The 288,358-nt window shown below is 43.8% G+C and overlaps 1 protein-coding gene across 1 annotated transcript; it reads left to right on the top strand.

Annotated features, from left to right (window-relative positions):
• The first annotated feature begins 51,963 nt into the window (after nucleotides 1–51,963).
• On the top strand, nucleotides 51,964–279,122 carry col25a1 (collagen type XXV alpha 1 chain). The gene is made up of 35 exons (XM_078544797.1): nucleotides 51,964–51,988; nucleotides 52,132–52,158; nucleotides 64,333–64,392; nucleotides 66,787–66,864; nucleotides 67,161–67,277; nucleotides 67,676–67,711; nucleotides 71,450–71,476; nucleotides 82,539–82,583; nucleotides 97,979–98,014; nucleotides 114,192–114,218; nucleotides 114,353–114,397; nucleotides 139,030–139,062; nucleotides 139,182–139,217; nucleotides 143,169–143,213; nucleotides 154,362–154,424; nucleotides 156,240–156,308; nucleotides 159,537–159,581; nucleotides 172,327–172,371; nucleotides 172,465–172,542; nucleotides 176,103–176,126; nucleotides 176,549–176,593; nucleotides 180,379–180,423; nucleotides 180,531–180,602; nucleotides 181,968–182,039; nucleotides 186,318–186,368; nucleotides 194,842–194,868; nucleotides 200,437–200,517; nucleotides 220,506–220,541; nucleotides 221,573–221,626; nucleotides 238,121–238,174; nucleotides 242,911–242,937; nucleotides 250,025–250,069; nucleotides 253,332–253,418; nucleotides 267,574–267,612; nucleotides 269,519–279,122. Exons 4-35 carry the CDS (start codon nucleotides 66,787–66,789, stop codon nucleotides 269,519–269,521), a joined length of 1,587 nt encoding a protein of 528 aa, XP_078400923.1. The 5' UTR covers nucleotides 51,964–51,988; nucleotides 52,132–52,158; nucleotides 64,333–64,392; the 3' UTR covers nucleotides 269,522–279,122.
• Nucleotides 279,123–288,358: the final 9,236 nt, after the last annotated feature.

Genomic DNA, 288,358 nt, shown 5'->3' with positions numbered 1-288,358 from the left:
CACTGCTACAAGCCTCATAGCTCACACACATGGCTGGCTATTCAACTATGACAGTCACATCACCCAAACAAATTGCACAACACTCACTGGCGCATTTCCCTCGCTCTTGCAGGACACGGTGGCACACAGCAGGGGATAACTGGAGGAGGACAGGTGCACTTGCATGTCCTAACTCCTATGGAGGAGACAGTGCTGGCCATTACCTGATGTCCATTGCTATGGCTATAGCAACACCACCATAACAAAACAGCTCTTATCAAAGTCACAAATAACGTCCTATGTGACTGTGACAAAAGTAACCTTTCCCTTCTTGACTTGTCTGCAGCCTTTAATACTGATGACCATGCCATCCTCCTCCAATCCCTCCCCACTGTTGTCCAGCTGGGTGGAACTTCTCTGGCTTGGCTCCACTTTATCTAACTGGAGCCAGAGAATCGCTTGCAATGGCTTCTCTCCCTACTCCTACACTGTTACCTCTGGTGTCCACCCAAGGATCCATCCTTGTACCCCTCCTATTTCTCATCTACATGTTGCTCTTTAACAACATCATCCCAAAGCATAGCATAAGTTTTCACATGTACGCTGAGGACACCCAGCTCTACCTCACAACCAACCTCTCTCAACTCTTCCACTGTTGCTAAATTGTCCAAAACTTTGTACTGGATGAGCAGAAATTGCCTCCAAATAAATATTGGGAAGACCATTGTTTTCGTTCCTCACTTCAAACTCCATTCCCTAGTTAATGACTCCATCTTACTCTCTGGAAAAAGGCTGGGATTAAGTCAATCTGTTTGCTACCCTGGTGTCACATCTGCCAAGATAAGCTTCTGACCTTATTCATGCTATCACTAAGACCACCTATTTCTACTTCCGTAACATCATCTGACTTTGCCCTGTCTTAGCTCACCTGCTGCTGAAACACTCAATCATTCATGCCTTTGTTACCTTGAGAATCAATCATTCCAATGCACTCCTGGCTGGTCTCTCACATTCTGCCCTCCATATACTAGAGATCATTCAAAACTCTGCTGCCCATGTTTTAACTCGCACCAAGTCCTATTCACCTATCACCCCTGTAATCACTGACGTAAATTGGTTCCCAGTCAAATAGTATCTTGAATTTAAAGTTCACATCTTTGTTTTCAAATAGCTCCATGGGCTGAATTTTGCCGTCAGCGAGCAGGGGCTGGGACCCACTCGCCGACGCATAAAATGACACGGGATGATGTCGGGGGGAACCCCTGACGTCATCCCGCCCCATTTAAATTTTCAGGAAGGCGGGGGCACAGCAAAATCAGCTGTCTGCCTGTCGACCTGTTAATGGCCAATTGAGGCCATTGACAGGACCATTAAAACAATTAAAGGACCTGCCCGTCCAAACTTAAGGGACATCCCCTCATGATGGGGAGGTTGCACAGCATACAACAGATCGCCATGAATTTTGTCACGTGCTATGCTAAGTGTTGTATGACTCCTCCAGAGCCATCCTGGTAGGGGAAGTGTAGTTTCAGCATGCCAGTGGTCTCCTCTATCACATTTTATTATGCATATGCATGCTGTCCATATGTTGAGTGCATTACCCACAGGACACATGAGCCATGCTATCAGTGGATAGCCCTTGTCACCCAGTGCCTTTGCCATGGTGGCACAAGTGCAGCTGGCACAATGGATTGCCACAGAATGAAGGCAGCATGACTGTTGCTTGGATACTGGGCAGTGACCAACATGATCTGCTGTCTGTGGTCACACACAAGCCTAATCTTGAGGGAGAGGAACTCCTTTTCATTCCAGAACATGGCGGAGATGGCAGGAGGCGCCCGTAAAGTTGTGTGCACAGTCACAGGCACCCTGCACCATGGGTAAGCCTGCAATCTGAGCAAAGCCACGTGCTCTTTCTGCCTGCTTGTCTTGGGTGAGAGATAATGAAATGTAGCTAGCTTGAGAGCGCCTCAGTGACCTCCTCTAGGCAACAGTGGATGGCAGACTGCAAAATGTTGCAAATATCTCCAGATCCAGCCTGGAAGAAGCCAGACATGTACAAGTTCATCATGAAAATCACCTTCACAGTCACTGGCAATGCAATCCTTTCTCTGCTCTTGGGTTGCAGTTGTGGCTGCAGCAGACAGCAGGTTTCGTCGAGGATGACCATTATAGAAGCCCAACCATCTGAGTACTGATCCTCACTATGGTTCACAGAGGAGAATTACTCCTGGATGGATACGACCTCCTGTAGAGAGTCCTTCTCCCCATCCTCCTCCCCCTCTTCTAATGCCCTCTGCACACTCTCCTAGTCATGCTGTACTCTGAAGGGAATGTCTACCAGAGCGCCCATGTGTGAGAGCAAGTGGTTTGTGCAGAAGCCTTGAAGTCAGTAAAAAGTCTTTCAGCACCTGCCACACCAATCCCTGTAGACTTCTACAACTTGAAACAACTAAGTAGAGTACCAAACATTTTTACAATTATAGCAACAGCCAGAAGTAATCAGCCAGCAACTAGCCTGTAAGTAGTCGGTAACTCCATGCTGGTTGGGGTTTCTGCCTGCTGCTGAACATATGTTCAGTTGTGTGAGGTTAAGAGAAGGGGTTAGATGGAGTGTTGAGCTCCAAGGTGGCACTTCTGGCATCAAATCGGCATTACACACTGATGCCATGATCTGCCCGCTCTGCATAATTCTGGCAGCTGGTCATGGTACATGCGCTAACATCCTCACCAATTTGGTATCTGGTGTGATTTGCCCCAAAAGTGTGTGTGAGTGCCATGCCATTTTGAATTTCTAAGGGCTGTAGTAAGCACCCATAAAAATGGGTACTAACAAATCCAATTTCTTGCATTATGACTCAGAAATTCAATCCCTGAACCAGCCAGATCCACACCACCCCTGAGCATTGTTGATTGATTGTTGACTAGTCAGCCTGGTGGACTAATAAAACCTGGAGACTCAACCTTTCACTGGATTCCCCCTGTTTGGCTCCACATTAGAACCAATGTCCTAATGCTCAAGCCGGACAAGCAGCAGGAAACTTATACTCGAAAACTGCATAGTTTCAGCTGTTCAAATTTCAGCACTACTCCTGCACACAGCTGGAGGTCCTTGAGCTATCAGAGTTTAGCCAAGTCACATATGTTCCCACAAAAAGAACATACATCAGACAGAGAAACTCTACCTGCGTGAATTGCTTAGAAGCTTAAACACTTTGAAGCCCTGTAGAAACCCTGATGACTAAATCGATTGTGTAACAAATGATGACTTTTCATGATCTTTAGCAGTTCCAATACATTACCCCTGGCTCAAAGAAAAATATTATTCTGAGTCCAGGGTTGTTGAATTTTCTTTATTTTACAACATTAAAGTCTAACGGGTGGAAGTTGCACTCTTTTGAAAGTATTGTACTTAATAGAAAGCAAGTAGGGTTCTTGTTAGTAGATAACCAGAACCGTTTGTAAGCTGTAATTGAGTGTAAATGTTGCTACGTACCCATTGCAGCCGGGGAGAGATCATCACATCAACACGACTTTTCCCTTTTTGAAAAATACAAATTTTCAGCCTTCTTACTATTTTTATATCAAAGCTGGGTATGAGTGTATTAGCTGGCTTCGTGGCTACACATTTAAATTCTATTCTCAAGAATGACCTGTTTTCTACCTTTTATAGTAAAACCAGAGGACAACAGAGAATGACCTTTTTAGGACTGAAGGGGCTAAAAACTGGATTAGGGCACAGAGATTGTGATGCACAAGTACTCCTTGCCGGGTTCTGTTGTAACAGGCAGCACACAAACTTCATGCTGCCTGTTCAGTAACACGATTGTTGCCCATCCTGAAACGTGCTGCTGATTGGGTGCATGCTTAGCAGGTGACCCAGGTTCGTATGTGACTAGCACGATGCACACCCTGAGAAGAAAATGGGAAGCCAGGGATATCAATTCCCAGAGTCTTGAGTCAAGGACCTGTTTGTAATGCCAGGAAAAATTCAGTGGTCTCAAAAGTGTGGTTAAGGTCAGTGAATGCATCTTGAAAGGATATCGCCTACCCAGTACGGCGCTTTGCTGCTCAAAGCACCACAGCCCCATCAGTAATCAGAACTCACGGATAACATCCAGAGACTCTAACTTGCACCATGTGCTTGCCAATGCTGCCAGCCTCACACCCACATCTCGCAGCTTCCACATACTGCTGGCTATTCAGGTATGGTAGGCACATGACCCAAACACAGTGCAGCACATTCAGTGACACTCTTCCCTCTCTCTTTCAGGACAAGGTGGCCCCCTCAACACAGTAAGCAGCAGAGGACCAGCAGGGGGTAGGCAGGCATGCATGTTGCCTTTCAGTCAGTCAGCCCTGACTACTGGCGCCTATGCCTAGGCTGAGCATTCCAAAGGGGCCAGGATCACTAGGCCCAGGGCTGCTCAAGGTCGCCCTATCTGTAGTCTCCCTTGGTGAAAGTCAGCGGCCTTCCACTAGCCATGATCCAGCCATAGTGTAGCACTGTGTAGGAGCATTAGGATAAACAAAGACACCTGCAAGACCTGCACTAAGAGAATGCAGAAGGGTGAATAGTTCAGTTCTGAAAGTACTGTTGGATAAATGGTGAATTATGGAGCAATGGTGATTTAGGGTTGCGATCTCTGGGGACCCGAAGTCTGAGTATCTGCTTGTCTGAAGCAAAGGAATCCTGGATGCCTCCTACCCGTTCTTTTGATTCTGTTCCTCCTCCACCCTGGGATATCCTATGAAGGCCTGGTGGAAAGACTGTAAAAAAAGTGACCTGTTTCTTGGTACTCTGTTATGTAGAATCACAGAATCTTTACAGTGCAGTTGGAGGCCATTTGGCCCATTGAGTCTGCACTGGCTCATTGAAAGAGCAATCTACCTAACCCCACTCCCCTGCCTTATCCCCATAATCCTGCACATTCTTTCTTTTCAGATAACAGTCCAATTCCTTTTGAATACCTCAATCGAACTTGCCTCCACTACCCTTTCAGGAAGTTCTTTCTAGACTCCAACCACCCTCTGGGTGAAAAAAATTTCCCTCACATCACATTTACTGCTTTTGCCCATTATTTTGAATCAGTGCCCTCTAGTTCTTGATGTTGTCTTGAGAGGGAACAGTTTCTCACTGTTTACCCTGTCCATATCCCTCAGGATCTTGAATACCTCTATCAAGTCTCCTCTCAGCCTTCTTTTCTGTTAGTATGTACATGTTACATCTCTGAAAATCTTTTCTTAAGTGTGTATGGCTTGTGTGTGCGCCTGCGTGTTTAGGGAGTGGGCATTTGTTGCATTCAGTTTGCGTTGTGAAAAATAAACATTTTTCCTTTCTTTTGATTTAAACTTACAAGAAAGTCTTTTCATGCCTGTTCTTTAAAATCACACCACTCAAAAGGGTTAAAACACTCCTCCTCCAAAATGCATCCTGTTGCAGTCAGCTGAGAGGTGAGGAAACGGGCAAAAATATCCCACACATTTGCCCATCCATAACAGTGTCATCTGCGAATTTTGAAATGGTGTCCTATACACCAAGGCCGAGGTCATTAATCTATATCATGAAGAGCAGGGGTCTTAGCACTAATCCCTGGGGAACTCCACTATAAACCTTCCTCTAATCCAAAAAACAACTGTTCGCCACTACTCTCTATTCATTTCAATTAGCCAATTTCGTAACCATGTTGCTACTGTCCATTTTATTCCATGAGCTTTAACTTTGATCACAAGTTGTTTTGCGGCACTTTACAAATGTCTTTTGGATGTCCATGTACACGACATCAATAGCATTACCCTCATCAATCCTCCCTGTTACTTCATCAAAATGTTTGCATAAAGCTGTTTTGGATGTCATTTTCACACCGTTGATAATTTGCTTTAAAAATTAGCGCTGTATCATGCAAGGGAATGGAAGTATTATTTGTTAATGCGCTACGAGGCAAAATTAACTCCTGTCAATCAATGCTGATTTATGAGTAGATTTGTTTTGTGAATTTATACCCACTAGAAGCTGAGTTCAGACTGTACAACTTAATTTTGTAAATGGCCTTAACAGCTGGCAAAGAATATGCCCCAGAGGTGAATACGACCAGATACGAATGCAAAATGCTATCCAATTCCTCTGACATCTGCTATAGTACAGCAAAAGTATAGGCCCTGGAGTCTTTAAACTAGAGTTGTCCATCAATGTAAGTACAAATTAGGAGCATAATAATCTGTGTTGGAAATGGAGAATGTATTGACAACTCCTATCTAACGTTCAATTTAATATTTTGATACACAAGCCAATTTCATTTTTTATGTAGTGTGTAAAGCTTTGATAGTATTTTGGCTTGTTATGCTTGCATCTATTATTAAACAGCTTGACTATGAAATTTATATGAAGTGTGGCAATATGAAATTTGTAAATATGTAAAATATTCTAGAATATAATTGATTGATGTTGAACTTTACAGCCAACATGTAAACAATTCAGCCTCTTGTGTTTTCTGTCATATTAATCATCCTGCATCCTACTGTAGTGACATTAAAAGCCATCCCTCACTCCAGTGGAATGTAATTCTTAAGGTAGTGAGCAGTTTAGTCAGAGAAGAGTGACAACAGATGATGTTTGATATGCTTGAGAAACATCTGGCAACTCTTGGCAAAGATGTGTGCCAAGTATGCGCAAATCTGTGCCTATTGGAGGAATGTCTATTGGGGGAAATAGCTGCAACGGGAGACAGTGAAAGTTATTCTGGGGTAATGCACATGAAAGATGAATTTGAAGGACTGGTCGACTACATCTATACAGAGATATTGTGCTAAATTTCCCTCAAGATGATTGTCAGTACTTAGTTACATAGGCCCAGATTTTCACCACAATGGAGACCCTTGAAATGGCAGAAAATCTTAAGCCCCGCCCCCAAACTTGGCATTTCCCATCTTCGCAGGGGCTGGACTGGAGTCAGGTGGGGTTCATGCATGTGCGATTCACAGAGGCAGCTGACCATTTAAATCACTAGCTGCCTCTATTGAAGTATCATTTTGGAAGAATAGGAGTATGAAACCCAGGTTGTGCAGATTAGAACAGGTAAGAGGAGGTCTCAACTTGGTGGATTCTTATGGAAAGCCAGCTGAGTATCCCTTTAGAGAGGTAAGAAACCCTTTGGATAGGGTTCCAGGCACCCTTTGGGAGGGGTAAGACACCATTTGGGATTGTTAAAAGTGAACATGAATATGCACTTTTTACGCACAAACGCATTGAAACTGTCCAGCTGTCCAGGAGGTGTCCAGATGTCCAGGAGGTGTCCAGATTTCCAGGAACTGTCCAGCTGTCCAGGAACTGTCCAGCTGTCCAGGAACTGTTCAGCTGTCCAGGAACTGTCCAGCTGACCAGGAGGTGTCCAGCTGTCCAGGAGGTGTCCAGCTGCCCAGGAATTGTCCAGCTGCCCAGGAATTGTCCAGCTGCCCAGGAATTGTCCAGCTGCCCAGGAGCTGTCCAGCTATCAAATCTGTCAAAGCTACCCAAGAAGTGTCAAACCTGTCAAGGAATGTCCAAGGGTACTAGGTAAGTTGGCATGGAGAGGATAAGGGCATGGGTTGGCATGAATTGGAACTAAGTTGGCATGGGGACCTAGGGCAGTGGGGGTCAGTAGAGGGACATTAAGTTGGCATAGGGATGTGGGAGCCATGGTGGGTGGATGGGTATGGGTTAGCATCGGTTGGCATGGATGGGGCATTGGGAGTGCATGGGGGTATGAGGGGTCAAGGCTGGAGGAATGTTTTTAGTTTTTTTTATCATTTATTATTTATTTAAATACAGTACGAGGACACAGAGGCAGGCCTTGCACCCAGCCCACTTCCGCAGCCGGCAGCCTTCAGATTCAATTCAGGGTCGCCTGCCCCAACTCCTGTTTTAGCCCACTTGCCCCAACCAGAAATCCCACCTGCAGGCGGCCATTTTTAAAGGCCAGAAAATCTCCAAACTCAGCGAACCCGACCCAGGGATGAAATTCTGGGCCCTCGTCTCTTTACGTCACTGTGGATAGAGTTGTAACCAGAACTCTCTCTCACTTTTTTCCATAATGCCAATAGACTCTTCCTGCTGCCTAAGCTACCCTTTTTTTCCCTTTATTCTTTCATGGGATGTGGGGTTGCTGACATGTCCAGCATTTGTTGCCCATCCCTAACTGTCCTTGAACTGAGTGGCTTGCTAGGCCATTTCAGAGGCAATTTAAGAATCAACCATATTTCTGTGCATCTAGAGTCACATGTAGGCCAGAGCAGGTAAGGATGGCAGATTTCCTTCTCTAAAGTGAACCAGATGGGTTTTATGAAAATTGATTATAGTTATCATGGTCACCATTCCACCATTACTGAGGCCGGCTTCAGCTCTTTCAACAAAAGCACAATCACACTCCTCTCTCCTTTCTCTGAGTGCAATCATCCTGCAAATAAACATATTCCTACACTTTGTGGTCTCTACTTGATCCTGGTCCTTTAATTGGTGATTATTCTCTTTTCGACTTTTTTTGGCATTCTTATTAAGCACTTCTTCATGATCGCAAAGACTGATCTTGATGGAGGCTGACTGTTTTGGATAAGATAGATTTCACATGAAGGTCTGCAAATATTATCTTAGCCTCCATGAGCTACAGATTTCAGCCAAAAAAACATTTACAGTAATGTAAAAAAATGAAATGTCATAGGTAATATTTTTAAACGTGTCTGATCTGAATAAAACACACAGAGTAGGGAGAGGATGGGGGGAGAAGAATATAAACTCTGATTCCACAGTTTAGCTCAAAACACAGTGATAGAAAATCAGCTCAACTGTTCACTACCGTGTGTCTGCTCTTTCTGGTTTCCATTTGAACATGTAACCAGCAGCAACCACAATCCTTCTCTTTGCCAATAAGCTAATTGCATTGTTTTAGCTCCATATTTAATTTAAAATGGAGTTTTTTTGTTTATACTTTCAATGATGTTGAATCCATGTTTTAGTCTTAAAAAAAACTAGAGTATTTTTGCAACTACTGAACAACCGTATTAACCATTAGACTGCCAAGTGGTCCAGGCAAATGATTGCTATTCTGGAAGTGATTTTGCAGAATATCAGCTCACAGATTGAGTGCACTGCAGGATAGTCCAGTCTATGGCCTATTGACTATGTATTATCCCCAAGTCCTGCGATCGACTCTTAAAATTAAGGAGCTATCTGCATTTACATTCTAACTTGTCAGTGTGTCCTGTTTAAATTTGGTGGATCCGTCAACTGGACAGTGCTATTTTTAGTGCTTATAGAGGTAAATCCTAACTCAGAACATATATTAATATCAGCAACTTGAAATATATGCACATTATGGGAGTATTGATTTAAAATTTACATGTGACCCTGAGTTTTCTGGTATTACCCAGCCTGTGAAGACAAAAAGCTTGGACGCGTCTGCAACACTATAATGTCAGGAGCAACTTGAATAATTAATATTCGCCCAGCAGGACTAAATTAAAATTTAAAACAACACTAAAGTTAAAAAAAAATATTGAAATCTTAAACTGCCCTCACTGTTTCTGCTCCATTCTCCTCACCCATAAAATCACAGAGACTGCACTACAGATGAAGGCCATTTGGCTCATTATATCTGTGCCTGCATCAATATTACCTTCATTCAAATACAGGAAGTTCATTAACCACCCATCCCAACTCTCAGACACTTCCTCCTACCTCCCCCTGGACCATGACCCCACCACCGAATATCAAGCCATTGTTTCCAGGACTGTCACTGAACTCATCTCCTCTGGAGATCTTCCCTCCACAGCTTCCAACCTCATCGTCTTCCAACCTAGGACAGCCCCCTTCTACCTCCTCCCCAAAATCCACAAACTGGACTGTCCTGGTAGACAGATCATGTCAGCCTGTTCCTGCCCCACGGAACTCATTTCTTCCTATCTTGACTCCATTCTCTCTCCCCTTGTCCAGTCTCTTCCCACCTACATCGGCGATTCGTCTGATGCCCTACATCATATCAACAGTTTCCAGTTCCCTGGCCCTAACCGCCTTCTCTTCACCGTGGACATCCAATCCCTGTCAACCTCCATCCCCCACCAGGATGGTCTGAGGGCTCTCCGCTTCTTCCCTGAACAGAGGCCCAACAATCCCCACCCACCACCACTCTCCTCTGTCTGGCTGAACTTGTTGTCTCGCTGAACAATTTATCCTTAAACTTGTCTCACTTCCTCCAAATAAAAGGTATGGCTATGGGTACCTGCATGGGCCCCAGTTATGCCTGTCTTTTTATGGGGTATGGAACATTCCTTGTTCCAGTCTTACTCAGGCTCCCTCCCACAACTCTTTCTCCAGTACATCGATGACTGTTTCGGTGCTGCTTCATGCTCTCGCCTGGACCTGGAAAAATTTATTAATTTTGCTTCCAATTTCTACCTCTCCATCACTTTCTCATGTTCCATCACTGAAACTTCCCTCCCCTTCCTTGACCCCTCTGTCTCAATTTCTGGTGATAGACTATCCACCAATATTTATTACAAGCCCACCGACTCCCACAGCTACTTCGAATACAGCTTCTCACACCCCGCTTCCTGTAAGACTCCATCCCATTCTCTCAGTTCCTTCGCCTCCGTCACATCTGTTCCGATGATGCCACTTTCAAAAACAGTTACTCTGACATGTCTTCCTTCTTCCTTAACTGAGGTTTCCCACCCACGGTGGTTAACAGGGCCCTCAACCGTGTCCAACCCATCTCCCACGCCTCTGCCCTCACACCTTCCTCTCCCTCCCAGAACCATGATAGGTTCCCCCGTGTCCTTGATTTTCACCCAACCAGCCTCTGAGTTCAAAGGATCATCCTCCGCCATTTCTGCCAACTCCAGCATGATGCCACCACCAAACACATCTTCCCTTCACCCCTTCCCCGTCAGCATTTCGTTTGGACCGTTCCCCCCCGGGACACCCTGGTCCACCCCTCCATCACACCCAACACCTCAACCCCCTCCCACGGCACCTTCCCAATCCAAGAAGGTGCAACACCTGCCCCTTTACTTCCACCCTCCTCACCGTCCAAGGGCCCAAACATTCCTTTCAGGCGAAGCAGCACTTCACTTGCACCTCCTTCGATTTGGTCACTGCACTCGCTGCTCCCAATGCGGTGGTCTCTACATTGGAGAGACCAAATGCAGACTGGGTGACCGCTTTGCAGAACACCTTTGGTCAGTCTGCAAGCATGACCCAGACTTTCCTGTCGCTTGCCATTTCAACACTCCACCCTGCTCTCTTGCCCACATGTCCGTTCTTGGCCTGCTGCAATGTTCCAGTGAAGCTCAACGCAAACTGGAGGAACAGCACCTCATCTTCTGATTAGGCACTTTACAGCCTTCCAGACTTAATATTGAGTTCAACAGCTTCAGACCATGAACTCTTTCCTCCATCCCCACCCCTTTTTGATCCCCCTTTTTCCTTATTCAATTTTATTTTTTAATTCTTTTTTGTTCTTTTTCCCACTTATTTTCATTATTATTATTTTTAAAATTTATTTCCATTTTTATTCATTGTTTTATCCCCAGCTTTTAGCCTTTCCGATCTCTGAACTTAATAACAAGTGCTTCAGTGCCAAGCTTGTTAAATAGAACTATCTGCCCTCATTTTCCTAACCTTTTCTCATGTCCTACTTTGATTGCTTTAACCTTAATTTGACTTACTTTTTAACGATCTACAAAGTAAGATTTTTAAAAAAGCGGGGGATGTTTAAAAGATTAAACTAGCAAAAGGAGATACTGTACAGCAACTGTGCAGTTCAAGTAGCTCTGCAAAGACCCTGATCCGACTTGATTCCTGCCTGCCATCACCTTAATTCAGATTTTGTTTAGGTAGCTGATCCATCTGCTTAACCTAATGTGGGCATTCCGCTCATGAACACTGGGTGGGGAAGAGGAAGAGGCACTTGAAGGTAAATCGAACACATTCCTTACTGCGGCCAAGGAGAACAGACAAGTTTTGCCGAGCCCCCAAAATGCAATCTGAGATCCCACTGTCAATCACCAGGGCCCCTGCGCCACAGCTTGGCGGCCGATTCCATGCGGATGACTTCCAAAGTTGCACCGTTTCCCACCCAGAAGTTCAAATACTCTTGGGCTTCTTTTACACTGCAGTAGGTAATTTCTGACCTGACGCCAAGGGCTAAATTTTCATTCAGCTGTGGAGGTGGATGGGCCTGCAATTTCCTGCTGCCAGCAGGCGTGTCGGTCTCCCGCCATGGGCCCTTCTCTGGGCACCTTTTATGCAGGCAAGGGTGGTTGAAGGCTATACCTGTCCACAAGCCATGGGTAGCTAATTAGGCCAACTGAAAGACCAATAGGGGAACTCTAGTCAACTAGAATTTTGCAGACGACATGTTCTCCCCCCTCGGCTGAGACCGAAACATGGCCCGGGGACCGAGGTGGTCACCCAGGGAGGAGGTGGCAGCCAGTGCTCCATCCACCAAGGAATCCGCTCCCTCACCACATGATGACAACCTGGCAGCTGTGACTTTGATTGAAAATAAAATATTTACTCTGTCATGGGACGTGGGTGTTGCTGGCAAGGCCAACATTTGCTGTCCATCCTGAATTACTCTTGAACTGAGTGGCTTGCTAGGCCACTACAGAGGGAAGTTAAATGTCAACATATTTAAAAATTTGTGAAAACTTTTCAGAGGGTATCTCCATCTTGAGGCACCCTCTCATTCTGCTACCTACATAGGCAGCTCCCACCTCTCATGGTCAGGCTGCTGACCTCTCTCTCTCAGTGCTATAGGACCTCCTATTGGCTCTCCAGCTTTGGGAGCCTGCCCACTGTCCTTAACTGGATGAGGGTTCCAGAGGTGGCCACTTAAATGACCACCTCCTCAAAAATCTACTGCTGGGCCCCAACGCCAGCATGTCTAGGTTCCTGACCTGCATTTCCTCCTGACAGGAGATCAGGACAGACACAAAAAATTCTGCCCTAAAACTCACCCACCAAAAATGGCCTCCAGTTAAAGCTAGATTGTATATAAAGCACTGCCACAGCTTTATCTGAAAGATCTAACATTGACAGTAGCACCCTTTGAGAAATAGCCAAACAAAATCATAATATAGCAAGATATTTCCAACTCATTTCAATAACCATTTGATTGGATGTGTGATTTTTTTTCCATTACAACACACACATAATCTGCATCTATTCACTTTAACTTTGTCTACAAAAGATTATAAACTGTCATTTGTGATTTACATTCCAATTCACATTGCTGAATTGCGACATGTTATTCTGCTTCCAAAGAGCTTTATTAGCTGTTACTTGACACATTCCCCAGAATGTTTGATCTCCTGCTACAAAATGAAGCACACATGCTATGGCTGAAGATCTCTTGGCTGTCGTAGACTAACCAGCAGGCACCCGGAGGTCACCTATTTTAAATTTAGTTGTGTAATGTGCTTTCTTTCGATGTGTTTACTTAGCCACTCATGTTACCTGCTTGACACTGCAGCACAAGCTGCTTAAACCTTGGGAGTGTATGGAACTAATCAGGCTTTGGGTAGTGTGCAGCATTTAGGCTGATTAGGGGATCCCAGACTTCATTGTAACCTTAAAGGAAACACATCTGAAACAGACATTTCCTTAAAAAACCTTCCAGCTCAGGAGATTTATTTTATTTTCCACTCTATCTGTATTAATTTAAAAGATTCCTAATGTACCATAATGAATTTCCAGCCCAATTTCAGTTAAGCATTGGGGAGTAATTCCAATTGCGACAATGTTAGGATTAGCCCTATTTATAATTAACTAAAACCCTTCGGTTGTAATAGATTGATTCATTAGTGATAATTGTAAAAGCTGGAATAACTATTTGGTGTTTGTAATAGATTATTTTCTTGTAATAGTCGAGAGCTTACATTTGTGCTTATGGTGATTACAAAGGATTATAAGGCATTTTAGCTTAAATTAGGACCGTAACTGTGTTTCCTTAACATCTACTACTGCAGTAGATAGTGCCTCTGTGTGACAAAGAACCTCCTAACACAGAGAAGCACCACTTTCTAGCATATTACATCAAACAGCACAGAAAAAGGCCATTTGGCCCAACATGTTTCTGCTAGTTTTTTGAAAGAGCTATCCAGTTAGTCCCACTCCCCTGCACTTTACCCGTTGCCCTGCAACTTTTTCTGTTTCAAAAATATATGTAATTCCATTTTGAAATCTCCTTTTGAATCTGCTTCCACCAACCTTCCAGGCAGTGCATTCCAGATCATAACTCTCTGCATAAAAAAATTCTCCTCTTCTGCCTTATGGCTCTTTTGCCAATTAATTTGAACTTATGTCCTCTGATTACCGACCTTCCTGCCAATCGATTAGGTCATAAGGATATTTCCAACGGCCTAGACTAATTTTGAGGGAGAAAAGCTCCACTAGTACCCCATCCACAGGATCATGAATGTTATGCTTTTTTTTTCATTCATGGGCTCTGGGCATCACAGGCAAGGGCAGCATTTATTGTCTATCCCAAATTCCCTTTGAGGAGATGGTGGTGAGTTGCAGTCTGTGTGGTGTAGATACACCATTGGTGTTGTTCGGTCAGGAATTTCGTAAGTTTGACCCAGTCAAGATGAAGAAATGGCAATATAATTCAAGGCAGGACGGTGTGTAACTTGCAGTTGGTGGTGTTCCCTTGTGATTGTTGTAGTTATTCTTCTGGCTGGTCGAGGTCGTGGGTTTGTAAGATGTTGTGAAAGAAGCCTTGGTGAATTGTTCCGGTGCATCTTGTAGGTAATACTCACTGCTGTCAGGGTGTGTGTTGGTAGTGGAGGACATCGATGTTTGAAATGGTGGGTGGGTTGACAATCAAGCGGGCTGCTTTATCCTGGATGGTGTTGAGCTTCTTGTTTGAGCTGCACTCATCCAGGCAAGCGGAGAGTATTCTATCACACTCGTGACTTATGCCTTGTAGATGGTGGACAGGCCTTGAGGAGTCAGGGGTGATTCAGTCACCACCAAATAGAGAGCCTCTGTCCTGCTATTGTAGCCTTATTATTTATGTTGCTGTTCCTGTTTAGTTTCTATCCAATGAGGGGGATTTGATGAAGGCAATGCAGTTGAGTATCATTGGGAAGTGGTTAGACTTTCTTTTGTTGGAAATGGTCATTGCCAGGCATCAGTGTGGTGCAAATGTCGCTTGTCACTTATGAGCTCAAGGCTAAATGGTCTTTCTGAATGCGGGCACACACTGCTTTATTATCTAAGCATTTGCAACTGGTGAACATCACCATTTCTGACCTTATGATGGAGGGAAAGTCATTGGTGAAGCAGCTGAAGATGGTGGGACCTAAGATGCTGACCTGAGAATCTCCTGCAGCAATGTTCCGGGGTTGAAATTATTGACTTTCAACAACCGCAGCCATTTTCCATTGTGTTGGGTGTGACTCCAGACAGCAGAGAGCTTTCCCTGACTCTCACTAACTTCAATTTTATGAGGGCTCCTTGATGTCAAGGGCAGTCACTCTCACCTCACTGCTGGGATTCAGATCTTTGTCCATGTTTGGACCAAGTTTGTAATGAGGTCTGGAGCTGAGTGGTCCAGGCTTGCAACCTACTACGGCACCTAATAGTGTTGAAGTGTGTTGACGATGGTCCCCAGAACATGGAGGCACACTTACCAGCCAGTGGCCTGCATTTGTGTCACCAGAAGTCAGTCAATCTCTGGATCTGGATCATCCCCAGGGCCCTGAATTTGACAAAGATTGCCGAATTTTAGGCTTAGGATTTTATAGAAATATTTAACCACTGCATCAAAAATAGTGCCCAATCAGTTTTCAAGTTTAAGATGTTTTTGGGCAGATTGATGAACATCACTCTTCAAGTTAGGATTGTGATACTTCATGAAAAAATTTTCAGCACCCTAGATTAAGAACTTCTGGCTGAAGAAGCTATCCATAATTCCAACAGGCACTGTTAACTCTCGGAAAAATCAAATAAACATCATGCCATCAACTGGGAAACTCTGAGTGGAATCATCCCAGATTTGCACTAAGTGCAGTGGGCGGGAAAACAACGTTTTACCCACTGGCTGCAATGGCGGCTTCTCACGCCGTATTATCCCAAGCCTGTCGCATTAATTATGCATTCACGGGAAACATGGTGTCTCCATGGTGGGTGGGCTCTCATTCGTGCTCCATTACCTCGCTGCTTCATCACGCCGGACACCATATTTAAAGTGCAGCCATGCGGACACCTCTCAGTGCTTGCAGCCCATGACTGCTGCAAAGAAGACATGGCCCCTAAAGGCAAAAAGACTGCAGCCCCCAGGTTCAATGACGCGTCCCTCAAGCGCCTTTTGGATGCCGTGGAAACCCATTGTGATGTCCTCTGCCCCACTCTGGCCACAAGCTGAGCAGCAGCCTTACTAACCCGGCTTGGGAGGTGGTGGTCAGTGCCAACGGCCTGCAAAAGAAGACAGACACCCAGTGTCACAGGAGGATAAATGATCTCCTCGGTTCCACCAGGGTAAGTCACTCTTCTCATCACTCTCAACTCACACACTCACAAACCCATCAGACATCCACAAGGATCTCACTCACTGCTGGTTCAAGGGACATCACCGTTCACACTCTCACACACACCTTCATTATCCTCATCCCGTCCATGGGACCACTCACCACCCACACATGTCAGACATACTTATTCTCTGGCCTGGCAGGGGCCTGCTAACACTCTCACCATCTCTATTGATGAAGGACAAGCTGGCACACAACAAGAGAGAGAGGTCACAGACAGGGGGAGGAATGCCCGAAATCAAGGTCCTCACGGACTTTGAAAACAGAGCCATCCAGCTGGCCGGCGATGACTGAGACCGGTCCTGTGCTGACGGTGAGCTCGGTGCTGCTCTTCCAAGTAAGGATCCAGCAGTGTAACATCCATCAGACAACCATGCCATGAGTGACATGTCCTGTTTCACAGGCCACTGCCATGCATTAATTATCTATCCTTGCTTTCGCAGGCACATTTGCCAAACAGCCGACGAAGTCCATGACCCATGGCCTCCAAACAAGCCCCTAAGAAGAGGAATCTGAAGGTACCCTCCTTGAAGCCCCATCACAGCGCTCACCCACACCCTCCACCAGCGCAGAGACACACATCTCGGTGGGACCTAGCTTTTGAGTATCCTCGGGATAACAATCTGGTGGGCACATCGCGCTGTCTGATCCACAGCAGGCGGAGTCAGGGACTTCCCATGTCCCGGCACTCGGGGGATTGCTGGAGGCCAGAACATTGCTGAGTCCGAGTCAGATGATGAGCCTCTGGACTCAGTCATGTCACAGCTGCTGGAGCTGCAAAGGCAAGCTTGGGAACATCAGGAAGGGATGGCCACTGCACTCCTCAGATTGCAAGGCACAATGAAAGAGTCTGTCCACCTTCAGGCTGAGGTGATAGCACCAGCATGCCAATGCACCGAGGTCAACACTGGTAGGATGAAGACCTTGGTCATGGACATTGCTTCTGCACTGCTGCGCAGGCTGATCTCCATCGCTGACGTTATAATTGGCCTCCAACAGTGTGTATGCAAGAGGGGTGCGGGTCAGCTCGATCTCACTCCAGCTTCCCCTTCTCCTCAAGGAGTCAGCCAGGGGCCCTTAGGCACCTAAAGGGAGGAGGATCAGCAGGTGCACACCCCGGGACCATCCACCCAGATGACTCCAGGATTGTCCAGCCCATCCAAATCCCCTCTTTCTGTGACCCCATCAGCTCCAGCTCCATAGCTCAAGGAAGGTGTCACTGCCACACAGCAGGACCTTGAAAGCAGGCTGGAACCTCCAGGCCTCGGCCCTCCAGAGGACGCCCGCTAAAGTCACCACAGACAGGACGTCACAGTCCGCAGGCTTCCTCCACCTCCCCTGTGGATGTTCGGGGAGCACCAAGAGGTAGCAGCAGGGTTAGGAAGGTTAAGAAGATGTAGTTGCACAGCCTGGGTACGAGTGTTAATCACTTGTACATAGTGTTCACTATTGTAAATAAACCCCCAAGAATATCTCCTTATCTATGGCTCCTTGCTCTGATTCGAATTGTCATGGAGACACAGTGGAGGCCCTACAAGTCACTTGATTGCAAGAGGATGATGACCACATGCATCTGTGAATGTCTGACTGTAATCAGGGTCATATCATGGAGACGCAGCCATGAAACTTTAAAAGCATCTGATCCTTTGTCCGCCTTCAGCACCTGAGCCCTTCAGGAGCACAAGGTCACTGGTCACAGATGCTGGTGTGATGGGGCCAGCTCCACCTTAAAGGTGCTGAGAGCACACAGAGAGAATGAGGGAATTCTGTGACGGCTGCCCACTACATTCGGACAGCCATGACAAGCACTGTCAAGGTGCAGGCATCAGTAATGTGTCCAGGGAGTGTGAGGCCGGACCGTCCCTTTGGTCTGAAGGCTGCACAAAGCACAGGGAAGAGGCCCTGGACTGAGACACCTGCCTTTATCTTGTGCAGAAAGGCTTCACGTCTGAGTGACATGAACATCCCGCCACAGCAGATAGTGGAATTTGAATTCTACAAAATCTGGGATTAAAAGTCTAATGATGACCATGAAACCATTGTCGATTGTCGTAAAAACCCATCTGGTTCACTAATGTCCTTTAGGGAATTAAATCTGCCGTCCTTACCTGGTCTGGCCTACATGTGATCCCAGACCCATAGCAATGTGGTTGACTCTTAAATGCCCTCTGAAATGGCCTAGCAAGCCACTCAGCTGTAACAAACTGCTACAAAGTCACAAAAAAGAATGAAACCGGACGGACCACCAAGCATCGAGCTAAGCACCAGAAACAACAATGGCAAACTCAGCCCTGTCGACTCTGCAAAGTAACTCACCTCGTTGCTCCCCGGAACCCGTCCACCATCTATAAGGCACGAGTCAGGAGTGTGATGGAATACTCCCCACTTGCCTGGATGAGTGCAGCTCCCACAACACTCAAGAAGCTTGACACCATCCAGGGCAGAGCCGCCCGCTTAATTGGCACCACATCCACAAACATTCACTCCCTCCACCACCGATGCACAGTAGCAGTAGTGTGTACCATCTACAAGCACTGCAGGAATCACCAAGGCTCCTTAGACAGCACCTTCCAAACCCACACCACTACCATCTAGAAGGACAAGGGCAGCAGATAGATAGGAACACCACCACTTGCAAGTTCCCCTCTAAGTCACACCCCATCCTGACTTGGAATTATATCACAGTTCTTTCACTGTCACTGCGTCAAAATCCTGGCACTCCCTTCCTAACAGCACTGTGGGTGTACCTACACCACATGGACTGCAGCGGCTCAAGAAGGCAGCTCACCACCACCTTCTCAAGGGCAACTAGGGATGGGCAATAATTGCTGACCCAGTCCCCATGAATGAATAAAAAAATCAAAAGATCTCATAGATGCATTTGTGGGTGGAGACTTGTGATATCCTACAAAAGTCACCTGTGGAGGCCTGAAAGGGGCGACTGGTGTAGAAATTGAGCACCGCTGTCACTTTCACAGCCACTGGCAGTGGATGCCCTCCATGTCCACATGGTGCTAAATCCTGCAATAGCTGGCAGGTGTGACCGACCAGTTCCCTAGACATGCACAGTCTTCAGTGACAATATTTCTCAGTCATCTGCAGCATTGAAAGCCGGGGTCTATAGACCGGGGGTTGGGGGGGTGGCGAGGATTCCAGTGGGCTGGCCTTATAATGATATGCAGATGTATTATAAGGAGTTTTCCAAACCCGAACTGGGAAACGCGACCCGCCATCGATGGGCTGAGCAGAGGATCGCAAACTGGTTTTGCGACTTTGTCGAACCAATTTCTGGCCTTCTCACCATATTGTCCGCTCACATCGCCAAGCACGCCCAATGCCAGCGGGCATGGAAAATTCCACCCTCTGTCTTAATGCACTTCAGAAAATTTCGCTGTCAATTTAATTTTGTCATTCATTCCAGTGGCATGAACTGAACAGATTTGACAAGGGGGGATATCACAATAAGCCAGCTCATGTGATGATGTTTGAAAAATGAATTCTCAGAGAACTCTCATAATTTGTTCTTTGCCTTTAAACTGTCAGAACTACTGTTGAGATATTGGCCTAATCTGTTCATCTTTAAAGTATTTCATACTTTACTGTGCAAAGAAAGCAAGTTAGCCTTGGATGGAAAGTAGAGGTGATCAGATTTAAGGATGCTATTAGGCACTACCACCATCCTAAACTGAAAATGCTTTCTTTCCAGTTTCCCTGTATTTGGTGGCATATCATCCCTAGAATGAATGCACCAGGTTATGTACTCTGAGGATTGCTCATTGTTTTGTGGTAGTATAGAGCCAAAGGTTAAAGAAAATAAAATCAAACAGTCACATCAATGGGTGCAGAGAGCAATGAAGATGATTTTACAACCAAACTCGTTATAACCACACTTGCAGCTTTACTATAAATAGAATACAGATGAAATCTTGCCCCCACGTGCATACTATTTAACCACAGGAAGCTGATGTGAGAATAATGTTGGGATATCTGAGTTTGGATTTGTCTTCAGATCATTAATGACCACATCAAAACTGATTCACAGAAAAAAAGAATTGCACCCCAGATTCAGTCGCCATGTGTTTCTGCTTTATATTTATAAAAAAGTATTTCTTTTTAATCAGGTATGCTCCGAATTATTATTTCAAAGCAGAAAAACGCCTAAGGTCAAAGTGAATTCACTTTGACAAAGTTAAGCCCAGTACATTTTGAAGATGTAATTTGAGATCAGTTGTAATTGATATTTTTCCCCTCTCTACTTTTTTAGCTTCTATTGAATATTATACATCTTGTAAGGAAAACATGGCCAGGCCAAGAATATAATGTAACTAGGCTTTTCCATTGCTTTATGACAAATAGCCTGAATTTAAGTAAGTCTCTGGAGAAGGCTTACCACAGCAAGGAGAGGTTCCTGTTAATGTGTAGTGTGAGGAAATCTTCAGTCAACTCCATGAGGACTGATGATGTCCCTATTACATGGAGAGAGTAAAGAATGGGTAATCTTATGTCAATTAACCTGTTGCTAGGTCTCGAACAAGTGCATAAATTGTTTTCGAAAACACAAACACCATAAACTCTCCATGAACTTACTTGTATTGGAGCGGATGTGGCTGGGAAGAGGACTCGGCCTGGGCATTTCCTTACCTGCAGCCTGGCACATGAGTAACGGCCTGTGGAGAGTCTTTCCCTCTGATTCCCAGTGACTTCAATTTGAGTCAGGCTCCTTAGTGCCACTTGGTCAAATGCGGCCTTGATGTCAAGGGCAATCTTTCTCGCCTCACCTCTAGAGGTCAGCTATTTTGATCATATTTGAACCAAGGCTGCAATGAGCTCTGGAGGCAATTGTTCCTGGCAGAATCCAAGGTGAGCATCGGTGAATAGGTTTCTGGTGAGCAGGGCTTGATAGCACTAACAATGACACCCTCCATCACTTTGCTGCTGATTGAGAGTAAACTGATGGGGTGCTAATTGGCCATATTGTATTTGTGTAGCTTTTTATGGACAAGAATAGCCAGGCAATTTTCCAAATTGTCAGGTAGATGCCAATGTTGGAGTTGTTCTGGAATAGCTTGGCTAGAATACACCTAGTTCTGGAGTACAAGTCTTCAGCATAATAGCCAGGATGTTGTTCGGGCCCAAAACCTTTGAGGCATCAAGTGCATTCAATCATTTCTTGATTTCACATAAATTGGCATCTGTGACTCTGGGGACCTGAAAAGGAAGCCAAGCTGGATCATCTACTTGGCACTTCTGGCCGAATGATACCAAGCTTTGGTTTCTAAACTTGAAGACAGTAAAGCGAGAAAAGCTTTTCATTTATATACTACCTTACTACATCTCCCCAAAGCACTTGGAATATAGAGACAAATGTAGGACTGGCACAAATTTTTAGGCTATGTATATAGTCCTAGATTCTCCTCTATCTGCCCGGCCCCAGCCACACCCCACCCCATCCACCCATGGACCAATCAAGTGGGCAGAAGAGTTGGACCCGGAGAAGCCCAAAAGGTAGATTTATTTATTTTCTTCTTCTTTCCCTGTGGGACCATTAGGATATTGGCCCTTACCTGACCTGGTCTTCCACCCCTCCCACCTTCTCCAACTACAAAACCCTCCTAAACCCCTTTCCAACCACTTGACTGTGTGTTGGGATTGTAATTCAATTACCTGGCAGCAACCTCCCAATCCTGCCTGCAGGCCGGCTTCCACTTCCAAGTTCAGGTGGGACACTGAAGGGTTAGGGTTGCTGGGCGTCATGCTGCCGACCATTTGCCATTCATCTTGAACCCCACTTGGACAACTATTAACCCCCCCAACACCCCCAACCGCCCCAGTTAAAATCAGGATCACAATGAGTTACTTTTCAATGCAGCAACCATTGTTGTGTCTGCAAAAGCAGCAGCTATTTTATAGACAAGCAACAATGAGATGCATGACCAGTTAATTTTCCAGTGATGTAGGTTCAGGAATGAATGCGGGGCTAGGGAATTAGGACAACTACCTGCCTTAACATCCACCTGACTGGGCAGGAAAGGGTCCGGTTTAACATTTCATCTGATGGACGGCACTTCCAAAAATGCAGTTCCCCCTCAGCGCTGCACTGATGTGGCAACCCGGAGTAGGTACTCCTACCCTGGAGTGGGATTCAAACCCACAGTGTCCTGACTCAGATGCTACCCACGAAATTAAGCTGCCATTTTTAGCAGAAGGAATCACTCAGAGCAGTAAAATATTCAACCATTCTGGGCAGAATTTTTAGCCCCCACTGGGGACAGAAACAGAGTGGGCAGGTGGGGAGTTTCACGCTGCCAGCCTGGATGCCTGTTCCCTGGCTCTATCCTGTCCCTGGGCTATTTTCCCATAGATAGGATGGGGAGGGGCGGTAGTGGGACTACTCACTCACAGGTGACGGGTAACCTGTTAAGCACTTGAAGGCTTATTAAGGACAGAGGCTGACTGGGATTTTGCATTTGGCCTCCAGGTCTCTGCAGGTGGCAGGGGACAGTTAAGCTGCCTGAAGGCAGAATCTTAGTGGCAGACAGTACACGGGCCATTGCTCCAGGCAGGTTTAGAACCCTCCCTCCACTGCCTCCCTGGGTACAGCTGCAGTTCTGCCCTGTAGAGACCCACTCACCACCAAATCCCTCAGTGGTGGCCCAGCTGAAAATTTATTTTAAATGTAAAAATGTATTGGAGAGGGGGCACCTCCATCTTGGAGCATCCTCTCTCTCATTTACCTTCTGTCATTGCAACCTGTTGCTGCTTTCGAGCTGGAAGGCCATTGATTGGATGCCTGCTTCGAGAACCACCCGCTGTTCTTGGTTGGGTGACAATCCATCCTCTGGCCAATAATTGGACAAATCTTGGAAAATTACAATGAGTGACTGTTCCCCACACAGTGCAGGCTTCTGATCCCCATTTTGGCCTGGCAGTAGGTTCAGAAACCTGCAGGGAAAATCCTGTCAATGGTGTCCAATCATAGAATCGTTACAGCACAGAAGGAGGCCACGTCGCCCATCACGTCTGTACTGGCCCTCTGAAGGAGCAATTCACCTCCCTTTTCCCCATAGCCATGCATTTTGTTTCCTTTTCAGGTGATTATCCAATTTCCTTTTGAAAGCCTCAGTTGACTGCCCTCCCCACACTCTCAGCCAGTGCATTCCAGATCCTAACCACCTGCTATGTGAAAGAGCTTTTCCCCATGTCACCATTGCTTCTTATGTCAATTACCTTAAATCTGTGCCCTCTGGTTCTTGATCCTTCCACCAATAAGAACAGTTTCTCCCTGTCTACTCTGCCCAGACCCCTCATGATTTTGAATACCTACCATAAATCTCTGTCAACCTTCTCTTCTCCAAGAACAGTCTAAACTTCTGCAATCTTTCTACGTAACTGAAATTCCCCATACCTGGAACCATTCTCATGAATCTTTTTTGCATCCTCTCTAATGCCTTCACATCCTTCCTAAAGTGTAGTGTCCAGAACTGGACGAAGTACAGTACTCCAGTTGAGACAAAACCAGTGTTTTATACAGGTTTAACCTAACTTCCTTGCTTTTGTACTTTATGCCCCTATTGATGAAGCTCAGGACGCTGTATGCTTTATTAACCGCACTCTCAGCATGTCCCGCCACCTTCAATGATTTATGTACATATCCACCTGGTTTCATGTGCTCCTGTACACACTTTAGAATTGTACCTTTTATTTTATATTGCTTCTCTATGTTATTCCAACCAAAATGAATCACTGCACACTTCTCTGCATCAAATTTCATCTGCCACTTGTCCTCCCATTTCACTAATGTGTCCATGTCCCATTGAAGTTCTACACTACCCTCACATTTCGCAGTACTTCCAAGTTTGGGACCACCCACATGTTTTTAAATTGTGCACTATACACCAAGGTCTAGAGCCTTGATGTATATCAGGGAGAGCAGGAGTCCAAACACTGATCCTTGGAGAACTCCACTATAAACCTCCTCCAATCTGAAAAACAACCATTCACCAGTACTCCTTGTTTCCTGTCACTCAGCCAATTTCGTATCCATGGCCAGAATTTTCCAGCCCTTTACACCAGTGGGATCTTCCAGTCCCACCGATGTGAACAGAGATTTCAATGGCTCGCCGGCCCCACTGTGGGGGAACCTGCCGCGTGGGGGCAGGAAAATTCCGGCCCATGTCGCTACTGTCCCTTTTATTCCACGAGCTCTAACTTTGCTCACAAGTCTGTTGTGTGGCACTTTATCAAATGCCTTATGGAAGAGCAGTTGCTTGTAAGAATACCTTTGTATTATGTGTTCTGGCTACAATGTTTGCTGTATTAAGTTTTGACTTCACTTTGGTGGAAATATGAAGGAAACTCTCTTCACTCACATGAACAGCATTTCCACTGTACTTCTGGCACTGTACTTCTGGCAAAGTAGCTTCAAGGAAGTTCTCAGCCTATCATTAGTCTTGCTATCACTGTCCTGGAGTGAGAGGGGAAAGTAACAAATAACAACAACTACTTTCATTTATAAACCTCCTTTAAAGTCACTCTGTGGGTGTACATTTTGACCACCAAGCCAGCAAAGGTGAAATATGGAGAAAACTAAATTTTGGTCAATGTGTTTCAAGAGGTATTTAATGGAGGAGACAAGGAATGGGTTTAGACAAGGGGGAGAGGGGAGGAAGCAGATGGCTCTGCTGACAATAGAAGGCTGGAGGGAACAGTCTGGAGAGTTCGGAGGAATTACAGGTCTGCAGTAGGTTGTAGAGATGCGGGAGGAAGTAAGACAAGGATGGGGATTTTAAATGGGCCAAGGTTCCATTCCAGATATGTGCTAGGGAGTATATGAGCATGGACATCAGGTTCAGATAAGATTATGCTTGATTGTGAAGCCCTCCATTGTTAGATATCCTACCAGCATAAAGTTACAGATGTAGAATGTCCTTCAGTGCAGTACCTGAAGTGCCCATGGAGTAGTGTCCCAGCACGGAACTCGAGGAACAATTAGCAAGAATTGATTTTACTCCAGTGAAATAAGAATGCAAGAAATAGGAGCAGGAGTAGACCACATGGCATATCAAGCCTGCTCCACCATTCAGTACGATCACGGCTGATCTTGGGCTTCAATTCCATTCTCCTGCCCTCTCCCCATATCCCATAATTCCCTGAGAGACAAAATCTTCCTATTCCAGACTTAAATGTATTCAACAACGGAGCATCCCTCTGGGGTAGAGAATTCCAAAGGTTTACAACCCTTTGATTGAAGTAATTTCTCCTCATCTCAATCCTAAATGATTGACCCTTATCCTGAGACTGTGTCCCTGTGTTTTCGACTCCCCGACCAGCGGAAACAATCTCTCAGCATCCACCCGCTCAAGCCCCTTCAGAATTTTGTAGGTTTCATTCTTCTAAACTCCAGAGAATGTAATTTACTAATTTACTCAGCCTCTCATCATAGGACAAGCCCCTCATCCCAGGGACCAATTTAGTGAACCTTCGCTGTACCACCTCCAATGCAAGTATATCCTTTCTTAAATATGGAGACCAAAACTACACACGGTATTCCAGATGTGGTCTCTCCAAAACCCTGTACAATTGTAGCAAGACGTCTTTATTCTTGTACTCCAATCCCCTTGCAATAAAGGTCAACATGCAATTTGCCTCATTGCTTGCTAGACCTGCATGCTAACTTTCTGTGTTCCTTGTACAAACACACCCAAGTCTCTTTGAACATCAACGTTTACAAGTTTCACACTGTGAGGCACTAAGACCTCACATTTTTTTCATAATATATATAGATATCCTCATGGCTATTTCTAAAATTGTAACAACTGAACAAAGATCCTTAAAGTGGCTGAATCTATGCCTGACCCTTGAAGAAAAGGAGCTGCCTGGCAGTATCGGGGGAACTCGCATTGATATCCCTGGGAAGCCACTAATGACCCCTGCAGGCTGCACAGACCGAATTCAAAGAGAGCAATACAAAGGGCATTTGCATTTCATAACCCAGGCTGGCCAAAAGGAGTCTGCTCGCCTGCTAAGATAAAGGTTTCCACAACCTTCCTTTCAATTCTTAATGTATAAGACATTTAACAATCTTGGTGACCCAGATGAGGGATACACATCCATTGTCAAAGACAGTGTGGAGTGGTGGGAGTCATGTGACATGGGCCTCTGGCCTGTGGAATCAGTAATATTGCCTTGCTGAATGGCTGTTTAGCATATGACTGGCAGCCTCACAAAAAAGGAGCTCTGCTCCAGGTTGAACATCTGGTTCCATCTATACTGCTTTTGGGAATTCTGTACAATCACCTGCAAGACTGATTCATCTCTGCATGCCAATCTTATCATGTGAAGTCAACTCCGCCTGAACAGTGAATTATACAGCATTGGTTTTCAGTCCACTGACCTCCGTGAAGGAATACCTCATTAGACTTTGATTCTGGACTCTGAAACCCACGGGAAACAATATTTCCTTTCTCTGTGATCTCTGCATTGTAAATGTTTCTTTTCTCCATCCCTCTCTTTACTGTCCTGAGTGTGGAGGCAACAGTGCGAACCTCCTTTCGCATTTTAGGTGTGTGCAAACAAACTAACCCTTTGAATTCATCCTATTTCGAGTTTGCTGTGGGGCTATTAATAGAAAATTGTATCGCAACAAAAACGAGGAGTTGGGAAATATGTTTCCCTCTTGCTTCTCAAGAGGGAAACAAGTCAAAAAAATCTTTCTGTTTACAGATGTGTGGTGAGGGGAGAAATTAGTGTTGTTTAAATTAATTCCCTCCTGTCTGTAACACCTTTTAAAAAATATCCTGCTTTTCTATTCTTTTGACCAAAGTGAATAATTTCTCACTTCCCTACATTATATTCTATCTGCCATCTTGTTGTCCACTCACTTAATAATAATAGAATTTGGGAGAGATATAAAACAGGCTTCAGATTCAATATGATCAATTTTACACCATTGTACAAAATCAAAATGATCCCCTTTGTCTTTCAATTGAATGTGTCTGAACACAGTTATTGTTGGAAACTCATAGTAAGTTGAATTAACCATGTCATAAGCAAAACTTTCAGTGAAAATTCAATCAGAGGTTTCATTATGAAGTAGAAGCACATGGGGCTGGATTTTACGCCCCCCCACCCCCCACCATTGGGCTTGTTTTCAGTGGTTGGGAGTGGGGGGCGGGGGAGGCACATAAAATATGACGAGTGGCTAGCCCTGTCAGTTGGCGTGCAAGCACCAAAATTGGCAGACCACCTGCCCTTTTAGATAAATAATTAACAGGCTATTGCACTTATTAACAAGCCAGTTAAGCCAAATATTACACTGTCCACACCTTAATACAGTTGGTTTGGGCAGGGTGGGAGTTAAGGCATTTTTTTAAACCCAACTGGTTAAAAGGGGTGTATTCTCTTTGGTGGGTGCCCTGTGTGCATTGGAGGCACCGCCACCCCACCCCACCCCACCCCGATTCCAAGATGTTATCCCTCCTTTGTCTCTTTCCACCTGGCCACCAACACTCGACCCTCGCCTCCCTTGCTCAACCCCCCTCCCCTCCCCCCCTCACCCCTCACCCCTCACCCCAAGCTTCCTGATCCCTCCCTGTCCGATTCCCGATTTACCTCGCTCCAGGATCCATGTCCTCTTTATCCCGGGGCCGAATTGCTGTCCCAGCAGCACCCGCTATTGAGTTGTGGCACTGCTGAGACTGCTCGAGTTGCTGGCCGATCCGATTGGCTGGCAGTTCTCAAGAGCAGGACTTCCTCACAGTGAACGACAGAAGTCCCACCCTCATCTCCTTAAAGCTGCCAGAGCATATTATGGCTACAGGGCAACCTTGTTTACCGTTGGTCTGTTCAGGACCTACACTTCTTCTTGGGAAGCTGGGCAGTACACAACACCAAAAACAGAATTACCTGGAAAAACTCAGCAGGTCTGGCAGCATCGGCGGAGAAGAAAAGAGTTGACTTTTCAAGTCCTCATGACCCTTCAGCAGAACTGAGTAAAGTTAGGAGAGGGGTGAAATATAAGCTGGTTTAAGGTTGGGGAGGGGGGAAGAAGTTGGGGGTGGGGGTGGTTGTAGGGACAAGCAAGCAGTGATAGGAGCAGATAATCAAAAGATGTCACAGACAAAAGGAACAAAGAGGTGTTAAAGGTGGTGATATTATCTAAGAAAATGTGCTAATTAAGAATGGACGGCAGGACACTCAAGGCACAGCTCTAGTGGGGGTGGGGTGGAAAGACTGACAGGGTATTACAGTTATAGATTTAAAAATAATGGAAATAGGTGGGAAAAGAAAAATCTATATAAATTATTGGAAAAAACAAAAGGGAGGGGGAAGAAACGGGAAAGGGGTGGGGATGGGGGAGGGAGTTTAAGATCTAAAGTTGTTGAATTCAATATTCAGCCCGGAAGGCTGTAAAGTGCCTAGTCGGAAGATGAGTACACAACACCACTGGTTAAAAGTGGGGTACACCCCCCACCTACCCCACTCCAACACCACACCCTGCCCCTGTAAGGTTCAGCCCATTGTAACAACTGGTGTTATATTTTTCTACCTAATCTGTGTTTATTGCAGATTGATTGTTAATTTCACTGCTGAGTACACACTCATTCACTGCAGAGACAATAAAAGCCTTCACTCAGTGATTTATCACTTAATAACCCAATGTGAGTTGTAAATGAACACTCCTTCCAGCCAAATGGTTATAACACCAGAGTGTTGGGCTTCTGATTAGGCAATTGAGCTCAAATCCTTAGCCTTATGATATTTTTACCCAGATTCTTTCTGGGCAGCAAAACTCACCAGAATGTTCTATGGGAAGTAAGGAAAGGGGACCAGCTCCAGCTGCTGTTGCCAAATTCATTTTCTGAAAGTTTAGTTAGGAGGGCTGACTATATCCAAGTAGATGTGTGCTGGCTACTCAAGGCATCTTCTCAGCTGAGGCAAACAAGTTCCGGGTTTTTTTGTTTTGTTGCTTAGAATAGCATAAACACAGCGACCAATCAAATATCCGTAATGGTATAACACTGATAACACAGATCAGCTCCTCAGCTTCTCATAGTTTCAAGTTTGGTTAAGTTTTGGAGTTTTGAATTCATGAAAAAAATAGTACAGTGTGGTGCAAAACTGTGATATCTTATCTTTAAACTCAAAAAAATCTAAATGAGCATTTTTGTATGCGTGAGAATATAAGATGGCTGGGAGTGATTACATGCCAGTAATTTAATCAAGGTGCTGGGAGGGCAGGATATGCCACGAGAGTGAAGCACTTTATAACCCTCATCCGAATCCTGATTCATGCCCCTATGCCCCCAGCATCTGCTGTTCTTTATTAGTGTGTATCCTGTGATGTGGGGACATTTATTTTGTTTTTGATCATTGTGAACTTGACTATCAGAGTCCCTATCCTTGATGGATGAAATTTGGAACACTTGTTATTGGCATGCACCAGCAGCACAAAGTGGGGTTGCAAGATGCAGACTGGATGATGTAGCTGAAAGACTAATTGAATTGGATGCTTGGGGAGGTGCTCCTGACCTCCTGCTGCAACTTTGGCAGAAAATTGTTGGAAACAGCAGAGAAACAGCAGCTAGACATGGCTATTTATGCCATTTCTCCAGGGGGTTCCACCAGTCTTCCGCCCAGAGTTACAGAGTTGATCAGTGGAACCCCCATGGGAATTCCAGGCTGTGAAGATGCAGCTGAAAATAACTCAATGTGACATGGACTGAACTTCCCTTCAACAGCCAGTGTCCAGCAACTAATTTCTATAGTGATGAAATGGTATTTAAGAAATGAGCAAAATATTGCAGATGCTGGAAATCTAAAATAAAAAGAGAAAATGTTGGAAATGTTCAGCAAGTCAGGAGAGAGAAACAGGAGTAATGTTCAGGTGTTCTCACGGAAAGTCATCAACCTGAAATGGTAGCTCCATTCTCCTCTCTCCGCAACTGTTACCTGACCTGCTGAGTATTTCCAGCATTTTCTGTTTTCATTTCTATATTTAAGAACATCACATGTAAACTGGGTGTAAATTTTCTTGGAGTTGTTCCAGAATTGCGACTAGGGCCCCACAGGTAAACAGAGTTTCCGCCACTCATCTGGTGATGTTACAATAATAGAGCGAGAACTGCTCCAGGGAAGTTCCTGGCCATAGCCCTACAAATTAGTCAATAACTTGAATTTGCTTACAATAATACACATCATGTGACAGGTAGTTGATAGCTTCCATTTTCCGTCATAACAATAGCTAAGCTATGTGAGGAGTATGCTTTCTTGGAAGTAAGAAGCTAATTACAAAAATAGTAGAATGCATACAAACATATGAACATATGTAAAACAATGATAGGCAGAGACATGCTGAACATTTGAGCCTGTCTCATCTTGGCATGGTGTAACTTCTACACATCTTTACTCATGGATTTTCAGAGCCCATCAAACTAATGATTTATAACAAAATAACGTAATAGGACTCATTTGGAATAAATATTATGTAAGTCCTTAATTGGATCATATCCTGGGGTTAATATTCACTTTGAAACCTAAAATAACAGTCAAGCTGAGTCACTTGTGAAGGGCTTGATTAATGACCACATTTATCGATTCAGGATATAATTTCTTCAGGTGGAAATAAACAGGTTAACAACTGTGATAAAGTAACATTAAAGGAATTTTATTCGATGGCATTAAATAGTGTGCTACTAAAATAAGTAATTCCCCCAATCGCTCCCCCACCCCACCCTCCAACGCCCACACCCACACCGAAGGAAGCATTGGAACTGTCATGTGTATCGACTCAGCATTGCTTTATGAAGCTTCTGAAAATTCATCAGCTTTCACTAGCAAAAAATATTCCGGCATCATAGAAGCTTCACTTGTTGCTTTTTACATCTGTTACTTATTTTCCAGATGTGTTACTTAAATTTTGGATTATTTTACTGATTTGTACATTTACATTAAATGTATCTAGTCGGAAAAGGAAATAGTATTTTTTTAATTGATTAAATATAATGATTATACTTTATATAATAAAACTAGTAAATGGAAAATTATACAGAGCCAAGGGTAAAGTCCCTGGGGGAAATCCTACAGAGCCCACTAATCCCCAGCGTTCACATTCTCTATTTGGTTCTGGCAAGGCCAACTTCCACAATGAGACACAAGTTTGTAAATTTATCTTTTAGCTTTCAAATTATGCTTGAACTGTTGATTAAGTCATCTGGTCCCCTGACTTGTATAGCTGTTCCATACTGCCCTCCTAACCACCTGGAACTGTGAAATAATGTGTGAACTACTCAGCAAGCAGAAATAAAGGTCAGTATAAAATAATATGCAATATATCTGAAGCTCCTTGAGAAACAAATGTTTTGTTAACTGGCATCCCTTTCTGCTGATTTCTCCTTCCTCTATTACAAATTCCCCATTTTGTCCCTGCAGCTTATAGTTACTACACAGTATGGGATTGTCGTCAGTTGACTTGGCCTGTTTTTAGTGGAATAACATGTAAAGATGTAAATGTTAATTTTCCAAATCATCACTTCTACATGTGTAATAGCAATGCTTTAAGTCACATAAAATAAGCATTTACCTTCCATTCTTCAACACCCTGTTGTGTTTAAAACAGAATTATACACCACAGGAGGAGGCCATTCACCTCACCACAACTGTGCTGCCTCTTTTAAAGAATTACCCAATAAGTCCCACTCTGCTGCTCTTTCCCCACAGTCCTATAAATTTCTCCTTGACAAGAATACATCCAATTCCCTTTAAAAAGTTAGTATTAATTCAACTACTGTCACACATTAAGGCGCTGCATTCAAGACTGTAACAATTTGCTATTTAAGAAAAATTCTACTTATCTCCTCCCTGGTTCTTTTGCTGATTACCTTAGATCTGTGTTCTCCAGTTACTGATCTTCAGCAAGTTGAAACAGTTTCTTCCCGTCTATATAAAAAACATAAATGTAATCATCTCTATTAAATCACTGCTTAGCCTCCTCTTCTCTAAGGAGAACAATCCCAGTGTCTCTCCTCCCTGTTACATTCTAGTAAATTTTCTCCGTATCTTCTTCAAGCCAGTGACATCCTTCCTAAAGTGTGGACACAATATTCTAACTGAGGTCTAACTAGTGGTTTATAAAGGTTTAGCATAATTTCCTTGCTTTTGTACTCCATGCCTCTATTTGCAAAGCCTTTAACCTTCAAACATGTCTGTCTGTTCCCGCACCCCTTTAAAATGCCACCATTTAATTTGTATTACCTCTCCTGGTTCCTCGGTTCCCAAAATGCATCATTTCACACTTCACTGTTAAATTGTATCTGCTGTGTGTCTGCTCAGTTTAATAGACTATCTCCTCCTAAAGTCTACTAATATCCTCACTTTTTATTTCTAAACTTAGTCTCATCTGCAAACTTTGTAATTATGCCCCCTATACAGAAGTCCAGGTCAAAAATACCTGCAGAAAACTTCAGGATCCTTATAAGATTTATTGGGCCACATTTACAAGATAAGCTTAATGGTGTGCATGATTTGAATACAATACTCAAGTGTAAGAGGTCCTATTCATTGTTTCAAAGTTCTTTATGACGGATAGCAAAAAGTATTTGTAACAGTGGGATAATAATGAACATAAGTAGTGATAAAATAGAATAAGAGACACTTTTATGAATAAAATCTATTAATTCTATGCAATGTACAATCTTTTACAGTTGATGATTGTGCGAATCTTGGCATGGTCTCACAAACACCTGCATCATTTTTCTGCATCCAATTATTCTCCATAGCAGCCTCTCAAGACTTTCAGCACTTAGTCTGGCAAATAGAGTTGAAATGAAAGACTACTTGTCCCATACACTAACGATGATGTATTCATGCATCAGACTCGGCTTCCTGTTTTTATTGCAGATGAACAATACAATATCATGTACCATTTGCAAACATTCCAGCTTCTTTAAGAACCACTCACACCTCTCTTAAAACATATGCGATGGAAAATAGAAACAGGCTAAAACTCGTGCTGTGCTTTGTTTACTTTTCGTTTCTCAACTGCACCAAGGAGATCTTCAAAATATTTTCACAACTGGTGAAATATCATACCATGCATTTCCTGAGCTTCCGTAGAATAAATAGCAATAAATACTTCTCAAATGCCAGGTCCATCAGTAAAGTCTCTTGCATTCTATTTCTTCAAGCTCCATCCAGTTTTGCTGCATACCTTTTGTTCATAATGTGCTGCAACCAGCTAACCTGTTATCAGTTGTCCCCATTTAAAAAGGTTTGAAAGAATACGTACTTCCGTCCTGTTTTTCTAAACGATATTAAAAACCTATGTGAGCCCAAACCTATACAAAATAATTGCTATGGTAATAATTAAATGCAAACAATAGAGGAGAGATTTCCTGCTTTTATGCTCTCAATATGTACCAGGAAACCATACTGGGGAACAATGCATACTTCTAAGATTTCTGGCCAGCTGGGGTTGCACAATTTATTGGACCTAGTGCAGGAAAGTGGGAGTCGGTCAGGTAGCTTTTTGTCAACTAACATGGTTACGATAAGCAGAATGGCCTCCTGTGCTGTACGTTTTCCATGATTTCTATGGGTAGAATCTTCCGTTTGGCGTGTGGGGACGGGCCCCACACAGCGACGCATAAAATGATGCGCGGTGACGTCAGGCATGCGTCCCGGCGTCACCGCGCGTCATTCCGATCCTTAGTTGGGCAGGCGCACACCAGAGTCAGCTGCACACCTGCCGAACTGTCAAAAGCCTGTTAAGGCCATTAATAAACTAATTAAAGTACTTGAGAGGCCTGCCCGTCCAACCTTAAGGTTGGCAGGAAGGCAAAGAGCCCAGGCGGCCTTCGCGTTTTTCACGGAACCTCATCCACGGGCGGGATGAGGTTTCATGAAGGATTTATTAATGAAATAAAAATTTTTATCAAAATTCATAAACATGTCCCTGCTCAGGTCACACTGTCACATAACAGGACATGTCTGAATAATCTTTTGTTTCTTTTTTTCAATTTTTCAAAATGAAATTAATCTCCTTGAGGAAGCTCAGTGCCTCAGGGAGATTTCTGCGCTCTTTCATGTGCATGCACGAAAGACCGCAGGCCCCGACTCTCTCTCCTCCCCCCGACTGCACAGGTAGCACTGAGCGCTTCCAGGTGTCATGCTGGGCGGGCCTTAATTGGCCCTCCCACGTAAATGGTGGCGCACAGCCGATGGCGGGTGGCGATCGGCTCCACACCCGCTCCCAACCGGCCCGCTCGCCAGAAAGGAAATTCTCCCCCATGACTTTCCTGATGTACATTTCCAGTGAATGCCAGGAAAGCTGAGCTGGAATATTTGCCCTTTAAATATTGCTTCCTGTAGCGGCATTTATTTTCTCTATTTTTATCTTTTTAAATCGTGTAAGTTTGTAATTTTGAATCTCTTTCTCCTATTTGCCTATTCTACATGTTTGAAACTTGAGTTGAGTCAATTCAAAACCAGAAATGAGCCTAACATGAAATGTACTGAAATCCAAAATAATAAATGCAGAATTTCGATCACAGACTAGGGATCAAACCTGGGACCTTCTTAGTTTGTTCAATGTCATATCACCTGCTGCATTTTTACCCAGTGTATTTTACCTATTGAGTTATTGAGGAAGATACTTTCTATTTGACATGTAAATGACCTTTTGTAAAGGCTAGGGATTATTGGATTTTTGGCCTAGCAAGGATTTCCGTTTTAAACTGGAATATATTTCTCATATGAACTTGGGTTCAGGATGTTAAGGGACAATTCTCAAATGTGCAGCATCTTTCTATGTAATTAAGACATAGAGGAGATTGATTGAACATCTTGCAGGAGTTCTTGAGCCAGCTATTAAAACTGTTATCTATAATTATTTGGGGCCGACACATAATTAATTTTCTTGTTTGACACTTCCAACAGGCATTTACAAGTGTGATGGTGAGAGAAACTATGCCCCTCCATATATGCCAGTCTGCTAGGCATCCAGACTTGGGAGGGCAGTAGCCAGTTTAAATGACAACACTACAGTCCAACCCTTTGATAGAAAGAAATAGTCAGAAGTCAAACCAGCAGTTTTCTGTCCAAAGAGAATATATATGGCAAATGTGAACTACGTATCACAATCTTTCCATGTAACCTTCTCTGATCTTCTGCAAGAAAGAAATTGGGAGCAATTTTGGAGGTAGAGGAGATCTCTGTATTTTCTTTTATTAATTTATGAGATGTGGGCTTCGCTGGCTAGGACAGCACTTATTGCTCATCCCTAATTGCCCTTGAGAAGGCGGTGGTGAGCTGCCTTCTTGAACCGCTGCAGTCCATGTGGTGTAGGTACACCCACAGTGCTGTTAGGAAGGGAGTTCCAGGATTTTGACCCAGCGACAGTGAAGGAATGGCGATATATTTCCAGAATACCTGTGACACTTCCCATAATATAAATAACAAAGCATGTGTTCAAGGTCAGTTGGTAATATCTTCTGTGAATGATAAACCAGGGCTCAAGCTAGAAGTTAAGATAGAGGCAGCCCAAAATCAGCTCAAGCTAAACCAAGAGGGGAAAAAATGAGTATATACTTCACTGACTGGGATAGTGTTATGCACCTTGTTCTAATGTAGACTTGAGCATATATAGCGCACAACAGGTTTAGCAATCCATCACTAATTCTGGTGACCACATTAAGCACATTTGGGCCTTGTGTTCCTCTGCTAAAACCATTTACTGCTCCAATCATGTGGCAGATCAAAGATAAACCCAGGCAATATATAAATGCTCATTGATGTTGCTGATATATAGTAGATTTTGGGCTGGATTTTATGCCCCCACACCGGGTGTGTTTTTGGCAGGGGTGGGGCAAGTAAAATATGATGGGTGGATATTCCACCCCTGACCTGGTCCCCATAAAATGGGGGGTGGGTAAGGCAACCACTCGCCCATCCATCTTTGTGCCTATCGAAGCCAGTTAATGGCCACTTAATGACCTCAATCCACCTCCACTGCCATAATACGCTAGGCAATGGAAGACGGGTGAGAGTAGGAAGGCCACTTTTTCACCAAAGCTGGTGAAAGGGCCAGAAGGACATCCTTGGGGGAATTGCCTGTGCGCATCGGGGGCATATCGCTGTACCCACCGCCTTAGTGCCTCCTGTGCTTGGCCTGCAAAACCCACCCCCCTAAGGTGTCCAATTCCTCCTCAACTAAGATCCCCAGGACTTTACGCAGGTCCAGTTGATCTTCGTGAGAATGCTTTCAGTCCCAGCAGCACCCACTACTGAGTTCTGGCGCTGCTGGGACTGCAAGAGCTGCCAGCCAATCAGATTGGTCAGCAGCTCTCGAGGGTGGGATTTCCTTTCACTGAATGGCAGAAGTCTCACTCTCTGCTTGCTAAGGCCTCTGGCAGAGTAATATTGCTGCGAGCCAGCCATTTTAAACTCGGTCAGTTCACAACCAACTTTTCTAATGGGGCGGGGGGTGGTTTGAGCAATACCCCCACCTCCCTGTAAAATTCAGCCCTTTGAGTTTGGATGATGGACAGCAGAGAGAGATTCCCAAACCATATAAGGAGAGGGCTTCTTACATTTTTGAATGTGAAATCAGAGTTCTTCGTCATTTGGTTATCAGGGCACTGTGTTATCATAACATCCCATCACAGCAGACACTTTTCCGACCGTTGGGACTTCAACAAGTCATAATGCAATTCATTTTCAAGATGTTTGATTTGTTTTCCTCTGGGGAGAGTCAAAAAACTGAAAGTGTGCATTTTATGTCCTTACACCATTGACCTTTGCTCTTCACTACTGATTCCTAGATCATGATTGGCAGGAACCAGGGGCCAAGAGTAGAAACAGTGATGCAAGTTTGTTAACCACATATTTTCAGTTCTCTGTCCCTTGTGAGGGGGAAAAAAGACATCTTGAAAATCAATTGCTTTTGAATTTTTTTTCTCTGATGGGCACATTTCTTCAGCCAGCTTCTTTTCATAGAAATAGTTCGATTTTTGGGAGCTTTAGGACCTTCCTTTTAATCAAACAGCTCATCTATAATAAATTGAATGCTTTACAAACTTAACTACAGTTGAGACACAACACTGCAGACAATTTGTTCTCCTTGACTTCCTACTTTACTTCCTGCTTCCTGTCAATGTAAGTTTCAATGGCTCTAAGTGCTGATTGTAAAAACAGAAGCAGGTGCATGGAACACAAGTGAAAACGCAAATGATCTAGGATTTTGAATAACGTTTACGATTAAAAATGTAAGCCTTTTTAGTTAAATTCATAATAAAATACAGCAGCCAGAACATAAACTAGCTGGTGAACTATGGAAAGAAACAAGAGGTCAAATTATATCAAAAGAGATTAGGTTCATGTTCAGAAAAACAAAATTGCTTACTTTAAAAGTAAAACCTCCAGTCAATCGTAGGAAACTGTTGCAAACTTGGCAGGGCCTCTGCTATTTCAGCTGTTTATACAAATTTTCCAAATTTCAAATAAACTATATATTAAAAAAGTATTTCAAAAACAAGCAAATCTCAGCAGTCAGTGCAAAAAAAGGGCAAATGTCAATGGTATTTTTAAATCTACAATCTGGCCTTTTAAGAGATTCTGACTCAGCAATTCCAAAGATTTTGAAGTGCGGTGATTTTCATGCATTTCATAGGATGCATAAAGCTTTTAGGTCTCTTAGTCCCATTGAGCCTTTGCCTGTTATTTACCAAATTGCTACCCTCAGATTAGCAGTCTGCTGCAGCAAAGTGATCTGAGCAAGAGGGTAAATGTCACTGTTCCATAATAACTTTCATGTCCTCCGCTATGTGCCTCCCATTATATATATTATGACTACTTCACTGCTTGGGCACTGTAAGAGAAACAATGACTTGAAAGCAATTTCCTTTATCCCTATATTTTCTGCTGTCCCACTCTCACTTTCCGCTGTCCCTAATCTCGCTTTCCTCTTTTCCTCTATCTCAGTCTCACTTTCCACTCTTCCTGATCTCACTTTCCTTTGCCATGATTTCTCTCTTTCTCTTGCCCTGCTCATAAGTGTTATAACACAGAAGCATTCAGCCCATCAGGTCTGTGCCAGTGCTTTTCTCTACCTGAGCTACATAATCTAATTTTGATTTCTTGCTTACTTCATATACTCTTTAATATTCTTTGTTTTCAAACAAATAATTTGCTTTTCAAAGAATTTATGGATTTTGCTTCAACAATATATATCACCTTTTTCTTTTATCCTAGAATTAGCTTACCATTTTGCTACAAAGTGATATTTGGAACATTCACATTCCACAATGAGATCTCAAGCCTATGAAACCTATGTTTATTATGACTGATATACTAATATACTGATAGCCTAAGGAGGCCTTACTTGCTATTATTCTTTAGTATTCCTGTTCAGGGATAAAGCAATTAAAACTTATTCTAAAGTTATATTTTACTCTGACATTTTGTTTGAGAATGTGCCCTGTAATTCTTTCTATTTATATTAAATTCCGCATTAGAAATATGTAGAAAATCAATTTTGTATATAGAATAGGTGGAAAGGGACCTTCGGGACTCAAAGAGTTAATGGGTTGCACTTTTTTTCAGTATAATTATTATAATGAACCCTTTAAAACTGTGGTAGTCTTTCTCGAGAACTTCTCAGTTTCAGGTCAACTTCCTACATTCACAATCAGGCAGTGCCTGTCTGTGCATTCAGCCTTATTTAGAAACCACATGTTACTTTGATGCACATATGGAATATCACTTTTTAGCCATGAATATTATCACAAAGACATAAAATAATTTGTTCAAAGAAATATGATCTCTTACAGATGCATTATTTTACATCGAATAGTCACACTGCACTCTCCTGTTGTCATGCTGTATGTCCATGGTCCAGTAACTTGCATTATGCTCTATAGCCAGACAGCTACTGGTAGTTTTGTGCCATGTTGTTTCAATTACTGACTTTTATGGGTCCGTGTCTCCTGCAGTGTTTCTTTTACTTTGCTGCTTAAAAAGTCCCAAAGGCATATATTTTACTGTTGACATAAATCACCTACTAAGAGCCTAAAACTCTCCTCCAAGTCTACATATTTCCCAACCGCTAGTGATCCCATGATTTAACTCTTCCATTTTGTTTCGGCTTTTAATCATCCAGTATTTCAATTGGTCAGGTGGCAAATCGATAGACATTTTGTTCAAATACGGAACATATTAATCATTCCCTAATTTTGTTGAAGTAGTTTTTTTTAATTGCACAACTTTGGTGTGCTGACCCGGAGCTGAGCTTCAAACACAACAGTCCATCGCCATTACTGCCTACCTCCAGCTCCGAAACACTTCCAACCTTCATCACTACCTCACAGGCATTCTTGGCAAATTTTTCACTCATTTTTTTGGAACATAGGAACAGGAGTAGGCCAGTTAGCCCCTTGAGTCTGTGCCATTCAATGAGAAGATGGCAGATTTGGGACCTAACATACACCATTATTATAAGGCGTATAGAAACATCGAAACATAGAAACTAGGAGCAGGAGTAGGCCATTCGGCCCTTCAAGCCTGCTCTGCCATTCATTATGATCATGGCTGATAATCCGACTCAATAACCTTCTCCCGCTTTCTCCTCATATCCTTTGAACCCTTTCGCCTCAAGAGCTATATCTAACTCCTTCTTGAAAACATACAATGTTTTGGTCTCAACTACTTTCTATGGTAACAAATTCCACAGGCTCAACACTCTCTGGGTGAAGAAATTTCTCCTCATCTCAGTCCTAAATGGTCTACCCCATATCCTCAGACTGTGAACCCTGGTTGTGAACTCCCCGACCATCGGGAACATCCTTCCTGCATCTACCCTGTTTAGTCCTGTTAGAATTTTATAGGTTTCTATGAGATCCCCCCTCATTCTTCTGAACTCCAGCGAATATAATCCTAATCGACTCAATCTCTCCTCATTTGTCAGTCCCACCAGCCCAGGAATCATTCGGGTAAACCTTTGCTGCACTCCCTCTATAGCAAGTACATCCTTCCTCAGATAAGGAGACCAAAACTGCACACAATATTCCAGGTGTGGCCTCACCAAGGTCTTGTACAGTTGCGGCAATACATCCCTGTTCCTGTACTCGAATCCTCTGGCTATGAAGGCCAACATACCATTTGCCTTCTTTACCGCCGGCTGCACCTGCATGCTTACCTTCAGAGACTGGTGTACAAGGACACCCAGGTTTCGTTGCACATTCCCCTCTCTCAATTTATAGCCATTCAGATAATAATCTGCCTTCCTGTTTTTGCTATCGAAGTGGATAACCTTACATTTATCCACATTATACTGCATCTGCCATGCATTTGCCCACTCACTCAGCTTGTCCAAATCACACTGAAGCATCTCTGCATCCTCCTCACAGCTCACCCTCCCACCCAGCTTTGTGTCATCTGCAGATTTGGAGATATTACATTTAATTCCCTCATCTAAATCATTAATATATATTGTGAATAACTGGGGTCCCAGCACTGATCCCTGCAGTACCCCACTAGTCACTGCCTGCCATTCGGAAAAAGACCCGTTTATTCCTACTCTTTGTTTCCTGTCTGCCAACCAGTTTTCTATCCATCTCAATACACTACCCCCAATCCCATGCGCTTTAATTTTACCTGCCAATCTCTTAAGTGGGACTTTGTCAAAAGCCTTCTGAAAGTCCAAATAAACCACATCCACTGGCTCCCCCTCATCAAGTCTACTAGTTACATCCTCGAAAAATTCCAGTAGATTTGTCAAGCATGATTTCCCATTCATAAATCCATGCTGACTCTGTCCGATTCTGCCACTGTTTTCCACGTGCTCAGCTATTAAATCTTTTATAATGGACACTAGAATTTTCCCCACTACCAACGTCAGGCTGACTGGTCTATAATTCCCTGTTTTCTCTCTACCTCCCTTTTTAAATAGTAGGGTTATATTAGCTAACCTCCAATCTGTAGGAACTGTTCCAGAGTCTATAGAATCTCGGAAGATGACCACCAATGCACCCACTATTTCTAGGGCCACTTCCTTGAGTACTCTGGGATGTAGATTATCAGGCCCTGGGGCTTTATCGGCCTTCAATCCCATCAATTTGCCCAACACCATTTCCCTACTAATACTGATTTCTTTCAGTTCCTTCCTCTCGCTAAACCCAGGTCTTCAAAACCTGGCTTTCCCAGAAATGCAGAGCGCAGCATTCCTCAGAGAACTCAATTGCATTGCTGTAGCGTGAGGGGTGGGAAGACAGTACACATCACTTTTCTACTACACTAGCTGTCATATGGTAAGTTTAACAATCCACTATGAATGTTAGTGAATGGGTGAATGGCTGAGTGGATGATTGAGTGAATGATTAATGGGTAGGATGATAGGGAGGGTAGGTGGGTGATGTAAGTGGGTAAGTGGCCAGGGTGGCAGGTGGGTTAGCTGGTTGAGGTGGTAGCTGGTTAGGATGGCAGGTGGGTAGGGTGGCAGGTGCACGAGTTGGTAGTTGGGCCGGGGAGTAGTAGGGTCAGGTCAGGAGGGGTAGTTACGTAGGGAGCTTGTCAGGTCAGGTCGGGGGGGTGGGTAGTTGGTGGTTGGGGGTGGTAGTCATGTCAAGTCAAGGGATGGTGGGTAGTCGGAGGGTCAGGGGGTGTTTGGGGGTCATGGGAGGAGTCGGGTGGGGGGTTGTCAGTGAATGATTGGGGCGTCAGCTCTGTAGTTAACCAGGAGTTAAACTAGGATTTTTCTATCTATCATTTCCTGAGAGGGGAAGTGACACACTTCGAGTTCCTCAATCGGTAACGGCGCATCACTGACAAAATCCGTCCTGTGTGTCCGCACTGGTATGTTTTGTGAGATCCTCCATTGCTGACGGAATCTCATATTCAGTCAGCACATATCGGAAAATCACAAACAACTCATGATTATTTGATATGTATTGACTGCGCAGCCTTCCCAGCAGTTTGCAGCTGCAAAACTTTTCCTATTGAGTGCGTTAGAACATGATGGACCCACACTGGTGAATCTGTGCTGAAGGGGCTACACTCATAGGACCAACATTCTTATCTCTATTAATTTTGGCATAAATTATATCTGAGTAAAAAGTGGTGTAAAGTGGGACAAAGTGCCAATAAATGCTCAGCACTGATCTGAACATCTGTACTCCTATAAAAATGTTCCTCAAGTAAGTGAGAAAATTATTTTTCTTGTTAAAGCCTCCTTAAAGGTCATGAGTAATGGGTGTTCCTTGGTGACAGGCAAATTGAAAAGTTAGTATGGTGGTGAATGGATCATAGCAGAGCAGGGGGCAAATGAAAGAGCAGCAATGGAGAACAAATATAGGCAGTTCATGAGTGCAGCAGAAATTGCTCCAAGCAACAAGTATAATACGATATAATATACACATATACCTGCCTGAAGATGGTGGTGAAGCTGTGCAATGCGAGGTTCAAAATTACCAAGCAAAAAAATGATTGGCCCTTTAAGAACTGAAAGAACAATCAACCAGCTGCAATGTGCATTGAGAGTAAACGTCACCACTCAAAGAACGTCCAGGCAATCGGGAGGGACATTCAGGAGTCTGTGTCACTAGGGATTAGGCACTTTGATTTTTCATTACATATTTCCCAGTTTGTCCCTTTTTAAGTGAGCCCTTTCTCTTTTTTATTCATTTATGGGTTGTGAGCGGTGCTGGCTAGGCCAGCATTTATTGCCCAATTTATTTATTTCTGTCCTTCATAGAATCATTTAATCATACAGCATAGAAGGAGGTTATTCAGCTCATCCGGCCTGTGCCAGCTCTCTGAAAGAGCTACCAATTAGTCTCAATTCTCTTTCTCCATAGCCACAGGTGTATGCCTTTTGTCCCTTGTGCATTGCAAAATTGATTGTAGATGTACACTACTGTCAAATGTTCCCTCACTGGAAAGGAAAATATAGGTGACTGCTGAACAGTCAATTGCTGAGCTGCAGAGGTACAGAGGGCCTATATCTGTATCTGAAGTTAATTCTGTTGGATTAGTATTGGTGTCAAGGGTCGTCTTTACTGTAATCATTCAGAGCGAGAGCCCACCGTCACTTGGCAATGGCACAGAATTGTCACCAACTTGAGTACCAACAAGCTGCCCTTATTGCTGAGTACAGTGTGAATGGTTACTTATGCACTGTTAATTTTAGAGGGAGAGAGGCCAGTTTATTACCTTGCCTGTCCTCTTGAGGGCATTAAACATTTTGTGACACTACAGTAAGGTTCTGGGAATGAGACAGGTCAGAACCAATGGGAGTAATCTTAACCATAAAAATCAGGCAGTTATGTGTCAGGTGGAGGATTAAAATTTTCAAAATCAGGTTCTTCACCCAAACTCACCCCCAACCTGCCCAGCTGTGGCTTTAACTGAGGTCAAAAGGTAGGTGGACAGTCAACCCACTCCAAGGAGGTGTGTTAAAACCTTAAATTTGATAATGAGGCCGGCAGCCTCATTGTCATTCAAGATTTCAACTCTGACTCCAATTGGCTGGGTTTCCCAAGCTTCAGGGAACCTGGGCCTACACTTAGGTGAGGACATGTCAGATCCAGGAAGTGAGTGCCTTTTCACCTATCTCCTATTCCAGGTGCCTTCTGGACCACCCCAACTTTCCCAAGAGGCCTCTGATGACACACACCCACATTCCAACCAAGTCTCCAATCCACTCCTATGGCCACCTATCCACCCCATCAAGTGTCTGCCCCTAGCACCCCCTCCACTGCCTCTGCTTCCTCCCACCTAAAGGCCTATGGCCTCTCCCCATCTGTGATTCCACCTCCCCTGTCCCCACACCATGGTCCCCTTGCCCTCCCAACCTCATTTCGCCGAAGCCTCAGATCCACTGCCTCCCTCCGTTGCCATCAATCCATCAAAACTTTGATGGACCCAAGTCTTGGCTCAGCAGTGACTTAAAATTAGCATAATTGACCCCACCAAATTTTGGGTCCACTTTTCTTTAAATTTTGTATTGCCAAAAACAAGCACTGTAAACGGGAATATAGAATATGTGATCATGAAACGAATCTGACAAGACCACCTATGGGCAAGTTTAATTATTTACATACTGCCTCCGACATCCTTTAAGCACCAAGGTGTCACTCATGGCCTTTATTGTTAGCTCTTTACAATTTTGACTTATTCAAAATCAAGCAATATAAAAAATAACCTTCTCACAATAGGAAATTTCTACTAGACATGGTGATGAATCAAAGACTTCTGGCAGAAGGTGCGAATTCTTAAGCTTTCATTTGAAAAGAAATCATGAAAGGACTTCCCTCTTTCCTGGAGTTTTATGATCTCCTGTTGCAATTGTCCCTTTTCCAGCTTTCCAAGTTTCTTGCTATATTGACGGATATCCCTCCGTTGAGTGTAAAGTAATGTACACCATATGAATCTGTCTCTACTTCATGCCCAGAAACCACTGCACCAGCAGGCCAGACTCCTTGGACACACATTTTGGCCATAAAATCTGTTATTAAAAATGTGCAGAACCCAACCAAACAAAAAGTAAATTAAAGCTTCTGGGCCTGCTGCATTGTGATGTAGTGTACTGGGTCACAATGTTAGGTTTAAGATTCAACACATCCACGTGGAATTTTCATATTACTTTTCACACACAAAGTTAGCACTGAGATATTGCTGGATCTTTTGTCATGAAGCTCCAGATAAACATGATTTCTAACATTGGAAATTATCCTCGTTATCGTTTGGGGGATACAAGAACAGTGCTAGTGGACATGGGTTCAGAGTTTAAAAATCTATGGAAAGACCTGAGATTAGGATTTTTACCTTGAGGACAACAGATATTTGGAACAGGCTCTGGCCCAAGCAGGCGATGCTGTGGGGGTCCCGCACCTTGTTGAATATCTGGTTATGTATCTGCATATCTTTCTCCATGGCAATGCCTCAGTCAATCAGAATCGAGTTGCCAACCAATCAGCACCCTTTTCTCCTGCAGGATAAATTGTTGCGATTGTATGAAATTTGGCATTCTTGCATTTGTCCTGATGAGTGCAAGATGAAAAGCTTCAGCAACACGTCTGTCTTTTCAGCAAAATTCAATATTTGGTTAGGAAATGATTTAAGATTAGAAGCATTAGCCAATATAAAGTTATAGGGAGAGATTTTCAATGCTGGCCCCCTATTTCTTCCCTGTAAATTGGGCAAGTTGAAAGTTTGGTGGGAACCCATTTTCTCAGCTGAATAAATTTCAGACTGGCCATTAAATGGGTGCCCCGCACTCCCACTCAAACCAGATGTTAGGCTGTTTATGTATGCAAATTGGGGACCTGCGCGCATTTGCAACTTTCAAAGAGAAATGGGCAGGTTATGTATATCACAAAGCAATCCCAAAGCGCCAGGCATTACAAGGTTTGTCTGGCAATTCTTAGAACAATAGAAAAATGTTTAACTTGCCTTTCTGGGCCTCTTTTGGTTCCAGTCTTGTCTACTGACATGTTGGCCAACAGAGAAGGCAAGGTAACTTCCCTTGGATTAAAATTGCAGATGTGGCCCGGAATGTTGCTGGGGCTCAACCAGCATATTTAAAAACGAATGGAGAAGGAGGGTGAATAAGCTGAGCAATGGGCTACCTTCAAAGAGGAGAGAGTTTGGGCACAGTCAAAGTATGTTCTCTCAAAAGGGAAGGGTAGGACAAACAATTCCAGAGCTCCCTGGATGACAAAGGAGATAGAAATTAAGAAGAAATTAAAGAAGGTGTCAGGTAGCAAATACAATTGAGAACCAAGCTGAATACAGAAGGTTCAGAAGGGATGTGAAAAAGGGATTTTGAGAAAAGACTGACAGCTAACACTAAAGGAAATCCCAAAGTATTCTATAAGTACATCAATAGTAAAAGAGTGGTAAAAGTAGTAGGGCCAATTAAGGACCAAAAAGGGGATTTACACATAGAGGCAAGAGGCCTGGCTGAGGTGTTAAATTAATACTTTGCACCTGTCTTTACCTATGAGGTAGATGCTGCCCAGGCTATGGTGACAGAGGAGGAAACTCAGTCACTAGGAAGATTTAAAATTGATAAGGGGGAGGTATTGGATAAGCTGTCGGTACTTAAAAGTTGTTAAAGCACTGGGACCGGATGAGATGCATCCAAGGATATTGAAGGAAGTGAGAGCGGAAATTGTAGAGGCACTGGCAATAATCTTTCAATGTTCCCTGGATTCGGGGGAGGTGCCGGAGGATTGGAGAATTGCAAACATTACGCCCTTGATCAAAAAAGGTTGTAAAGATCTGCCCTGCAATTACAGACCAGTCAGTTTAACTTCAGTGGTGGGGAAACTTCTAGAAACAATTATTCAGGATTGAATGAATAGTCACATGGAAAAATGTGGATTGATTCGGAAGAGTCAGCATGGGCTTGTTAAAGGAAAATTGTGTCTAACTAATTGCTGGAGTTTTTTGAAGGGGTAATAGAGATGTTTGATGAGGGCAAGGCCGTTGATGCGGTATATATGGACTTCCAAAAGATGTTCGATGCAGTGCCACACATCAGATTTGTGGGGAAAGTTATAGGTCATGGAATAAAAGGAACAGTAGCAATGTGAATATAAAATTGGCTGAGAGATAGGAAACAGAGGGTAATGGTTAATGGGTATTTTTTGGGCTGGAAGAAGGTTTGTATTGGAGTTCCCCACGGGTCAGTATTGGGACCCTTGCTCTTCCTGATATATATATAAATGATCTAGATCTTGGTGTTCAGGGGACAATTTCAAAGTTTGTGGATGACACAAAACTTGGGAGAATTATAAACTGTGAGAAGGACAGTGTGGAATTTCAAAAGGACATTGACACATTGTCAATGTGGGCAGATAGGTAGCAGATGAAGCTCAATGCAGAGAAGTGTGAGGGGATACACTTTGGTACAAAGAACATGGGGAGACAGTATTTTTTTAAAAATGACACTATGCTAGAGGGTGTGCAGGAGGAGAGAGATCTGGGTGTATATGTACATAATTCATTAAAGGTGGCAGGACAGGTAGAGAGAGCTGTTTCTATAGCATACAGTATTCTAGGCTTCATTAATAGGGGCATAGAGTATAAGAGCAGGGAGGTTTTGATGAATTTATATAAGGCACTGGTTAGACCTCAGCTGGAGTATTGTGTACAGTTCTGGGCGCCACATTATAGGAAGGATGTGAACACATTGGAGAGAGTGCAGAAGAGGTTTACAAGAATGGTTCCAGGGATGAAACACTTCAGTTATGAGGAAAGATAGGAGAAGTTGGGACTGTTTTCCTTGGAGAGGAGAAGGCTATAAGGAGACTTGATAGAAGTTTTCAAAATAATGAGGGGCCTGGACAGAGTAGATGGGGAGAAACTGTTCCCGCTCGTAAACAGATTGAGAAGCAGAGGGCACAGTTTTAAAGTGTTTTGCAAAAGAAGCAAATGTGAGGTGAGAAAAAACTTTTTCACACAGCGAGTTGTTAGGGTTTGGAATGCACTGCCTGAAAGTGTGGTGGAGGCAGGTTCAATTGAGGCATTCAAGAGGGCATTGGATGATTATCTAAATAGAAAAAATGTGCAGGGGTACAGGAAAGAGGCAGGAGATTGGCACTACGTTAAAATGCTCAGAGAGCCGGTGTTTGCCCACCTTGCTTCGGTCAGCACTCGCAGTCATCAACGCCAGGCTTCACACACAGCACCACATCACTTTTAGGGGGGCTCACGAGCAGGTCTCTACCAACCAGATCAGCCGTATGTGGGTGGCTTTTCAATGGCTGCAGGGCAGGGTCTTGCTTGGGGAAGGGGGAGAAGACACTCAGGCAAAGGAGGAGGCTGTAGGACGAGGGCTGTACTGGTGAAGGGGGGTATCCCAGGGTGTGTGTGGGGGTACATGTTGATCTGTGCAAGTGGCCTCAAGGTGGCGAGGGCTGAGGAGGCAGTCTCCAGACGAGATGAGGCCAGATGGAGATGTAAGGGTATGTGTGTGAGAATGGGTGGTGATGTCCCTTGAGCTGGCAGTGAGTGAGATGTCAGTGAATGTGTAATGGGCTTGAGTGTGTGAGTTTAGAGTGATGAGATGGCTGCCATGCCCTGGCTGCACGGATGAGATCATTCGTCCTCTATCTGCATTGGATGGCCAACCTCTTCTGTGCAGCATTGGCACTGACCACCACTGCCACCGCCCGCCATGCTGGATTGGTGATGCCGCTGCCCGTCCTGCAGCCAGAACGGGGATAGAGGACATTATGGCGGGCCTCCACAGCATCCAAGAAGCGTTCCAGTAACGCGTCATTAAACCTGTGGGCTGCAGTCTTTGTGCCTTTCGTGGACATCTTTCCTGCAGTAGCCATGAGCTGGGAGCACTGAGAGGTGTGCGCGCAGCTGGACTTTAATTATGGTGCCCAGCATGATGAAGTGGCAAGTTGATGGCATGGCGGGTGAATGAGAGCCCACCCGCCATGGAAACGGCGTGTTTCCCGGGAACGCATAAGGAATGCAGCGGGTTTGGGACGAAACAGTGTCAAAACCCACCATCGTGGCCGGCGGGTAAAACACCGTTTTACCCGCCTGTTACCGCACTTAGTGCAAATCTGGGATAATTCCGCCCAGCATTTTTAAGCTATGATAATTCAGACTATATATGCTCAACATTCCGAAAATATTTGACCTTTTGTGTAAACCACAAATTATGCAAAACAAATTGGATTCTACTTTTAAAAAAACTTCTGTATTTCAATCAGCTATTAATCACACATTAGTTAAACATTTTTGGGAAAGTTATTTACCGATGGATCTTCTCCTCCTGTCAATGTTTTTTGTGTCAGTGGAGCACTTCCAGAGCTTTGACTGATCACATGTCAGAAGATGAACAATTATGCCATAATTAAAGACATTCACTGAACAGGGAGGAAGATGATACCTTTTATTTGATGCAGATTTATTGGACACTGGTCTTCAGGACCACCAAGCATCTTCAGCTGCAGAGGAATCCATCTGCTTTTAAAACCTTGTGCCTTAGCTCAGCATTTGTTAACCCCACGCCCAGTGTGTCAAGTGGGTAGTCATGGTTATATAGAAATAAAAACAGAAAATGCAGCAAATGTACAGCAGGTCAGTAAGCATTTCAATGAGATAAGATTGGTTAGCATTTTTACCCTGTCTTTTCATCAGACTCTTCATGTTTTCACTAATTAGAGATCCATCTGAGTAGATTAAATGTGTGTGCGCTGTCCTGTGATGGAAAATGTGCTTATAATTTTCCTGCCTTGGATTATTGCCATGGCCTGGCCATACTCCTGGAACAGACCTTTTCACTCTCAGGTCCTGCTGCTAGAATGAGAGGGAAGTGAACCAGGAAGAGGAAGAAATAGGGTGGGTAGGCACACTTGAGAGCAACAACCAGAAGGGTCTGTGGCCAAAGGCTGACGAAAGTGGTGGGGAGGGGGGGAGTGATTAATGCAGTTATTCAAATGCACTTTCCAGCTTTTCTTTGGGCTGCCTATACAGGGCCCCTGCTCAATGGCTCCCCGCCCAGTCTGCTATTCAGAGCAGAACATCGTCCAACTCAAATGACAGGGTCAGAATTTTCACTCTTTGGCCCTCTTTCTCCCTAATGCTGAGTGCCCTAGACACCAGTATGAATCTGGGATGCTCAATGATGGATGAGGGTGGTGGGGGTAGTGGTGCAGTGTCCAAGCCTGGACACCAAATCAAAAATGGCAGCGACTGCACTAACATCGGACCTCAAGATGGTTTTATTTATCTGGAGGTGGAGAACTTTCTCCCCCAGCAGCTGCAACACACCCGCTCTCCCCCAATCACCAACCCCAGAGTGAGCAGCTTCAACCAGATTTCCCAGCCTCCTCAACTGGAGGATGTCCAAGATGGGCCCTTAATGACAAGGGAACCCACTGTTCATATTTGTGTGTTAAATATGTTCCCAAGTGCACTATGGACATACTGAAAATTAATACATTCAGCATCATGTACAGTGTAAAAATAATGACTTGTGGGAGATTTCTACTGCTCACGGTTAATTTTTAGAATCATAAACATGTGTGCAAAGAACATCTCTTACTGTATTGCAAACAATAGCAAACAGCTCAATCCTTCTCCCATAAAAGCCATCTCATAAAATGAGTACATACCCTTGGAGCTTAGTTTTCACCAAGCTTACACTATATGCACCATAATTTTAGGGCGTTGTGACCTAGTTATTAAAGTACTGGGCTAGCAATCCTGGTGAGTTCATTCGCATCGTGGTATATTGTGATATTAAATTCAATTAAAAATAACTTCCATGAAAGCTACTGGAATGTTGTAAGAACCCAACAGGTTTGTTAATGTGCTTCAGAGAAGGGACCTGCCACCTCTATCCTTCATGTAACTTCATACCAACAATATGTGGTTGACTCCTAGGGTGGAATTGAATGCCCTCCCCCCAAGGTAAGTTTGGAGGCAGAAAGGTGTTTAATCAGGCAGGAAGGTGCTGGTGAGGACTCCGCCACCTTCCCGCCTCTGCCCTGATTAAGTCTGGAGCCGGGGAGGCTCATGGACGTCCTTCCTGACCTGCTGCCAGTTGAGGCCCTTAAATGGACAATTAATGCCCAATTAAGGGCCTCATGCTGACATTGATGGTTGATATTCAACCATCAGCGAGCGGAGGAATCGCCATGCGGGGAGTCCAAAAAGCAAAACCCTGTTGGGTTCACTTGCGGGCTCCCAGGGGGTCCCTCGTTGTCAGGTAGTTGATGCCTGACTGAGAGACCCAGCATCAGGAAGTGGGGAGGGCTACTGAAAGTCACCCCCTGTCCTTGCTGCATCTGATTGGTTAGCAACTCTCGAGAGGCAAGATTTCCATCCCCAGGGTCCTTGATTCCAGGCAAGGCCTGCTGCTGCCCAGTTAAGTGCCTGATTGGCACTTAAAGCAGCAGGCCTTCCTAAAAGGAGGTAAAGCAGGGCTCTCACCAGCTCTCCAGCCTGCGGGCTAGACCCCCGTCACCTGGATTGCATTCCGCCTCTAATGTCCATGGTCCAAGGGACTGATACTTCAGGACACCACAGAGTATAAGATGTGGGTTGGTGTCAACTATTGCATACCCACTTAATTCTCAGTTTTAGCCAGATCAGCAAGGTGAAGCCAGGTACTTCACTACAGAAAGAAGGGAAATTATCAGGCAAACCACTCCAGGACATTCATAAGCATGTCATTTTGCAGAGCGGTATTAGCAGATCACTCGCCAGCTCCCTCTTGGATGAGAAGTGGAGCATGGCATGAGAGGGGTGTGAGGAAATAGGCATCTTTTATTTTGATTCAATATGAGAATGCAGTACTTATTTCTTTAAAAAAAAACAACTAAATGGACTGGTTTTGAATTTCAGGAGTACAATTTGAGGAAAAAACAATTCATGACTTTAAATTGTTTCATTGCAGGGTCCACCTGGTCCAAAAGGAGACAAGGTTTGTGAAAATAATCATTTTTACGGACAAAATATATTTTCCTTTATGTGTAAAAACATAAAGCACCTATCTCTATAGAACAAAATTCTTAAATTCTCATTGTTTCTGCATTGATGTCAGTTAACCATATTTGTGTCCTTCAGGGTGATCAAGGGGACCAGGGTCCACGGGTAAGTTTCCAACAACAGCATGATGGCATTCTGGGGTGTACTGCATGATGGCTTGAGTGTAGTTGCTCATGAAATGATGATCTTTTCCCAATATACTTCTCAACTCCACATCAGTTTCATTGACTGAAGAATATTCCTGGCACACTGGAGTAATTAACTTATCAGGGCTGTGATGAAGGTCCTGTTTTGCCACTAGTGTCACAAGTGTTAGGCCTTTGTATTGAACTTGAGGTACTGGACAGGTTTCTTACTTGAAACAGATAACTTTATTACAGAGCTCTTTTAGAAGCTACATGCTTGAACCAGGTTCACAACTAGAAAGCTCCACCCTCTGAATTACCCGTGCTTAGGGCTCATTCGTCAGAACAATCACATGACCCCCTAAAGGCAGTAGGAAAGGTTATACCTTCAATCACCACGGCCTTCCTGGGGTTAGATGGGACTGTGCATCCACAGCACAAGGTCATTTCTCCAGCATGTCTCAATCGCTGAAGTGCATTGATAATTAGAAATGAATGTTCCTGTTTACTGTACTGCTTGTTCTCCAGCAGCCTGTGAATGGTACCACTGCCTGTACCGGTTCTGCTAGCCACAGAATAAAAATAAACCAAAATGCACTAGGGGTGGGAATGTCTTGGCAAGTATAGTAGTGATGGAGTTTAATCCCCAGTCGTTCTGGGTGGATACACTCACAGATTTAAGTCGAAGTGCATAGCATTTTAACTCTCAACATCAACTGCACGTTTGGCTTAAAATGGGCAGAAATCAGCAGCTGGCTAGCTCTTGCCTCTGGCCCCATAAAGGAAAATTTCCAGGTACCTTGGAGAACCGCTTCATCCTCTTGACAGCTGCTGGCATGATAGTCGTAGCTGCCTGAGTTGAAATTCAGTCGGGACCCCATTGGCTCTAATGCAACCCCAATTTTCATAAATTTATGAAACTCTGCTACAGTTAAAGTGATAACCAGAGAAAATGGGGAAGTAAAGCTAAATACTCCATTTTAAAGGCTCCCCCGTCCCCATCCCATTGCCACCAGGTGGGTTAAAATTCTCCCTCTTAAGTCTACGGCAACTCTGGAGAAACAGTTTCACTGGATGACTGCATACAGACACATAGAGCGTGCAAGGGAGTTAGACAAATGATGTCTATTAATTTCCATGTGTGTCTGATTATATAAGTGTTAGAAGAAGGTTTTCTGTTCTTTTGAGATGTCAGCTCATTTAAATTAAGAACTTCTGTGTGTTATTAGATCTGTTCACCACCACAGCCAAATGCTCAGTTTTTATGTGTCCTCCAGCACTTTGTAGTATGATTTTAAAAAAAGATAATTGATCTTTGGCCTTTTACAGTCACAGCATGTGGATTGTAACAGCATGTTTTTGATTCATGTGCTCTTGTAGCTTACCAGATCTTGTGTTCCTCCGAAGGGTGTTTCTAGTTAAAACAAACATTACAGTGGTTAATTTTCCAACAAAGTGCTATTGGCCCAACTCCACCCCTTCCCCTCCCTCAAATTAGCACTTGAAGCAATAGTAGATGCCCAGAAACACTAAATTAAACAAATGTATTATCTGTATCTGTCAAAGTGTCAGGAACTGAGGATAGCATTAGCCTGTCCTTGTGCAAAAGTCAAAGTCAATATATACTTAACGAGGACTGATCAGTTACTGACTGGCTGTAGTTCAAACAATGCTGATCAAATTTTATCATCAGGAAAATACACTTAACTGTCGGTACAAATGGAGTCAGACTGAATGACAAATTTTCAGTCTTTCAATTTGATAAGTGTCAACTTGTAGCCATTGAAGAATTTGAATTGTGGTCATAGTGCAGTAACAAGACGCTGACTATATTAATTTTACTCTGTTACCTAGAATGCTTTGCCCAGGAGTATTTGAATCTTGATTTCCATCTGTAACCAGCAGATATGGGGCTGGATTTTATAGGTCCTGCTGGGCATATTTTCAGTTTGGGAGGGGGTAGGGGGCATATAAAATATGACAAGTGGCTAGCCCACTACCTTCCCGCCCACCACCAATCCAATCCCCATAAAATGATAGGTAGGCGCTGAAATCAGCAGCCCACCTGCCGTTTTTTAAAAAAATTAATGGGAAATCGAGCTTGTTAACAAGCTAATTGATCTGATATTACAATGCCTGTGCTATAATACAGTTGGCATGGGCAGGAGGGCAGGAGTGGACAGGCTTTTTTTAACCCAACTGGTTAAAAAGCAGGAAGAAGGGGGAGGGTTCACCCTTCAGGGGCAGGGTGCTCTGTGGACATAGGGGGCACCATCCCCCAAGATGATAGATCTCCTTTGTGCTTCTCATCCCCGCAACTCCTTGCCATTCCTCCCTAGAGTGCCTGATCCCTTCCGCCCTCAAAGTCTAGGACTTATTTTAGTTCAGAATCCATTGCTTACAGCAGCATTCCCTGCTGAGTTCTGGCACTGCCTGGACTGCTAAAGCTGCTGGCCAATCTGTTCATTCAGCCAGCCTCCAGCATGTTATATGGTCAGTTTGAAATCGACATTTGTAACTTGGGGGGGTTGGGGGGGGGGGGGGGGGGGGGGGGGTTGGGATGGGGGAGCAATATGCTAAAATTCAGCCCATGGTTTCTATGTAATATAATGAATGTTGTTAAAAAGGAAATGCAAGGAGTGCATTGAATATTGATTATTTACCATTTTTACAAGTACATGATAGGTTGCCAATTTTTAAAGTAAGAGAGAGAAAGAGAGCGAGAGAGAGAGAGTAGTGCCCCAGGATAGGATACTGTTATGCAATTTACTGTGTTTGTCTACAATAGTTGAAATGTTTAAAAAAGAAGGAAAACAGAATAATTTTCTTTGCATAGCATAGTGCCTTTCACATCTGCAGGATGTCACAAAACCCTTAATAACCAAAGAAGTATTATTGAGATGTAGTCACTGTTTTAATGTAAGCCATGTGGCAGACAGCAAGGAAAGCCTTACAAACAGCAATGAGAGATAATGACCAATGAAAGTATTTCTGTGTTGTTGGTTGGGGAATAACTGTCATCCAGGGCACTGAGAGAACTTCCCTGCTTTTCAAATAGTATGTGGGATCTTTTACGTCCACTTGAGCAGGCAGTTGGGGCTTCAGTTTAAACTCTCACCCACAAGACGGCACCTCTGATACTTCAGCGCTCCCTCAGTAACATGACGGAACATCAGCCGAGATTATGTACTCAAGTCTTTGAAGTCAGGCTTGAATCTATGGGCAAAATTTTCCCCCCCTATCAGCGCCCCTGACTGGGGGGGCGCCGCCAAATTTAGTGGGCGGGCCAATTAAGGCCCGCCCAGCGTGACGTCCACAGGGAAGCCCTGTGCACTTCCTGTGTGGGGTGGGAGGGGGATTCCTAAAATCGGAAGTGCGCTTCTTCCTGCATGCCCGCGAAGGATCGCTCCAATCTCCCTGAGACTAAGTGCTGCCTCAGGGAGATCGGTTCCCAAAGTGAAAAAGTTAGTGCAGTGAAAATTTCATTCACCATCCATGTCCCCTCATGTCCCAGCTCATGTGACAGTGTCACATGAGCTGGGACATGGACATAACGTTAATTAAAAGTGTTCATTTTTTAATTCAATCATGAAACCTCATCCCGCCCGTGGATGAGGTTTCATGCTTTTCATGCCTTAAGGTTGGGTAGGTCCACTAATGAGCTTAATTGATTTTTGAATGGCTTCAATTGGCCGTTGACGGGTCGGCGGACGCACAGCTGATTCAGCTGCACCCCCCGCCGACCTGCAAATGCAAATACGGGGTGATGTTGGGAGTTCTGCCCGACGTCATTACACGTCATTTTACGCATCAGCGAGTGGGCCCCACCCCCGCTTGCCGACAGGAAATTTCTTACCCATGGCTTTCTGACTCCAAGCTGAGTGCTACCACTGAGCCTTTCCCTGATCAACCCTCCTGGAAATCACGGATGGGGTGCTTGGGGGGGAAATCACTTTTAAAACTGCACCTTGTTCAAGCTTACAGCTCCTCCCCTGGAACCAAAAGCAGCCATTCAATGCCACATTTTCCATACTCCCTATACCCAGGTGGGCTTCCAGGATGTGTCCATACTGGCACAAGTGCCTACTGAAAAGATATATATGATACACCAGCAGGGTCAAGAGTAAAGTGGGCACTGAAGATTTTTGGGCCACAGCGTTTGATAATGGCAGAAGGATTATATGATGGTTTGTATTCTGTATAACCTATAATGTATAACATAATAACAAGGGGAATATTTTCCTCTTAATAACCCTTTCCCAATGGTTGTAAAGGCACTTCCTTGAGGAAAGCTGCCTGCTGCTCAGGTACTGCTTTCTGGAAAGTACAAAGTCATCAACAGCTTCCAGTTCCTCAGGCAGTTTAGTGAGAAAGTGATCAATTTTCCTGTGCAATACATCTTGCCTGTGCCTATTTCTGTGATACAAAACAGAGGGAAAAGGCACGGTGGCCCATTGCACTGGGTTTACACTCGATTTGTACTTCATGTGACTTCTGGTCGCAAATCAGTTAAGAACTGGCCTCACATTGTGTTTCAAACAGGCATTCCTATTTTAAACTCATTTTAACAATCAGAGCTGATGTCATTGAGTCCTGCATGTCAGTTTCCTTCTTTTCTGCTGGTCGCAGGTAATGTGCAAGCTGACCCCCCTCTAAACCAGGCATTACGTTTCTTTACGCTGCAGTTCAAACGCTGAATGATTTAAAGAGTTAGGCAACATTTGGCATAGGGAGTGAAGGTTTGATTTTTGTCCACTCCACTCCTTATAAAGTTTCCTGGGGAAGGATTTTACCGTCGGCGAGTGGGGCCGGGGCCCACTCACCGATGCGTAAAATGACACACGGTGACATCGGGTGGAACTCCCGACGTCACCATGTCCCATTTAAATTTTCAGAAAGGCAGGAGTTCAGCAAAATCAGCTGCGCGCCCGCCGACCTGTCAATGGCCAATTGAGGCCATTGACAGAGCAATTAAAGTAACTAGTGGACCTGCCCTTAAGGTTGGCGGGCAGGCCAGGAGCCCCGGCGGGAAGTAGAAAAAACATGAAACCTCATCCACAGGCAGGATGAGGTTTCATGTAGAGTTTTAAAAATTTTAATAAAGTTTTTTTGGAAATTATGAACATGTCCCAACTCATGTGACATTGTCACATGAGGGGCCATGTAAGGGAATTTTTTTTTCTCTATTTTTCATACTTTTGAAAGTAGAGGCGATCTCCCTGAGGCAGCACTCAGCCTCAGGGAGATGAATGCGCTCTTTCATGCACATGCGCGAAAGAGCGCACTCTCGATTTTAGGGATTCCCCCCGCCCACACAGGGCGCGCATAGCGCTTCCCTGTGGACTTCATGCTGGGCGGGCCTTAATTGGCCCGCCCACGTAAAATGGCACCGCGCCTCCGATCGGGGGCGCCGATCAGAAGCGCGCCCGCCCATCAACTTCCCTCCTCTGACCGGGGGCAAATTCTGCCCCTGTTGTGGGGCTGCACCATAGACTTTCCAAAACCATCATCTCCATGGAAATTAAGATCCAGAGTGTTATGTCTTGTGATCCCCAAAAGTTCGAGATAATCACACTTTTAAATTCAAATGCTGGAGCTTCATTGAAGGCATTTCTCAGATCACACCATGTGCCACGAACTGATATATTGTTAGCTCCGTACACAGGCTGTAGTACAGCAGTGAGTGATGTGGCACTCTGGATACCTATATATACATACACATGAGCATTACGACTGGGATTTTGCCAACAGTGTACCATTTCGGATGATGTAACCAGAACTGTGCATCATTTCCACTTTCTCTCTTTTTGCCTTTTCCCACACAATTACAATTAAAATTCGAAGTGCCAGTGGCGTCCATGCAAAACGCATTCAATTTAGCGGCTGTGGAAGCTTTCCATTGGTCAAACCCACCATCAGCTGATAATGCTACATCTACAGGCAGCCTATTAAAGAGCCTCCTGGTCAAATAGGGAGGACGCTCTGCATCACGGCCACAAGTTTCCCGCCCAACTGCATGTCCTTAACATAATACTTGAGAGCACAAAGGGTGTTTTTCCAAATTAAATTTCACTTGTAAATATTTCACATTACATTGGCTTCACTTTATTCATGTGGACACCATTGTTATATGTTGAGACTAGCTTAGTCAGAGATCTAAATGTACTTGCACGCCTCATAGTTGGCATGCATTGATGGCTACAAGGGAGTTAGGGACATTTCCTTTATTGTGGAAGAAACAACGTTGTATTTTTGCATTCACTCCTTATTGAATATTCATATTACTGTCCTGTACTGTTGGCACCACTCTGTGGGACATGGCTGAACTTGCAAGCTCAGCTGGTCCTGCTTTCTATGCATTGTAAAGGACATTATCCAAGATCACTCTCAGCGGGGATAATTGAAATGTTGTAGGTGAACTCAAAGCCCTGTAAGGACTCTGGCATCTAACACCCGGAGATGGACCCACATTTAGACAGTACTGATACCATCTTTAGGCCCCTCATTTTCTTACATTGACTGACTGTCCCCACCTTCCCCCAACACATCCAGGACGCCAAGCCCTTCCCACTTCACTCCTCTATGCCACAACCCCACCCTCTATCCTCTCCTGGATCCCTCTCCCAATCCTCCATGCCCCCAACCCCACTCCACAACCCCCCATACCACTGACTCACCTTTGCCAGTCCCAAGCCACCATGCAAGCTGTCATTCTCCTGCTCCCCTCCCTTGTGCTGTAGAGTTAAACAAGGCAAACCGCTGACCTTACACACAGCTGCACAAAGCCGACTGGTGCACACCACCTTTAAATAATCATGAACCGGGTGCCACAAGATTCTCGTGTGCCACTGACTTTATCTTGAGGGTAGGACTTTATTGAAAACTGTTTCACGCTAATGAATATTCATGGCATGCAAATGTATTACAAGTATGAACCTGCCACAGGCTGGCATAATGCTGGACACGCCACAAATACCCCATTGACGTTATCTCTGCATCTCAACACCCTGTCAGGAAATCCAAATTTTGCATCGCACCTAATTAAGGCCACGTTTCCCGCTCTTGTGAGCTCCATAAAATCCCCCCTAAAGCTCCTAAATCATAGTGGAATAATAATGTTGAAAAAGAGCATATGTAAGAGAAACTGCCAGCTGTACAGTTAGCAGAGGAGCATCTAAGAGGGAGATCCTGAAGCTCAGGCCAAAACTTCAACAGCACGTGCTTCAAATAGAAGAACGTGAAAAAGAAAAGAATGAAAGTGCTGAGCTCAGACAGCAAATGAGTGAATTGCAGATGCAGCTTAATACATTATCAGTCAGAGAATGATTTACTGGAGACCAATAACAAAGTGTGAGAAATGCTGGAGCGTTTCAAAGAGGAAATAGGAAATGCAAGAAGCCATGCAGAGCGGGTAGAGCAGGAAGCTGAAGAACTGGTGGAAGACAGGCGCATTGAGTGTTTGGAAGAGAAAGATAAGCTGTAGAATGATAACGCAGAGCTTGAGAAGAAGAACTACCAGACTGACTGCTGCATGTTGCTTTAGCTCAGAAGAAGAGGCACAATTCCCACCTAACCTAAGCGATACTGTGAATAGTATGAATAATATTTTTTTGAGAAAAGAAAACAAGCTATAAGGAGTTCAATTTAATTATGAGTTGATTGTTAATTTTCTTTAATTTAGACATAAAAAATTAATTGATGATTGGAACAGTTAATATTGATATATAGAGGCATTTTTTTAAAGAAAGGAGAGGGATATTATATTGTTTTATTTTTCCAATGTGATTTTTGAACTATAAGTTCATGTGTATGTATACATAAATATCCAGAGTGTCACTCACTGCTGCACTACAGTCTGTGTAAGAAACAAATAATGTATCAGTCTGCACCACATGATGTGACCTGAGAAATATATTTGATGAAAACTCCAGTATCTGAGTTTAAAAGGGTGATTATTTCAAATTTCTGGGAACCACAAGACGTAACACAGAGAGAGGTATAAACACTGCTCCAATATCTCCTGTCTGGTCTATCGCTTAATTCAAATCTCCACTTCACTCAGCATTTAAATGCATTGGATCATTCTTGCAGCAAGCAAATCGGGGTCACGGGAGAGAAACCACAATGACTATTTTAGGTGCAAAGTTGCGGCAAAGGGCCTCTCATCTATTTTATATAGAAAACTACATGGAAATGGCCACGTTTCTTAGTAAAAATCCAGCCTAGTATCTACACTCAAAAGGGAAAATGGTGGCATATAGCTGGGTACTGGAGGCTGCCAGAAAGTAAACCCCACCAGAGAAGGGAAAGGGTGAAAACAGGGAAAAAGAATTTAAATAGAAAATGTCTCTCATGAATCTTCTGCTTAGCCATGGTGATAGATTCAGGAATTCAGGTTGGGATTAATGATCCCCACATGCGCTTTTTTAGGGTTATTATCAGATGAATAAGGATAAATAAACATTTGCTTTATGAGTGCTGATTGGAAAATATAATGAACAAAGAATCCTACTTTATATTCATATTTAAGCAAGCTACCAATTCACATCTAATTAACCCAGTGAAATGATGTTTAATGGTTTTTATATATTTGTGTTCAATTTACAAATTTAACAGAGTTTGTCCTCACTCTACTTCATCTACCTAGGTTTCCTAATTATCATAATAATACCCAGACTAAAATTAATTGCAGTGATATGTCCTGAAAACAGTCTGTGGGCTGCAAACTTTGAATAATTGTAATCTGACTCTTTTATAGGCTTATTTTTATTCAAACCATACGCAGTGCATGTCACTAAATTGCAACCAATTCACAACTCCTCACAGTTTGAATTAAATTCTATCTCCTCAATCTGTTCCAATGTGAAGTATAGAAATCAAATAAAGCACATTCCAGACCAAGACATTCTCAAGAAATGCACAATTAAAATACCATAGGTGTTAAACTTCTGACTAAAGAGTGTAGGAGAAACAAATTTAGCACATTCCAGACTACCATTAACTATTGGATTTTTCTTGATAAGTGCAAAATAATAGAACCATCATGTACTATGATACACTGTGAATGATTATGTCCCTTTTGGGAGTATCCATATAAAAAGCGTATATAAAACAAGCACACATTTTAACACATGTCTAGTCAGTGCCAATGGAGTCTATCAGTTTTCAATGTAAATGGAAAGTAATAAAGTCACAATATGGTGCTAAAATTTATGAATTTAAAGCCAGGTTCATGTGCTATGCAGAGCAGTATCAATCTGTGGGATGTGCTTGCTCACATCACTTTTGAATGAGGAAAGGTGAGGCTTTGTTTGTATGTATTGAAACAAACACACCAAGAACTTGTCACCAGTCCCTGTCATGTCAGATCGTTTAAACAAGCTTTTTCAGGCAATGGAAATGAAAAGGTAGTGCAGTGGAGCACCTGAAGGGTTTTTAAATTTATAATTGAAAGTTTAAAAATTTGGCTGCACTTCCACTGCAACTGGCTTGTATCCCTGGCAGCACGGGACTACCTTTCACAAGCAATTTCCTGAATACTTGTACAACACCAATATGAAGCATTAGATGAGACAGAGTATCATTTACAACCCAACTCGAGGGTCATTCTTCTAAAATAATTCTTCAAAGATAGTTTTTAATTAATGTTGTAAATTACTCAACAAGGCTTTTTTAAAAAAATGTTAGCTGCTATTTGAAATAAAAGCAATCTTGACATTAGTGCTAAGAAGTAGATAAACTCCAAGTGGAGCTTATTACATCACTGTTTCACACCCAAAAAATGATCTACTTCCAAGGCTCTAAAAAGGAAACCTTAAAAAGTGACTTTTTCATGGAAATTCACCACTGTAGTAGTGATTTGTTGTGAGGCATAAGTAACAACTTAGCATTTTAATTACTTAGCCTCCTTCTCTTTCATGCAACCTTGTCAATATCCATAATTGATAATTATGAGCACTTAACAGCTTTTGATCATTAAACTATCTACTAGCGAAGATGATAATGTACTGCTACACCAATCAATGTATCACTGAATAGGTTGCGAATTTGTGTCCATGATTCACTCATACAGTGAGTGTCAAATTGGCAATCTCAGATGGACTTTCCAGAAGACAGAGGGCAACAGTGAAAATCAGAAAGCATTGAAATCACCCTATATCCACACTCCTATTAAACGCAGGCATTATAGAACAGGCTCTCCAAAGGTTTGGGCACGAGTAACCTGGCTCCACTCGATGAGGAGATCAAGTGCAAGAGAAGGGAATAAAAATAAATAAAATAAAGAGAAATTGTTTTAAAAATGTCCTTTCATCTATTCACTCACTTTGAAGGGTCAACTGAGGAAACCTTAAGAGGTGTATTCCTTAATATAGATTTGCTGCTTTTTGATTTGTCTTGAAAAAAATGATAGATAATTGCTAATCTCAACACTGCCAAGCTGTTCCTCAGCACAAAATGTAAGTCAGAAACCTATTTTTAGATATAGCCAGGGCTAATCTACTACAAAGTTCCAATTTTCACTATAAAATTTTCAATGGTTACAAATGTTGAAAGCAGATTAAAAATTAAGAATATTTTGTAGAAGAATCCATTGATTTATTATTGTATTAGATACACTTTCCATCCCTGACACTTCAAGGTTTGTCCTCTGAAACATCTGTTTTACAAGACTTTTTTTACGACAAAAATAAGAGAGTTACAACCTATATGAATTTCAGCAAGCAAGCAAGATGATAAATGACCATGACTGAAAATGAGAAAACAAAGAAATGCCATTGTTAACGTTTTGCACCATGTTGTAAATAATTAATGTTAAATTAAAGAATATACATCATGGCGTCTTATAACAGCAAATTAGCCTAAGTGATTGATGCTGAAGATAATTTTTGTAGCTGATGAACAATCTTGTCTCCAATGGAAAATGATTGCCATAAATAAAAAAGAATTATAGGCTTTTAACTGGCTTCTGCTTTGCCTCTGGAATATGCAGGTGTTGGGTCAATGACTTAAAATAATCTTAAAGTTGAATGAGCTTGATACACAAATTAAGATGGGCTTGATATGCAAATTAAGATTGATATATTTATAGGCTATTAATGAGAAGTGCTGCTCTGTGTTGTAACTTCAACAAATTTTACTGGAACGTCACTTGTAAACAAGTTTGAGGAAAACTTTAGACAGGGACAGTGCTGAGATTCTGAAATGAAGCCTCCCTGATGATTCCAAATATTAATGTCGATCTCCTTGTTGTAACCTTATTTGGAAAGGGTCTTTGTTGCTTTCCTGAAGAGCAAAGTTCTGAAATCTCAGCTATGAAAAGCTGCCTATTATATGAGAAATGTTTGTAATACAGCAAGTATTATACTTGCAGCAATGTAGGTTATTTTCCAGTTTAGTGCTTTTTGACATTTCTTCAGAAAATACCACTGTTGAAGCCACCAATCACCTGCTTTGTTCTCCTCTATTTGTTCTCAAGTACCCTTTTGTCCATTGCTCACCTGAAGGCATTGACTCAAACAAGATCCAATTCATGAATCTCACTATTTACCAATACATGATATATGAGTCTAGACTTAAGAATAAGTCCTTATCTGCCTGGTAGGAAATTGACAGGGTCAGATCACCTGCCATTCAATATCCCATCCGGTTTTTATTTTCCATTACATGTCAGGCAGATTAAATTTCAATCACCCCTTTAATGTGTTGGCCTGCTATTTGATCATGGAGTGTAGTAAAGCTCATTCTAATTCTGGCCTCACCTGACATGTACTCATGCATTTCTAGCATTGGGCACTGGATAGGAATCCAGGTTTATTTACTTCCCCTCCCAGCTTGGGATGGTTAATACCATGCAGCACAACTTCAACCCAATAAAGAGAACTAATAAGAAAATGGCACAAGTTTTAAAAAAAAAAAATTGTGGAAAGCTACCACAGGATAACTTCAACAAAATACTCTCGGCCATTTTCGGGAAAGTTATTTCAGAATCTTGGCTCGTCTCCAATGGTGGAGTAGGTAAAGCTGTGGTACTCCGGCAGTAACAGTGAGAAAGTAATAAGCTGGCATGCCCTGTAATATGTTGCAATGTGGAAACCTTGTGCTGTTTTGTTGTGTGTTTTTTCTTGTTTGTTCCTACACTGTGTTGTGTTCCCAGGGTTTGCCGGGGTCCCCCACAGTGGCGGCTCTGCACAGTAATCAGATCCTCACTGTCAAGGTTTGTGGATAATGTGTGCGTGCTCAGTCAGGCCTCAACCAGCATACTATTGTAATTGTTTAAATTGAATAAGGCTTAGGCCGGGATTTCCTGGTCCCACCAGCAGTGGGCATCATCATGGGCGGGACCGGAAAATTTGGAGAGTGGCCAAAGTTCCGTTGACTTTGGGCAGGTAATTCAAATTCCGCCCTTAATGACCTATACAAAGTCAGTTATTAAAAATTAGGCTAATTAAATATAAAAGTCTTTAAAATTAAAAGGGAACTCTTCCTTAGTACTGGCATATATGAGATAAGGTTTAAGTCTAAAGGAATAAATATTATTCCCAGCATAGTGAATTTAATTAGGATGTTTAAAATGTTGCTTTACTCCCACCCATCGTCTAAAAGCAGCAGCAAGAAGGAAGAAATAGTGGCAGAGGAGAAGTTCCCTTCCCCAAACACCTCAAGTGCCCTGAGAAACAGAGTTGACGTTTCAGTGTTCTGAAGGAGAGTCATATCCGGCTTGAAAGGCTAACTCTGTTTCTCTGTCCACAGATGCTGCCAGACCTGCTGAGTATTTCCAGCATTTCCTGAGTTTGTTTCAGATTTCCAATATTCGCAGTATTTTGCTTTTATTACCCTTTAGTGCTCTAACTGATTGCTTCACTAAAGACGACTGACAGCCTCCATAGAGCAACCATAAGCGACCATCTTATCCTACAGTCTAAGAGCAGTGTGGGTGCACCTGAGGGAAAGGAAGAGATTCTATTATGGAGAGGGGGATGGTTTGAAGGGTGAACAAAGATAAAGTGAAACAAAGTTGTTCAAGACAGACTGTATTTTAATTCACCCAGGAAAACAAAAGGGAAATTTCATCATGCAGAGTGATCTTTCTATATAGTCAGCTCTAGATACAAAATTATTCAAATGCAGTTAACGAATCAAGAGCGAACGTGTATAAGTTAAATGATTTTCATTTAAGCAGATAATGAAGAATTATGCATTCAAGTAGGCTTTAATTCACGTGGGACAAAGAGGAATGTCTTACTATTCCAATTCTGATTATTGACGCAGTATGGTCTTGATAAAATTATTCTTTTAATAACTATATATGATTTGGCTCTGAACAAAACTTTCTCAAGATTAAAATAAAATAAAATGTTCCCATTTAATTGGCTGGCTGTTTGATACCAATACATGTTTGATAGTAGGGTCTAAGGGTTAAATTCATATGCTGTAATACTTGTATTTATCCTTTTGTTTGATTAAGCACAGAATTAGTATGCTGGACTAATGTCTGACTAAATGCATCGCTGTAAATCCTAATGGTTTGGTATGTGAAATCCATGCTGATCTACCAGTTAATAGACACAGTGAGCTACGCAATTTTACATTGAGACCAGCAAAATGATATGACCACGCATAAGATAGGGACCTATTAGATTGACACTTCTTTAAAAGATATAGTAATGACATAGTGAGATAAACAGTGACTATTTTTGACATCACTGCACTTATGGACCACACTTTTTGGTGATTAATATTTTGGTTGGATTTTCTACATTACTAAGTATTTTACTGACAATGTCTAGGATTCACCAGTGTAGATTTTCTGATTGATATCAAACGTGTTAAAGTAATACCAATGTTGTAGTATTAATCTGCCTAAGAGCAGGTTCTCTGCTTATTTTGCCACTTTCCTCTTTAGTTGCTCATAGGAGCCCCAAACTTAAATTTCAATGAGCAATATGACTAAGAAAAAGAAGATATGAGGTGCCTTCTTCATGTGTGTTTAAAGGAAACACAAGTCCTCTTCCTGGAGGATCCTCTGCCTGTATAGGTAGCTGTTGTCCCTTGCAGTTCTAGTTTTGCCATCACCGCCAAAGATTCACTGGTTCTGTCGTTGGCCATGGCTCATAAACCTGAGCATGGGACCCTTACCTGGACCTGGAATGACTTGCAAAAGGGCAGGGATGACTGAGATATCAAAGGACCCTACTATCCTGTTATCAATGGCAATTGGAAAATTTAGCTAATCACATATTACCGTTAATTTCCAGATTTTTGGTACTAGGATTTGGAGATAATTGTATTAGATGAATAGAAAGCTAGACAGAAAGCAGATGAATGGGTTGATACCTCACAGCTAAACATTTAGTCAATTTGATGATAGATGGATCAAGCTTTGGATTATTAATTCCATCAGTTTCTGTTTCCATTGCTTAATATTGTGTTTATGTATTGGTATTGATAGGGCATGGATTTCATAGCCAGCCTGATCTGTATGTCGTTGACAGAAATGTTAACTTGCTGCTCTTAACTGTTTCTCCTCCTTCTTTTGAAACCTTCCCTTGCCACTCCTTCACCTTTCTGACCTCTGACCTCCAAACTTTGACTTTCCTTGCCTGATCAGATGGCGTTTCCTTACCCAAGAGTCAATCATGGGTTCCTGTCGGCTGATCAGCAGTTTATTAAGCGACGTCTCATGAAGGTAGTGCTAGCACTTGTAGAATTCTTCTTTACATTCTTTACTGTAAATATTATTCTTACTTCTCCTTGATTTTCTTTACTTGCATTACAATTCGAAGTAATTACATATTTGCTGTTGACTTAATTTTCTCAGTATCATCGCTCATTAGAATTTTAATTTAACTGTAATTACTTATCGTTGATCATAAAAATCTAAAAATACCCTCCCTAGAGACTTTGTCATTGTAAATAAAAATAACCAAACTGACTATCTAATGCACATCATTTTTATTCACATGCTTTTTCACCAACCTCCAGGGTGATCAAGGTCAAGCTGGGCCACCTGGACCACCAGGGCCTCCTGGTCCTCCAGGCCCACGTGGTCCTCCAGGTGACACAGGAAAGGATGGTCCTCGAGGAATGCCAGGAGCACCTGTAAGAATTCAGATTAATTTCAGTACTTTATATCATAGTTTTGTTTCAAGCACCATGGAGCAGTAGGACATGGGCTCAATGCAGCCATTGGGAGGTGTCCCACAGCAATCAGATATCTCTTAGGATGCAGAAAGGGATCACAAGTGATAGCAATGCAGTGGCTCCGTGGCTCGTCTTGTGTAGGCCTTAGCACCTGGTTTCAGAGCAGCATTGAAAGAAACCTGAGGCATGCACTGTTCCATGGTCCAGTGAGACTCAATAAAGGAAGAGGGGGGAACATGTGTCTGATCCTAAAAAAAAATTAATGTTGCTGAGAGACATCAAATTTTCAAGATAGCTACTTATCAAATATTAACATTAATAAAATTTACTAAATAAATTTTATGTTTTGGTTTTAGGGGGAAACAGGATCAAGAGGTGAAACTGGATTAACGGTGAGTGAAATACCTATCTTGTATTATGGGCAGAATTTTCTCCCTGTGGGGGGGGGGAAGTTCCACCATTTTAAGTGGGAGGGCCCATTAAGGCTCACCCAGCGTGACGTCCGCAAGGAAGCTCTATGCGCTCCCTGTGCGGGCGGGTGGGAGGGGGGGGATTCCCTGAGTCAAGAGTGCGCTCTTTCGCTTACATGCACGTGAAAGAGCACAATCATCTCCCTGAGGCTAAGTGCTGCCTCAGGGAGATCGGCTTCACATTAAAAAATGTTAAAAACAGAAAAATAAAATTTCCTTAATGTGTCTCCTCATGTGACACTGTCGCATGAGTTGGGACATGTCCATCACTTTTTGTTACACTTTTATTAAATTTTTTAAAACTTACATGAAACCTGATCCCACCCCTTAAGGTTGGACAGGCAGGTCCACTAATTACGTTAATTACTTTCCCAATGGTCTCAATTGGCAATTGACAGATCGGCGGGTGCACAGCTGATTCAGCTGAGCCCCCGCCGACATGAAAATTGAAATGAGGCGGGGTGACGTCAGGAGTTCCGCCTGACGTCATCCCGCGTTGGCGAGTGGGCCCTGCCCCCTGCTCGCCGACCGGGAAATCCTGGCCGTTGATTCAATAGGTAGGTGTTTCAGATCATGGGGAAAGGGACAAGGGAAATTCTCCTTAATTATAATGGATGAATTTGGTGACTTTATGATGATTGTGTTTAGGATTTAGGAAACCTTTGCCACCCCACCAACTCTGGAGATTAAATATGTGGCCTAGGTTCTATTAAAAATAAACTCTACTTGGTACGTGGAAGGTGCATGCTTGATGGGATGAATAGCTCTTGCTTCTTGGAGGACCTTGAAGTCACAGCCATCCAACTGACTCAATTTGACCTTGATTAGCTTGTAGAATTAATGCACATCATCTAAAGTTGAGATTAATTTTTACTATTTATTTACAATTATTAATTGTTGAAATTTTTCCACTCCTTGAGACTTTGCCCAGCTCAGTCACATCCGACAATTGTATTACTAAATAATGTAATTTTTCCTGGATTTATTATTCTTTGCTTCCAGGAAATAATAATATCCTTCCCTCTATCCCTTGTGATCAATAGATCTCGATTGGCTCTCAGGGTTTAAATATTGTACAAAGGTGGAAAGTCAGATATACTGAGCTTCACAAGTGATAGCAATGCAGTGAATGTTTCCTGTTACTGGTTAACCCGTTCTACCAAAATCCAATTGTTTGTCATACAACTAATACAGTCAATTTGCCACTAATAAATTTTAATGGTACTTCATTTTGTTGCTTCAACTTAATGTGAAAAATAGCATTTATATGAAAGTTAATTATGTGCCATTTTAATGAAAGTTTAAGCCCGTTTACTTTATTAGTTTGTTAAATTCATTAGGAGAAATACTTCAGCTTTTTATTGGCTGAATTGTCAATGATTGTGCAACCTTTAAGACTCACTAAAGCTTTAATTGGCAATCTTGCAGAACAACATTTGGCTCATCATTGATTATGCTGTGTTGCTAAGTAACATTATTTATTCAATTCCTTCAGTGTTGGTGGAAAAAGTTTATTTTAAGAATATGGCAGCCACAGGGGAATGTGCTTTTCAAATATCAGACAATTATAAAAAGCATCTGGAACTATTATCATTTTGATAAATTTAATCAGAAAAGAGAAAACCAACTTACTGACCAGTCAACCTATGATTATTTTGATGACATTGTTTCAAGATCTTAACTTGATTAGAACTTTATGTATTCATTTTTGCATTTGGATGTATAAACATTCCTGAGGCTGCATTAGGATGAGATGTACTCCCATTTATCCTGTTATTCTAAGTTACTGGCCACTTACCATCACAGGTCTTGCTGTGCCAACCAGTGTCTGACTCAAATATCCTGGGGTCATATTCATCAGGGACAGATGCAGTAGGTTCAATGCTGCATTTTACTAGCGGTTCATCCCAGTGCATTGCAAAAACATTTGCAGATATCCTACCAAGTCTGTGACCTTGGAATTTTCTATAATTGACAGTAAAAGCACTCCAAAGCTGGGCACGCAGGAAGCAGAATGCCAAATAGTGCCAGTTTTCTATTCCCATATCCCAAGAAAGAGTATTCGATTTCCATGTCTTAAGAGGAACCAGTGCTCAGCTACTGAGGGGCTCCATTCGGTGGTTTAGCCGCGAGCTGAATTCCATCTATTGCAATCTGAGGGCTGTTACATGTTTGATCGGGACACCATCATAACTCTTGATGATATATTTTTTTGAAATGTCAGTCTCCACCTAAGCTTTTCTCCATTACATATTTTTGAAATTGTTTCATCTTTGTTTTATTTCTACTGAGTATTAATGCCATTGTTTGAGACTGAGTAGCATCAGGGCAATCCAGTGTGACCCAGACTTGGAGAAATTTCCTTTCAGAAATGACGTTGTGCTGCTCTGAAAGGGACTGTGCCGGCTATCAATTGAAAATGCAACTGGTTACATCAGTCCTTCCCCCGGCAGCTGATCACCACTCTTTTCACTTTCTAACAGCATCATTTCCAATATTTCACAAGAATCGCCTCATCACCCATTAAAGTTTGACACTGAGTTAAGAGTCTTTGAAGGAACTGGCTTGAAAAAAGAAGTTGCCAAATGCACTAAGAGTTTACCACGGAACTTGTCTTCTTCTGTAACGTTAGTGCTGCAATGTAGCTCTCCTATTTTAGCCAGAATCAGATGTCCACTAACAGGAGTACCTTCATCACCTTTTTGAAAGAATTACACTGAGCAAAGATGTGTTTTTGATTTCTTTATCCCACCTAGCAAACTGTGTTTTTAAAAAAGAGAAATAAATGGCCATGGTATTTCCCTTCAGGAGCTGAGCAAGGGTCATTTTTCTCCTCCTAGATTACCTGTAGAATTTTGCAACCACACAATCAAGCTCCCAACCCTGAATAACAATCTTTATTCAGAAGAATCAAGCTACTTGTGCTATCTCCTTCAACCTTTTCATTCCCATACAAATGTGAAATTCTGCAGTGTGTGCAACAGGTGTATGGTGATTATTAGACCACAGGCTGTTGTTTTCATGAGACTCATGAATTCTTTCTGCTGGAAATAGCAAAGTTAATGAAAGCAAGCTCATTCAAGATCTGGTGAAATGGTTAATTCTATCAAACCTGAGAGGAGAACAACTGCATTCAGTTGAAGGCCTTTTTGTACTATCAGAAATCAACAATCTTCTTAGATAACTGGACTTTGGGTAAATAAGAATCTACTGTATCTAATTTATAATCGAGTCGTAACTGAGACTGACATATGTTCCTGTTTAGCCAAATGTCTTCCATGCTTACTTCATTAACAAGAAAAATACGACAAAGGCTCATTCAGCACTTTCACAAACAAGAATGCTGTGTCGCAAGCTGCCACTTGGATCCAACTGGAATGGATTAGGCATCTTTGGTGAACTGAGCATGTCACTGCTTGGAATTCCATTGGGCGAAGTTATAACCAAAATCACATTTCAGCAACTGACTTTATTCACAGGACAAATAGCTTTTCTCCTTGGAACATTCATATGACTATAATCATTAGGTTCCTGTGTCCTTAACATTTTAAGCAGTTTAAGAAGTTTCATTGAAACACTTACATGGTTAGATTTTGAAGATTGATCATTTATGCTGCTATCACCATAAAATAATGCCTTAATGTGCCTTTGTTTTTCTAGGGACCCCAGGGGCCACCAGGACAAAAGGTACAATATTGTTATACCAATACTGAAAAAGCAATCAAACTGTTTATTGCCAACACTTGACCCAGACTCTGAAGGAAATCTGCTACTGTAGTTTAGGAATTAGTACATAGTTATGTCTGCAACTGTAGCCTATTTAGTCAAGACAACACAATATTGTATGATGTATAATATGTTTAATTTCTCCATTATATGAACTTCAAGTTAAAATACTCGAGCTGGTTTAAGTTTTTCTTCAGGACTTTTATGTGAAAAGAAAGGCCTTAAAAAAAGAAAGTTACCGGTCTTCCTATTCCAATGTTGGCAAAACTCTGGAATTTAAATTTGAAACATGTACGGAGGATACAGTTTCTACTTCAACCCACACTAAGCTTAATAGATCACTGCCATATGATTGATACTGAGCGAAACTTTCTATGTGTTGCTGATGAATGGGTTTGGTTTTGCTGTGATCACTGAGCCGCTGGTCTTTTCCTGTTTCTGAGGTAACTTGATGACAGACTTCCTGAACCTTCTGTCAGCACCTTTTACAGTTATCAGAATCGGCTGCCAGTTTTTTTTTTGATAAACTCAACACACGATTTATGAGATTTCTTCATTACCACATCGTAAAGAACGTCAGTTGTATATTCTTAACTTACTGCCAACCACCAATCATTGGAAGCTTGCCTCTGAAACCCTTCCACAAAAACAAAAGAGGTTTTAAAAGAAAAAGCATTCATCGCTCTGTTCTACATTTATTTTTCCCTTTCTTGGCTGTAGAAAATCTTTAATGGCAAACAATTTACAGAAAGCCTTAACTAAAATGTTGATTTTGTTTCTCCCCCTGCCCCACCACCCCCCACAAGCCATCAAAACAAAATGGCATGAAATTCCATGATTCATTGAGATACTATTTCCTTTATGTTAAGAAATTAAGATGAAGGTAATCATTCGATGTCTCCAAGGTCAGGCTTTAAAAGTCTGACAGGAGTCCATAGTCTTGAGATTTTGGAAAAGAATAAGTTAGAGTAGGAAATGGTGCAGTCTTGATGTCAGCACAGTGAGAATGCCGGGAGGAGGAAGATGTGTAGGATATATTAGCATTGTATTTAATTTGCCAGTGAAGTTGGTTACTGCAGCTGAGCTATTACATGAAGTAAAATCAATTATTGTGGAGAAATAAAACTCAAGAGAAATAATCCAAAAAAAAAGAGACCATCAGAAAAATGAACAACACTTTCAAAAATCCCTTCTGCAAGGAATATTGGCAGAGCAGACTGGAAATCATTCAAAAAGCTATTTAAATGTAATGGGAAGACTGGATCTGTCAGTGAATTGAGATGAACAACAAGTGCTATTATAAATTGAAAAATCTATCTATGAAATAATCTACTGCAAGCTTTTAATGTTTCAAAGCGCATTAGATCCAAACACAGGTTTATTACTATGCTGACGAGCCAAACAGCTAAGGTTTAGTTTAGATATTATCAACTCCACTTAACCCTATTGTGACCAAAATTAATCTCAAACCTAGGCAGCATGTTCTGTGGCTTCCCCTGCCCTTCAACAAAGTGTACTTTGATAGGGTTTTATGTATATGTACCTACATCTCTTTGTGGGCTGTTTTTGTTTATTTGTGCCCTATTTGAATTTATGGAGAATTTCCAAACATCTTTTTATCGGCGCCAAATCTAAACAAAACAGGAGAAAGGCTAGTCGTGTTTCCACTGAACCAATAAAATTGGAGTTAGCTTCAATTAGTTTTGGTTCAGTATCTTAAGGTCAATTTTTTAGCATGGCTCTTTAAAAACGTCTTACAATTTACTGTTAAGTATCTTAATGTCGTTTTTGTTAATCAAGATACAATAATTAGTCCTGGCAAATCATCCATAAGCAAAGTCTAATACAGTGATCTAGAACATATGACAGGCAGTTTGAAATCATATAAAAGTTTAAAATGATTTAGTATGATTAGATGAAAATCTCTCTCTTAAACGTACTGAAACTTAGACGTGCAGTTTGAAAATTAACATTTTTAATCTTAGTAAATCTCTTCCTATGACAACAGCTAGGACTTGACATGCTGATATGACAAAGTCACCAATCACAGAAAGCACAACATAGAATGAGACCCTTCAGCCCATCTAACTATGTTGGTGCTAGATCTTCAGCTGGAGCCATCCACTCTAATTCTCTCCCCTTTTTCCTATATCCTTTTATATTCCACCATTTCAAATAATTCTCCAGGTCCCTTTTTAAGTCACGTCTTGGTCTTAACAGTTACTCATAGTAAAGCAATCTCTGTTCTAATAATCTCCTTATTAGTAATATCTTATTACTTCCCCTTCATTGTCCTAGTGGTTTACCCTCATATGAAATCATTTGCTTTTTAGGAACTTTTTTAAATCTCAACTTTAAATTGCTTTGTGCCTCTAGATCATTCTGTTCATCTCACAAAATGTTGAAATCCACCTTCTGCGGGGACACAGAATAGGTGGTAATGGATGAGCCACTTGTTCTAAACCTCACCCATTTCCCTTTCCATTGACTTCAAATGTGATCATGCTCATCACCACTAACCCTAAGGGTGCCATTGGTCCTAATTCCAATATGTTGTCTGGATCGCTTGCCATGACCAAATCATGAACTGCCCTCATGTCTTCCCTGGCATAAGGACTGGTGAAGCAGTCATGCATTTCATTTACCAAGTTGGACTCTGGGAATTCCCAAATTACATTTAGTTGATTGAAGTTGTCCATTAAAATAATCTTCCTGTTCTTACATACCCTTCTTATCCTTTCATGAAGCAGACTGCCTTCTTATACAGGCCTAGCACTCTATAATGTATCCGTACTTTCTCTTTATCCTTTTCATGCAGAAGATGTCAGGTAAGAGTGAGTCTTTCCACCTCCCAGGGATCAGCATTTTTATCTTCCCTGTGTCCCTGATTATAGGCTACACCACCTCCTTTCACGTCTGTTCTATCTTTTCTGAACATTTTGTATCATTGTATGTTGTACTCATCACCATCCTCTGGGGTTTAACATGTTTTTCCATATTCCCACTCATGCTATAAGTAATTTCCACTTCTGGTGTCTTATTACTAACACTTCTAGCATTCATTTTCTACATCTTTGTAGGTTTACCTCCTTTTTTGGCCCTCACTGTTTCTGATATCTGATAGGTGTATGGGTAACACTGAGGAAGAATGCAATGTAATACAAGAAGACAATAGAAAACATGCAAACTGGGCAATGAAGTGGCAAATGAGCTTTAACTTAGATAAATGGGAAGTGATGCACTTTGATAGGAAAAATAAGAATACCATCTACAGCTTAAAAATTAAGAAATTGAATGGAGTAGAGGAGCAAATGGATCTAGGGATACAGGTGAACAAATTATTAAGAACAGCATCACAGGCCTGTAAAGCAATTTAATATGCTAACAAAGCATGAAGATTTATTTCTAAAGTGTAGAATTCTAAAGTGATGAAGTTATGTTGAACTTGTATAGGACCCTGGTCAGGCCATACTTAGGGCGGAATCGTCCATGCCCACTGACATCGGGTATGTTTGGTGCGTGAGCGGACAATATGGCGAGAAGGTCAAAAATTGGTTTCACAACGTCGTGAAACCAGTTTGAGATCGTCCATTCTGCCCGCCAATGGCGGGCCACATTTCCTGCCAACGGATGTTGGGAACCTCGTTGTAATAAATATGCATATCATTATAAGCCCAGCCCGCCGGAATCATCACATCCCCAGTGGATCGCATGCCCGCGTTTCACAACAGCATATAAAAGGTGTGCACTTGGCAGGCTGCACTTTGAGGGGAACTCGGAGGTGAGTACACAGTAGTGTTGGGGAGCGCTCTCACCCGGGATGCCTGTTGGACTTTAAGGTTGAGGTGCGTTGAGGGGATGGAGTGTTCAAGGGCTCCCCTGTGGTTCAGGTGTGTTGCGGGGGGGAAAGGGTTTATCTGCGGTTGAAGATAGTGTATAAGTACATGCGGGGTGGGGTGGGCAAGGGAAGTGGCCACGCTTAAGGGAAACCTTGTATAAAGTGACCATTCCTCTTCAGCCGAGGCAGTTCGGGTGCAGCTACATTGATATGATTGGAGTTGGGCTCCTAACTTCTTTGCCCACTCAAGCAACGCAGAGGTATCAAAGTGCCACCGAGTGCTCCAGAGCTTTTCATCCCTCGGGCACAGACTGCAAACTAATGAGCGTTTTAGTGGACTATGCTGCTGACAAGCTTCTTTACATCTCTGATTGGGTCTCATCACTCTCATATATTTTCTATATTCTTGAGCAATTTGATCATATTTCAGATTTTAAAATTGTCACGAAACTACAGCTGGTGAACCAGCTGTATGCCTCATGGCTTAGAGAGAGTGAAGCCGATAGAGGAGAGAGCAATTGAGGCACCTGGCTGTGCAGAGGGAGGAGCAGCACCCTCTGGAAGAAGGAGCAGCTGGAGCTCCTGCACATGCTGCTGAAGAGCCACAGCGAGCCGTCACTGGTCAGCGCCTAGCTAGACCCAGGGTCTATACATGCTGCCTTTCATTCCTGCAGATGACCGAGAACCAGTGTCGCTGAAGACTCTGAATGTCTAGGTCACATCTGCCAGCTACTGCAGGATTTGGCGCCAAGGGGACATGGAGGGCATTCACTGCCAGTGGCTGTGAAAGTGACTGCGGCACTCAATTTCTACGCCAGTGGCTCCTTTCAGGGCTCCACAAGTGACCTCTGGGGATATCACAATCCTCCACCAACAAATGCATCCATGAGGTCACAACTTCACACACAACTTTGTGCATTTCGCCTGGGACCAGAACAGCCAGGATTTAAGAGCGATTGGATTTGCCCAGATCTCAGCTTTCCCAAATTTGCAGGGTTTGATCGACTGCACTCACGTGGCACTCAGATCTCCATCGCAACACACGGTCAACTATGTCAATCGCAAGGGATTCCATTCGCTGAATGTGCAGCTGGTGTGTGACCACCAGAAACGCATCCTGCAGGTCTGTGCACGGTTTCCAAGGAATGTCCCTGACTCCTACATTCTCAGTCGGTCACAGATCCTTGAAGTCTTCCAGGATCCACAGAAGCAGCAGGGATGGCTCCTCGGGGACAAGGACTACCCGCAGAGGACGTGGCTGATGACACCCGTGTGGCGGCCTCAGACTGCAGCAGAGAGAAGGTATCACGAGGCTCATGCTGCAACTCACAACTTGGTGGAACAGACCTTCGAGATTCTGAAAATGAGATTCCAGTGCCTGGAACGGTCTGGTGGAGCCCTGCAATATAGTCCACAGAGGGTGTCACGCATCGTCGTTGCCTGCTGCGCCTTTCACAACCTGGCACTGCAATGGGGAGAGGAGCTGGTTGAGGAGGAGATGGAGGAGCTGGAGGTTTCCACCAATGAGGAGGACTCCGATGAGGGTGAGGAGGTCCTCGAAGGCAACAATGGCGGGTATGAGGCCCTGGCACTGGCCAGACGAGGCTGGTGCACTGGGGAGGCCCTCATAGCTGCTAGATTTGTGGAGGATGATGACATGCAGTGAGGAGACACTATGGATCCTCACATTGCATCTCTGAAAGATTGACTGCAGTCTGGCTTATGACATAGCACATACCCTCTAGGATAATGCTCCTGTCAAGGAGATGCAAAGGAGGATCCTGACGACATGCAGTGAGGACACTCCACAGATCTTCACATTACCTCTGTGAATGTCTGACTCCTGTCTGTCCGAGGGCAGCTCACTTTCGCTCTGTGATCAGGGTCATATCATGAAGATCCAGCCATGAAACTTTAAAAGCATCTAATCCTTTGTCTGCTTTCAGGAGCACAGCGTTACTGGTCACAGATGCTGAAGAGATGGGGGCCAGCCCCACCTTAAAGGTGCTGAGAGCACACAGAGAGAATAATGGAACTCTGTGGCACCTGCCCACTACATTCTGGCATCAATGACAAGCACCATCAAAGTGCAGGCATCAGTAATGTGTCCAGGGAGTGTGAGGCCAGACCATCACTTTGGTCTGAAGGCTGCACAAAGCACAGAGAAGAGGCTCTGGAATGAGACACCTGCCTTTATCTTGTGCAGAAAGGTTTCACATCTGAGTGACATGAACACTGCTCATCAGAACAAGAAGGGGTAGGTGGAGTGAAATCGAGCTGCTCCACACCCCTCTCATGTACACACAGTTGGAGGCCAACTATAGCATCAGTGATTGAGTTCAGCCTGCGCAGCAGTGCAGGAGCGGCGTCCTGGACCAAGGTCTCCATGGCAGCCACCATGCTACCAGTGTTGACCTCGGTGCGTTGGCATGATGGCACTAACACCTCAGCCTGAAGCCAGACGGACTCCTCCATTGTGTCTTGCAATCTGAGGAGTGCAGCGGACATCCCTTCCTGATATTCCCTAGCTTGCCTTTGCAGCTCCAGCAACTGTGACACAACCGAGTCCAGAGGCTCGTCATCTGACTCCAACTCAGCAAATTTCTGGCCTCCAGCAGTCCTCTGAGTGCCGGACACCTGGGAAGTCCCTGCCTCCACCTGCTGTGGATCAGACAGTGCAATGTGCTCACCAGATTGTGATCCCAAGGCTACTCTAAAGCTAGGTCCCACCGAGGTGTGTGTCTCTGCGCTGGTGGAGGGTGTGGGTGAGCGCTGTGATGGGACTTCAAGGAGGGTGCCTCCAGATTCCTCTTCAGAGGTTTCTTCAGGGCTTGATTGGAGGCTCTGGGTCATGGACTCTGTCGGCTGTTTGGCAGATGTGTCTGCGAAAGCAAGGAGAGATAATTAGTACATGGCAGTGGCCTGTGAAACAGGACACGTCACTCACACATGGTTGTCTGATGGATGTTGCACTGTTTCATTCTCACTAGTGCTGCCTCAGGAAGCTCGGCTCAAGTTTGAAAACTTTATTAAAGAGAGAAAAAAATATTCCTGACGTCCCCTCGTGTGACACTGTCACATGAGCAGGGACAGGTCAATTACTTATATTTAAAAATTTTATACACATTTTAAATCCCTCATGAAACCTCATCCTGCCTGTGGATGAGGTTTCATGTTTTTTCTGAAGGCCACCTGGGCTCTTCGCCTGCCTGCCAACCTTAAGGTTGGATGGGCAGGTCCATTAATTACTTTTTTAAAGGCCTTAAGTGGCCTAACTGAAAATCTAAATGACACGCGGTGACGTCGGGATGCACGCCCAACATCACCGCGCATCATTTTACGCGTCGGCGAACAGGCCCCGCCCCCCGACAGGAAAATGCTGCCCATGATTAGATACATAACTCCACAAACTCTAGCAGTCAGTACTGGGGAGCACGAGTGGGAACAATCTTGACATAACTGTGGGGATTGCAGCCCACAGATTTTCAGGTTCCAGCCTGCCTTAGAAACCAAACAGATCAGATACATAGCACCCTGGGCCACATGGACATTTGTTTACTCCTACACTGCTACTGAAATTAGACATGCCTGTATTGCTAGATTGTCAGGAAAATCAGGTGTAGACATAACTCATGACACTGCTATGGAGATTTACTTTGAAGACACTATTAAAGTGTCAAGGAGATCAAATGCACACACTATAGGATAAAATAATATTTTAAGACACTAAGCTGTCAGAGTCTCCCTGTCACTGTCAAAAAAATCACACGGTGTGAGGGAGAGATGCTGATTGTCTGCATGCTACCTACCAGTATGGTATTCACATGGCTACATCCAGGTAATGAGATATTGTGCATGGTTAGAATGATAAAAGAACAAGGAAAAATTCCGTCACATCTTTCCAGTAGAGCAGTCTTTTCCAAGTCCATCCAATTTGGATATTATTGGATTTTTAATTCAGTTTTGGAGTTCACCAGTTGATCAGACACAAGGAGATTGGTGATATTGAAAAGGAACCCAATGTTTGATGAGAGGATGTTACTTAATGTTCTTCATCATGATTTAATCAGACTTCATCAGCAACTTCCTCTCATGAAGAGTTTGAAGTCATTTGGTCAGGAGTTAGCTCACAGATGGAATCTGGTTAGAAAAACAGTGCTGTAACATAAATCTCTATTTCTAACATATCTTGCAAGGCAAAAAGAAATGCTGGGGGTGCTTTCAAGCTTTGTGTTGGAGCACTAATTCTGAGAGCCACAGAGTGAAGAGCAACTTCTCCACACAAGAGAAAGGTCATGCCTGATGGACTCTCATACTTCCTGTTGACTAGCTACAGGAACTATTCGTGATATTCTGGGAGTACACCTATTCCTTCAGCAGCAGAGGTGTATAGGCCTGGCAGACCAAAGGAATAACAAAACAAGAAAATTAAATGAAAAAGAAAACTTTTAAAAATAGGGGAAAAGGTACTTGTCAATTTTACTTGTGATAAAATTGCCTTTTATTGCTTTAGTTCAGACTACTGCGCATTAAGAATTGTACGATTTTAAAGTGAGATTGTCAGCAGGTATGATCCTGGACATCCTAGTAAGGGCAGGAAACACAGGAATGAACATTAATGTCATCACTGTGCATCAGTCACAACAAATTTCAAAACAGTTAAACATGAAACCTGACCCAAACAAACATATTATCATACAAGCCATTAATGCATTTGCTACCTTAACAGAGGCATTAACATGTTTATTTTACACAGTTTTAGTCCTTTTAACTTTTTTACTGGTACTGTAAATGGGGAGATATTGGATCAACTGCCCGTTACACATCTGTCCTGATTTTCATCTCTAATGGTGTCACATTTCAATAGCAGTCCAGGAGAGAACAAATGTGTTTGATCTCCTTTTGGCCCAGGGAACTACGTATATTTCAGATGAGGCAATAAATTGAGGCTCCTTTCCCCTCTCCCCTCTCAGCTGGATGTAAAAGATCCCATGGCACTATTTTGAAGAGGGCTAGAGTTTCTCCAAGGGTCCTGGCCAATACTTAGCACTCAACCAACAATAGCACAGGCACGATGAGCCAAATGGCCTCCTTCTGAACCATTAATTTTCTAAGTTTCTGACAGCAACCTGCATTCATATAGCACCTTTTAAGTTGGAAAACATCCCAAGGTGTTTTAAACAGGACTTGACACCAAACCACATAAGGAAGTATTAGAACAGGTAACCAAAAGCTTGGTTTTTAGGATCATCTTTATGAAGAAACGAGATAGAGAGGCAGAGATGGTTAAGAAAGGAATCCTAGTGTTTCAGGTTCAGACAGCTGAAGGCATGACCACCAGTGGGAGAGCGTTAAAAATCAGGGTTATGCAAGAGGCCAGAATTGGAGGGGCCTCTGCACCAGAGAGGCAATACACCATGCGGGACTCATGATGATGGTCACATGAGGAGCACTGAATTTTTGAATCTCCCCTTGTTTGTGTGTTATTTTTGCATAACATAATTTGCAGATTGAAATGTAATTGGAGTTTTGATAATCCAGAAGGCGCAGAGTTCTTTAAATCATAGATCACCCACAATGATCACCCACACCCTCTTCTGCCCTGAGAATATGGAAGATATTTCAATGCAAATCTTTCCTTTTAGAAAACTAATGGTGAATGACTTCAAGCAATGCCATTGCTATTATCGCAAGGCAGAAAAACTATATCTGTGGGATACTTCTTTAAGTGTGACCCAATTATGATCTCATCTATTATCATTATGGCTAATGAGTAATAGAATATCACAACCTCCTGCAGCTCCAACAGAGGCCAGGGACATCCCTCAACCCCCATTGTGCTTTGTATCTGCCAGGAAGGAACAGGAAGCCACAAGGCCCACATCCTCATGCCAGCTGGAGAGTTGCATTGACAGAGGCCTGACAGTGGATCTCCTATGGACCTCACAGCTGAAAACCAGACAAGATAAACTAGGGTAAAAGATTAAAGAGTAATTAGCCCTCAAATGAGTGATAGAATTCTCAATTTGACCTGGCTGGCATCCTTCCATCTGTGAGAGATGATGGAAATGCAGCCTCAGAACTTTGATGAGGATGGATGAGATTATCCACTGCACTCCTTTTGATGGCTGCACAAGCCGATTCTGGAAAGACAATGTCTGCCACAAGTGCCACAGATGAAGCTGCCCCTTGCCGGTGGTGTGGGATGATCACTGCTGATGCCTTGTTTACAGGGCGGGCATCTGTTTTGAAGATTGTGAAATCACATGTCATCATGGTAGTAAAACCTTGCCACAGCTGGTGTAGCCATTTGCATGAATCGTTAACTAGAGTTTCCCACTTGTTGTGATTGATGTTGAGGGCTTTCACGTCTCTTGTGACAGCATCCTGGAATCAGAGCTCTGGGTGCCCTGCTGGTCTCTTGGCACAAGCTGCTTCCCCGTATAGCATATCCTTGGGGTTGCAGCCATCTTCCATCCTGTGCACATGCAAGTCAGCAAAGCCTTCTTTGCTTGATTAGCGTCAGCCTGCTTGACATGCTTACCCTAGAAAGAACTGTTTCATTGGTGACTTTGTCTTTCCATGTGATGCTGAGAATGAGTCGTAGACATCGGAGATGGAAGCTATTGAGCTTTTTTTCTTGATAAGTGTAAGGTATTCAAGCTTTGCTGCCATACAGAAATATTCTGAGGATACAGGTCTTGTAGATAAACATTTTGGGCCTGCAGGTCAGTTTGTTGTTTTCCCATGCATATTTTGTTAGTTGGCCAAAGTTGGTGGTTGCCTTTCCAATGCGTGTGCTGAGCTCTTTGTCAAGAGGGAGGCTGTCTGTCACCGTAGATTACAGGTGGCAGAATTTGCTGACTGCTTCCAGTGGTTTGATCACAGGTGGAGACACACCACCCTGTTGTATAATTCAATTAAGCCGCAAGACAATAAAATGTACCTTTCACGTCAAACCATCCGATGTTTGGACATGTTTTAAAAAATGCCAAAATTCTTTCAAATTGTTAATAACAATAATATGAAAAAATGAGAAATTATTGGAACTGTATGCAGCCTTAGAACAGGCCTGGCGAAGAATCTGCACCAGAATAATCTTTTTTATCCTTACAGATACTAAAGGACCCGCTGTCTGTTTCGGATCTAATGTGTTGTCTTTCTTTTTATTTTTGACCTTGGTAGGGCTCCATAGGAGTCACTGGTGTTCCTGGCTTCCAAGGAGAAAAGGTGAGCATCCGCGCACTCACCCTTAACATTATCCATGCAGTGTTATCCATCCTGTTAAGAGGAATTCTACAGAGAGCCCACTGTAGTAGCTTCGAGGACATGTAGTGTACAATCGATTGTGGTGCACCTTTCCCAAACCAGTAGACTGCTGCAATGTTATCATTTACCTTCCAAATCAGGATGAATCGCATTAGCTACTTTGATATAATAGTCAAAGTATTTGGTCATTTTAATTAATGGAGCAGTAATCGAGGCATTGGCTGTGACAGTGAATCAAATGTTTTGTCCTTGTATCTGTGACCTGGGTTTGTGTTCAGCCCACTCCTGTGCATTGCCTGTGAGAATTCTGTGTGGTATTAGCAGTCACAATTCCACATGAACACAAGCCCATATCAGAATGTGCCTTTAATCAAGCAATAGTTGACTAGTTTGATTCGCATAATCCTGTCTTGCTGTATCAGACTTTATGATACTATCACCATATAAAATGTGGAAAGAACATTCTATTCTCCTATACTGTACATCCAAATGTCTCTGATCTTGGACACGGGCTGTCTTGGTACAGATAGAGCAAAGGCTGTTTTCCTTGTGTCTACCCTTTGCTGTTATTGGAATTTTCTTTATGTCCTTGAAGCTGTTACAGTGGGCTCTCTGTAGAATTCCTCTTAACAGGATTGTCTGCTTCCCAAAATAAAGGTAGAAACCCAAGTCACTTTAAGCTCACAGTAGCAGGAGTGATGTTCCTCATGAGCTGGGAACAGATAATAATGGGAGAGACCACAAAACACACAGGTCCAAAAAATGAACCATGATGTACTACCTATTACTTTGGTCATAAGCATGAAGGAAAGTTGAAAGTTATACTTTCTGTAAAAAGGACTGCCACGAGCAGCATCTTAAAAAGTATAGCAAAAGGGTAGAATATTCTGAATTTGCGCCTGTGCTAAAACAAGGCCACTAGGCAAGATTCCCTGTCACCATTGTGTATACTCAGAAAAAATAACGCCCTAATGTTTACAGGCCTGGTCACAGAGCAGCTGCATTTATTTTAATAGATGCAGGCCCTACTGACTGGCCTGTGAGCCAACCTATAGCTGCCCAACTCCAGAAGGAACTCCGCCAACTGAGCGTAGTAGTGTATACCCAGCTAGTAGTGCTTATTTTTCAGGAGAAATCCTTGAAATGGTGCAATTCCCAGATATTATTTTGATTTGTTCATGGGATGTAGGTGTCACTTATTGCCCATCCCAACTTTGCAAATTTGGCAATGATTTCAGCGATATGAAATCACTGATAGCTTCATCAGTTCCACAAATAGAGTTGGCAAATGCAAATCCAGCTAAATAAATGTTAAATAAGACAAATTACAGAATTTATATGTTCCTGTCCTAACAAATGAGATGATTAAGTGATTGGATCAAAGGGGTCAAGCTGGGATGCACCAGAATGATCTTATTCCAGGAAGCAATGATTGATGAGTGGACAGTTACAAAAGAGATGTTTATTATGAAAAAATGTTGAAGTTGAACAATTGGCAGTGGTTTTAGCCATACAATAATTTCCTTCAACGGATCAAGGTAAAACCGTTCAGATAAAAGCAAAATACTGCAGATGCTGGAAATCTGAAGTAAAAACAAAGTGCTGGAAATCCACCGCAGGTCTGGCAGCATATGCGGAGATAGAAACAGAGCTAACATTTCGAGTTGAATGTGACTCTCCTTTTGAAGAAGAGTCACATTTGGCTTGAAACATTAACTCTGTTTCTATCTCCATAGAGGTAAAATCATTATTATGGTAGCCTCAATGTATTCTGTTTTCAATATAACTGAAGACGTAGTTGTTTTTACTTTTTTGGGTGTGTCCGCTTGTATTTTAGTTGGGAGTCATGAGGCAATAGCTTAAACACAAGCTTCCGCTGATCATGTGTGATTTCAGTTTTTATGAGGCACATTTGCTAGATCAACCTATTGTCTGTGTGGATCTCATGCCTTTAATGTAGTGAAAAACATACTGTCTTACTTCCATTTATTCCAAAACCTATGACAATCTGATAAGATTTAGTAGCAATAGCAATTCATTCCTGCCTTTCCTTTGTTTTGGTAAGTTTTTCTTTCAATTCTTCTTAATTAAATTTAAAAGCAACAGTTTCAGAATTCAGTTCTTAAATAATAATTCTATCCCATTCATTTTCTCTAAGGAACCAAAGGAAACTTACAGCACAGGAGGCTACTCAGCCCATTGTATCTGCACTGGCACTTTGCTAGCGCAAATTAAAATTAATCGCACTGCCCCACTATCTCCCTCTTTACTTATGTAACTGTAGAGGTTTCCAACTCATTTCAAGCGTCATCTGGAACACTTTGTGCAGGATTTTAAACTGAACAAGCAGCGGCACCATCAGTGGGTCAAGAACCCACTGGACACTTCAGCGTCTTTGCACTAGATCTTTAACTGAGCCATGGCATTAGCATCCCTCCTCTGAGTTCCCCAACCAATCTGGGAGGGCAGGCAGGATCATACACTGGGTCCGTCAAAGGAAGGATTTCTGTGTAAAGAAGCCATGGCGTGGGTTACAATGGCTCATCTACATATGGATTTTTGAGGCTGCAGCAACTACATGAATGGAGAGAAGAGCTGGGAAGGCTGCTCCCTGGGTCTCTAACTCTTACCTGCAGGTCCTGCTGTGGGATCTGAGGGGCTGTAGTGAGGTGATCTTTCCCAAGGATGGGAGGAAGAGGACAACTTCTCCAACCAAGCAGACATGGATGGAAGTGGCCAAGGAAGTCGGCAGCCAAAGTATGGTCCCTCCAATCTGGAGACAATTCATCAAAAAGATCCAGAACTTCAGGGGGGCATGAAAGGTCAGTGTCAGGTACTCACACCCTGAGTTTCCTGGCATTCTACTGCACCACACTCCTCAGAACAACACACCTTAATATTACATGCTTAATATTAAGGATACAAAGTGTTCAGAAAAAGTAAGGAAGGAAAATGGGAGATGGGTGGCAGTACTGATTTATGGAAGACAGTGTAATATTTGAAAGAGAGGATGCCCTTGAAGAGGAAGGACAGAATCCATTTGGTTAGAGTTGAGGAGCAAGGGATGTATGGTCACAGTACTGGGATTGTTCTGTAGGCATCCAAATAGTGGCAGAGAGAGAGAGAGGTGGAAATCTGCAGGGAAATCACAGAGATGTACAAGAACTATAGAGTGATGATATTTGGGGACTTTAATTACCCAAAAATCAATTAGGATAATGTTAGAATAAAGGGTAAGGAGGGGAAGCAATTCCTGAAATGTGTTCAGGAGAACTTCCTTCACCAGTTTGTTCTCCCAAAAAGGAAGGAGGCATTGCTGGATCTGGTGCTGGAGAATGAGGAAGGCCAAGTGGGCCAAGTGTCTGTGGAGAACACTTGGATAAGAGTGATCATCTATCATGAAGTTTGGATTAGTAATGGAGAAGAACAAGTAACAATCTAAAGTAGAATGTCTAAATTGGAAGAGCTTTATCTTCACTGGAATGAGAGGGGTTCTAACCAGGGTAAAATGCAACCAATGATTGACAGGAAAAACTGTAACAGAACAGTGGATGATCTTTAAGGAGGAGATGTTTCAGGTTAAGTACATTCCAACAAGGGTGAAAGATAGGGGAACCAAAACCAGGGCTCCTTTGATGATGAGGATGATGGAGGGAAATATGATGGAATAATGGAGTATATGATGTAAGTTAGGTGAATCCTTCGAGCCAAATACAATAAGTGGAGAGGGGAAATTAAGTGAAAAATAAGACTGGCAGAGAGAGAAGATGAGAATAGAATGGCAGTTAACGTAACAGGGAACCCAGAAATCTTGTACTGGCATGTAAATAGTGAGCGGTAATAAGGGACAGGGTGAACCTATAGGAATAAAAAGAGAGGTATATGTTTAGAGGCACAAGACAAGAATAGAATACTTAATGAGTACTTTGTATTAGTGTTTACTAAGGAAATGAATGTTGCAAAATATTAGTAGAAGAGGAACTGGTAGAGGTAAAGGATGTGGTGAAAATTGATGTACTGGAATGGCTGGAATGCTTAGGATATAAGTCACCTGATCCAAATGGCCTGCATCCCACGTGCTAAAGGAAGTGAGAGCGGAGACAGCAGAAGGGCTTGCCATGATCTTCGAATCTTTCCCAAGCACAAGGAAGGTGCTAGAAACTTGGAAAGTGGCAAATGTAACACCCCTATTTCAAGAAGGAGTATGAGGACATTTCTAGAAACTACAGGCAAGTTAGTTTGACATCAGTGGTTGATTAGGTTTCAAAACAATAATCAAGGGAAAAAAATTAACAGGCACTTGGAGAGGGTTGAGTTAATTAATGATTTGTAAAAGGCAAATCGTGTTTGACTAATCTAATTGAATTGTTTGATGAAGTAACAGAAGGTTGATGAAGGGAATATGGTGGATGTTGTCCATATGGATTTTAAGAAAGCGTTTGATGATTAAGTACCACGTAAAAGGCTGGTTAACAAAATTGAGGCTTATGGAATAGGAGAGTCAGTGCCCAATTGGATAAAAATTATGCCTTAAGGACAGGAAACAGCAGCTCGTGATAAATAGTTACTAATCAGACTGGAAGATGGTAGACAGTGGTGTTCTCCAAGGGTTAGTGCTAGGACCTTTCGTTTATAACTTGAATATTGAAATACAGAGTAAAATCACAAAATTTGCCTATGGTACCAAATTTGGAGGTGTGGTAAACAGTGAGGATGTTACAAATTGACTCTTGCGGGAAATAGATAGGCTAGCAGGATAGGCAGACAAGTGACAGATGGAATTTCATGCAGGGATGTGTGATGTGATGCATTTTGGCAGAAGGGATAAGGAGAGGCAATGTAGACATAATGACAGCATTCTAAAGAAGGGGCAGGGGCAGAAGGAACTGAGTGGCTATGCACCTGTCTTCAAAGGTGGCAGGACATATTGAGAGAGTGGTTATCAAAGCATATGGGTTCTTGGTTCTTGATCGCTTCTCGGCCTTTTGGCTAAGATCAAGTGTTGCAGGGGCGACACCATGGTCCTGCCAAGGCAAGGTCGGGATGGAAGGGCGATAACCAATCGCAATCCGAATCCATACCGTGGGTTACCTATCACCGTCCGAGTCACGGTGAACCACAGCGACGAAGGAGGATCACCTATGGATCGGGGCTTCTTCACCAGGAGGATCCTGTTGAAGGCGTGCGGCTTCCAAGCTACGGAGATCTTCACCCTGCACGACTCCCGCAAAGGTGGTTATTTTGACGTGACGTTCAAGCGAGTGGCAGACTGCGTCCGGCTCCTGAGGGTGTTCGAGGAGAAGAGAGACCTGCCGGAGATGAAGATCCTGACGGCGGAGCCGCACTTTTCTCTGCCGTTGCAACGGGAACGTGAGGTGATGGTGCATGTGTACAACCCCTTCGTCCCTGTCGCCGACGTGGTCACCTTCCTCACCAGGTACTTCGATAAGGTGGGGAGCGGCACCGAGATTCGAGACGACTTGGGGATCTGGACAGGCAAACGCCTGTTTAAGGTCACGCTAAAGACCGATGGTAAGGGAGCCATTTTCCACCCTCCCTCCAGTTTCGCCATCGGGGGAAACCGGGGCTACCTGGTCTACGCTGGGCAACCCAAGCATTGTCGCTCATGCGGCAAGGCTGGTCATGTGGCGGCCAACTGCAGCGCCTCCCTCTGCAAGATCTGCAAACAGGAAGGGCACCAGACAAAAGACTGCAAACAGGCCAAGTGCTGCAACCTGTGTGGCGAGGCAAGTCACCTCTACAGGACCTGCCCCAAACGCTGCCGTACTTACGCACAGGCAGCCAAAGCCGACCAGGGGGAAGCAGAAGAAAGGTTTCGTGTCACTCCAACCACCAAGGCCCCCAGGGAGCCCAACGGGACAAAGGAGGACACAGAGAGAGACAAGGTGGAGAAAGAGATTGAGGCAACAGAGAGCCAATCAACAGCACTACCCCCTGAACCTTCCAGTCCTCAGGACAGCGAATCAATGGAGGAGGAGGCAGCAGTGGAAAAGCAGCAGGGGGAGTGGCGGACGGTGAAGAACAAGAAAAGTAAGAGGGAGCGAAGAAGAAGCAAAGGCGTTTCCCAGAGAAGCGGCAAGAGGCGTCTCCCATCCGACACGGATGACAAGGGCAGCAGCTCTTCGGATGAGGAAGTGCCAGAGCGGCACCGACAGAAGAGGCGGCAAAGCTCCAGGGCGTTGGAGGACGAGACACCCGAGCTCCAGAAAATTGGAGACAACAAGGAGCCCAGCGCACCCCAACTTTGCCTGCAACCTGAGGAGGCCAGTGCACCACAGCCCCTGGAATCTGGGAGCAGTGAGGCAATCATCGCACCCCAGCTCCAGGAAGCCGGGAACAGCAACCCCCCAGAGGGGGTGAGTTTTGGAGAAGCTTCTCCAGCAAAGGTCATCTCAAAACCCGCTCTCTACGTGAACCTCCAGATGCCACTGGAGCAGAACACGGCCAAGGAGATCTACCTCAGCCCATCCAAAGTGAAGGAATTTGAGCTCACTACGGGTATGAAGGAGCAGACTAAAGGTCTGGGACTCTCAGAGACAGTGGGTTTGGTAGGAGAATAAATGCTTTAAAATGGGTTTAAAGATTGTATCCATAAATGTGCGTAGCATTAAATCTACTACGCGATGTGTTGCGACCTTGGACTACCTAGCCAAGGTCAAAGCTGACCTGTTGTTTCTGCAGGAGTGTGCGATACCGCACCTCAGCTCCTACAGGCAATGGTCACGATGGTGGTCCCACGGGCCATCGATCTGGTCGGGCGGAAACGACTCTCGTTCCTCCGGCCTGGGTATTCTGCTGCGGGGAGGCAACTTCACCGTCTCCGAGGTCAAGGAGGTGGTGGGCGGGCGACTCCTCGTAGCAGACGTAATGTACAAGAACGCTCCACTCCGGTTAATTAACGTGTATGGCCCGGCACAAGGGGCTGAGCGGCTGGAGGTTTTTCAGCAGCTCCCACTGCTGCTGGCGACCTCCAGGCCGGTCATTCTGGGCGGGGACTTCAACTGCATCATCGATGCGGCTGGACGATCCGGCAGGGCCGGAAGCAGATTGGACGCTACGTCCAGATCCCTGATGGAAACAGTTAAGGATGCCAAGCTGCACGACGTCTTCAGCAACCCTGCAGACGGAGCGCAGCGTAGATACACCTGGTCGCGGCCAGACGGGTCCATTCGTTCCAGGATAGACTTCCTGTTTGTGTCCCGTGCATTCACAGTCAGATCCACCGAGGTCAAGCCGGTGTTCTTCTCTGACCACTGCCTCCTACTGGCGGACTGCCACTTGGAGGAAGACCTGAGGGTGGGCAGGGGGGCATGGAAGCTAAATGTGCAACTGCTGACCCCAGAGAACATTGAGGAGCTCAAGAGGGATTACAAAGGTTGGAGAACCGTGAAACCCCTCTTTGAGTCCCTGACACACTGGTGGGAAGTGATCAAGGGAAGCATCAAGAGGTTTTTCATCCGCAAAGGCACCCAGAAAGCTAGAAAGGAACAGAGGGAAATGTCCCGACTCCAGGAAAAGATGCAGAATCTGCTCCGGCTGCAGTCGATGGGGGTCGATGTCAAGGAGGAGCTCCAAGAGGTGAAGGGCCAGCAAGCCTCGCACTTTGCCTCGGAGGCCTCCAAGATCATCTTCCGTTCCAGAGTCCGCTCCGTGGAGCAGGATGAGACGTGCTCACGTTTCTTCTTCCAAAAGGTACACAGAGAGCGCTCTGTGATCAGCAGCCTGAAGGAAGAAGACGGCTCAGTAAAGTCATCACAGTCCGACATTCTGAGGATCAGCAAATCCTTTTATGCCGGACTGTATGACGTGAAGCCCACGGACAGCACGGCCTCCCAGTCCTTCCTGTCCTCTATCACGGAGATCTTAGACCACAGTACGCGGGAGAGCCTAGACAAACCGCTAACTCCTGACGAACTGACTAAGGCCCTCGAGTCCTTCGAGAAGAGTAAAACCCCCGGAAGCGACGGCCTGCCGGCGGAGTTGTATTCGGCTCTGTGGGACTTGATCGGCCCAGACCTGCTAGAAGTGTACGAGAGTATGCTCCTGGCCGGCAGCATGTCAGAATCCATGAGGAAAGGCATCATCACCCTCATCTACAAGCACAAGGGGGAAAGGGAGGAAATTAGAAATTGGCGACCCATTTCACTGTTGAATGTGGACTATAAGATTCTGTCCAAGGTCATCGCCAACCGGGTCAAATCCGCTCTGGAATTGGTGATTCACCCTGACCAGACCTGCTCTGTGCCAGGCAGGAAGATCTCTGACAGCCTGGCGCTGCTCAGGGATACGATTGCCTATGTACAGGACAGGGGTGTGGATACCTGCCTCATCAGCTTGGATCAGGAGAAGGCCTTTGACAGAATATCGCACACCTACATGGGGGATGTGCTCTCCAAAATGGGCTTTGGGGAGGGAATTCGAAATTGGATCCAACTGCTCTACACTAACATCAGTAGCGCAGTCTCAATCAATGGGTGGGAAACAGATAGCTTTCCGATTAAATCTGGAGTCAGGCAGGGCTGTCCTCTCTCGCCTGTCCTTTTCGTGTGCTGCATAGAACCCTTTGCCGAGTCCATCAGGAAGGATCCGGGCATAAGAGGAGTGACGATCCCAGGCAGTGGAGGCACTCAGGTAAAAGCCTCCCTGTACATGGACGACGTCGCCGTTTTCTGCTCGGATCCGCTGTCGGTGCGCAGACTGATGCACGTCTGCGACCAGTTCGAACTGGCCTCGGGAGCCAAGGTAAATCGTGGGAAGAGCGAGGCCATGTTCTTTGGGAACTGGGCTGACCGATCCTTTGTCCCCTTCACTATCAGGGCTGACGGCCTGAAGGTGCTGGGGATATGGTTCGGAGGGACCGGGGCATGCGTTAGAAACTGGAAGGAGCGAGTGGCTATGGTGAAAAGGAAACTGGGCATGTGGGAGCGACGCTCCCTCTCCATTGCGGGTAAGAACCTGGTCATCAGGTGTGAGGTACTCTCGCTGTTGCTGTACGTGGCGCAGGTCTGGCCCATTCCACACTCCTGCGCGATGGCGATCACTCGAGCCATCTTCCGCTTTATCTGGAGGTCGAAAATGGATCGTGTCTGCAGGGACGCGATGTACAAGCCTCTAGATAAAGGGGGAAAAAACGTGCCCAACATCGCCCTCATACTGATGGCCACCTTTGTGTGTGGCTGCATCAAGCGGTGCGTAGACCCTCAGTACGCAAACACCAAGTGTCACTACGTGCTGAGGTTCTACCTGTCCCCGGTGTTGCGAAGGATGGGTCTGGCCACGCTGCCGCGGAACGCTCCAAGTAGATGGACCGTGCCGTACCACCTGTCCCTGGTGGAAAAATTTATGCAGAAAAACACCTTTGACCACAAGTCCATCAGGCAGTGGTCAGCACGTAACGTCCTAGAGGCCCTGAGGGAAAAGGAGAGGGTGGACCCTGTGGGATGGTTCCCCGAGCAGACTGTCAAAGTCATTTGGCAGAATGCCTCATCGCCAGAACTTTCCAACAAGCACCAAGACGTAGCTTGGCTGGTGGTGAGAAAGGCCCTCCCCGTCAGATCCATCCTACACGCCAGGAGTCTCACCCCCTCTGCACGTTGCCCTCGAGGTGGCTGTGGTGGGGAAGAGACCGTTGTTCACCTCCTTGTGGATTGTGCCTTTGCAAAGAAAGTCTGGAGAGAGATGCAGTGGTTGCTGTCGAGGTTCATCCCGAGCAGTTCTGTGACACAGGACTCTGTGCTCTACGGGCTGTTCCCAGGGACACACACCGAGACAAACATCGACTGCAGCTGGAGGATCATCAACTCGGTGAAAGAGGCGCTTTGGTCTGCCCGAAACTTGTTGGTCTTCCAGCACAAAGAGTTGTCCCCGACCGATTGTTGCGGACTGGCACAATCCAAAGTCCAGGACTACGTGCTGAGGGACGCACTAAAGCTTGGGGCAGCTGCCGCAAAGGCGCAATGGGGAAGGGTCGCTGTCTAAGACCTTTCTACCACAGCGCACCGAGAGACTGGGAACTGTTTAGAGCCCCTCGGGCTGTACAGATCAAAATGAAAGGCTGTAAATGATTGTAATATTGTTTGTACTGATGCACCTGGTGATACATTTTGTAAAAGTTTAACCTGGATTGTACCCTTGTAATGTTGTTTTTGAAATGGTTTTGAATGTGACTGAAGATTTTTTATGAATAAAGTATATTTTTACAAAAAAAAAAAAAAAAAAAAATATGGGTTCTTGGACTTCACAAAAGCAACTTTTATGAAGGTATGGTTAGGCCACAACTAAAGTGTTACATCCGGTTCTGATCATCTGACGTTAGGAACGATGTGAGAGTCCTTGAGAGGGTGCAGAGGAAATTTACCAAAATGTTTCCAGGGTCAAGGATGTCACAGACTGGCTGCAGGACATTCCTCTGAGGGAGGGTGAACAGCCAGAGGCCGTGGTCCACATCGGTATTAATGACATAGGTAGGAAAGGGGATGAGGTCCTGAAAGCAGATTTTAAGGAGCTAGGAAGGAGATTAAAAAGCAGGACCTCAAAATCAGTAATTTCAGGATTACTCCCAGTGCCATATGTTAGTGAGCATAGGAATAGGAGGATTGGGCATCAGACGTGGCTAGGAAACTGGCGTAGGAGGGGGGGCATCAGGTTTATGAGGCACTGGGACCTGTACAAGATGGATGGGTTGCATTTTAGCAAAACTAATATCCTCGCAGGGACATTTGCTGCTGCTGTTGGGGTGGGTTTAAACTAGATTGACAGGGGGATGGGAACAATAGAGGGAGCTCTGATTGGAGGGAAGCAAAACTGGTAACAGGAAATAGAGAAGTGGTAAGTGAAATTAGAAGACAGATGAAGCAGAGTCAAGCATCAAATAGGATCAGAATACAGAATAATGTTAAAAAGACAGAATTAAAGGCATTCTTTCTGAATGCATGTAACATTCGCAGCAAGGTCGATGATTTGAAGGCACAAATTGAGGTAAATGGGTATGATTTAGTTGCCATTACAGAGATGTGGCTGCAGGGTGACCAGGCTTGGGAACTGAATATCCAAGGATATTCATCATTTAGGAAGGATGGGCAAAAAGAAAATGGGGGTGGGGCAGCGCTCTTAATAAGGGATGAGATTACTACATTAGTAAGAGAGCATCTTAGATGGAAGGATCAAGATGTAGAATCAGTTTGGATGGAGCTAAGAAACAGGAAGGGGCAGCAAACATTGATGAGAGTTGTTTATAGGCCACCAAACTGTAGTGCTGATGTTGGGCTTGATTTAAATCAGAAAATTAGAGATGCATGTAACATGGGTAATACAGTAATAATGGGCGACCTCAATTTACATAAAAACTGGGTAAACCTAATCAGCACTAATGCTGTGGAGGATGACTTCCTGGAGTGTGTACAAGATGGGTTTCTGGAGCAGTACGTTGAAGAACCAACTAGCTACTTTAGATTTGAGCTACTTTAGATTTAGTGTTATGTAATGAGAAAGGATTAATTAATAACCTTATTGTAAAGGAGCCTTTGAGTAATAGTGGCCATAATATGATAGAATTTCACATTAAGTTTGAATGTGACATAGTTCATTCTGAAACTAGGGTCTTAAATCTGAACAAGGGAGACTATAAAGCTATGAAGGGCAAGTTGGCTATTGTGGATTGGGAAAATACACTAAAAGATTTGACGGTAGACAGGCAATGGCTAGTATTTAAAGAAGTACTACATGGTTTACAACAGATATACATTCCTCTAAGGCACAAACACCCAATGGGAAAGGTAAATCAACCGTGGTTAACAAAAGAAGTTAAAAATTGCATTAGATTAAAGGAAGTGGTTTATAAGGATGCCAAAAAAAAGTGGTAAGCCTGAGGATTGGGAGCAATTTAGAACCCAGCAAAGGAGGACCAAGAAACTGATAAAAAAAGGGAATATGAATGGAAGCTAGTGAGAAACATACAGGGGGTATGGATTGAGAATTGGTTAGCAGACAGAAAGCAGAGAGTAGGAATTAACGAGTTATTCTCAGGATGGCAGGATGTTACTAGTGGGGTATTGCAAGGATCAATGCTAGGTCCACAGCTGTTCACAATCTGTATAAATGATCTTGATGTGGGGACCAATTGTAATATTTCCAAATTTGCTGATGACACAAAACTAAGTGGGAATGTAAGTTATGAGGAGAATGCAAGGAGGCTTCAAGCAGACTTGGACAGGCTAAGTGAATGGGCAAGAACATGGCAGATGGACTATAATGCGAATAAGTGTGAAGTTATCTATTTTGGTAGAGAAAACAGAAAGACAGAATATTCCTTAAATGGTGAGAGGCTGGGAAGTGTTAGTGTCCAAAAGGACCTGGGTGTCCATGTTCACGAGTCATTAAAAACTAGCAGGCAAATGCAACAATCAGTAAGGAAGGCAAATGGCATGTTAAAGGTGTCTTGCTGTAATTGTATAGAGCCTTGGTGAGACCACACCTGGAGTATTGTGTACAGTTTTGGTCTCCTTATCTAAGGAAGGATATACTTGCCATAGAGGGAGTGCAATGAAGGTTCGCCAGACTAATCCCTGGGATGACAGGATTGTCTTCTGAGGAGAGATTGAAGAAACTAGACCCGTATTCTCTAGAGTTTCGAAGAATGAGAGGTGATCTCTTTGAAACTTACAAAATTCTTACAGGGCATGACGGGCTGGATGTAGATAGGATGTTTCCCCAAACTGGTGAGTCTAGAACCAGGGGCATAATCTCAGGATAAGGGATAGGTCATTTAAGACTGAGATGAGGAGGAATTTCTTCACTCAGAGGGTGGTGAATCTTTGGAATTCTCTACTCCAGAGGGCTGTGGAAGCTCAATCTTTGAGTATGTTCAAGACAGAGACCAATAAATTTCTGGAGAATAATGACATCAAAGGATATGGAGATGGTGTGGGAAAGTGGTATTGAGGTAGATAATCGGCCATGGCTCGATGGGCTGAATGGCCTATACTCCTGTTCCTATGTTCCTACAAGGTTAGGTTGGAGAAGCTAGGGTTGTTCTCCTTGGAAAAAAGGAAATTGATGGGAGATTTGATATGACGGGTTTCGATAAGGTGGACAAAGAAAGGCTGTGCCCAATAGCTGATGGTACAAGGATTAGGAATCACAGATTTTAGACAAGAGATTCAGAGAGATTGTGAGGAAGAACTTTTTTACGCAGTGAGTCGTACTGACCTTTAACTCCCTGTCTACAAAGTTCATGCAGGCAGAGACGCTTCAAAAGGAAATTGGATTGTCGCCTGAAGGAAAATAAACTTACAAAACAAAGAGCCGGAGGGAATGGGACTGACTGGATTTCTCTACAGGGAGCTGGCCTGAACTCAGTCTGAAAGGCCTCCTGTGCTGTTATGACTCTATGACCTTGCAGCTCCAGTCACTCCCTTCTCTCCAGACATCTCCTCACATTCCCATCTGAAAAGTAAACACTCAAACTCACCCTCACCCTATTGCCCTCTTGCACCCATGCCTCAAAGTCACCCTCCAGAAATGTTGTCTTTGCCTCTTCACAAGCCATTACAAACATTCATAACTCTCTGTTTTCTCTCCTCGAAGAAGAAGTGAGCACAATACCCTGGAGAGAGGCAGAGACCCAGATATGGAGGGCAGCGCACCAGTGACGAGCACCTTGACAGCCACTGGCAATGCATGCCCTCCTGGGAGGGAGGTCTTGTTCCAAGAAGCTACAGATGTCAGCAGTGACCTGCCATGAGAACCTGAGTCTCCTAAAGCACTAGTGCTCAGATATGTCAAGAGAGCTGATCCTCTGCCTGCAGATCCTGTGTTGGGGGTCTCGCCTCCTTCCAGCTGGATCTGATGTCTGTCTCCTCTGCCTGTGGAGTGGCATGTGGCTGAGGAGAAGGCAGCTGCTGCTGCTGTGGGTGCTGGTGTTTCTCCTGTGTTGTTGTTATGGTGTTGCTGCTTCTGTTGCTGTTCATCAGAGCTGGTAAGTAAAGCTGCATAAACTGATCCCATGCCACTGTGAAGGCTGGCTGCACGGAAGCGTAGCTGAAGGTGAAATGCAACATAGGTGAAGTGTCTTCCAAGCACTGAATGCACTCTCTGTGCTGTGAACTGTAGCCTCTCAGTTGGCCATGGCTGGAGTTGATCAGCTTCATTTATCAATTTTCATTTAGCAGCCTGTTAGTTTCACTGAAGAAGCACTTTCTGCTGTACACTCACCCACTTGACCCTAATGAGTTGCTGAAAGCGCATGAAATAAGTCGCTGGATGTTAAAACCAAAATCCTTAATTGCCTACTGGAATATTTAAATTCCTTACCAGACAGCTATCTGGTTAGTTCCCTGGTCATCTTTAAACCTGCCTGGGTGAAACCCAGAAGAGGGTGAGATGATGTCAGGATCCTGACCCACCGTCACTTTGAGGATTTAACTCCCTACACGCACCTGAACCTGTCTTCCCTGGGCTGGGAAAACTCCATCCTTGGAGCTTGTTTGTAAGGTTTCTAACCCTCCTTCCCTCAATATTCACCCTGCAGTTTTGTAACCATTCAGCATGGGGCGAGGAAGGACACGCACAAACTTTTCTTCCACTGGTATTTTTATTCCCAATGAACTGGCAAACACTAGATGAACCTTCACTTTGGTAAATTCTATCACAGGGAGAGCATTCCAAACTCAAACTCAAAGATGAACTCAAGTCCATGAAAAGGAATGATCTCTCAGAAAGGAAGATTTCATGAACAAAAACACAAATGGATGCCATAAAGATATACCTGGTGCCCCAGATACTGTGAATAGGATTAACAAAATGCCAGGTCAAACTTGAAGGATGTACTGTTTATATGCCTCCCATTCTCTGAAAGCGATTAATGATTTACTCTCACTGGGTCAATTAATAACAATAGTCTACCTTTGCATAGAACTCTTCACGTAAAGGAATATCGCAGAGCACTTTAGAAATAGGAGAGCCTGACAATTCTTTAAAATACTGTTTTAGCTGTATGAATGTTGTGCTTCTGAGTTTAGAGGTGGGCAAAAGTTGGTGACTCATGTGAACAATTGCAGACAAGTAAGCAAGTGTTTTACCAGATCCAGTCTGTGCAATTCCAACCTTGCCCCTGCCACTAAGTACAACAGGCTGTTGGTCTGTGAAATTCTGCTGCATTAGAACATTCAATACACATGTTGGAAAACTTGCTTCAACCAAGTTGAAAATTGGTTTAGGACATTCAAGTCATTTTACTGTGATTTCCTTGCTTTTTCTGTATTGTTTATTCAGGATGTAATGCAGAAAAAATCTATATTCATTTTTCTATTTTTCTCACCCAATCTTTTTTTTCCCAGGGCGAATCTGGGAAGGATGGTGATCCAGGCCCCAAGGTAAGTCTTTAACAATTCTTAATTCCTACAAACACTGTGCCCAGAAAATGTCATTGGCCCAAAATTATCCATTATTCACAATACAATGAACATATGATGCTGACAAAGGTCAGCTCCACTGACAGCAACTTGCAGTCGCCAATTCTAACAAAATGTTTAATGGCAGCTAAATAATAAAATTAATAAAATTCTGATGTCTTCACCTTCTGATTGGAATAACTTGGCTCTGATAGTATTATGGGTTATGAACTCAGAAACGAGGTTGCTCCATCTTCAAAACAGTCTACTTTGAAAGCACGTCAATATTAATAACAAATGTGTTAATACATTCAAATGGAATTCCTTTCTCTAGCATTTTAATGAAGGTATTAACTCTTTTGATGCCTTTTTTAAAATGTACAGACAAAGAAAACTTAAAGCCTTCATTAAATAATGTTGCATAGTGAAATTCCAACTCCAGATGTTGTTATTTACTATATTTTCAATGGTTTTCCAAAGTAGAAGAAAATACTTTAAAAAAAGCGATGTTTATTAATTTACTTTTTCAGATAAAATGTAGATTACTCACTTTGTAACCTTGGGTAATTAACTTGTTTATTTGGGTAAATATTAACTCATGTAGGCTGGATTAAAAACATAGGATTTTTAGGAATGTTAAATAAAGACAGAAAGTTGCTAGTTACATACAGCACACTGATGAAAAGTTTCATCCAATTTATTAATTTGCCTTTCATTTTCAGAAGTGAATCAGTGTTCTCTGCCTTTCCTATTTTCATTGCAGATTTCCCGAATCTGATGTTTTGTTTTGTTTTGTTTTTATAAATATTTATTATAACTTTAGTGGTTTTGTGTATTCTTCCATTTTATCCCTGATGCTGTCTCTGCTAACCTGTGACGTGACAGAAGTCACTCAGCCTCACATTTAAGCTGACCAAAGGCTGCTGGTGACTCAAAACTGCCTGCTGGACATCTGAGTGCCTAGGGCGCTGTAAACAACCAACTTAAAAAGCCTCATCATGTAAATTGTGTGGCAAATATTTTAATTCGCTTGGAATATTCTGTGAAATAACCGTTGATTAAAATACATTATGTTATAGTACATTCGAAGGAGTTGGGGTTCTTGTCAGTGCAGTGCATTATACACACAGCACAACAGATTGGCAAGATAGGAATTCTGGCTCACAACTCTCAGTACTGTGTGGTATATTTTTACCTTTATCATTCGAGCATTAAGCACCACCTGTGCAAAAGGGGGAGGTGATGGTATAGTGGTATTTTTGCTGGACTAATAATCCAGAGACCCAGGGGTAATGCTCTGGGGACCAGGGTTCGAATCCCACCATGGCAGAATTCAATAAAAATCTGGAATTAAAAGTCTAATGATGACCATTGTCAATTGTTGTAAAAACCCATCTGGTTCACAAATGAAAGAAATTTGTCAACCTTACCTAGTCTCATGTGCCTCTTCAATGTCCTCTGAAATGGCCTAGCAAGCCACTCAGTTGTAACAAAGTCACAAACAAGGAATGAAACCGGACAGACCACCCAGCATCAACCTAGGCATCAGAAACGACAACGGCAATTGCAGCCCTGTTGACTCTGCAAAGTCCTCCTTACTAACATCTGGGGGCTAGTTCCAAAACTGGGAGAGCTGTCTCACAGACTAGTCAAGCAACAGCCTGACATAGTCATCCTCACAGAATCATACCTTACAGGTAATGTCCCAGACTCCACCATCACCATCCCTGGGTACGTCCAGACCCAGCAGAGGTGGCAGCACAGTGGTATACAGGGAGTTGCCCTAGGAGTCCTCAACATCGACTCCGGACCCCATGAAGTCTCATGGCATCAGGTCAAACCTGGGCTAATTACCATGTACCACCCTCCCTCAGCTGATGAATCAGTACTCCTCCATGTTGAACATCACTTGGAGGAAGCAGTGAGGGTGGCAAGGGCACAGAATGTACTCTGGGTGGGGGACTTCAATGTCCATCATGAAGAATGACTTGGTAACACCACTGGCCGAGTCCTAAATGACATAGCTGCTAGACTGGGTCTGCGGCAGGTGGTGAGTGAACCAACAAGAGAGGAAAAAAGTACTCGACCTCATCCTCACCAACCTGCCTGCTGCAGGTGCATCCGTCCATCATGGTATCAGTAGGAGTGACCACCGCACAGCCATTGTGGAGACGAAGTCCTGCCTTCACATTGAGGATACCCTTCATCTTGTTGTGTGGCACTACCACCATGCTAAACGCGATAGATTTCGAACAGATCTAGCAACTCAAGACTGGGCATCCATGAGGCGCTGTGGGCCATGAGCAGCAGCAGAATTGTACTCGAACATAATCTGTAATCTCATGGCCTGGCATATCCCCCACAGCCAGGGGATCAAACCCTGGTTCAATGAAGAGTGCAGGAGGACCTGCCAGGAGCAGCACCAGGCATACCTAAAAATTAGGTGTCAACCTGGTGAAGCTATAACACAGGACTACTTAAGTGCCAAACAGCATAAGCAGCAAGTGATAGACAGAGCTTAGCGATCACACAACCAACAGATCAGATCTAAGCTCTGCAGTCCTGCCACATCCAGTTGTGAATCGTGGTGGACAATTAAACAACTCACTGGAGGAGGAGGCTCCAAAAATATCCCCATTCTCAATGATGGAGGAGCCCAGCACAGAGTGCAAAACATAAGGCTGAAGAATTCGTAACAATCTTCAGCCAGAAGTGTCCAGTGGATGATCCATCTCGGCCTCCTCCGGAAGTCCCCAGCATCACAGATGCCTGTCTTCAGCCAATTCGATTCACTCCACGTGATATCAAGAAACGGCTGAAGGCACTGGATACTGCAAAGACTATGGGCCCTGACAATATTCCAGCAACAGTACTGAAGACTTGTGCTCCAGAACTTGCCGCGCCCCTAGCCAAGCTGTTCCAGTACAGCTTCAACACTGGCATCTACCCAGCTATGTGGAAAATTGCCCAGGTATGCGCTGTACACAAAAAGCATTATACATCCAACCCGGCCAAATACCGCCCCATCAGTCTACTCTCAATCATCAGCAAAGTAATGGAAGGAGTCATGAACAGCGCTGTTAAGCGGCACTTGCTTAGCAATAACCTGTTCACTGATGCCCAGTTTGGGATCCGCCAGGGCCACTCAGCTTCTGACCTCATTACAGCCTTGGTTCAAACATGGACAAAAGAGCTGAACTCCCGAGGTGAGGTGAGAGTGACTGCCCTTGACATCAAGGCAGCATTTGGCTGAGTGTGGCATCAAGGAGCCCTATCAAAACCGGAGTCAATAGGAATCCGGAGGAAAACTCTCCGCTGGTTGAAGCCATACCTAGCACATAGGAAGATGGTTGTGGTTGTTGGAGGTCAGTCATCTCAGCTCCAGGACATCACTGCAGAAGTTCTTCAGGGTAGTGTCCTAGGCCCAACCATCTTCAGCTGCTTCATCAATGACCTTCCTTCCATCATAAGGTCAGAAGTGGGGATATTCGCTGATGATTGCACAGCGTTCAGCACCATTCGCGACTCCTCAGATACTGAAGCAGTCCATGTCCAAATGCAGCAAGACTTGAACAATATCCAGGCTTGGGCTGACAAGTCGCAAGTAACATTCACGCCACACAAGTGTCAGGCAATGACCATCTCCAAGAAGAGAGAATCCAACCATCGGCCCTTGATGTTCAGTGGCATTATCATCACTGAATCCCCCACTATCAACATCCTAGGGGTTACCATTGACCATGAACTAAACTGGACTAGCCATATAAATACTGTGGCTACAAGAGCAGATCAGAAGCTAGGAATCCTGTGACGAGTGATTCACCTCCTGACTCCTGTCCACCATCTACAAGGCACAAGTGTGATGGAATACACCCCACTTGGCTGGAGAAGTGCAGCTCCCACAACACTAAAGAAGCTGGACACCATCCAGGATAAAGCAGCCCGCTTGATTGGCACCATATCCACAAACATTCACTCCCTCCACCACCAACGCACAGTAGCAGCAGTGTATACCATCTACAAGATGCATTGCAGGAATTCACCAAGGCTCCTTAGACAGCACCTTCCAAACCCATGACCACTACCATCTAGAAGGACAAGGGCAGCAGATAGATGGGAACACTACCACCTGGAGGTTCCCCTCCAAGCCCCTAACCGTCCTGACTTGGAAATATATTGCCGTTCCTTCACTGTCGCTGGGTCAAAATCCTGGAACTCCCTTCCTAACAGCACTGTGGGTGTACCTACACCATTTGGACTGTGGCGGTTCAAGAAGGCAGCTCACCACCACCACCTCAAGGGCAACTAGGGGATGGACAATAAATGCTGGCCCAGCCAGCGAAGCTCACATCCCATGAATGAATTTTTAAAAATTCAAAATTCAATTTAAAATGGGGAAAAAAATTGGGCTCATTCTCTGTTCGGGCAAACCTTCCTGTCTGAATTTCCATTTCCTCTCTTTGTTTTGTCCAAGTAATGCTTGGTGCCCAGGCCCTACTTTAGTGAGTCCATATTGCCAGTCAAATTATCCAAAGAGCGCCCAGTCAGGCTGGATCACAACCAGTCAAAGAATGGGGTCAGTAGTGGGCAGAAATGTATTGCCTCATACCTTCCTAATAGATTGTAGATTTCAATATAAGGGTGGTGTGGGGATGGAGGATCCAATGAAGCAGAAAAGCTGCTAAAAATACATTGGAAGTAAAAAAAAAAATAGGCCTTGAAATGACATTGTGGGATAATAACATATGAAATGCATTTTTCTCTAACGAAGATAGGAATTTCAGATATACGCATTCCCCCTCTTCTCACTCACAAGATAATTTCAAGGCCATCTAGATCAGCCCTCTGACACACTTTCTGCTATAGCACATTAGCTACTGGTGGGACTACAATGGAGTTGGAAATTTATTTACATTTAAATCAAGTGTTTGACATCGTGTAGTTGATGTACCATTCTTTGAGCCTGTATTGTCGAAAGGCCTGTTGAGCTCCAAGCATACAATTTCATTTTCTTTCACACAAACAATAAACTTCTGTAAATTTCTATTTGATAAGTAAAAATTGTGAAATCTATTGATGATGATTTATAGTATTTTTTAAACGGCATTCTATTTGTGATTTGGGTTTAGACATGTCTTTGCTAGCCTTAAAGAGGCAGCACCGAAATTTCATGCCAACTCCCACAAAAGCTTATAGGAAGCATCAATCACGTAGAGAACAAATGCTAAACTTTACACACTGGGATAATTGTAAATTAGCTCCTAAGACAATGAAGCCTAACCTGTTCCAAATATATTTGGTATGATCATACAGAGGATTAAACATAAGCAGCACTGCTTTTACTTAATTGCGACGTCATTATCAGAAATTTTAGCAACCCAAATCATACCGCAGACAGCTGTGTACTATCACATTGTGCTTGGATGGAGCAATGTTTTCATTATTATTATTATTCAGAACCCCAGGTGAATGCCCAAGACTCAAACATTAACATGACCTAAATTTTAGGATAAGACAGAAGTGGAAATAAATTCAGAAACAACAACTTTATGCCCCCATTTTAACTATTTCTTGGGAAATGTATAAATCTAGAGTAAAGCCAAGGATATAGAGCAGTGAAGCAATTTTGGTAAGAGCAAGCAAAGTGTGACAGGAAGAGATATATTTTAATGGTAATAGTGCAGTGAATAAGGTCAAATCAGGGAAACATGTTAAAAAGTTAAAATTAAAACGGCTTTTGGTGTGACCAAGACCAATGACAGATTTTACCACTGGGCTACGTGTTCTTAGGTGCCATCAATCTTCCACTTGACCTGGCGGGAAGCGGTACCTGGCCGGTGGGTGAGAGAGGGATTTTAGATTGTAGGAGGCCACTGCCTAGGAACCAAAGCAACAGGCGCCAAAACTGGGTTTAATGGTTGGGAAGGGAGGTTGGAAGGGCAGGAAAGGGTTCTCTGTGCAGCCGTTCAGTTATAATTGCAGTCAAGTCCTGATGACATCATTGGAACCTGAACTGCATTTTTAAAGAAGGACCTCACTAACATCTGGTAGGTATCTGTCTCGCCTGCTCAAAAGAGCAGGTTCATTCTATCCTCAAGAAAAGGCAGCTGGACTGGTGTGGTTAAGTCCCAGCAGTCATTTTAACTGCCTATTCAGTTTCTGATGAACGTGCCGGATTAAAAGTGGGCTTTGAAGTCTGTAGATCTTCAGAGGAAGATAAGATTGAGGAAAACAAGGAGTCTCATAGCTTTTGGGATATGGGGCTAAATGAGTAAGTTGAAATATAATGAGAACAAAAGAATGTAAGAAATAGCAGCGTACCCTCTAGCCTGCTTCACCATTCAGTAAGATCAGGGCTGATCCTTAACCTAAATTTCATTTTCTGCCTGGTCCATATATCCCTTGATTCCACAAGATGTCCAAATATCTATTGACCTCAACCTTGAATATCCTCGACAACTCAGTATCCACAGCTTTCTGGGGTTGAGAATTCCAAAGCTGCATAACCCTCTGAGTGAAGAAAATACCTCCACATTTCAGTCCTAAATGACCGACCCCTTATCCTGAGACTATGTCCTCTATTCCTAGACTCTCCAGCCAGAGGAAAGAACCCTGCTTAACACCTGTCAAGCCCTCTTAGAATTTTATATGTTTCAATAAAATCACATCTCATTCTTATAATCTCCAGTGAGTATAGGCCCATTCTACTCAATCTCTCCTCAAAAGACAACCCTCTCACCCTAAGAATCAACCTATATCCTCTTTGTACTGCCTCAATGGCAAATATATCCTTCCTTGCTTAGTTATGGAGATGCACACTTTATGAAGTACTGTAAGTGTGGTCACAACAGAGCCCTTTACAATTGCAGTAAGACTTCCTTACTCTTGTAAAGGACAACATACCATTTCCTTCCTAATTGCATTTACTATAGCTGCGTGTTAATTTTGTATTTCTTGTACAAGGATATCCAAATCTGAACACCAACATTTAATAGTTTCTCACCATTTAAAAATATTCTATTTATCTATCTTCTTACCAAAGTGAATAACCTTATCTTTCCCCACGTTATACTCCATCTACCATCTTGTCCACTCACTCAACCTTTCTACATCCCCTTGTAAATTCTTGGTATCCTCCACAGAGCTTACTTTTGCACCCAGCTTTGTATCATCAGCAAACTTGGATACATTATTCTTGGTCCCTTCATCCACGTCATGAATATAGTTTGCCAATAGCTGGGTCCCCAGCACTGATTCTTGTGGTATTCAACTCATAACAGCCCATCAACCTCATAATGACTTGTTTATTTCTACACTTGTTTTTTTTGCCCTTTAACCAGTTCTCTATCCACGCTAATATATTACTCCAACTCCATGAGACCTTACCTTGTGGAACAGACTTTCGTGTGGCACCTTATTGATTCCAGAACGTATTGTTCTCGGAAACTGTTTCAACTGTATTCCATGAACTGGGTTGCCAAACTATTTTTGCCAGTTGGATTTGTCTAGTTTTTATGAAGGTTAAAGTCCCCATGATTATTGTGTCACCATTATTACAAGTACCCTTTATTGCTTGATTAATACTTTGTCCAACAGTCTAGATACTGTCTGGTGGCCTATAAACAAAATTTTCTGACCCTTCTCATTTCTTATTGTGACCCATTCTGATTTTACTTCCTGATCTTCTGAGCCAAGAACCTTCTTCACCACAATCCCTGTGTTATACCTTATTATCAGGGCTAACCGCCCCCAACAACTCCCACTCCTTTTCTATTTTGTCTGTCTTTTTGAAACTTCACAAACCCTGGAATTTTTAGTTCCCAACCAATTGGTCACCAGGCAACCACTTCTGCAATGGCTATTAGTTCAAAACAGAAAATGCTTTAGATACTCAGCAGGCCTGGCAACATCTATAGAGAGAGAAACAGAGTTAACATTTCAGATTGATGACCTTTCAACAGAACTGTTCATCAACCTGAAACGTTAACTCTTTTCCTCTCTTCACTGATGTTGCCAAACTGTTGAGCCTTTCCAACATTTTCTGCTTTTTTCAAAATCAAAATGCTGCAGATGCTGGAAATCTGAAATAAGACCTGAAACGTTAAACTCTGTTTCTCATTACAGACGCTGCCGGACCTGCTGGCTATTATCAGCATTTTCTATTTTTACCTTTTCCTCTATTTCAGATTTCCTGTAACCACAGTATTTTTGGGGGGTATTAGCTATCAGATCAAACTCATTCTTAGCTTGTTATGAAATGCTTCATGTGTTCTGATAAAGCTGTTTTAATTTTAACTTTTTAACATGTTTCCCTGATTTACCTTTATTCACTGCACCATTACCATTAAACCATGAGCGGAATTGTCCCAGATTTACACAAAGTGCGGTAGCAAGCGGGAGAAAGGACGTTTTACCCGCCAGCGGAAAGACTTTGGAACTCTCTGCCTCAGAAGGTGGTGGAGGTGGGGTCACTGAATATTTTTAAGGCAGAGGTAGATAGATTCTTGTTAGGCAAGGGAGTCAAAGATTAGATGGGAATGTGGAACTCGAAACACAAACAGATCAGCCATGATCTTATTGATTGGCGGCACAGGTTCGAGGGGGCAAATGGCCTACTTCTGCTCCTATTTTGTATGTTCATATGGCAGGATTTCGCGCCATATCGTCTCATCCCCTGCACATCCTGCCTCATTCATAATGCATTCCTGGGAAACATGCTGGACCGCTCGGGTTTGGCTGCCACACCGTGACCTCAGCACTTCCTCGCTCTGGAAGCCATATTTAAAGTGCCCTAGAGCACATGCCTACTTCATGTCTTCAGACCAGGACTACTCCAGGTGACAGATGGCCCTGAATGCAAAGAAGATAGCAGCTCCCAAATTTAGTGACGCCTCACTGGAGCGCCTCCTGGATGCAGTGGAAGGCCACCGCGATGTCCTCTACCCTGCTCTGGCTGCAAGAGATCCACCAGAGTGACCAATCCGGCCTGGGAGGAGGTGGCAGTGGCAGTGAGCGCCACCGAGCACAGAGGAGGTCAGCCATCCGGTGCAGGAAGAGGATGAATGCTCTCCTCCGTTCCGCCAGGGTAAATCAACCGTCTCATCACTCTCAAACATTCACAAACCCATCACACATCCAGAGGAATCTCACACCTCAAGGGACAACACCACCAATTCTCACGTACACCCTCACATCTCCATTAGGCTCATATCCTCTGGAACTCGCATCCTCATCCTGTCCATGGCTCCGGTCACCGCACATACATTCCACACAGTGCCATGCATCCTACTCACACTCTCTCCATCTGTTTTCATGCAGGAAAAGCTGGCTCACAACAGTAGGGAGAGGTCCCAGACCCAGGGGGTGGAGTGGCCCACATTACGCCCCTCACTCACTTTGAGGGATGTGCCATTGCGCTGAACTGGTGAGGACGTGGAGCGTGCTTATGGCAATGGTGAGGATCCTGCAGCACATCATCCCTCTCTCAATGCAACTGAGAGTGCTCTCTCTCCTGCTTTTGACTCTGCTGCCATGCACTAATCTTCTCTACAGGGAGCTCAGCCAAGCGACTGACACCCTCAGCCAGCCAGTCCTTCAGCTTCATCCACGTCCTTACCTCCAGCCAAGAGGACACCTCCTTCACTGAAGAGGTGGAAAAAAGCAGCCCAGAAGACCTGTCACAGAGTTTACCCACACTTTCCACCAGCGCAGAGATCTAGATCTAGAACAGGCTTGGGTTCACAATCTAGTGGTCAATGCATGGGCATGTGTCTGCTGCAGGAGGAGGCCGGTTCAGCCGACCTCCGCGGCACTCAGAGGACTGCTGGGGAAAAGGTACTTTGTGGGCCGAGTCAGATGACGAACCTCTGGATTCAGCCTTCCAGCTTATCGTGGAGAGTCAGCAGAAGCTAGGGGAACATCATGCGGAGCTGTTGGAAGCCCTCAACAGAGTGGCACACAAGTCAGAGGAGTGCTTCTGCCTGCTCTCTGATGGTGTGTATGGAAGTCGATGGGGAGGATGGCGGACACCATGGAGACCCTAATCCACCAGAATGTGGAGACGTGCACAGACTTGCACTCCATTGTAGCGGCCATGGGTGAGTTTCTGCAGTGGCAATGCAAGAGAGAAACGGGGCACCTCGACATCTCTCCAGGTGCTCCTTCCCCTCAAGGAGTCAAGCCGGGGCCCTTGGGCACCAAAAGGAAGGAGGAACGGCAGCTGGACACCTCTGGGTCATCCACTCAGAGGCTGTCCTCTCCCTCCAAGTACCCTTTGCCTGTGACTTCGTCAACCTTACCCTCTGTCATCGCAGAGGCAGAGGGAGCAACTGGCCCACATAAGGACAGCAAAAGCAAGCCGGGGCCCTCAAGGCCTCGGCTCTCCAGAGGACGCACGCCAAAGTCAACAGAGGCAACAGGGCCAACCATTGCACAGGCTGTCTCCACCCCTGCTGCAGATGTCAGGGCAGCACCTAGAAGAAGTGGTGGGCCTAGAAAAGTTAAGTAAGCCTGATCACAAGTGGTTGTACAGGAGAACACATTTTGTCACTTTACAATCTGAAAATATATTCACTTTGTGTGTGGCAGGGCCCTTCAGAGCCTTGTGCAAGCATTTTCCCACACACACACAGCCTTCATCCATTACATTCATCTCAATGTCCTGAGCATTTTGAATGCTGCTTGCTGGGGTTCACTTTCAGTTGTCCATCTGAGCTGACCTGCATCTCCGCCCACCCACTGATCACACTCCCATGCAGCACCTGTTCCTGCCCAACACGAGGCTCCACTCACTTTCGATTTCGATAGCCATGGTAGTCATTAAGTTTTTGATCAGCTCCCCTGTCCTTTCCCCTCCCCACATCACCAATGTCCTCTTCACCCATCACTGTTGACTCCCCTGGCATTACTTTCCACCTCCCCATCATCACCTACCACCCCGAACCCTTTACTTTCCAGGATGTCCAGGTGAACGTGCACATTCCTTACTTTCCCGAGAATCCCACTCCCATCCACATCGACCTCCCCGACCTCCTCCTTCCCACCCTCAGGGTCCATGCCTGCCTCCGAGTCTCCACCAACCACCCTTGCTGTCCTTTCTACCAATACCATCGCACCCTCACCCTCCCGCTCACTCTGCCCCCTCTCATACTCACCATTCCCTCCTACCACAGCCACCCTCAGCTTGCTCCCCAGGAGGCAGTCATTGACTGCAAAGATCCCTCCCTTGCACGTCCCCCCCTTACTCCCTCCTCAACCGTTACGTCCTCCGCAACCCTTACTCTTTCCTCCACGCTTACTCCTTTCTCCTCCCCCCAGACACCTTCCTGCCTCTGGATTCCTTACCCCCTCTGGATTCCATACCCCCTCTGGATTCCATACCCCCTCTGGACTCCTCCCCCCCTCTGGACTCCTCCCCCATTCTGGACTCCTCCCCCCTCCAAAGACCTTCCCCCCCCTCCAAACTCCTTCCCCCCCCAAACTCCTTCCCTTACACCTTTCTCCTCCTTACCACATTCTCCCCCATTACACCCTCCTCCCTCCAGTACTTCCTCCTCCCCTCTCCCAATCTCACCCCCCCCCCGACACCTTTGTCCCCATCCTCCCAACCTCAACCCATCACCTTCATCCCCCACCTCCCAACCTCACCCCACCCCTCCGGTACACCTTCTTCTCCCAATCGAACCTAGACCTTCCTTTCCCATCCCCTACGGTAAACCTTCCTCTCCCACTCACAACTAGACCATCCTCCCCCCGCCCCATCACCGACCATCTTTAGCAGCCCATGGCCAACACCATGATGTTCCGAAGCAGACCTGAGACATCAACAGAAACCTCCCACCTTCCATGAGCTGTTTCGCGGCAGAGCCATGTCCATGAGGATCCACCCAGCATGCGATGCGCATGTTCCTCCAGGGTCTCGCAGCTGTAGGGCTCCAACATCTTCTGCCCCTCGGATGATCTGAGCAAGGCCTCAATGGTAAGTCCCGACTTCTGCACTCCACACTTGTCCAGATGTGTTCTGGGCTGGCATACTTTCCCGCTGGCGCAATGGTAAATCGGGCGTGTGGGGGCGATACTGGCCGGGCCTTACTATGCATCCCTCTAGCGGGATGCAAAGCGGGTTCACATCGGCCTCCAGCGGGATTGGCGTTGCACCATGGCGGACACCATAGGGTGATTCCGTTGTGCTTTAATGCCGGAATGAAACCAATTTTTGCCCTTCCTGCCATATTGTTTCACCCCCACGCGGCCCACCATGACACTCGATGCCAGTGGGGCCAGAAAATTCGGGACTGTGTCTCTTCCTGTCACATTTTGCTTGTTCTTGCCAAAATCGCCTCACTGCTCTATGTCCTTGACTTTACTCTATATTTATAAATTTCCCTTATTTGAATCATGCCTTTTTCCAGAGCCCTAGTTATACTGTTCACCAGGACACTGGTCCCAGTCTGGTTTACGTGGAGCCCAACCCAACAGAACAGCTCCCTCTTTCTCCAGTACAGGTGCCAGTGTACTATGCAGTGAAGTAGAAGAGAATGTATTAACCTTTGGTTATTTCAAAATCTTGGAAAATACCTTTCAGTTGAACACCATTGAAACAAAACTAAAAAAAAATTGCATTTACCAGGAGATTCAATGACACTCATCTTTTGCAAACAAATTGCACATGCTGTAATCACAAGAAAATTAAGCATGAAGTCTACTTCCATTCAAATAGACCCTTTTACAGGCCAGTCTTTCCTAGAGACCAAGGACAGAATTCTAACATTTAGATCCACTTGTGGCGGGGAAGGCCGGCAGCAGATCTGAAGGCTAGTGAAGCGGTCTTTGCCATGCCTTTTTTAATTCACTCACTGTATAAACATCACACTTCCAGGTTTCCAGACCAATCGGAGTGGGCCGGTGTAATGACAGACCGCCCTGGAGAGTTCAAGCTGAATTATTTATTTAAAGGGGCCCCCGCAGGGGTCCGTAATTGAACTGTCAGGATACAGAGAGCAAGTGTAATGATGGAGCCCAGTATGGGAAGGCTGTTCTTATTTCTGTAAGGCATCTCTGGAGGTCATCCTGCAAGCTGGAAAGGCTCGCAGAGAAAGATCCTTCCAGGTAGACTGGAGGAAGTGGCCAGCCTCTAAAGCTAAGCAGGCATGGCTGGATGTGGTTCAGGGGGTGAGTAGCAGGAGTGTGGCACCTCGCAAATGAATACAGTACCCAAAGAGGTTCAATTAGCAGGAAAGGTGACTGTCACCCCACATTCAAGTGCAGCCCCCAGCATGACTTCCCCAACATTCTCCTCCACAAAACTCCTCAGACTAGCACATCTTGCAGCTCCACTCGTTCCTCTCTCTCTTCAGGCACCCTCTCACATCCCCACTTGAAGAGCCACCACTGACACTCACTTTCATCTTATTGCGATCTCGCATCCATCCCTCAGTCAACAAACATAAACGTTGGCCTTCCATCCTCTCAAAACATTCCATTTCTCACGTTCATAACTCTCTACTTTCTCTCCTCGCAGAAGAGAACGTACAACTGTAGGGAGAGGCACCACCTTGGAAACAGTGGCCCCCTGCTTGGAGCATCAGACCGATAGGCAACCGAGTACATGCTGCTCTCACTAATGGCCTAGTCAGTCTGCAAGTTTAAGTAAGATTGAAGGAAGCCTCACCTTGGCCAGTCAGGGCGTCACGTAAGTGCAGCAAAGTGCTCCCCAGCTCTTGACTAGCAGGAAAACGCAGGTGGACCATGGGAGGGAAGATGAAGAATGGGCATCTGGAAATGTGGACTCTCAGCATTCTCACTCCTCCCCCTTTCCCCCACCCTCTCAGTCACAGTCCCAGAAACTGCTTCCTGTCCGGATGGCCAAGTATGCCCCTGCTCAGATGCAGGTGGAGCAGTCTTTGGCGGGACTCTCGCAGGCTCCAAAACCCAGTGGATGTTGGCTGAGAGCACCCCAGCTGTCAGAACAGGGGAATGAGCAAGCTATCTTCAACTCTGCTCAAGCCATAGGGGCACCATGTAAAAGTGATAAAAAAAGGAAGGGAAAGACATTGTGGTTTCACAAGGGGAATCGCTTGGGTGTTTAAGAGTCTTTCACTGTATCAATTTCATTGTCAATGTTTATGCACCATAAACTTCATTTTAAGTCTCCAGTATCCAATCATCATTGTTGCCTCTCTCCTGCCAAGTGGTAATCTGTGCCTTGAGGAAAAGGGCATCTATCAGCCATGATTGAATGGCGGAGCAGACTCGGTGGGCCGAATGGCCTAATTTCTGCTCCTATGTCTTATAGTCTTATGGTCTTATGGCATGCACAGAGTAGAAGGCAAGCAATGGGCATCAGTGAGATGGAAGAATTATTGACTGTGAGAACGCTTCACGCTTGAATCATCCTGTATGAGTCAGTCAGGGGCATCTCTGGCAGATAGGTGAGCAGCTGCAGGAGCCCTGGCCGCATCAGGCTCCTCCTCCTGCTGCTCTTCCTCCTCCTTCCCCGAAGAAGCAGAGAGGCCCTCATCCTCCTCCTCCTGTAGCTCCAGTTCCCTCTGCTGCTCTATGTTGTGCAAGGCACAGCAGACCACTATCATTCTGGACAGCGATTCTGGTGGATAATAAAGGGAACCCCAAGAACTGTCCAGGCACCTGAATCGCATCTTCAGCAACCAAATGGCATACTCTATGACTGCCATTGTGTTCATATGGCTCCGGTTGTGCTTTCCCTGTTCAATAGTTGTATAGTTCCTCATAGGTGTCATTGTCCCTTGTCTCCAAGAAGCCACCCACTGAGTGATTGAAATTACAATGATCTGTGGGAGTCCTGACACTGAATGAAGGCATCATGGCAGTTAACTAAGGATATCGTGGTTATATACCAGCTGAACATTAATGGAGTAAAATCCCTTTTGATTGATGAATCCTGCTGGCTGATCTGAGGATGCCTTGAATGTCACATCAGTGCAGTCTGTCTCCCTGTACATGTGGCAATCCAACCATTGCAGCAAGTTTGAGGGGTCTCTCATTCTGACTGGCCTCATCAGTAGCAAAGTAGATATAATTGGCAGCCTTGGCAAACATTGCAACTGTCGCCTTGGAGATGCATTTGTGAAATCTTGCAGATGTCACTAGCAGATCCCTGGAAGGGGCAGGAGGCAAAGCAATTCAGGTGACCTGACGGCCATTGGCAATGCATACCCACCTTGTCCATTTAGAAGGAAGTCTTGTTCCAAGAACCTGCAGACGTTGGCAACAGCCTGCCAAAAATGTCTGAGCCTGCGCCTCCTGAGGCAGAGCTTCTCAGTCATGTTCAGGAAGCTGGTCCTCTTCCTGAATACTGGATGCTGGAGGTCTCGCCTCCTTCAAAGTGGAGCTCTTGTGTTTATCCCCCTCGGTCCTATGGAGATCCTGATGACTGAGGAAAAGGCAGCTGCTGCTCCTGCTATCTGTAGATTTGCTGCTGCCACTCCTTTAGTTCCTTATCAGACATCCGAGATAGAGCTGTATAAGATGCTCCCATGCTGCTGAGAAGGCCGTGACTAGAGGCACATGCAGATCAAAGTCACAGAAATAATCTCAAGTCATGAAATTTACCTCTAAAGCAGTGAAAACACACTCTCAGAATAAGTCCTGGGAGCAAAAACCTTTCATTTAGGCAAAGAAGCAATTGGCCATATCGTTCAGTATTGTTAAAGGTTTTCCATGCATGTCAATCGCCGCTATGCTCACGTGTTGTTTGACCCTGGCAAACTTCAGACCACTGAGGAAACATGTGCACTAGCAGTTAAAGCCAGAATGAAGGGTTAACTCTTCAATCAATGACCGCTTTGCATAATTAAATCGCAGAGCACATGCAGAGTTTATATCCAGAGGTCAGAGGATCATGTTGGATTTCCAACATGCTGGCACTCTTCCTTCTTTAACTCCCAGCACGCACCAACATGCGCAGCCAGCCCTCCATGTAGGTTAATATCCTCGTCCAAAACTCTGGTCTTCATCACAACTTGCTGAGCAGTAATGTCAAGCATAAAGATGAATTCAGTTTTCTATTTTTTAGATAGAGATTCTCATGTTTGGAACAAGTGTAGTTTTAAAAAGAAATCTACTGTTCATTTGTCATGTTCACATTCAGGATTCTTTTCTTTCTCCTGTTTCCTTTCATCAGGGTGAGATTGGAGGTCACGGTGATAAGGTGAGAACCGTACTGTGTTCAATTATTGTACTTCTTACAATTTTAATTTAAGTTTACTTTTTATTGATTTAAGGTGAGTCTGACTGCATTCTAATAAAGTGCTTCTTTCCTCTTCCACTTCCTATGTTGCTCAGGGTGATGTTGGGAAGCCAGGACTGAAAGGTGACAAAGGAGGAAAGGTAAATTCTTCAATAACTGGACTGATTGGGTGTAATTCCAACCTTCCCATGCTGGGCGGGAAATTAAAAAAAAAGAGCAACCTGACACAAGCCCACCCACTTCTGGTTTTAATGAAGCTGCATCGGGGCAAGGTGGGCAGAGATGGCGTGTTGTGGGGGGCAGTGGCTGTACAGGATGACCATCTGCTCTCAGGAGGCAGCTCAGTCACTGAAATCTTTTAAGGAGGCTGCTTGCCTCCATTTTAAGGTTGCATTTCTTTTTAAATACATGCAGGTCCTGGGAAACCTGGCATCTGAAGGGAGACATGAAGGGACAGATCAATGCAATCTGTCAAACTCCTACCTGTAATCTGTGGGCACCTACCCGCTATCTGACTGACGCCAACTGCCAACAATCGGTCCTAAATCCACCCCCCCACCTGCCCAACCCTCCGGCGATCTGTACAATATTGCTTCTCGGCAATCTGTTGAATACCCTCACCCCCAGGAATGTTTTGCATACCCCTGCTCCCACTGCCCCAGCAATAAGTCCAATCCTCTCCCGATGATCTGTCCCACCCTAACGCCCCACCTGCCCCCTCCTCAAATGCCTGCCCCTTGACAAATCCCTGGCCATGGCCTAGTTTCTCAGGCCTACCTGACCAGAAGCCAACCAGCTTTTCAATATGGTAGTCTATGGTTGAGAAATGGTTAATTTAAAAAACAAAATCAGTTCCTATAATTGAGCTGGGCAGAATCTCTGGAAAACTCATTCTTCCAAGCCTTATTAGCTGTGGCTGAGTTGGTAACACATTTGCCTCTGAGTCACAAGGTACCAAGCTCATGTCCCACTCCAGGGCTTGAGCACGAAAATCTATGCTGACACTCTTAGTGTAGAACTAAGGGAGTGCTGCACTGTTGTGGCTGTTGTTTTTCGGACGAAACATTAAATCAAGGTGCCTCTGGCCAATAGCAACCCCTTAATCAACATTGCAAAAAGACAGATTACCTGGTTATTATTGCATTGCTGTTTGTGGGAGTTTGCTGTGTGCGAACTGGCTGCTGCGTTTCCTACATTACAACAGTGACAACACTTCAAAAAAGGATTTCATTGGCTGTAAGGAGCTTTGCGATTTCCGGTGGTCATGAAACACGCTGTGTAAATGCAAGGCTTTTTTTTTGCTTAATAAAAACAGAAAATGCTGGAAAAACTCAGCAGGTCTGGCTGCATCTGTGGAGAGAGAAACAGAATTAACGTTTTGGGTCCATGTGACTCTTCTCTGGAGCTTTCTTTTCCTTTATTCGTGACCGTTAAGTTCCACCTCCCCCAGCTCCATTACTGTCATTATTGGGGATAACATCTTGATACTGCTAAATTCTTGAAGAAAGCCGTGAGGTTTCAAAATGATTTGACTTTTTGCAAACAAATTGCAATTAGATTCAAATTATTCAATAGTTCTGTTATTTTTTGCCCTTTCACTTTACAGTGCAACCACATGTAGCATTGCCAATACTAGCAGCAGAACAATAACATAACTGATCTCGGGGTGCTGGCTCCAGCAGTACTGGACTCCTGATAACCTGAAGCCCTTTCATCTTGACCTCTGGGACCATGACATGTTTTAATAAGGATATCAGGAGCAGTGTGCATTAATCAGATAGAGGAGCTCCTGATAGAGTTCTACTGCTGAACGAATAGGCCATCACTTTGCCTGATCACAGACGGATAGAATCCTTACATGCTGTGCGGCTACGTTTTTTTTCGTTTGACGTTTCTTTGTTTTGAGATCCACTCCATTGTGTAAACAGGATCGATTCCACAAAACTAGCAGCCTTGTGCTGTGTTGTAGGATCACTTCATGAAGCAGTTTGGCAATATAAAGAAGACATGAAATTGATCGATTTACATTATTCTCTGCATCCTTTTCAAAAACATTAATAGGCCCCAAGTTAGATGGGTTTCAAGATGAGAGTGAATTGCTTCCCAGAAGTTATCCTGCTGATACAGTCCAGTTGGGCACTGCAAACTAGCACAAAGATGCTACAGGGTTTCTAAACGTCATAAAGACACAAATAGATAGAAAGAAATTGAAGAAGAATCTTATTTTTACAAAAGCCTTATCACATTCTCAAGACATCCCAAAGTTACATGAACATGACAATTTGCAAACAGCAAAGGCATGGGTAAGACCTTTTGAAGTTATCTTTCAAAAGGTTCCCTCATCCAGACTACGGTTCACGGCTCCTCTGGGGGGGCTCTGAACCACGAGGCTCTGAGGTGCTGGCTCAACTCCATCAAAATTGCAGGGGTCTAGGAGATGCCTACCCCTGCAATAGAACTGGTCAGGTTGGGAATGCAGGGTGCCGGCCCGCTACCCACACCCTTCTCCCACGTTTGCAAAAATTGGGGGCTCTGGGAATAGGGAATATAGGAACCTAAATCAGGTCCCATCCACCATTTTTAAAGATCCGCAGTCTCCCCAACTACATGAAAGTCGAGTCCTATAAATCTGGTTTAGAGGAATACACAAAAAACAGAATGTAATACGAAAATGGTCATCTGTAGAACGTCTACATTGCAACAAAAATGAAATGCCAGTCCTCAAAGAATTAGCAACATGATTAGATATTGACTTTTGTGACTACCCAGAAACATTACAGTAAGGAAAATTTGTAATTTCTTGAAAATGTCTGTGAATCTATAATCGGTTTTAAGATGTTTGAGAAACATGTCTAAGGGTTTGCATCAATCATAAAGGGGTAAATTAATTTTCTTGAATAATAAGAAATCACTGGTCTATGTGATTTGGCAACCGTTGACCTAGAAGTAGAACCAACAGAAAGGAAGTTAACATACAAAAGCCGTGTGGCCCAGACACAAAAGGGTGCTGCAGACTAAGGAGAGCTGCAGCAGTGGGGGAAACAGAGAAGGCACATTTACAAGGAGCTGTGTGTGTGTGTGTAATACAGTTAGGACAGAAATCTGAAGACAGGGTTAGAGCAGGGATTGTGAATTGGTTAATTTTACTGCTGCTGCTTCGGTTTTCCAGAGCCAACTAGACCATTTAATGGGATTTATTGAAGGAATGAGATAAGGGAATCTCTGGGTAACCTGTGCCATCAAGACTGTTGTGAACCTAGCTAAGGAAACTCCTGTAGGAGAGTACTGTCTAGGTGACCACCTCCAGGAACCTCGGATGGAATACGGCTACTGGTGAGCGCAACTTAAGGGCTGAATTGATTGAGTTGGAAAGTGAGAGATCCTACATATCAGAGGCCAAGGTACAGAACTTTGGAAATGCATGTGGTGCCTCATGTCTACAGGGACTGATGTGAATATTTCTGGATGTGTAAGACATATCTTTGTTGTCCCTACCGTTCGAAGTGAAATTTACCTTTTATTTTAAGTATCATTTGTCTGTTACTTCATGTTTAATTTGCATTGGTTCTGATTCATGTTAAAGTAAAAGTTTCAAAAAGTGAAATCTTATTGGTAAGTTCTTCATTCGGGGTGATTTGGTAATGGTTTACTGATCTCCCACGGATTGTACTGTCTTTATGTAAGCTGTAACCAGACAATGGCCTTGTACTGTGTGAAGATTAGTTTAGCAGCACATGAAGCATTTATATTAAGTTCTTTTACCCACGGTTTTAATAAAGCATTAACCTATTTCAAATGAACTGATTAACGCCTCTATTAATACGGGGGAAGAAAGAATTTAATAGAAGTCTATTAAGTGTGTATATGCTAATCTTCACACACTACAATTTAAAGGCCAATGTGACTTGATTTCAATTACCCTGTTATTGTTTACGTACAATGGGGGTGACTATTTTAGTTTGATAACACAGCCCTTTGCAGTACTGTCAGATCACAATGATTATTCACTTGCTGTAGCTAGAAAAACAGCACAGCTTTTTGTCTCCTCTTGTAACAACTAAATTGTAGCCTGTCTTAGAGAACGTGTGGGAGAGCTTTTCTGTAATTGCTTTTTGAGGAGTATTGCTTTACTTCAATTCTGATGCATTTATAAAAGAGCTCAATTCTGTGATTTTAAATAAGCTTTCCAAATGTACAGATGAACCTTTTCAGGACCAACTATGCAGAGATTGCATAAGACATTTAAAATGATGTATGCTTACATTAATCCAAGTTCAGAGAGTCTGCGGTTCTCTATGGTTGTAAAATTCATAAGACTGCCAGCAAACCAAATCATCATTTTCTCACAATTCAAATCTGCACCATTTTCTTCACATTAGGGTTAGGTACAGTCAAAATATACGCATCATATGTTATAAAATTATTGGACCTGTGTCTTGGTGTGGTTCTTGGCAACACATCCAAGTTTAGCTATCTTTAAATTATTTTTATTCATTCATTGTTGGCGGGTGGGCGAATCGGCCAGGCAGCCTTTTGATTTTTTAGCAAACCTCGTCCACAATTAAATAAAAAATAAATATAAATTTTTGGGCAGGATTTTTATTCTGCTGATGTTATTGTGAGTGGGTTCCATTCTTAGATCATTCTTTTCAGATTTTAAAAGTCTTTATTTTTGCTTTTAAAATTGGTCAGCTCCCTGAGGCAGTTCCCTGCCTTCAGGGAGCTTTCAGTGCACGCTCCCCCGTGCATACGCGGACTTTTGCGCTTGGCACTCCTCCCACCCCCACCCCGGCAACGCTGAGGTTCTCAGCATGCGTTTCACGCTGGCTGTCCGTTAATTGACCAGCCAGTGTGAAATCACGGTTAGCGGCCACTCCTGGGCCCACACTTCGCGGCCGCCCGATGACCCAAAAATCCTGTCCCATGTTTTCCAGTCCTTTCCTACAGTCAGGAAGTTTAAAAATTGTCAGTAAGAAATATTCTTCCCCGCTCATTTCCTGGCCGGCTACCAGCAGCTGGTTAGCATCCAGCACCCCCTGCATAGGTTGTGCACCAGACAGCTAAAACATGCTCCACTTGAGCTGAACATGATAACTGTGAAAGAGCTGATGGCAAAATCCAACCCCGGCCAATTACTGTGCCATCAGTCTACTCTCAAACATCAGCAAAGCGATAGAAATTGTCATTGACAGTGCTATGAAGCGGCACTTACACAGCAATAACCTGCTTACTGACGCTCAGTTTAGGCTCTGCCAGAGCCACTCAGCTCGTGACATCATTACAGCCTTGGTCCAAACGTCGACAAAAAAGCGAAACTCGAGGTGAGATGAGAGTGACTGCTCTTGACATCAAGGTAGCTCTTGACCAAGGGTGACATCATGGAGCGTGAGCAAAGCTGGAGTCAATGGGAATCAGGGGGGTAACTCTCCACTGGTTGGAGTCATACCGAGCACAAAATGAGATCGTTGTGATTGTTGGAGGTCAATCATCTCAGTTCCAGGACATCATTGCAGGGGTTCCTCAGGGTAGTGACCTGGGCCCAACCATCTTCAGCTGCTTCATCAATGACCTTCCCTCCACCATAAGGTCAGAAGTGGAAATGTTCACTGATGATTGCACAATGTTCAGTATTTTTTGCAACCCCATATATACTAAAGCAGACCATGTCCAAATGCAGCAAGATCCAGACAATATCCAGGCTTGGACTGACAATTGGCAAGTAACATTCGCGCCACACAAGTGCCAGGCAATGACTATCTCCAACAAGAGAGAACCTAACCATCTCCCCTTGACATTCAATAGCATTACCATCGCTGAATCCCCCACTATCACATTCCTGTGGGTTACCATTGACCAGAAACTGAACTGGACCAGCCACATGAATACTGTGGCTAGAAGAGCAAGTCAGAGGCTGGAAATTCTGCAACAAGTAACTCACCTCCTGACTCCCTAAATTCTGCCAAGATGGGCCAGACAGCTGGAGTAACCCCACCTCAGCTATATGGTGGATCCCCAGAAGTATCATTGTGCAGTTAATGAGCTGGAATCAGGGTTCCCAATGCTTTAAAGAACATCTCCAAGAGCTGCCAGCCAATTGGAGGGCCAGTAGCTTTTCAGTCCCAGGAGTGCCACTGGGAGCAGTGGCCACAGCTGAGGCTGCCCCCAGCCGAGAGGACGCAGTGATGGACACCACCCTGGGAAAAAGGTGAGTGGAGCTGTGGGTCTCTGGGGCTAGTCATGCCAGCCCTGGTGAGGTAGTTGGTGAGGAAAGGGGGAGATTTTGTAGTGGGGCGGCCTTTGCTGCTGTGAAGCACTTCCATGGGCAACAAAGTACCCGATAAGGAGGGCATGCCCCCTAAGGGAGACTATCAGCGATCACCAGATAGTTTCCCCACATCACAGAGGACCCACTCAGCTGGTAAAATGCCAGCGGCTGCAGCAAGGGGTCCTTAATTGACCACTTAAGTGGATAAGGAGCTTCTGGGTGCAGGGCCATTCCTCCACCTTCCCCACCACTGGAAGAATGCCAAGACAGAGGGCAGATGATGAGCACTCCACCACCTGCCTCCTCTCACCATTTTCTGGGCCTCCCGCACCTCCCAGCCTGTCCTTCGAGGGCTTCGAGTATTGTCTGCAGTTCTGGAATCCGCATTATAGGATGGATGTGATTGCACTAGAGAGAGTGCAGAGGAGATTTACCAGGATGTTGCCTGGGCTGGAGAGTTTTAGTTATGAGGAGAGATTGGATAGACTGGGGTTATTTTCCCTGGGGCAGAGGAGATTGAGGGGGGAAATGATTGAGGTGTATAAAATTATGAGGGGCATAGATAGGGTAGACAGGAAGGAACTTTTCCCCTTGGTGGAGGGATTAATAACCAGGGGGCAAAGATTTAAGGTAAGGGGCAGGAGGTTTAGAGGGGATGTAAGGAAGAATTTTTTTCACCCAGAGGGTGGTGGCAATCTGGAACTCACTGCCTGAAAGGGTGGTAGAGGCAGAAACCCTTAAAACATTTAAGAAGTATTTGGAAGTGCACTTGCGATGCCATGGCATACAAGGCTATGGGCCTAGTGCTGGAAAATGGGATCATTGTTGTCAGTGATACTCTGCTCCTCCACAGGGTACGTTGTTGTAGCCTATGCAGGTGGAATCATTAGAAAACCACTGGTTGTAAACTTCAATTATTCATGCATTATTCTTGTTGTAAAATGAAAATGTTGAGCCTTGTTCAGTCAGGAATAACTGAGTTTTTAACAGTGTACTAAGTCATAATTACTGCTGTACAGCTTCTTTGGCTCTGAGAAACTAATTTTGCAAGTGTGGAGTCTCATTTCCTCAAGGGGATATTTAAAAATTGCTATTTTTTTAATTTTTATGATCTTTGTGCTTCTCCCTTCACCCCATGTGTTGTCCCAACCATTATTTTGTTTTCTGTACAATGACTTAAATTTGATTTATATTCTCTGCTTTTGACTTCCTGCTTTGCAATCTGTGAGACGTTTTCAATGTGATTAGCCAATCAGCCTGCCTGCTGACTACCCTGTTGTTGACAACCACAAATCCCTTGTAGGAGCTGCCAAATTCAAACTAGCATCAGAGTAGAGGAAGTCTGCACTCTTGAGTCTGTTAAATGTTTGTGGGCAGCTTTTTTGAGGTCAGTGGTAAGCACCGTCCCTTCACCACTGATCATAAAATCCAGAACGTAATATATTGTAATGTAACTGCCTAGAGTGATTATAAAGAATAAAAAAGAGAGAAAAAGTTAGCATGTGGTGGTAGACTATGTGGGACCAAAGTTTCAGGGGTGGTGATGGTCAGAGAAGTGAGGTGAGTGGGGTGGTGATGGTATGGTGCAGAATTTTAGAGTGGAACCTAGCCCTACTGCTCTTTTTTCCAGCTTATGATACACTTAATTTTCAATGGGTGAGGGCCTCCGATCATCATCTGTTTTTTGGGTGTGTTTGGGGATGTTCTCAGGATACCCCTGATTTTTAGCAGGCCCATGAGTTCCATCTTGAACCTTCCCACTGTCCTAAGCTACTCGGGGAGCAAAGGCACTTCATCTTTGCAATCCTAGGCCTTCTAACCCTAATGGTGAAGTGACCCCTTCCCTTCAATTTGGGACAATGTCAATGTCCTCTTTAACAGGTGGAGCAAGAACCCCAGGATGTGGGCCCTGGCTATTTTGAAACCTGTAGTTAGATATTTAGCGCTGATAGGGTTAAGTCCCTCCATTATCTGTTGCTGGATATAGTTTTTACAGCACCTTCAAAAAACATCAAAATAATCTAAAAGGGCAGGTACAGGTGACATTTATTAACTGAACATATAGTATTACAATTGTTCTCGGAAGGGCAGGCCTGTTTTTAATGAAGGTGGCTGAGTGCTCCATGGTCTGAATGCAGGGTGCTAAACCCCTCTCGTGCATGGCACAGCAGGTCTTCACAGATGCATTAGTAATAATTCAGCTCTTTTGCTTTTGCACTCAATTTTTATAACACCCAGAGGCAGCTGTGAAGAATTGCTGATGGTAATTATACTGCTCTTCATATCCATTACATCCAGAATTCCAACATTTCAGATCAAATCCACCATAAGAGAAAGAAACTTCTTTGACACAAAGGGGTGAATTTTTGAAGGGATTCTCCTGGTTGTCTGTCTTAACTACAGCGAAAAAGCCATAAAACTCCTGGTTTTCCATGGCTCTTTCATTAGATAAGTGGAAAAATCCCACAGAGATTCACCTGCAATGTTTTATTATTTAGCATGGAGGCAGCAATAATTTATTCACTAGAGAAACACTGCAAATGTTTAAAGCAAGAAATTAGTTTAAGTATTGGGGTACCTTGTATTTGCAAGTTGATGATTTCTGTGATCTATTTGCAGTGTAGTCCATACATAAGCAAATGCAATTGGTAACATTGGGTGGAATTGTCCCAGGTTTGCACTAAGTGCGGTAGCAGGCGATTAAAATGATGTTTTACCCGCTGGCCGCAATGGCGGCTTTTCATGCTGTATCGTCTCAAACCCGCCACATTAATTATGCATTCCCGGGAAACACGCCGTTTCCATGGCAGGCAGACTCTTATTTGCCCGCCACGCCATCACCTCGCAATTTCATCATGCCAGGTGCCATGTTTAAAGTCCAGTCATGCGCACACATCTCAGTGCTTCCAGCCCAGGACTACTGCAGGCAAAAGGCCAAAAGACTGCAGCCCCCAGGTTTAATGATGCGTCACTGGAACGCCTTTTGGATGCTGAGGAGACCCACCGCAACGTCCTGTACCCCCGCTCCGGCGGTAGTAGTGGTGAATGCCAAAGCCCTTCAAAAGAGGACAACCACCCAGTGCCGCAAGAGGATGAATGATCTCCTCCGTTCCACCAGGGTAAGTCACTCTTCTCATTATTCTTAACTCGCACACTCTCAAACCCATCACACATCCACAGAGCCCTCACTCACTGCCAGTTCAAGGGACATTCACACTCTCACACACACCTTCATTGTCCTCATCCCGTCCATGGGATCACTCACCATCCACACATGCCAGGCATACTTATCATCTGGCCTGGTAGGCGTCCTGATACACTCTTCCCATCTCTATTCATGCAGGACAAGCTGGCACACAACAAGAGGGAGAGGTCGCAGACCGGTGGAGGAATGTCTTAAATCAAGGTCCTCGTAGGCATTAAAAACAGAGCCATCCAGCTGGCCGGTGATGATGTGGACCGGTCCTGTGCTGACGGTGAGGTCGGTGCTGCTCTACCAAGTGAGGATCCAGCAGTGCAACATCCATCAGACAACCATGTTGTGAGTGATGTGTCCTGTTTCATAGACCACTGCCATGCGCTAATTATCTCTCCTTGCTTCTGCAAGCACATCTGGGAAACAGCCGACACCTCGGGGTGAATGTAGCTCTTTACCCCCATGGCCCTGTTCAGGAGGCGGAACGGTAACTGGGCCACGGGAGCAGTGAAGGCCACGGAAGCAGTCACTCCCACGTAGGTCTTCTTGGTGGGCCCCATCACCGATGAAAGCGCCACCTCTACAGCCGCCCCGGAGGGCCCGGCCACCAGTGATCCCGTGACTGCCATTGAGGGATGAGCCACACTCACCCTGAGCTTTGCTGGTGGGAGCAACGTTTGTAACAATGGGAGAGGTGGAAATAAGGATTACTCTCTCCCTCCCGATGGTGTGTAAAGACAGAAAGGGAGGAGAGAGAGAGGGAAAAAGGAAAGGGAGACACAGGAGGGGAAAGGGTAATGGGTGCAGAGTGGATGGGTGTCACTGGTGGAATGGAGTAGAGCGGTTTGGGTGGTGGGGGCCAACTGTTCTTCCCATATAGGGGGAGGGCGATGTCTTTGCCAGGCAGCCGGTACTGGCACACGGAAGTCAGGTCCATCCCTGTTCACCAGGCAGCACCTGCTACCTGGACTTGGATACGGGCGGGGCAAGAAGCCAGGGGAGGGAGGCAAGATGTTAAATGGACACACACAAGCAGCTCTTCTCCCCGAGTCCCATCAGTCGTCTTCTTCTTCCCCCTACAAAGCAACACAGTCTTCACAGCCCCCACCAAACAAAAGTCCAGACACCCACCACAGATGTAATGAGAAAAGTCCTTGCCTCCTGGCATCCCTGTCTTGCAGCACCTCCTCTCTCTCTCTCTCTCCTCTAATTCTTCAAGCCTCAGGCCTTGCAGGCCCCAGGCCCATGCAGCCTCGGCAACAATACCAGCAATAGGCTTCTAGTGTCCCTTAAGCAGCAGCAAAACCAAAGCAGCTTGGACAAGTCCAGAGGAATATGTTGGAAAAGGCAATAGTAGCAGCAGGGTGTACCTTTCCCAATAGCAGCAGCCACAGCCAGCACACTGCACACAGCAACAGCTCCCACACAGGCAGCAACAAGCTGCACCTGAGCCCAATCAGGAAGCCGTAAGCTCCACAGTCTGGGCACGGGTGTTAATCACTTGTATATTATGTTCATTATTTCAATAAACTCCCAGGAATGTATCCCTGTCTATGGCTCCTTGTTCTGATAAGCAGTATTTGTGTCATTCAGATGTGAAACCTTTCTGCACAAGATAAAGGCAGATGTCTCAGTCCAGGGCCTCTTCCCTGTGCTTTGTGCAGCCTTCAGACCAAAGTGATGGTCTGGCCTCACACTCCCTGGACACATTACTGATGCCTGCACCTCGATGGTGCTTGTCATTGCTGCTAGAATGTAGTGGGCAGGCGTCACAGAGTTCCGTCATTCTCTCTGTGTGCTCTCAGCATCTTTAAGGTGGGGCTGACCCCCATCTCGTCAGCATCTGTGACCAGTGACACTGTGCTCCTGAAGGGCTCAGGTGCTGAAGGCGAAAAAAGGATCAGATGCTTTTAAAGTTTCATGGCTGCATCTCTATGATATGACCCTGATCACAGAATGCAAGTGAGCTGCCCTCATCCAGATAGGAGTCAGACATTCTCAGAGGCAATGTGAAGATCTATGGAGTGTCGTCACTGCATGTCGTCATCATCCTCCTGCAATTGAGCGACTATTAGGGCCTCCACTGCATCTCCATAACAGGAGCATCCTCACAGAGGGTATTTGCACTGCCATAAGTCAGACTGGAGTCAAACGTTCATAGATGCAATGTGAGGATCTATGGTGTCTCCTCACTGCAAGTCGTCATCATCCTCCACAAATCTAGCAGTTATGAGGGTCTCCCAAGCGTGCTCGCCTTGTCTGACCAATGCGAGGGGCTCATCCCCGTCATCACCACTGCCTTCGAGGACTTCGTCACCCTCATCCCCGTAGGCATCCTCCTCATCGGAGGAGACCTACAGCTCCTGCATCTCCTCTTCAGCCAGTTCCTCCCCCTCTTGCAGCACCATGTTGTAAAGGGCACAGCAGGCGTCGACGATGCATGACACCCTCTGTGGACTGTAGTGCAGGGCTCCACCAGACCGATCCAGGCACCAGAACCTCATCTTCAGCATCCTGATGGTCTGCTCCACCAAATTGCGAATTGCAGCATGAGCCTCATTATACTGTCGCTCTGCTGCAGTCTGAGGCCACCGCACGGGTGTCATCAGCCACGTCCTCTTTGGTAGCCCTTGTCTCCGAGGAGCCATCTCTGCAGCTTCTGTGGACCCTGGAAAACTTCAGGGATCTGTGACCAACTGAGAATGTAGGAATCGTGCACAGTCCCTGGGAACTATGCACAAACCTGCAGGATCTGTTTGTGGTGGTCGCACACCAGCTGCACATTCAGCGAATGGAATCCCTTGACATAGTTGACTGCGTGTTGCGACGGAGATCTGAGTGCCACATGAGTGCAGTTATGGCACCCTGCACCTGTGCAAAACCTGAGATCTGGGAAAATTCAATCGCTCCCGCACCCTGGCTGTCCTGGTCCCGGGCAAAATGCCCTTGCAAAGCTGGCATCTGTAACCTCATGGATGCATCTGTGGGTGGAGGCTTGTGATATCCCACAGAGGTCACCTGTGGAGCCCTGAAAGGAGCCACAGGTGTACAAATTGAGTGCCATGGTCACTTTCACAGCCACTGGCAACGGATGCCCTTCAGTCCCCAAATCCTGCAGTAGCTGGCAGATGTGACCGACCAGTCCTCTAGATATGCGCAGTCTTGGTCATCTGCAGGAATGAAAGGCAGCGTCTATAGACCCTGGGTCTAGCTAGGCGCCGACCAGTGACAGCTCACTCTGGCTCTTCAGTGGTGTGTGCGGGAGCCCAAGCTGGCCTTTCTTCCAGAGGGTGCTGCTCCTCTCTCTGCCCAGCCAGGTGCCTCAGTCGCTCTCATCTCTGTTGTCTTCGCTTTCAATAAGCCACGAGGCGTTCAGCTAGATCACCAGGCTCCATGATCCTGATGTAGTCCTCCTGCAAAATGAAAGAGAGAGAGACACATGGCCAGAGTTTAGTGCGCTGCATGCCTGTCCAAAGCCCCACCCACCTCCGCCGCACTCCACCCGACTAATTGCCGGCTACTTTGCCCATTGGACTGCATGCTGTGCTCTCAGCTCAGGCACAGGCATTCTCCTAACCCACACTGCAAGGCTGCACTGTTATCTTGAACCATGGGGGAGACTGGTCCAAACCGGGATGCTGACATTGCAAGGGGCTGTGAACATCTCCACCAGTGACTACTCTATGGCCAGCTTTAGCAAGGAGATTGGATAACGTGTGCAGCTGTCCAACTGTTCTGCAGCCAACTAAAACTCATTACTTTGCAGTCTGTGCCAGAGGGGTGAAAAGCTCTGGAGCACTTGGTGGCACTTTGGTGCCTCTGCATTGCTTGATTGGGCAGATAAAAGAGGCCTGACTCCAATCATATCAATGTGGCTGTACCTGAACTGTCTCAGCTGCAGAGGAATGGTCACTTTATATAAAGTGTCCCTAATGTGTGGACGCTTCCCTCTCCCACACCCCCCAACCCGCATGTGCTTGTGCGCTGCCTTCAACCGCAGGGCAGCCCTTGCCCCCAACAACGCACCTCAACCTTGAAGTTCAGCAGGTGACCCAGGCAAGAGCGCCGCAAAGTTACAGGTTCCCCTCAAAGTGCAGCCCGCCAAGTGCACAGCTTTTGTATGCTCACGGGGGCGGGGGGCCGGGCGGGGATGATTCCAGCGGGCTGGCCTTATAATGATATGCTGATGTATTACAATGAGGTTCCCGACCTCGTGAAACCGATTTTTGGCCTTCTCGCCATATTGTCCACTCACACCACCGAACACGCCCAATGCCAGCAGGCACGGAAAACCCTGGCCATTGTCACCTCTGCCTCAGAAGATTAAGGGCTTGACTACAGCACATAATCTAGGCTGAACGTTCAATGCAGTACACAGGGAGTGCTGTATTGTTGGCGATGTCATCCTCTGTCAAAGGTCTCAAGGCACTATTTGAGGAAGAGCAGAGTTTCCCCAATACCCTGGTTAAAATCCACCCTAAATCAACAGCGCCAAAAAAATCTGAGTAGTCATTCGCCTTATTTCTTAGTTGGAACTGAACAGCTGCTACATAACAGTCACTGCTTATTCTAAATTAATTAATTGTGTGAAGTCATAGAGTCATACAGCACAGAAACAGGCCCTTTGGCCCATCGTGTCCATGCTGGCCATCAAGCACCTATCTATTCTAATCTCATTTTCCAGCACTTGGCCCATAGCCCTGTTTGCTATGGTGTTTCAAGTGCTTATCGAAATACTTCTTAAATGTTGTGAGGGTTCCTGCCTCTACCACCCCCTCAGGCAGTGTGTTCCAGATTCCAACCACCTTCTGGGTGAAAGAATTTTTCCTCAAATCCCCTCTAAACCTCCTGCCTCTTACCTACAATCTATGCCCCCTAGTTATTGACACCTCCGCTGAGAGGCAAAGTTTCTTCCTATCTCCCCTATCTATGCCCCTCATAATTTTGTACACCTCTGTCAGGTCCCTCCTCAGCCTTCTCTGCTCTAAGGAAAACAACCATAGCCTATCCAGTCTCTCTTCTTGGCTGAAGTGCTCCAGCCCAGGCAACATCCTGGTGAATCTCCTCTGCACCCTCTCCAGTGCAATCACATCCCTTCCTATAGTGTGGCAACCAGAACTGTACACAGTACTCCAGCTGTGGAGTAACTAACGTTTTATACAGCTCCAACATAACCTCCCTGCTCTTATATTCTATGCTTTGGCTAATAAAGGCAAGTATCCCATATGCCTTTTTAACCACCTTATCTACCTGTGCTGCTGCCTTCAGGGATCTATAGACATGTACACCAAGGTCCCTCTGATCCTCTGTACTGCCTAGGGTCCTACCATTCATTGTGTATTCCCTTGCCGTGTTAGTCCTCCCAAAATGCATCACCTCACACTTCTTAGGATTAAATTCCATTTGCCACTGCTCTGCCCATCTCACCAGCCCATCTATATCATCCTGTAATCTAAGGCTTTCCTACTAACTATTTACGACACCACCAATTTTCGTGTCATCTGCAAACTTACTGATTATACCTCCTATATTCACATCCAAATCTTTAATGTACACTACAAACAGCAAGGGTCCCAGCACCAATCCCTGCTGTGTATTGCTCATCACAGGCTTCCAATCGCAAAAACAACCTTCGATTGTCACCCTCTGCCTCCTGCCACTAAGCTAATTTTGGACAAAAGTCCTTTGAGATATTTCAACTTATTGCAGGCTCTTGCTGCATTAGCCTTTTACGTGCATCCAGTTGACCCCTCCCCCAGCCTCCACCCCTCCCCCAGTCTTTCATTCCCTCCTGCAGCACTGCACCATTCCTTGGGCTCACCGCTTGACCCCCAAGGCTTTTGGGGTCTACTGCTCAGCTCTGGCTAGTCTCATTGCCCTCGCTCTCTCTCCAATGCCCGTTCCCCTCTTTGCCTTTGATAGATTTTTCAAGTTATGAAGGAGAACAGAAAGGGTAGATTGGGAGAAATTATTTCCGCTAGTTGGGGAGTCTGTATAGTTTCAAAATTAGAGCCAGGCCTTTCAGGGGTGAAGTTAGAAAACATTTCTTCACACAAGGATGGTAGAAGTTTGGAACTCTCTTCTACAAATGACAGTTGATGTTGGGTCAGTGGTTAATTTTAAATGTAAAGTTGATAGATTTTTGTTAACCAAGGGATATGGGGAAAAAAACCAAAGATCAGCTATGATCGCATTGAATGGCGGAACAGTCTTGAGGGGCTAAATGGCCTATTCCTGTTCTTATGTTCCTAACTTGTTCTCAGCAGCTGCAAAATTGAACCTAGCCATGCTGCTTAGCATTGGTGTTCCAGTGTCTCTGCCAACGTCTGTCATGGGTTTGGAGGATGAAGAAGAGTTCAGGCAAGAGCATGAAAGGCAGGTCCCCTGGCACCTCAGGCTCCAAGACCCAGCTCAGGAACCAAGATATCACACCTACTTGGCTATGTCTGAGCAGATCTGCCTTCACTACTGCTGTTTAACAAAAGAGGCTATTACTGAGTTATGTTGTCTACTGAAGTATGGCCAGCAGACAAGATCCAGCAGAAGGACAGCCCAACCTGTTGCCATGGGAACCACCACAACATTAAAATTTTCTGCCACTGGTGGCGTTGCCATAGAATGCAAACTGCAGTCCTTTAATGCATCCAGTAAGTCACAGAAAAACAGGTTTACCAGGAAAAACACCTTGTATCCATTTTCCCCTGTAAAATAGCCAGCTACAGGGGAGGACACATCATTTTAGTTAGATGACAGGCTTTCTTAAAGTGCAAGGTCACATTGAAATGATCTTCCATCAGAGCCCCCAACAACGCACCTATGACATCTGGGCAGAACTTTCCATTCGGCATGTGGGCGCGTGCCCGACATGCCGAAACATTAAATGACACGCAATGACATCGGGTGTGCGTCCCGACATCATCGCAAAGTCACACGATGTTTCGTTCGGCAGGTGTGAGCCAGAGTCGGCTGCGCACCCACCGATAATTGATAGGCCTATTAAGGCCATTAACCAGGTAATTAACCAGAATTTTACGCTGCCCGTCCAACCTTACGGTTGGCAGGCAGGCGAAAAGGCCCAGCAGCCTTTATGTATTTTAGGAAACTTCATCCACGAGCGGGATGAGGTTTCCTAAAGCTTTTACAAAATAAATGAAAACTTTCTTTGAAAAATAAAAACATGTCCCATTTCTTGTGACACAATCACATGAGGGGACATGTTTCATTAAATTTTTTATGGATTTATTTATTTTTTTAAAAAGCGCTTCAGTCTCCCTGAAGCAGCTCCGTGCCTCAGACAGATTGAAGTGCTCTTTGTACACATACACGAAAACGTGCTGGCCCTGACTCTCCCTCCTCCCCCCGCCCGCACAGGTAGCGCTGAGCGCTGCCGCTCATGATCCACACCGGGCGGGCCTTAATTGGCCTACCCACGTGAGATCGCGATGCCGAGCCGATTGCGGGCGGCAGTTGGCTCTGCGACCACCCGCTCCCGCCAAGCCCGCCCAATGAATGGAAAATCCTGGCCATAGGAATGGAACAGTTTTGATTCCATCTAAATACTGGCGAAATTGAACAGGATAATGCTCGTGATTCTTCAGCAATCCAGCAGCAACCATGTCATGTCCATTTTACATACTGTTTCAAGTTGCTGGCAAACTGGGCAGATGGCTACTTGGGGACATACGGTTATTCTCTGGAACCCAAGCCGCTAACTCTAGTCAGGAACTGACCAAATGAAATGTAATAGAGCTGATGCCTCCTTGTAAACTCTGGTAGAATTACAGTTGGCAGGTTAAACTCAGATTCCGCTGTCTGGACAGATCAGCTGGGGCATAGCCCCGTAATAGTGTAGAAAATTATCAGTGTACGCTGCGTCCTTCATAACTGTGCAATATAGAGAGGGAAAGCACTTCAACTGGAGGAGCAGTGGCACCAGTCTACAACCTTGGGGCAGGGGGGTGGGTGGGGGGAGGGGGAAAGGAGGAAGGCGATGAAAAGCTGCGTAACTGGCCGCATTAATATATTCTGAGGTTGCTTAGTTGGACAGAACTTGAATATTGCTGAAAAGAGACATAAGAAAAAAGCAAAGCTTTTTGTCTTGCACTTACTAGGACAAACACAAGAATGCCAAATTTCAAACGATCACAACAATTTATGCTACAGGTGGAAAGGGTGCTGGTTGGTTGGCTCAGCGGCCGAGGTGTTGCCATGGAAAAAGCAACAGGGAATTTATAGGCTCCCCTAGGTCCTGGGTAATTTTTTCAAAGCGTTAGGCTTGAACATATTCCTTTTGCTTGCAGAGAATGGGTCCCTGCTCTGGAGATTGATTTTTTAAATTTTTTTGGAATATTGTAATATTCTGTAAAGAAGGCTGTGCGTGTTTGTGTGTGTACATGATTAATTAAACTGGGGGAAGGTTAGTAAAGACAACTTGTCTCTGGGAAATGAAAGATGGAAGGTAAAGGAGCTAGATGCATGCATTCGTAATGAGAGGCTATGTTGAAGTTGTATTTCAAGTAAATCGGTTGGGTTTGAAATTTGCATTATAAGTAGGGACTTGACTGTTCGGCTGTTTAGTTTCAAGGGGGAGTTTAGAAGTGATGTGGGACTTTTACAACTTACAAAGGTTTCATAAGTAAACAAGGGAAGGTTATTAAATTTTATTTGACCTGAAAGTGGAGGCAATAGGAAAACATGAAAGATTTTTATATTTTGGAAAAGTTGAGTTCAAAGAAGTGCTTAGGACAATGGAATCTAAGATGAAAAGGGAAAAGGATATTTAAGAAAAGATGAGTTTGTGTGGCTGTATGGGGGAGATGCCCTGAGACCTGATCTGTGCTGGGAGAAGGTGTGAAAGTTGTGAATTTGAAGCACCCATCATGTTTTCAAGCCTGGGAAGTCTTTGTTTTCAGAAGCAGTCTATTTCTGAGCCTTTCTTTTGGATTTTCACAGCAGTATGGAAGACAATGAGAAGTCATGTGGTATACCTTTACTAAAGTGACAGCAGTTTTTGCCTTCGGTAATATTACTGTATTTTTATGGTGAAAAATTTATAAGGGAGCTGTTGCCAAGTAGTTTACTTGCGTGTTCTGACCAAGTGGGTTTTTTTGGGGATGTTTTGTAAGACTGTTTCAATTGTGTAACTGTAATCTTATGTACTTACTTTTTTTTCCTTCTTGTTAATAAACCTTTTAACATTTTAAAATCCTATAGGTGTTACTGGAGTTCTCTGCCTCTGGGATCAGTAGCTTTTTCTCCTTGTTTTCAAAATACAAAAAAAAGGTTATGATCAGTAAGACAGGTTTCCCTCTGGGATCTGGCTCGCTTATAAAATAACATCAGCTGTGGTCATAGCAATGCGAATGAATGTACATCACTTCTAGCAGGCATAAATGAGCCACGTTACCAATTTGACTGATTATCTTAAATTGGCTGTTAGTTTAGCTATTAGCACACTCAGGATTATTCAGTAAGTGCTGCCCAATCACGGAATCACATCTAGCAGTAGATCTTTTGTTTTGGGTTTTGCAAGCATGGGCTGGTTACTCTGGTTAATCAACGCTGCCTTTAATATTATATCAACCTGTATCCCACCACCCGTAACCTTCATGAACCTTTTTGACAAATCTACAGAGTGCATTCCAAATAGGGTGAAGCCAGTTTATTTCCCAATATGTGTCCTGTCTCTACTTGTTAATGTGTAGTTCTGTGGTTCTTGCTCTTGATGAGCGTGTAATTTTTCTTTCTTCTTCCCAGACTTGTACTCCTTCTTATTGCCTCAATGGAAGGAACGTGTGTTTTACTTCTCAATGGAGGCCTTGTAACTCCATTATAGCAATCTTCCTACTGGGCCGTAAGATGGCCTGACAATTGTCACCAGTACTTAGCCCACTACCTCTTCTGGAGTCCTCAGTGCAGCACCAGGTTAGGAATATCACAGTGGGCACCAAAAATAGGCGACAATATATGTTGTAACAATATATGTGCACAGTAATACTGCCTCATAATAGGAAGTCAGATGTTCTGAGATTTGTGTGTTTTTTCTTTGTTTAGAAATAAGGTTGGAGGTCCTTTTTTCAAAGAACTCAGTTTCTTCTATACAAAAGCAAAATACTGCAGATGCTGGAAATCTGAAATAAAAACAGAAAATGCTAGAAATACTCAGCAGTTCTGGCAACATCTGTGGAGAGAGAAACAGTTCATGTTTCAGGTTTCGATTTTATTTCAATTTCTTCTATGCTTCCTAACCAAACTGTTGCATATCTTCTGATACATCCTTGAATGAATAGTGTGGCCTGTAGACCCTGTTTGAAAGATACAATGCTCATTGTGTCCTTTGGAGTAAGCAAGTCATATAACCATTGTATGATTCTAAGTGACATGAACAATGAGTTCCTCTTTCTCCTGCTCTACCTTCATCGTGAAATAGATGCAATGTCAATAGTGAACCTCATGATCCATGGGGGTGTGGAGTGGGGGCAGAAACAGATTTCCCTGCTTGAAACTGCTGAAAAACAGCTTTCAGAATTCTTTTGAAGCAACAGACCTGAGAAAATATTTTTCCAATTATTTCGCTCATGGTTGATATTTCAGACAAAGACCTGGACTTTAACCTGGGGCAGGTTCTGAGTTTTGGATGAGATGTGTACCTTTTGGCCCTGGTAAGTTCCCTGCCCCTGCCTGGAAGTCAGTCTGTTTGACAGGTTTGGTTTACAGTCAGGCAAGGAGTACTCCAGTGCAGGATACAGGACGAGGTCTGATCCTGATGGGGGTCCGATCCTGGTAGGGGGCGTCCAGTGCCCTACCCCAGTGGGGTCTAAATCCAATCCTGGGGGCCATTGTATGGGGACGTCTGATGGGGAGGAACTTAGGAGAACGGGGCAACATTTCTCCTCCTCCTTGGCCACATGCAGTGCTGTGAAGACACTTACCTTCTCCCCAAAGCTGCCCTTGCCTCAGTTCAGCTGTTGGGTTTCCCAATGCCACCCACTGTAAAACCAGCAAAGCAGCTTAAATCAGAGGGTACTAGCCTCACTAAACTCTTTAATTTGCCAACCCACCTCCTGGGAGTAGCTTGACTGGCCTCCCCCAGTCCCACCTCTGTAAATGCCAGAGGTTGACAGGTCAGAGGCAGATCAGGGTGTGGATTCAAATATTTAAAATTTTAACATCTGACCTGGACCCAATCCACCCTTAATTGTGTGTGCTAAACTAACTCCCCGATCCCCCAACAAAAGTCTTTAGACATTCAAGGCTTGTGAAATCAAACCATTCCTCATTTAGCATCTGGTGTAGGTAACTTACCACTCTTCTCTATACTAAAGTCAGGAGCAATTCTGCTGAAAATGAGAGAATTTATGGGCTAGCTTCTTTAACCTTTAATATAAAAAAAGAGCTTTCATTTTTATAGCACTTCTCATTATCGCAGGTTATCCCAAAGCGCTTTTCATCCAATGAAATACTTTTGATGTGCAGTCACTGATATAACATAAGATACTGCAGCAGCTAATTTGCACCCAACAAGGTCCCATAAATGGCAGATAAATAACCAGGTAATCTGTTTAGAGATGTTGGCTGACAAAATAAATGTTGGCTAGGACACTGGTGAACTTCCCTGCTCTTCTTCGAATACTGCCATTAGACCTTTTGCCTGAAAGAGTGAACAGGGTCTCAGTTTAATGTCCTATCCGAAAGACGGCATCCAACAGTGCAGCAGTCTTCAGTCATTCACTGAAATGTCAACCTAAAACATGTTACCAAGTCTCTGGAGTGGGTGTTGAGCCCACAAGCTTCTGACTCAGAGGTGAGAGTATTACCACTGAGCCATGGCTGAAATCTTATGTGTGTGTGTGCACCACTTTAGGGATGGCTGCATTTTCTGCCAGCACTCAGTCAATTCCACCTACACTTAACATGTATGTTGGATGAGATGCAAGCCAGGCGTATTGTATCTTACTGACATCCTGAGTTCTTACCTGCTACGTCAGAACCACAGCACTTGTACCTAAAACCAATCACTGCATTTTAGGCCCAAAGTAACCTCATGAAACCCATTTTCAAAATATGTAGTAAAGGTTTAGAATATATACATTTAACAAGCCACAGAAAATAATTTCTTATTTTGACACTTTTTCACCTTTAAGTAGTAATATTGTGACTGTGACCATAGAGGTCGTTAATTGCTTCACACTCACCCGCCATCCAGGGAGTAACAGTGTGATCAACCAGTTGTACTGTTCTCCTGGAGTTATGTCCAACTCTTACTGATGTTATAGCAGAAGAACAGAAAAACTAATGTGGCATTTTATGGCCAGAGTATCTTTATCTCAATCACATTAGACATACAGTTGCTACATATTATTAGTATTGCTATTTGCATTTGTTTTCTTGAGGGAGCTTTAGGATGCCAATGAAGTTGTGTACACATTTGTAAGAGGCAGTTTGCTCACTCACCAAGACTGAGTGATCCTCAATACCTTGATGATCACTGTTTTATATCAATGGAATAGAATTAAGAACTTTTTACAGCCATAACCTATAGCCCCCTGCTCGCAGCCTGTGACCTCTGTGAACCCGTGTGTGCCTGTGTTGTGTATAATTAATTCCTGCTGTGGTTGGGCCAAGAATTAGTAGTTTTCTGCAGATGATTCATGCAACTGATACCTTGAAGTTGAAAGTAGATTTATGAAATAAATATACATATATAAAGGTTGTCTTTGGTCATGATGTGCCAGAAGGTTTGTGGAGCAAAAATTATCTCGAGAGAGCATTTGAACTGCAAAATTATCGTAACAACAAATCTCAGCTAATGTGACCATAATGGCAAGTAGTCCTAAAAAACAGCAGTCCTTAGGCTACACATAAGAATCCTTCAGAATGAGAACTAGACAAATCTGCAATATTAATTACCTCTGTAAAAATTAAGGCCCAGATTTTTGCCATGACGAAGAGGCTTTCTGTCATTTCCCATCTTCGTGGGGACGGGCCTGGAATTGGGCCGGGGTTCAAAGATGCATGATTTGCTAAGGCAGCTGGCTATTTAAATCACCAGCTGCTTCCACTGAAGTGGGATTTTGGAAGGCCAGGAATGTGAAACCCAGAGTGTGCAGATTAGAACAGGTAAAAGGAGGTCTGAACTTTGTGGATTCGTTTGGGTAGCCAGGGTACGCCTTGAAAAGGTAAGGTACCCCTTTGGATAGGGTACCGGTGCACCTTTGGGAGAGTAAGACACCCTTAGAGATTGTTAAAATTAAACATGATTAAGCACGTTTTACGCACAAATACATTGGAACTGTCTGGCTATCAAAGAATTATCCAGTTGTCAGGAAACTGTCAAAGCTGTCAAGGAACTGTCAAGAAAGTATCAAAGCTGTAAAGGGAGTGTCCAAAGATACTAGGTGAGTCGGCATGGAGAGGGTAAGGGAAAAGGGTGGTGGGTAGAGGGGCATGCATTGGCATAGGGCATATGAGGGGCTATGAGTTGGCATAGGTTGGTATGGATAGAACATGGGGAATGTATGAGGACTGGAGGGCTGTTTTTTGTTTTAATCATTTTTATTTATTTACACACAACAAATATCACAGATTGGAATGATGTTTGCATCCCTGGATGAGAACATTTTAAAGTGAAAACTGAATTATCTAGTATAAAGTCGCTGTCACTTTTTGTCCGTATGCTCCTGTGAAACATGTTGGGAAGTTTTATTTTGTTGTCTGTAAATGCAGGCTATTATAATATCATTACTACTTTGTAAGAACAGAGGAGATATGTTTGTATGAAAGAAGAGAATCCGTTCTAAATTTCAGAATGGAATTCTTTCACTGACAGCTCTCTGCTCTACGAGGCACTGAACTTGAAACTGTCCTTAGATTGCCCACAATAAAACTAATCCAGCCAAGGAAAATTTGAAAACATATGGGTAGATTCAATTCAGCTGAGTTTAAATTCATCAGCAACTACTGACTCCAACGATATTAGAATTGCACGCTGCTTTCTCTGATTATGGTATTACATATTAATTTTATGTATGCAGTTACTCAGCAGTCTGCCATTCCAGATGCTAGAAATGAAAGACAATCAGCCCAGACAGATGGAGTGAAAGTCCATTCTTTCTGCCGGCTGTGTTAAGGCACTCATGAAGTGGAGCTGGGAATTTTGAAGCCACTTCATAACAGGAAAGTTTCAGAGTTTTACGCTGACCTAATTTGGTGCAGATTGGCAGTCTTAGAGCAGAAAAAGGGTGGCTATCCTGAAAAACCGAATATTTACCTGTGTACAATGGCCTCAATGTTAGAGCAGAGTGGAGGGAGCTTTATTGTAATATATTTGAACCGGGAGATACTAATATTTGATGAGAAAGTTTTCCATTCTACCATTACCAAGATTCTGCATTTTGATTACAAATAAATTATTCTGTGAAATCTTTTTATTAATTTCAAATAGAGCATAATGACTTGTGTAAAATTTCAGGGCAATGGAAGAATGTAGTGAAAGGATCTTCAGTGAGATGTTTACTCATGATGACCATTTTATTAAGCACCCTTTCTTTGTATTGAATACTGTAGTTCGTGGTGTGTATTTGCACAAGGTTTATGTTCTCTTTTCAAACCACCAGAATTTGGTAACAGTGCATAAGACTCATTTGATTGTGACACATACTTTATAAATGCTATTCCTCAGAAGACCAAAGAAAAATTAACCCAACTGTCTGCAGTTTATTGGTAAGGGCTTGTAGCTTTTATCTACAATAATCTTTTCCCTTTCAAGCAGTTGGAGACTGGCAGAGGATGAGGTCCAGGATGTTTGACACTTCTGCCAGCCACTATTGTAATCTGCTCTACGGTTTTCAGTTAGACCATCAGGTGGATTATTTCACACCAGGGAAGCAAAAGCAAAGCAGCTATTGTCCATCTCACCTCTCATCCAAATACCCTTTCTATAGATTATTAAGAAGTAGCATTAGCAGTAGTAGTGCTAATGTAACTCAGAGCTGTCAGGTTTTCTGAGCACTCATATCAAAGTGGGCAACTGATGCAACAACATGGAAATGAAGAAAGATTTACATTTATATAGCACCTTTATGTCCCCAAGATATCCCAAAGTACTTTACAGCCAACAAGTTACATTTGAAGTGTAGTTATTGTTGTATTGTGAGCAAATATAGCATCCATTATGTACCAAGCAAGGTCCCACAAACTGCAATGAAATTGAGCTGATCATCTGGAAAAGAATATGCCATGTTTTCTATATTAAAATTAATGTAACTTGTAGAATTACTGTATGTTTGCTTTTTCCCTCTGATTGCGATTAGGGTGACCCTGGATCATCAGCTGCTGGAATAAAGGTTAGATTGGTCCTTGTTACTGAAGTTCTAGGTTCTGTTTTTTATTAGCTCTGAACTTTGTTGAATGATTATTGGTTCCAAAGATCATTGGGTGAATTGTATCTTTCCTTTCTCTGCAGGGTGAACCAGGTCAACCTGGGCATCAGGGACAAAAGGTAAGAGCAAAGGAGAAAAGCATGAGACTGCTTTTTATGTTTTTTTCCAATATTTATACAATGAGTTTGGAAATGGGATAATCTTTGGGCAGGAATTAACTTACTTTCTGCATTGCTCTTGCATCTGCTGATTATCCAGGTAGAAAACTGTAAAGAAAGAAAAAGAAATGGAATTAACAGTGACGTGTTGGCTTAGGCTTTTCAATCAATACCCAAAGATAGACAGTCCATTAAACAAATAGTTAGGAATCGATCAGAACATAACCATTAATAGACTGTGATGCTCCGACTAATATGCTTGATTGTGTCACCTTAACCTGCTCTAATCCTGAATGCTTCACTAAAATACTAAACCCCTTATTTTTTACATTCTAAAAAATATGAAGAGGCATTATTCTGATGATAAAAAATCTTGAACATATCTAGCGAGCCAAAATTTAGGAAGCACCTTTTGTACTTCCTAATTATCTCTGTTCTTCACCTATGCAGTATTGTACTTGCTCAGACAGCCACCTGTGTGGGTATGAGTACAATGGAAGGTGTGTTTAAATATTTAAAACCTTCCTGACATTTCTTCAGCAATTAAGCCACAACTTTTCTCTTCTCTTGATTACTGCTTTTTTAATAGTTATTGGTGACCAGGTTTATATTATCTCGCAAGGAAGATAAATGAGGCTCGTGTTTTCTTAAATTGTTAGTTATAGATTTGTCTAGTAACTTATCTAAACAAAGCTATTTGTCAGCTGTCACCAATAAAATTCTGTTTGTTATTCATGGACTGAAAAGTGACATTCAATCCTGTAGTGTTTTTATCCAAAAGCAAATGATGGAAGCATGGACTATTGGGAATTAAATACATGCTATGTGACAAAGAGCAAATACTGATTGAAGTCAGATACTGGGAATATAATGGATACAAAAATATCAATTTCTGAGTTGACGTTACATTCCTTTTCTGATGATGAATAGGGTTTCCCTCATGAAGGATCATTGAGGGTCATTTTGACTTTGTGCAAGCATGTAAAGCAACCAAAAGCAAATCAGCAGAATGTTTTACAACTCTTCAGATTTCAATTTCCATTGAAGTCCCTGGAATATACATGATGTGTGAAAGAGTGCCCACTCACTATCACCTGTTTTATACCACTGCACAAAGTCAAAACTACCCCCATTCATTCTTATAAATCCCAAACGAATTGTTAATACATAAAGAGATTGTTCTATATATAAAATCAAAGAAATTTACAGTTTGAATTTTGTTCTGTTGAGTTATTTTTTAGTACTTCATTTTCATTTTGTAACACTTTCCTCTCCTTTTCAATTTCCTTGCACCATATCCTACTCCTGTGCCTAGCCAGGGCTCTACCAATTTAATTGACAAATAGGTAGTGTGAGCCAATTTTTTTTGGCATAGGTAATCATCACCTTTCCTGCAACTCCAAAACCCACATGCAGGCGGTTGAATCTCTGGAGTGATATCCCCTGTTGTTGCTCTCAGTCCCCCGGGGATGCATTAAACCTCAGCCTACTTCTCTCCACTACTGACTTTGCTGAAATCAGTCAGCCTATCTTTTGTGGACAATTCTGATCCCAAACACTTTCCTGTTGCTCTTTGGCACAACCTAAAAGTATATTCGCCAGCATTTGATAAATTGATAATGAATGCTTCATAAGTGAGGTATTAAGATAAGAAAACACCACTCTGCAGAGTTGTAAAGTTTTGAAAGCTATGTATGTTTCTTTCTTGCAAATATATCATTTCATTAGTATTGTACTTAGAGCCTTTTTGACAGATCCTTTTTTTATGCAATCCCCTTTCACTTGGCCTATTCAATATTTTCTTGTTATCACTATGCTGTGAATAATTTCTAGTTAGTCAAGCAGATGTACTAAATTTGTGATGATATCCTATATGTATGGGGCATTTCCACCCCTCCCCACTCTCCTGATGTATGTATCTAAGTATATATATATTTCATATATATAGAACCACAGCAAAGTAGACCAACATTTCCCTGTGTTTGTCCAGCACACTTGTATTACAAAGGTTCGTACAAAATGCAGGTCACAAATAAAAAGACAAAAAAATGAACATTGGAAATCTGAAATAAAAGGAAACATAAACTACTGGAAATGTACTGCACTTCAGTCGGCAACTGAAACAGGAAAGTGAGGTTAACAGTTCAGGTGAGACACTTCATCACCAGTTTTGATGAAGAATCACATTCAGAACATTAACCTATGATTCTCTTTTAGACGCTGATCAACTTGCATTCCCACCATTTTGTGTTTCAAAAGCAGATTGCAGATATCAGTTGCAGTGCAGATTAGTGACAACATTGCTGGAGTTATTCATAGTTTGAACAGGAATACAATCACAACAAGAATAGTCTAGCGTCAGTCACTGAACTTTCGTGAACTTTCACATCAGCTAATCAATGTGGTATGTTAGGCATTCCACTGGCCATTTAGAAATCAGCACATGTTTGAGTAACTTGATGCAGTAGCAGTTTATGCTGGGATCTTACTTGTTGAATCTTGCAATCTTAATATTTGAACAATTGCAATTTTGTTCCTCTGATGCATAGACAACAAAATACTTTCTTGCTTTTTTAAAAGAAATGTTTTCTTATACTGGTGATGCCCCTTCAGAATTCAGAAACAGAAACCTCTTTTTCAGATCCATGTTGAATAAAAGAACTCTCTGTAGTCAGTAACTCCATCAAATCATGGCAAATTGTACAAAAATTCCATTAAAAACTGCAGTAATGGTTCCCTCACCAGCTCAGTGAGTGAATTCACCACTCAGTATGGTTCTGAACAATACAGATCAGAAAGTTTACACTCCTGAAGCTCATATGGCTGATCTCTGCTAAATGCAGCCATGCAATGTTACAATTGGCCTCTGCATCTTTGGTCCAGAGAATGGGAAAAATAAAATATATTCCCTCTCCTGATTGCTATTCAGTGTTCCCTGTAAAAAAGCATGCTTTTTTGGACGTCAGATAAGGACAGGGTCAGGCCTAACTATACTTTCCTCTATAGTCAAATGATTTGCGGATACTTAATGTCTATTCACACATTAAGAATGGTCACTTTGGCAAAGCACTGACAAGTTGTTGCACCTTGTAGAACCATAGCGCAACAAGAATCGAGGCCTTCAAGGGAAGGAGAGGAAAATTAAACACTTCTATTCAATGAACAAAGATTTGGGCATAGATTAATTCTTCCATTTAGTGAGTGGCTAAATTCCTCCAGCAACAGTCAAGATCTAATGCCAGTGCTTGTTATTAATCCTTGATTGGCACCTTCCAAAATGTACATCCTGATAAATGAGGGGGAATCATCTGCAATGGCGCATGAAGTTAAGCCTGTACATCAGGGTATTTTGTGCATGGTGCGATTGTTATCCAATAATGAAGCCACATTTTACTTGGTGCCAATTAGGTCCATTGTGAAGATAACTGAATGGTGGCAGTTCATGTCCATTGAGAGCTGGATTGAATCTGCCAAAGCTTGTTTTCTGTAAGATCCCCTAATTGTAGTCATAGAGAGGAAACTGTTATCCTCTCTATATTGCCAGCATTTAAATCCAGCCCCCAGATGTGAATGGGCAGTAATCTGATACATGGTGCCACCTAGTGCCTCATTATAGTGACTTCACATAAAATTGAGAAAATGTGAGCATCTTTACAAGATATTTCCATTATAATCCTGATCCAATTCAACTTTGTACTGATGAAAAAGAAAAATACATTTTAAAATGCTTCCTTGTTGAATAACTTATGAAGTCATACTGCCTTGACTAAAAAGCAAACAAAAGGCATATTGTATTTATTATCAATTGAATCATGATTCAGATGTCATTGAGTTACCATTGAGGTGGAGATAAACTAGACTCTTGAGACAGCTGAACACTCCTCTATAATGTTTTGTAATTTTCCTGTGTAGGGTGAACCAGGTCTTCCTGGGCTTCCTGGACTCCCGGGGATAAAGGTAATGACTGCTGCAGCCTGTACGTTGGGGTGGATGTGGAGTAAAGAATTTGCAAAAAAGCTGCCTGCTTGGTTTCTGATATGTAGTCACCTGTTTCTGTTTGCAGCTCTTCCCCTCAGTTCTAACTTATATGTAAAGCTGCTCAATTCCTTTTGGTTGGTTTTAGTTTGCAAGTTATCAGAAGTTTTATCATTTTGTAGATCAGATCTGTTCAGGGCCCATCACCTTCCTCCACCTTCCTCAACCTTGTTATTAATTTTGCCAGATGATCACACTGCATATATTAGCAGAAATTTGGCTCAAGTAATTTAACTAATGTAACAAGGGACTATGAGATTATGCAAGGCCACCATGTCAAGTAAATTTATTTTGTCGCTGTTTTGTAAAAAGACAGCACTCAATTATCTGAATAAAGTCTACCTGTTCTAATTATTTTTATACATTAAAATACACATACCCCTTAAGTGATAAGAAGAATTTCTTTGTCTTTCGCTAGTGCCATAAAACTGTTTTTTTTAAATTAAATTTTAAAATTTGCTCATTTGAAGTTAGCCTTCAAAGACAGTGTTACCACTGAAGTCTTTGGTGAGTTAACACTCAAGGTGCATCATCGTTATTTTAAAAGGTATAACATTGTCTATGAGAAAAAACTAAAAACCAAAAGAGCTAGCTGTACTTCTTTGTCACAGTGACTGTGTATAAGCAGCACAATGATGAAACTTGCATCATGTTTGTAAATGTACCAAAGAGGATTTGAAACAGACCCTTTCAATGAGAATGATTTGCTCCTGCATGTCCATTGGAGCTTCATAAAGAAGGATATTATTTGGGTGGAGGAGGAATCAGCACAATTAGTTTAACAGTGCAATTTCTTATTTGATGGGCAGCTTTGTCCTTTGCAGCAGGAAGACATCTGTAGAATGTTTTTTCAGCAGACTAAGTGAGTTGTGCAGAGTACACGATAAAGCACATGGTACATGGGCTGTGGATGGAGTGGTTTGATGGGGCACATGGTCTTTTCTCAGTGAACAAAATAAGTTTCTGATAGTTTAATACTCCAATATGATCAATAATTTCAAATGTTTCTCAGCAGTTATAAAATAAGGTATCACAATGGAAAAGATTGAAAATGTAGAAAATACCTATTAGTTGGAAACACTAAAAATGAGTACCCTGTTTTACTGTACCTACAACAGAGAGTTGATTCACTTGTGTTACTAAATATTAAAGAGAATGAAGACAAGGAATATAAATGTAAGCAGTATAATCTTTATGCCCAAAGAAAATTTGTGGTTATCAAAGCGATGGATGACAGAGCTGGGTTTGGATGCTGCTTCTCCTTTGTGCCTAATATCAGCAGTAAACACTTTCCAGTCAAGTCAGCATATTCGTAAAGACCCAAAATATCTCTGACATCAGCAGGAACATACCCAGAGTACTTATTGGAAAGCTGTCAAGTGGCCAACCAAATGGGGACCAAATAACAGAGGCCCTTGACTTTATTATCTTTAGGGTTAATAGTTTTATAGTTAGGATATCTCATTATTTATATTTAAAAACTTAGTGGAGAGTACACTTGTGTGTGTTCTATACCTTTGTGTTTATTAGATTTATGGGTTTTCAAATCAAGGCGTATCGTCAGAAAATTAAATTTGTTTCACTTCAATCCCAAATGCAGCTTGTGTCATTCAGAGCTCCCGCTTGATCAAGTCATTTGGTCAGACTGTAGAAAACACACCATGTCAGTGACATGCTAGTGATATGCACAGTTTGCATCAATATAAATTGGATTTGGCTTCACATTGATGCAAAGTGCACAAAATGGGCTGGATTTCCCTGCTCTATCACACCAATCCCATCACCTTCTTATTTAGCCCCAAGCTCACCCCCATAACACGGTAGGTGTGCGGATGCTGAAATTGGCATCCAGCCTGCCATATTTAAATTAAAAAATCAAGGAGAAATTGAGATTATTAACAAACCAATTGACCCCGATAATCTGCTGCCCACACCAATACACGGTTGATGTGGGCGGTTGGGGTGGGAATTGTCATGGTCTTTTATGGTCTGCTGCCACCATTTATGTTAAGGGTCTCGATGTAGACCTCCAGTGATCTGTCTCTATGCTATCTATGCTAAGCAAGACTGACGAAGGTTGTAGTCGAATGCAATTATATGGAAGTTTATTACTAGCAACAACTATGGTGGAAATGGCAGGAAATGGGGCAGAGAGATCTACCGCCACCTCCTTCCCCTGAACTCGTTTTCCATCCTCCATCTCTCTGGAGACTGCTGGCAGCTAACTCTTCCCTGAACTATTGCCATCTTCTGACATTACAACACTGCCTCTTTAACAATAGTCTACTCTCCTAGCACATTTTTTTTCCACTGAGTTTACTTAAGGTTTCATCCAGATACAATTTCCACTGGGAACAAAGCAAGATACCCAAAATATGAAGTGCATTTTAAGTAACAATATTTATGAACAGTTTCAATGACGTAAGATTGCAACCTGCAAACTCTCCACTGGAGCAACACCAGGCATACCGAAGAATGAGGTGTCAAACTGGTGAAGCTACAACACAGGACTACTTGCGTGCCAAACAGGAATATCAGCAAGTGATAGCCAGAGTTAAGCGATCCCGCAACCAATGGATCAGATCTCAGCTCTGCAGCCCTGCCACATCCAGTTGTGAATGGTTAAACAACTAACTGGGGGAGGATGCTCCACAAATATCCCCATCCTCAATGATGGGAAAGCCCAGAACATCAGTGCAAAAGACAAGGCTGAAGTATTTGCAGCAATGTTCAGCCAGAAGTACCGAGTGGATGACCCATCATAGATGCCAGTCTTCAGCCAGTTCGATTCACACCACGTGATATCAAGAAAAGGCTGAAGGGCACTGGATACTGCAAAGACTATGAGCCCTGACAATATTGCAGAAATATTACTGAAGACATGTGCTTCAGAGCTATCTTCACCCTTAGCCAAGCTGTTCCAGTCCAGCTACAACACTGGCATCTGCCTGACAATGTTGAAAACTGCCCAAGTATGTCCTATTCACAAAAAGCAGGACAAATCCAACCTGTCCAATTACCGCCCCATCAGTCTACTCTTGATCATTAGCAAAGTGGTGGAAGGGGTCGACGACAGTACCATCAAGCAACACTTACCCAAAAACAACCTGCTCACTGACTCTCACTTTGGGCTCTGCCAGGGCCACTCAGCTTTTGACCTCATTACAGCCTTGGTTCAAACATGGACAAAAGAGCTGAACTCCTGAGGTGAGGTGAGAGTGACTGCCCTTGATGTCAAGGCAACGTTTGACCGAATGTGGCATCATGGAGCCCTAGCAAAACTGGAGTCAATGGGAATCAGGGGGAAATACTCTCCACTGGTTGGAGTCATACCTAGCACAAAGGAAGATGGTTGTGGTTGTTGGAGGTCAATCATCCCAGTCCCAGGACATTACTGCAGGAGTTCGTCAGGATAGTATCTCAGGCCCAACCATCTTCAGTTGCTTCATCAATTACTTTCCTTCCATCATAAGGTCATAAGTGGGGATGTTTGCTGATGATTGCACAATGTTCACCATTCGCGACTCCTCAGATGCTAAAGCAGTCCATGCCCATTTGAAGCAAGACCTGGACAACATTCAGGCTTGCGCTGATAAGTGGCAAGTAAACACTTCACGCCACAGAAGTGTCAGGCGATGGCCATCTTCAATAAGGGCAAATCTAACCATCACCCCTTGACATCAATGGCATTACCACTAACAACATCCTGGGGGTTACCATTGATCAAGAACTGAACTGGACCAACCACATAAATACTGTGGCTACAAGAGCAGGTCAGAGGCTGGAAGTTCTGTGGACAGTATCTCACCTCCTGACTCCCCAAAGCCTGTCCACCATCTACAAAGCACAAGTCAGGAGTGTGATGAAAACTCTCCACTTGCCTGGATGAGAACAGCTCCAATAACACTCAAGAAGCTTGACACCGTCCAGGACAAAGCAGCCTGTTTGATTGGTACACAATCGACCGCCTTCAACATTTACTCCCTCCACCACTGGCACAGAGTGGCAGCGGTGTGTACAATCTACAAGATACACTGCAGCAATTCACCAAGGCTCCTTCGATGGCACCTTCGAAGCATGGGAACACCACCACCTGGAAGTTCCCCTTCAAGCCACACACCATTTTGACTTGGGAATACATCACCGTTCCTTCACTGTCGCTGGGTCAATACCCTGGAACTCCCTCCCTAACAGCAGTTCTAGAATGCGGCTCACCACCACCTTCACAAGGGCAATTAGGGATGGGCAATATAAATGCTGACCTAGCCAGCAACACCCATGTCCCATGAAAGAATTCAAAGCATCCAAATATGTGTCCAGTTTCAAGAATTGTGAAGTAAATTTGGAGAATTATGAAACCACTGGAAGTGCTTCCTTTTTTCTTTTTTTAAACAAACATTCTCCAAATTTGTTTTTTAAACTTGCACCATGCATTTCCTTGGATTTATTTTCCTGCACTGCGTAAACTTCAAAAGAAGTACTGTGGAAACCACATTTACACTTGTAGTTATGGCAGAGATACAGTGCACACCATTGGAAGAAAATCTGGGTCTATATTTGCTGTTCACTATAAAATTCTTCCCAAAAGATTAATTTGTGAAGTGAAGAAGAAACTTGCTCCATGGGCATTTATTGCCAGAAGCTCTGTATATTGTCTTCCTTATTCTATCTGCAGCTGAAAGTTGCCTATAGTAACTCATCCAAAATCAATAGTGCAACTTTAAGTGACAGATTTCCTATTTAATTCTGTTACGTGCAGTTTGCTGTATTTAAGTCCAGAAGCAGCTCTTAGGCATTTCATCCCCTGATGACTAGATATACATACTGAGGCCACGACTGTTTTGTTTCTCCAACAAGAGTGGTCAAAGATTCAGAACTGGTGGATGCACTTTAGAATTGCATGCGACTTGTGTAGGTACTGGCTTCTGACTCCATGCCAGCAAGACATATTTTTAGTGATGGTGTTTGGTGATGGTTTGAATATAAATCTGTTGACATTTTCAATCTGTTTTGGAAGAAATGTTCCATACACAAAGGAAGAGCTAATGCTGGGGTACTGCAAAAAGCAGACTCAGCATGTGTATAATAATATATCAGAGAAACTAGTATGTTGGGTTCTTAGCAGTAAACCCTCTCACGTCTCTTCATCTTCCAATATAAGAATCACGGGGGATAATTTTGACTTTGGGCGATTATGTAAAATGGTTGACATCAATTCAGCCACCCATTATATCTCTTTCCCAATTTTAAGTTCGATTGATTCTATTGAGAGACACATGAGAGGTTGCCCACATGATGCCAGGTTTTAAAAGTTGAGAACAGGTCAATATCCTAGCACCAAGGTTCAACACCTGGGACTGAATCAATCAATCAATTGGCCTGTCATGTTAATTCAATTCTGACCTTACTTATGTGACCAGCATCTCCCAGTGCAGGAACTCTGATGGCAGCAGTGGGAATTCTCTCTCCATTGCACGTACTATTTTCTTTAATGGAGTTAATCAGCATGTTCATTGTCATATAAAAATGTAGATGGTAGTGATTGTTGTGGTAGTTTTCAAGTGGATCTGTGCCACAGCAAGAGGTATCACCATGTGAAGGGGGCGGGGGAGGCTTTTGGAAACTAAAAAGGAAACCTTAACACTCTACAGGCAAATTATTTCATTAATTTATCATCAGAAAGATTATCCTCAGGGTTTATAGATTCATTAATTTTAATAGTACACTTTCCAAAAAAGACCTGAAAGACATTCAATTAAACAGATAACTGAAGTTCCAGAGCTGCTTGTAAGAATCTATCCCTATTCCTCTTTGTAGACTTGGAATCAGTACTGTTTGGAGTACCGGTTGGAGTCATACCTAGCACAAGGGAAGATGGTTGTTGTTGTTGGAGGTCAGTCATCTCAGCTCCAGGACATCACTGCAGGAGTTCCTCAGCGTAGTGTTCTAGGCCCAACCATCTTCAGCTGCTTCATCAATGACCTTCCTTCCATCATAAGGTCAGAAGTGGGCATGTTCGCTGATGATTGCACAATGTTCAGCACCATTTGCGACTCCTCAGATACTGAAGCAGTCCATGTCCAAATGCAGCAAGACCTGGACAATATCCAGGCTTGGGCTGGCAAGTAACATTTGCACCACACAAGTGTCAGGCAATGACCATCTCCAACAAGAGAGAATCTAATCATTGCCCCTTGACATTCAATGGCATTACCATCACTGAATCCCCCATTATCAACATCCTAGGGGTTACCATTGACCAGAAACTGAACTGGACTAGCCATATAAATACTGTGGCTACAAGAGCAGGTCAGAGGCTAGGAATCATGCAACAAGTAACTCACCTCCGGACTCCCCAAATCCTGTCCACCATCTACAAAGCGCAAGTCAGGAGTGTGATGGAACACTCCCCATCTGCCTGGATAGTGCAGCTCCCACAAAACTCAAGAAGCTTGACACCATCCAGGACAAAGCAGCCTGCTTGACTGGCACCATGTCCACAAACATTCACTACCTCCACCACCGATGCACAGTAGCAGCAGTGTGTACCATCTACAAGAAGCACTGCAGGAATTCACCACGGCTCCTTAGACAGCACCTTCCAAACCCACAACCACTACCATCCAGAAGGGCAAGGCAGCAGATAGATGGGAGTACCACCACCTGGAAGTTCCCCTCCAAGTTATTCACCATCCTAACTTGGAAATATATTGCTGTTCCTTCACTGTGGCTGGGTCAAAATCCTTGAACTCTCTTCCTATCAGCACTGTGGGTGTACTGACACCAAATGGGCTGCAACGGTTCAAGAATGCAGCTCATCACCACCTTCTCAAGGGCAATGAGGGAAGGGCAATAAATGCTGGCCCAGCCAGCGAAGCCCATATCCCATGAATGGGTGAATAAGAAAAAGTTTGCCCATCAGTATTGTGCCCTCTGCTCCTTTGGTTTATCTTCCCATCTGCTCCAATGCCTGTAGCTACTAAGAAGTCTATCCAAGGCTTTAGGAGATACAGTATTTGTTTAAAATGCATTGTCTACCAGGTTATTTAATTCTATGCTCTGTCTGAAGATAGATAAGACTAAAGCTGAAAATTTGTAGCTATTCTGGCACAGCACTAACGTACATCTTATGGGAATATGGTCGATGAGTTTCAAATTAGGGCATAACTTTGATCCCTAGCCTTCCTGAACAGTTTTCATAGGGCATGATGAAGAGTAAAGACACCACCCACTCTGAGCAAAGTCAAGGTGCAAGAGGGGCTGTGACCACAGGAGGATACTCCCAGCCAGGAGTTTCCTCATCACAGGGCCAACAGGATATCAGTGGGTCAGTACACCAGGTAAAAGCAGACCAACTAGCTGCTGAATGCCAGATGTGGAACCCATATCCTCTGTAAAAAATACTTCTTAGGTGGATGGGAGGAGCCCAGCCCAGTCTCTTTCTATTATTTATCAGTTGACAAAGACTCCCACCCCATTTGTATAATTTAAAACAGCCTCTTCCTCTGGCTTTGCAAGCTTTGGTGATGTCGTCAACAGCGGGCAGATCCTGACAATATACACCAGGATCAAATGTGTCAGGGTTTTTAGGCCTATTATTTGTAGACAAAACCCAATTAAGATGGTCCTATCAATGGGCAGTGGTAGGATCTCCACAAAAGTAAAACAAATGTTTCCAGCTGGTTGCAGCCCTGTTGGGACAGTGAAAGTGAGACTTTAATTACAATATGTACTAATACATAGCACAGCATGCAGATGGAGAACTGATTGCCCGCACATGTTCTCATGAGTGTACTATCTTATACATTAACTACATTACAACCACCAGAGGCTAATAATGAAATCTTGTACATCATAACAAAGCTGCAAACTAACTTCACACCTTTGTTGTGCATGGATGTTGGTGCATGTGTTTATATGCATGTAGAGTGTGCGCACTGGGAAAATGCCAAGTTTGCTGGTCAGTGTGATGGAATGGATCAGAGGCAAACAGTGCCACCTTCTGGTGTTGTGGCTGCATTTTCTACTCGGTTTATCAACCTCGCAATGCTGACTGGCAATGTCAGTCTGACATGCTGGTGCTCTTGGAGATTTAAAGACTCAATAAAATTCATCCAAAAAATCACCTAACTGTCCAGTTAATATGCCATTAGAGAGCATGCCAGTTACATAGAATCATTCATTACATCAATGTCATTTTATTTCTTTCTAACATTCTGAAGTGGAATGCATGCCTGAAAGGGTGGTGAAAGGAGATTCCATGGTCCCTTTCAAAAGGGAATTAGATAAACACTTGAAGGGAAATAATTTGCAGGGTTATAATGAGAGCAGGGGAGTGGGATTAAGTGGATAGTTCTTTCAAAGAACCAGCACAGGCACAGTGGACCAAACGGCCTCCCTCTTTGCTGCATTGTTCCATGATTTTTGAACTACTTTCCTTTAGTAGGAATCAGTAATTTTTTTTGGATTATTAGTGTCGCTCCCAATTCAAGTGTCACAAATCTAAGGACCACTGTTGTTGCTCCCGATCAAGTATCAGAAGGCTTAAGATCATTGACGTCACTCCTGATCAAATGTTAGAAGTCTCAGGATTGTTAGTGCTACTTCCAGTTAAGTGACAGGAAGCCTTCTGCAGTATGAGTACAAGCCCCAATCAAGGAAGAGAAGACTCTGGATGGTTAGTGCCATTCTTGATTGAAAGGCAGCATCAACTGCCTTTAAATGAAGAGTATTGATGCGTATAGTTACTGACAGCTCAAATTTAGAGATTAGATGTGCTTAGACAATCCTTAAGGCAGTACAGTTGTTTTTTTCAGTCTGATTGTCATAGACGAGTATAATTTGCCTCCTTGTATTATTTCTACTAAATAGGCAGTAAAATGAGTAGCTCACATTAGATAACAGTTGAAAAATAATGCCGTTGAGGTCATTGAGAGTTGTGCTGCACTTCAACTATTATGGAAAAACTAAGCTGAGGGATCAAGATCTACAGTGCAAGAAACCACCAAGATTGAAAAGAGTAAAGGAAAAGACAAGATTAATCAGGAAGTATTGGTTTGATGACAGGCACCAACCTGATTTTTAAAAACATGATTTTAAGAGGAGAGGTGACAGAGAGATAAAAATTCCTCAGTTTCAGGCTAGACGAAAGAATGACTTTGAGTTGGCGACAGTAGTGTGCCTTTTCCTAAACTTTTACGTTGTCCATCTGTGTGCAAAAATAACCTCTCGTGCCTACCATTAAATTGCCTCATGAAAGTGAACAACTTCTTGACAGGAAAGGTAACTAAATAGTGCTGAAAATTTTGAAGGTTAAGAAACAATTGCACCTCAGCCCTTAGCACAGAGTAGGAATTCACACCTTTTTCTAACTGTGACGCATAATTCAATTTTTTTCCTAGTGCTATGTAATGCATATTTTCAATTCAAGATAGATGTCATCATTTCAACGTCTCATATGTGTCTCAAATTACATTTTTTATAAGCACCATTTGTGTGTCAATAGGGATCTCCTTAGTTGAAAGGTTACTGTCATCGTGAGAAAGCATGAAAGGGCTGGGTTTGACATACTGCCATTGATTTCTCCATTGGCTGGTATCTAACCAGCTGTTGCTGCTTTTTCTTTATTAATACGAGCTGTTGGGGATATTATATGAAGACTTTGGAAAAATAAGAGAGGCCATCAGGGTGTTTTCATTTACAGCTTAGTTTGTACATCTGGGATGAACAAAGAAAAATTTTATTTGAAGATAAGTCCAAAATGTGCTTTGAAGGATCTGATCTATGTGCCATCTGTAGACATGCCATAGTCATACAATGGTATCACTGAGTAAGGCACCAAGACTAGAAGAACAAACAGGGAAACTGATATTTAACACAAGATTTCTGATACACTGAGGAAATGTTTTCAGAATTACAGCTATTTAAAAGAGCAAAGATTTTCTAATTGCTAAAATTATAATAACATGTAACTTTGAATCTGTTCTTCAATCAAGTCAACAAATAAGTTTTCATTTTGTTACGATGGTTTCTTTCATCTTGTCCTATTTGTCACTAAGAATAGAAACATCATTGGTAAGATTATTAAGCATGTGGAGTATATGGCCTCCATGAGTTAGAGCTCAGTTTCTTTCACAGAAATGGTCTAACTACTAATGTCACTGTCACGTAGGTTGACCAGACAGTATAATCGGGGCATAAGTGCAGGAGGGATGAATACATGTGCCTACAGGGCCTATGCCTAGTGGACACAGCCAAATATGGGAGTCCTGTTGGCATAGTGATCAGGGGCACACAGTGTTCAGCAGGAAGACCATGGAGGCTTCACTAGGTTTCTCCTTCAATGCAGAAAGTGCATCTCAGGGCAGCAGGTTTAACGCTGACTGACAAACGTCCACATTTATCAAATGTTAGCGTGCATCTGCCACCTTTTGATTACTGTCTGTTGAGCTGCATCTCGAAAGCTGCAGGAAGCATTGCCAGTCCTCCTCTCTGCTCCAGCCCTGTACTGCCCCCCAGGCAGCACAGCTCTTGGAGACAGGGTCCTCGTGCTTGGGCTTGAAGAGTGCTCTTTCCACAATGTTTGAGGTTGAGAGGATTGATGGCCCAAATATGCTTAGTGCCCAAGGCCTCAAGAATTCTTAATCCAGTTGTGGGCATGGAAGGAAATGAAGGACACTTATTCGAGTTTCACATCCTCTGCATTGGAGGAACATTCTGGTTCAATCTGGAAGTGAATCGCTGCCTTTACATGGAGTGTGCACTGATGTTCAGCTAGACGATCTGACTGCTACTTTTACCCTCATTTTCTGCTGTGCACAACATTGCATCTGGCTTAATGGCTGCTCATGATTGGCTGATATCATACCACTTGAGTTCATTTGAAGTAGTCTAGTTCTTTACAATGCAACCTCCTCACTTAAACCTTGTGCTGAATCAATTTATTGTTTATTTCCAGCTTTATGGAAGCCTTTACTCTGTCAATCTCACAGATGATTAATTTTTAAAAAAGCAAAAGTTCAAACCCATGTTAAGATTTAATATATATTAACTTTGATATTTTTATTTTAGGGCGAACCAGGATTTTGGGGACCTCAGGGAGAACCTGGGTTGCCTGGGTTACCAGGAACAAAGGTGAGTTCATTGCAATTTTGTGCGAGAGGCCACAGTCTGAGAGCGCTGATCCTCTGCCTATTCAGAGACCTAACCCAAAGTATCTTTGATCTGTAGGGCTGGATTTTTCCTGAGTCCGGATGGCTTGTAGGTCCTTTAAAAATGGTGGGCTGGTCCAGATTCTGGGGTTCCCAACCCCCTTCTTGGGTTTCCCAATTTTCTGGAATGCCTTTTAAGGGTGCAGGCTGATTCGGGTTGTGAGCCCGCACCCTGCACTCCTGACCTGGCCGATTCCATTGCGGGGATAGGCATGTCTTAATCCTCTGCAATTTTCATGGAGTCAGGCCGATTTTTCAAAGAGTTGTCGTCCACAACACCTCAGAGACCATAGTCTGCAAGGGGAACCTTTCAACACTTAAGTTAAAGAGGTCCTCATGCCCCCCATGCTATGGCATGCCAGCAACCCACCCCTTGCCCCCTCATGCCAAGTATGCCCCCCACCAAACAATGGCACTTTCAAGCCCTTTCACCCAGTACACACTGTATAGAAGCAATGAACCCTATAGTGACAGTAGGATGTGTAAAATAATAGCTTTTAAAAATTCATTCATTGATAACTTTCCACTTTCTTAAAAACAACTCCTTTTTACGACAGGGCAATAAAAATATCGATCACCCAGACATTTTTGAAGTATCAATAGCTGAAACTGTGAGCACCTGAAACCTCTCTATCTTATCGCTGGGTCAAAATCCTGGAACTCCCTCCCTAACAGCACTGTGGGTGTACCTACACCACATGGACTGCAGCAGTTCAAGAAGGCAGCTCACCACCACCTTCTCAAGGGTAATTAGGGATGGGCAATAAACGCTGGCCTAGCCAGTGATGCCCACATCCCTTGAATGAATTTTAAAAATCAATAAAAAAAATAAATATTGTGAAATTAACAGCATAGATCAGACAGCCAGAGCTTTCAATTAAGTAGTGTTTTATCTTGGGGCTCAGGTGTTTCAACAGGCAAATGGGTTTCTGGATGCTCAGCCAGGAATACATAATAAGGCCCAAACATCCATTACAGTACTAAAACACCTGAGCCCCAGGTGGCATGGATAGAGCATGGAGAATGTGTGGGGGAGAGGGGTTGTGAGGTGGTGAGGGCCTTTCTGTTTTTATTATAACTGGGACAAAGTCCCACAGCCTGTCTCCATACCCAGCAGCTCTGTATCTGTCTCCAAACCCTTTCCCAAGTCAGCTTGCCTGACTGCAGCCTGCACCCACCACCACCCTTCCTTCCCCCACGCCCCACAATGAAAATCCCATCCATGTGGAAACTTCCTCCTGAGGCAGGAACTTTCCTGACTCGGCACAAGGATGAAAATCCAGTCCATAACATGGAAAAGCTGCACTGAGCAATGATGCCAAGCCCCTTTCAGGGAGGAGGAGGGAAACTCCTAAATTTAAGTTTAAAAAGGTGTAAAGTTACACACAGTAGAAATTGATTTTGAAGATGAATTCCTTTGTACTTCAATAATGAAACAGGTCAGTCCTTACTTCACCAGAAAGTGCAGGAAGTCTGTTTGATGTGCAGAAATCTAACTCCTTTGTGGAAGAGATGTGGTAAAGAGTTAACTATCAGCCATACCGCCTCTGAAAGGCCACTATTGTGATCATTGTGCATACTCTAATTGGAAATGCAAGAAAACATGGAGGGAGTTACCAATGGTGAGATCAGTGCACTAGCTGATGGAATTTGCAGTGTACGCTGCCAATCTCGCTGTTGCAGAGAAACCTGGGCCATCATATCTGTGATGCTGTTTATTCTGTGGTATTTTTAACAGGGAGAGAAAGGAGATGGAGGGCCACCAGGAAGAGGTGAAATAGGCCTGCCTGGACCTTCAGGCCCAAAGGTCAGCTGATTGTTTTACCCAGGAGGTTTTTTGTTCCTGTTCACACTGGTGGACGTGATATTTAGAGCTCTTGAGTTGTTCATTTGCACCATATCACACATATTTCCAGACTCTACCTTTAGTTCTACACAGGAAACGTGCTGTTGGTGTCTGTGCGGTCTGCTACAAGGGTTGGCAGATCTTTGTTCTTTCTACTGTTAAGCTGAAACAGGAGATCATTTGCAACTGAGAGTCTGTTTCTATATGGCCAAAAAAACAACTCAGTTTGAACAATGCACTGCTGTCAGGCTGGAAGAACTTATTTTCAATTGATTTTTCAGATCGCCTCAGTTGCAAAATATCTTTGCAATGTTGTGATTTCAATTCAGGGGCAGCTCATTGACTGTGTGTCTTCAAGGAGCAGGACCTCCTATTTAGAGATTGAACAAAGGAGGAGTATCTGTTCAACTGGTCAAAAAAAGCTGTCATCCATTTAGTTTGGGAGCAAAACACCCAGAAAGTTGTAACTTATAGACACCAAAAAGCTATTTTTTAATTATAAAATGAGACCATTCTTGTCCATTTGCTCTTTGACATAGCATGAAGGCATTAAAGTTAACTTTATCGTGCCTGCATAGCCATGCAAAAGATTTAGACGCTCAAACGAACTGGCCACAAACTACAAAAAATATTAGAGACTGTGTTGGTGGGGACCCTGGGGAGAGGCCGAGATGAATCATCCACTCGGTGCTTCTGGCTAAGGATGGAAGCAAACACATTAGTCTTTTGCACTCATGTGCTGGGCGCTTCCATCATTGAGCATGGGGATGTTCTCTGAGCTTCCTCCTCGTCCTGTTAACTGTTTAGCTATCCACCAACTTCCACGACTGGATGTGGCAGAACTACAGAGCTTTGATCTGATTCATCGGTTGTGGGATCCCTCAACCCTGTCTATAGCATTTCACTCCCACTGTTCAGCATGCATGAATGTATCCTGTGTTGCAGCTTCACCAGGTTAGTTCCTCATTTTAAGGTATGCTGCTCCTGGCGTACTCTCCTGCACTCCTCATTGAGCCAGGGTTGCTCCCCTGGCTTGATGGTAATTGTGGAGTGAAGGATATGCTAGGCCATGAGGTTACAGATTGTGGTTAAATACAATTCTGCAGCTGCTGATGGCCCACATCGCCTCATGAAGGCCCAGTTTTGAATCAAGTGGAGGGAGACTGGCTGTACTATCTACCTGATCTGTTCCTTTTGATATCTTGAAAACTTCAACCAAATCACTCCTTAGCCTTCTAAATTTCAGGGAATACAGCTCTAGCTGGTTTCATCTCTCCTCGTAATTTAACCTTTGAAGTCCAGGTATCATTCTGGTAAAAATAAGCTGCACTCCCACAAAGGCAAGTATACCTTTTCAAGTGTGTATTATCTGAACGGCTCATTATGTTCCAGGTGTGGTCTAACCAGGGCTTTGTACCGCTGAAGCATGACTTTTACCCCCTTGTATTTCTGTCCTATAGATTTTTAAAGGCCAGCATCCTTTAGTCTTTTGGATTATTTCCTGTATTTGTTCATACCATTTTAATGATCTATGTACCTGGATCTCCAAGCTCCTTTGGATCTCCACTATTTCAATCTTTTCACTATTTAGAAAATTCCATGTTCTGTCCTATTTAAGTCCAAAGTGGATGGCCTCACATTGGTCTACATGGCAAACCATTTGCCATGGTTTTGCGCATCCCCCTCCTGGAGTTACTGTGTGGTACAGCCAGTCCCCTCTCCTCGGGGTTACTGTGTGGTACAGCCAGCCCCCTCTCCTCGGGGTTACTGTGTGGTACAGCCAGCCCCCTCTCCTCGGGGTTATTGTGTGGTACAGCCAGTCCCCTCTCCTCGGGGTTACTGTGTGGTACAGCCAGTCCCCTCTCCTCGGGGTTACTGTGTGGTACAGCCAGCTCCCTCTCCTCGGGGTTACTGTGTGGTACAGCCAGCCCCCTCTCCTCGGGGTTACTGTGTGGTGCAGCCAGTCCCCTCTCCTCGGGGTTACTATGTGGTACAGCCAGCCCCCTCTCCTTGGAGTTACTGTGTGGTACAGCCAGTCCCCTCTCCTCGGGGTTACTGTGTGGTACAGCCAGCTCCCTCTCTTCGGGGTTACTGTGTGGTACAGCCAGCCCCCTCTCCTCGGGGTTACTGTGTGGTACAGCCAGCCCCCTCCCCTCGGGGTTACTGTGTGGTACAGCCAGCCCCCTCTCCTCGGGGTTACTGTGTGGTACAGCCAGCCCCCTATCCTCGGAGTTACTGTGTGGTACAGCCAGCCCCCTCTCCTCGGGGTTACTGTGTGGTGCAGCCAGTCCCCTCTCCTCTGGGTTACTGTGTGGTACAGCCAGTCCCCTATCCCCGGGTTACTGTGTGGTACAGCCAGTCCCCTCTCCTCGGAGTTACTGTGTGGTACAGCCAGCCCCCTCTCCTCGGGGTTACTGTGTGGTACAGCCAGTCCCCTATCCCCGGGTTACTGTGTGGTAAAGCCAGTCCCCTGTCCCCGGGGTTACTGTGTGGTACAGCCAGCCCCCTCTCCTCGGGGTTACTGTGTGGTACAGCCAGCCCCCTCTCCTCGGGGTTACTGTTTGGTACCGCCAGCCCCCTCTCCTCGGGGTTACTGTGTGGTACAGCCAGTCCCCTCTCCTCGGGGTTACTGTGGTACAGCCAGTCCCCTCTTGGGTGTAACTGTGCCTCACTGTAACCCTGGAAAGGGGATCTCATTGCAACTTCGAAGGACACATGGGGACTCCAGCTGCACTTTTCTGTAAATGAGGGCAGAAGAAGGGACTAACTGGCAAAATAATGGCAGAAATGCCCTGCATGGGCTTTTCTAAGACATATTAGATAGATGCATAACTTATAAACTGTAGCTAGTAGAATAAGTACAAAAGAATCCTAGCTATATTCAATTTATCTCTATTATTGCTAAATTCACTGCCAACAATATCAGTTAAATGAATGCCACTTCTCCAAACAGAAATCAAAAAAAGACTTGTGACACTCCAAGTTAATTGAATCCACTCATTTTAATGTGTAGAGTACATCTGCAGAAATTGAGATTGCTATTTGAGTATAGCACTTATATTAAAGTACCATTAACCAAGCTTCTTTATCCTCTCTGTTCACAAGATGATTTAATGTTTCCTCTTTATCTTTCCCTTCTGCTCCCCTTCTGCTGCTTTTCCTTACCTGTTACTGTGTGACCTGAAACAGGGCGAGCCAGGTGAACTAGGGATGCCAGGCCGCTATGGGGTAAAGGTCAGTGTTGTAGGTTACTTCAATGATTGTGGTTTTCCTTTTATTGGTTAATAATTAGGAGTGACTTCAAAAACTTTGTGGGGGTGAAATTGGTCCTGAGTTGTCGAGGTTAAAGGTGGTCAGAGTTGTACAGAACAAAAAGCTACTTAGAATCTGTTTAAGAACAGCAAAACACCCATTAGGCCCACCAAGGCCATCAATTTTTATACATCACATCCCTTATTTTACCCCTCTTTCCCTCTCTCTATTAAACCAATTCATTCAATCTGCATCAGTAACCTTCCCTGGTAAATTATTCCAGAACTCCATTACCCTTTGAGTGAAATGTTTTGTCTGACTTCCCTCCTAGTCCTAACTTAAGTACCATGGTACCTTGCCACAGAGCACAATGTCCTATAGGAAGGCCTCAGTGTTCTGGTAAGCTGCCTGCCATTTTGTACTAGCTGACAGATTTGTAACCAAACTTCTTGCTGTTCCCAGTCCTCTGTTTTCTTTGCTCTGTGTGTACTGTTTACTCCTATTATTGCTTGAATTTATTTTTTTTAATGACAAATCTTTGTTAATGTGTTTTTCTAAAAAATTATGAGGATTCAGCAGAGTCAGCCTTCAATAGAAGCAAGCCAATAGCACAAAATCCAGCTGTTCACCCTCAGCTGAGCTCAGAATCCTGCACAACAGTGGATAAATATTCATGGAATCACCAGTACAAATTGTGTGACGTAATTCAGATGCGAAGCACCTTTAGGTAACAAATGCAAGATCAAATCAAGTGTAACTTTGGTTGGCTTTAAGCCCAGTGCGACACACCCATTATCAGCACAAAGCAAAGCTTTGAAAATAGTCCAGTGGATTCATGCAATATCTTTAACCTTCACTTTTCATCATCTTACTGTTAGTAGAGAACTGAACCAGTTCTCTTGATGGTAAAACTGAACTAGCATTTGGGCCTCATAAGCAGAACTCTGATGTGTATGGAAGTATACACATTTAGAGCTACTTGTTCCCTAACCACAGAGTGCAACAGAGCAGGAAGGGTAACTCAGGTGGCTCAATCTATATTGAGCCAAGCAAGTACCATTTTGAAATCAGCACCAGTAGAATAACAATACTCAACAATGTGCTTTATAAAAACAGGCATTGAAAAGTATGACATGAAGGCCTCTATCAGCAGACCTTTTAATCCAGGAATTTATTGCCTGACATCATGGTATCACTAATGAAGAGAGAACTCCCAGGGCTTGCAAACAATGGCCTGTAGAATCACTTCAGCATCTTTCTGCTATGTTTCATTCTGATAATGACAATTCTCAAGCATTCCAGCTTTCCTAATTGAACAGATCTAGCTCGTGACCTAAATTCCCAAGGGTTCCATAAGCTATTGCCAATATTTTAAGTCATTAACGTAAGGGGGCAGGTGTAAGCTGGTCAGTGATTAGTCTCAGGCCTGTTGGATGTAACTTCAGGAGTTCCAGACAGTCTAGACTGACAGCTCCAGAGGAAATATTAGGGACTAATTTAATCCACAAAAATATCATAAGGAACTCATCTAATCCTTTTCCCTGGTTTTTGGAGGCTGTGTTGAGCTCAAAGAAGACCAGGTCTTTCACACCTCGTCACTGCAGTTCCTGTGTGGATGCATTGAATGACACATGAGAGACAATACTCCTGCTCCTAATTTGTATGTTAGAAGGTATGTGTGGTGAAAACGTACTTTCATTTCTTCCATCTAAACAATAGTAAAGCATGATAAGCTTCCTACCTTATAATAAGTTTCCAGATTTTAAATTTATCCCCCTCTGCTGAGTACTTCGAATCTCACCTCTCTCGAGGAAACTTTAGCTAAAGTTGATCTTTTCTGATCTTAGACAACAATCAGGCAGTGTTTAAGACAGGAATATCAGTGCCACATGGGTGGCATGGTGTCCTTGCCAGGACAAACTTCCTCAAATTAGGCGATAGGGAGATCTGTGAGTCTGCGATGCAGCCCACTCACCAACAGTCTCAGAGCTAGCATCTGCTCAGCAGCTTCACACTGAAAGTGGAGGGAAGTGAATGTGAAAACAAAAAGCACCTTCCATGAGGGAAGAGTATTTTTCACACAATTGGTAATGGAGTAGACGGGCATGAAAATGGTGTTACAGATCAGCCGCTGATTATCAAAACCACCCAATTTTCATTGAATGGAATTGAATCATTGAAGGTTGGAAAGGAAGAGGTGCATGATTACATCGTCTGTAGCTTGTATATCAGGAGAGATTGTGGGGTGAGGGGGAAATGGGATGTGAGGAGGAGGATTTGGTAGGAGGACGCCATCCTATTCAATGGTCTCAGTCCTGCCACTGGCCATGGCATCAGCAACAGCCATCCCAATAATGGCCAGCACCGTCTCCTCCATGGAGGTTAGAACATGCAAACCCACTTCTCCCTCTCCAGTTAGTTCCTGCTGCCTCCAGATGTGTGCAATTTTATACTGCAGGAAAGAGGGAAGTACGTCAGTGAGTGTGATGCAATCTGTGGGTGATGTGGCTGTCATGGTTGAATAACTGGCAGTCCATTCAAACTGTGAGATGTGGTGTGGTGCGAGAGTTGCAGCAGTGTTATGTATGTGAGGGTGCAGTGGAGCATATGAATGTTAGGTATGAGTCCGGATGGATAGAAATTGTTCAGATGTGATGGGGGTGTGGTGATTTGAGCAGTGACTGAGGCAGTTGGTGGGAAATGGCATTCAAAGATGCATTCACTGACCTTGACCACCAGTGTGAGGTCATAACTTTTTGCAGCACTGCGTTCAGGTCCCTGGGGCTAGACTGCTGTCATTGACCTCCACAGCTATCTGCTCCTACTGCTCTTTCAATGTGTGCCTTTAGGGACTCAATCCCTGCAGGTACACCTCTCCTTCTTTCCACCTTCTCTACCAAGTCTGGGAAAATATGTGTGGCTGGTCTCTTCCTTATCGAGCCTTTTTCTCCTGTCTTGGGGGTCAGATTCAGCTCCCACAAGACTCCCAGCATCTACATTAGCTGCAATGCACCTCCTCTTTAAGAGATGGAAGCTATCTTTAAGCAATGCTTTTATATAATTCTAACGTACCAATTTGGGGCTGCCTGCTGATAGATGCAGCAAAACAATTGCACATTTTGCACTGGCTACATACAGAAATCATGTAAATGAGCAGATAGCACAAAGATGGTGGCTTGTCTGCATGACACCCAGGGGGCACAGGTTAGTCGAGCATCACAATCCTGGTGCCCATTTTTGTGGGTTGTCCAATTTAGCCCACAATGTGTTAAACAAATCGATGGATGGACTGAGAAGCACTTTAGGTCAGCAAGGACAGTATGATAGATGACTGGGACTGGATTCGACTGGGATAAGGAAAGCAGAGCTTTGAAGGAACTGAGGTTTTCAGAGGGTAGAGGATGGGATACCAACCAGGAGAGCAGCGTGATAGCCAAGTCTGAAGATAACAAAGGCATGGATGAAGTGTTCAGCAGTCGATGGGAGACAGGCAATGGTAAGTGGAGGTAAGAGTGACTGCCCTTGACATCAAGACCATATTTAACTTAGTATGGCATCAAGGGGCCCTGGCAAAATTAAAGTCAATGGGAATCAGGAGGAAAACTCTCTGTTGGTTGCAGTCATACCTAGCACAAAGGAAGATAGTTGTGGCTGTTGAAGGGCAATCATCTCAGCTCCAGGACATCACTGCAGGAGTTCCTTAGGGTACTATCCTAGGTCCAACCACCCTCAGCTGCTTCATCAATGACCTTCCCTCCATCATAAGGTCAGAAGTGGGGATGTTCACTGATGATCACACAATGTTCAGCACCATTCGCGACTCCTAAGATTCTGAAGCAGCTGTGCTAATATACAGCAAGACCTGGACAACATTCAAGCTTGGGCTAAGTGGTAAGTAACATTCATGCTACACAAGTGCCAGGCAAGAGAGAATCTAACCATCACCCCATGACATTCAATGGCGCTACCATCGCTGAATCCTCCACTATCAACATCCTGGGGATTACCATTGACCAGAAACTGAACTGGACTAGCCATATAAATAATATAGCTACAAAAGCAGGTCAGAGGCTGGAAATTCTGCGGTGAGAAACTCACCCCCTGAATCCCCATAGCCTGTCCACCATCTACAAGGCACAAGTGTGAAGGAATACATGGAATACTCCCCACTTGCCTGGATGAGTCCAGCTCCAACAACACTAAAGAAGCTCGACAACGTTCAGGACAAAGCAGCCCGCTTGATCGGGAGCCCAGCCGCCAACTTAAACATTCACTCCCCCCACCACTGATGCATAGTGGCAGCAGTATGTACTGTCTATAAGATGCACTGCAGCAACTCATCAAGGCTCCTCTGCCAACACCTTCCAAACCCACGACCTCTACCACCTAGAGCAGGCTTGTCTAACTGGCGACCCGCAGACCACAATGTGGCTTATGGAGCCACTGTTCAAAAGCCGGGTAAGAGAAACAGGTGAGTTAAAAATGCAGGGATGTGAAAGTCAAGATTTTGCAAGGGGCTGCTCCTCTAATCACAGGCTGTTCCTTCCACAAGTTTACGGCGCAGAGAAATGGTCTATGGATGAGCAGCGAACACTAGCAGCAGTGATTGTGCTGAGGGCTGCTGGGCCCAAAGGCAGCTGAGGTGCAGTGTGGCTGGAGCCTGGGCAGGACCAAGTTTTGGCAGGCCCTGGGAGGGCACAGTGCCATGGTGAAAGTGTGGGAGTGAGAGAGTGAGTGAAAAGCCTGAGACTGGGAGTGAGACACGCACACACACTGATCATTTTTATGAATTATCCTTTTTTAACCTAACAGTTTATGATATTGCTTTACTTTTGCTCAGGAATTGTTTTTTTTCTTAATATCTCAACTTTTGTTTGAAATCCAGTTTAATATTGTGCCAAACTTTATCTTTCCAAAATTCGCTCATCAGTCCTTCGTTGAGAAAAAAAATGCAAATGGGCCCCTGAGTGAAAAGGTTGGACAAGCCTGATCCAGGGAGACAAGGGCAGCAGATGCATGGGAACACCACCACCCACAAGTTCCCCTCCAAGCCACACACCATCTTGACTTGGAACTATATTGTTGTTCCTTCACTGTTGCTGGGTCAAAATCCTGGAACTCCCTCCCGAACAGCACTTTGGATGTACCTACACTACGTGGACTACAGTGATCCAAAAACCACCTTCTGAAGGGCCATTAGGGATGGGCAAAATGTGGCCCTGACAGCAATGCTCAAATCCCATGAAAGAATAAAGAAAAATAGGTGGAAGTAGGCAGTCTTTCTGATGAAGGATATGTTGGCTTGGAAAATCAGCTTGGTGTCAAATAGGACGCCAAAATTGCTAACTGTCTGCTCCAGCCAGAGATAGCGAGACACATAGGGTCATTGGCAAAGATACAGAGGTTGCGGTAGGGTCATAAGATGATTGTTTCAGTCTTCCCACGTTTAACTTGATCATCTAAGACTGGATATTGCTATGCAGTCTAATAGTACAAGGGGCAGTGGAGGAGAGGCGGAGAGAATAGGTAGAGCTGGGTATCATTAGCTTACATGTGGAAGCTGAACCCTTGTTTGCCCTTTATGTTGTCAAAGAGCAGTATGGAGATAAGGGAAAAGAGAGACTCAGGAGGGATTGTTGGATGCCTCCCAAGTGTGGGGTTGGGAAAAGAAGCCATTGGTAAAGATCCTGTGGTCAAGATTGGATAAATGAGTAGATACAGGTGAAGGCAGTAATACCAAACTGGACAACAGGCCAGGGATTGTAGGAGAATAGAGTGGGCAACCATGTCAAAGACTACAGTGAGGTCAAGGAGGATGAAGAAGGATTATGAACCATAATTACAGCCACAGTGAACATCACATGGCTATGGTTGGGGCCATTTCATGCTCTGGGATAGGTAGAAACCTGATTGGAGGAATTTAGACAATCGCAAGAAAGATGGGAACTGATTTGGAAGCCAACAACATGCTAAAGGCTTTAGCGAGGAAAGGTAATTCAATGAAGGGGCGCTAATTTTCATAGACAGAAAGTTGGTTTTTTTGAGGTGGGGGTTCATGATGGCAGATTTGAAAGCACTGGGATAGTTCCTGCTGAGAGAATATATTTACACTGTCAGCTAGCATGGGGGCCAGGAAGGGTCATTGAGTGATCAGCAGTTTAATGGAAATGGGTGATCAAGATGAGCTTGGAGCGGACATGAAGAAAGGGAAACAAAACTAAACAGATGTAGGAGTTCAAAGCTGGATAGTGGGGCTCGGCTAGAGGGAGAATTGTCCTAATAGGCAAGGGGAACAGGGAAAGCAAGGGTTAGTGTAGAGGCAGCTGAACGGACAATCTCTATGATGTCCTCTTTTCCCATCTAAAGCATTCAACTACTTCTTGAATTGTTCCCCCATTCTACCTGGAAGACCACTGCAACAGAACAAAATGTCTGACTCAGTCCATTTCTGCACAAGTACTCCTCATGTTCAAAACATTTACTAGAATCACTGTGCAAATGGACAGAGAGCAATCATTACCCTAAATTATCTAGTTGTTTCAGGTAAAAAGGAGGTACTTGGCAGGGTTGAAATAAACCTCAAAAATGTAATACATTATATATTTAAAAAGATGAAAGATTTTACTCCTTAGGGCTCACTCATCCATCATGCTTGTAGTGGACTCTGAAGGAGACAATTGTTTTTTTGCATGTGGTGCACATGTAACTCATCAAAGAAGCACAGACTGAAGTTTACTTAACAGCTTCCATTTATGAAGCAAGCTGTGTTCTTTCCTCATCTCTGTGCCCCACAAACATTCACACTTCTTTCTTACTGAGACATTCTGACACATGCATGTGGTTTTCCCCCTGGGCTATATTGTTTGGCAGGGTTTCACTTGTATTAATAGAGTGTCTGCAACCCTCGGTCACAAGCCCGAGGTATTTCACAGCTGCCTCAACAATGGAGCAGGTAGCGTATCTGGAGGCTATGAATCTAATTCTCAAGTGAGAGCATTAGGTTGTCTCTTCTCCCATAGTAACAATTTTCTCTTTTTTCTTGCATCCAGAGGGACCCATTGCCAAAATAATGTCATGCCTGTACCTTTACAATAAAGAGAACAAGAAATAGCACCATCAAATGCTGCAAACTGATATTGCAACTTGTAAGAGCGTAAGAATTGCTAAATGAAAAAGCATGAAGGGCCATCTGGTTTGCCTATCATCCTGGTATTGCATGCCAAAACAATAATGGAGTTGATGATGAATCGTGCCAATCAATCTCTATCAATTAGTCTACTACAGACCCAGACATGGGGTGAGGATAACCTACAGTCATATAAGGTTTGAAAACCAGAGAACAAGAACAAGAGGCTCAAAACCAGAGAACAAGATCAGAGGCTCAAAGTCACGTGTTTCTGTCAGACATACTACAGTTTCCAAATTTCATGACTCAAATTACACATATACTAATCCAAAAGATTATTTTCTGCAACTAATTTACATTTGAATAAATCACTACTTTCTGTTTCCACTGCCTCCCTAGGCTGTCCATAGATTCATCACTCACTCTTTGAAATATTGTTTCTCCAAATGAGGTTTAAATTTACCTCCCTTCAAGCACAGGACCTGTGGTTCTAATTTACTGGGCAATTTGAAACAACTTGCTGTAATCTACATAATTTTAGTCCATTTTGAATTTTAAAGTCGGCAATCACGTCAACTCTCAACTTTCTCTGTTCCAGTGAGAACATACTCAGCCTATAAAATCGCTCTGTAATCCAGTCCCTCCCCCGTCCCCTCAATCTTTCCGGTTGCCCTCTTGTATATCCTGTCAATCTTTGCAATATCCTTTGTCCACTATGGCAACCAAAACTGTATACAGTATTCCAAGTGCATTTTCCCTAGTGATTTATAAAGTGGAAGGATTACCTCACTATTATGGTTCTATCTTGGCCTTTTAATACTTTTCAACATCTGATTTGTTTTACTCGCTGCCACTGAGCAATGTTACAAAAGATTCAGTTTGTCGTCAATCAGGGCTCCCAGAAACTTTTTTTTTTATTTCCCATACATATTTTCTTTTCTATTTTCAATAATATTTCCTTCCTGAATTTTTTGGCTTATGTTGGTGTTTCTCTACATTGAACTTCATCCACCATTTGTCTGCCAAATTCCCAGGTATATCTATTTTGTCCTGCGACTTATCCTGTTCAGTTTTGGAGCCAACTACCATTCATTAGCTTTGCATCATATGTAAATCTAGGCACTAAGCTTTTGACCCCAACTTCAAGTCAATTATGAAGGTGTTTTACAGGACCCTGCAGGGCACCACTGGTATCATTCTCCCAGGTTGATGACAATCCATGTACTCCACTCTTTGGTTCCTACAGGCCCCTGATTACATACCCATTGGAAAATGTTTCAGCTAATTCCTGCTTGCTTTAGTTTTATTGCCGCCCTTTCCCCGGTAAATGTATCAAAGGCCTTAATGAAATCCAAATATACCAACCCTCCACTGCCTTGCCCAAAACAAACTCCTTAATCACACCCTCAAGAGAAATCAATAGGTTTGACTGACAAAACATCAGCTTCATGAACCCACACTGACTGTGCAGGTAGAGTCCCTCAAATCCGGCAGCCTTTTCCCGCGCTCCAGCAAACCTTGGCCCCAACCGAACGAGTGCGGAGATGGGGGAGGATATTTAGCTAATACCGTACTTGGGATCGGGACATATGCCTATTCTTGCTGCGGTACAGGGTACCTGTAATTGAGTTTCGATGCCATTAAGGCCTTTCATAGGCACTGGGTGCCATCTAGCAGTTGCTGCAAGCAGTGAAATGCCCATTAAGCTAACGTGCTTTGAAATCACACTTGTTGGTTTTCCCGCGTCTCCTATTCACTGAACTCAGACGCTCTGATTCTGAAAACCGGCAAGTTCGAAATCCCGGCGTGGACTCAGTCCCGTGGTTGCCGGGTTTAAGGGACTCCACCTGCATAATGTTATTTCTGTCTAAATGCTCCACAATATAATCTTTAATCGGGGTTTCCATAACTTTACCCACAATGGAAGTCAAACTCACAGGTTTATTGTTTCCTGGGTCACTTTGTTACCTATTTAAAAAAAAAAGGCGTAACATCTGGATATTTCCGTCTGCAGGTATCTCTCCAGTATTCAGCGATTTCTGGAGGATTTATGCCAGAGTTCAGCAATGTCTTCCCTTCTTTCATTAAAAATCCTCGGGTGCATCTCTTCGGCCCCTGAAATTTATTCACTTTAAGTTTGCATAGTTGTTTGCTAGTCTTACTGGTATTAATGTGAATAACATCACAACATAGCTCTGCAACACACTTTTTCTTTCCCGAGCGAAGACTGAGGCAAAAACTGATTGAACACTTCTGCAGCCTCTGTAGCATAGTCGCCTTAAACACACCAATCGTACCTTAAGTGGCCCAACTCCATCCTTTATTTTGTTATTACCTTTCATTTCCTTTGCCATATTCAATTTAAAAATGTTCTTTGTCATTTTGATGCATTTCGTATACTCCAGGCAATCTGTCTAAATTCTGTGCTGTTTCTTTCATGGCCTTAACCACGATTTCTTTCAACAACCACTTGTATTTATATAGTGCTTTTAATGTCATAAAATGTCACAAGGTGCTTCACAGGAGCTTTCAAAGTAAATTTTGGCACCAAACTACATAAGGTAATATTAGAGGAGATGGCTCAAAGCTGGGTCAGAGCTAAGTTTTAAGGAGCATATTAAAGGAGGAAAGAGGGGCAGAACAGTTTAGGGAGGGCATCCTAAAGTGTAGGGCCAAGGCAGCTGAAGGCATGGCCACCAATGGTGGAGCAATTAAAATCAGGGATGCTCAAGAGGTGGGAATTAGATGAGCACAGATATCTGAGGGTTGTGGGACTGGAGCAGATTACAAAGAATGGGAGCAGTAAGGCCATGAAGGGATTTGAAAGCAAGGATGAGAATTTTAAAATCAAGGTGTTGTTTAACTGAGAGCTAGTGTAGGTCAGTGAGCACACGGTGACCAAAATTTGGTGCGAGTTCAGACACAGGCAGCAGAGTTTTGGATGACCTCAAGTTTTCCTTCTACGAGTTGCTTCAATCCAGCAGGAGTGCCTTTAAGTTTGGTACCTTTGCTTTGATTGGCTACATATTGATCCATTGCATTCAGAGCCACCTCCTTGAAGGAACGCGGTAGTTCCTGAACTTCCCTCACCAAGTTCAAATCTGCTGGGTGTGTTCTGCCAATTCTTCTGAAGTGTCTAAAGTTGGCCCCCTTCAAATTTAACAACTTTGTTTGGGTTCTTTTTTCCTTTTTTATTTAATTTATTAATATTTTTAGCTTCACACTATTGGGATTAGACTTGTACTTTGATTTATGTTGACATTGTTACACCTTTAGATTTACTCTACCTAGTATGAGTGCTCCCTTACACCTATTACACCTACACTTACAACCAACTCTCCTCCCTCCACTGCCACCCACCCCCCTTAGACCCTCAAAAATGCAAATGTCTTGCATTAAAAGGTATTATATGTCTGAAATATCTGCAATGTTTAGGCTTTGCAACTTTCCAATGAGCAAGGAGTTAACTTATCAAGAGGACATTGTTTTTATGACACCGTATTTGGTGCTTTTTGTTTAGGGAAGAACTGGGGAACCACACACTGAGCCGAATTTAATGTAGGTAAGGGGGGCGCTCGCCCACCAGCTGGAGAGCTGTTGGGAGCCTTGCATCGCCTCCTTTCGGGAAGGCCCGCTCACTCATGCCAATCAGGCAGCAATGGGCCATTATTATGATCAAAGACCCCGGGGGAAGAAATAACGCACCCCCTAGAGCTGCTGGCTGGTAAGAAACTGGCATCTATGCTCTTCCTGGCAGTGCCATCAGGGAGCTGGTGGCTGCCGCCAGTAATGCACCCACCTGAGACTTAGGATCGTCAAGGGGCCCAGGCCACAGGCGAGTGATGGCAAGAGAGGGCTCATGGAGGAAAAGGAGAGATATTGGCAGCAAGGGCAGGGGGTTGGCCCTCAGGGCCCTCTTTCCTGATGTCATTTCCCTCAATCTGGCACTGAGTGCCTTTGAACAAGGGTCCCCCCATGGAAGTCTACAAGCAGCCCGACAAGGTTTGCTTTTTGGGGTTCTGGCATTGCAAGACCCCGCCTGCCACTGGGTGAATTCCAGGGCATTAAATGGGTATTAATTGGTGATGGGGCAGGAAGGTACCCCACGAACCTTTCTTTCTTTCTTCCGGTAAAGCGGCCGTAATGGTGGGAGAAGATGGGGAATGCGGGAGAGGACAGTTTGGTCACCTTATTGAGGTCCAGGGCCCACCCTGATACTATTTTCAGGTGGGCCAATGGATGGCCCAGCGTCACACCCCTCTGAAACAAGCAGCTAGCTGCTTCACCAGCTGAAAGACTCAGTGGCTTTTTTCAGGTAAAATGGGTGAAGTATGCACCACACATAATCCATGTATTTGTACCAGGTGTTGAATGGCCAAACCAGCAGCCCTTTAAGGCACTACTGAAAGCCAATCACAAAACAGCCACAGAGATTTTAATGCTTTGTTTATGAGAAACAGGTGCCTGCTTTTGAATCCACAAACATTCCTCCAGCCTGCTGATGGCTCATGCAACGTATTCCATCCCTGGAATCAACTTTCTCCTTATACCCCTCTCTCTCCACCTCCACCCCCAACCCCCCCAACTGGGTCCAACCTGCCAACTGAATTTCCACCCTCTCATACCCAGCATGGTGCAGAATAGTGAATATTTGGCATCTAGAGCTCATTTATAGCTTTGAAATGAGGCCCTGAACCTGTACGTGGTTGTGGTTTCTCGATGTCGATGGTGGGAAGGCAGCACGGCCCCTATGCTGATACCGTGCCCAGTTTAGAAAGAAGTAAAAGAGCACCCCAATGTATTCAGATCATTAAAATGCAATATCTGACAGGGACACAATGCAATAAATAATCCACTCGATGTGGTATTTAACAGATGCACAGCGTATTCGGTCGACTGGAGAGTTTACAACTTTGAAGTTCTTAACCATGAGGTTTTGCTGTAGATAGCATGTTCTAATCAAATTTTTCTGTGTTAATTCTCCATCCAAATTGTTAAGTGTCAATTGATAAACTGGCGGTGATCATCATAGTTATTTTTCTTCCAATGTGGATACCATCAGCTATTAGTTTTGTAATAAGTGAAAGAAATGAATCACATACTTCATAGCATATATACTGTAACAGTATACTTATATATGGAAGTGATTTGAAGGCTGTAATCTGATTGCATATGTTGCAGAATATATATGGTGTGTGTTTATATTGTATATATATGCAAAAACATTGACAAAATTTGAGGTTTAACCAAACTGGCCAGATTCCTGTTTTCTTCAATGTTGAGTTGGTACAATTCTGAAGAGTGTTAAGTATATTTGAAGTCAGGGACATCCAAATGTTTAACTTTGTGGACTAGTTGCTGGCACGAAGCTTAGCTCAAAGACAGAAACCCATTGAGATTCACTGTCATAGTTTATCAAGTGAGCCCCTCAATGTGGATTGCTTCTTGACAGTTATTGCCCAATCTCCACCATACAATACATCTGGTGTGAAATTTCTGTCCATCACACTTAGCGTCATACTCAACGTTCTCACTCAGATCTTCCTGTAATTGTAATAGCACATCTATTGAAACTGAATTATGATTATTTCTGTGTTCCAGGGTGAACGTGGAGACCATGGGGATTCAGGGCCTATGGGACCCAGAGTACGTTGCTTTGTATTTTTCAGTATTCTAGTTGTCATACATTTTCCATTTGTGGACCTGAATTGACTGTGACCTGTAATGATGTTCTTTTAGGGTCCACCTGGACAGAAAGGAGAACAAGGGGTAACAGAGATAATAGACTACAACGGCCATATCCATCAAGCACTACAGGTGAGTGGAACTGCACCAAACCCTCTATTCCCTTAAGATTTTGCACAAAACAACTTTTTTATATATATATCAAACATATGATGTAGGACAACATGCGTTTCAGGAGGAATAGCTCGATCTTACACCAGATCCTGTATTGCAGGTGTTGTTTCTGCTGTTAAGGTGAGGGGTGTCAGTGTTGAGCACTTTTTCACTTTGGACACTCGATGACAGCATATGCCAAATCAGGCATTGGTCAGAGAGAGAGAGTAAAGCACCAGTTGCTCTGCTTCATTCCCCAACCTTCAAAAAGATACTTTCTAATGCACCAGCCTGACATTTTTATTTCCTGCATCTAATGGGGTCTCTGAGTGAACTTGTCAACTTAGAACCAACCAGTGCTAAGTTGTGAGTGCATACCCATTGGAACTGGAAGTATAAATGGGATTGGCCTTGTTACATAGATACCTCAATTCCACCATTCCACCATTCCCAGAATGAAAAAAACAGTAAAAACTGGAAAATAAGAATACTGGTCTGAACTGGTCTTGTATACTTTAAAATGAAACACCAGTAAAAACTGGGAAATAAGAGTACTGGTCCGAACTGTTTTGCCTTCTGAGTTCTGACCACTTTCTGCCAGTTATGCTGCTTCTTTCCCAACTGGCTAGTCAGTGCAGTATCTTCCTGCACCACCACACACTCCCCCCGCCACCCTCCAACAACACTGTTGGCACCCCCCTATTTATGTGGATGACAGTCAGTCAAAATTGCGCAAATTAGCTAACCCCACCCTGAACTCAGATACTCTGGTGAGGTCAGGAGCAGAGGTCAGTGCCAAAACAGTCATGGCAGCAAAGCAAGATTGTGGAATCTCAGCCCCAGTATCTCTATTTTAATCTCAATTTTATTTCTGGCTCTTCTGTTCATTTCTGTGGTCTCAAGCATCTGTTGATATAAGAAGTTCTTTTTATCTCAGTGTCTTCAAAGCTTTTGTTAGCTTAATTTAGCTTTAAAGGCAAACTTAACTCAGAGTGCAAATATTAGATTGGTATCATGAAAGACTATGATCTTCTGCTTGTAATATTCCTATCTCTCATCATATGTAGCAGATCTATACTGGTCTGTTATCCTATCTGTATAATACTGTTTGCTAAAAAATAATTGTGCAATTATATACTCCTTACTTTGTTTTCCATTGAGGTTATATCATAGCAATAGATATAGGTACCAGATGTGTTGTTAAGAACAGCTAGTCCTTTTAGATTGCCTAGGACAGTGAGCACAGATTGCCAGACATATATATTAATCAAATATTGTTTAACTTTAAAACACTGTTATTTTGAAGTGGAGTTATTGTAGAGAGCTTTTAACCCATTGGTTTTAAAATGTTGGATTGTGTTTTCATATCTCAGTTACCATGACAACCTTGAAGGCTTCTTCCATCTGTGTGGGCTTTTGCATTGTAATAAAACAGTTTATGCTAAGTACATTTTATCCTAGAAAATTTTATCCAGTAATAAACAAGCATTATTGAAAATCTAAATAAATCCTGTGGGAATATCTGCATTAAAGCTCTAGCGGTCCCTTAGTCGGCCTTTCTTGTGGAATCTGCATTGCTGGCATGGAGAGGATAATTGTGAATGCACAATCACAAGACTGAGGTGGTAATTCTCGCCTTCACTACTTGGACAGTAAACTAGTAGAGCAGTGTTATGACGTGACAGATGATGTGTGCCAGGCAGACCAAATCCACAAGGGAAACTTGGTCCCACTATCACAATGGTTTTGCAAGATGTGTGCACTGAATTCAGAGGTATTGAGTCTGCCAAGACCTTTAGAGATCTTAAAAATTAAATTAAAATATTGATTAACAAAATAAAAGATTTCAAGCACATACATAAGACAACAATTGCTTACTGCTATAACAACTCCTAAAATTCCTAATTAACCTGACTTCCAGTAACACACTCACTTTAAGGCAGCCGTCCAAAATAGATTTTAGATTTAAAACCAAAACCAGCAAGTTAACACAGTACCCATTTAACAATGGAATTCCAAATGGCTTTCTCCAACTTCAGTTACTGGACATAACAGACTCATGCACAAATGGCTGGAGGCTTCTTGGAGGTTGTTTCATGCACTCCTGTTAGGTCTTACATGGATCTCTCCTCACATAGCCTTTCATTCTCCTTTATATATGTTTCTCTCTCTTTAATATGTAAATTCTATTGTTCCATATGTCTTTGGAATGGTACCTTTCCCATAATATAAAAACTTTAAACTTGCTAATATTGTCAGTAACTTTTGGGAAAAATAAACATAGTCCTTAGCCTTGCTTATCTGGCTAGTTGTAAAACAGACTAACATCCCTTTGAAATCCAAACAATCCCTTCATTTGTCTAAAAATGCAAATTCCCTCCACACCTTACATGCTAAGCCAGCATCCATGTTTACTCATTAGCACTTCAAACACATTTCTACATCTAGTTTCTTTTGATAATTCCAAATTTGCAGTCTACCTGACTCCAAATGTAATTAAATCACACAGGCAGACCCAACTATACTCACACCCATAAACTTACTTTACAATAAACCAGAAAAATATTATGAAAATGATTATACTATCGTAACAAGCAGATTGTCTATCAGTTGTAAAAAGCATCCGATTTCAATTTTCATTGATTTCAGTGGAATGGGACAGGTTCCAAAATGGGTGGGTGAACTGCCCTGCAAGGTCTATGCTCAAATGGTGATGGTGAAAATTACTGCTAAATTGCCAGACTGACTTTGGACAATGCCCTTTAATTTCTGATTCTGGACTTGAATCCAGCTCAAGCAGAGAGGATGAAACACTCTTTCCTCTCATGACACTAAGATAATTGCTTCAAATGTGTTTAAGCCATCTCAGCCTGCTCCTAATGGGCAGTAAGCCACAGTTGAGAACTGTATATAAATTAATCCTATTTTGAAAATGTCACAGCTCTCATCTGTCTGACATAAGAAAAGGTAATGTCACTCTCCAATAGGATGCGCTCTCCTGCAGTTGGCCTTGAAGCTCACCTTAGGCCCAATAGGAAAGGTGCTTGTAGGTCATTTTAAGTCAATTTAGGAAGAATATCGGGAACCTGCTGAAAAAAAAACAATCTTTATCACCTTTTCCTTTGGCTTTATTTTATAATGCCTACAAGAGTTCATCAGTACATCAGCCACTAAGGAGGCGAACCTACCATCTTGGGCTTTGTTGCATCTATACAAGGATTGTTTTATTGATCTAAAGGTAGCAAGCACAGAACTGCAGTAGTTGGACAGAGCTGCTAAATCGGAAGCCCAGTGGAAACCCAATTTATATTCACAAATGGGGTTTCTGGTAAAGTTACGGCAATGGATAAGAAGCAGCTCCAAGGAAATTCCGGGCTCTAGTAAATAAAATCAGCCACACAGCTTTCAGGAATATATTCAATGTACAGTATGTCTTCAGTACATATCCATCTGCAGAAATAAATAATCTGCAGAAATAGTTAAAACTTTTACAAGTTTGTCCTTACATTTTCTTTCTTTAATTTTGGCATTGTCAACAGAGGATCACCACCTTAACTGTGACGGTAACATGATGGTTCCTGAGGGTTACTGCATGAGCTGTTATGTTTTATGGCTGTATTATTATGAATTCAGGCTGTTGTAAATAATTGTCTGATATGCTGAAGTTCAGACCAGTAACAGTGTTAATACACTGAATGAAGAAAGTTTCTATATAACCTGCCATTAATGTAAGCTTCTTGGTACACCTTATTAGTGAATTACAATAACCACTCATTGCTTACGTTCTTCATCAGTGTTCTATTAGTTTAGCACCTTTTACCGTAGACATTATTATTCTGCACCCGGCCAGCTCTGTTTTGTACTGTTGTGCTTTTATTTTTGATTTCATAAAAACAAATTGCATGACCTATGGAAGGATGTTGATCTAAAAATATTTCAATTCTTTGCATGCAAAAGTAATTCATTTCTGTTTCTGGGTCATCAGGGACCACCAGGGCCTCAAGGATCTCCAGGAATGCCAGGACCAAAGGTAAGAAATCCTTATTTATTTTCCATGATTGACAGCGGGCTTTCTCAATAGTCACTGGGGACAGCCTAATTTTAATGACATAGACTGAAAAGGATGGTGCAGAGTGAAACTTGGTTTCCTGCTGTCAATGCTGCTGTTTTTAAAGGAAGCAGATTTGTATTGTAAGTGTTCATTTACGCACAGCCAGTGTGAGATCTGTTCAGGTGGAACATGTGCACGGGTTTGCACGTCCACCGTTAAATCGGTGCAAACCTGTTCAGAATAACGCTGGCTTATACAAAGCTCCATAAAGCAACATTAAGGAACTGCATGCAAGCTTGCACAGCTGCTCCGTGACTAAATGTTTCACTATTTAAGTGGAACCTGCTTATTGGGTTATTGAATGAAAATAATTTTTTCCTTAAAACAAAGAAGCCCTATTACACTGGATATTTTCATAACAAAAATAAAACAAAAAAAATACAAATTCACAGTCGGTCAGTCAGCATCTGGAAGCAAATGATACAGCAACATTTTAGTTGGGACTCTATCCAAATTACCAGAAAAACTGATGCTGTCGCTCTAATAAAGGTCTCCCATAAAACACTAACCTATCTTTCCCTTCCAGCTTCTGATTGCATTTCCAATATTACTGTTTTCCAGCATTTGCGTTTTCCATCTTTTTAATAAAACATTTCAATACTTATTCAAATCTAGTACATTAGGAATCAATAAAATGCACAATTCCAAGAGATGTCCCAATTGGTGTATTTATGGCAATGATTGAGTCAAGCCAAGTTGTTCTGACTTGAAGTAAATAAGATAAGGTGGCAGAGCAGGTTATATTAGGAAAGGTAACATTGCCATTTAAGCGACCACTAATTTGTACTTAAAATGTGAATGAGACTCACAAGCCAGTATTTATTGCATTCAGAGCCAACCATATAGCGTGGGACTGAACTTGCATGCAGGCCAGTCCAGGTAGGAGTGGTGGGTTGCCTTTGCTGAAGGTCACTAATGATTTCTGTTGCACTTTTACAACAACACAGCAGCTTTATTGGTCACACATTACTAAATTTATTAAATAAAATTTCAAAACTTGCTGTGGTAGGATTGTGAACTCACAATCTCTAGATTGCTAAGGCAGCACCATAACCACTAGGCTACTGCACTCTACCTTGAAGTAAACATTAATGCCAGACTAGATGTGGCTAGATTAAATTTGAGACTATAGCCAGGATTTTCTGGTCCCGCACGCGGTGGGAATCGTTGTAAAATCCCGGCATATATAGCTTTGATTTTATATATATATATATGATGCCAATAGCAACAACTAGTATTTATATTTATAAAGCATCTATAATGTAATAAAATGCCCCAACGCACTTCACAGGCGCATTCTAAAGACTGACAGCCACGTAAAAACTTTGTCAAAGAAGTAGGTTTTAAGCAGCGTTTTAAAGGAGGAAAGTGAAGTGGAGAGGTGGAGAAGTTTAGAGAGAGAATCCCAGAGCTTAGAGTCTTGGCAGCTGAAGGCATGGCTTCCAATGACGGAACGATTAAAATCATAGATACTCAGAATTAGAGGAGTGCAGATTTCTTGAAGAGCTGGGAAGATGGAGGTGATTATAGAAATAGGGAAGGACAAGGCCATGGATGGATTTGAAAACAACAGTGAGAACGTTAAAATCGAGGCGTTGCTTTACTGGGAGCCAATGTAGGTCAGTGAGCACAAGGGTGATAGGTTGAAGGAATTTGATGCAAGTCATGATACAGGCAGCAGAGTTTAGGATGACCTCAAGTTGTTGGAGGGTAGCATATGGGAAATCAATCAGGAGCACATTAGAATAATCAAGTCATAACATTCAAGGCTATGAGCCAAGTGGTGGTAAATGGGGTTAGGTAGGTAGGTCAGCTGTTTCTCACGTGTCGGTGCAGACTTGATGGGCCGAAGGGTCTCTTCTGCATTCTGTGATTCTATGAAGTCTGGAAGTAACAAAGACATGGAAGAGGTTATCAGCAGCCGATAAGCAGAGGCGGAGAAGGGCGATGTCACAATGGTGGAAATTGCCGGTCTTGGTGATGCCACAAGTACGTGGTCGGAAGCTTATTTCAGGTCAAGTTGATACCAAAGTTGTAAACAGTCTGTTTCAGCTACAAACAGTTGCCAGAGAGAGCGATGGAGTCAGTGGCTAGCGAACGATGTTTGTGGTAGGGACTAAAGACAGTAACTTTGGCCTAGTTGCCAATATTTAGTAGGAGCAATTTTCTGCTCATCCAATATTGGACATTGGACAAGCAGTGTGACAATTTAGGGACACTGAAGGGGTCGAGAAAGTTGGTGGTCAGGTAAACCTGTCATCAGTGCTGCTGAAAATTGACACTTTTTTCAGGCGACATCGACAAGGGGCAGCATGTAGATGAGAAAGAGGAGGTGTCCTAGGATAGATCCTTGGGGGGCACCAGAGGTAACAGTGCAGAAGCAGGAAGATAAGCCATTGCTGTTGATTCTCTGGCTATGAATAGATAGATGAAAATGGAAACAGGTGGGAGCAGTCCCACCCAGCTGGTCAACAATGAAGAGGTATTGGAGGAGGATGGGTTGGTCAACTGTGTCAAAGGCTGCAGACAGGTTGAGAACAGGCCTCTTCCTCATAGCATTGTGGTCGTACCTACACAAGATAGATTGCAGTTTTTCAAGAAAGGGCTTACTGTTGGCTTCTCAAGGGCAATTAGGAATAGGCAATAAATGTTGGCCTTGCCAGCGACACCCACATCTTATGAAAGAATGAAAAAAAGAATGAGGACGGATAGTTTAATTTTGACATAGTCACATAGGATGTCATTTGTTACTTTGAGCTATTTTGGTACTGTGACAGGGGCAGAAACCTGATCAGAGGGATTCAAATATGGAGTTCAGAGAAAGATGACACAGATTTGGGAGGCAACACATGTACAAAAACTTCGGAGAGGAAAGGCAAGTTGAAGATGGGGCAGAAGTTCTTGAGGACAGAGGAGTCAAGGATTTTTTTTGAGAAGAGGGTGATGATGGCAGATTTAAAGGAGAGGGGGATGGCACCTGAGGAGAGAGAACTGTTAACAATATTAGCTGACATGGAAACCAGGAAGGGAAGTTGGATGGTCAGTGGTTTAGTAGGAATAGGATCAAGGAAAGAGGAGGTGGATCTCATGGACAAGATGAGCTCAGAAAAAGCAGGTAGGAGATAAACTAGAGAAAGATGCAAGTTCAGGTTTGAGATAAGGGACAACCTCAGTGGAATTTTGGCTCAGTGGGCTTGGAGATGAGAGGGAAGTAGCAGAGGCAGCTGATTGGATAGTCTTGGTGACAAAGAAGTCCACAAACTCTTGTTACTGCAAGTAATGGTGGAAGAGACAGGGGAGAGGGGTTTAAGAAGACAGTTTGCCGCAGAGAAAAGAAGCCAGGGGTTATCTTTGCACTCCAAGATAATTCCGGAATAGTGTTGTTCACCATATCCATCCAAGCCTTTGTACCTTGGAATTAAGGGTGCAGAGATGAGGGCCATACCAAGGGAGGCTGCCAGGTTAAGAGAGAGTAATGGCTTTAATGGAGACCAGGCATTGAAGATGGAGATGAAGTTCTGGGTCCGATGTCCTTACTGCCAATTTCAACATGGAGCACTAAAAATGTTATATTTAGTAGCAGGGAGGGAGAGAGAGAACACATGGACTTGGTTTATCATTAGGAACTTGATAAAAAAAATGAGAACTTATTGCACTCATTCACTGGAAGATATTTTTGCATTCCTTTTTATACTGAACGACAGGGAGACATTGGTAATCCTGGACTTCCTGGAGCTGAGGGAACACAGGTACTGAAATCATCTTATGCTTGATGGTTTTAATTTTTCCCCAACATTTATAATAAAAAGCTTTGAAGAATTTTTCTATGGAATTAAGTTTTTGTGTTCATTTTCAGGGCCCTAAAGGTTCAAAAGGTGACATTGGTATTCCAGGAGATAAAGGAAGCATAGGATTACCCGGATTACCTGTGAGTGTGTTTGATATGGTCAGAGTGAGGAAATTTTAAAGCAGATTTTAATATTCTGTACTGAGAAAGAGTTGTATAATTTCCACTTGCTAAATGCATGGTGTGAAACTAGAGTTGTATAGACATGAATATCTCAGGTTTGTGCTGAATTAGTTGATCTCAAGTGAGCCAACAGGAGGAGTACTACAATTGGCCTCAACATCCCTGGGATAAGGAGACAAACAATTAACCCCTCTCTTGCCTGTAATCTTGTGGCACAGCAGGTATGTGTCCATCAGGTGAGGAAGAGAGCAGGCTTAGGTGCCTCTTACAGCTTACTAGCCATTTTAAGACAGGTTAACTCCAGAACTGTTTGTTAGTTGAACTGATCAATGTATTTGTAGTAATGAGCCCAACAGCATTAGAATTGTAAAACATAGCAATAGGACTTCACTATTGAGTCCTGCAAGTCTACCATTTTGGTAGTCATGAAATGTAGTTTTACACCTATGTTCCTCAATCCTTTCTCCATATTCCTTAACACACTTACTTCTCCAATAAATATCTAAGCACCTTGGTTGACTTTTTATTATGACTTTCTGGGCAGCGTATTCACATTCTCACAGCCCTTTTATGAAGAGCAGTTTTCTGGATTCAATTTTAATCAGTTTAGTTCTAATTTTGGTCTAATATTATGTTCCCATGTTCTGGTGTTTCCTAGTTGAGGAGAGAGGTATTCCCTCTTTATATTGTCAATTCCCTTCATTATTTTAGACAGCTAAATTGGATCATCCCTTTAATTTTCTAATTTCTAGGGAGTAAAGCCTAAAGTTATAGTTTCACATCATTCCTACAACCTTTCATCCCAGTATCTTCCTGGTGAATCCTCACTGACCATCTATTGATCCAAAGTCAATATATTCTTCCAAAAGTATAACTGGAATCATACTGCCTTGCTTTTATATTCTAAACATCCTGCGATGAAAGTCAGCATCTCATTAGAATAGAAAAATAAAGAGCATATTCCATAATTGAGCCATGCTCAGCTGATAGCATCTTGCCTCCAAGTTAGAAGGTTGTTCAGTCAAGTGTCACTCAAGAATTCAATCTAGGCTAACATTTCATTCCAGTGCTGAGAGAATGCTGAATTGTTGGAGATACTGTCCTTTCATTGAATGTTGACCATTAAACATTGGCCTTAATCTGCTTATTCTAGTGTTTCAGGTGAATGTTAAGGATTCCATACACCATTCAACAAGAGTAAACATTTTCCATCATTATTTAAAACTACTTTTGCTTATATTGAAAATAGGATATTTTGGGAAGTTCAATTCATCAAGTGCTAATTCACAATTTGGTTGTAACTCTTGATTTTTGTTTGGACAGGGTGTTAATGGAGAAAAGGGAGAAAAAGGAGAGAAAGGAGATCATGGGTTATTTGGTCCAAAAGGCACTTCAGTAAGTTCTTCAAAACTAGGTATTCTGATCATCATTTCATATAGTAAAATACGACAACTCTCTGATTACTCATTGTCAAACAAGACACCACTTTACTGCTTTAATAATAAAGAATGGAGGATTCTATCGGTATTCTTACATCATGCATTGTTTAAGTAGGATTGTGTATTAAATAACTCCTTGTTATGCAAAGAGTCACTTATTACTGTCACTATAAGTATCCTGCTGACTCATATACCTTCAGGTAGAACAGGTTTATTGGAGGAAAAGTTGAGCAACTGAAGTACAGTTAACGGGAGAAAGATAGCCAGGTACAGGCATTTGAAAGGAAGACCCAATAGCCTTGTCCTGGCAACAATTGAGGGTAAAATCAGAAAAGGAAGAAGGAAAATCGGACGGGTGGATAACATTGAGACCTGGACTGAGGAGGACTTGAAGAAAGCCAAAGAAGGAGCAAGACAATGCCAACAGCCCCACTAAGGCTGTAGTGACAGTGAACAAATGGAACATAAAAAGAGTTCAGCTCATCCAATTTGAAACAGTGAGTGAAGTAGAGATGCTTTCCATTCTATCTGGCCGGGGCTAGGTTCGAGGTTTTCAGGTATGGCCCACATGCTGCCTATAACAAGAGAAGTTATTGCCAGCTGGTATTGGCATGGATTGATAGGTTATAAAGTGGGTTTAATCCACTAACAGGGGTATAGTAGCTGGCTTTTTTATTTTCCAAGGAACAATACATAATTTCATTGAAAAACGTATTCTGATCATTCATACTACATGTAAAACAAACCATCTTATCAGTTTGTAGTTGGCCTCATCTCACTCGAGTAGTTAACAGTTCGTCTACTGGAAGATAGAAGAAATAAACACCAGGCACGTGTGAAATTACAAGGGTCCAGTGCACACAATGAGGGGTCTTAATGTTACATTTCCTAGACCAATGTTATTATGTAGTCAGATAGTAAGTAGTAACAGTACACTCCAGATCATAGGGGCACAGAGCCACTTACAAAGTTTGTAAGGATGCTGAACTCAAGACAGTATCTAATGCAGATCTGAAATTTTTAATTTTCTCAGTATTTCTAATGAAAACACAATGCACCACACTCCTTGTTAGAAAAACAAAGAGATGGAAATATATGAAAACGCGTTTATTTTGCTGATTGAAGAATGTACCACTGCAGAGTTTGGAATACAATCAGTCAGCAATTAATCCTCAGGATCTAGTGCCTCATTGACTTTGGCAGAACCAAATGAACTTAAGTCCAGCCTCCAAAGTAAACCTTTTGGAATTTTCCCACCAAATTGAGCCTGGCATAAAGTAAGGTTTAGAGTAGGTTTCTTACTTGAATTAATTTGAAGGTAATCCTTTATAAAGAATAACCAATTCTGTTGCTACATTTGCCCATTCTGTTTTGTACATGCAGTCTGTTTTGGATACTGTAATAATAAATATGCTGTTATTGAATGTATCATTATTTCAGTGATTATATCACCTTATTGTTGATGAACAATGTGAAAAATCCAAAGCCACTCAATCCACCAATTAATATATACATTGGCCATCAAATAAGAATTACTAACATAGGAAATTTTTACCTTAAAGAAAGATATAGGGCCAGATTTTGGCTACCCGAAGGAGGTAGCTTGAGTCGGGAAATTTTCCTGCCTCAATAACTAAGTACCCCAAAAAGCCCAATTTTCACACTGGGGGTGAGTGGGGCCGTGGCGGGGTTGGGGGGGCTGGTGGGAGTTTGCGATAGAATTGGGCCCACCAACCCCAGAAGCAGGGCATAAGTGGCCACAGGGGAGGGTGAGTGCCGAGACGGGTGAATGTGGAGATGGGCTCATTAGAAGGCCAGCCTCAGTTCTCTGGGATTTTGGCACAGTCGTTTTAGAATTGTTGGGCCCTCTAGCCCTCACCCCTCACACCCCCACCGACTCCCAAGGGCCTCTCATACCCTCCATGCTGACCCTAAGCCAACTCATGTCTCCCACCCACCCCGTGGCCCTTCATACTCTCAATGCCACTCAGGCCCCGCCACCCAACCTCGGCTCCTCATTGCCTCCATGCCACCTTCATAGCCATTCACTCAATAATTCACCATGGGCATACCTAAGGAGCCATGTGGAGATGAAAAAAAAATAAATTTAGAACAATCTAATCCAACTCTCACTCCTACACATTTTAAAGTGAAAAAAACTCCCATTCATAAAATCCATTCAAAACTTTTAAATCTCCACAAGTGGTTAATCTCTTTTAAAAACAAACAAACTTCCATTCAGACCCCACATTAAAGACAACTGATCCTTTAATTGTCTCTTTAAGCTCTCAATCAAACTGAACTCAGAACTCCCTGTTGAAACTCAACCAAGCATTCATAATGACATAATGATAGCCCTTGGGGAAATGACAATACATTCTCTATTGAAACTGCACAACCAGATGCTTCTTTTATTCCAATCTACACCTGTCAATCAAAGCAGTCTAGCAGAGGGTTTTTATAACTCTCACTAACAACTGCGGCCTGATTTTATAAAAGTTTAAAATGTGGGGCATTTAAAAAGGCTTTGCATCATGACAATTATACAGATCTTATATGCCCTCCAAGAGTGTTTACATCTACTCCATCAATTCATGACTCCCACACTGCAGGTTAAGGCGCTTGCAACAGTCAAGATATAGTCTGTTTGAACTCAGCACTGATTTGAAATGGCCTTGCAGAGTTCGGTTTCCCACCTGTGTGAATCACATCCTGTACTGCCCCCTTCCCCTACCAGCAAAAATTGGATCTGTCGGAAATGAGGGCGAGACTTCCACATCTGGATCCTGCCCTCCATTTCTAAAGGTCTGCTGAGCCTTCCCGACTCAGCCGGAGACTCCCAATCCAGCCCATCGTGATTGCTTTGAGCGGTATACATAAAATCTTGAGGACATGATTTGGAAATGAGTATTGATTGACTAAAGTAAATATTCACGTAGCTAGGATCAAATGTTTTGGGAGTATAGTCAAAGGTTACAGAAGAAAGTGGTGTTTGTACCTTTTTTATTAAATTTAAAACCAAAGTTCCACTGACACTGCACAAGCCATATTGTATTATTCCCAAGTCTTTTTAGATTCCTTCTAACCACAATTGCCTGAATTCCCTCAGGGGTTCTCCCAATCAACTGCAACTGGCAGATGATCGACAGAAATGGATAGACTCTTAAACAGTTACAGCATCCAATCAGGAGGATATTCCAAATCTCCTCTTATACTTAATTCCCTTGATATTTTTACCTCTTTCATTTGCTATCCTTTTTCATTATTTTTTTCTATGTTCTAAATTAATTTCTTTGGCAGCCTTCGTGCGTTATTCTGCTGCTCTTCTGCACCTGCCACAATTTTGCAACTTCACCTTTCAAAGCCCTATCTCTCCCACTGCCACCAGAGCTCTAATCCTAGCCTTTTTTTACATTGAGGCTTATTGACTTCTCCAATGTTTTCCTAACCACCCTCCTTGCTTCCACTTTCCACAACCTGCAGATTCTTCATAATGCTTAAAGCCCTTGATCTTGAACACTGAAAAGCCATTTATTTGCCTTCTTAGTCACTTGCTGTACCTGCATACTAACTTCATTGAGTAAATAGAATCTTGTTGTTACCATGTCCTTGCTGTGTAGTTGTAAAGGTAGACAAATCCCACAAAATCACAAATTTCTCCAGAGTTACGTAAAGAAACTCACTCATTTCGGAGGGTTGGAAGAAACCAAATGTCCTCCAAATCATTTTGTCTATCACCTCAATTCTCACAATCCACTGGCTCTCTGTGGCCTTAGGAATTAACTGTCAGGACCTTTCTACTTGCCTTTAAATGCCTGCCTTCAGGCCTAGTCCTTGCCCTCACACTTTGCTTCAATGACATGCCTCATTCCCTTTGCCTTTGCTCCACCATAGGCAGCTGTTTATTCACCCACTGTAACTCTGCCCTCTGAGCTGCCACTTGTCTCCTACATTTTGCTTTCAAAACCCTGCATTTCTCTCAACCATTTTGACCTACCCCATAATTTCATTCTACCCAACCCTTTCCCTCCAATTCAGTGTGTGTTTCATTCCCCAATCTAGTAGGCACTTTGGGACATTTTATCATTAGAAACACGATATAAACGTTTCTATATTATTGTTGGATAAGAGTGCTCAGATAATATAAATACACAGAAAATGCCGTTAGTATTTAATTTTTAAAAAATAATACACACTGATTACTGCCTTACAGAACTGTTGTTTATATGTACAGGTTGTAGGACCCCCAGGACCTACTGGCTCACAAGGTCCACCAGGTCCAATGGTAAGTAACAGATATTGTTTTGAGAATATGTATGTTCCATTCCTATTTGCTGAAAGGTATGTGAATGTTCTTGAAAGCCGTGCGTCATCTGGGTTTATTCTTACACATGTGAACATTACATAGGAACATAGGATTTAGGAGCAGGAGTAGGGCAATGAGCCCTTCGAGTCTGCTCTGGGATTCAATAAGATCATGGCTGATCTGGTTATGGTCTCAACTCCACTTTCCTGTCTGCCACCCATAACCCTTGACTCTCTTATCTATCATCTATTGAACTCTGCCGTGAATAAATTCAATTACCCAGCCTCCACTGCTTTCTGGGGAAGAGAATTCCACATCCTAATAATCCTCTGAGAGAAAATAATTCTCCTCATCTCTGTCTTAAAAGGGAGACCTCCTATTCTTAAATTGTGTCCCCTAGTTCTAGTCTGTCCCGCAAGAGGAAACATCCGCCCGGTATTCACTCTATCAAATCCCCTCAAGATCTTATATGTTTCATAAGGTCACCCCTCATTCTTCTAAACTCGAATGGGTATAGACCCAGCCTGGTCAACCTTTCTTCATAAGATAAGCCCTTCATCCCAGGAATAAGTCGAGTGAACCTTCTCTGAGCTGCTTTTTAAAAATTCATTCATGGGATGTGGGTGTCGCTGGCTAGCCAGCATTTATTGCCCATCTCTAATTGCTCTTGAGAAGGTTTTGGTGAACTGCCTTCTTGAACTGCTGCAGTCCATGTGGTGTAGGTCTAACGCAATCATGTCCTTTCTCAAATAAGGAGACCCAAACTATACAGAGTACTTCAGATGTGATCTCACCAATGTCCTGTACAGCTGCAGTATAACTTCCCTGCTTTTATATTCCATTCCCCTTGCAATAAATGACAACATTCCATTTGCTGCCTTACTTACTTGCTGTACCTGCATACTAACTTCACTGAATAAATAGAATCTAGCTGTTACCATGTCCTTACTGTGTATGTAAAGATAGCCAAATCCCACAAAAACACAAATTTCCACAGTTACTTGGACTGAAAATAAGTTGTTTCTCAGTTCGCTTTGCAGGGTTGAAAGAGTTCTTCCAAAATGTCCTCCAAATCATTTTACAGAACATTTTAAAATGCAGCAAGTCACTTTACATCAATTGAAGCATAACAAGATGGTACCATTGTACTCATCACCACTATGAGTGATGTAATCGAGACTCACTCCAAGCTGCTGCAGAAATTGGACAGGGGTTCAAAATGAGAAATATGATGGCATCTTCCTTTTATAAAATAAGGGCCAAGTTGTTATCATTCTGCTCATTAGGAAGATTTGAACAAAAGAAAAAAGTTGGAAAGGTTACATATATATGCCAGCAGTGTGTCATGACAATATGGTTGTATTCACTAGTGTTTCCACCAATATAAGACTTAATATTTCTACACAGAAGTGGGTGTTATTGTGACAACGTGGGGGGTGGGGGGATGGGGTGAAACAATGAACCACTTATAAAGTGGTGGTCTGAAGTAATTAGTACAGAAACAGAAGCACTACTGAGCATGAGAACTGACTCTGTGGCTTCACACAAACAGTTTTTTTTTGAACTGCGAAATCAAGTTGAAGGGACATTGTACAGGAGGCCACTGAAGTTGAGAATTGCTAGAGAACACTGTGCTAATCAGGAAGAAAGGGTCAGGTGATAGCAGGACTGGGTTTTGAAAAACGGAATATTGTAAGAGGATGGAAGTAAGTAAGGAGCTTCCTAGTTTAACGGCCTTATGAGAGATCCTGCTCTTTGGGGTGGAACGCCAGTGAACAGGATTTCCACCCAGGCCTCCAAATTCGCCCAGACCCAATCCGTTTTAGGTCTCTCTAAAGACACATGGTGGGCTGCAAGTGGGACCTCCACCTCCAAGAGGAAGTCAACCAGAAGAGATGAGAGAAGAAATAAGAACAGAAAATGATGGAAAAACTCAGCAGGTCTGGCAGCATCTGTGAAGAGAGAAACAAGTTAATGTTTTGAGCCCATATGACTCTTCTTCAGACTCTTCTTCATATGCACTGAAAACATTAACTCTTTTTTTCTCTCTCCACGGATGCCGCCAGACCTGCTGAGTTTTTCCAGCATTTTCTGTTTTTATTTCAGATTTCCAGCATCTGCAGTATTTTGCTTTTATCTTCAAGATGAGAGAAGAGTTGGCTGTCAGATAACAATTATTTTCCTATACAAAAACAGAATTACCTGGAAAAACTCAGCAGGTCTGGCAGCATCGGCGGAGAAGAAATCAGTTAACGTTTCGAGCCTTCATGGCCCTTCGGCAGAACTGAAGCATAGTCAGAAGAAGGGAGAAATATAAACTGGTTTAAGGTGGGTGGGGGGGGCGTGGGGGGGAGAGACATTGAGGGTGTTGTGATTGTGGAGATGAGCAGATAATCAAAAGATGTCACAGACAAAAGGGGCAAAGAGGTGTTGAAGGTGATGATATTTGTCTAAGAAAAGTACTAATCAAGAATGGAAGACAGGGTATTCAAAGTACAGCTCTAGTGGGGGTGGGGTGGAAAGACTAACAAGGTTTTAGTTTTAGATTTAAAAATAATGGAAATAGGTGGGGAAAGAAGAATCTATATAAATTATTGAAAAAAAAAAGCGGTGGGGGGGAGAAACGGAGTGAGGATGGGGGGAGGGGGAGTTTAAGATCTAAAGTTGTTGAACTCCCCCCATCCCCACCCCGTTTCCCCCCCCCCCCGCTTTTTTTTTCAATAATTTATATAGATTCTTCTTTCCCCACCTATTTCCATTATTTTTAAATCTAAAACTAAAACCTTGTTAGTCTTTCCACCCCACCCCCACTAGAGCTGTACTTTGAATATCCTGTCTTCCATTCTTAATTAGCACTTTTCTTAGACAAATATCACCACCTTCAACACCTCTTTGCCCCTTTTGTCTGTGACCTTTTGATTATCTGCTCATCTCCACAATCACCACACCCTCAATGTCTCTCCAACCCCCCCCCCTCGCCCCCCCCCACCCACCTTAAACCAGTTTATATTTCTCCCTTCTTCTAACTATGCTTCAGTTCTGCCGAAGGGCCATGAGGACTCGAAACGTTAACTGATTTCTTCTCCGCCGATGCTGCCAGACCTGCTGAGTTTTTCCAGGTAATTCTGTTTTTGTTTTGGATTTCCAGCATCCGCAGTAGCTTTTAGCAATTATTTTCCTATATTCTGTTCAAGCTCAGGGGACAGGTATTTGAAGGGGCTCCTACATAGGAATAGGAGGAGGCCATTGTAAACCTCTTTCAAACCTTCCCCTTAGAATGAAGCTGTGTTTTCTGAGATCTACCCTGAAGGACCTAGTTCTAATTTTAAGGTTATTCACCCTGTCCCCAGGGGAAATAGTTTCTTTCTATATACTCGATCAAATCCCTTAATCGTCTTAAACCACCTCAATTCAACATCCCTTAATCTTCAACATTCAAGGAATACAAGCCTGGACAATGCAACCTGCCTTCATCATTTGACCTTTATTCCCGAATATCATTCTAGGTGAACTTTCACTCAAAGTCAAATGTATCCTTCCTGAGGTACCAGTGCATAGAATTGAATGCAGTATCTGTGTAAGCAGTGCACTATACAGCTGTGTCATAACCTCCACCCCTTTGTATTCCAGTCCTCTTGAAATAAAGGCCAATAGCCCTTTTAATCATATTTTGTACCTATCTACTAGCTTTTAGTGATTTCTGTACTTGGACCCCTAAATTTCTCTGCTCATCCACAGTTCCTTGTCCCTCAGGTTACCATGCCCTAAGAGGGCATTGGCAACCATGGGCTTCCATTGGATTGGTCCATGATTATGCTTGGCAAAATACTGCAGTGGTTTGCCATTGCCTTCTGCAATATGGCTGACCAGGAAACTTTCCCGCTCTTAACACCTGCCATCAGTCATACTGGAAGGATTTACAGGCTGATAATCAACCTGCTTGGCCATGTTATGAAAGCACCTTCCATGGTCAACAAGTCCTTGACCCAGAGGTAGGGAAGCTACCACAGTGCCACAAGACCTCTCCCACAGTTCCTGGCAATTTAGAAAATACTCTGATCTATCTTCCTTAAGTCCAAAATGGATGATCTCATTCTTCCTCACATTGAACTCCATCTTTCCTAGATTCGCACTCTAAAATATAGATTCAAGTATTCAATGGACTTGGGTTTCACAGAGAGTTGAGAATTATACCAGGATTTCCCGGGTGGGCGGGGCCCACTCACCGACACGTAAAATTACATGGGATGATGTCAGGCAGAACCCCGACGTCACCCCGCCTCATTTCAATTTTCAGGTCGGCGGGGGCTCAGCAGAATCAGCTGGGCGCCCACCGACCTGTCAATGGTCAATTGAGGCCATTGACAAAGTAGTTAAAATAATTAATGGACCTGCCTGTCCAACCTTAAGGTTGGCGGACAGGCCAGGAGCCCCGGTGGGCTTAAGAAAAAGCATGAAACCTCATCCATGGGCGAGATGAGGTTTCATGTAGGTTTTTAAATTTTTCATAAAAGTGTCAATGAAAGTGATGGACATGTCCCAACTCATGTGACAGTGTCACATGAGGGGACATGGCAGGGAAATTTACCTCTTCTGTTTTTAAAATTTTTTCAGACAGGAGCCAATCTCCTTGAGGCAGCATTTAGCCTTGGGGAGATGGGTGTGCTCTTTCGCATGCATGTGTGAAAGAGCACACTCTCGGCTCAGGGAATCCACCCCCCCCCCCCCCCCCCCCACCCTCCCACTGCCCGCACAGGGAGTGCATAGCGCTTCCTTGCGGACGTCACACTGGACGGGCCTTAATTGGCCCGCCCACGTAAAATGCCGATCAGAGGCATGCCTCCACACACCCGCTCCTAAACTTTCCCTCCCTCCCCAACGGGGGGAAAATTCTGCCCTTGGAATACATAGACCCTCACCTAATTAGTTTGAAGTTCAAAATAGAGAAAGAGAAGAGGAATCATAGGCTTTGAACTGAAACTTTGCTAATTGCAGTGGGTGAAAGGGGATTTATCTCAGATTAATTGGTTGTATAAACAGCAGGTCAAAAAACAGACTAGCTGTGGAAGATTTTATATACGAGATGAAGAAGTTAAGAGTTAAATGGATTTTTACCAAGAGTAAAGCGATGTATCAAAGACTGGCTTGCATTGATAATTAGAAGTGAGAACAAAATACAAGGTTTAAAATGAGGTTTACCATGAATGCAGTAAGAGTATCCAATCAAAAATTAAAGCGTACAAAGCAGCAAAAACTAGTAGTAAGCCAAAGGATTGGGAATGTTTTAGGAACAAGTAGCGGATGACTAAAAAGCTAATAAAGAGGGAGAAAATTGATTATGAAAATAAATTGGCAAGAAATATAAAAACAAACAGCAAAAGCTCCTACCGGTATATAAAAAGAGAGTGGCTAAAGTGAGCATGGGATCCTTGGAAGATGTGACTGGAGAATTAATAACGGGGAACAGGGAAATGGCAGATAATTTAAACCAATATTTTGCATCAGCCTTCCAGGTGGAGGACACTATAAACATCCCAAAGATGTCAGATAAGCAAGGAGCTAATGGGAGGAAAGATCTTGTGACAGTCTCTATCACGAGGGACAAAGTATTTGACAAACTAATGGGACTAAAGGCAGACAAGTCACCAGGACCTGATGACCTGCATCCAAGGGTTTTAAAGGAAGTGGCTGCAGAGATAGTGGAGGCATTGGTTGAAATATTCCAGAGCTCACTGGATTCCGGGAGGGTCCTAGTGGATTGGAAAACAACTAATGTGACACCACTGTTCAAGAAGGGAGGGAGACAAAAAGCAGGAAACTATAGGCCAGCCAGCCTAACACCTGTTCTTGGGAAAATGCTAGAGTCCATATTAAGGAAGTAATAGTAGGACATTTAGAAAAGCTTAACGCAATCAAACAGAGTCAACATGGTTTTGTGAAAGGGAAATCATGTTTGACAAATTTGCCAGAGTTCTTTGAGGATATAACAAGCAGAGCTGATAAAGGGGAACCGGTAGATGCAGTGTATTTGGATTTCCAGAAGGCATGAGACAAGGTGCCACATAAAAGATTATTGCACAAGATAGGAGCTCATGGTATTGGTGATAATGTATTAGCATGGATTGAGGATTGGTTAACACACAGAAGACAGAGAGTCGGGATTAATGGATCTTTTTCAGGTTGGAAAGACGCAACTAGTGGAGTGCCACAAGGATCAGTCCTAGGGCCTCAATTATTTACTATCTATATTAATGACTTGGAGGAGGGGGCAGAGTGTAATATATCCAAATTTGCTGACGATACAAAAATAGATGGGATGGCATATTGTGATGACATAAGGAATCTGCAAGGGGATATAGATAGGTTGAGTGAGTGGGCAAAAACTTGGCAGATGGAGTTTAATGTAGGAAAGTGTGAGGTCATGCAATTTGGTAGGAAGAATCAAAAGGCAGACTATTATTTAAACGGAGAGAGACTCCAAAAAAGTGCAGCAGAGAGGAATCTGGGTGTTCTTGTGCATGAAACACAAAAGGTTAGCATGCAAGTGCAGCAAGTAATTAAGAAGGCAAATGGAATTTTGGCCTGTATTGCTGGGGGTTGCAGTTTAAAAATAGGGAAGTCTTGTTACACTTGTAAAGGGTGTTAGTGAGGCCGCACCTGGAGTACTGTGTACAGTTTTGGTCCCCGTATTTAAGAAAGGATATACTGGCATTGGAGGCAGTTCAAAAGAGATTCACTAGGTTGATCCTGGGATGAAGGGGTTGACTTATCAAGAAAGGCTAAGCAGGATAGGCCTTTATTCATTAGAGTTTAGAAGAATGAGAGGTGATCTTATTGAAATGTACAAAATTCTGAGAGAGCTTGACAGGTAGATGTTGAGAAGATGTTTCCACTACTGGGGGAATCTCGAACTAGGGGACATAGTTACAGAATAAGGGAACATTCATTTAAAACTGAGATGCGAAGGAATTTCTTCTCTCAGAGGGTAGTGAATGTCTGGAATTCTCTACCCAGAGAGTTGTGGAGGCTAGATCACTGAAAGCATTTAAAGAGAAGGTAGATAGATTTTTGAAATATTGGGGAGTTGAGGGCTATGAGCACAAAAGTGGAGTTGAGGCCTGGGGCAGATCAGCCATGATCTTATTGAATGGCAGGGCAGGCTTGAGGGGCCGAATGGCCTACTCCTGCTCCTATTTCTTATGTTTTTATGTACAGTGCAGATAGTACAGAAGAAACTATGAGAAATACAAGTGAAGAGGTCACTTAGTAGAGCCCATATCTCCATCAAGCTATGTTAACTCAGCATTATTACTATTACGCCAATCTTCCTTGAGATTTTTCCCTGCCTGGTTGCTGCTCTGTAACTACAAAGCTGAAAAAAGCAACCTTTTTACTAAGAACTTCCACCTCACTGAGGAGACTTCAGGTCAATCCACATCCAACAACCTGCTCTGAAAACTGATTACATTTTGACAGCTGTAACAAGCTTCGCCACTGCAGCTGAGCTGAGCTGAGCTGAAACAAAAACAGAAACAGAAATACCTGGAAAAACTCAGCAGGTCTGGCAGCATCAGCGGAGAAGAGCACAGTTGACGTTTCGAGTCCTCATGACCCTTCAACAGGTCATGAGGACTCGAAACGTCAACTGTGTTCTTCTCCGCCGATGCTGCCAGACCTGCTGAGTTTTTCCAGGTATTTCTGTTTCTGTTTTTGTTTTGAATTTCCAGCATCCGCAGTTTTTTGTTTTTATTATATGAGCTGAGCTGAACTTAGCTGTTAGGCGGCTTAATTCACAGGAAGCATGTCTGGGGGATTTGGATTGGAATTGAGGTTGGGGCTTCAGTAAATGAAAGATAGTTTAACATTTTGGTGGCCATTCAAATTCATTGCTGCAGCAACAACTCAAGGTGACAGCAATGATCACTAGAATGAAGCTAGGAGCAAAATTTATAGCTATGAGGAAAGGCTTGCAATACTGGCAAGCTCTGCGCTGGAACTGAGAAAGTTAAAGAGAGATCCGACAAAAGTTTTCAATATTTGAAAGGCTTTGAGATGATGATTACTGAAAGACCATTGTCTTTGGTTGACAAGATGCTAACAAGGGGATATAAACTGAGAATGATCCATTGAGGAATGAATGGGGAATTGGAGGAAATGATTCATACATGGGGTTATTCGAACATGAAATGCTTTACCACAAGTAGCCATTGAATCAGCGACTGTAATATTCAAAAGAGAATTGGATAAATATTTGAAAATAAAGAATATATAAAGAAATGGGGAAAGATCATAGGATTAGAGTAGAATACTGAAGGATTAGTATCGACACAGGTGGTAAAGTTTTAGTAGCCTCTTGGCCTTGATTGCTTTAGCAATAGAAAATTACAGTGTGATGAAACATTACAGCTAGAATTGCTTATTTTCAATCAACTGTCCTGTTCTGTTCTTACAGGGGCCACATGGACTTCCAGGACCTAAGGTAAATCATAAGCAAAGTCCAAAGGGGTCTAGCAGAGTGAAAATGAATGATGCCCTTTAATTTGTCTCCATGCCCTTTGTTAAAATTAGCTATGCATGCTGTGTGTCATTTGTTTGACTAATTTAATGTTGATTTTATGTTGTAGCATCTTTAAACCTGTAAGTTCTTGCAGCTGTAGAGTACATGTCTCCTATAAGCTTAACAAAATTTAACAAAAGTCTTGCAAAAAATGACCTAAGATGTATTCATACAAGATCAAGATCCCATTTTAAATTGATCAGCTGTCGGTAGGGCTCTGTTTTTCATGGAGAGGGAGAGGATATATGGGCTGAACCCCTGAAGTAGCACAAAGCCAGGGGTGATAAATTTCATGCAACTATACTGCACAGATGTTAGAAGATTTCTGTGAAGTTCATCATGGCCCTGGCTTCACAGAACATCAGGGACTCCATGCAAGATATACACCCTGTGAATATCATAATCCTAGCAATTTGATTGGACTACACATTGCATTAGAACAGCTACCTCTCATTTCTAGGATGTAGGAGCTGCAGGCCAGACTGGTGATGGAATTCTCCTTATGTCTTGACAACTGATAATGATCCCGCTGTAATTGAAGAGAGCTTGGTCCATTTAGTTGAGGTGTCCAGTAATTGTGAATGCCACTAAGAAAACAACCCCAAGTCCTGTGCAACAGGCATCGTTGTCACTCAGAGTATCTCACTGTGTCATGTTAATGTAGGGAGAGCTCTGCATTGCTTCTGACACAAACTGTCTCTGACTTAGAACACTCCATATTGTCACTGGATGGAAAGCAGAAAATACATTCCATTTTCCATCACTATCATCAGTTTCCCAATACTAAGAACCTCTAAACTAACCTTATTGTGTGTCACAATCAAAGCTCATGAACTTATAGGTTTAAAGTGATCACCGCACAAAAGGTATTACTGAAATTTCTGTGCATCTGTCAGTGTGTTATTGATAGTCTCACCAGTCACATATCTGAATCAGCATCATTAGCAAATTACATTTTTGTCTACAGTTAATGTAACTGATCAAAGTTGAAGGGTTATCTTCTTCTACATCAGTGCCTTCTGAGCAAGGATTCTTTGTAGGCTTCCTCTCCCTGTAATACACGACTGTGCAGATGTGGCAGTGATCCCTCTCATTGCTTTGAAAACAGCTCTGTAGATTCTGGAATCTGTACATACAAAACGTTGGTCACTGTGTTACAAACATTGCAGGATGAAGCTCTATGAGATACTAAATTCGCAATGGATATTTTTTAAAAATCAATCACATTTCAATAATCATGCAATGACTTGATAATGAAGGCTTGGATAGAGTAATAAAGGAGAGACTGTTCCACTGGCAGGAGGGTTGGTTATCAGAGGCCACAGATTTAAGGTCATTGGCAAAGGACCATAGAGAGTTGAGGATATGAGGAACTAGAGGGTTATTATGAAGTTCTAGATTTGATTATGAAGTTCCGAATGTATTGCCTGAAGCAGTTGTGAAAGAAGATTCAATAATAACTTTCGATAAGGAATTGGATATATACTTGAAAAATAAAAATAAAATGCAGTACAATGGGAAAAGAATAGGGAAGTAGGACTCCTAGGGGAGATAGCTTTTTTAAAGTGTTGGCATATGAATTATGGGCCTCTTTCTGTACAGTAGATTCTATGACTGGCACCCAGATTGAGGTTAGTGTTTTTGTCACATTTCTGGGTCTGTGATCTGTAAAATAGAACAAGAGATTTATCAGACAGACATTTGAGCAGCAACCAAAGCATTGGTCAGGACAAAATTCAGGAAATCCCTGGCCTGTCAATCTTGCAAAGCCCTCCCCACCAAAATCCAGGGAAGTTGGCACAGCCATCCCAGTGACTGGTTGAGCAGTCACCTGACATTGTTGTTTTCACAGGGATATATTTATCAGCCAATATCTCAGTCTCCTCCATCATCATTCCTGGGTATGCTCCATCCCATTGGCATAGTAGACCCACAAACAATGGGAATAGAGTAGTATATAGTCCAATGAACATGGCACTGAATCCCCTGAACAATGTCTCTGGATTCCATCAAATCTCACAGCTTCAAGTCAAACAAAGAAACCTCCTATTGATTATCTGCTACCAGTCGCATTCCTGCCACCTCCCTAACTGAAGCTCCATGTTGAATACCACTTGGACTAAGTGCTTAAGAAATCAAGGGCTCAAAAATGCTCTTGGCTAAGGAATTCAATGTCAACCACTAAGAGGGGTTCAGTAGTGCTACCACTGATGAAACTGGCTAAATCCTGAAATTGCACAGTTGCCAGACTGGGCCTCTCTCAGATACTGAGGAAATCAATACAATGGAATAACTAATTTGAGCTTGTTCTCACCAATCTACCTGATGCAGATATATCTGCCTATGACCAAACCGGAGTGACCATCATACAGACCTTATGAAGAATCTCATCTTCAAAATGAGGACATCTTCCATCATATAGTTAGGTACTTATCATTGTACCAACTAAGTCAGACATAGCATCCAAAATTGGCCATCTGTGTGGTCCCGTGGGTGATTAGAAGCACCAGAAATGTTGTTGGTACAATCTGTAACCAGATGGCTCAGCACATGCCTCACTCTTTCATCACCACCAAGCTGGTAGACCAATCTTGGTTTAATAGGAATGCAGAAAGCAATGCCAAGCAAGAGAGGTCCAAACATACCTTTGAATGAGACACAACCTATTGAAGTTACAGTACCATGCCTAGATGTGATACATTAAAAGCAGAAGGTTATAGGCTGAGCTTTGTGCTCCTACAACTATCAGAACAAAGGAAAGTACTCTCACCCTCCCATATTGAGTTGAGAATGGTGGTTAGTAACTAAAAGGGGGAAGAAGGAAGCTTCATGAACAGTATCATTTTCTATTATGTTGAAACCCAGTATGTGATTCCAAAAGATAAAAGCTGATTAGCCAGAAGTGCAAAGTGAATGATCTCACTCATAAATGCAGCATGCAGTCAATTTAGTTCACTTCAAAAGACAATAAGTATCTGATTACACTGGATACTGCAATGGCTATAGGCCCTGACACATCCCAGCTGAAGCACAGAAAACCTGAACATCAGAAGTGACCACCTCCCCAGTCAAATTCTTCTGGTCTGGCTAATGTGCCATCATCTAACTGGCAATGTGAACATTTGCCTGGGTATGTTCTACCCCAAAATGGGCAAATCTAACACAGCCCATTACCACCTGGTAAGCATCCTCCCAATCACCAGCAGAGTGATGGAAGAAGTCCACAATAGTGTCATCAAGTGGTACATACTTACCGAAAAACAGTCATCCCCAGTTCAGGCACGGTCAGCACCGCTCAGCTGCAGATCTCATCTCAGCCTTCATTCATTCATGCAAGAGCTAAATGCAAGAGGAAAGATGGGAGTGGCCACATTAATACAGCTTTTGACTGAGAATGGCATCTCGACTGGGGTTAATGGGAAAACCCTTCCATGGCTGCAGCCAGTCATCACACAGGAAGACGGTTATAGTTGTTAGGTGTTAATGATTGCAGCCCCAGTACATCACTGCCAGAGTTTCTCAGGGAAACATTGTAGACTCAGTAGCAAATTGATCATTGACATCCCTTCTATTGTAAAATCAGGAGGTGAGGCTGTTCACTTGTGATTCACACACATCCCAAAAACAAAATAATAAAAAAGATAAATTGCAGTTCAGTGTACATATGTGAATATGGAAAAACCAACTGAGTGGCTCCTCAATCAAAAATTGGAAGATAAGTGTTGCCATTAACACAATATACTGCTCAGCTATTTTGGTCTTGAAGGAGGATATTATCAAGGAGCTGAGAGCAACGGCAGAGACGAAGGCCTGCCACAACCATCAATATCTGAAGAAGTCTCTGGGGTATCACAGATTGCCTTTCTGTGGATTCCAACTCAGGAGGCAACAGGGGGTTTGAGTAGGAATCTGCCAGTTTCCTCAGAGTCTCTACTGATTGGTGCTTAACAGCCTTGCCCCCAACCCCCAAACAAAACTGCAAGGAAGCAAACCTTCCCAAGAAAGAAATTCACATCAACCTAGGCCAGAGGTGCCTTCACAGTTTCTATCCTATGCTGACTACACAAATCCAAATGCAGAGGGATCTGGATGCCCTGGTACATGTACCACATAAAATTAATATGCAGATACAGCAAATGTTTAGGAAGGCAAACGGAATGTTGCCACTTATTGCAAGGGGAATGGAATAGAAAAGTAGGGAAGTTTTCCTGCATCTGTACAGGGCCTTGGTGAGACCACATCTGGAGTATTGTGTACAGTTTTGGTGCCCTTATTTGAAAAAACATATCATTGCATTAGAAGCAGTTCAGAGAAGGTTCACTTGACTCGTTCCTGGGATAAGGGACATATCCTATGAAGAAAGGTTGTACAGGTTGGGCCTGTATCCATTGGAGTTTAGAAGAATGAGGGGTGACCTTATTGAAACACATAAGATCCTGAGGGGATTTGACAGGAGGATGTTTCCACTTGTGGGAGAGACTAGAACCAGGGGACATAATTTAAGAATAAGGGATCTACCGTTTAAGAGGGAGACAAGGAAAAAGAAAATTCTGTCAAAGGGTTGTTAGTCTGTGGAATTCTGTTCACCAGAAAGCAGTGGAGGCTGGGTCATTGAATTTATTTGAGACAGAGTTAGACAGACTTTTGATAGACAAGGGAGTCAAGGATTATTAGGGGCAGATGGCAAAGTGGAGTTAAGACCACAACCAGAGCTGCCGTGATCTTATTGAATGGCAGAGCAGGCTCGAGGGGCTGAATGGCCTACTCCTGCTTCTAAGTCCTATGTTCCTGTAATATTAAGTGAAACTAAGCTTTTCTTTTGCACACTCCCTATTCTTAATAATAAACAAAGACTTTAATATCTTCATATGGTGGTCATCTATCTGCTATTTTAACACCGATATCACCTATTTCTTTTAACTTGGTTAATGACTCTGATGAAATTTCAAATTGAGAAATCCCTTATGAACACATTAAGTTTTAATTTCCTAATATTGCCAACAATATGTTCTGGGCTCGTATTCCGGCACCCAGGCTGTGAAACCTAGGGAAAAATGGCAGCCCACCATCAGGGAGCCAACAAAAAAAAATCACTGACAAAACCATACATATGGGTGTCTCAGATTATTCCATCAGTAAAGTACATAATGACAACTTTGGTCAGATGAAATACTACACAAACTCAGATATGACCACTGTGATATTAAAAATGTCTGCAAAGATACATGGTACGATCTTGAAGCAGGTCCCTTCCTTACATGTATAATTTAATCAAGGAAGGAGAAAGTATCTTCTGCATCCAATATGGAATAAATATCAGGAATTCTAATGTACTATAGAAAGATTGGAAAGAGCACTGATCACTGGGGGGAAAATAATGCGTTGATGGATGCACAGGTATTTGCAGTAGCTTTTTGTGATTAATTTAAATGCATTTCTGTCCCAGCTTCAAAGTAGCAAAAAAAAGGTGGACTTTACTTTTACATTTAGGGTGAACCGGGGTTGAATGGTGTTAAAGGAGGGAAGGGTGAACCAGGTCAAAAAGGTGACAGAGGACCCCTTGGTCTCCCAGTAAGTAGATAACATTTAATACAGCTTACATCGTAAGAGTGCCAAATCTCTGGTTTACTCTGAGTAATACTGGAGAACAAATGCACAGTGCTGGAGCAGAAACAAACCACTAACTGTCAGTACCACCCAGTTACATTGTATGCTGTCTTATTAGATTCCTTTAATAACTGTTTTTATTCGCAAATATGTCTTTTTTAAATTCACCTCTGCAGAATGCAGATGATAATTCCAAAAGAATTAACAACCATCATTGTCATTGTATGTACATTATGTCCCGTCTTGTGATGTCTCACTTAGGTTTATATTTTTTAATATATATTGTTCATTTTTCTTAAATTGTTCGAAGAATGGTGTGGACATCTCACAAGTTGTACAAATGCATTTAATTTAACTTATTGTAAGAGTATTTAGGGGTACATGTTTCCTCCATTTGGCAATGTTAGTGAAAAGGTCAATGTAACTGTACATCAGTTTACTTTTTACAGTTTCAGTAAATATATTCACAACCACTAGTGAATGGAGGAAAATATTAATGGCTGTTTTGTAGTAAGTGACAGGTGAGATTCAGTATATGGTATTCTCCACAGTTGGTGCCAAATGTAAAAGCAGATGGTAAAATGTAAACTGTTTTTGTAGATGTAATCATTCTCACTTACACCCAATGTGCTTATAAATGAAGCGTTGCTACAGCCACAGTGTGATTCTGCCTGCAGTACAAGTAATATAGGTTTTACTTTGTGAGAACCGCATTTCCTATGCTTCTGTGGACTAAATGGGGGGACATTTCTGCTTTTGATGGGGGTGGAAAATGTGCAGTAATGAGTCAGCCACTCATTACACACCCACTCGATATCCCTTTCCACAATGATTATAGAAAATCAGATGAGGTGGGTAATTGACAGCTGATCTGCTACCCCAAGTCTTCTGACCTACTAGAAGTGGAAATTACCCCCATTAGAGTTAAAGCAGTTTTGTTTAACAGAACTGCTGCAAGAAACTTTTCTGGAATATAGCCTGGAGGCTGCTAGGACATGGAATCCACTTCATTTCCTGGCAGGATGGACTCAACAGCGTTCAAGCAAAAGACTAACGATTGCAGGCGATTGAAACCCTCTGATTTGAGATTGTATTCTCTAGCTGCCAGAGATTTTAGCTTGGCTGAAGGTAGATCATAAATGGCTGCAATGAAATTATATCTCACTGACCTGTAAAGACCACTTGCAGTCAGTGAGATGGGTGGTCTGGAGCCTTCAGTTCAGCATTTGCTCTGTTTTTATTAAAGGGGTATGATTTGGTGTTGCATGTTAATCAGGTGGGTGGAACGTATTCAATGTGAGGTCATCCAAGTTGGACCTGAGAAGGATAAAGATGAAAAGCTAGAAGCAGTATAGGTTCAAAGAGACTTGGGGATCCAGGGGCATATATCATTAATATGTCAAGAACAGATCCAGAAAATAATCATAAAGACTCTTGAAATTCTGACCTTTATATCTGAAGGACTAGAATACAAGGGGGAGGGGGGTTGAAGTTATTCTTCAGGAGTACAAAACCCTGGAATACTGTGAACGGTTCTGGGCAGCACACCTTAGGAAGAATATATTGACCTTGAGGTAGCACAATGCAGATATACCAGAATAATACCTGGACTCTGATGGTTAAGTTATGAGGAGAGATAGTCAGGGTTGTATTTCAAAGGTTATGGGGTGATTTGATCAAAGCTTTCAAGCTATTATGGCGGGGCAGAGAGGGCAGACAGAGGGAATCTATTTCTATTTAGTTGGGGAGTCCAGGACTAGGGACCATAGACTAAAATTTAGGGTCAGACCATTGAGAAGTGAAATTAGGAAATATTTCTGTATGCAAAAGGTGGTAGAAGTTTGGAACTCTCTTCCACAAGCGACAAGTGATGTTAGATCAATTGTCAAATTTAAACCTGAGCTTGATACACTTTTATTAAACAAAGGTACTAAAGGATGTGATACATGGAGTTAGATCACAGATCAGCCATGATTGCATTGAATGGTGGAACGGGCTCGCAAAGCTTCATGGCCTAATCCTGTTCCTATATTCCTATAATCCTACGATGCCAAACTGGAGTTATCAACATCAGATTTTGGTCCTGGATCCTCATTATAATGTGCTTGGAAGCTGTTAGTGTGAAACACGAAACCCATGAGACTGGGGAATGGACTCATTTGGCTGAATAGGGCCCTCCAACGGCATCTTAATGGGAAGGAGTAGAAGTATCAAGAATGAAAAGAAGTAGGAAGTTGGAACAGTGGCAACATCTTTGCAGAAACTACAGCAGCAGCAGCATTAAATTTAAATTACTTTAACTTGCAAAACCCACAAGCCACTGCCACATAAATGGCTTCTGATCTCCATCCAGCTTTCTCTGACTGCAGCCGAAGATCCCTTTAATGTACACTGGAAATGGCCGCCTTCTAACCTGCACTGTCCACAGCTGGGGCATGGGAGTAGGAACTGGTGATAGTCAAGCGGGCAAAGGAAAATGGGAATCTTATATTTGATCCCAATTTGCATATATTTACAAGCCTGTCATCTGTGTCCAAAGAGAGATCTAGCTGCCATAATGGATGGACAATGGCTCAGCCATAAGCTTATAATTCTGTGTTTTGCTCCCAAAACAACACTGTGTTTAATCATAACTGGATGATGGCAATGCGAAAAGCACACCACTGAATCTGCCTAGCGCACAAAAATTAAAATTAAAATTATAAGTAGAAGTTTCGCAACTTTTTGTATTCTGCTGTATCGCACAGCTTATCAAGATTAATGCAGTATAGCTTAATTAACAACTGGTAAATGTTGTCCAAACTTACTGCCACAAGATAAGCTTGTTTAGGTCTGGACTAAAAAGATACAAATTCCTCTTCAGAAAGTGGTACTAAACAGGCAGTATCTCAGCACCTGTCCATTATTCACTGCAATGTTCAATTCAGTTGGCTCCAATAGTAGTGAATATCCAGTGGGGAGTAAAACTGGCAGCCATTGTGATGTCTACCTTATGAAGAATAGTTATTACATGATCCCAAAAGTCGCTTTTTAAAAAAATTTAAAATTACAAAGTCAGTTGGTACTTGTGCAGACAGAGCAGGGGATATCCTAGTCCAAACTCTTGTCCGTGCCAAAGTTAGCACTTGGAGGAAATTAAACTTCACAATGAGTTGTGGACCTGAGAATGCCTATTTAAAAAGAGGCGACCCAGCTCCTTCTCCATTAGGCATGAAGTACTTATTGACTGTGCTGCTCATCCCCGTTTCCCATTTTTGAACAGCCAGCAGAAGCTGCAAAGGCTTGGAAAACCTTGCTCAACCCCTGTTTCATCCCCACATCTTCAGGTATGGCATTCATTTTATGTCCCTGAGAATGATGAAAAGCTGAGTGAACTCTGCTAGGACTCAAAAGCAAGATTTTCTGGTCTTGATCCATTGGTCAACAGATTGGAGAAAGAAAAACAGGCAGCACGTTGATCTCACAGCATTTCTGCATGCCTCCAAGGACTTCGTTCAAAGCAGCAATGGCAGACACTTGTAAACTGTGATCTGCCTGGAAACTTGTGCCCGGATTTTCCCTCGGAGGTGGGAACTAGGCTGCCAGTTCAGTTAAGCATTGGAAACCAGCCTCCTGGGAAGTGGGATTTTTTTCGGGAGGGCGAGGCCTTAATTGGCTTGGAGACAAGTCTGCTGCCCAATTAAGCAGACCTGAGTGGCAAGTGGAGACGGGTTCTGGGGTGGGCAGGGTAAAAGACTGGCCTCTGTTCCCAGCTGTTCCCAAATACGTCAACCTGGATCTTGTGATGGAATTAGTAGCAAGCATTAAGCTGTATTGGAAAGGCCTCAAAATGTATTTAGAACTATTTTAAAAGTATTTCAAAAGTAATTTAAAATTTAAATAAATCCCCCCCACCAACCCCCTCATCTACATAGTCAAGTATTTATAAATACATTGGGCAACATTTTCCCCCCATTGGGGGGGGGGATGTGCGGGAGCGGGCGTGGATAAGCGGGTTCGCGATCGGCGCCTCCGATTGGGGGCGCACCACCATTTTACGTGGGCAGACCAATTAAGGCCCCCCCAGCGTGACGTCCACCAGGGATCGCTGCGGGCGGTGGGGGATTCCCTTGGCTGGGAGTGCAATCTTTCGTGCATGCGCGCGAAACAGTACACAGATCTCTCTGAGGCTAAGTGCTGCCTCAGGGAGATTGGCTCAGATTTGAAACATTAAATAAAGATGAGAAAAATAATTACAGACATGTCCCCTCATGTACCACTGTCACGTGATGTGGGACATGTCAATTTCTTCTGTTTAGAGATTTCATACAAATTTTAATAACCTCATGAAACCTCATCCCGCCCGTGGATGAGGTTTCATGTTTCTTCAGGAGCTCGCCTGGGCTCCCGGCCTGCCCACCAACCCTAAGGTTGGAAGGGCAGGTCCATTAATCACTTTAATTACTTTTTTAATGGCATTAATAGGCCTTTTATAGTTCAGTGGGCCACCAAATTAAAAATCTAAATGACACGGGGTGACGTCGGGATGCACGCCTGATGTCACCCCGTGTCATTTTATGCAGCGGTGAGTGCCCCCGCCCCGGCTAGCCGACCGGAAGATACAGCCCATTAAAAAGATGGATTGCATCCAAGAGCCCATAAATCCCCCGAATAAACAACTTGACCTCAGAACTGTTAATCTCAGCAGATGTCTAAACTGAAACATAAAGATTAGTGCTTAAAAATTAGAAATTATTTTATTTTACTAGGCTACACTTACAATACTGTAAAATATACATTACCATTTATTCAATTTTACACTTTTACATCTTCATCTTCTCTTTGCAAAGATGATATAGATCTGTGAGGAATCTGTCTCCTTGCTACAATGTTGCCACAAATGGTGGAATTTTTGGGGGGAGAGCAGTTAAATACTTTGTCTTTACACGTCTGCAATAAGTTTCCATACACAACTCCACCACTGATGCACAGTAGCAGCAGTGTGTATCACCGACAAGATGCACTGCAGGAATTCACCAAGGCTCCTTAGACAGCACCTTCCAAACCCATGACCACTACCACCTAGAAGGACAAGGGCAGCAGATGCATGGGAACACCACCACCTGGAAGTTCCCCTCCAAGTCACACACCATCCTGACTTGGAAATATATCATCGTTCCTTCACTGTCGATGGATCAAAACCCTAGAATTCCCTCCCTAACAGCACTGTGGGTGTACCTACACCACATGGACTTCAGCAATTCAAGACGGCAGCTCACCACCACTACCTCGAGCGCAACTAGGGATGGGCAATGAATACTGGCCCAGCCAGTGAAGCCCACATCCCATAAATGAACTAAAAAAAAGGAGCCCTTGTGTCATTGAATTCCATCCATTCATTCATTATCCCACCTAATCTTGGTATTTTTCTGTAAAATTTATAACCTGATGAACCATGCCAGGTACTTGAAGTTAACTAAATGAAATCTAATGCAAAGTTGCCTAGTCTGGTCTGTACTGCAGCCTGCATATTATCACTGACTCAATTTGCATTAATTCTGTTGATTCATTCCAGTGCCGAAAACCAGTATATTTTAATATTTAAAGCTTTCTTTACTAATTTTGCAGTCATTCTACTAATATTGTTCAAGTACTTTGTTTAGTTATTTGTTCATTAGATGTACACCTTTCTTCATTTTACATATTACAAATTACATATAGGATGACTCCCACTTGTGTTGTTCTGCATCTTTGTGTGAATATTTCTCCTGTCTCTTCTGTGTATCAGGTCTGTTGTCTACATCATGATTATTAAATGTGTTTGTAAGTTTTCATGTCCTCAGTGATTAAGCATCATTGCTTCTTTTATCATTAATTAAGCCTCTTGGAAAGCAGTTCAGTTTTGGGAAGTAGGGGGTAGATAGTGGGGGGGGGGAGGGGAGTGCAGGAGTTTCACACTGGCTGGTAATGCATTGGATTCCTGATATACACAATCAAGTCAGTGAAAGGGAAGGGTGATGACAGTGAATCAGTTGCCCATTATACAGTCTTCACTGCAGCTGAAGTTGAATTTTACCCCATGCCTTCCCCCTTTCTGAAGAAGAGCAAAAAACTGAAGTGCAAGTGAAAAAAGGAATGAAAGTGAAAGAGAATAGAAAGAGCAAAACAGAAACAAAAGAGAGACAGGATAGAAAGAGGACAAGTGAAAGAGCAGAGACAGGAATGACAGAAGGAACAGGAATAGAAAGAGATACTGAAGAGAAAGAAAGAAATGAATATGTTGAGAGAGAGAGGGAAGTGAAGGAGGAGAGACAGATGGAAATGGAGGAGAACTAAAGTAAGAAAGAGGAACAAATGAAGGAGAGAGATTTGAAAGTAAATAGGAAGCGGAAGTGACGGCTGAAAGAGAAACAAAAGTAAAGCAGTGGAAAATGATATTGAAGGAAGAACTGGAGAAAAACATGTGAATGAGAAGGACAAAAACGTGGTGAAGGGAGAAAGAGAAATGAAGGAAATGGGTGATGAACAGAACTGAAGGAAAAGAGAGAGCAAAACAAAGTGGAGGATGAGAGAGAAGACTTTTTTTTTCAGGATCGACAGTGCCAGTATCCATAATTATAGGTTACAAGAGGCTAACATTGTTTTTTGGTGGAGCCTAGATTTTAAACAGTGGAGCCCAACCTATAAAGATTTAAAAACCATTCTTCTGGCCAGTGATGGTCCCAGTATGGGAATTAGTTTCCAATGAAATAGCTCCTGACTTTATTTGTTTCAACAACTCATGACCATGTTGAAGAGAGATTGTGATAATTTGGAGGCAGAGTAACTATGGGCTGAATTTTCCCCCTGTCGGGGGGAAGCTGAATGGCGGGCGCACAGGCGCGCTTCTGATTGGCGCCCCCAATCGTGGGTGTGGCACCATTTTACATGGGTGGGCCAATTAAGGCCCACCCAGTGTGACATCCACATGGAGCGCTATGCGCTCCCTGTGCGGGCGGGGGGGGGGGGGATCCCAAAATCGAGAGTGTGCTCTTTTCGCGCACACGCACAAAAGAGCGCAGTCATCTCCCTGAGGCTAAATGCTGCCTCAGGGAGATCGGCTCAGAATGTACAAAACCTAAAAATAGAAAAGTAAAATTTCCCTAACATGTCCCGTCATGCAACAATGTCACATGAGTTGGGACATGTCTATAATTGTCACGAAATCTTTATTAAAATTTTTTAAAGCGTACATGAAACCTCATCACACCCGTGGATGAGGTTTCATGCTTTTTCTAATTCCTGCTGGGGCTCCTGGCCTGTCCGCCAACCTTAAGGTTGGACGGGCAGGTCCTTTAATTACATAATTGACCCTGTCAATGGCCTCAATTGGCCATTGACAGGTCGGCGGGTGTGCAGCTGATTTCACTGAGCTCCCGCCTTCCTGAAAATTTAAATGGGGCGGGGTGACGTCGGGAGTTCCCCCTGACTGCACCGCGTGTCATTTTACGCGTCGGCAAGCGGGCCCCACCCCGCTCGCTGACGCGTAAAATCCTGCCCTATGTTGAGGGAAGCTGAAAAAGCAAAAGAGAGAGATCTTCTTAAGGAAATGTGGGAAAGCCCTGTTGGGGGAGGGAAAGAGAGAGACCCTTTTGAGAACTGAGTTAAGGAGGTTAGGCAGGGTGGAACTGAGTGAAAGGCACACTGTTAGAATGTTGGCTTGAGATACAACGAAACTCTGTTAAAGGAGGAGAGGAAGACACATATTAACTATTGAGGATATTGTATGTAATAAACCATGATTCCGCATTTAACATTCATGGAGGTCTTGTGGCACAGTGGGTAGCGTTCCTGCCCGAAGCTGTGGGTTCAAGTCTCACCCCAGGACTTGATGGCCTAGGAATGTATATCCATAACGCAGCCAAACAGGCTAATGTATCAACAATTTCAGGTATCAACCTGAAAATCCTTCCAACACACACCAATGGCAGGTGGTAAGAGTAGGAGTGATTCCTGGTCAGTCATGTGATTGAAAGAACATTGGAGCCTCTACCATCACTATCCATAGCTGCATACAAAATACATGTAAAAGTGCATGTTACCACAACAACTCGGACTCCTTAAGTGAACTGTAACACTACACCAACAGCAGCGAGCAACCTTGGGCTGAAATTCCTTCGGCCACAGCCTGCTGCTAGAAGTGTCGCAGCCTGGGGATTCTGGCAGCCAATATGACCAGCATTCACTGGATCCGAAACCCATTAAATAGGGTCATCAGCATAAAGAGACAGGGTCTGTGCCTATCAAGTCGTTCTCTGGGTGTCCTCTCTGCAGACGACCAGCAGCATCACAGACACAGCGTTGTTCTTCTGTGAGAAGGGAGGAGCTACTGGGGTTGAGGGTCACTGTTGTTGATTTAAACATGTTCCTTGTGGAAGTTGATCACTTGGGATCAATCGCTATTAGGAAAGCAATTTGATGTGGCCTATTTCACCAAATCTTTTCAAAGTACAGCTGCCTTGTGCAACCATTCCTTTTTCTGGCTGGCAAGATTTCTGACAATGAGAATCTTCAGCTGTCTCGCCTCGTGTATGACCTCAGGGCAGGGATGAGATGCAGCCTCCCCCCTCCTATCAGAATTTCCGAACATTAATGGGACAGGGATTTTGGGATGTCAACAAAACACTGAGGATGCTGAAAATCTGAAACAAAAACAAAAAAATGCTGGAAGAAATCAATGGGTCTGGCAGCATCTGTGAAAAGGGAAACGGTTATGTTTTTCTCTCCACAGGTGCTGCGACAGCTGCTGATCATTCCCAGCATTTTCTGCTTTTCATTTCAGGAGTTTAAGGGCCTTTGTTTCCCCATGAACAAATAACTGTGTAATAGAGTGCACCATAAACAGTGTTGCATTTTCCTAAAGTTTCCACTGTTCTTTCATGAAAATTCTACTGTAAAAAATAGAGACAGAACTTGACCAAAATTCCTGTGAAAAAGGATCACTCTAAATATGTAGCGCCAAAATACAAGAGATGCTATTAAGTGACATAATTGTGAAAAACAATTAAGTACATGCTAGACTTGCTTCACTCCTTCAATTCTTTTACTCCAAATTGAGATCTTGGAACTTTCAGTCTTACGCTTGAAGGATATTTAAAAATTTTAAGAATGCTGCTCCATAGTAAATATAGCAGAGCATTGCTGAATTAGAATATTCCAATTAAATCCGAACATTTGAAAAAGCTGGCTGCCAATAAAAAAGCATTACCCAGTGTCACAATCCTGATGCATTGCAAAAGAGACACCAGCAGATGGCAGTCATCTCAAGCCTTCGATCCTTGCATACATATTATCCTTCTTAGAACTCATTCAAGTTTTAGGAGTACAAAACAGGTCCTCATTGCACCAGTTTTGGAGAATGGTTCAAGTTTAAGGACAGCAGTGCTTTATCAGTGTCTCCTCAGTGAGAGGCTTTATTGAACTTGATGTATCATGGCTGCCCCCTTTCTCAGAGTTAATTCAATTCCTTGATGGTTTGCATGGATACACTTCATCATCTCTCATCTCCTTAGGGATGATGACTCTATTTCCTTTGTACAATATACCATCTTGGGCTGTCAATTAATATCGGTATACCCAATCGGCTCTTGTGACCACAGGTTTATCCTTGATACTCTCAGGCCATCCTTTTGTCACTACTACTTGTAGAGTTGCATCTTGTTGGGTAGTTTGCTCGATTTGAGCAAGACGCTTGTCTGTCAGATTCAAAACAAAAACAAAAATACCTGGAAAAACTCAGCAGGTCTGGCAACATCTGCGGAGAGGAACACAGTTAACGTTTCAATTCCGAATAACCCTTCAACAGAACTAAGTAAATATAGAAGAGAGGTGAAATATAAGCTGGTTTAAGGGTGGGTGGGACAAGTAGAGCTGGATAGAGGGCCAGTGATAGGTGGAGATAACCAAAAGATGTCATAGACAAAAGGACAAAGAGGTGTTGAAGGTGGTGATATTATCTAAGGAATGTGCTAATTAAGGGTAGAAAGCAGGACAAGCAAGGTACAGATAGCCCTAGTGGGGGTGGGGTGAAGGAATCGAAAAAGGCTAAAAGGTAGAGATAAAACAATGGATGGAAATACATTTAAAAATAATGGAAATGGGTGGGAAAAGAAAAATCTATATAAATTATTGGGGAAAAAAGGGGGGGATCAGAAAGTGGGTGGGGATGAAGGAGAGAGTTCATGATCTAAAATTGTTGAACTCAATATTCAGTCTGGAAGGCTGTAAAGTGCCTAATCGGAAGATGAGGTGCTGTTCCTCCAGTTTGCGTTGAGCTTCACTGGAACAATGCAGCAGGCCAAGGACGGACATATGGGCATGAGAGCAGGGTGGTGTGTTGAAATGGCAAGTGACAGGGAGGTCTGGGTCATGCTTGCGGACAGACCGAAGGTGTTCCGCAAAGCGGTCACCCAGTCTGCGTTTGGTCTCTCCAATGTAGAGGAAACCGCATTGGGAGCAATGAAAGCAGTAGACTAAATTGAGGGAAGTGCAAGTGAAATGCTGCTTCACTTGACAGGAGTGTTTGGGCCCTTGGACGGTGAGGAGAGGGAAAGTGAAGGGGCAGGTGTTGCACCTTCTGCGGTTGCATGGGAAGGTGCCGTGGGAGGGGGTTGAGGTGTAGGGGGTGATGGAGGAGTAGAGGAGGGAACGATCCCTGTGGAATGCCGCCGGGGGGGGTGAAGGGAAGATGTGTTTGGTGGTAGCATCATGCTGGAGTTGGCGGAAATGGCGGAGGATGATCCTTTGAATGCGGAGGCTGGTGGGGTGATAAGTGAGGACAAGGGGGACCCTATCATGTTTCTGGGAGGGAGAAGGAGGTGTGAGGGCGGATGCGCGGGAGATGGGCCGGACACGGTTGAGGGCCCTTTCAACCACCGTGGGTGGAAAACCTCGGTTAAGGAAGAAGGAAGACATGTCAGAGGAACTGTTTTTGAAAATTGCATCATCAGAACAGATGCGATGGAGGCGAATGAACTGAGAGAATGGGATGGAGTCCTTACAGGAAGCGGGGTGTGAGGAGCTGTAGTCGAGGTAGCTGTGGGAGTCGGTAGGCTTGTAATGGATATTGGTGGACAGCCTATCACCAGAAATTGAGACAGAGAGGTCAAGGAAGGGAAGGGAGGTGTCAGAGATGGACCATGTGAAAATGGTGGAGGGGTGGAAATTAGAAGCAAAATTAATAAATTTTTCCAGGTCCAGATGAGAGCATGAAGCAGCACCGAAGTAATCATCGATGTACCGGAGAAAGAGTTGTGGGAGGGGGCCAGAGTAGGACTGGAACAAGGAATGTTCCACATACCCCATAAAGAGACAGGCATAGCTGGGGCCCATGCGGGTACCCATAGCCACACCTTTTATTTGGAGGAAGTGAGAGGAGTTTAAGGAGAAATTGTTCAGTGTGAGTACAAGTTCAGCCAGACGGAGGAGAGTGGTGGTGGATGGGGATTGTTCTGGCCTCTGTTCGAGGAAGAAGCGGAGAGCCATCAGACCATCCCGATTGAGGATGGAGGTGTAGAGGGATTGGACGTCCATAGTGAAGAGGAGGCGGTTGGGGCCAGGGAACTGGAAATTGTTGATATGATGTAGGGTGTCAGAGGAATCACGGATGTAGGTGGGAACGGACTGGACAAGGGGAGAGAGAATGGAGTCAAGATAGCAAGAAATGAGCTCCGTGGGGCAGGAACAGGCTGACAGGATGGGTCTGCCGGGACAGTCCTGTTTGTGGATTTTGGGAAGGTGGTAGAAGTGGGCCGTCCAAGGTTGGGAGACTATCAGGTTGGAAGCTGTGGAAGGAAGATCTCCAGAGGAGATGAGGTCAGTAACAGTCCTGGAAACAATGGCTTGATGTTCAGTGGTGGGGTCATGGTCCAGGGGGAGGTAGGAGGAAGTGTCTGCGAGTTGACGCTCAGCCTCTATGAGGTAGAGGTCAGTGCGCCAGGCAACAACAGCACCACCCTTGTCAGCGGGTTTGATGACAATGTCAGGGTTGGACCTGAGAGAACGGAGTGCAGCATGTTCAGAGAGAGACAGGTTAGAGTGGGTGAGATTGTCAGATTCAAAGTCTAAATAGTTCACAAATCCAACAAATTATTGCACTGTTTTCACGTCTGTTTGTTGCTGCATCAGTGCTACAGCTCTGACCTTGTCAGGATCTGGGCGAAGATCTTTTGTTGTCAATACACGACCTATGTACTTTACTTCAGGCATTTTCAGTTGCAATTTGTTCTGTTCAGCTTCAGGTTTATCTGGTGAGCTCCCTCCAGCTGTCATATTAAATTCTGATCATGGTCCGCTATGGGTTCTTCCATTCTGTCTCCACATCCATAGACTGGTAGATCACTATGACTTCCACTCCGGGAAGATCACTGACTACCTCATGCTGTCTACATTGATACTCTTCTGGAGCCATGGAAATGTCACACGGCATGCGCAACCATCTGTATCTCCCGAACGGTATCCAGAATGTCATTATTAAGCTGCTGCTCTCATCCAGCTTCACTTGCCAGTAACCATCCTTCACAAAAAAGGGTAGTGAATACCTTTGCCGTGGCAAGTTGTGGCAAATTCCTTCCATGGTTGGCATGGGTAAAGAGATCTCCTTCATGTTTTATTTAGATCCTTTGGGTCTAAGCATACTCTCAACTTTCCAGGTTGTTTCACTGCTACCATGCTGCTAATCCAGTCTATACGAGTTGTCACTTTTTTGATTACTCCCTCCTTTCCCAGTTCTTCAAACTTATCTTTTAGGCTTGACTTGAGGGCAGCTGGAACTCTTCCCGGCAGATGCAGAATTGGTCTTACACTCTCATCTATTTCTAGATGGTCTTCTCCAGGTAGACATCCCAACCCTATAAACACATCTTTGTATTCCTCTAAGATCTGTTCTGCCGTCAATGGTTTCGTGTGCTGTGACATGTTGTGAATCTCTGTTGGCACATTCAGGGTTACCAGTCCAAGCTTTAGACTTGCTTCAGCTGAACTGAGTGGGCGTTGTGTGCCATCTTTGATCTAGAACTCTAGATCTTCCTTCTTGCCATTGCATTGGACTCTCAGACTGATTTGTCCTCTTGGTTATGAGTATCGCACCATCGTATAGCCTCAACTTAACTTTCGAGGGTTTCATTTTCAGACTGCCATGTTGAGCTACTTTGAACAGGTCTGTGAGGTCATTATGTTGCACGGTGCACCAGTGTCTATCTGACACTTCTTGGTCGCTTGATACTCTGTTTCTGGGGTCATCATTGTAACAGTCACAAACCATTTATCTCCTATAGACTTGACTGAACCAACTTGTTGTATGGTACATAGTTCTTCGTCAGACTCTTCTGCTGATATCTCTCCAGTGGCCATCTGTGTAGGCTTATGTTGCTTCTTCTTAACCAAACACTTGTGTGCAAAATTATTCTGTGTCTTGCAGTTAAACACTGCTTTCCCCATGCTGGGCAATCCTTCTTTTCCTTTGTATCATGTTGTCCACAGTATTTGCATCCTGCCTTTTGCCTGCAATTGTTCTGCTCTTTTAGCCTGGAATGTCTCTCAGCGTAATGCATCTCCCGGTCTGTACTGCCATACATGTGCTCTAGCTGATGTTTCACAACTTCCGCATTTTGACACATGTCTATCACTTTCTTTAACGTAAGTTTCCTGTCTTTCAGTAGACTGACTCTAACCGCATACCTAAGACTAATCTACCTTTAATCAGATCATCTTTTAACCGCCTGAATTGATTCTGCAAGCTGTATTGCTGCAGTCACATACTGTTCAATGCTATCCTTTGCACCCTAAGGTCTAGTGTTGAATACATAGCATTCACGTTCACTCGGGGTTCAAAGCGTTCGTTCAAGGCTTTCAAAATCTCTGTTGTCTTTTTTTCTCTATTCATCCGTTAGATTTAGGGTGATACACACTTTGTAGCAGTCCCTCCCCAGCAGTGTTAGGAGTGTGGCTACTCTTATCTGTTCCGGCTCGTTAATTAAGTCTGTTGCAATTGCATATTTTTGCCATTGCAAATGGAAAAAATGCCAGTTCTGCCACGTATCTCCATTTATTTCTACTGGTGTCGGGAAGGAGAAGTTTACAGCAGCCATATTCACTCACTCAGTATCTTACTTGCAGCCTTCGATTTGTTTGCTTTTCCCTATTCTTTTTTCAGCAGTTTTTAGTGGATTTGAACATGTTTGTGTGCCTGGGTTCTCTGTCTTCTCTGCAGCATTTGCAAGATTCAAAAATCTGTTTTTATCTCCACTTCTCGATACTACATTTTAAGTTTAAGGACAGCAGTACTTCATCAGTGAGAGGTTTTATTGAACTTGATACTTGATGTATCATGGCTGCCCCGAGTCATTCTCTCATGGCAGACATCACATAACTATAACAGGCGAGGTTGTACACTGAGTAATGATTGCATTTCAAAACATAAATAGAGATAAACCAGGCTTGATGAGAGTCAGTTTCAGAGACCAATGATCAGCAGCCCAATAACCTGAAAGAAGCTCGACCCCATTATTGAGTTGGGCCATTTTTCAGGCATCCGGGACAACTTATGTTAGTCCCTTTACATGTGCTAATGAAGGACTTAATGCCTGTTTAGGGCACTGCAGGAAACCTGAGCCCCCTTGAGCAGAGCAGATGCCATGCCTGATAAGCAAATGTTACAGTCATGGATACAGTCACTATCAAAAGGTTTTTTTTTTTAAGTTTGACTTGGAGCAGGAAGATGCACTCCTGTGCCTCCCAGCTGCAGCATTCCTGAGCGTCATGGTCACTCAATGATTGCACCCCTAATCTGGGAATTTATCTTCAAGCCACTGTCGACAAGGCATGCCGCTCAGCATTCATCCTTATAAAACAAGCTAGCTGCCTGTGAGGACGTGGCAGGTACTGGCAGCTCACCCAAATAATGCTAATGAAGCTCTTCAGGCCCAATTTCAGTCTCAGTTCTCCCAGCTGAGGCATGCACGCTGAGTGTGCTACCTAACTCAGGCCTGGAGTTCGACCCCTTAGTATCCGTTTTCATGAATATATGAAAAATCTGTATTGGGGGGCTGGAGGGGAGAGGGGGCAAAGTGCATTGTTCCTGTTAGAGTTGGCATTCTGTTAAAAATCAGAAACTGACTATAAAAACTGACTGGACCCCATGAAGTCAAAGGCATCAAGTCAGACATGGCACAGAAACATCCTGCTGATTACCACCTACCATCCCTCTTCTGCTGATGAATCAGTGCTTCTCCATGTTGAACACCACTTGGAGGAAGCACTGAGGGTGGCAAGGGCACAGAACGTACTCAGGGTAGGGGACTTTAATGTCCATCATCAGGAGTGGCTCAGTAGCACCACTGTTACACACCGAGCTGGCTGAGTCCAAAGGACATAGCTGCTGTACTGACTCTACAGCAGGTGGTAAGAGAACCAACAAGAGGGAAAAAACTACTTGACCTCATATTCACCCATCTATCTCTCACAATTGCATCTGTCCATGACAGTATTGGTAGGAGTGACCACTGCATAGTGCTTGTGGAGACGAAGTCCTGTCTTCACATTGAGGATACCCTCCACCGTGTTGTGTGGTACTACCACTATGTTAAATGAGATATAGATTTCAAACAGATCTAGCAACTCGAGACTGGGCATCCACGTAGTGCTGTGGGCCATCAGCAGCAGCAGAATTGTACTCAACCACAATCTGTAACCTCATGGCCTGGCTTATCCCCCTCTCTACCATTACCATCAAACCAAGGGATCAACCCTGCCCTGGTTCGGTGAAGAGTGCAGGAGGGCATGTCAGGAGCAGCACCAGGCATATCTAAAAATGAGCTGCCAACCTCGTGAAGCTATAACACAGGACTACTTGGCGTGCCAAACAGCGAAAACAGCATATGATAGACAAAGTGAAGCAACCCCGCAACCAACGGATCAATCTAAGTTCTGCAGTCCTGCCACATCCAGTCATGAATGGTGGTGGACAATTAAACAACTAACAGGAGGAGGAGGAGGAGGTTCCACAAATATCCCCATCCTCAATGATGGAGGATCCCAGCACATCAGTGCAAAAGACAAGGTTGAAGCATTTGCAACAATCTTCAGCCAGAAGTGCCGAGTGGATGATCCATCCCTGCCTCCTCCGGAGGTCCCCAGCATCACAGATGCCAGTCTTCAGCCAATTCAATTCACTTCACATGATATCAAGAAACTGAAGGCACTGGATGCTGCAAAAACTATGGGGCCTGACAACATTCCAGCGATAGTACTGAAGACGTGCTGCAGAACTAGCTGCACTCTTAGCCAAGCTGTTTCAGTACCAACTACAACATTGGCATCTACCCGGTAATGTGGAAAATTGCCCAGGTATGTCCTGTCCACAAAAAGTAGGACAAGTCCAACCTTGCCAATTACCAGCCCATCAGTCTACTCTTGATTATCAGCAAATTGATGGAAGGGGTCGTCAACAGTACTAAAAAGCTGCACTTATTCAGAAGCAACCTGTTCACTGATAGTCAGTTTGGCTTCAACCACGACTACACAGCACCTGACATCATTACAGCCTTGGTTCAAACATGGACAAAAGAGCTGAATTCCAGAGGTGAGGTGAGAGTGGTTGTGGTCATTGGAGGTCAGTCATCTCAGCTCCAGGACATCACTCCAGGAGCTCCTCAGGGTAGTATTCTCAGCCCAACCATCTTCAGCTGCTTAATCAATGACCTTCCTTCCATCATAAAGTCAGAAGTGGGAATGTTCGCGAATGATTTGCACAATGTTCAGCATTATTTGCGACTCCTCAGATACTGAAGCAGTTCATGCCCAAATGCAGCAAGATCTGGACAACCTTCAGGCTTGGGCTGATAGGTGAGTGACGAGTAACATTCGCAAGTAACAAGTGCCAGGTAATGACCAACTCCAACAAGAGAGAATCCAACTATTGCCCCTTGATGTTCAATGGCATTACCATCACTGAATCCCCCCACTATCAACATCCTGACCCATTGACCAGAAACTGAACTGGACTAACCGTCTAAATACCGTGGCTACAAAAGCAGATCAGAGGCTGGGAATTCTGTGGAGAGTAACTCACCTCTTGACCCCCCTCCCAAAGCCTATCCACCATCTACAAGGCACAAGTCAGGAGTGTGATGGAATACTCCCCACTTGCCTGGATGAGTGCAGCTCTAACAATACTCAAGAAACTCAACACCATCCAGAACAAAGTGCCTGCTTGATTGGCACGCCATCCACCACCTCCAACATCCATTCCCTCCACCACCAACACACAGTGGCAGCAGTGTGTCCCATCTACAAGATGCAATGCAACAACTCACCAAGGCCCCTTCAACAGCACCCTCCAAACCCGCGACCTCAACCACCTAGAAGGACAAGGGCAGCAAATGCATGGGAACACCACCTGCAAGTTCCCCTCCAAGTCACTCACCATCCTGACTTGGAAATATATCGCTGTTCCTTCACTGTCGCTGGGTCAAAATCCTGGAACTCCCTTCCTAACAGCACTGTGGGTGTACCTACACCGCATGGACTGCAGCGGTTCAAGAAGGCAGCTCACTGCCACCTTCTCAAGGCAATTAAGGATGGGCAATAAAATTGCTGGCTTAGACAGCGATGCTCACATCCCATGAAAGAATAAAAATAAACAACAAAATATATGCAACAGGTCAGTTTGTGTTTGAAAGGAAAAAAGATTTCTGCTTTGACCCTTTATCAGAATTAGTAACTGGATTTATTAAGGATTAAGCTCAAAGGTAAGGAACAAATTAGAAAGCAGTTGAGTGCTGGAATTACAAGTACAGAGGAGTAGCTAATGGAGTTAATAACAAAGAAAAGTACAGCACAGGAACAGGCCCTTCGGCCCTCCAAGCCTGCGCCGATCATAACCTAAGAATATTTTTGTTTGTTGGAAAAAGGTAAAACAAAATGCTGATTTATTATACAAAGACCATCACAGTCATCAATGAAAGTTCATTAGAAAGCAAAAGGGAGTGAAAATGGCTTCAAAATGGGAAGAGAATGAAGTGGAAGGTGAATGGGGCAAGTGCAGGAAAATGGGGTTGAAAGCATGAATTGGGAAAGGTTGATCTCTCTTGTAAGTAGGCGTGTTAGCAGGTGTGTTTTTCAGTAGGGTCGTGTTATTGATGAACTAAATGGTGAAAGATGGCCCAGCAATTTCAGAGGTTAGTGAGATGAAACGTAGAGGCAAGAGGAATCTTGATCTGTATTAAGGGAAAGAGATGATCTTCGAGAAATGAGACAGGTGATTAAAGAACCTGCGACCACAAGAGTGAAAGTCTCAGCGGAGCAAAAGGAAAGAAAATTTTCATAAGCTCTGATGTACATACTGGAGTCATTAAAGCAAATATGATACAGATGGGGAAACTGGATGAGCCCTTGCAGGAAGTGAAGTGGAAAGAAATATAATACAAAGACTTATAAAAGATGTCTGTGGAAAACCCATTAATAGTTAGAAAGAAGGCCAGGAGAGGGAGCAAAAGTTCAGAAATAGAGCATATAATGAAGGAATGGGTGGGAATAGGAAGCATAAACAAGATGCCTCAGATTAGGGTGAGAACAGGAAGCAACACTACATAATGTATCAGAGGAGGAGGTCAGGGATAGGATGAGTAGGATCGGAATGGACAGCAACCTGCAAAAAGGACAGATGTAGCTGAGAACCATGTGTATTCCAGTTTCTTAATATGGAAGTAGCATTATCTTTAATGTGGAAAAAAGGAAGTAGATTTAAAAGAGGTTATTAATTCCCAGACAGGTTCAGCCACAAAAGGGGAGTGGTCTGAGTCATTGATCAAGGAAGAATTCCCATTTTCCTTATCCAATACATTTTCACTGCTTGATAAAGATGTTCTTTATATATTTTTCAGCACTTATCCCTGCTTTCCATTTCTTATAAATTCACATGTTATTAAACGCATCACTACTCCCTTGTTATTGTGGTTAGCATAATGCACTCTGGGCTTCCAATTATACCTTTTCACTATATTTTTTATGTTCAGTTTTACAAAAGAGGTTTATCTTACAGTTTCTAATGCTATGAAGGATAATGTTAAATCATCTTTCAGATGCTTATGGACTTGCTGTGTATTTCCAACAGATTTCCAATATTTTTAAAATTTCTATTAATTTGCTGAATCGCTTTTGCTAGATTCACACACTAATTTGCTTACACTATGAGATGTTCACTATACTGTGCATCTCATTATAATAAACTAGAAATGATTTGCTTCCGAGAACTACATTATGTTGAGGCTGAAGGTTGAAGCATGTCTGTATTACAGTGAAAGTCTGGAGTGTGTTTGTGGAGTGTGTTTTTGAATTCTTAGTTTTTTTATCAATTAATCATTAGGCAGGTGCATCATATTTTTATTTTATTGAACCACTTATTGACGCGGCCACTGTTCACTACCAAGAACACACACATGTTTGAGAAGATTTCAGCATTCCAGCAACTGATGAGAGTCAATGGTGAGAATGTCAAGAGAAGATTTCCTACGTGCTCCAGATGGAATCAAATTGTAAACCTGTTCTTTATCAAATTTATAATTTGGCTACATCTGCTTTACAGAGAAAATCTTCTCCAGTGCTTATTCCACAGAACCAGCTGTGGTAGTTAAGATATCCCTTGAGCACAGTAAGACTGGTTTTAAACCAGTCTCTTGTGCATTTCTCACCTATAACTGTTTCAGATGAATCAACTGTAGTGTTGCATAACTCCATAGCATCTGTTCCCAGTTATCATTTATATATTCCCTTTGTCTTTTTTTAGTCCTTTTATGTCTGTGATTCATATTTAATACACAGTTGAATCAGGAATTCCCACCTTAATTTCATTGTGTAATGTTGTTTATGATCATTAACCATCGTACACTAAAAACATGTTCCTCTTACCCATCCCTCTAATGACACAAACTATGCAGGGTGCATCTGGCTTAGATGGACAGCCAGGACTGCGGGTGAGTGAGTCACATTTGTACTCTTTGTCCTTCCTTTTGACTATCTCCTTTCTGCTTGGTGCTGGCAGTCCACTGGAGTCAGTAAATGCTGTGCTCATGATCCCTTCCTTCGTACTCACTCCACTCTCTGTGCATGGAAAGCTCACAGTTCAGTGTGAGGCACTGGCAAGTCCTGTTGACTAATTTACCTTTTTTCACTATCCATTCAGGACAATGTTGCTCCAGGGAAAACTGAGACAGGGAGAGAGTGTCAGTGTCTTGGGATTTAGCTTTAAATATTGCCCACTGTTAAGGACAGCATTAGAACTATACAACCTTTGCAATTATATAGGGCCCTGAGCCAGTCAGGGATGGATCCAGTGAAAGAAAACCTAGGCAATGGTTTGGTCAATTATTTTTACATTACTGATGGCAAGTGTGCCTTTTCACAATCATACATGTATGGATTTCATACTAGATTAAATAAGGATTAATTAATATAATTGTCTTGTAAAATGTGGGGGTCTCAAAACAGAATCTTTATATGGGGGCCACAACCTGGCAAACAATGTTCCTGTCTGCTATTACACTACATTGTTATCAAAAGAACCAACAAAAAAAAGACAAGATTTACAGCCTGAGTTCACAGATTCTCTTCTATAACGGATCAACTTGGAACCAATCTCAGATGGTGCAGTCACAAGGTCAACATGATTTCTAATGGTAATTTTAATCATGTTAATGGGTAGTACAGCAGACCAAGACAATTTCCTGGTCATTTGTCATTATGTTGGACTTGTGTTAGGCAGTCACAAGTTGAGGAAGTAAAAAAGAAAATTGTGGAATTGGAATAAAAAAGACGATCTTCTGCACTACACTGCCTCTGCCTTTTTAGAAATGTTTTAATAGCATTAAATAGGACAAAGCTCTGGGGCAATTCTCATGAATGTGAGTTTTTTTTATCTCTATCTCCTAGACGAGACAAGTCTTTTCGTTTATCAGTATTTTGAGGGAATGTTCACCACAGTTAATTGTTTTCTTTGTGTTCAAAGGGTACCGATGGTCCAATGGGTCCCGCAGGTCCAGCAGGCCCAAAGGGAGATAGAGTAAGTACTGAATTTTAGGAATGTTTTACAATGCCTTGTATGAATTGAGAAGGAGTAGTGTATAATGTACATCGATAAATACAGTGCGTGAGATAAACAGAAATATGTTACACTTTACTTTGATGAATCATTGATGAAAAATAACCAAAAATAACCACGTGGCTGGCCGTAATGCTGTGTCTATAACTGTTGCTCTACTCTGATCTTGTATATCATTTACTTTGATAACATTTTTCCCTTTTCTATTCATAATTCCCTTCCTCTCACCTTACCTCCAACCTCATATTTGGACCCAGGAGAGATCCTTGATTGAATGAGTAGAATAGCCCCTGAAAGATCTACTCAATTTACTCAAGAGCTGCCCAATTAGGTGAAGTGAGCAGAGCTTCTTTCTCCCTTTTAGTCCTGCATCTTGTCACTGCTCTGTGTTCTGTAACAACCCACCCAGACCAGAAGCTACTCATTTCAGGTTGCGTTGATTTAGTAACTTGAGCTACAGCCTCTTGCTACATGGTAGCGCCTCTGTCATGTGTCTCAAATAATATGTGACAACATCCCTTTACAGTGTCTTTCAGCATTGAGTTTTAAGCTCAAACATTCCCAAGTGTGCTCAAAGTATCCAATTTAGGAGACTTCAGTCTGCCCTGTCTTTAGTCCTGGTGATATCTGCTCTCTAAATATGGCATTGTTTAAAGAGGTACTCTGTTCTGATTCTATAATATCGCAACTCTGCCAGAAGCTGTTCGGAAAGTACTCTGACATTTTGGCGTTGAAAACTGAAAGTTTGCCCAGATTGTTAAGGAGTGCTGAGATGTATTTTCCTATTCGTAAATCATTTTCTCAAAAGGTAAACTTTTAAGCAGAAAAAAATTAGAGGCAGTTTTTGTGCTGTAACTCCATGTTTACCAGAAACTGCAATTAAGATTTGCCTAAACTCATTGTACATAGGACCGTTACAGCCAACAGATAGAGGAGACTTTCTGTGACTCCAGACAATATTATTCATCAGTAATCAAGCGGTAGCATTTCCACTTTGGGTGTAATTGGCAAAATGAGCCCAAATTTCACTCTTTCTCCAAAGTGCATTTATCATTCAAGTTTCTGCCCAAATCTATTTGCATAATCACAAACATTAAATCTTCCATAAACCGGTGCAACTGGGCAGCATAAAGGAATGTCATTTTTTTGGGTTTTCTTCTTTGCATTAAAAAATATTCCGTTTTTTTAAAGAGTGGTAACTTGGTGCCATAGCTGAAAATGGGTTAATCGCAAAGAATATGCATTTTTAATAAGAGCATGCAACCTCCCATCTGTGAGTGAATTACTTTTAAGTCACTCAAAATGACTTTAAAAAAGAAAAGCAAGCTAATTTTGAAGACCCTTCCCAGACGGCCACAAATGGGCACAATCAACATAAACAGCTCCTCTGACATGTCCTCCTTCTTCCTTAACCGAGGTTTTCCATCCACGGTCGTTGACAGGGCCTTCAACCGTGTCCGGCCCATATCCCGCGCATCCTCCCTCACGCCTTCTCCTCCTTCCCAGAAACATGATAGGGTCCCCCTTGTCCTCACTTATCACCCCACCAGCCTCCGCATTCAAAGGATCATCCTCCGCCATTTCCGCCAACTCCAGCATGATGCCACCACCAAACACATCTTCCCTTCACCCCCCCTGACGGCATTCCGTAGGGATCGTTCCCTCCGGGACACCCTGGTCCACTCCTCCATCACCCCCTACTCCTCAACCCCAACTTATGGCACCTCCCCATGCCCACGCAGAAGATGCAACACCTGCCCCTTCACTTCCTCTCTCCTCACCGTCCAAGGGCCCAAACACTCCTTTCAAGTGAAGCAGCATTTCACTTGCATTTCCCCTAACTTAGTCTACTGCATTCGTTGCTCCCAATGCGGTCTCCTCTACATTGGAGAGACCAAACGCAAACTGGGCGACCGTTTTGCAGAACACCTGCGGTCTGTCCGCAAGAAAGACCCAAACCTCCCTGTCGCTTGCCATTTTAACACTCCACCCTGCTCTCTTGCCCACATGTCTGTCCTTGGCTTGCTGCATTGTTCCAGTGAAGCCCAACGCAAACTGGAGGAACAGCACCTCATCTTCCGACTAGGCACTTTACAGCCTTCCGGGCTGAATATTGAATTCAACAACTTTAGATCTTAAACTCCCCCTCCCCCCATCCCCACCCCGTTTCTCCACCCCCCCACCCCCCGCCTTTTTTTCAATAATTTATATAGATTCTTCTTTCCCCACCTATTTCCATTATTTTTAAATCTAAAACTAAAACCTTGTTAGTCTGTCCACCCCACCCCCACTAGAGCTGTACTTTGAGTATCCTGTCTTCCATTCTTAATTAGCACTTTTCTTAGACAAATATCACCACCTTCAACACCTCTTTGATCCTTTTCTCTGTGACATCTTTTGATTATCTGCTCCTATCACGGCTTGCTTATCTCCACAATCACCACACCCTCAACTTCTCTCTTCCCCCCCCCGCCCCCCACCCACCTTGAACCAGTTTATATTTCTCCTTTCTCCTAACTATGCTTCAGTTCTGCCGAAGGGCCATGAAGGCTCGAAACGTTAACTGATTTCTTCTCCGCCGATGCTGCCAGACCTGCTGAGTTTTTCCAGGTAATTCTGTTTTTGTTTTATAAACTCACCATGCTCATTATTTCAATCTGGGGCGTGGCCAGGTCAGTGGCCGGGATCAGTTTACAGCACAGTTTTTTTTAAAGCAGCATTAAGGACTGTGAAAACTTGATTTAGGATCAACATAATTTGCATTTTAAAATTTCACCATCTTTTCCCTTGTTCTGCCAATTTCAGCCAGAGTTAAAATTCTAGGCCAAGACATATTTAATTCATTGGTAATGAATGTGCAAATATGACATAGAATGCTGGAACAACAAAGCACTATAGTTCTCATTTATTCACTGTGGCTGTAAATGACGTGTCTAAACCATATTGCACATTTTGAACCCATTAAAACAAATCTCATATAAGGATGATGGATGAAATTAGATTATATAGGGTTAGAGTCAACTTGGAGTGTTTGCATCAGGAAACAGGTAGTTTTCTTTTCCAAAATAGCCCATGTTGCTGTTCTGTTCATCAGACTAAAAGAATTTTGATAGTTGTTGGTGAGGTAATAAAGCCAAATAATCCCATGTAAACAAGCAATACAACATATTCAATATAGCAAATCAATCAGAATCAGGAAGAAAAACTCTCCACTGATTGGAGTCATGCCTAGCACAAAGGAAGATGGTTGTGGTTGTTGGAGGTCAATCATCTCAGTCCCAGGACATCCTTATAGGAGTTTCTCAGGGTAGTGTCCTGGGCCCAATCAGCTGTTTCATCAATGAGCTTCCCTCCACCATACGGTCAAAAGTGGGGATATTCATTGATAATTCCATGATGTTCAGTACTATACGCAACTTCTCAGATACTGACGTAGTCCATGCCTGCATGCAGCAAGACTTAGACAAAATTCAGGCTTGGGCTGATATGTGGCAATAACATTCACACCACACTGCTGTCAGGCAATGACCATATACAAAATATGAGAATCTAACGATCTCCTCTTAACATTCAACAGCATTACCATTGCTGAATCTCCCACCATCACATCCTGGGGGCTGTCATTGACCAGAAATTTAACTGGACCAGCCACGTAACTACTGTGGCTACAAGAGTGGTCAGAGATTGGGAATTCTGCAATGAGTAACTCGCCTTCTGACTCTCCAAAGTCTGTTCACCATCTACAAGGCACAAGTCAGGAGTGTGATGGAATACTCGCACTTGCCTGTATGAGTGCAGCTCCAACATTTAAGATTCTTGACAGCATCCAGGACAAAGCAGCAGGCTTCATTGGCACCCCATCCACCATCTTAAACTTTCACTCTCTCCACCACTGCCGTACAATAGCAGTAGTGTGTACCATATACAAAATGCACTGCAGCAACTTGCCAAATTTCCTTAGACAGAACCTTCCCAAACCCATGACCTCTATCACCTTGAAGGAGAAGGGCAGCAAGCACATGGGAACACCACCACCTCCAAGTTCCCCTCCAAGCCACGCACCATTTGGAAATATGTCAATATGTCATCGTTCCTTCACTGTTGCTGGGTCAATACCCTGGAACTCCCTCCCTAACAGCACTGTGGGTATACCTACACCAGATGGACTGCAGCAGTTCAAGAAGGGAGCTCACTGCCATCTTCTGGGCAATTAGGGATGGTAATTTAATAAAAAATTGGATGCTTACAACAGAAAATAATAGGGAATTTAGACTGTTGATTAGGCTGGAAGTATTGTGCTTTCCTAGATTTTGAAAGTTTTTGCTGTTTAACAATGGAAGGGTTGCTAGTCCTGCACATGGCGAAGCAGCAGCCCCGATACAAACATAAATTGAAAGGTCGCAGGGGTGAGCTAGAGTTTCAAAATCACACTTACAGAAAGCCAGGTGCTTCTCATGGAGGAGGACTCATAAAAAAATCTATGCTGTATTTCTGATTCTGCTGCACTCTCTGTATTTCTGATTCTGCTGCACTCTCCTTGATTCGTGACTTGTACATAATGTACCATCTTGTACCCTGTTCAGGATGGCCTCGGCAGAGTGGAAAAACCCAGTTATCTCAAAAGCAGAACTACATACCCAATCTGAATAATCACCATTAGCAAAAGATAAATAGCTTCAGGGTTTTCATGTTCCACAGCACAACACCCCCGACATGTTTTTTCATCAGACTATTGGAGCTGCTGCTGCAGTGTTGAAACATGCTAAAGGTATTGAGTCATCTCCTTTGTGAAAAACAATTCCAAGTATTGAGAACATGATGACAACCAAACAGGCCTTCACTATTAGTGGTTTTCATTTCAGCTGTTATTTTCCATTAGGCGCTGCTGTTTGATTTTTTTTGTTTCACTTTATTATCCATACGTAAGTTCATTGGGAGATTCATTTTGCGTACACTGCTTGTTCGTGAAAAAAAATTATATATAAATGAATGATAACAATAAAAGCAAGAAAATTACCCTAACACAGAGATCTATTTTCAATTAACTATGTATTAAAAACTATTCCAATGCATTAAAATAATCAGTCAGTAAGTCCCACTCTGAGTGCATATTCTCATCCAAACATCAAACTCCTGTTCAAAGTTCTAATAAAAGAGGGCACAATAGTTTAGGAACCGATATGTCCTGTATCTGAGGGATTGTAGCCTTTTCCCTCAGTCTATCCAACAGTAATACTGAGACAAGGGCTGATTCTCATTGCTCATGACACTCATTAATTTATTCAAAATTCTTCAAGAACAGATTTAAGCAAGAAAGATCTGCTTATCAAATACCCTTCCTGCCTGGTTCAGTAATCTCTGTAAGATAACAGTACCAGGCAAGACATCGAAAACGGATAGCGCTCTCAACTACAGCTGTGTAGAAGAGTTTCATGAGTGTAGGATCTACATGAAAAGATTTTAATTTTCTGAGGTAGTATAATTGTGTATGTCCCTTGGCCACCACATCTGTACACTGCTCCCTCCAATTCAACTTATCATCTATTTTGATACCTAGGCCAGGATTTTCCATTAGTCGGGCAGGCTCAGCGGGAGTGGGCAGGGTGGTCGCAGAGCCGACTGCCGCCCGCGATCAGCTCCACACTGCAATTTCATGCGGGCAGGCCAATTAAGGCCCACCCTGCGTGGATCCTGAGCAGTAGCGCTGAGTGATACCTGTGCGAGCAGTGGGAGGAAGGAGAGTTGGGTCCATGCGCGAAAGAGCACTTCAATGTCCCTGAGGTACGGAGCTGCCTCAGAGAGATTGAAGCGCTTTTTAGAAAAATAAATACATTAAAAATTTAAAGAAACATGTCCCCACATGTGACTGTCACATGAGATAGGACGTGTTTTTATTTTTCAAAAGAAGTTTTCATTTAATTTGTAAAAGCTTTAGGAAACATCATCCCGCTCGTCCCAAAAAAGGTAAAGGTCGCTTGGCCTTTTCACCTCTCCACCAACCATAAGGTTGGACGGGCGACGTAAAATTCAGGTTAATTACCTGTTTAATGGCCTTAACAGGCCAATCAATTATCGGTGGGTGCGCAGCCGACTCCGGCGCGCATGCGCCAAACGAAATATCGTGCAACTTCGCGATGACATCGGGACGCACGCCCGACATCATCACACGTTATTTAATGGTCTGGCACCCACACGCCAAATGGAAAATTCTGCCTCTAGGTACTTGTGATTGGTAACTATTTCAATGTCTACATCATGAATCTTCACAAGAACAATATCATTAACAGGCTTTTTCCTAAAATCTATAATTAGCTCTTTCATCTTGTTTTCGTTCACCTTGAGAATTGTTATTGCACCATTTTACAAATGTCTTCACTGAATCCCTGTAGTTTACTTCATTATTCCTGATGAGATCGACAAGTACCATTTCATCAGCATACTTCAGGACCATTATGTTGTCGTACTCTGATCAAAAATTATTCAGATACAGGATGAAAAGCAAAGGTGACAGTACACAACCCTGAGGAGATCCAATATTCATTAGCATGGGCTCCAAGTAAATTACTGAAGCCTGTTGTGAAGGAAATCACTGATCCAAAATAGGAGATTAGGAAAGACATCAAGGCTTTTCAATTTTTTAATAAGTTTAAATGTTTGCATGGTATCTGAATAGAAATCAACAAAGGTAGCACAAGCAGAGTTGCCAATCTATTCATGTTCTGTTGGATCACATGGACCGAGGTCAGAACAGCATCACCTACTGACTTATGAGGTTGATAGGCAAACTGTAACTGATCAACATGTGGAGCAAAAGGATCTAAAAGATGCTTTGACACAGTGCGCTCAAAACACTTCATGACTATCAATGTAAAAGCAACTGGTCAGTAATCCAGAACTTGAGTATTGCTGAGTAAATGAGACATGCTATCGAAGCTTTCTGTCTTGCACTCATCAGGACAGCTCACAAGGCAAACCAACAGTAATGGGAACTAAGTAAAGGGAACAACAATTTATACTGCATGAGAAGACAGTGCTGATTGGTTGGTGAGTGAACTCTGATTGGTAGAGGCTTTCCCATGGAGAATGCAGCAGGGAACAATTAACTGTTAACAGTTAACTGCCATGCTTTTGCTCAAATTCAAATCAGGCAAGTTGACTCAGATTGGTCCAAGTCATTGCCATAGGGAATGAACTGGGGAATGGCTGTCCCCAAACTTTTGTTTAGTTGGAAAAGGTGCAATGCGTGGACATGCTCTTTCTGTCTGCAAAGGACAGGGCCCTATGTGTGAATACATGTGGCTTCTAGCAAGAGTAAGTGATCCACACTGCGAGCCCGGCTGATAATCTTAAATTGGTTTTCAGTGTAATTCTTAGCACAATCAGGGTTGTTTAGTAAGTGTTATCCAACCAGCCCGTGCTTGCAAAACTCAAAACTTAGGTTGGGATTTTCTGCTCTCGTTTGCAGCGGGTGTCATGGCAAACGGGAGTGTAAATTCTCATGAGATCGCAAAAATGGGTTTTACATCATCGTAAAACCAGTTTGCAATTATCCGCTCCTCTCTCAATGACGGGTCATGTTTCCCACTGCTGTACGTCGGGAATGTCATTTCCATCGATTTTCATCTCATTATAAGCCCTGCTCACCAGAATCATCCCCCCACCCGCTGGATCATGAGGCCACGTTGGCATTCAGTCACCCCGACATGTTTCACAACAGTACATAAGCGATGTGCACCTGGCGACCTGCACTTCACTCAGGACTTCGAGGTTCGTTTGCTTACCTTGTTTTGGGCAGTGCTTGGCGTATTCAGCGCCAGACTTCGCTGGCAGCAACACATCAGTTTCAGGGCAGTTCACAGGCAAGCGTCCACCTACCAGACCAGTGGTAAGGCAAGGGTGTCTTTTCAACGGCTGCAGGGTGAGGCCTTGCTTGGGGAAGGGGGGAAGTGGCCTCCAGCAAGTTAAGAGGCTGGAGGGCGAGGGCTTGCTTGGCAAAGTTTGGGGGGGGCGAATCCCAGGGCATGTGTGGGGAGACATGTTTAACTGTGCAAGTGGCCTCAGGAAGGTGAGGGCTGAGGTGGACATGAGGCATAGGCACCTCCACCTCAGAATGTCCATGGGCTAACAAATGGACATCCACCACAAAAACAATGGGATCAAGGAATACAGGGGAGGACTGAGAGGTCTTTGAGGGAGGGTAATCTTAACATTCACTTCCTCAGCGACAATGGAGGGGGAGGTGGTATGCATACTTGCACAGGGAGGATCCAAGCTGGCCTGGCAGTGAGAGCTCACCACCACCACCTTCCAATCTGCAGTGATTATGCAGGGAAAAAGTATAATGAGAACAAACCCTGTTGTTGGAGGCGCTGCAGGCACCTTGGACGCCAGCTAACTGCACTGGGGGAGGGGGGGAGCAACTAAAGGTGCGTATTCCCACAAGAGCAGACAGGCACAGCTGAGAGATGTTAGTCGTCTCGCAATGACATTGCAGGGAATCAGCAAAGTGAAGCAATGCTGCGCATTCATGTGACACTAATCACGCAAAGTTGCACTAATCAATCTCCTAGGATTAACCCCTTGCTCTCAGCATGGCAATTCCCCATAGCAATAAAGAAGTTCTGAGCAAATGGGCACCTAGACAAGCTTTTGAAGTGTGTTGCAGTAGTGGCACCGGACGGTTCCCGGAAGACAAGAGAAGGCCGCCCTCAGCATATTTCATAACCTGAGTAAACATTGGCGCTCATGTACATTCCAAAGACTGTGGTGTTACAGTGCTGTGTATGAGGATGCCAGCCCCTGGGCTGAAAGCACCACATCCAGGCACCTGGCCAAAGCAATCTCATAGTAGTTGCTCATGAATAGGTGGGGGAGCACCTTGATATGCACTTCGCATTGCAGATCTGGGGCGGGTAGTTGCCAACACGGGAACCAGAGCCATGAACCCAAAATAGCTCTAGAGTCATTGACAGAAAGATTAATTTTGCAGACAAGTCCTGACTCTTGTCTGTTTCTCATTGATACTGCTGAGAGGAGGCCAGCAGGAAGGTGGAGCCTGGATTCATTGCTGCCTGCATAATTGCATACAGGCATGAGAGAAGAAGGAGAAGATTGTGGCAGAGGAGCCTGGTTCGCCTAAGGGAGGAACAAAACCCACAAGACCAAGGCCTAACAGGGCCCTCCACACACAGAGGGTTTGGAGAACAGAGACGCTGTACGTAGGTGCCTCACTAGAGCCAGGGTGTACAGGTGTCTCCTGTCTTATCTGCAGATGAGCAAGAAACAGTGTTGTCAACGGCTTCACATGTCCAGGATCACATTTGCTCCATTTTCCGGGAATTGGCACTACATGGACTAGGAGGACATCCGTTGCCAGTGGCTGCAAAATTAGCAACCGCACTCAACGTCTATGCCATTGGTTCCTTCCAGGGCTCCACTGGGGACCTCTGTGGGATCTCTCAAGTATCCACACACAGACCCATTTTTGCCAAGGCCCACAATTACATCAACTTAACAGAGATCAAGCAAATCAGGATGCCAGAGTACTGAGCTTGGCAGGTGCAGGGTGCCATCAACTGCACTCATGTGGTATCAAAACTCCAGGTTTCCACGAAGTGTCCACGACTCGTATATTTTGAGTAGATGGTAGATCCCGATCATCTTCAAGGGGCCACACAGGATCCAGGGCTGGCTCCTCAAGGACAAAGAGTATCCACAAAGGACTTGGCTGATGATGCCCGTGTGGCGGCCACAGAATCCTACTGAGAGAAGGTACAACAAGGCTCGAGCTGCTACCCGAACATTGGTGGGGCATCCCCTTGGACAAGTGCCCTATATGAGGGGCCAACACAAACAGCAGCTTTGCTATTCCTATTTTTTCAACTATGCACTTCAAAATGACAGTGAGTCATTCCACATCGGGGTCACATTGCCGTGATCCTTTGAAAGTTGATGAAGCCTTGGAAGCATGCGTCCTTGCAGAGATGAGGCGCTGTCTGGAGGAGGACCTGCCACCACTGCCAGAGGTCCAAAGGTATTGACTCTGCAAACATCTCTGCAGCATCCCAGTTGCAACGGCAGCCTACGTGAGGCAGGAGCTGATCCACTATCGTGAGTGGGCTCATGCATGGTAGTCTTTAATCAGACAACGCTCCTCAAGGCAATCCATCCGCAGCAATGTGACAACGCATTCTGTGTAACCTCGATGATGCAACTGATGGGCGAGACTTGGTCCAAGGCAGCCGAGGAGGTTTGGAAGGTCTGAATCCATGTATAGATGAGTCTGTCCTCCCTGTCACTTTCCCAATCCCATTGACAGCCAGCACTCTGATGAAGAGTCATTCAGATTCGAAACGTTAACTGTGTTCCTCTCCACAGATCTGTCAGACCTGCTGAGTTTTTCCAGCTACTTTTGTTTTTGTTTGTGACTCTCATGCAGGTATGGTGGCCTGCATTTTTCCTCATCTTACTATGGATGTGGACCACCTGAGGATGCGACATACAAACAATTGCATGCCTGGCATTAACATTCCTTCTCCTTAATGCAGACATTGTGCCCTCATGGCCAGCCCTGGCCCTAGTGACGTGACAAATCTCTAAGACCATGAAGCCCTCAGGGCCATGCGTCATTTCTAACATAGAGCACACTTCAGCTTCAGTACATTATTGCTTAGACCCCATTTCTCCCATCAACATTGTCTGGAGCTACGATGTGTGGTTCCCAATCATGCTCAATGGATCCATGGTCCAGCACATATGACCATTTGGAATTAGCATCAGTGACCACGGCCACTGTTTAGATGAGGGGATGCACAGTGCTGCATCCGTACATTGAAGCCTTGTGGCCACAACACAAATAACGATACGGTGAGAGACACTCAGGTCTGTAGGTTCGAGCACCAGGACACTAGTTTGGCTGAGGGGACCAGAGTCTCATTACTTAATGTAGCAAGGTGCTCGCACTTATTAGTCAGCTTAATAGATATGCAGTCAGAAAGTCGCAAATGCGGTTGCCAGACAGGAACGCACACTACCTTAGAATATGGGCTCATAGCATGGAAGCCCTGTCAGATGTGAAGGTGGATTTTTTAAAAATATTTTGGGAATATGGTGATATTCTGTAAAGAAGGATGTATGTGTGTGTGTCCATGATTAATTAAACTGGGGAGAAGGTTCATAGAGACAGCTTGTCTGTGAGAGTTGAGAGCTAAAAGGGTATATGCATTTGTAATGAGAGGCTACGGTACAATTGGATTTACAAGTAAATAGGTTGGGTTTAAAATTTGCATTATGAGAAATGTGGGGACTTGACTTTTCAGCTGTTAAATTTTAAAGGGGAGTTTAGAAGTGACAAGGGACTTTTATAACTGACAAATGTTTCATGAGTAAACAAGGGAAGATTATTAAATTTTATTTTATCAGAAAGTGGAGGCAATAGGAAAACATGAAAGATTTTTATATTTTGGACAAGTTGAGGTCAAAGAGGTTCCTTAGGACAATGGAACCTAAGATGAAAGGGAAAAAAGATATTTCAGAAAACATTTTTAGTTGAGTTGTCCTGAAATGTCCTGAGACCAGCTCCGTGCTGAGAAAATATTTGAAATCTGAGACAGCCATCCAGCCAGACCAAAAAAATCTTTGTTTCAAAAAATAGTTTGTATTCTGAATTTTCTTGGATTTCTACAGCAGGGTGGAAGAGAGTGCGAAGTTGTGCGGTATGCCTTTACTAAAGTGACAGCAGCTTTTCCTTGGGTAATATTACTGGATTTTTATGGTTAAAAATCTCTAAGGGAGCTGCTGCCAAGTAGATTACTTGTTTTTTCCGACCAAGTGGATTTTTTGGGGGGATGTTTTGTAAGACTGTTTTAATTGTGTAACTTAAATTTTGTGTGCTTAAGATTTTTTCTTCTTGTTAATAAATCATTAATTTTCAAGTCCTAAAAGTGCTACTGGGATTTTATGCTTCTGGGAATCAGTAGTTTTTTCCTTGGTTTCAAAGTATGCAAAAAAGGTTATGATCAATAAGACAAGTTTCCCTCTCAGACTGGGCTTGCTCAGTGAATAACATTGGTTCTGGTTGTAACACAGATGACAGAGTGCATGGATTCCAGGATATATCACCCTTCTCCATGCGTTAACTCTTCTGTCCTTCTACACTGCCTCCCTGAATGATTGAAAGGTGTAATGGAGTAGTGGTATTGTGGTATTGTTGTTGGACTGGTAATCCAGATACCCAGGGTAATGCTCTGGGAACCAGGGTTCGAATCCCGCCACGGCAGATGGTGGAATTTGAATTCAATAGAAATCTGGAATTAAAAATCTAATGATAACCGTGAAACCATTGTCGATTGTTGTAAAAACCCATCTGGTTCACTCATGTCCTTTAGGGAAGGAAATCTGCTGTACCGTGAAACCATTGTCGATTGTTGTAAAAACCCATCTGGTTCACTCATGTCCTTTAGGGAAGGAAATCTGCTGTCCTTACCTGGCCTGGCCTACATGTGACTCCAGACCCACAGCAATGTGGCAATAAATGCTTGCCTAGCCAGCAATGCCCACATCCCATGAATGAATTTTTAAAAATGCATGCGAGATGGGAGAACACCTCTGCCTCTATGTCACACAGCCAAAAAACATGAAACAACCCTGCAAACCATGTGCCTTCCACAAGCACAGATAAACATTATGGATGAGGCATGACTGATGTTGGAATTGTGGGATATGAAAACGGTCAGACACTGTGGTAAAATGTAAGCAGACCTCACAGATGACATGCCCATGATAGCGACATCCGCAATAATTCGGAGGAGGGACCATTGAGTGTCATCTGATTGACTGCAACACAGCTCTTAATAAAAAGAAGGCATACACAAGAGGAGATGCGAAATGGGTGATATTCGATTTACAGTTGTGCACATTATATACAAGTTCTGAACACCCATACGACCATTGTGCTCCTAAAGTTTTGGAGCTTTCCTAATCCTACCACTACATCTTGGTGCTCCCCAGACATCCACAGCAGAGGTGGAGGCCTGCTGACTGGATGCCCTATAGTCCGTGATGACCATGGTGGACGTCCTCTGGAGAACTAAGACCTGGAGGACCTTGGCCTGCTTTGGGTGTCCTGCTGTGGGCCGGTGCACCCTCCTCGGCCTGTGGAGCTAGAGCTGATGGGGTCACAAGAAGAGGGGATTGGAATCGGTCGGACAGTCCTGGAGTCACCTGGGTAGATGGTGGTACTCCCTATGGGTGCCTGAAGGCCCCTGGCTGACCCCTTGAGGAGAATGGGCAGCTGGAGTGAGATTGAGCTACCCACACCCCTCTCGAGTTGACACTGCTGGAGGCCAACTATGGCGTCAGCGATGGAGTTCAGCCCACGTGGCAGTGCAGGACCGATGTCCTAGATAAAGGCCTCCATGGTGGCCGCCATTGTGCCAGTGTTGATCTCTGTGCATTGGCACGCCAACGCTAACTCCTTGGACTGAAGGCAGACGGACTCCTCCATTGTCCCTTACAATCTGAGGAGTGTAGCTGACATCCCTTCCTGATGTTCCCGTGATTGTCGTTGCATCTCCACCAACTAATTGAGGACCGGGTCTGGACGCTCGTTATCTGACTTGGACACAGCAGATTCCTGGCCTCCAGCAGTGGCCCAAGTGACGGTGATCTCGAATGTCCCTGCCTCCACCTGCTGTGGACCAGATTGTGTGCAAGTGACCACCAAATTGTGATCCCCCACCTGCTCTAGATCTAGGCCTCACCGAGGTTTGTGTATCTGCAGGGTGAGCGCTGTGGCAGGTCTTCTAAGGTGCTGTCCTCAGGCTCCTTACCTGAGGTGCCCTCAGGGCTGGAGCTGGGGACCTGGCTGGCTGAGGGTGTCAGGCGCTTGGCAGAGGTACCTAGGAGAGAAAGTAGAGATTATTAGTGCATGGCAGCTGGGTAACACACAAGAACAGTGCACTCAGAGTAGCATTGACAGAGGGATAATCTGGTGTAGAAGCCTCACGCATGTGCTTGCCGCTGACCTCAATGTTGCCACAGGAATGGTTCACAACTTTGGCCAGCATGATGGCTCTGTTTTCGGACCCTGTGAGGACCTTGAGTTCCAGCTCACCACTGCCAGTCTGGGACACCTCCCTTTTATTATGTGCCAGCTTGTCCTGCCCTGCATAAAGATAGACAGGGAGAGTATGAGAAAGACGCTTGCCAGGGCAGATGAGAAGGATGCCTGGCATTTGTGGGTAATTTGTGGAACCGTGGACTGAATGAGGACAAGATCAGCAGAGGGGATGAGGCCAGCTGGAGATGTGAAGGTGCGTGTGAGAGAGTGAGTGGTGATGTCCGTTGAGCTGGCTGTGAGTGAGATGTGTGATGGGCTTGTGAGTGTGAGTTGAGGCTGATAAGATGGTTGCCTTGCCCTGGCGGAAAGGATGAGATAATTCATCCTCTTTCTGCGCTGGATGGCCGACCTTTTCTGGGCAGCGTTCGCACTGACCACTGCTGCCACCACCTCCCAAGCCAGATTTATGATGTTGGTGGGCCTCCCGTGGCCAGGGCAGGGGTAGAGGACATTGCGCCGGGCCTCCATGGTGTCCAGCAGGCACTCAAGTGAGGCATCACTAAACTTGGGGGCAGCACTCTTCTTAGGTTTTGGGACTATCTCTTCGATGGAGCAGTCTTGGGCTGCTGGCAGTGGGAACTTTGTGTGCTGTGCGGCACCCGGAGTGAGGAAACGGTGAGGTCATGACAGGGCGGGTGAACTGGAGGCGGCCCGCCAGCGATTCGGCAGGTTTCACTTGGGTGCATAATTAAAGAGGGGAAGGGGACAATACGGCATGAAAACCCGCCATTGTGGCTGATGGAAAAAGTGCCGATTTCCATGCCCACTAGAGTACTTAGTGCAATTCAGGGAAAATTCTGCCCATATTATCCAACATTAGATCTGATTCCATGATTGGACAACACTTGCTAAACAATCATGATTGTGCTAGGACTTGCACTGAGAACCAATTTAAGGTTATCAGTCGGGCTCGCAATGTGGCTCACTTGCTCATGCTAGAAGAGCATGCACACACAGGGCCCTGTTCTTTGCAGACAGAAGGAGGATGTCCATGCATTGCACTTTTTCCAATTAAACAAAAACTTGGGGGACAGCCATTCCCCGGTTCATTTCCCCATGGCAATGCCTTGACCAATCTGAGGCAACCTGCCTGGTTTGAATTTGAGCAGAGGTTTGACAGTTAACTGTTCTCTGCTGCAATCTCCATGGCAAAGCCTCTACCAATCAGTCCACTTGCTAACCAATCAGCACTCTCTTCTCATGCAGTATAAATTGTTGCTCCCTTTACTGTTGGTTTATCTTGTGAGTTGTCCTGATGAGCGCAAGATGAAAAGCTTCGATAGCATGTCTCAATAAATCTCCGCTCACCCCCGGCCTCAGTAAAGCCACATTCAACTCTGGTGCCAGTAAAGCCCCGCTCTCCCCCAGCCCCAGTAAAGGTCAGCTCACCCCTAGCCGCGGTCAAGGGCCGCTCTCCCCCAGCCCCGGTAAAGGGCTGCTCTCCCCCAGCCGCGGTAAAGGGCCACTCTCACCCAGCACCAGTAAAGGGCCACTCTTACCCAGCCCCGGTAAAGGGCCACTCTCACCCAGCACCAGTAAAGGGCCACTCTCCCCCAGCCCCAGTAAAGGGCCGCCCTCCCCCAGCCCCGGTAAAGGGCCGCTCTCCCCCAGCCCCGGTAAAGGGCCGCCCTCCCCCAGCCCCGATAAAGGGCCGCTCTCCCCCAGCCCCGGTAAAGGGCCGCTCTGCCCCAGCCCCGGTAAAGCCCCGCTCTCCCCCAGCCTCGGTAAAGGGCCGCTCTCCCCCAGCCCCGGTAAAGGGCCGCTCTCCCCCAGCCCCGGTAAAGCCCCGCTCTCCCCCAGCCTCGGTAAAGGGCCGCTCTTACCCAGCCCCAGTAAAGGGCTGCTCTCCCCCAGCCTCGGCATAAAGCCCCACTCAAGCCCTCCCTCCCTTGGCCCCAGTGAAGCCCCGTTCACCCCAGGTCCCAGTAAAAGCCCTGCTCACCCCCAGCACCTATTCAGCCAATCCCAATCTGACTCCACCTGGCCTTACACTGGCCTTGGCAGTTCCAACAGCCAAAAACAAGCAGCCCACTTAAAAAAAAACAAAATAAAAAGGGAGAGAAAGGAAAACCAACAACTTTAAGAGAAAAAGGAAACTTTAAAAACTTTCCAGAAAAGCTAAAAGGCTAACACAAGGAGCACAAACCTGTGACACACAGTGACACACCACTTTTAAACTCTGGACATGTGCTTTTTTAAACTTGTCATTTCTCACAGGGGCTCCCTGAACTTGGTAGTTTCCATGTCTGTCACATCTTAAGATACAGAAGCATCTGGGAATGCTTGCTTCTTTATAACTGTGATTGTTCAGTTTACATCAAGTGTTGTCATTTCAGGGTGAAAAAGGAGCAGTTGGTAACCCAGGGCCAAGGGGACCCACAGGTTTGCCTGTAAGTATACTTAGTGTTAGTATGTGTAACTGTAAGAGGGAATAGTACTACTTTCTGCTGATTTTCAATTATTGTCACAGTCACAAGTGGCTGGTAATGAGTTCATGAACATTTTATTAACCCTGTGACTTGAATTTGCACTCTAGAAGTATTTAGGAGCAGGTTTTGTGATGGAGAGAATGGGTTTGGAAACACGCATCAGGGTGAAGGAGAGCTGCTGAAGTAGGAAATAAAAACAAAGTACTAGAAAAGTGCCCAGCAGGTTTGGCAGCATCTGCCATGTTTTTCCGGCACTTTCTGCTTCTGTTTCAGATTTCCAGCATCTGCGGTATTTTGCTTTTTGTTAAAAGTCCGGTTCAGTCCATGAGAGCACTTTGCATTTATATAACCACAATGATTGTGACTGTGATGTGCACACGGTGGAAATAGTAACAGATATCATATAAAGTCAGTTTTCCAGCTTGACATAGGCAAGATATTTTCTGGAAGGAAAAATAAGCGAGCAATGAGAATAGATTTTCTTCAGCTCAGCCATTTGTCAGGCATGTGAAGAGGAGAAGGAGTGGAGATCTACCAGGGCTCAGGCTATCCTGCACAGCTTCAGTATTACGCAGGATGTCCCCCCACTATTTATATTTGCGGGTCACATATAGTCATTTAATTAAGACAGCATTGGGTGTTCATGGTTCTCGCACAAATTGCACTTGAGTTACAATCGTTGGGTGCCTCAGGGGAACCTGGTGAAGGGGCCAGCTGCTGGATTCTTACACATTGGATGGCCTGTGGGGGAGATGAGGTCAGTCTCGATTCATCAGAGGCAAGCAAAAAATTGTATTGCTCCTTCGTCATCCCAAGGATGATCTTGTGAACCTTCTGCTTGCTGCTTTCCAGGAAGAGGAAGGGCCCAATATTGGGAGCTATGAGCACAGAGATAGACCTATCCCAATCCTGAGGTGCACAGACTAGAGAGAAGTCAGGCCTAGGCTTGGGACATCAGGACCGGAAGAACGCAGGCAGTGAAAACCTACCCCAGTTTATCTCAAATCTGAACCATGATTACTTAAAGTACCGTCATTTTCATTTATCTACAAACGTGTAACATGAATCAATGTGGGGTTATTCCTCTAAGAACTTCAATCCTATTTTATTTGCATATGATGCCACAAGTGGTGTCCAGGCCTTGTTAACCCATCACCTACCACAATTACTAAGTGGCCACAGCTTCACAATGGCACTCTTGTAATGTGGCCAGTTTTATTGAAACGCTTTTTCTACTTTGTGCGGGGCTTCCTTCTTGAGGTGCCCTCTCTGTCTCTCTTACCTGCATCAGCAGTTGCCACCTCTGGTGGGACTGCCACTCTCTTGTTGCTGGAGGGCCTCCTATTGGGCCTGCAGCCTTAGGACACCACCCGACATCCTTAATTAGATGGTGAACATTCTTCCTAGCCATTAATTGGCCATCACTTCAAAAATAGTGTTGGGCATGTCACGCTGCGATGCTGTTCAGGGTCAGAAACAGGAAATGATCCCAACATAGGGGTCCCGACTTCAAAACAAAAGTCCAGCCCAATGCCTCTTACTATTCTAGAATTCACCTACCGCATAATTTATTTGTGATATTTCTCAGTCATTGTTGATTTTTTACTGTAATTAATGTTTGATGAGATGACTGGAAGTCCTGTGAAAACTGGACTGGTGTTAGAAATTACGGTTGCTCATATTAATGGATGAATGCTTCACATGTTGATGTGGCATTATTCCGCCATTATTGAACAGAGGCATTCATGTTATGCGAATGCTTTAAACATTGGTCCACTAATATCAATAACAGTCATCTCCAAGTTCTAGTCACTTAAAAAGCAATCTAAAATTAAAGCAAATTATTTGAAACATTTTCTTAAATGTATCTGGCTTTCCCTTTTCCCTCTGCTCTTTGTTCTTTCCTCTGTTTCTGTTATTTTAACAGCATTACTTCTCAGTCACTTGGTAGTACAGAACTTGAATTTTGCTGAAAAGAGAGACATGTTGCTGAAGCGTTTCATCTTGCGCTCATCAAGACAAATGCAAGAATGCCAAATTTCAATTGATCACAACAATTTATACTGCAGAAGAAAACGATGCTGATCGGCTGGCAAGTCAACTCTTGATTCACTGAGGCGTTTCCACGGAGAAAGTAATGGGGAACTATAGGCTCCCCAAGCTCCCGGGTAATTCAAAATAGGTGCGAGTGGTGAACATATTCCTTTAATTTGCAGAGAATGGGTCCCTGCATATGAACGTATGTTGCTTCTAGCAAGCATAAATGAGCAACGTTACAAGCTTGACAGATTCTCTTAAATTGGTTGTTAGTGTAAATGTTAGCACACTCAGGATTGTTCAGCAACTGCTGCCCAATTACAGAATCATATCTAACAGTAGACATTTTGTTTAGGGTTTTGCAAGCGTGGGCTGGTTGAGTATAGTCTGTGCTTTGTCTATTACGAACCACTGAAGGAATATGCTATTTGATTCAATCATCCAATCGTTGGGACATACAGCCTGCGTATCTGGCATTGTACCAGCACTGAAATTCATACATGCTGTTCTGCCTACCACACAATTGAGAAGGTCATGTATGAATTTCAATGCTGATGCGATACCAGGTACATGTAGGCCTTATGTCCCAATGATTGGCTGATCAAATCAAACAGCATGTTCCCTCAGTTGTTCATAATAGGCAGAGTACAGACCGTACTCAACCAGCCCATGTTTGCAGAACCCAAAACGTCTATTGTTAGATGTGATTCCACAATTGGGCAGCACTTGCTGAACAATCCTGAGTGCGCTAATAGCTACACTAACAACCAATTTAAGATAATCAGTCAAGCTCATAATGTGGCGCATTTATACTGGCCAGAAGTGACATACATTTTACGCAGAGAGCCGTTCCCAGCAAATAAAAGGAACATGTCCAAGCCTTGCACCTTTTTAAAATTACCCTGGAGCTTAGGGAACCTATAGTACCCCATTGTTTTCTCCATGGCAACACCTTGACCAATCAGAGTTGATTTGCCAACCAATCAGCACCCTTTCCTCCTGTAGTTATAAAATGTTGTGATCATTTGTAATTTGGCACTGTTACATTTGTCCTGATGCGTGCAAGGTGAAAAGCTTCAGCAACATGTCTCTCTTTACAGCAATTTTGAAGCATTATTTCTAATTACTTTGCTTATTCTATCTATTTTAACTTGTTTTAAAGTTTAACACAGCTCCTTTCTCAACCTTGCATGTCTCACAATTCATTTTGAAGATGGAAGCTATATAGTGGGAAAAACTTGACCTTTGGTTGAAAACCTGGTGCATACTGGTTTCTCAGCTACCCAAGCATAGTGTGTAAAGACTATATTTGCAGATGTTTTGTGCTTTAGCTAGTTAATGAATAAATTGCCGGACAAACTGGGGTAGATTATCGTTCACGCTGCCTGAGCAATAATCTGGCGGAACAAATCAACCACCATTTAAAGAACCCTGATAGCTACAACTATGGGCAGAATTTAACGTGGCCTGGGAGGCAGGAGAGCCATATAATTGGGAGGGAAGGCAAGCGGCAGAGAGCCCATCGCTGTCCGAACCCCCGCCCCCCACCCCCTGTCCCCAATTAAGTCAGGGATGAGAAAGGTTGAAAGTTGAAGACATCCATTCCAGAGGTTAATGACCACTTAGGGGTTAATCCCTATTCAATCAAGGGGGTTGGGTCAGTTGGAGCGGATTATGCTCATGGGGAGGCTGCCCAATAAAAGTTGGCAGCTTCCCTCTGGCCTCAAGAGGCTGGTGGCACCCTGTGGCGCACAGAGAACTTCACCAGCAGCGAGGGTCAACCCCGCTTCAAGAACCAGCCTTAACCTCCCCCCCAGCCCCCCCCCACCTCCCCACCACCCCCAACACCTCCGGCCTCCACAATGACCCTTGCTCCCCTCATTTGGGCCTGCCTCACTGGCCCCGGCAAGCCTGACCCATTCCCCTGTGTTCCGGAGCCTGTTCCATCATGGCTGCTCCAGGAAGTGCTGCATAAATGGCCACCACTGCTGGTGGTCGACCCTCTGATTGGCCAACAGTTCTTAAGGGCAGGCTCTTCACCTTTAAAGGCACGGAAGCCCCAATGGCAAGCAGATAACTGCTTGATTGACATGCAACCCCATCAGGTCTCCGAAAATGGCTGCACCTGGATTGTCACCTATGTATATTATATAGGCCAGGGAACCCTGGAATTGCTATGTTCTAGTTAGTTAATGAATAAGTTGCCCTCAACAAGTCCTACATTCACAATTTCCCAGAATGTGAGTGTGAATTTGCACAGGCAGCACATCCTTCTGTAACTGATGAGACATGGAGCTTCAGAAAAATGGTGTCTTCACAGTTTTCTCAGGATTTCCCTGGCTCTTCCACAGAAATAGGACCAATCTCCATGGAAATTCACCCCTGTGTTTTAGTGAAAAAGCATTCAGGATTAAAGAGACACTCAACTGAGGTATGAATGAGCAATCATTACAGTAGCATAAAGAAAACGGCAGCATCTAACATCATCTATTAGATTTTACTTATCACTTTGGACAGTGTTGGATGTATCTTGGATAAAACATGTTGTTATAAATTAGTTAACAGCCACCCACAGGAAATTACAATATGTGAATACTGCACTTAATATAAAAGTTGGAAGCAGATATGTCAGTCATTACGTCTATGTTGTTCTTTGACAGGGTATCGATGGAGATCCAGGGTTGGACGTAAGTCCTATTTCCTTTATACTCTGTTTCTTGCAGTCTTGTTTCTAAGGATTCCAATTGTGTTCACTCAAAAAAGAATAATCCAGAATTTGTTAAATATTTAACCTTTTTTCCAAATTTTGTTTACTTTATTTATAGATTTCACATTGCTTAAAAATGATTTTTGGAAATATTATTGCTATTAAGGAAGTGTAGAGGTGAGCAACAGAGCTTATTCCACATATCAGATATTTAACTGATGAATAGATGTTAAGAAAGTTGGACGCCTTTCTTACCTTTTAAGAAAATGAAAGGAACTGACCGAATTAATCAAGGCAAATTATTTATTCTGGCAAAGGATTTAAATACCAGGGACATGGGTTAAAATTAGGAAATTAGGAGTAAGAAGGAAACAAGTGGAGATTGAGGGGGGAGAAAACTGCTCCCTTTTAAACCAGTAAAATGAAACAGAAACACAGAAACTAGGAGCAGGAGTAGGCCATTCAGCCCTTCAAGCCTGCTCCGCAATTCATCATGATCATGGCTCATCATCCAACTCAATAGCCTGCTCCCGCTTTCTCCCCATATCCTTGAGGGAGGAGCTGGCCAGAATTGACTGGGAGATGAGCCTAGCAGGAAAGACAGTGGAACAGCAATGGCAGGAGTTTCTGGGAGTAATTTGGGAGACACAGCAAAAATTCATCCTTAGGAAGAAGAAGCATACTAAAGGGAGGATGAGGCATCCATGGCTGACAAGGGAAGTCAGGGACAGCATAAAAGCTAAAGAGAAAGCATACAATGCGGCAAAGAGCAGTGGGAAACCAGGGGATTGGGAAGCCTACAAAGACCAACAGAGGACAACTAAAGAAGAAATAAGGAGGGAGAAGATTAAATATGAGGGTAAACTAGCCAGTAATATAAAAGAAGATTGCAACAGATTTTTAGATATATAAAGGGTGAGAGAGAGGCAAACGTGGACATTGGGCCGCTGGAAAATGACGCTGGAGAAGTAGTATTGGGGAACAAAGAAATGGCGGAGGAACTGAATAGGTACTTTGCATCAGTCTTCACAGTGGAAGACATGAGTGACATCCCCAAAGTTCAAGAGAGTCGGGGGGCAGAGGTAGTATGGTGGCCATTACCAAGGAGAATGTGCTAGGAAAACTGAGAGGTCTGAAGGTGGCTAAATCACCTGGACCAGATGGATTACACCCCAGAGTTCTGAAGGAGATAGCTAAAGAGATAGTGGTGATCTTTCAGGAATCACTGGAGTCAGGGAGGGTCCCAGAGGACTGGAAAATCGCTAATGTAACCCCCCTGTTTAAGAAGGGAGTGAGGCAAAAGCCGGGAAGTTATAGGCTGATTAGCCTGACGTCGGTCGTTGGTAAGATTTTAGAGTCTCTTATTAAGGATGAAATTTCAGAATACTTGGAAGTGCATGGTAAAATCAGGCAAAGTCAGCATGGTTTCATCAAGGGGAGGTCATGCCTGACAAATCTGTTAGAATTCTTTGAGGAGGTAACAAGTAGGTTAGACAAAGGAAAGCCAATGGATGTTATCTACTTGGACTTTCAGAAGGCCTTTGATAAGGTGCCGCACAGGAGGCTGCTCAGTAAGATAAGAGCCCATGGCGTTAGAGGCAAGGTATTAGCATGGATAGAAGATTGGCTGTCTGGCAGGAGGCAGAGAGTGGGGATAGGGGGGTCCTTCTCAGGATGGCGGCCGGTGACCAGTGGAGTTCCGCAGGGGTCAGTGTTGGGACCACAACATTTCACTTTATACATTAATGATCTAGATGAAGGAACTGAGGGCATCCTGGTTAAGTTTGCAGATGATACAAAGATAGGTGGAGGGACAGGTAGTATTGAGGAGACGGGGAGGCTGCAGAAGGATTTGGACATTTGGACAGGTTAGGAGAATGGGCAAAGAAGTGGCAGATGGAATACAACGTGGGGAAGTGTGAGGTCATGCATTTTGGTAGGAAGAATAGAGGCATGGACTATTTTCTAAATGGGGAGAGAATTCAGAAATCTGGAGTGCAAAGGGACTTGGGAGTCCTAGTCCAGGAATCTCTTAAGGTTAACTTGCAGGTTGAGTTGGTAGTTAGGAAGGCAAATGCAATGTTGGCATTTATTTCGAGAGGACTAGAATATAAAAACAGGGATGTGCTGCTGAGGCTTTATAAGGCTCTGGTCAGACCGCATTTAGAATATTGTGAGCAATTTTGGGCCCCGTATCTCAGGAAGGATGTGCTGGCCCTGGAGAGGGTCCAGAGGAGGTTCACAAGAATGATCCCAGGAATGAAAGGCTTAACATATGAGGAATGTTTGAGGACTCTGGGTCTATACTCGATGGAGTTTAGAAGGATGAGGGGGGATCTGATTGAAACTTACAGAATACTGAAAGGCCTGGATAGAGTGGACGTGGGGAAGATGTTTCCATTAGTAGGAGAGACTAGGACCCGAGGGCACAGCCTCAGAGTAAAGGGAAGACCTTTTAGAACAGAGATGAGGAGAAACTTCTTTAGCCAGAGAGTGGTGAATCCATGGAATTCATTGCCACAGAAGGCTGTGGAGGCCAGGTCATTGAGTGTATTTAAGACTGAGATAGATAGGTTCTTGATTGGTAAGGGGATCAAAGGTTACGGGGAGAAGGCGGGAGAATGGGTTGAGAAACTTATCAGCCATGATTGAATGGCGGAGCAGACTCGATGGGCCGATTGGCCTAATTTCTGCTCCTATGTCTTATGGTCTTATGGTCTTTGATCCCTCTCACCCCAAGAGCTATATCTAACTCCTTCTTGAAAACATACAATGTTTTGGCCTCAACTACTTTCTGTGATAGCGAATTCAACAGGCCCACCATTCTCTGGGTGAAGAAATTTCTCTGCATCTCAGTCCTAAATGGTCTACCCCGTATCCTCAGACTGTGACCCCTGGTTCTGGACTCCCCCACCATCGGGAACATTCTTCCTGCATCTACCCTGTCTAGTCCTGTTAGAATTTTATAGGCTTCTATGAGATCCCCCCTCATTCTTCTGAACTCCAGCAAATATAATCCTAACCGACTCAATCTCTCCTCATATGTCAGTCCCGCCATCCCAGGAATCAGTCTGGTAAACCTTCACTGCACTCCCTCTATAGCAAGAACATCCTTCCTCAGATAAGGAGACCAAAACTGCACACAATATTCCAGGTGTGGTCTCACCAAGGCCCTGTATAATTGCAGCAAGACATCTCTGCTCCTGTACTCGAATCCTCTCGCTATGAAGGCCAACATACCATTTGCCTTCTTTACCTCCTGCAGCACCTGCATACTTACCTTCAGCGACTGGTGTACAAGGACACCCAGGTCTTGTTGCACATTCCACTGTCTCAATTTATAGCCATTCAGATAATAATCTGCCTTCCTGTTTTTGCTATCAAAGTGGATAACCTTACATTTATCCACATTATACTGCATCTGCCATGCATTTGCCCACTCACTCAGCTTGTCCAAATCACACTGAAGCATCTCTGCATCCTCCTCACAGCTCACCCTCCCACCCAGCTTTGTGTCATCTGCAAATTTGGAGATATTACATTTAGTTCCCTCATCTAAATCATTGATGTATATTGTGAATAGCTGGGGTCCCAGCGCCGATCCCTGTGGTACCCCAGTAGTCACTGCCTGCCATTCGGAAAAAGACCCATTTATTCCTACTCTTTGTTTCCTGTCTGCCAACCAGTTTTCTATCCATCTCAATACACTACACCCAATCCCATGCGCTTTAATTTTACACGCTAATCTCTTATGTGGGACTTTGTCGAAAGCCTTCTGAAAGTCCAAATAAACCACATCCACTGGCTCCCAATCATCAACTTTACTAGTTACATCCTCGAAAAAGTTCAGTAGATTTGTCAAGCATGATTTCCCTTTCGTAAATCCATGCTGACTCTGTTTGATTCTGCCACGGTTTTCCATGCGCTCAGCTATTAAATCTTTTATCATGGACTCTAGAATTTCCCCCACTACCGACTTCAGGCTGACTGGTCTATAATTCCCTGTTTTCTCTCTGCCTCCCTTTTTAAATAGTGGAGTTACATTAGCTACCCTCCAATCCGTAGCAACTGTTCCAGAGTCTATCGAATCTCGGAAGATGACCACCAATGCATCCACTATTTCTCGGGCCACTTCCTTAAGTACTCTGGGATGTAGATTATCAGGCCCTGGGGATTTATCGGCCTTCAATCCCATCAATTTCCCCAATACCATTTCCCTACTAATACTGATTTCTTTCAGTTCTTCCCTCTCACTAAACCCTGTGTTCCCCAACATTTATGGTATGTTATTTGTGTCCTCTTTTGTGAAGACAGAACCAAAGTATGTATTTAGTTGGTCAGCCATTTCTTTGATCCCCATTATAAATTCCCCTGTTTCTGACTGTAAGGGACCTACATTTGTTTTCACCAATCTTTTTCTCTTCACATACCTATAGAAACTTTTACAGTCAGTTTTTATGTTCCCCGCAAGCTTACTCTCGCATTCTATTTTCCCCTTCTTAATCAATCCCTCGGTCCTCCTTTGCTGAATTCTAAGCTGCTCCCAATCCTCAGGTCTGTTGTTTTTTTCAGCCAATTTGTATGCCTCTTCCTTGGATCTAATACCATCTCTAATTTCCCTTGTAAGCCATGGTTTGGCCACCTTTCCTGTTTTACTTTTGTGCTAAACAGGAATAAACAATGGTTGCAGTTCACCCATGCACTCTTTGAATGTTTGCCATTGCCTATCCACCGTCGTCCCTTTAAGTAACGTTTCCCAATCCATCATAGCCAACTCGCGCCTCATACGATCGTAGTTTCCTTTATTAAGATTCAGGACCCTAGTCTCAGAATCAACTATGTCACTCTCCATCTTGATGAAGAATTCTATCATATTATGGTCGCTCATCCCCAAGGGGCCTCGCACTTTATTTTGCCAATTATTCCTCTCTCATTACACAATACCCAGTCGAGGATGGCCTGTTCTCTAGTTGGTTCCTCAACGTATTGGTCCAGAAAAACATCCCGTATACACTCCAGGAATTCCTCCTCCACGGTATTGTTACTAATTTGATTTGTCCAACCTATATGCAGATTAAAGTCACCCATAATTAAGATGTTCCTTTTTTACATGCATCTCTAATTTCCTGTTTAATGCCATTCCCAACATCACTACAGCTTGGGGGTCTACATACAACCCCCACTAATGTTTTTTGCCCGTTAGTGTTTCTCAGCTCTACCCATACAGATTCCACATCGTTGGAGCTAATATCTTTCCTCACTATTGCGTTAATTTCCTCTTTAACCAGCAATGCAACTCCACAGCCTTTTCCTTTTTGTCTGTCCTTCCTAAATACTGAATACCCCTGGATGTTCAATTCCCATCACTGGTCACCCTGTAGCCATGTCTCTGTAATCCCGACTATATCATACCTGTTTACATCTATTTGCGCGGTTAATTCATCCACTTTATTGCAAATGCTCCTCATGTTAAGGCACAAAGCCTTAAGGCTTGTCTTTTTAACATTACTTGTCCCATTCCCACTATTTTTCACTGAGGCCCTGTTTGATTCTTGCCCTTGATTTCTCTGCCTATCACTTTTCTTATTCCCCTTTCTATCTTTTCTTCTTGTCTTTGATTCCCCTTCCTCTGATTCCTTGCATAGGTTCCCATCCCCCTGCCATGTTAGTTTAAACCCTCCCCAACCACTCTAGCAAATATTCCCCCTAGGACATCAGTCCCGGTCCTGCCCAGGTGTAACCCGTCCAGACTGTACTGGTCCCACCTCCCCCAGAACCGGTCCCAATGCCCCAGGAATCTGAAACCCTCCCCCTCACACCATCTCTTCAGCCACGTATTCATCCAATATATCCTGCTATTTCTACTCTGACTAGCACGTGGCACTGGTAGGAATCCTGAGATCACTACCGTTGAGGTCCTACTTTTCAACTTCCTTCCTAACTCCCTATATTCTGCTTTTAGGACCTCATCCCTTTTTTTACCTATGTCGTTTGTACCAATGTGTACCACGACCACTGGCTGTTCACCCTCCCCCTTCAAAATGTCCTCTAGCCGCTCTGAGACATCCTTGTCCCTAGCACCAGGGAGGCAACATACCATCCTGAAGATTTGTTTGCGGCCAGAGAAATGCCTATCTATTGCCCTTACAATTGAAGCCCTATAACTATTGCATTCCCACCGCTTCTTACTCATCCCCTGTGCAGCAGGGCCAACCGTAGTGCAACGAATTTGGCTGTTGCTGCTTTCCCCTGACAGTCATTCCCCTCAACAATATCCAAAACGGTATATCTGTTTTGCAGGGAAATAGCCATAGGAAATTCCTGCACCGCCTGCCTAGCCCTCTTGCTGTGCCTGGTGGTCACCCATTCCCTTCCTGCCTGTGGACTCAGCCTGCGGTGTGACCATCTCCCTATACGTGCTATCCATGATACTCTCCGCCTCGCGGATGCTCCACCGTGTCCCCAGCCACCATTCCAGCTCCGAAACCCGGGCTTCCAGGAGCTGCAGCTGGAGACACTTCCCACACACATACTGGCCCCGGGCACTGGAAATGTTCCCAGCTTCCCACATAGAGCAGGAGGAGCACACCACGGCCTTGAGCTCTCCTGCCATGATTTACCCCTTTAAATTAAATTAAACCTTTTGGAAGATACTTAATATCAAATACTCTCGGGCCTTTCTTCCCTGGTCCTTGTTGTTACAGAATACAGCCCTTACAAATGATGAACCACAAAATAAGACCTTAAAAACTATAAGCGATAAAAGTAGTAAATACTTACCCAACCATGCTCACTGTACTCAAAGGATCACCTCGTTCCCTCCTCACCGAACTCCCAAAGCAGCACTCCAGTGCAGATTGTGATACTGACTGCAGGACACTCTTCCCAGGCTACTTCACAGTGATGCTGACTGCAGGACACTCTTCCCAGTCTGCTTCACAGCGATGCTGACTGCAGGACACTCTTCCCAGCTGTCTGAATAAACAGATTATTTTGTAATTTCATTTTTCCAGAGCAAGCATTGCAAATTTATTCAGAGTTATTTTGATTACTTTTTTTTCTTTCAGGGTTTCTCTGGTCCTAAAGGAGATAGAGGAGAGAGGGGAGAAAAGGTGCAGTTACAGATATGCTTAATTACGAGTGTGTTCAAATGGCTGTTTCTGTTGTTGGTGAAATGAAATGATCCGTGAGCATGAGAACCAAATGCACTTAGAGCTCCAGTATTCCTTTTTAGTTTGCAATGGATACAACACAATACAGTGAGTGAGGTAGCCCTCTGTTTACTCTATATATGCCTATTGTATAGCCTTGCAATTGTAACTGAACACTGTACAGTGAAGTACTAAAGAAAATTATTGAACTGATGGAATACATTGCAGTTAATTCACTCAGATTATTTCTCAATTCATTCCAAACTATTTATATATCATATTCAATGTTATATGGACAATCATTAACAGATAAAAATAAGGAGCAGGGATTAAACATCAAACAAAAATACTTGGTGGAGATTATGATGTGTTAAGAACATTATATAAATGTTATAACTTGGTTCATTATTTTACTAATTGGTTTGTGTCTGAAGTATAAGTCAGGCAACAGTGTCTACAGTTCTCAATGGTGGAACAGTTTTCATTTACCCCCGAGCTTTAAACAGTTGGTTTATTTTGATAGTAAATTGACTATGATATTTCGCAAGATCGGTTAATAAATATACATGTTGACAGGGAGACTTGTTACAAAGCACTGCCTAATAGGTAGAACCTGTAAACACATTATTATAAGCAGCTGTTTACATAGAAGGATTTCCATTATAAACAGAAAGTGCTGGAAAACCTCAGCAGTTCTAGCAGCATCTGTGGAGAGAGACACAGAATTAACTTTATGAATCCAATATGACTCTTCTCTGGAACTGCAGCATCCCGTAGTATTTTGCTTTTATTTCTATTCATAATTAATCTTGTATGTTGATTTAAAACTTAATTAAAAATGATGCCAGCAGTGTCAACATGCACAAGATTTTTATACTTGAAATTATCCCAGTTGTGTTAATCGTGTAAAGCTCTACCAATAATGCTGAATTCACCATTTTTCCTAGATCTTAGTTCATTACCTGTTCCATGTTTTTGTGACTAAGGTACTAGGTATCTATTTTTTTTAGTTTAGTTTTTCACTTGATGTACTCCCACTGTTTTACCGAAAAGCTTCATTAAGAAAACCCCTCAAAAATCTTGTTTTCTACTAAATTTATCAGCAGGAGGAGCCCCTAGCCCTGGCTGTTTCTTTTTTGGGTCTTTCTAGGAAATTTAGGTCTGTTGGGCTCAAGAAACTGGAACAGGCAATCTCCCGCTTTTGCTTCTCACTAACTAGGGGATGTATGCAAGTGGTCTAGATTACCTTCACTATGATTCTCCTCCGTCCAATAATTTTGCATAATCTTTATTTTTGCAACAACAAAAAATTAAATAAGTTTTCCTGATTACTTTACCATTTGACGGCTTAAAGCATTTGATCTAAAAATAAGGTGCTTATTTTGATGAGCTCGTGAAGCCAATAATAGCAAAGTAAAACTGAATGCGGCATTGGAAAGTGGTTGATTAAACAAGTTAATAAGGAATACTGAAGCTTTGGCATTTGGATTTAGACGTATGTTTTTTAATAAAGCACAGAGATGTTCATTTGGAGAGCACTTTTTAGGCTGCATGAGCAATCCATCCATAGCTTTATTGTGGTCTTGTATGAGCTGACTAATGGCATGAACTAGACATCCACTGCTCTCCTATTGACTGTAAAACTATCCATAAACTCTATAGACTGCATAAACTGTGTCCATCCAATGCTTTGATGTAGACTGCATGAGTTGTCCATTTTGTGTCGACTGTACAAACCAACCTACCACATCCATTTATTTAGGCTGAGAAGTGGCAACATAATTGGATGGATACTTAACAACTTCCTATGGTATTCCTCTGTCCACTAAGTGTTAGCATATTATTTTTAAAAGTTTAAATTTTCCATTAAAAATAGTGAACAGAGAAATACAATAAGCATTCATCTGCTGATATAATAGACAGTAGTTTCTAGGCTGTGTACTGTGTGAGCTATCAATCAACAGTTCATTTTCAAAGTGTATAAATTATCCATCTCTTGTAGGCTGTATAGGGGTGATTGTCTGAGTGCGCAATGCTGGCATGGAACCTTGTCCGCAGCACATTGTGAGGAGATTGCAGGCAGTGGTGCTGCAGCTTCCCAATATGTGCTGCCAGCTGGTAAAGCTCCTCGCCAGGAGCACATACTCAGAAAATTGACCCCTGTGTGCTATCCATCCACAGCCCTCCTTTTAAGTGTATGAGTTATCCAACAATAGTAGCTCTAATATCTTAATCAAGTCTTTCCCTGTCAGATATTTGAACTAGAAGCATAATTGATATGAAATGCAATAAAGACAGTGGCATCGTTTTGTAAAAATTATCATAAAGTTTTGTACATGCAATTTTCCAAGAGCAAACCTCATCAATGAAATTGTTCAAAGACTGAAATATCAAGGGATATATCAATTTAAAAAAACATGGCACTTTCATTGACCAAATGCCATGTTTCATGGATTATGTTCTCTGAGGGTTTAATTCCCTGGTCGTTAGACATTTATGCCGGTTAGATATCTCATAACATTAGGAGGGCTGTGTTAAATGATTATATTTTATTTCCATTTTGCTTCCAGTTGCACAACTGATTGAATTGTTTCTAGTTTGTAGAGGTGGTGTCCTTTTCCCTTTGCCTATGCAGCACTCTTAAATGATGACAGTGACCACTGACTGCAACATGTATCATTGCTGTAGAAAATTGCCAAAGCACTATACAGCAGATTTCTGTTGGTCACAAGAGCATTCTTAGGTAAACGCAAAGGGCCACTTCCTCTGTAGAAATGTTATTTCTTCCAGACGCTTCTTATTCCTGTTGCTCAGATTGAAGCATGCTTCACTTTCCTGGAGGTACCTACCCTTCTCCTTCCCCCTCTGCCCTCTGAAACCCAAGCATATTGGTTCCCATCTATGGACCTGCCCCACCCTTTTAATTTTTACCCCTTAATTTGACTGCAATAATGAGTTGTAGTTTTACCTCTTTCTGAATATAACTCACTCCTAAGTGCTCCTGCAACCTCACTAATTTCCCTTTTTTTTTTCTAATATCACCCTTTATCCTCACTGAAGTCCCTTTACTCTTTATAACCGCCAAGTGTTTTTCTGGCTTTAAACTCATTATTATTCTTTTACCGTTTAATTCTTAGTGTTCGAATTGGCTTGACGTAATGTACGTGTAACAGTGTCTGAGTTCACAAAACTTTTTTTTTTGACCAAACCATTGTGTCCACAGGGGGAAAAGGGAAAGAAAGGCAAAAAAGGGCCAAAGGGGGAGAAAGGAGAACAGGGTGCCCCTGGATTAGATGCACCTTGCCCATTGGTATGTCTCTGCTGTGTATTGGTATTCAGACATCTCAAGCCAAACAAAAGAGAGAGGCACGTTTTGTCTAACGGTCCCAGTGCACGTGATGAAATAATTTACTCAATATTTTAACTGAGGATTTCACAGTGAGCACCAGCTCTACTAAACTTACCATCTACAGCATTTGCCTTGTGGCATTCTGGTCATAGTGCATACAAGATTTGTTTCATGTGTGTAAAGGGGGTTTCCATCCCATCACAATTAATGTGCAGTGGGGCATACAGCTTCACATGGACACACACAAACTCATCACATATTTAAAAGTCCTTACCATTTCAGATCCTCTCTTTTTGGAGGGGGGAGAGGATTTCAATATTGCAGTTTTGCTCCAAACTTGCCATTTATGATTTGAAATATACAATCCAAGACGGAGTCACAAGAACAGTTTTACAAAATGAGCATTTGTTTATTTAAAGCAGGCATTATTGAGATTTTAAGAATGAAAATAGGAAGATGCTCAGTTTCACAGTCCTTGTATATTTCCAACTTGGCTTAAATTACGGAACCCTCTCTCCACACACTGCCCATGTGATCATTAGCTGCTTCTCTCTCCTGTTTGTAAACTATCAAGTGTTGGCCTCTCAGCAGGCGGAGCAATTCATTTGTCAATAACAATGCAAGTTAATTTCAATAAACAGGGACTCCGAGGCAATAAGGGGGAAAAGGGGGAGCCAGGCCAGCCTGGCCTGGATGGGCTGGATGCCCCTTGCCAATTGGTACAGTATTCTTTTTCCTACCAACCCTGCATGAAGTATTTAATTAGCCAATCTGTCATAATGCAAAGCAGTGGTCTGATCCTCTTTGCATTGCAGGTTTAATGCATGCGGCATGACTGGACCTTCCCTCAACTAATGTATCCCAATGCAAGAAGGGTGTGCTTGTTATTTATTTACTGACCAATATGTAACATGTGCTGTATAATATGACACTGATAAAATTTGTTCCATTGTATCACTGAGGAGTTTGGGGGAAATCAGTAGGGTGCGATGCTCAGATGATTTAGTAATAATGAAACATCAACATATTCAGTGCGTTAGGAATTCAGAGTCAGGCTGCATTGGTTTTTCTTAGAAATATCTGCAACAGGACCCAAACCTCTTCAGTGGATTGAAGGCCAGTCAGTGCCACCTTTAACATAGCAATGAGAGAAATTTGATACAAATGCATTATCCATTCGTACAATTACTTTGCCAATAGTGGCCAGGATTTCCCATGCCCACCAGCGTCGGGTGTGTTCGGTGGCGTGAGCGGACAATATGGCGCAATCGGTTTCACGACAGAGTGAAACCAATTCGCGATCGCCAGCTCAGCCTGCCGATGGTGGGCCACGTGGTCCGCCATTGGACATCAGGAACCTCATTGTAATACATTAGCATATCATTATTAGGCCTGCCCGCCAGAATCGTCCGACCACATCGGCAGGAAAACACGCCGGTGTAGAACACGTCTTGACAAGTGTGACGTGCAGAAGCCGGGGCTTACCCACCAGGGCCTTCCTCACATCGCGGACATCTGAGGAGCAGAAAATGCTGGAGCCCGACAGCAAACTTTTTCACACGGTGAGGGGCGCGGGTCTGGAATGCACTGCCTGGAAGTGTGGTGGAGGCAGGCTCAATCGAGGCATTCAGGAGGGCAATAGATGATTATTTAAACAGAGACAATGTGCAGGGGTATGGGGAAAAGGCAGGGCAATGGCCGGTGCAGACACGATGGGCCGAATGGCCTCCTTCTGTGCCATTAAAATTCTGAGATTCTGTGAGATCAGATGCTGCATGGAGGTGTGATCATTGGGTAGGCGGAGATGCAGGTCTGCTCAGATGGACAACTGAAAGAGAACCCCAGCAGGCAGCATTGAAAATGCTCAGGACATTGAGATGAGTGTGAAATGTGAAGGATCTGCATGCATGGGAAAGTGCTTGCATGAGGCTCCAAAAGTACCTGCCACACACACACTTCTCCCTCCAGAATTACTCGTGGGCCGGCTGCTTCCTCTGCAGTGACAGAGGACGAGATTGAGGGGCTCACAGGCAAAAGAGACTTGGAGGGAGAGGACAGCCTCTGAGATTCCTCAGTGAATGACCCAGGGATGTCCAGCTGCCGCTCCTCCTCCCCTCGGATACCCAAGAGCCCCAGCCTGACCCCTTGAGGGGAAGGAGCAGCTGGAGGTACATCACAGTGCCCTGTTTCCCCCTCACGTTGCCACTGCAGGAACTCACCCATGGCTACCATGGTGGAGTGCAGGTCTACGTGCATCTCCGCTTTCTGCTGGACCAGGGTCTCTATGGCGTCTGCCATCCTCCCCATGGAGAACTCCATATGCGCACATGTGGGAGCTGCTGCATCAGAGAACAGGCAGACGCACTTCTCCGACTCACATGCCACTCTGTGGGGGCTTCCAAGAGCTCTGTGTGATGTTCCACCGCCTTCTGCTGACTCTCCACGATGAGTTGGAAGGCCAAATCCAGAGGTTCATCATCTTACTCAGACCTCACAGATGCCTCCTCCCCAGCAGTCCTCCGAGTGCCAGGGAGCTCGCATGAACCTGCCTCCTCCTCCTGCTGCAGACATGTCTCCGTGCAGTGACCACCAGATTCTGAACCTGAGCCTGCTCTAGATCTAGGTCCCACCGAGGCGTGTATCTCTGCCTGGTGGAGGGTGTGGGTAAGCACTGTGACGCGTCTTCCAGGCTGCCTATTTCCACCTCTTCAGTGGAGGAGGTGTCCTCTTGGCTGCAGATGAGGACGTGGATGAAGCTGAGGGATTGGCTGGCTGAGGAGGTCGGGCCCTTGGCAGAGCTCCTTTGTGAACCAACGTAGAGATCATCATTGCAAGCAGCAGAGTCAAAAACAGGAGAGAAAGCACTCACAGTTGTGTTGAGGGAGGGATGATGTGGTGCAGGATCCTCATGAGGGTGGTCGCTGTCGACCTCACCGTTGCTGCAGGCAGGGTCCACATCCTCACCAGTCAGTAAATGGCATGCTCCTCAAAGTGAGTGAGGGGCCTAATGTGGGCCACTCCACCCCCGGTCTGGGACCTCTCCCTGCTGATGTGAGCTAGCTTCTCCTGCATGGGAACAGATGGAGAGTGTGAGCAGGATACATGGCACTGCATGGAATGTTTATGAGGTGAACGGAGCCATGAACGAGAATGAGGATAGGAGCTCCAGAGGGTATGAGCCTGATGGAGATGTGAGGGTGTGTGTAAGAGTTAATGATGTTGCCCCTTGAGGTGTGAAATCCCTATGGATGTGTGATGGGTTTGTGAGTGTGAGTTGAGAGTGATGAGAAGAGTGACTTATCCTGGAGGAACGGAGGTGATCATTCACCCTTTTTCGGCACTGGGTAGCTGTCATCTTTTGCAGGGCATTGGCGCTGACTACTGCTGTCACCACCTGCCATGTTGAATTGGTGATGCCGCTGCCCGTCTTGCGGCCAGAGCGGTGGTAGAGGACACCATGGCGGGCCTCCACAGCATCCAAATGGCGTTCCAGTGACATGTCATTTATCCTGGGGGCTGCAGTCTTTTTGCCTTTCGTGGACATCTTCCCTGCCGTAGTCGTGGGCTGGAAGCACTGAGATGTGTGCACACGGCTGGACTTTAAATATGGCATTCGGCGTGACGAAGCAGTGAAGTGATGGCGTGGCGGGCAAATGAGAGCCTGCCCGCCATGGAAATGGTGCATTTCCCGGAAATGCATAAATAGTGAGGCGGGTTTGGGACAATGCGGTGTGAAAAGCCACCATCGCGGCCAGTGGGTTAAACATCGTTTTACCCGCCCGCTATCACACTTCATGAAAATCTGAGACAATTCCGCCCAGTGATTTGTACCCTAATTATACTTGGGTTTGTACATGCAAGACAGTTATGAGATGTGAAGGGGGGAATTTTAAAATGCTCCCCCTCATGACGGGAGGCTAAGTGGTAAAAGCGTGAAAGCAGCCCCCAACCCACAATGAACACACCTACTTCTGGCTTAACCACAGCCAATTTGGGTGTGTACAAGTAACTTGCTCTGGAGAGTTGGGTCAGTGATTGTAAAATTTATATCAAGCAGTCATTTGAATGCAACAGCTGTGAGATGGGTTTTCCAGGATCGGGGAAACCTGACAGCTGAAGGGAGTTGAGAGCTGCCAGATAAATGCTTTTCTAGTACTGCTTGTTGGTCAGGAGGAGCAAGAGTGCCTCCCCCACCCCCGGCCACCACCATCTTCCAGCACCTCCAGCAAATATTCTGCCTCAATTGCTCCCTCCCTGCAATCCACTGACCACCCCACCCCCACCGCCCACCAGCTCTATAATCTTTTGACTCCCCCAACGAGCTCTCTTTACCTCCTTCCTTTGCTCTGTGCTCCCAACAGCTCCCCAAACCCCTGTGTTCTGGATTGTTGTGGACGGTTCCTGGCTCCTGTCTTCTATCACAAACTGTTCAATTTTCATTCCAATCATGCAGGTTCTGTGATGGGCAGGCCATCTTTTCCACCAGATAACCACTCATGCAGTGAAGGAGAAAATTTACTCCAGTGTGTTTCAGCTCTGTAACTAGGCTTCAGGTTGACCCCAGCTCTTGGCTGTGACAGTCTTATGTGAACTAAATTTGGTCAATTCCAACCCAGTTGCTGGTGGATGCAAGTCTGGTTCACAAATAAGCAACAAATTGACACTCACTCCAAAATGCTCTCACAAAGCAACAAATGTTGAAATTAAAACGGAGACTACTGGGAATTCACAGAAAATCATGACCTGTGGGGGGGAGAAAAACAGGCTCAAGGTGTAGATCAGATTCATCAGGACTCAAAACTGAAAGTTAAAATGAACCAAACAAAGAGGAGAGAGGAGACCAGCAACATGTCCAGCATATGCTCATCAACTCAATTCAGTCCAGTGCTGCCACCAGTCCTGGTCCATCGCAATCTCTTTCACTTCAGCCCAGATGATGTCCTGCTCTTGGAGGTCCTCCTTAAGTGTACTTCCCAAGGTCTTCTTCTGCCTGATGGTATCCTCTCTATTGCCACTCTGGCAGGCCTACGTCTGGGAGGCAAAATATATATCCTGCCAGCCTCAGTCACCTCTCCGTCACAATGTTCCACAGGCGCCTTTGACTAGTCATTTGTAGCACTTCCTCGTTGATGATGCTTTCTCTCCATGTGATGCCCAGGATCTTACGTAGGCAGCATTGGTGAAAGACGTCCAATTTATGTAATACCTTTGCTGTTCTCTTCCATGTCTTGCTGGCATATACTGCAGTTGGTACTACTATGGACATGTAGAGTTGCAGCTTCATGGCTGTGTTGATGGTGTTGGATGCTCAGACCATGAGGAGCTGCTGGAAGACCGATGCTGCTTTAACAATTCTTGTGTGGACATCGATCTCTACATTATCCTCCCTGGGGATGTTCCTTCCGAGGCAAGGGGAGTGGCCAATGTTCTCGATATTCTGTTGCCCGATGGTGATTGGAGGAGCCTTGTTGTCGTTCAGTTGTCTAGTCATGCCACCGAAGCCAGTCCCAAGCCCGGTTCAAAAATGAGTGTTTGGCATGGGGCTAGCACCCTCACCCCGTAAAACCCACCACCGCTACAGAAACAAGAAGAAGTTGGAGAGGAAAGAGAGATTGGAAACGAGTAGTTTTCAAGTACAGAGGGGTCAAGACTAGGTTCCTGGAAGAGGGAGTGATGACAGCAGATTTGGAGGGCGAGGGAGAGAGGTGTAACAGTACCTCAGGAGATGGAGTGTTAACAATATCAATTAACATGGGAGCCAGGAAGAGAAGTTGAGTGGTCAACAGTTTGGTTAGAATAGAATTGAGGAAATAGGAAGTGGATCTCATGGACAAGATAAGGTCAGAGAGGATTGCTGGTGATGGGATAGAATCTGGAGAAATTGAGTTCAGGGACAGGGCAGTGGGGAGTTTTTGAGGAAGTTTGACACAGAGGGCTAGCAGAAAGGAGGGAAGTGGCAGAGGTAGTCTTAGTCTTTGTGACATAGGTTCCTTGCACTTATTGTCAGAGGGAGGGTGGACGAGACAGCTGGGTGGTTTAGGAAGATGGTTTGTATTCAAGAAAAGAAGGCGGAGTTTATCTTTGCTTTCCTGGGTAGCGAGAAGTTTTAGTGATTTCATACTTAGTGTGGGGCTTTACTGTTTTCAAATTATGAGAAAATGAACTTTCGCACTCGAGCCTTCCTAATAAAGAAATATCCACCAGCAGCGAGGAACTCTGCTTATGCATATAAACATTCATCCACAGAACTCCCTCCCAGGCAGGTAGAATACAATTCACCATCACGAGAATCCATATAATTTAGTTATTGCTGGCTGTGCTTATCCCTCCCCAGCCTTCAATCTCAGACTAGTCTAACTGTGGTGCGAGTTACAGGACTTCATTCTGAGGAATGTTCAATAAAAAAAGGCTAGCTTGAATCAATGCTGCCCCTCCCACCCGAAAATGAAGCAATCCTTCAAAAGCGATTTTCATCTCATCCCCCCTCAAGTTAATAAACTAAGATGCAGATGGTCAGGATAGTCCTTGGAAAGCAAAGCATAGTATGTCCTAACCTAACAGATATTTGGGACAGTTACAGTAAAGCTACAATTTCCAACTTGGTGCATAGGTTTTCGTTCTAACTTGTTATAGTGTTGGAAACTTTTATCGAGTGCTTCTATTAAGGCCCCAATTTGTCTTAATTCCTAGAAATGAGAGAAGGGAAAAAACATTGGGTTGGATTTACTATTCCGATCATGGCATCCACTGGCTGGACCAGAAGTCTTTGGGGATCTGGCACGTGTTCATGACGGCCAGCTGAACCTGATCACGTGGTGACCAGCCAATAAGTGCGGGTGCTGCGGGCTTGCCATAGAATCACGTGGTAGGGCCCACACCAGCTGATGGCCATGCAGGAGCGGGCGCCATATTTAAAGGGCAGCCAGCCGAGGCTTTGAAACTGAATTCAGCCTTTCAGCTTTGAATGCGAGTCGTTTTAAATCTCCGGCAGCCAATTTTCAAGTTCTCAAACACATGGGACAGAATTTCACCCATGTCAGGTGGGCTGGACCATGATTTCACGCTGGTGGGCCAATGATGGCCCACCCGGCGTGAAACACGCACGGCAGCGTTGAGCGCTGCCTGTGCGAGCGGTGGGGGGAGTGTGAGCGGAGCAAGCATGCGAGTGCACGCTTCATAATCACCCTGAAGCACAGAACTGCCTCAGGGAGATGAAGAGTTATAAAAAATAATAATAAAGAAAAAAATGTAATAAAACATGTCCCCTCTGTCACATGAGCAGGGACATGTTATTAATTAAGTTTTAAAATTTTTATTTCATTTTTATTTGCTTTAGGAAACCTCATCCACCCGTGGATGAGGTTTTCTAAAAAGCGCAAAGGCTGCTTGGCCTTTAAAATTAACTTAACTGATTAACTTAATTGATAATTTAATGGCCTTAACAGGCCTTTTAATTGTCGGCGGGCGGGTTGCCGACTCCGGCGCACACCCGCCAAATGAAATATCGCACGACTGCACGTTGATGTTGGGACATTCGGCCGAGGTCAGCGCGCATCATTTTACGCTCAAGCAGGTCGAGCACGTCCCCGCCCGCTGAAGTAAAAGTTTTTCCCACGCTACCTTCCAAGGTCTAGAGAGAAGAGTTCACCAGTGTCCCACAGTTTCATTCTGTGGCATTAGCAGGATAGCTGAAGAGGTCTGAAAATTCACAGTCCTGTCACTGATCACCCCATGGTTTAACAAGAGCTTACTACATGACCTCCCCCTGTCACTCCATGAGTGTAGTCATATCTTGTTTCCTGGTCATGGCAAAGCTCATTGTGCATTTAGCCTGCCTCTCCTCATCCGTGCAAAATTTTATGAAGTCACCAGTCCTATTGGCAAGAACACTGGTGACTTTCTTGATGTTTGGGAGATCCCTCACAATCCCCCCAGTTGACCCCGGGAAGAAACCAGTGTCATAGAAATTAAGCACCGCTGTAACTTTAAGGGCGATTGACATGGAGTTACCACCATAGCCCCTCGGGAATCCCTTGGGTGAAGGTTGGCCTGCATGAGGGCGTAAAGCTCTGTGACACACTCATGAGAGAGGTGGAGTCACTGCTGGTACTGCCTCCCAGCCACTTGCAGGAAGGTCATATGTATGTGGAAAGCTCTAGGTCGGACATGGCACTGTCTTCTGTGTCTCTCCTGCTGCCTGGCCACTTGTTCTGGTGCTGCCTTCTGTGACTGCTGCTGGAGAGCCTTCCCTGGTGCCTCTGCATCCTTCTCCTGATGAACATCATGGGCACATTCAAATCTAAATGGATTGAGCATTACAGTGTGAATCCATCTCATTTCTAATCCCTGCAAGGAGAAACCACATTTTTGCGCTACTCCCTTGTGAGGGGGCCCTCTGCTCCTGTATTGAGCATGCCCACCTTCACCCCCCACTCTCCTCAAGCCAGTCCCTGGGACTGTCCGATTCTTCAGGCTGGATCAGAACACAACTTATAAGCTAAACTTCGATGTAGGTCAGATCTGAAGTGACACCAGCTCAGGCAGATCGGCTCACTGGGCTGGATTCTAGCAACGGGAAACCCATGGGGTTTTCATGTAATTTAGAAGATGCAACCAAAAAACAATCGTGGAAAATTCTAATTTAAATTGCTTTAACAGGCTCATTAACGAGCCTAATTACCTCCCCAACACATGTGGGCGACTTTCCGCATTGGCTTCATCCCACTGCCGATTTCATCACAGGAGGTTTTCACATCCCCGGCAACTTGACACTCGACCTCCCGTGCGATTAAGGGTCCCCAACCACCATCTTTCCTGCCACGACAGGTTGGATTAAATTCCGCCCACTATTTCCAAAGCAGGTGCAAAGTGTAATGTGAATCACTATAGTATTTGTTTGTGTTCCTGAAACAAGAAATCACACCTAATATACTCTTCTAATTGGAATATACCAATCTTACTCACTTAATGCTCCTTAGCCCTTTGATAGCATACATTTAACAAAGACGTCTTCCCTGAGCTCAATAGTTCCAAGCTTACACTAGCAACCCTTCCCTGACTATTAACATAATGTCAAGGCTTCTGGCTGATCTTAACAAACTGCAGTTCACTCCCAAAAGGACTCAACTTTTCATATTAGATTTTGATATTGCTTCCCAAACCCTTCTTAGCTTTTAATGCAATCTCCTGTTCCATTTGTGATATAAACTATGTAACCAATTGTACCCCTTACCTCCATTGTACCAATAGGGCAAAATTTGCAATATTAAATATTCATTTGGGACATATAAAAATTCATCAGTGAAATGTTTTATGCAATGCAATTTTCAACTGATCACAAAGATGAATTGTATTTTAATAGAAGGGTGCATTTTGAATGGATTACATCTCACACACGAATGAAGATATAACCAAAGAGTAGTGTGTACATTATATATTTATGAAAAGCTGTGGTATATTGTATTTGGTTCTTTCACAATTCAGACCCATTCAGCCTAGCTATAAAGGTAAAAGTGTTCAATGGAATGTATTGCTTTGCATGGTTGTCTTCCCTTTGGGGAACAAAATGCCACTTCTATACCAAATCCTGATAACGTATCCATTCTGATTTCTGGATATTATGCTTGATTTATTATAAAAAATAGTTATAAGAGACAGCAATAAGCTGCAAGGCTGTTTTTGATTGTGTGTGCTAAGCTAATTGCTTTAAAACTATAAATTAGATTTGACTGCACATTAGCACCTGTAGTTTACATAAAGAGTTGCAGTCTTGAGTCCTGCTATTGCTGATCTGAATGAGAACAAGGAGCTAATAATGATGGTGGTGCCGTATGAACAATGATATTTGAACTCCTGACAAGTTCTACATTACAGTGTTAAAACTGATCATTGACAATCATAACCATTCTAGAACAGAGTTTGATAGATAACTTTTTCTTAAGAACCAACTGAGATGTACAAAAAAAGATGTTCCTCTCCATAACAGCCCATGTGTGCTGGTTAGCAGGAGCTTAGGAATAGGAGAGGACACCTGTACCACTGACTGTCTGTCTGTTTGCATTGAGCACACTCCCTGGATGAAACAGACGCATAAGCGACCTAATAATGCCTCCTGTGTCACTCTCCAAGGATGACTTAATGCTCCTTATTCCTTTTTATTGCACCTGGAATAAATACCACCCATTGAATTTGAGTGCTAGAGGGTGTGAGGTGGACTCTTCACATTTGGAGGATCTGTAAAGAGGCTGGCAGCAATTTTCTGTGAGCCCATCAGGTGGGATGTTACTTCATCAGAAGTAGGGGATGAAAACCATTTGTTGCTCTTGACTGTCAACCAGAATTCCACTTGAGATTGCACTGCTACTGGCCTTGAAGTGAGGAAAATGCCAGTTCCAAAATGATACTCCTGCCCAGTGCACACCCAGCCCATTTAAACTAACTAAATACAGCATTCAGTTGAGGTCAAGCTGAGTAAATGCAAAAAAGACATCACCCAGCTTATGCTGGGGTGAAGTGAGGGTGGATGGAGTCAGACCCATGTTCTCGATGAGAGAGCATTGCATTTAATATATGTACCCAGAATTACCATGTGGGTTCTCTATTTCTCCCGCTATTTTTGCAGGGTTTCCACCAACGTTCTGCCAGAGTTCTAGTGAAAAATTGAGAGCTCTGGGGAAGTTCTACCCCTATGGCTAGTCGGTGTTAAAATAGGGTGGTGGTGATGAGCTTCCTTAAACCATCGCAGTCAATGTGGTGAAAACAATGAAATTAGGTGGAGAGTTCCAGGATTTTGATAATGTGGGGCAGCAAAAACAAGTCTGATCCTGATCCTGGTAATGGTGGGTCAGTGACTTCCTGCCTGTCCCTGTCACACCATTGGCTGAGATCCTCGACTCTGTATAGCTAATTGGCTGGCCACCACATGATTGTGGGTGGTCAACCAATCCCACCCACCCATGAGTAGAAGTCCCACACAATTCCAGTCCCGCCATCAGGGCACTGGGCATAGCAACAGAATTCCACCCAAAGAATTGGATCATTACGTGAAGCAGAAAGGTTTGCAGGACTATAGGGAAAAGGCTGTAGGTGAATTGCTCTTGCAGAGAGCCGGCACAGACATGTCGGACCAAATGGCCTCCTATACTGTAACCAGCATACAGTCCCCAACATCATAGATGCCAGTCTTCAGCCAATCCTATTCACTCCACGTGATATCACAAAATGGCTGAAGGCACTGGATACTGCAAAGGCTATGGGCCCTGACAATATTCTGGCAATAGTACTGAAGATTTGTGCTCCAGAACTGGCCACACCCCTGTTCCAGTACCGCTACAACACTGGCATCTCCCCAGCACGTGGAAAATTTCCCAGGAATGTCCTGTATACAAGAAGCAGGACAAATCCAACCTGGCCAATTGCCACCCCATCAGTCCACTCTCCATCATTAGTAAAGTAATGGAAGAGGTCACCAACAGTGCTATCAAGCATATTTGCTTAGCAATAACCTGCTCACTGACGCTCAGTTTGGGTTCCACCAGAGTCACTCAGCTTCTGACCTCATTACAGCCTTGGTTCAAACATGGACAAAAGAGCTGAACTCCAGAGGTGAGGTGACAGTGACTGCCCTTGACACCAAAGCAGCATTTGACTGATTGTGGCATCAAGGAGCCCTAGCAAAACTGGAGTCAATGGGAATCAGGGGGAAAACTCTCCACTGGTTGCAGCCATACCTAGCACAAAGGAAGATGGTTGTGGTTGCTGGAGATAAATCATCTTAATTCCAGAACATCACTGCAGGAGTTCCTCAGGATAGTGTCCTCGGCCCAACCATCTTCAGCTGTTTCATCAATGACCTTCCTTCCATCATAAAGTCAGAAGTGAGGATGTTCGCTGATGATTACACAATTTTCAGCACCATTTGCAAATCCTCATATACTGAAGCAATCAATGTCCTGGACAATACCCAGGCTTGGTCTGACAAGTGGCAAGTAACATCACGCCACACAAGTGCCAGGCAATGACCATCTCCAACAAGAGAGAGTCTAACCATCGCCCCTTGACATTCAATGGCATTGCCATCACTGAATCCCCCACTATCAACATCCTGGGGGGTTACCATTGACCAGAAACGGAACTGGACTAGCCATATAAATGCTGTGGCTACAAGAACAGTTCGGAGACTGGATATTCTGTGGCAAGTAACTCACTCCTAACTCCCCAAAGCATGTCCACCATCTACAAGGTACAAGTCAGGAGTGTAATAGAATACTCACCACTTGCCTGGATGAATGCAGCTCCCACAACACTCAAGAAACTTGACACCATCCAGGACAAAGCAGTCTGGTTGATTGGCACCCCATCCACAAACTTTCACTCACCCCACCACCGACAAACAGTGGCAGCAGTGTGTACCATCTAAAAGATGCACTGCAGAAATCCACCAAGGCTCCTTAGGCAGCACCTTCCAAACCCACGACCACAACCATCTAGAACGACAAAGGCAGCAGATAGATGGGAACACCACCACCTGGAAGTTCTCCTCCAAGTCACTCACCACCTTAACTTGGAAATATATCGCCATTCCTTCACTGTCGCTGGGTCAGAATCCTGGAACTCCCTTCCTAACAGCACTGTGGGCGTACCCACACCGCAGGGACTGCAGCGGTTCAAAAAGGCAGCTCACCACCGCCTTCTCAGGGGCAATTAGGGATGGGTAATAAATGCTGGTCTAACTGGCGACACCCACATCCCGTAAAATGAATAAGCAAAAAACATTGTATGACAACCCGAGAACAGCCAGTGCTGGCAAAACCAACAAAATTAAGCATCTTCAGAAGGGGACCATTTTGGGAGAGGACAAAACCTCTGCTCATAAAAACTCACAAAAGGAAGTTCCAAAAGTACAACAAAGTTTTCAACGTGCAAGTTTAAAAGAACTGAGAAGAAGCCAACAGCTCCATACCAATATTTAAAATTACCGACAGTAAAAGGCAATTAACAACACTATGGGCAGAATTTTCTGCCTGTCGGGTGTGCGGGCCCGACCCAATCTCCGGCGGGCGGGGAGCCAATCCCTGCCGGAGAAGCAGGCCCGACTGCCATTTTACGTGGGTGGGCCAATTAAGGCCCGCCCAGCGTGACTTCTGGCGGGAAGCGCTGTGCGCTCGCTGTGCGGGCGGTGGGGAGGGGGGTTTCCCCAAAAGCAAGTGTGCGCTCTTTCGCGCATGCGCAGGAAAAAGCACACATCTCCCTGAGGCTAAGTGCTGCCTCGGAAGATCGCTTCCACATTGAAAAATATTAAAAATAGAAAAAAAAAATTGCCTAACATGCGCCCCTCATGTGACAATGTCACCTGAGATGGGACATGTTCATAATTTACATAATAAGTTTATTAAACCCTACATGAAACATCATCCCGCCAGTGGATGAGGTTTCATGTTTTTTCTATTCTCCGCCAGGGCTCCTGGCCTCTCGCCAACCTTAAGGTTGGACGGGCAGGTCCTTTAATTGTATAATTGATCCTGTCAATGGCCTCAATTGACCATTGACAGGTCGGCGGGTCCGCAGCTGATATTGCTGTGCCCCCGCCTTCCTGAAAATTTAAATGGGGCGGGGTGACGTCGGGGGTTCCGCTCGTTGTCATCCCACGTCATTTTACGCGTTGGCGAGCGGGCCCCACCCCCTGCTCGTCAACGGCAAAATTCTGCCCTATGTTTCTATGCAAATGTATGTCTGCAGGCACGTGGCTTGCTGTCGTGTTTGTATGAGTAGATATTATCTTTTGCAAGATTAGATATCAAAAGAGTGGAAATGGAACTTCTGCTCCTCACCAAGTTAGTTACAGAACTACCATTGATTCATTGGATAACTGACCATTTAAGTTTTGTTAGCACTGTAGTGTGGAAATTGTTTAATAATGTGCCATCATTGTTAGAACTATTGCATTTAGATATTGAATCCCTCTTTGGTAATCATAGAGTTTATAACGTTGTTTTTACTGACAATGATTGCATTTACATCAGGTGAATAGATTATTTGGCAGGAATGCCTGTCTCTGCTTTTGCTTATTCCTGTCTTTTCACACACTAGTCAAAGTCTCTATCTTTGGTTAAAATAGGGCCCAGATGGATTGCCGATGCCAGGATGTTGGCAGAAGGTATGAAGTGCATGATTTCTTTAAGATAAGCTCTTATAGTATATATATATATAGATTGTGATACGGATAACGTAGCATAAACATATCCTTGCAATATCCTTCCTATTGTCATATTGGGGACGATTTCACTGTTCACTTTATAATGAAAATTGTAAATACTAATTTATGTATAGGTCAATTCTATTGCCTGGCATAAACAGGGGGTAGGGTAACAGCCTCAAAATGGGATAAATAGACCCACTGCCCCATTAACACCACCAGACAGCTGGTTAACTTTTTGAAAGAGTCCTACCACTGTGCAGCTGATGTGCCCACTTGAAACAGGCAGTAAGCCCCTTTCCCATGCAAATCAGGCTCCTAATGATGTAGTGAAAACCCCAATTATAATTCTGAGGGACATGTGGGCAGATTTTGCGACACAAACAGACAGCCCGTGTGCACTGACCTCCTAATCTGGAATAATCTGGCCAGAAAAATAAATATATAATTGCTCCTTTTGTGGAGTTTACACAGGTGTACAAGGTTTCTGCTGCACTTCCAGCAAAGTAACGCCAGCGAGCAGGAGCAGTTTCCCAGAATTTCCTGGCCAAAGTGTTAATGGAGCTATTCAAACTTCAGGCTGAGAAATCACCAGTACACACCAGTCTATTATGAGGGAAATTAAGGCAATCTGACTATGTTGTAAAGTTCTTTGAAATAGAAAATTGTACATATGAGACTCCCCTCTTCAGAAAAGGAGACAGGGACAAGTCAAGAAGTTATGGGCCACTTAGTGTTGCTTCAGTTGTTCATTTTTTTAGGGGTTTTATGCAAGATGGTTCAGTGTCACCGGTTACTCCTGCAATTGGACATCACATCCCTTACTATGCAGAGTGCACACATTCTGCCCAATATCTCGTTAAATGACTGCATGAGCCAGGGAGCATAACAGAGATCCTTTATCCTGTACACTAGTTACTGAAATATGAAGGAACTGAAATATGGCCTACTCTGGCTCCGATTTCTTATGACACATTCCCATATGAATCCTATTTTCTCTCTCGGAGACAGAATGAAATAGCGCACTAGCTATAGATGAAGCACAAGCTTAGCACCAATAGTTGGTTTATTATGTAAAATACATCAGTAAGTAATAAACAGTTTTCATATTGAGGATATATAAGTGGAAAATTGCTCCACTCAGGTCACCCTGCAGAGGGAATGAACTGCAACAAGAACAGCAACTTGCATTTATATAGCACCTTTAAAGTAGTAAAACATCCCAAAACGTTAATGGGTGTGTAATAAGATAAAATTGACATGAGTCAAATAACCACAGCCCCATATTAGGAGGTGTGACTAAATTTTTGGTCAAAGTAAAAGGTTTTGAGGAACACCTTAAAGGAGAAGGGAGTTAGAGAGACGGAAAGATTTAGAGACGGAATTCCAGAGCTTGGGGCCTAGACAACTGAAGGCACGGCTGCCTGTGATGGGACAAAAGGAGTGGGGGAGATGCACGAGAGGCCAGAATTGGAGGAATGCAGAGTTCCTCGAGGGTTGGAGAGCTAGAAGAGGATACAAAGATAGGGACAGGCGAAGTCATTGAGGGATTTGCACTGGAGGAGAATTTTAAAACTGACCAGTGGGGGTCAAATATTATATAATCTTTCTCTGAATGCAAAATGTTCCAGTTAAAAGCAGCTGGTCCTAATTGCTGGCAGAATGTGACCCCATAATGTGGCAGCCATGTTTGCATGGCGTGCAACTGTGTAATTTGAATCTTCAGTGGCTGGTTGGGAAGCAAATTATGTAACTAGAGCCCTTTTCATTTACTGCCCTGAAAAATGTGTTGGTCAACAGGATTTGACCATGTGTTATTACTAATCTTTTAGTAAATTAACACTTGTGTGTCTGTTTTTTTTTGCAGTGATGAATCTAACACGAAAGCATGAAGTTTGTATATAATGCTCCATATTTTGTATTTATATAGTTGTAACTGTTTAAAAAAAGTCAAGAACATGTTCACACATAGCTGCTTCTACTTCTTTATAGTAAGAAGTTACATATCGTACATTGACTGATAGAACAGTTCTGTCAGAGACTCATAGTGTTAAAAAGAAACAATGTAGGAATGTTGTGCGCATGAGCTCCCTGTGAGCTCTGTCTCAGCTTGTGTTTTGCATGGACAAGTGCCATTGATACATATCTGGACCAAGTCCTGTCATGTAATTGTGACCAAATCGACTAAAACAGATGAATACTGTGGAAGGTCCTTGGCTGCCATTGCAAATAACTGACCTGTGCTTACAAGCTCCACCTAAAGTTCCATCACTGATTTTCTGCTGCCATATTTGTTCTAAAGAGAAGTGCATGAAGTGTTTGACCAGTGCTTGATGTGTGGCCACTTCAGAGTTTCAAACACTAACGTCTTGTGCAGCCAGACCTGTGGCCTAGGCCTCTGAACTTTCTTTTTCTCTCCTCATCTAAAGGGAGGAAACCCCTGGCTCATTGCTAGAAAGAAATAAAAGAAATGCAGATGAAAAAGGGTTTTGAATTTGCGAAAAAAAAAGCAGCCTAAACTTCTGTTGTTCAACATCCTGTTTTGTGGGTCAAGTAACCACGGCAACATAAGTATTTTTTTGTTTTGTGCACGCCAACTCCAGTGGATGGCTAAGTGATGGAGTTCGCAGTTCGGTGCTCTAAGGTTCAGTCCTTGGTTAACACGTAGCCGGTGAGCACTGACTGCTTTCATTGTATGGCTACAGCATGGAACGCATTTCATTCAGACGATTTGGAAGGTCAAGGTGGTTTTGAGGATTCCATACGAGAACAAGGAACTACCCCCCAAGGTGCGAAGAGGTGTTAATCCTGAATGAGGCGAAAAGGAAAGACCCTTTGCCTGAGATTGGGCACTGGCACCCAAACATCCTTCACCCCAAATGAGAATTGTAAGCCGGCTCCAGTGGGTAATTTGGAGTTGAATTTGAATGAGAGGATTAGTATCATACGTCTAACGCATCTTGTAAAACACTTTGCTGCTGTTACAAACAGTGGAGAGATGCTGAAGGTATTGTGCATGACAATTAGGAAGATTCCAGCGTGAAACAGCAAGGATGTTTGGATTTGTATTGAAAAGCTGTCTGAAGCATATGACCCCGAAGCTTTAATTTGATGCATCAATGCACAAATACCTTTTGTGCCTCAAGTACTCGCTGTGGGTTCACTACTTTATACATTCATCTTTCATAATGTAAATGCAAAATGCCCAGTATTATATATAAAAAAGTATAAAAGTTTCCATTTGAGGCATTTTATGATAGTCTGTTGTCAGCTATTAATTATTATAGTGTGTTCTATATTTTACCGTCTTTTGCGGTCAGTTGCTGTTGACATGACATTTTTTTCTGATTCAAGACGGATCTTTCTGCAGCTTGTTTTAGAGTCTCCCCTTGCACTGACTCTGCATCTGTAGGCAGTTTTATTTTTATGACACTTTGCTTTCTGTTTCTTTTTCTGAGTAACCACGCCTACTGATTAAAGCTTGACATCCACTCCCCTCCTGCATTCGGAGCATCCTTTCGATGCCTCCGACATAAACAGCATCTCACATGGTTGCCAGTGGGCAGGATTGATATCAGACAATCTGGGTTTTTGAGTGGTCTGGAAGTTCTAATATGGAAGCCAGATACTTAAAGCCGACAGTTTTTAAAAATAGTCCTTTTTTTCCCTCTTCGCTCTTTTACATCTTTTGAAAATGGAAATGCCAAAGCTCATATTTCATTCCTTGCCTGGTATTCTTACATAGGTGTCAATCCAATTAATTATAACCTGTTTAAGCATAGTACACAGGAAATAGTAAAAGTGTGTTAACCATTTGTGTCGAAATTTCACGGATCAGAATTTGTACTCTATAATACAGGAAAATTAGGTATTAAGGTTTTCATCATCAGTAAAGAAAGCATCAAAACTCCAAGTCCCACCCTTTATTCTGCCCACTAATCAGTTTTGAGCTTGGCAGAAGATGACAACATTACATGTCACAGCTGTTAATGCCAACTATACACATCTTCTCCTGGAGAAGCAGACTCTTTTTTAAAAAAGCTTTCTTAAAAATCTAACCCTGCACAAGGTTGAATTTAATGAGCTCTTTTCCAAACTCATATTCATGCTTCTATTTTTTCTTCATTTATTCCCCTGTAATTCAAGAGAGCTTTTAGAAATGTGAAACTAAAACTATATTTTCAAGAGTAATCCATTTATAAATTGTTACTGCAAAGTCAATCATTAGTTAATTATAATATAAAAAGCAAGTATGTAAATTAAATTAAAGATTATTAATAATGTTACATTTCAGCCAGGGTTTCCAATGTACAACAACAGTGGATCACTATAGTTATGGTTCCAGCCAATGATCCATGGTTTGTGGATTGTGTTTAGATGGCATGATTACAAATATAATATGACCCTAATGTCACCATTAGATACAGCAGCTGCAATACTCAATATCCATTTCAGTCATAACTACAACTGGTATTTGATCCTATTACTTTTATTTGAGAGATGCTTCTTTCAAAGCCCTATGCTGCACAGCACAGCACTGTATTAATAGAATGCATAAAAAGAGACCGACTTATTTGAGATGTATCTAACTCACAGGTATATCCTAATGTGTTTTCATTCAGCACTTAACGTGAATCACTCCCTATTGAATATAATCAGTGTATTGCTCCTATCACCCTTTGTTCTTCACCTGTCCTTGCTAAAAAGGAACAGTTGTCTGGATCCTAGTTCTTATATCTTTTTTAAATAGGCTGTTAAATAATGTGTTTATTGAGTCATTTTTATGTTTATTCCAACGAAAGGATAGAGGCCTCGCAGCCTACTTCATTGTACTTTGCTTGAACGTGATGTAGGCAAAAAATGAAGCAACTGTACATTTTTTAATGCTAAGACCAAGTCCTGATATAGTTGCCAAAATCATATTGCTGCTTTAGTTGAGCATGGTTTATATTTTGATCTGCGCTGAGCATAAATTATGTATCTTTTATGTTTAAATGTCAGTTACATTTTATTTTCTAACTTTAACCATTCCGCATGTTCCTCAGTGTTTTATTGTAAAATGCACAGTTGTGACAGTGGTTCATCAAACCAGCATTTTTTTTTTAAGTGTCAAATGAAGGGAATATTTTATGCAAGCTTTCTTATTTTAAATATATATATTTATATATATTTGGTTATTGTCCTGTTCAAAGCCTCAAATACACAATTGAACTGCAGTTAATTAACATTATTATGTTTTTTCAGGTTTTCCTAAACTAAATGTACATCACACTGCTCCATCACTGAACTTACATTTCAAACTAATTAGCTCAGCAAAAAAAAAATCACTTGAAATATTTCTAGTGCAAATGTTTTGTTTTGTTTTGTTTTGGTTTTGTTTTTATTTAAATTCTAATGCATGGAATCATTTTGCTGCCTGTGTACTCATTGCAGAACGGTGTGAATTTACCAGAACATCAGCTCTTGGCACAGTTTCACTAGCGATGGCCAAGTTGTTCCTGTGTGATTTTGTGGAATATCCCCCCTCTGTTCCAAAAGCATTTGGCGCAGCAGCAGACTTACTGACCCAATGAGAAGCACTGGCTTCCAGGTCTCATCTTTGCACAATAATGCATGCAGTTCTCTTTTGATGTACCAACGGGTATTACATTATTTACTCCAGCAAGGCAGGATCATAAAAATTTTAATCTTTGAAGGCAAAAAAATCACGCATACTTTATTGTTGCATGGGATTTAGAGAAATCGGTCTTCTATTGTGCTATTCTTGCTTTTCACTTCTCTGATTTCTATCGAGCGTTTTCCAGTTTGATAATCACATATGAGCTGAGAGGTTCTCCAGTGCCCGATTTCGTAGAGTCATAGATTAGTGAGGCTATTCAGCCTATTGACTGTTAAAACAGCAAAACTACCCTATCCTTTTTTCTTTGTCTATTTTTACTCTGAAGATATTACTTTGTATTCTGAGAAATGCCATTTTTTATGTCACTCTGTATGCCATTTGATTTGTTTTGATTTTAGGCTAAGAGGTCAACTTAATTAATACTAAACTAAAGGAAACCCATTCTTGTCAGTTTATGATAATAACATCCTATTAAACAATTAAATTATTGTTACTGCCCGAATGGTCGGGTTGGATGTAATTGCTGCTGAGTGTACCATCAAAGCAAAGGCATAGCATTGCAAAGGGCCATTGCGTTGACAGCAATATGACAGATCCAAATTCATAAATTCAGAAAGATCTGCACAGGGTACAGAGGGATCATATCCCAACACTCTTCCTGTTCCTTCCTGCTGATTGACAAGTTATGCATTTTATTGTACCTGTGCTGACAATTATTGCCTCTGATTGTTTATGAAAACTATACACTATGAACATTAAATGATAAATATTAATTGGAACAGGCTTCCTAATGCAATCATTTTCACCGCACGTATCTAAAGGTTCCAATTATACTGTGGGACTCCATCCTCCTTAATATCATGAAAGCACACTCACTGGACACCAGAATGCACAAATATCTAGCTTTAAGAGAATGTTATTCCAATGGGATTTCTCTAATACTCAGATACCACATAACCACATAGACAAAGCAACATTTTGGAGTTGTATCAGTTTTACACCATCATTAAATAATGGTTCCAACAGGATTGCTTCATCTGAAAATGTACAGTAATATGGAGGATAAATGTGTCAACAGGAGTAGGCCATTTTGCCCCTTGGGCCTTTCCACTGTCCAATGGGCAGAATCTTACGGCCCCATTGTGGCGGGGGCGGGGCCGTAAAATGTGGCGAACCGTTCAAAAGTCCATTGATTACAACGGGACAGTAAAATCCCGTCAGCATAAAATTCCGCCCAATGAGACAATGCAATCTGTAACCTAATTCCATATCCCTGCTTTTGTCCCATATCCCTCAATATCTTTTGATAACAAAAATCTATCAATTCCAGATTTAAAGTTAATAATTGATGCACCATTAGTGGCCTGTTTGCGGAAGAGAGTTCCAAACTTCTCCCACTATTTGCATGTAAGTGCTGCCTAATTCCAATCCTGAAAGACCCAGCTTTATTTTTTTGACCAAGTCCCCAGTCCTAGATTCCCAATTGGTGGAAATAGTTTCTCCCAATCTACCCTATCTGTTTTCCCTTAATCTCTTGAAGACCTCAATCAAATCACTCCTTAACCATCTAAATTCTAAACTACAACCCTATTTTGTTTAATCTCTGCTCGTGGTTTAAACCTTGGAATCCAGGGGCAGAATTTCACCCATGTTGGGCAGGCTCGCTGGGGGCGGTCAGGAAACCAGGAAGCCAACCCCCGCCTGCGATCGAGGCCGGAAGGTGATTTCAAGCTGGCAAGCCAATTAAGGCCTGCCCAACGTGAAACACGAGTGGCAGCGCACTGTGCGGGTGGTGGGGGGGGAGGGTTAGTGCGAACGGGGCGCGCACGAACTTCACACGGGTGCCATTTGCAAATCTCCCTGAGGCACAGAGGGATGCTCGCCCGACGTCATCACACGTCGTTTTACGCTCGGTCGGGTCGGGTTGGGCACGCGCCCACCCGCCAAGCTAAAAATTTTACCCCAGATATCACTCTAGTAAATCTATGCTGCACTTTTTCCAAGGCAACTATATCCCTCCTAAGCTGTGGAGTTCACAGCACTCCAGGTGTGGTGTAACCAGGGCTTTCTATAGCTGATGAATGACTTTTACCACCATATTCTATTGCTGTAGATAGAACAACCTGCATTTTATTAGCTTTGTTGATTTCCTCTGCCCTGTGCCTTGGGAATTAGCATTTTCCAGTTGCAGAGCAGAAGAGAAAGGGGTAGGAACCATCGCAGCTGGTCCCTACCCTTACTACATTGCTTCACTATTTTGTTAGGACTTACCCACAATCTTAAATGACTTGTGCCTACTACGCACACAGGTCCAGCGGAACTAGCATCAGGAGGCAGAAGGGAGCTCCTCTATCCACCCACCTCATTTTCCTGCAGTTTTGCTCATTGGGAACTCGTAAATACTCAATGCTATGACCTTTCTCAGACCACTGCTGACCAGAGGATCTGTGGTGATGGCTGGGACAGGCTGAAGGCAGTGCCAGGGGGTTGGAAAATTCTGGCATTTTTAGTCATTGTGGTCTTTTGGCATCTGACCTGATGCCTCATCCCCTCTACGTTTAGTTTCAATCTTGATGCATCCTTCCCAATGCATGGTGTTTTGATTGGAAATAAACAGGTATTCCAAGTATGGGTTGACTATTGAACAGTAAAGCCCTGGCGTCATCTCCTGCATCGTACTGTCCTACTACTCTGTTTCACTTTTTGTTGCTTTGTCATGTTGACCACATGTTGAAAGTGAGCAGTCTGCTATTACTTCTAGGGCCTGGATTTTCACTCCCAAGGTGGAAATCCCCTGGCTCGCTGCACCCGTCTTGGAAAAAAGTGCCCTGAATGTGGGATCTTCATTCTGGTGGGAGGGTGTGTGAAGGGTGGAGTTGGGCCTGCCACTCCCCAGATACAGATCGGAAGTAGCTACAGGTGCTGCTGAGTGCCAAGGCCGACTGCAAAGGCCTGCCTTGCTTCCCTGGGACTTCGTCCCAGTTGTTTTCTTGAACATCACACCTCACAACCCCTCAACTCCCTAACCCCACCTCACTCCTCATGTCCATACATGCCAACTCATGTCCCCCACCACTCCCCCATGGCCCCTTATAGCCCCAATGCCAACTTAGTATCAACTCATGCCCCCAACCCACCACCCTTTGCCCTTACATACTCCATGCCAACTCATTCAGTGTCCACCATGCGCAGACTTCAGGAGCCATGCTTGGATGAAATTAAATAAAACTCTAACTATCTGTAACAGAGTTCACTAGATATAAAAAAAGCATCTCATTCATGAAACCCCAGTCAATACATGTAAATCTCCTCAAGTACGTAATCCCTCAGAAACAAACATTTGTATTCATAAGCCAACATCAAAGACAGCTAAATGTTTTATAACCTCTGAGCTGTCAATCAAACTGTGAACTTACAGGCCACTACTGTAATAATCACAGGTTGTGGAAGCAGTCAAGTAATAATAATACTATAATGATAGCCCTTAGGGTTATGTCAACAAACAGCTTTTGAAACTGCAAGCATAGATTTTTTTTCAACTCAGACTCAGGCAGGCAGTTTTTTTTCACAATTTTTAAAGGGCAGGCTATTTAAATAACTTGACAGTTCTATGGACCTTATCCGCCCTTCACCAGCATTTATGTCTTCTCTAAAGAATTGTAAGTCACACATTGTGGGATAAGGCCCTTACTGCAGCAAAAATGGGATCTGTTTGAACTCAGCACTGAGTTCAAATAGCCCTGTCGATTTCAGGTTTCCCTTGTGTGGGTAATGACCTGCCCCCTATTTCATCCCCCCTCAACCAAACGAAATTAAGATCTATCCAAAATGGGGGATGGGACTTCCAGATCCGGGTCCCGTCTGCCATTTCTAAAGGTACCCAGAGTCTCCACATGCCTGTAAAAATCTAGACCTAGGTTCCTTTCTAAATCTCCCTTCAATTCCATTCATTATATACTGTCAATGCAAACTTTTTAATCAATATGCACTAACTTATTTCCCTCTGTCTTTTCCAAAAATAAAGAAAGGTGGCATGTCTACCAAAGGAGCTAATAAGAATAATGTCAACGCCCGCAGACCAGTGCATACCATGGGCTAGTGTGGTGGCCGTTTCTTACTGCTATACTATGCCTTTGCAGGAATGCAATTGTTTTGCTCTAGTAATGAGAGTATGTTACTCAAACATATGCTTTACTATACTTTGAATGTTATTTTGGTGGAGCATTTAAAATGGATGTTTTTTTAAAAATTGGTATATATAATACAGGCTTGACTTTTATTTGTGTTTATTTTTTCTGCATCTAATTTTTTCTACAGTTGATATACACTGAAAGGCAGGTCTTGTCACTGTCTTTTGAATGTAACAGGAAATACTGTCAGTTTTTAATTTCAAACAAGGTTACATTGCTCTTTGCTACTTTGAATAAAATGGAATAGACATGTTGTATATTTGAATGCGGCAGAAGCAAAGACAAGAAAAGGTTCAAGTGTTGGCTTTTTGGTCATTTCAAAAGCAACAATAAACTTAATGCCTTGCTCTCTTTGTGGGTTGATTCTGAAGACATGATGAGGATTTGTATTATCTTGACCTTTATTAATTTTTATATTATTTGTTTGAAGCGTTTATATTTTTTCCCATTTTACTTCAGTTGTGTTTTTGTATATTTCCTAAATTTTGTTTTAATGTTAAGAAGTTGACCTTCAGATCTATTTGTACAAGATGCTGTTTTTGGCACATTTGAATATGATCATACTAAACTGTGTGTGAGACTGTTTAATAATATATATCTCAGCCATGGTTGCATTTCTTTACTGGTCATTCTGCGGATTTTTCTTTGTATAACTTTATGTAACATACTGAAGTAGGTATGGTCTTTATTGCTAATCTACTAGCTGCTGCTGAGTAATTCATCTTTGCTGTATCAATTACAATTGCAGGAATTGCAAGTGATAAACCCTTTGAGACCTGTGTAGTCAGATTGGGCACACTTCTTTGTAAATAGCACCGTTTTATTCCCCCGTCAAGCAGTAATTTTTAGTGGTGCTGAATTACTGAAAGAGCCTGCTATAAAGCACTGTAGCTACACAGCCAATATCATCTGCATGTCAAACATGCACCGCAGCAATGCTATCTGCTGAAGCACCAGATTTTCCAGTGCCATTTTAGTACTTTTTATTCTCTTCATTCAAATAAGAATTAAAAACCAATAAGTTTAGCGGCACTGGTAAACAAACATGTTGGAGCACCAGTAGTTTACTCAAATGCCAAGTTCCTGACTGTAAACAAGTTCACTATGACAAAGAGCCAACCAGGGGTTCAATTACTCCTCAAAGTAAAGTTGCTCTTGTACCCTCTGCTGTCTAAGGAATAAGGTCACTTGCCACATTGGCTCTGGACAGTGCAAAATTGAGGGAAACTAGAGAAGGGAACAAAGCAACTCAGGCAATAAAAAGGATTCTTATCCAGACTACCTGTGTGCCAAAGTACCTTACAATAACAATGCCTCTCTCATTTTGTACTATTCCTGTCTGTTGAGAGAATCCTATGGGGAAGGCAGGTTCTGCAGTGCCATACATGTGATGCATATGACCAATTTATATAATTTTTATCACAGCTGTGATATAACAGGAAACATGGAAGTAATTTAACACTTTCATAGGAAAATTAAAGCACTCAAGGTTTGTTGAATTGACATTTTATCAGTTTGTTCAAAGGAGAAGTATTTATCATCATTAGTTAAAAATATGATTTTAATAACGGTCAGAACAGTTTCTTTTTCAATTGTGAACCATACCAGTATTTTGTTTTTTGATGGTATTGCCAGAATAAAAAAAATCTTGGTGTACCAAATTATTTGTTTTATTAAGTCATTTATTTTAACTTTCAGACATAAGCACCATTTCACCTATCAAGAGCAACATTAGTTTAATACTGCACTAATTTAAATAGAATATTAACATAATGATGATGTGGAGCATTTTACAACACTGTGTTCATGGACTTATAGCTCCTGGATACAATTGACAGCATCTGTGGCCACAATATCTCTCTTCACCTTTCTTTCATGGTGTACTGTAATATTTTAAAGCACAGCATTGTCATATAGAATTAGTAATGTGGAAATTCTAGTTCTGAATTTTTATCTCGATACAAATTGAAAAGGTCAATTTATCCCTATCACTAGATTTTAGAAGTGGGTGTATTTTTTATCTTTAGCACCTGGACTTCAGGCATTACCTGGTTGGAGTGCATTGAGGAAAACTAAGTGGGCAGGTTTGCAGCTGGCCCCCCCACCCCCACTACCCCCATTGACCTCATAAGAGTTTAAAATTTTCTTTCCATGAATTTAAATAGAAGGGCTAAGTTACTCGGGCAAAGCTTTACGCACAGGCAATAAAGTCAAAATGGACCCCAAAGGTAACTGGTGATGTGCGCAATGGTCATATTGCAGCCAAATATTCCCCTGTAGATCATCATTTTCCTATCCTACCATAGGACTATGTCGATAGTGGCAGATGCTGATTGTTACGTGGTTGCTTATCTGTGGCTGAAGTTAAAGTAACAAAGGTAAATGTGAAAGGGCTTTCTTATAGTGGGAGCAGTGATCTAATGAGAGAGAAGCCACAGATTCCAGAAAAGCAGGAGCCAGAAGGGCCAATTCCTCTCGCTTACCGTTCTGATCATGCTGAAAATCAGGCTGCCTGGCAGATGACATTTTTTTAAAATCTCCCATTGGTTGCCTAAGGCTTGCTTGACTCAGTTTTCAAGCACTCTTCGAAATGAGTTCCCAGTTCTCCTGCCCAAAACAGTGGGTACCTTATTTTGATAAATTATTAACAGTTCCCATACTGGTGATAGAACATAACTCCATTTCCATGTACCTGTGGGCAAAGTATTTGCCGTGCACCCTTTACCTACTGATACTGGATGTTTAGCAACATGACAAGTGATCCTTAAAGGGACAGCTGCAGGCCATTGGAAAAAAGGTAAATTTCAGGTTTAAAAGTTATTTTTATGGGACCAGGAGAAGCATTAATGGCCCACAATAATCCCCCCCCACCACCCACCCCCTGACAATGCTTGACCATCCACGGCCTACCTCTGAGATTAGCTGCCCCCCACCCTATCCTTTTCACCTGTCTACAGCAGTTGTCATGATGCCTTCATCCTGCACCAGTCCTCAATTCACCCACTGGCAGGGTTGAAGGAACTGAAATTTCTTACCGGGGCAGTCATATCGCAACTCCCCCCCTAGACACTTAACTTCATGGATCCCTTTGCATAAAGCTACCACCAACACTCTAGAATAAAATTTTAATATTGGGATAAAAGCCGTGAACTAACCTTATAGAAACTCCCATCTAGGCCTGTACAGCTGACCTCGCTGCACTCCCTGTTCTCGTCGTGCCGTGCCTGACATGAAAGACTTGACCAATAAGAAGCAAGCAGTTACCATGGCGCTCAAAAGCTAACGTTTGGAATCAAGTGAACATCTTCCACCCGACCAGAAGTAAAAACTGAAGGGGAGCATTTTGTTTCTAGAGGATGTAAAACATATTGAATTCAAGCGATCAATCTGATTTTCTGTGATTAATACAGTTAAATCTCGCCTATTTTACCCATTTATACTGAATGCTTCAACTACTTTCTTACCAGTACGCTGTACCGGGCCATACCAGCTTACTTTCACCTCTGCTCACTGGTTGTCAGGCTGTCTGCTTGGAGACCAGGTGTAATCCTGATCATGTGACTCACACACCTCAGAACATGACAGAATTTTACGCTAATCGGGCAGGCATGCGCCAGATCCGATCGGACACAAAATCGCACAATATTTTGGTCGGCGGGCACGCGCAAAAGTCGGAAGTGAGCCCACTGACAATTAAGACGCCAATTAAGGTTATTAAAGGTGCAATTGTCTCTGATTTTTTTCTGTGGTCCATCCAACCTTATAGTTGGAGGATGGACGAATCGGCCAAGCAGACTTTACATTTTTCATGAAACCTCATCTAAGGGCAGGAAGAGGTTTCCGTTATTAAATGAAAGAAGAATAGAAATCTATGGATGGCCATTTTTATTGTGTGTATGTTCAGGTGACTGATTGTGATACTTGGACATTTTTTTTCCTGATTTTAAAAACTTTATTTAATGCTTTTCAGGTCAGCTCCCTGAGGCAGCTCCCTGCCTCCAGGGAGTTTTCTGTCAGCGCTCGCCCATGCTGACGTTAGTGCCCGCCCTCCTCCCGCCCCCACCCCGGCAGCGCTGACCATCTCAGCGCACACTTCATGCTGGCTGGCCATTGATTGGTCAGCCAGTGTGGAATCACGGTCAGGGGCCGATCGCGGTCGGTGGTCCGTTCCCCACTGATCCCAGACCCGCCGATCGTGCCCGCCCACCAGCCTAAAAATTCTGCCCACAGACTCCGAGAAGCAATGCAATCAAAGCTGCACCTCTGCCAGAGTTCTGACTGAACAAATGTCCGGCAGCCTGAACCTGACCTTCTGCTGCCTGGTTTGGGCTGCAGGCAACCTCTAACACAGTCCTGATAGAGCTCCTAGATTCACTGCTGCATAGTCCATAATATTTCCTGGCAAAAAGGAACAACTCTTGGAGTCACCTATGGAGGAGGATGTAAAGATGCAGGAGCATACAAACGTTCAAACCTACGAATTAGGAGCAGGAGTAGGCCACTCGGCGCTTCGAGCCTGCTCCACCATTTAAGAAGATCATGGCTGATCTGATAGTAAACTCAACCCCACAATCCCGCCTAGCCCCCATAACCTTTCACCCCTTTGATTATCAAGAATCTATCTACCCCACCTTAAAAATATTCAAAGACTCTGTTTCCACGGCCTTTTGAAGAAGAGTTCCAAAGACTCTCAACCCTCAGAGAAAAAAACTTCTCCTCATCTCTGTCCTAAATGGGCGACCCCATATTTATAAACAGTGGTCCCTAGTACTAGATTCTCCCACAAGGGGAAACATCCTCTCCACATCCACCCCCTGTCAAGACCCCTCAGGATCTTATATAGGAAGAATTTGCCCCCCGTCGAGGGGGACGTGCAGGAGCGGACATGGGCAGGCGCGCCTCCAATCGGCGCTCCCGATTGGGGGCGCGCCGTCATTTTAAGTAGGCGGGCCAATTAAGGCCCACCCAGCATGATGTCCACCAGGAAGCGCTATGCGCTCCCTGTGTGCCTGTGTGGGCGAGCGGGGGATTCCCTCAGCTGGCAGTGCACTCTTTCGCGCATGCGCACAGAAGTGCTCACTGATCTCCCTGCGGCTAAGTACTGCCTCAGGGAGATCGGCTCAGAATTAAAACTTTGAAGGTAAATGTTTAAAATATTTCCCTGACTCGTCCCCTCATGTGACACTGTCACATGAGGTGGGACATGTCCAGCATTTTAACTCAAACCTTTATTAAATATTTAAAAACCCTCATGAAACCTCATCCCACCTGTGGATGGGGTTTCATGCTTTTTCTTAGCTCGCCAGGGCTCCCAGCCTGTCCGCCAACCTTAAGGTTGGACGTGCAGCCCTGTCAATTACCTAAATTCTTTTATTAATGGCCACAATAGGCCGTTGACAGGTCGGCGGGCGCACAGCTGATTCGGCTGTGCCCCCGCTGACCTGAAAATGGAAATGACGCGGGGTGATGTCGGGAGTTCTGCCCGTCGTCATTCCCGCATCATTTTACATGTCAGCGAGTGGGACCCGTCCCCTGCACCCTGCTCGCTGACCTAAAGATCCTGTCCTATGTTTCTATCAAGTCACCTCTTACTCTTCTAAGCTGCAGCGAATACAAGACTAGCCTGTCCAACCTTTCCTCATAAGACAGCCTGCCCAATCCAGGTTTTAGTTTAGTAAACCTTCTCTGAACTGCTTCCAACACATTTACATCCTTCCTTAAATAAGGTGACCAATACTGTACACATTACTCCAAATGCAGTCTCACTGGAACCCTGTACAACTGAAGCATAACTTCTGAAAATGGAAACTTGCTGTTTGTAGTATACATAAATGATTTGGAGGAAAATGTAAATGGGCTAATTAGTAAGTTTGCAGATGACACTAAGGTTGGAGGAGTTGCAGATAGTGAAGAGGATTGTCAAAGGATACAACTGGATATAGATCGGTTGGAGACTTGGGCGGAGAACTGGCAGATGGAGTTTAATCCGGACAAATGCGAGGTAATGCATTTTGGAAGGTCTAATACAGGCAGGAATTATACAGTAAATGGCAGAGCCCTTAAGTGCATCGACGGGCAAAGGGATCTGGGTGTACAGGTCCACAGATCACTGAAAGTGGCAACGCAGGTAGATAAGGTAGTCAGGAAGGCATATAGCATGCTTGCCTTCATTGGCAGGGGTATTGAGTATAAAAACTGGGAAGTCATGCTGCAGCTGTATAGAACCTTGGTTAGGCCACATTTGGAATATTGTGTGCAATTCTGGTCACCATATTACCAGAAGGATATGGAGGCGTTGGAGAGGGTGCAGAGGAGGTTTACCAGGATGCTGCCTGGTCTGGAGGTTATTAGCTATGAGGAGAGGTTGGAGAAACTCGGATTGTTCTCATTAGAGCGATGGAGATTGAGGGGCGACTTGATAGAAGTTTACAAAATTATGAGTGGCATGGACAGAGTAGATAGTCAGAAGCTTTTTCCCAGGGTGGAAGAGTCAATTACTAGGGGACATAGATTTAAGATGAGAGGAGAAAACTATAGAGGAGATGTGCGGGGCAAGTTTTTTACGCAGAGGGTAGTGAGTATCTGGAATTCGCTGCCAGAGGAGGTGGTGGAAGTAGGTACGATAGTGGTGTTTGAGAGGCAGCTTGACAAATACATGAATAGGATGGGGATAGAGGGATATGGATCCCGGAAGTGCAAAATGTTTTAGTTGACGGGCAATATGATCAGCGCAGGCTTGGAGGGCTGAAGGGCCTGTTCCTGTGCTGTACTTTTCTTTCTTCTTTCTTCTCTACTTTTGTATTCAATTCACCTCACAATAAATGGTAACATTCTATTTGCTTTCCTAATTACTAGCTCTATCTGCATACTAGCATTTTGCAATTCATGCACTAGGACACCTAGATCCCTCTGCATCTCAGAGCTCTGCAATCTCTCACCATTTAGATAATATGCTTCTTTTTTATTTTTCCTGCCAAAATGAACAATTTCACAATTTCCCGCATTATTCTCCATTTGCCAGGTCTTTGCTCCATCACTTAACCTATCCATATCCCTTTGTAGCCTCCTTGTGCCCTCTTCACATCTTACTATCTTACCTATCTGTGCCATACCTTTGGTCTCTTCATCCAAGTCATTTATAGAAATTGTAAAAAGTTGAGGCCCCAGCACTGATCCCTGTGGCACACCACTTGTTATGTCTTGCCATCCTGAAAAAGACACATTTATGCCTAATTTCTGTTTCCTGTTAGCTAGCCAATCTTCTACCCACACTAAGATGTTACCCCTACCCCTTGAGCTTTTATTTTTCACAATAACCTTTGCTGAGGCACCTTATCAAATGTCTTCTGGGAATCTGAGTACAGTACATTCACCGGTTTCCTTTATCCATGGCAAATGTTACGTCTTCAAAGAACTTCAGTCAATGGGTTAAACATGATTTTTCTTTCACAAAAAAACCATGTTGACTCTGCCTGCTTGACTTAAACTTTTCTAAGTGCCCTGCTATAATGTCTTTAATAATAGCTTCTAACATTTTCCCTTTGACAGGTGTTTAGCTAACTGGCCTGTGGTGTCCTGCTTTCTGTCTCCCTTTTTGAATAAAGGAGTTACATTCGCTATTTTCCAATCTAATGGAAACTCCCTCCAATCTAGGAAATTTTGGAAAATTAAAACCAATGCATCAACTCTCTAGCTAATTTTTTCAAGACCCTAAGATGAAGTCCATCTGGACCTGGAGACTTGTCAGCCCACAGCTCCAACAATTTGCTCAGCCTCACTTTCTTGGTAATTGTAATTTTTCTGAATTCCTCCCTCCCTTCCATTTCCTGATTTACAGTTATTTCTGGGATGTTACTTGTATCGATGCAAAATATTGGTTCAATTCATCTGCCATCTCCTTATTTTCCATTATTAATTCCCCAGACTCACTTTCTATAGGACCAATGCTGACTTAGTTAACTCTTTTCTTTTTTAAATATCTATAGAAACTCTTACCATCTGTCCTTATATTTCTAGTTAGCTTTCTCTCATAATCTGGTTTTTCCTTCCTTATCAATCTTTTGGCCATTCTTTGCTGTTTTTTATATTCTGTCCAATCTTCTGACCTGCCACCCATCTTTGCGCAATTATATGCTTTTTCTTTAAGTTTGCTACTATCTTTAATTTTTTTAGCTAACCATGGATGGTGGTTCCTCCCCTTGGAATTTTTCTTTCTTGTTGGAATGGGACGACTCCTACAGGCAGCGGATGGGACGGCTCCTGCTGGGACGGCTCCTGCTGGGACAGCTCGTGCTGCAACCACTCGTGCAGGCGGCTGCTGGGACGACCCCGCCTGGGATGGATCCTGCTGGGACGACTCCTGCAGGCGGCTGCTGGGACAGCTCCTGCTGGGACGGCTTCTGCTGGGACAACGCCTGCAGATGGCTACAGGGACGACTCCTGATGGGACGGCTCCTGCTAGGACAGCCCATGCTAGGATGGCTTCTGCTGCAACGACTCCTGCAGGCGGCTGCTGGGATCACTCCTGCTGGGATGACTCCTGCAGATGGCTGCTGGGGCGCCACTTCTGAGTCGGTTCCTGCTGGGATGACTCCTACAGGCGGCGGATGGGACAGCTCCTGCTGGGACCGCTCCTGCTGGGACCGCTCCTGCTGGGACCGCTCCTGCTAGGAGTGCTCCTGCAGGTGGCCGCTGGGATAGGTCCTGCTGGGACCGCTCCTGCTGGGACGACTCCTGCAGGCGGCAGCTGGGACGGCGCTTGCTGGGACATCTCCTGCAGGCGGCTGCTTGGACGCCTCCTGCTGGGATGACTCCTGCAGGTGGCTGCTGGGACGGCTCCTGCTGGGACGGCTCGTGCTGCGACCACTCATGCAGGTGGCTGCTGGGACGACCCTGCCTGGGATGGATCCTGCTGGGACGACTCCTGCAGACGGCTACAGGGACGACTCCTGATGGGACGGCTCCTGCTAGGACAGCCCATGCTAGGACGGCTTCTGCTGCAACGACTCCTGCAGGCGGCTGCTGGGACCGTTCCTACTGGAACGGTTTCTGCTGGGACCACTCCTGCAGGCAGCTGCTGGGATGACTCCTGCTTGCACCACTCCTGCAGGCTCCTGCTGGGACGGCTCCTGCTGGGACGACTCCTACAGGCGGCGGATGGGACGGCTCCTGCTGGGACGGCTCCTGCTGGGAGTGCTCCTGCAGGCGGCCGCTGGGATAGCTCCTGCTGGGACCGCTCCTGCTGGGGCAGCTCGTGCTGCAACCACTCATGCAGGTGGCTGCTGGGACGACCCCGCCTGGGATGGATCCTGCTGGGACAAAGCCTGCAGGCTCCTGCTGGGACAACTTATGCAAGACGCTGCTGGGACAGCTTCTACAGGGACGGCTGGTGTACGATGAGAAGAAGGGCGCGCTGCGGGACCTGCAACTCGTCGGGTCCGGGCGCGCGTTTGTGAGGTCCCGGATCCGGTTCCTCAAGGATCTGGACCGCGGCTCCCCCTTCTACTCGCTGGAAAAAAGGCACGGCGTCCGTCAGCAGCTCCTTACGCTGCTGGCCGACAACGGATCCCTTGTGTTGGATCCGGAGGGCAACAGGGCCATCGCCCGAGACTATTACACTGCCCTGTTCTCTCCGGATCCGTCCAGCGAGGATGCTTGCAGAGTTTTGTGGGAGGACCAGCCGCAGGTTGGCCCGGAGGGAGCTGGGAAGCTGGACTGCCCTATAAGTCTGGGAGAGCTGACCGGCGCCCTCGACAGCCTCTCCAGGGGCAAATCCCCGGGGCTGGACGGGCTGACCCTGGAGTTCTTCAGGGAGTTCTGGGACGTCCTGGGGAGCGACTTCGCGGGGGTCCTGGGGGCGAGTATCGCTACCAGGAAGATGCCTGCCTAAGAAGGGGGATCTCTGCCACCTCAAAAACTGGCGCCCGGTCTCCCTCCTCAGCACCGATTATAAGATCTTTGCCAGGGCGCTGTCTTCTCGCCTTGGCACCGTGCTGGACCACATGATCCGTCCTGACCAGTCCTGCACAGTCCCGGACCGCACAATCTTTGATAACATCCACCTGGTCCAGGACGTTATCCACTTTCCCCGGAAGGCTGGTCTGTCGAGCGCCTTCCTGTCTCTTGATCAGGAGAAGGCGTTTGATAGGGTGGATCACAAAGATTTATTCGGGACTCTGCGAGCATTCGGTTTCGGGACACCTTTTGTCGCCCGAATCCGACTTCTGTACACCGCCGCGGAGTGTCTAGTGAATGTTAATGGGTCCCTGACGGCGCCCCTTCACTTTGGGAGAGGGGTACGTCAGGGCTGCCCCCTGTCTGGCCAGTTGTATTCTATTTGCGTGGAGCCTTTCCTGCGCCTCTTGCGGAGGAGGTTGTCGGGATTGATTCTGTGCGGGTCGGGAATCGGGGTGGTCATTTCGGCCTACGCCGATGACGTGCTCATGTTCACCGACCCGGCTGACCTGCAGAGGATGCACGAGTGCCAGGTCTACTCCACCGCATCCCCTGCCTGGATCAACTGGGGCAAATGTTCTGGACTCCTGGTCAGTCCGTGGCAGATGGATCCCCTACCCGGGGAGCTCAGGCCTTTCACCTGGAGCAGGACCAGCCTCCTCTACCTGAGGGTCCATCTCTGCCCTGCTGAGGAATCCTGGCCGGTGAACTGGCAGGAGCTGGAGGCCTAAGTCACCACTCACCTGCGGCGCTGGACAGGACTGCTCCGAGTGCTGTCTTACCAGGGTCAAGTTCAGGTCATAAACCAGCTGATTGCCTCCATGTGGTGGTACCAGCTGGTCACTTTGACCCCTCCCCCGGACTTTGTCACAAAAATCCAGAGAATGCTCGTTGGCTTCTTCTGGGACAAAAGGCTGCACTCGGTCACTGCTGAGGTTCTGAG

Source organism: Cetorhinus maximus, chromosome 1 (assembly GCF_964194155.1).
Source record: "Cetorhinus maximus chromosome 1, sCetMax3.hap1.1, whole genome shotgun sequence".
NCBI classification, from domain to species: domain Eukaryota; kingdom Metazoa; phylum Chordata; class Chondrichthyes; order Lamniformes; family Cetorhinidae; genus Cetorhinus; species Cetorhinus maximus.
This window is presented reverse-complemented; position numbering and strand designations above follow the sequence as displayed.

Excerpts from the sequence above, each read along its gene's own strand:
- col25a1 (XM_078544797.1), top strand. The coding sequence starts at position 66,787 with ATGGCGTTTCCTTACCCAAGAGTCAATCATGGGTTCCTGTCGGCTGAT. Across the intron at positions 67,278-67,675 it reads GAGGAATGCCAGGAGCACCT|GGGGAAACAGGATCAAGAGG; the intron begins GTAAGAATTCAG and ends TTTTGGTTTTAG. Across the intron at positions 194,869-200,436 it reads ATGGACTTCCAGGACCTAAG|GGTGAACCGGGGTTGAATGG; the intron begins GTAAATCATAAG and ends TTTTACATTTAG.